The sequence below is a fragment of the Elgaria multicarinata genome, chromosome 15 (assembly GCF_023053635.1).
Source record: "Elgaria multicarinata webbii isolate HBS135686 ecotype San Diego chromosome 15, rElgMul1.1.pri, whole genome shotgun sequence".
Taxonomy (NCBI): domain Eukaryota; kingdom Metazoa; phylum Chordata; class Lepidosauria; order Squamata; family Anguidae; genus Elgaria; species Elgaria multicarinata.
In genome coordinates, this window is record NC_086185.1 from 13,846,613 (window position 1) to 14,096,791 (window position 250,179).

The 250,179-nt window shown below is 47.1% G+C and overlaps 10 protein-coding genes and 5 non-coding genes across 22 annotated transcripts; 10 read left to right on the forward strand and 5 right to left on the reverse strand.

Annotated features, from left to right (window-relative positions):
• Window positions 1-13,881: 13,881 nt before the first annotated feature.
• Window positions 13,882-46,614, forward strand: TMLHE (trimethyllysine hydroxylase, epsilon). Of its 5 annotated transcripts, none has more exons than XM_063141886.1 (8): window positions 13,882-13,934; window positions 24,313-24,494; window positions 27,122-27,298; window positions 30,488-30,767; window positions 34,895-35,014; window positions 37,809-38,045; window positions 42,495-42,633; window positions 43,983-46,614. In XM_063141886.1, the coding sequence occupies exons 2-8, from the start codon at window positions 24,314-24,316 to the stop codon at window positions 44,112-44,114; spliced, it is 1,266 nt and encodes a 421-aa protein (XP_062997956.1). In that variant the 5' UTR covers window positions 13,882-13,934; window position 24,313; the 3' UTR covers window positions 44,115-46,614. The 5 variants fall into 5 exon arrangements, with proteins under 5 accessions (XP_062997956.1, XP_062997958.1, XP_062997957.1 ...); XM_063141888.1 differs by lacking the exon at window positions 13,882-13,934 and adding an exon at window positions 17,151-17,172; XM_063141887.1 differs by lacking the exon at window positions 13,882-13,934 and adding an exon at window positions 18,481-18,674.
• Window positions 46,615-51,317: 4,703 nt separating this feature from the next.
• On the reverse strand, window positions 51,318-52,394 carry LOC134409350 (probable G-protein coupled receptor 34). The gene has a single exon (XM_063142063.1). It carries the CDS (start codon window positions 52,392-52,394, stop codon window positions 51,381-51,383), a length of 1,014 nt encoding a protein of 337 aa, XP_062998133.1. The 3' UTR covers window positions 51,318-51,380.
• Window positions 52,395-58,320: 5,926 nt separating this feature from the next.
• Window positions 58,321-60,039, forward strand: LOC134409085 (40-kDa huntingtin-associated protein-like). Its single transcript, XM_063141655.1, has one exon. The coding sequence runs from the start codon at window positions 58,355-58,357 to the stop codon at window positions 59,408-59,410; it is 1,056 nt and encodes a 351-aa protein (XP_062997725.1). The 5' UTR covers window positions 58,321-58,354; the 3' UTR covers window positions 59,411-60,039.
• A 2,529-nt stretch (window positions 60,040-62,568) lies between these two features.
• Window positions 62,569-79,689, forward strand: DKC1 (dyskerin pseudouridine synthase 1). The gene is made up of 15 exons (XM_063141723.1): window positions 62,569-62,656; window positions 64,510-64,574; window positions 65,306-65,392; window positions 65,861-65,952; window positions 67,062-67,246; window positions 67,383-67,447; window positions 69,298-69,424; window positions 69,746-69,876; window positions 71,226-71,369; window positions 73,009-73,129; window positions 75,147-75,265; window positions 76,620-76,726; window positions 77,089-77,152; window positions 78,554-78,715; window positions 79,187-79,689. Exons 1-15 carry the CDS (start codon window positions 62,641-62,643, stop codon window positions 79,262-79,264), a joined length of 1,563 nt encoding a protein of 520 aa, XP_062997793.1. The 5' UTR covers window positions 62,569-62,640; the 3' UTR covers window positions 79,265-79,689.
• On the forward strand, window positions 68,137-68,362 carry LOC134409422 (small nucleolar RNA SNORD17). Its single transcript, XR_010026183.1, has one exon. It is a non-coding gene; the product is annotated as a small nucleolar RNA SNORD17 (small nucleolar RNA).
• On the forward strand, window positions 69,584-69,658 carry LOC134409417 (small nucleolar RNA SNORD83). Its single transcript, XR_010026178.1, has one exon. It is a non-coding gene; the product is annotated as a small nucleolar RNA SNORD83 (small nucleolar RNA).
• Window positions 69,907-70,040, forward strand: LOC134409420 (small nucleolar RNA SNORA36 family). Its single transcript, XR_010026181.1, has one exon. It is a non-coding gene; the product is annotated as a small nucleolar RNA SNORA36 family (small nucleolar RNA).
• On the forward strand, window positions 74,320-74,566 carry LOC134409421 (small nucleolar RNA SNORD17). The gene has a single exon (XR_010026182.1). It is a non-coding gene; the product is annotated as a small nucleolar RNA SNORD17 (small nucleolar RNA).
• LOC134409416 (small nucleolar RNA SNORD83) lies at window positions 75,628-75,704 on the forward strand. The gene has a single exon (XR_010026177.1). It is a non-coding gene; the product is annotated as a small nucleolar RNA SNORD83 (small nucleolar RNA).
• Window positions 79,690-80,800: 1,111 nt separating the features above from the next.
• On the reverse strand, window positions 80,801-118,846 carry MPP1 (MAGUK p55 scaffold protein 1). The gene is made up of 12 exons (XM_063141884.1): window positions 118,700-118,846; window positions 97,935-98,078; window positions 96,503-96,581; window positions 94,457-94,542; window positions 93,040-93,108; window positions 89,895-90,091; window positions 88,086-88,192; window positions 86,607-86,687; window positions 84,900-84,980; window positions 83,526-83,728; window positions 82,944-83,018; window positions 80,801-82,146 (listed from the first exon to the last, which is right to left on the reverse strand). Exons 1-12 carry the CDS (start codon window positions 118,799-118,801, stop codon window positions 81,970-81,972), a joined length of 1,401 nt encoding a protein of 466 aa, XP_062997954.1. The 5' UTR covers window positions 118,802-118,846; the 3' UTR covers window positions 80,801-81,969.
• A 15,138-nt stretch (window positions 118,847-133,984) lies between these two features.
• Window positions 133,985-190,442, reverse strand: F8 (coagulation factor VIII). The gene is made up of 26 exons (XM_063141875.1): window positions 190,137-190,442; window positions 182,847-182,947; window positions 180,676-180,798; window positions 178,492-178,704; window positions 177,075-177,146; window positions 176,836-176,925; window positions 175,905-176,126; window positions 170,896-171,145; window positions 169,265-169,439; window positions 167,684-167,777; window positions 165,503-165,714; window positions 162,668-162,818; window positions 158,589-158,798; window positions 154,643-157,748; window positions 153,635-153,800; window positions 151,514-151,726; window positions 150,349-150,577; window positions 146,132-146,314; window positions 145,502-145,618; window positions 145,168-145,239; window positions 143,149-143,234; window positions 140,655-140,810; window positions 139,095-139,239; window positions 137,699-137,847; window positions 135,358-135,534; window positions 133,985-134,321 (listed from the first exon to the last, which is right to left on the reverse strand). The coding sequence occupies exons 1-26, from the start codon at window positions 190,265-190,267 to the stop codon at window positions 134,166-134,168; spliced, it is 6,999 nt and encodes a 2,332-aa protein (XP_062997945.1). The 5' UTR covers window positions 190,268-190,442; the 3' UTR covers window positions 133,985-134,165.
• Window positions 190,443-201,195: 10,753 nt separating this feature from the next.
• FUNDC2 (FUN14 domain containing 2) lies at window positions 201,196-215,340 on the forward strand. 2 transcript variants are annotated; one of them, XM_063141898.1, is made up of 6 exons: window positions 201,196-201,210; window positions 201,450-201,589; window positions 208,595-208,742; window positions 208,914-208,989; window positions 211,048-211,185; window positions 212,042-215,340. In XM_063141898.1, exons 2-6 carry the CDS (start codon window positions 201,481-201,483, stop codon window positions 212,117-212,119), a joined length of 549 nt encoding a protein of 182 aa, XP_062997968.1. In that variant the 5' UTR covers window positions 201,196-201,210; window positions 201,450-201,480; the 3' UTR covers window positions 212,120-215,340. The 2 variants fall into 2 exon arrangements, with proteins under 2 accessions (XP_062997968.1, XP_062997967.1); XM_063141897.1 differs by lacking the exons at window positions 201,196-201,210; window positions 201,450-201,589 and adding an exon at window positions 205,367-205,521.
• Window positions 215,341-216,882: 1,542 nt separating this feature from the next.
• Window positions 216,883-230,178, reverse strand: CMC4 (C-X9-C motif containing 4). 2 transcript variants are annotated; one of them, XM_063141903.1, is made up of 3 exons: window positions 230,137-230,178; window positions 223,051-223,118; window positions 216,883-218,101 (listed from the first exon to the last, which is right to left on the reverse strand). In XM_063141903.1, exons 2-3 carry the CDS (start codon window positions 223,106-223,108, stop codon window positions 217,938-217,940), a joined length of 222 nt encoding a protein of 73 aa, XP_062997973.1. In that variant the 5' UTR covers window positions 223,109-223,118; window positions 230,137-230,178; the 3' UTR covers window positions 216,883-217,937. The 2 variants fall into 2 exon arrangements, with proteins under 2 accessions (XP_062997973.1, XP_062997972.1); XM_063141902.1 differs by lacking the exon at window positions 230,137-230,178 and adding an exon at window positions 224,210-224,389 and having other exon boundaries at window positions 216,891-218,101.
• MTCP1 (mature T cell proliferation 1) lies at window positions 224,335-225,277 on the reverse strand. 2 transcript variants are annotated; one of them, XM_063141901.1, is made up of 4 exons: window positions 224,993-225,277; window positions 224,686-224,856; window positions 224,528-224,580; window positions 224,335-224,411 (listed from the first exon to the last, which is right to left on the reverse strand). In XM_063141901.1, exons 1-3 carry the CDS (start codon window positions 225,086-225,088, stop codon window positions 224,533-224,535), a joined length of 315 nt encoding a protein of 104 aa, XP_062997971.1. In that variant the 5' UTR covers window positions 225,089-225,277; the 3' UTR covers window positions 224,335-224,411; window positions 224,528-224,532. The 2 variants fall into 2 exon arrangements, with proteins under 2 accessions (XP_062997971.1, XP_062997970.1); XM_063141900.1 differs by having other exon boundaries at window positions 224,997-225,177.
• Window positions 230,179-230,230: 52 nt separating the features above from the next.
• BRCC3 (BRCA1/BRCA2-containing complex subunit 3) lies at window positions 230,231-242,364 on the forward strand. The gene is made up of 8 exons (XM_063141896.1): window positions 230,231-230,481; window positions 233,228-233,347; window positions 234,378-234,465; window positions 236,210-236,298; window positions 237,843-237,898; window positions 239,727-239,858; window positions 241,223-241,266; window positions 241,672-242,364. The coding sequence occupies exons 1-8, from the start codon at window positions 230,377-230,379 to the stop codon at window positions 241,821-241,823; spliced, it is 786 nt and encodes a 261-aa protein (XP_062997966.1). The 5' UTR covers window positions 230,231-230,376; the 3' UTR covers window positions 241,824-242,364.
• Window positions 242,365-250,179: the final 7,815 nt, after the last annotated feature.

Sequence of the window (250,179 nt, forward strand, 5' to 3'; positions counted from 1 at the left end):
AATGTGCACTTGTGGCCCAGTGCAGAATTCCAAAGGCTCCCTGCAGGAAGGAAAGGTGTTGCATCCCCTTGCTAACAACCAGGTATGCTGAAGCGGCTCAGTTGATCGCAGTTGTTGGATGAAAGCAGGATGAAGGGCAAAGAAGGGAAGGAGCCAAAGAAGGCTGAAGAAGAGAGGAGCTGTAGCCAGCCATGTCTTGGAGAGAAAGGGGAGAGGATGTAAGGGCATGCAAGAATTCCGTCCCTTCTATTGAATTTGCCACCGTCTTTATTTTATTATGATAATGTGAGTGTTGAGCTATTATTATTATTATTATTATTATTATTATTATTATTATTATTATTATTTGAATTATGTTTGTATTCTGCCACAAGGATGAAGGACAGTTTAAGCATGGTTTTTTAGAAATAAATAAAGTTTTCTTAATGCTATTCATTTGCGTTATTAAAAGATCAGGTTTGTTTCATTATTTAGTCAAATCACATTGTTCTGGTATGATGATGATGATGGTGTCTGTTTTGTTACTTGCATCTGTCATCTGAGTTATAGGAAAAGAACGCTCCTTTCTTTCTACACCAAACAGCCGTCCCTTCCAAATAATGGAAGCGATTATCTACAGGGCCCAAAGAAAGACACGCAGACTCCAGAAAGCCTCAAGAAATAGTGTGTGTGAATATTTACATGCATTCAGTAAATCAGGATGGTCCCCGTACACAAGCTTACAATCTAAAAAGACCTGGCACACAAGGAAAAGGGAATGGGGAGGGAAGAGGGAAAATGTAAATACCTTTTCAGCAGGACTAGTTTAATAGCTCTCCTTCCTCTCTCATCTCCCTCTGTTACAGCCTGCTGGAATCAGGAAATCATCATCATCAATACTTTTAACTGGCTCAAACATCTGTGAGGTGGGCGTGGACGTGTTTGATGTAGGCATAGAATCATAGAATAGCAGAGTTGGAAGGGGCCTACAAGGCCATCGAGTCTAACCCCCTGCTCAATGCAGGAATCTACCCTAAAGCATCCCTTTCTGATGATTCCTTATCTTTAAATTGGACTTGTATTCAAAAACAGGATTTCTTCAAGTAAAGGACACATGATCGACCTTCGTAAGAGAGATGTATGAAACACCATAGGATTTCCTTGTGAATTAACATGTACACAATTCATAGAATCAGAATACTAGAGTTGGATGGGGCCTATAAGCCCATCGAGTCCAACCCTCTGCTCAGTGCAGGAATCTACCTTAAAGCATCCCTGACAGATGGTTGTCCAGCTGCCTCTTGAAGGCCTCTAGTGTGGGAGAGCCCACGACCGCCCTAGGTCATTGGTTCCATTGTCGTACTGCTCTAACAGTCAAGAAATTGGCACAAAACACGTTTGTGCACATTTAAAACCTGCCATCCTTTCTAACCTATAAAGTGTTCCTTTTAGACCCGGGGGTGGGGTGGGGCGGGGCTCCTTTGCCTCCACTACCAGGCCCCAGTCAAATCAAAGGAGCAGCCAGCCCCAGTCTGGCCTCACCTCTCCAATCTGGCAAGCGGTGCTCCCCTCATTCATTCCTGCACAGCCTATATTGAATACTCCATAAATATCTGCCCATTATGAGCCATGTCAAACATCTATTCCACCATGCAGGAAGTGCAAGAGTTTACAACCTAATGGCTTGAGTTGAAAGCTGCAGAAGGACTCCCCACGCACGCACCCGAGTGGATTTATTTCCCTGGAGCTACTAATAGCCACGGTGTCTCTTTGACGTTGCCGTTCATGGGCACGTACGATCAGCCGGCTGTTGCACTCATGTCCTGCTTGTGGGTTTCTTGTGACAGCTGGTTGGCCACTGTGTGAACAGAATGCTGGACTAGATGGACCCTTGGTCTGGTCTTCTAATGCATGGCTCCTTCCCACCTTTCCCATCATTGGACTAGATGGACCCTCGGTCTGGTCTTCTAATGCATGGCTCCTTCCCACCTTTCCCATCATTGGACTAGATGGACCCTCGGTCTGGTCTTCTAATGCATGGCTCCTTCCCACCTTTCCCATCATTGGACTAGATGGACCCTCGGTCTGGTCTTCTAATGCATGGCTCCTTCCCACCTTTCCCATCATTGGACTAGATGGACCCTCGGTCTGGTCTTCTAATGCATGGCTCCTTCCCACCTTTCCCATCATTGGACTAGATGGACCCTCGGTCTGGTCTTCTAATGCATGGCTCCTTCCCACCTTTCCCATCATTGGACTAGATGGACCCTTGTTCTGGTCTTCTAATGCATGGCTCCTTCCCACCTTTCCCATCATTGGACTAGATGGACCCTTGTTCTGGTCTTCTAATGCATGGCTCCTTCCCACCTTTCCCATCATTGGACTAGATGGACCCTCGGTCTGGTCTTCTAATGCATGGCTCCTTCCCACCTTTCCCATCATTGGACTAGATGGACCCTCGGTCTGGTCTTCTAATGCATGGCTCCTTCCCACCTTTCCCATCATTGGACTAGATGGACCCTTGTTCTGGTCTTCTAATGCATGGCTCCTTCCCACCTTTCCCATCATTGGACTAGATGGACCCTTGTTCTGGTCTTCTAATGCATGGCTCCTTCCCACCTTTCCCATCATTGGACTAGATGGACCCTCGGTCTGGTCTTCTAATGCATGGCTCCTTCCCACCTTTCCCATCATTGGACTAGATGGACCCTCGGTCTGGTCTTCTAATGCATGGCTCCTTCCCACCTTTCCCATCATTGGACTAGATGGACCCTCGGTCTGGTCTTCTAATGCATGGCTCCTTCCCACCTTTCCCATCATTGGACTAGATGGACCCTCGGTCTGGTCTTCTAATGCATGGCTCCTTCCCACCTTTCCCATCATTGGACTAGATGGACCCTCGGTCTGGTCTTCTAATGCATGGCTCCTTCCCACCTTTCCCATCATTGGACTAGATGGACCCTCGGTCTGGTCTTCTAATGCATGGCTCCTTCCCACCTTTCCCATCATTGGACTAGATGGACCCTCGGTCTGGTCTTCTAATGCATGGCTCCTTCCCACCTTTCCCATCATTGGACTAGATGGACCCTCGGTCTGGTCTTCTAATGCATGGCTCCTTCCCACCTTTCCCATCATTGGACTAGATGGACCCTCGGTCTGGTCTTCTAATGCATGGCTCCTTCCCACCTTTCCCATCATTGGACTAGATGGACCCTCGGTCTGGTCTTCTAATGCATGGCTCCTTCCCACCTTTCCCATCATTGGACTAGATGGACCCTCGGTCTGGTCTTCTAATGCATGGCTCCTTCCCACCTTTCCCATCATTGGACTAGATGGACCCTCGGTCTGGTCTTCTAATGCATGGCTCCTTCCCACCTTTCCCATCATTGGACTAGATGGACCCTCGGTCTGGTCTTCTAATGCATGGCTCCTTCCCACCTTTCCCATCATTGGACTAGATGGACCCTCGGTCTGGTCTTCTAATGCATGGCTCCTTCCCACCTTTCCCATCATTGGACTAGATGGACCCTCGGTCTGGTCTTCTAATGCATGGCTCCTTCCCACCTTTCCCATCATTGGACTAGATGGACCCTTGGTCTGGTCTTCTAATGCATGGCTCCTTCCCACCTTTCCCATCATTGGACTAGATGGACCCTTGGTCTGGTCTTCTAATGCATGGCTCCTTCCCACCTTTCCCATCATTGGACTAGATGGACCCTCGGTCTGGTCTTCTAATGCATGGCTCCTTCCCACCTTTCCCATCATTGGACTAGATGGACCCTCGGTCTGGTCTTCTAATGCATGGCTCCTTCCCACCTTTCCCATCATTGGACTAGATGGACCCTTGGTCTGGTCTTCTAATGCATGGCTCCTTCCCACCTTTCCCATCATTGGACTAGATGGACCCTCGGTCTGGTCTTCTAATGCATGGCTCCTTCCCACCTTTCCCATCATTGGACTAGATGGACCCTCGGTCTAATCCAGCAGGGCTTTTCTTATGTTCTTATATTGACATTGTACGATGGCCATGTGGAATGGCCACCGATGGAAGAAGTTGTGGGAGAGAGGGAACCAAAGAGCCGTAGCTGAGTCGATGGAGGGGGCCTTGCTGTCTCACATCTCTCTCTCTCTCTCTCTCTCTCTCTCTCTCTCTCTCTCTGAGATGGCAGCAGTTCTGGGAGAAGAGGAGCCGACGGGCAGATGACAGCGGGGACCTTGCTGTCTCCCTTCTCCCTTTCATGTAGCAGATGGATTGGCTGCTATTTTGGTGGCTGCACTACCAGAACTAGAAGCAGGTAGGGTGACCACTTCCTAAAACAAAACAAAAAAGGGGATACATTGTGTAGGGTTTTATATACTAATACCAACACCTTAAACCAAGCTTGGTAGCAGGTTTAAGGTGCAGGAGCTACACTAGTGACCAGATACGAAAGAGGGCAGGGCTCCTGCATCTTCAACTGTTGTGGTGAAAAGGGAATTGCACCAGGTGCTGTATGCATGCAAATGACACCTGCTGAAATGCCCTTTGCTATCCACCTCCTAAAGATACAGGAGCCCCATCCTCCTTTCCACAGGGTCACCCTAGTCGCTGCACTGCACACTCACTGCAGCTTCCAAGGCAGCCTTGAGCACAGCCCCACATGAAGCGCATTTCCGCCCTCCAAATCTCACACCGCGGCTTTTCCCTCTCTTTATGCACACTTCGGAAGGGCCCTCTAGACCAGAGCTTTCCAAACTTTGTGTCGCGACACATTGGTGTGTCGGCTGCAGTGTGTAGGTGTGCCGCCCGGACGTAGCGAAGTCTGTTAATGATGTATGAAGAGGGTGACTTAGACAGCTTTCAGATTCGCGTTTCAAAAATTCATCCAACATAGGTAAAAAAGCGTTAAAAATTCTTCTGCAGTTTTCTACTACATACATTTGTGAAGTATCCTTTTCAACGATGACAAACTTAAAGACACTGAAACGTGGAAGTTTAAAAAATGCTTGATGACAAAATGCGAGTGTCTTTATCTAATATTCCACCAAATATTCAAAAGCTGCGTTCATCCCATCAACCTCATACATCTCATTAAAATGGTAAGTAGTTATTGGTGTTATTCCAAAAAAAATTAATTCTTGCACATATTTACATATAGTTACTCATAAATGACAACAATCTTGGAAATGTATGTTATTTTCTTACAAATCATGTATTTTAAAAAAATATAAATGAAAGGTTTTCATGAGATATGTTGTGTGACCATGCATTTCGTTATTACAATTTATGTACAGTATGTGTCCGTATCTCTTATAAGGGGTTAGTTTAACCTCCGGTTTGCTAGTAAAACTGAATTACTGTGTCGCGAAATGATGCATGTCTAAAAAGTGAAAAGTTTGGAAAGCTCTGCTCTAGACTGTTAAGAGATCTTTCTTTCAGGCCTTTTCTTTCTTGGAATTCCCACAGTGCAAGACGGACGGCCTGTGCTGAAAGCTATTTCCCTCCACTCCCTCATGCCAGAGTGCCTGTTCATCCCCAGACGGCACACTGGGGAGGGGCAGCTGGGGAGGAAGGGGGAGAGAGAGAGAGGGAGAGAGAGAGGGGTCCCTCCAGAACAGAGAAGGGAAATCGCATCCCAGGGCTGAAATGGATCAGAGAAGCGGTTATGACATGAGGCGCAAGGGGAGAGTGGAGGCTTGACCTCTCTCAGGCTCTGCTGTTCTCATCACATCAGTTCCCTGCTAGTTTATCGGTCATTGGAGCGAGACCAAAAGAATATCGGCTAGGACAGAATGGATAAACATCCGAGCCAGGACTTCCTTTCTACCCTGAAACAAGCTTTCTCCTCCTCCTCCTCCTCCTCCTCCTCCTCCTCCTCCTCCTCCTTTTTAAATGGTATAGGGGAAAATGGAATAATATGTGGAAAACCCAATGCAAATAAACAAGCGGTTGTGTCTCCATGGTGATGCATCGCAACTCACAGAGTTGGAGATCCGAGGGGTTTGCAACAAGAGAGTTCTGATGTGGTGAGGAAACGGACACGACGCGATGACAGCCCTGCTTGAGTTAACTTTGGTTGGTGGTGGTGGTGGTGGGGAGACTTTTGAGTTACACAGGGACCCATTTTGTAGAAAGGTAAGCTGAGGTTAGAGGGTGAATGAGGTAGCAGAGTCCTACGGCGACAGGCTGGAGTGTACCATTTGAGACTACTGGTGGAGAATCATGTTCTTGAATGTTCCTTGACGTGATGAGAAAAACCCTCCCTGGGAATAATAACAATAAAAAAAACTTAGAACCACAGGGAGTGGGATGGGTTAGAACTTTTATCCCTGATGTGCTAGTTTTCTTCTTGCGGGGAGTTTTTTTGTTTTTGTTTTTAAACGTAAGGGACTGTTCAAAACGTTATCCCAAGCTCTGCAGCCTGTGAAGTAGCACAGTCAGCATTCCATAGTGTCAGACCGAATTATATTCTCAGTGGAGGAACTGGAGTAGGGTGGCCGTGTGTCCTAATTCACAGGGGATAGGCCTCAATACAAGGTTATGTTGTTATCCTACAAAGCCCTAAACAACTTGGGACCAGGATACCTAGCAGACCGCCTTCCCTTATATACACCCAGACAACAACTACAATCCTCAGAGGAGGCCCGGCTGGCTATTCTGAAACGAACGGAATGGCGTCATGAAGAACCTCGGTGGCAGAGCCTTCTCTGTGGTGGCACCCACTCTGTAGAAAACCCTCCCTCGTGCGGTTCGGGAGGCGGAAAACTTAACATCCTTTTAACACCTCCTAAAGGCATACCTTTTTACACAGGCTTTCCCTGGTGTTTAATGTAGCTGGTTTTATATTGCCTTTTTAACTTTTTATGGTTTAAATTTATACCTGTTATATTTTATGGCTTTTAATTGTGCACTGCCCAGATAGCTTCGGCTGATGGGCAGTATAAAAATGTAATGAATAAATAAATATTTGAGGGGCTTTCCAGTCCAAGTCAGATTTAAAGATAAAGAATCATCCATCAGTATCCATTCCATCTGGTCATTTTTGCAACAAAAATTATTTTCCTTCATTGAGGCCAGCCTGGCTATGGGCCTGGGGTCTCCGATGTGGTGCCCGTAAGCTCATGGATATTTCTCTCAGCCCCTGCCAGGCTGCCCGCCCCTCCTGTTTTTATTTCCTTTCCTAAGATTTTAAGCATTATTTTTAAACAGGGAGGTTGGCAGGCCGAAAAGGAGTGAGCTGCCCTTGAAGACCATCTTCAAGCGGGTTCAAAACAGTGGTTTGGGGCGTTATAGCTCAGACCTCACCCCTGCCACGTACTCGGTTTTTTGGGCAACTGTGTTTTTTTCCCAGTTTGCCTTCTGAGAATTGCAGCCATTTTATGAAGGGGCAAGCCCTGCCTGGTGGTAGCCATTTTGTGAAAGCGCCCATGACACCCTCTCCACATTCCAAATGTGCCCACTGGGCTAAAAAGGCTCAGGATCTCTGCACTGGGCAGATCGAGACATCCACCTTAGGTGACTGATTTGGTTGTCACGGAAAGGCAGTAAATGGTTATGTCTTTATTGTTCTTCTCAGAGAGATATACCTGGGAGATTATTATTTTTTTGCCAGCCGTGTGTGTTATGCACCTTGACTTGCGATGTGGGGGGTTGCAGTTTCGCATCAGGCAGGAAAACATCTTGGCTACAATTATTTTAAATTGTAAACCGCCTCAAGCGCATTGATAGAAAGACGGTCGATAGGAATGTCATGAATAAATAAATAAATGAGACAGTGTTTCTGTCCCTTCGATTGCCATGGGACGAAGTGTCCTGGACGCTTCCGTTTAAATCCGTAGGACTTAAAAGTAGGGTGACGATATGAAAAGGAGGACAGGGCTCTGCGTGGCTTTTCCATTGGGGGTGGGGCGAAGCAACACATTTGGCAAAAAAGGGAACAATTCAGCAACATTCGCTCTCCTTTTAAAACGATGGGGATGTCCCAGCCGCAATGAAGCACTTTTAATAGGGCGATCATATGAAAAGGAGGACAGGGTTCCTGTATCTTTTACAGTTGTATTGAAAAAAGCATTTCAGCAGGTGTCATTTGTATATATGGAGAACCTGGTGAAATTTCCTCTTCTTCACCACAGTTAAAGCTGCATTCTCTCTTACTGTCAACGATGTCACGCTTACTCCGGTCAAGGAAGCTCGTAGTCTTGGCTTTATATTTGACTCCTCGCTCTCCTTTACTCCTCACATCGAGGCAGTAGCTAAATCCTGTCGTTTCTTCCTGTATAATATCGCCAGGATTCGACCATTTTTGTCTGTCTCTTCTGCCAAGACTCTCGTTCACGCACTGGTTATCTCTCGGTTGGACTACTGCAACCTTCTTCTCTCTGGCCTCTCCCCTTCTGAAATCTCTTCATTGGCTTCCAACTCACTCCAGAATCCAATATAAACTTCTCCTGCTGACCTTCAAAGCTCTTCACGGTCTAGCTCCTGCCTATCTCTCCTCTCTCATCTCACACTATCGCCCCGCTCGTGCTCTCCGCTCCTCTGATGCCATGCTTCTCGCCTGCCCAAGGACCTCCACTTCCCTTACTCCGCTTCGTCCTTTTTCTTCTGCTGCCCCTTACGCCTGGAACGCTCTTCCAGAACACTTGAGAACTACAAACTCAATCACTGCTTTTAAAACTCAGCTAAAAACTTTTCTTTTCCCTATAGCCTTCAAATATTGAGTTTGTTCTGACTCTATACTGTTTAGCTTCACCCTACCCGGTGCCTGTTTACACTTCCCTGTGCCTGTTTGCATTCTCCTTCCCTCTTTATTGTTTACTACAACTTATTAGATTGTAAGCCTACGCGGCAGGGTCTTGCTATTTACTGTGTTATCTGTACAGCACCATGTACATTGATGGTGCTATATAAATAAATAATAATAATAAGGTGCCCTGCCCTCTTTTAAATCTGGTCACTCTAGTATAGCTCCTGCAGCTTTAACTGTGGTGATGAAGAGGGAATTTCCCCAGATTCCCCATATATACAAATGACACCTGCTGAAATTCCCTTTCCAATACAACTGTAAAAGATACAGGAACCCTGTCCTCCTTTTCATATGATCACCCTATTAAAAGTGCTTCATTGCGGCTGGGACATCCCCATCGTTTTAAAAGGAGAGCGAATGTTGCTGAATTGTTCCCTTTTTTGCCAATGTGTCACTTCACCCCACCCCCAATGGAAAAGCCACACAGAGGCAAAACATCTCCTTCCTGCGCAAGCCTTAAAAGCACAGGAGCCTTCCAAAGCTTCGCACGTGGCAACCGTAAGAAAAAAAAGACGGTTGTTTTTCTTCTGCCCCGCAGCGCCCTCCCCTCCATCTCTTTTAAAAGGGAAGTTGAACAATTGCCTGGGAGCTTGGCTCCTGGCTGATCCCAGGAGGAAAGCGAGGGGTTTGTGTGATGTGTCAGTCCAGGAAGGCGAGATTGCATCCATGGAGATGGGGTTTGGGAGGTCATTCCCAGGAACGTCAAGCCTACCACCCCTCAGCCATTGGCTGGAAAGGCCCTCCTGGACCGCTCAGGCATCCCAGGAAGGGCCTGCGACAAATTCTCATGGAGGCCAAAATGCCTCAGCTCTGAGCTCATCAAGTTGACTCACCCAATTTGTGTTCCCCTGGGACCCCCTCAGCCTGGGAGCCCATGAAGAGTTTTCTGTCCCGTCTCCACCCTCCGAACAACACAGTCCGAATATGCAGAGATAAAACGGGTCAGGCTGTGCCTTGTCGGTGTCATTCATAAGTCTTTTCCTCCACTCCACCACACACACACACACACACATTTTGATGCAACCTACCAGACCAGCATTAGAAGTAGTTCAGATGAAGCTGTGATACAGGATCCTGTTGACTCCCATGAAATCTGTGTTCGAATCATGGGCTGGTGGGGAGTGGAGGAGCAATAATGAAACCTACAATCCTTACCCTCAGCCCTGCCTTTCTCTAACTGTATGGGGGGGGGCATAAAAATGATCGTTAAGGGAGGGCAGTACAAAAGATAATGACGTGAACATGTCCCTGGGAAACGCAAAATTGGCTTTAAAATTCGCTAGAAGCATACCATCTAAAACATGAGTCTTGGACTTCAAGCCCATGGGTCAAATTTGGCCCAGCTGGGGGTCTCAATCTGTCCTCCAGGGTTCCCCAAATGGCCACCCCCTTCCCCAAAATTCCAATCATTTGGTGACTTCACCAGCTTTTGCACAGTTCTTCTCCATTCAAAATGGTTAAAATGCCTCTCCAGAGGCTTAGTGATTGACAGCAAGGCCTTGAAGCCAAAGAAAAAGAAAGAAAATGTGGGTTAGTGTGTTGTCTGAACCTGGGATGTTTTCCACAGGGTGGCTCGTTAACCATGTAACGTGGCTTATTTTTCTCAAACAAGCCACCTTGAGAACCCATGGTTTGTTGTTGGATTGGTCAGGGCAGTTCACAAGCCACCCTGCATGGTTCACAAGCCAACCTACAGGTAACGCCCTGGGTTCAGACAACACGCTAACCCACGGTTCAACAAACAACCCATGGTTCAACAACAACCCACACTCAACCACTGAGTGTGGGTTAATGTGTTGTGTGGAAATGGCTCTACACAACAGCTTTAAAGCTGGAGCAGTGGGAATGTGGCATGAATAAAATCAGCCCTAAGCGGCATGGCCAACTGTGAGAGATGATCAGAGTTGTAGGCCAAAGCTCTGGAAGGCCACAAATTGCCCATCCTTGTTCCAGAAGTATCATATAATGCCAGGAGCTGCAGCAGCCTATGCAGCAGGGTCTTGCTATTTACTGTGTATAATCTGTACAGCACCATGTACATTGATGGTGCTATATAAATAAATAAAGAAGAAGAAGAAGAAGAAGAAGAAGAAGAAGAAGAAGAAGAAGAAGAAGAAGAAGTCTGATGCATTTTTGCCAGTTTCTGGTTGGTGCCACCTTCACACACCGCACTCTCTTAAACTTTGACCATCTATCCAGCTCTTGTCACTAATGTAAGGCCAAGTAATAGAATCATAGAATAGCAGAGTTAGAAGGGGCCTATAAGGCCATCGAGTCCAACCCCCTGCTCAATGCAGGAATCCACCCTAAAGCATCCCTGACAGATGGTTGCCCAGCTGCCTCTTGAAGGCCTCTAGTATGGGAGAGCCCACGACCTCCCTACGTAACTGATTCCATTGTCATACTGCTCTAACAGTCAGGAAGTTTTTCCTGATGTCCCGCTGGAATCTGGCTTCCTTTAACTTGAGCCCGTTATTCCGTGTCCTGCACTCTGGGAGGATCGAGAAGAGATCCTGGCCCTCCACTGTGTGACAACCTTTTAAGTATTTGAAGAGTGCTATCATGTCTCCCCTCTATCTTCTCTTCCCCAGGCTAAACATGCCCAGTTCTTTCAGTCTCTCTTCATAGGGCTTTGTTTCCAGACCCCTGATCATCCTGGTTGCCCTCCTCTGAACACGCTCCAGCTTGTCTGCATCCTTCTTGAATTGTGGAGCCCAGAACTGGACGCAATACTCTAGATGAGGCCTAACCAGTCTGAGGATGCTGTGCTGGTAGAGAGGCAGTTTTGCTAGACAGCAAACTTCTGCAAGAGCCCATCTGACGGTAGCTCCCTTTAGATATGAATGAACCAGAGCAGAAATAGGAAGAAATGCTCAAAAGTCTATTTAGCCACTGTCTCGGAGGACATCTAGTGGAAAGGAAGAGGATCTTCACCCAGGCACAGAGCATTTCCATGGACGTCTTGAAGAACGCGTGCCCTCCTTTACACCACTTTTTCTCCACCTTATAGCACAATAAATACATAGGGACATACGTGCTGTTTAGGCCACATCTGCTTTGGCTTCAAAAGACTCACTGGAGGAGAACCTAAACTCAACCCAGGCTAAAGGCTTCGCAAAGCCAAGGGGCAGATTGGACTTCAGGTAAAGGAGTTAGTTTTACAATCTCCGTGCCACAATGCTAATTGTTGGGAGAAGGGTGGAAATGAGGTGATAGCGGAATGAAGTATCCTGGAAGAAGGCACAGCTAGGTGTCCGGGTCCCTCAACAAGAGCACTCCATGCTGCAATGTTTTGTTGCAGGAGCCAATTGTTTTATTATAACACATGACAAATACAAAATACGTCATTTTGTGCCCTAAATGGGCAGGCATTTATTTCAAATTGTATTCTGTTAAAACTAGTGTGAGTTAACCTTGAAACTGCTGTTGTTTTTAGTTTTTGTAATTGGAATGTATTTTAAAAATGGTGACATCGTTTGAATTATGTTTTAATTCAAGGAAGTGAGGCAGGTGGCTACCAGGAGGAGGGCCTTCTCTGCTGTGGCACCCCGGCTGTGGAATGAGCTCCCTAAGGAGGTTCGCTTGGCACCTACATTATATGCTTTTAGACGCCAGGAGAAGACCTTTTTATTCTCCCAGCATTTTAACAGTCTATAAATAAATTTTAACTTGGTGTTTTAAAATTGTAATTTTGCATTGCTGCTGTTTTTATCTGGTTGAGCTTTTATATTGTATTTTATATTATGGTTTTATACTGTTGTTTTACACTTTGAATGTTTTTAATTTTTGTGAACCGCCCAGAGAGCTCCGGCTATTGGGCGGTATAGAAATGTAATAAATAAATAAATAAATAAATGTTTTGTCATCTTCCTTGGGAACGCTTTGCCCTGAAAAGTGGCATACATTTTATCATGTTATATTTGGGAGTTTTAACTGCTGTGAACCATTCAGGGAGCTTTGCGTATTGGGTGGTATAGAAATGTTGTTAGAAATAAGTGAACATTGTTTGCTTCTCTGTTTTTACTATTATTGTATCCTATTTGTTAGCCCCTTTATCGTGCCTCCATTTGGAAGAAAAATATTGTTGTTATTATTTAAATAAACAAACAAAAAATTGTTTGCCCCATTGTTTTTGATATTATTGTAGAGCGGAATACAACCACTGAAATGAAATGTTAACATGTTCCTCAAAGTGCTGAGCGAAATGAGAGCTTTAGTCAGAGTAAAATTAAGGTTGTCTGTATGGGTCCCTTGGTTATTTGAAATTATTGTGTACTTTTATAGTTGTGATCCTAATGTGGCGCAGAGCAGTAAAGCAGCAGTTTCTGCAGCTGAAACTCTCCCCACGGCCTGAGTTCAATCCCAGCAGAAGCTGGTTTCAGGCAGCCGGCTCGGGTCGACTCATCTTTCCAGAGTACCCAGTTAGCTTGGGGAAAGGTAATAACGCCGGGGAAGGCAAGGGCAAACCACCCCAGCGAAAGCTGGCGTCCCTCCAAGAGTCAGTAATGACTCAGTTCTTGCAGGAGAGGTTCCTTTCCTTTATAGTTGTATGCTTTTCTATGGATGTATTTGTCATGGCCTTCAGCTAGCACAATAAACTTACGATGACAAGTTAAAAACCATGTTATTTCAAAGCACTGCAACAGCAAACCGAACCCTCTAATCCTCCTTATGATTTTCCCTGTGCCCCCATTCAACTCCTCTTTTCACCGCTCTTGCCCCGCACATGGAGGGGCGCTCGCCAGCTGCAATCAAGGACCGGAAGTCTCGACGCAGAAGACCGCATCCCCTTGAGGCCAACGGTATGCGGCTGCTCCAAAGAGTTCTGTCCTCGTGTCTCTACAGCGAGCGCCCTTCCTCGCCCCTTAACAGACATCACTTCCGGTGGGCTCGTCGCCATAAGCGGGTCGGGAGCGTAGTGCCGATGAGTGGAGCCGCTCTATCCGTTGGAAAAAATATCTCTATGGTGCCCTAACCTATCCCTTCTATGCCGGATTGCTCGGCATGGTCAATTAGGAACCGAAAGTGTCTGTCTAGTTGCACCTCTGGTGAGAGAGTCCACTTCCTGAGTCCGCTCTGCTATGTCTACTCTATGGTGCTAGCCAGCCTCCCTGCTCCTCCTCCTTCTGTGGGGGCGGGCTGCTGGCTGCTCTCCTAAGATCCTGCAAGGTAAAACCTTGGTTCCTGGGGGTGCATGATAATTGGGGGTGGGGGAGCTGGGAGAGGGGATGAGAAGCATTTGGGAGCCTCTGGGGAGGCCTCTGGTTGTGCTTCATTGACACAGCTCGCCTGCAGAGCATGTTAGCTCTAATGGGGAGAGTGTTCCTGAGCACGTCCAGAGTTCATTTCCCTCGCCACTGAAAGGCCACCACCAGAGGCCACCCGTAGAGGATTTGGGGAAGGGAGAGCCGCTGGTATAAAGAACACGACTCTTTCCTTTCTCTCTTTTTTTAAAAAACACCCAAGTCCGTTCTTCCCCAACCTGGTGTCCTTCAGCACCCCTGGATGTCAACTTCCATCATCCCCAGCCAGCAGATGGGAGTTGTCATCCAACACACCTGGAGAGCGCCAGATTGGGAAAGGCGTGTTCAGTCACACCGGTTGCAGTGGGGTTTACTCCCGAGTAAATGGGCACAGGATAGCCGGCTGCTTGATTCTTGAAAGGGGAGCCTGAGGTGGCAGGACTGGGCAAGCGCTGGGGGAAGACGTCACCCTTGGGAAAAGTCCCCTCTGTCAAACCTAGCTGATTTGCTTGTGTATTTCCCAGGGCTGCTGCTGCTGCTTGGGATGAATCCTGTGCCTAAGTAACCTTACGGCAGCAGGCCACAAGGTGCTCTCCAGATGTTCTGGACTACAGCTCCCATAATCCCCGATCTCCGGCCATGCTGGCTGGGGGTTATAAAGTTGTCACCCAAAACATCTGCGGGACATCAGGTTGCCTATGCCTCTAGCCTTGTATATTCACTCTGACATTGGCTCTGCAGGGTCTTAGCTGGGGATGCTGGGATTTGTAGTCCAACGTATCTGTAGGGCACCAGGTTGAGGATGTCAATGCTGCCTGATCCTTGTTCCTCTAACTGGAGATGCTGATAACGGGGGGGGGGGGGGGGGAGGTTGAGGCTGACCAGGCTGAATTTGGTTGCAGATCCCAGTTCCCCGCCCCCTTCCTGGTTCCTTATTCGAACATTTGAAACTGCGCTGCTGCCTGAGTAAGCAAGTGAAGTTTGAAGTTGAAAACCTGGAACCTCTTGCGGGGAAGTACATGGTTGCAGATGCTCAATTTATTATTCTTTTCCTTTTTAAATAGAGGATCTCTTTCTCCACCAAAATGGTGCTTCTTCCCAAGTAAAAGCGTTTGGAAGCAGGACAACGGAAGCAAAGTTTCATTCTTTCTAGCCATAAAGATGCCACGATCTAATTGAGTTTAAAATGCAAAACTGCACATCTCCAGACTATTAATGCCTGTCGCTTTACTCCACTGTAGAAGAGAGGATGACGTTATATGCTCAATGACCAATTTCCTTGTCTGTTTCCTAGGTAATTGTAGACACCCCCTTACCTTAGACAGCTCACAATTCGCCTTTCTCTTCTCCTCTCCTCCACCACCCTAACCCATTTCATGTTTTGCCATTGCTTCTCTGATATATTAGAGAGAGAGGAACAAAATACAGTTTGCAAACCCTGATTTAAAATAAAAAAAAGAAGAGAAAGAAATATTCTGAAGATGTGCAGTTTTGCATTTTAAACTCACTTAGATGGTGGTGTTTTAAACTCACTTAGATTACAAAGTTTTGCTTCTGCTGCCCTGATGCTAAACACTTTTGCTTGGGAAGAAGCATAAGAACATCAGAAGAGCTCTTCTGGATCAGGCCAACGGTCCATCTAGTCCAGCGTTTTGTTCACACAATGGCCAACCAGCTGTCGACCAGGAACCCACAAGCAGGACACGGTGCAACGACACCCTCCAACCCATGTTCCCCAGCAACTGGTGTCCATAGGCATACCGCCTCTGATACTATTTTGGTAGTGAAAGCGATAACCTATTTTAAAAGTAAAAAAAATATATATCATAAATTGAGCTTCTGTAACCATGTTCATTCCTGGCTAGATTCCCCTGACTATAACTAGTTTTTTAAAGAAAAGAAAAAAGAAAGACAAACAGCATCAGCTTCATGTTGTCTCACCCATCACCTGCTGCTCTCGAAGTGGTGGTGGTGGTGGGTTATAGGGCCTTGAAGTTAGGTCGTTTCTACACAAGGCATTTACTGTGCGCTCTTGATTGGTTACTCAAGGAAGTTCGTAGGTCCAATACATGACGTCTTCATCTGCCAGGGCATCTCCCGCTCTTTACAACCTATATTGTGTTGTTTTTCACCGTGACGAAAATCCAGCATTTACCCTCCTACCATAAATCTATGGCGTACTGACAAAATGCCGGTTTGTCGCAAATACTAGTAGAGCTCCATCTAGTGGTTTTATAATGAAATGTATAGAAAAGGGGAAAAACACGTGGAAAGGAGCCGATCTAATCCCGCAAGGAATACGGATGGAGAAGCCCTGGCAACGCACTGGCCTGGTGGATGCAGGTGATGAGGAATTGCCTGCAGGCAAAGGAGCAGTCTAGCAGAGGAAAGATGGGATGTTCTGTCCCTACGCTGGACCCAACATAGATGCCAAGCGGGCTGTCTTCCGCACCCAGCACTGAAACGCCAGTGGACGGCTAGAGGAAATATGGGCTTCTCCCGCTCTCTTTCACCAACCCTCAGCAATCTGGTAGAAATATTTGCAGGCTAGGAGCATTTGTGACCTTGTTTATTTACTCACTTATTTACAACATGTGTATGCCATTCCATATCTAGACAGATTTGGAGCAGTGAACAGTAAAAGATACCAAATAGGATCAAAGAATAAAACACCATGTTAAACGGATTACTATTTTTTAAAAAGGAGCGGAAGACTGATAGAACCGTAGCCGGTCAATCAAAGAAGGCTTCCTGAAATAAAGATGCACAAACTCCTTTTATATACTGTAGGACTTGTATTTTTACTTTCAGTAGGAACTGAGCTCCTACTTAGGCCATTTAATTGTAAACGTTCCACTAAAATAACAATGATAGACTAGGATTTCTAATCCGTGCATTCCTTTGGTGATTGTGATTAATTATTATGCACGTTCTTCTTCTTTGGGTTGCCTTTGTTTTATCATTCTCGTTTCAAAATGAAGTAAAATAAATAAATAAAGATGTTTTCAGCCGGAGCTGGAAACAGCACAATGTTGGCCCCTGACTGATCTCCTAAGGCAGGGAGTTCCATAGGAACGGGGCCACCGCACCAAAGGCCCTTCTCCTAGTGGACTCCAATGGGACAATGCGGAACCACCAGGAACACGACCTCAGTGACCAGACAGGTTGGTAAAGGAGAAGGTGCTCTCTCAGGTATCTTGGTCCCAAGTTGCTTATGGCTAGAACCTTAAACCTGGCCTGGTAGCCAATAGACAGCCAGTGCAGTTCTCTCTGCAAAGGAGTTACATGCTGGAAAGGGGTAGTTCCCGACAACAGCCGGGCTGCTGAACTCTGCACTAGTTCCAGCTAACAAGGCCGCTTCAGAACAATTCCAAGAACTGAGACTTGTTTTAAGTTCCCCTTTGGTTTTCGGAGTTCAAAAAGAGAACGGATGGTAGGCATCAGCAGAGACGTGCCTGGTTGTTGGTTTTTTTGGTCTTTTCTTTTTCTATGGCTGGTACATCGTTCAACCCTGGCAGCTAATCCGGACTCTGTTGAGCACTAAGTGGCCATCTGCATCTCTGTGAGACAGTCCAGACTTACTAGCCTGTTCTTAATCTATTTCTTCTGTCTCTTGCCAGGGGATCAAATCCTGTAGGCTCAGGATGACCATGCTCCCCTTCTCCTGACCCTTCACCCTCTTTCCCCCCTCATTTGGTGGTTTATTTATTTATATTATTTATCATTGCATTTATATCCTGCCCTTTTTCCTCCAAGGAGCCCAAGGCGGTGTACATAATTCTCCTCCTCTCCATGTTATCCTTACAACAACAACCCTGTGAGGTAGGCCGGGCTGAGTCTGTGACTGACCCAAAGTCACCCAGTGGGTTTCCATGGCCAAGAGGGGACTAGAACCCGGATCTCCTGCTTCCCAGTCTGACACTTTAGCCACTACACCACACGGGCTCTCAGCTTTTCTGCAGACTCCCCACCCCCTCAATCCCAGCTCTCCCCACAAGCTTCTCTGAAAGGCAATTAATTCGCCCCGCCGACTGAAAGAGGTTCTCCACCCCCTGTGCTAACAGCTTATAGTATCCCAGCAGAAGGGGATGGTTGGCTGGAACCCTGTATAGAGGACGTACTGCAACATTTTGTTGCAGGTCCGACTTCGCGTTATCTTAATTTTCCAAAGGACAGCTGTCTCTGTGCATCCAGAACAAACAGTTTCCTCTCCAGAGGCCTGAACGTGGCCTTTTCTCTCTCTCATTAGGACACAGTCTGCTTTTTCTTCTTCTTCTCTCTCTCTCTCTCCCTCTTTATAATCAAAAGCCAACCGTCAGCTGAACCAGCAATAAGCCGTCTTGACCTATTCCCAGCATCAGGGAGGAGACAGACTGGCAGCCAACCCAAATGTTTCCCCCTCCTTTGGCACTCTGTGACGATGCATTCCTGCCTTTACCCTAACAGTTTGTTCCCTGGGCGTCTTGGTCCTCTGTGCTGTTTAAGAACTCGCTGTTTAAGAACCCACTGAAGATTCGCGATCGCTGCCTCTTTGAGTTTGGCCTCTTGGATCGAAACCAGCACAGTGTGGGGTGCCCCTTGCTGGCCCACCTGCTTCCACCTCCTGATCATCCTAGGACTTGCGCTCGTCCGTACCCATCTGCAGACTTCACCCTGAAGTGTGGAGGTAACCCTGCTTTCTGTGCCCTCGTTGTCGGAAGACTTGTTCAGTTCTCCCTCCGAGAGTTCAGGAAACTTGAGGATGACAGTCAAACAAAAGACCCAGTTGGGAAAAGCGTAGCTGCTTGTCGCAGCTGATTTCTTCTTGTTCTTCTTTTGGCATCCCTGTTTAAAATGGAAATGCCGACATAAGTGGGCTTCTCTTCGGCTCCTGAGAAATCCCCAGCGAATGCAAGAGTTAACAGTGCATGTCTCCAAGGTCTGGATGTGGTCCATGGAGTCGAGCACGCAGGATCGCCCTAGCTGAGTCTCTCAAAGTGTGCTCAGCCTGGGTCTCTGGCAACCTGGCAGGGTGATAGCGGCTGCGTGCTGGGAAAGAGATAACAGCTTTTCACCTCGGGCTCTCGGCAACAGAGGAGACGCTTCTGACAGGTTTGTCCGAGCATGTGCGGCTTTGTAACTTCTTTCCTCGCTCTTTCTGCCTACGGATTCATGTCGGCAGAATCCAGGAATCGTCTTGAATTTATCACGGATGCTTGGCAGCACCTTGTGCTGAAATGAACACCTCCGCTCTTTGGGTTTTGGTTTTGCCCTAGGAAATCCAAAATCAGGAGACTAATCCTGCAGTGCGTGCGGCTGAATCTTTGGGTTTTGTTGTCGCTTTCTTTCCCCCTTTTCGTGTGCTATTGGATTATCTCTAGAGATTGTCTTTTCCCTTAAGTTTCCCATTTGCAGTTTTATGTTTCCAGCTTGCCAGCCGGCGGATTTAATTTCTGCTCCCTTGCAAAGAGTTTAGGAAGCGATTGCATGAAGGCAACACAGCCGGAGTGCCTGTCTTTCTGTCTTACTAAAGGACCAGGAGATGCACATTAGATTAAACGGGTCCTCATTTATCAGACAGATATGAGTTGATTTAGGTGTGACAAGGATGGTGAGGGGCTTGGAAACCAAGTCCTAAGAGGAAAGATCGAAGGAGTTGGGCATGTTTCCCCTGGGGAAGTGATGATTAAGGGTCGATAGAATTGCCATCTTCAAATATTTGAAGGGCTATCCCATAGCTGATTGAGCGCATTTGTTTTCTGCTGCTCCAGAGCATAGGATCCAAACAAGCAGGTGAAAATTATAAGAAAGGGGATTTTGCCTAAAATCTTAGGAAGTGCTGTTTGACAGTGGAGTGGACTGTCTCAGGAAGTGGTGGACTCTCCTTTGTTAGAGGTTTTTAAGTTGAGGCTTGCAGCCGATTTCTTGCATTGCCTGTGGGGGTTGAACTAGTTCAGTGGAGGCTGGTGTCTCTGAGGTTAGTGGGGCAGTAAATCCACTCTGGGTTTCAGTCAGAACCAGCCAGAGCAATAAAGGAGCTATCCAAGTTGCAAAACTGACGTCAGAGCCACCAGCTTCCACTGAACTAGATGACCGAAAGGGCCCCTTTTAACTCTATGACTCTAGGAGTATGCGAGTTTTGGGGTCATACAGAACTCTTGGTTAAACTGAACAGCAACAAAAAAAAGCAGAATGTCATGGATAAAAAGCAACTGACTGAATATACGACCTTGCTGCCAACAAACTATTAACTGGAATTGCGAATGGTTGCATCCTCCAGGAGCAGCCTAATTCAGTCCAATAAAAGGGAAGGTCTCCTGTCCTTTCGGACCTGCGTAATGGCCACTGTTTGGCAGAGAGCTTCTCGTTCATAATGTGAGGGTCTCAAAAGTTCAGCTGAAGCTGTTCCTGTTTTGTTTTGCTTTAAGTACTTACTATTTGTCCATTGACGGTAAGAGTGAATTTTGATGTCAGTTAATCAGTTGCCATAGTACTATATAAGGTGCCAGGACCCAATAAAAAGTGATAATTATCAAATAACCCATTTATTTACAATTTGTAAAGATATGTAAAACAAACTGATGTGTCTCAAGGTGGTTAACAATCACGATGTTGGGTACTATAATAACCAATAATATATACCATACATGAAAGAGTACAATTATAATACAGTCCAACAATATTACAGACTTTTATAACACTTAGCACCTGAGACAATACCATCAGAATAATATATATATATATATATATATATATATATATACACACAAATAGGGTTTCTTCTCATTTTCTATTCTTTTCAGCGTTGTCAATGCATTGAATGACAGGAATTTGCAATTAAACTTCCCGTTTTCGCTGTTCCAGCTTCTTCGGATTCAACGCTATAGAGATAAGAGATTCAATACAAAATTATCACCATACTTTTGTATTGAATTTTTGTATTGTTTGGAGTACTCCTGGCACTTTATATAGTATTACTTAATCACTACTGCCTTCTATTACTTGTGTAGTTAATCAGTTGCCTACATGATGTCAACCCGTTTGAAAACCTGTAATGGGCACGACGGAAGCTGTTGTATTCCAAGTCAGACCACAGTCGATATAGTTTGGGATTGTCTACCCCAGGAATGGGGAACCACCAGAGGTTCTTGATCCGGCTTGTAAACCATCTTATGCTCTTATCACCTATCCCTAGTCAGAGATAAGAAGGCTATTAACCTTTAAATGCCCTGCAAAGAGCCATTATTTTGAACTGTGCATTTTGCAGGCAGGCTGGCCGGCCTGCTTACTCATGAGCAGACATGCTGAGGCTCAATATTTGGGCTATTATTTGAGTAATTCAGCTCTACCTACTTCTGGGGAGACACACAGGACCCTTGTCCTGCTTGTTTTCAACTGGCAAGCATAACATCCCCACCCACTCCGTCTCTGGCCACACCCACAGGTGGGATGTGAGACCCAACCCCTTTTCCCATTTTGCAGTTTGGCCCACAGGCTGATAAAAGTCAACCCTGACTGGCAAAGGCTCTCCAGGGCTTCAGGAAAGTGTCTTTCGCAGCCCTACGTGGAGATGGCAGGAACAAAACGCGAGGCATTTCTTTTTATGCAAAGCTTCAAAACTGCTGACATTAAAAAAAAAAAAATTAATTGATAGGCCGGCCATCTTTAAGTTATCCTTGGAAAATCTGGGGTTGTTTTCCATCGTTTTCATCCATTTAATTCCGTAAGGGCCCACGTATAAATGGTGGATCCTAATCTGTATGACATTGTACTACTCTAGTATACGATAGGATTAGCAGCCTGATCCTGCATTTGTTAGCCAGTGTAGGGAGGATTGCAACCTTAGGGCGCAATTCTGTGTATGTTTAGACAGAACACAAAAAAAAAACCCTCCAACTTCCAGCATTCCCCAGACAGCTGTCTGTAGAAGGCTGGAAGTTGGAGGACTTTTTTCTGTCTAAACAGGCACAGGATTTCACTCTTAACTGAGTAGATATTATAGTCCACAAGCCTTTATCTTTCATGGATATGTTTCATAAAATTATTGCTGGGTATGTGGTTTGAATAATCCTTGGAGTTTCTGCTGATTCTAGAATGACCGCCAATTCTGATTCTAGAATGACAGCCAACTTTGCACAATCATCAAGTCTAATCCTTTAACAAAAACAAAGCCCCTGCAATTCTTTAAACTACTTTTCAGGTTTTCTTCGTCTTGCCTTGCTGCTATTCCAGCTCCGGGTGCTTTTTCCACCAACAGATAAGGCCAGTTGGGTGGCTTTGTAAAATGCTACCTTGAAGATTAGAACGACCTCCTGACGTCTCTGACGAGTAACGTAAATTGTACTCTGCTTAAGTGCAACTTTGCCTTGAGAAAGTCCCAGCTCATGTTGTCACAGGGTTTAGGGAGGGAGGGAGCGTCGTCTTCCAAACAGAGATTCCAAATCTGAGAATGGGAGTTCTTGCAAAGCCGTCCAATCAGCATCCAAACTGGACTTGATTCTCTTCCTGTATTTTAAAAATCTCTCTCTCCCGTCCCGCCTATTTAAACAAGCCTATGACTTGCTTCCATTGTTTTAAGGTCGGCCCTCTTCTTTCTTTTCCTTTCCTTTCCTCCAGTTCTTAACTGCTTTGCATTTTTGTTTCCATATTTATATAAAGAAAAGTTTTTAAAAACTGATTGATCAATTTTTATTCCTTTTTCATAATAATTGGGCTTGGATCTGGGAGACGTACGCTTGAGTCCCATCTGTGCTACAGGCTGATTGTGCAGCCTTGGGCAAGTCACGCTGGCCTATAAGAATTCCTGTAAAATGGGAATAATCAGGGTTCTATCATATAGAGTGACTCTGACATTGAATGCTATAAACATATAAAGCACATCAGAGATTTCAAGCGCTTATTAGCAACACCCGGTCGGCTGTTCTGGCTGAAATTTACTTTGAAAAGCCTCTAAAAGCTCCCCTAACCTTCCATGTTGATTTTATCAAGATCTTTCATGGACTGTTTAGGAACTTCTTGTTTGCACCAGTTTCTCTGCTGTCCCTTCTCCTAGCAGGGCAACATGTGAGCCAGAGCCTGGGCTGTTAATCCCATGGCACGAAAGATTGCCAGGTGCAGGAGATGGATGGATTACAGACAGTGGATGACGTAACCATTGCTGGCAAAACTTCTGATAAGCTCCAGCAATGGGTGCCGGGACACTGCCTGCCCCAACCCCAACCAGCCATATCTTAATTCCACTCTGGTTTTAACAAGCCTCTGAAATGCGATTTATGATTCTATCCACAACGTGGCCTTGGTCTTCTCCTTTTCAGCTGCAAACTTCTCTCTTGGACGTAAAGGTTCCCCTCAAGGGGAATGCAGGCCAACCCCCAGTGGGGAAGTTGCAGCCTCCCCAAAAGCTAAATCTCGGGGCAGATGGGGTTTGGAGTTGGAGGAGCAGCCTGCTCCTCTTTGGAGCTTTCTGAGGCTCTCAAGAGATAGATAGACACACACACCCCAAAATTCAGGTAGCCCAAGGCATATCACATGGCTCAGGCAAGCAGAACCTCTTTCATCCCCAGGGCCTAATTCCATGTTGGAGAAGCTCCCAGGGGCCACATTCTAGTGGCGGGCTGGCCCGAAGGCAGAAGGGGTGTGGCCAAAGGGGCGAGGCTGAAAATGCAATAATAATAATAATAATAATAATAATAATAATAATAATAATAATAATACCATCATATTGTAGCTTACATCTTAGTAACTAAGCCTTAGGGGAGGCATTTCAGCTTTTTAGAATGGAGGGAAACATGCATAAATCCAGAAAATCACCAAATGATAGGTGGTTGACAGAAGGGTACGGGGCTTTCTCCCCCCACCCTGAGGGCTGGATTTGGCCTCTGAGCCTGAATTTCTGCTTCCCTGACATTATTATTTATTATTTTTATTATTATTTATTACATTTATACCCCGCCTTTTTTCCTCCAAGGAACCCAAGGTGGTGTACAGCCTCCTCGTCTCCATTTTATTCTCACAACAACAATCCTGTGAGGTAGGCTGGGCTGAGAGTCTGTGACTGGCCCAAAGTCACCCAGTGGGTTTCCATGGCTGAGTGGGGACTAGAACCCGGATCTCCCGGCTCCCAGTCCAACACCTTCGCCACTACACCACACTGGCTCTTTTCTCTCTTGCTTGGATCATGCAGCATTTGACCTTCTGCTCTTGCCACGTCCAGAGGGAACGCCAGGCTTGGTGTTGCAGTGTGTTTTGTGCGTGCTGCCAATGTTGGCCCAAGTCACTGAGACCCCTCCCTCCCTCCCTCTCTCTCTTTGGCCTCCCTTTCTCAGGATGTGGGGCCGTCCGGTGTTGCGCCTGTTCTCCAGCTCCCACCGCCTGGTGAAGAAGGGTCTCAGCTGCCAGATGCCATGGCGGCTCAGCTGCAGGACGATCCTTCCGGCTTCGACCCGTTGGCATCACACAGCCCCAGAGTCGCTAAACTGTGCCTGGCAATTGAGCGAAGATCACTTGGGTAAGGAGACGGGGGGCGAGGGGCTTCGGAGGCCCAGGATGGGGGAGGGCAGGAGCACTCAGGTGCCTTCCTGGGGGAAAGTACTCCTGTTCAGGATATCAGCCAGACTCTTTTCCAGGAGACACCAATCTATTCCCATTTCTCCCACCCCCACCAGTCTCCCCATTAATATTTTGGGGTCCCCCACTTAACATACTCTGTCCCCATTAATATTTTGGGGTCCCCCACTTAACATATTCAGTCCCCCCATCAATATTTTGGGGTCCCCCACTTAACATATTCGGTCCCCCCATTAATATTTTGGGGCTCCCCATTTAACATACTCTGTCCCTCATTAATATTTGGGGGTCCACCACTTAACATACTCTTTCCCCCATTAATATTTTGGGGTCCCCCACTTAACATATTCTGTCCCCATTAATATTTTGGGGTCCCCCACTTAACATATTCAGTCCCCCCATTAATATTTTGGGGTCCCCCACTTAACATATTCAGTCCCCCCATTAATATTTTGGGGCTCCCCATTTAACATACTCTGTCCCTCATTAATATTTGGGGGTCCCCCACTTAACATATTCGGTCCCCCCATTAATATTTTGGGGCTCCCCATTTAACATACTCTGTCCCTCATTAATATTTTGGGGTCCCCCACTTAACATATTCAGTCCCCCCATTAATATCTTGAGGCGCCCCATTTAACATACTCTGTCCCGCATTTAACATACTCTTTCCCCCCATTAATATTTTTGAGGTCCTCCACTTAACATACTCTGTCCCCCATTAATATTTTGGGGTCACCCATTAATATTCTTTCTAAGATTTTTTGTATTTCTGCAAATCTTGGGTTTCCCCCCAAATCAACTGCTTTCTCTTCTTCGTGGATTGGACTGTTTTGGCCACATAGTGATCCCCATTCAGAGAATGAGTGTGCTATTGGTGCATATTAGTTGCTGTTAGCATCTTACCTGGAGGAACCTGGGCAGGGGCCATTCATAAAAATGTAAGAAAAGCCCTTCTGGATCAGGCCTATCTAGCCTCTCATGCTGTTTTCCATAATGGCCAAACAGATCCCTTTTGGAAACTCACACGCAGGATATGAGCCCAACAGCACCCTCCTGCTGCCTCTGATACTGGAGGTAATAGCTATAGTGATAGAAGAGGATGTGTGTTTGTCTGTCCAAACATCAGCACCAAGACCGTAAAACCTAGACACTTGAAACTTGGCGTACATACGAAGAGGACCCTAGGGGTGTGCACCTCAGGGTGATTTTGTCTTTAAAACGCACTAATGAATTTTACTTAATTTAAATGTGTCCATGTGGTGGAAGCCTACAGTAACACCTTCAGTCACTAAGTGGCAGACTTCCCTAAGAAGTGCATAGCTTTGGAGTCCATACACTTTGAAGCCAGGGTACATCAGCAGCCCATAAGAACATAAGAAGAGCCCTGATGCTGGATCAGACCAAAGGCCCATCTAGTCCAGCACTCTGTTCACACAGTGGCCAACCAGCCATCGGCCAGGGACCAACAAGACAGGCCATGGTGCAAGAGCACCCTCCCACCCATGTTCCCCAGCAACTGGTGTATGTAGGCATACTGTCTTTAATACTGGAGATAGCACACAACCATCAGGGCTAGTAGCTATTGATGGCCTTCTCCAGGAATTTATCCAACCCCTCTTTTAAAGCCATCCAGATTGGTGGCCATCACTACATCCTGTGGTAGTGAGTTCCATAATTTAACTATGCGCTGTGTGAAGTCTTGAGGGGTATTATTTTTTTAAACCCTTTATTCACTATACCAGTGAAGTAGCAGAGTAACAGCGGTTCTTAACTATGAAATCAGCAAAGACCAAATTAACTTCAAGACAGAGTCTGTTTTGTTTGGTACAAAAATAAAGTATTTTACTGATAGAAAATAACACAGTTTATGGCAATACAAATTTACACTAACATACTCACACACTTGGTCATATACACGTCACAGCAGGGCTCACAGCAGCAGAGAGAATATTTTAATCTGGTTACAATGCTCCAAAATCTCTCTATATATACACTTCCCTGAACAAATGATGAAACCACTAATTGGCAATGATGAGACAATTACACCTTTGCATCATCCCAATAATTCAATAAAGTCCACCTGCAAACTTGACCTTTAAGCTGATTGTCTGATGCTGAGTCTTCAGTTCTTCCAGGTTTTGCAGACTTGTACAGAAATATGGAAAGTACAAAAACCAGTCCTAATCCAGGACTTCAACAAAGTCCTTGTTTTTATTTGCCCTGGATCTCCCACCAATCAGTTTCATGGGTTCTAGTATTTTGAGAGAGGGAGGAAAATGTCTCCCTATCCACATTCTCCAAAGGGCAGAGTTCTACGGCTGTCCCTTCCCCACTGCTGTGGGGAACCTCCCACTCCCTCAGGGGCTATAGTGGTACCAGCGGACATGCAGGGTGGGGGCAACATGTCCAACTCCGGCAGCTGTATCAGTTTGCTCGAAGGCTTCGCTGTCTCGAATGAAAGACTTCCAACGCATGTGAAGCCGTGGGGGCTGACGGCTAGGAACGCCAACATTTCAGTGGTGGATGGGAAAAGACTCCTCATCCTGAACCGCGTTGCCTTCCCAGAGCTGAAGTACGGGGAGACCGTCATGCGCTTTGACTACGTCTGGCTGCGAGACCACTGCCGCTCAGCATCCTGCTATAACTCGAAAACCAACCAGCGCAGCCTGGACACAGCCAGTGTGGATCTATGCATCCAGCCAAAAACTGTCCGCATGGATGAGACCACGCTCTTTCTCACCTGTGAGTTTCTCTTCCCCCCAGACTCAACCCGAAAGGCTGGGGCTTGGTGAGGGAGGGAACCTGGGAGGAGACGGTTCTCCAGGGGGTTTCCACATTTTTGAAATCAGAAATCTTCCATTTGCAGTAGGGCTGTGTGCGCGGGTGTCTTCATAGGAAGTACCTCCCCCCTTCCGCCTTAACAAGTTTGGTGTGATGTGGCGTAGTGGCTAAAGTGTTGGACTGGGAGTCGGGAGATCCAGGTTCTAGTCCCCACTCAACCATGAAAACCCACTGGGCAGGGCTCATAAAGTCCCTAAAACTCCCTAAACTGAAACAAAGCCCCTAAAATAGGGTGACCATATTTGGGAAACCAAAAAAGAGGACACCTAGTGTGTGGGGGGGGGGGGGAAGCAGCTTTCTGAGTCCTGCAAAAAGTACGTTATTCCCCCGCCACCTTAAAGAACCCGATTGGAGTGGAGGAGGGGAAAGGATTTCATTCGGCACCACCACCATCCACTCCAATTGGGGCCTTTTCTATAATGTCCACCAATGACCCACTTTCCCCTTTAAGACCTCAATTGGAGCTCAGGGTGGGGGAATGATGTGCCTCAAGAAAGCATGTCACTCCCTCCTGCCATGCTAATGGCAGCCTTAAAGGGGAAGGTGTGTCATTCCAGGACATTATTGAAAATTATAGAAAATCCCCCCTGACACTATGGAAAGAACAAAAACCAGGACAAATCCGGGGAAATCCTGACAGTTGGTCACCCTACCCTAAAAGCAGGTGGCTACCAGGAGGAGGGCCTTCTCTGCTGTAGCACCTCGGCTGTGGAATGAGCTCCCTAAGGAGGTTCGCTTGGCACCTACATGATATGCTTTTAGACGCCAAGTGAAGACCTTTTTATTCTCCCAGCATTTTAACAGTCTATAAATAAATTTTAACTTGGTGTTTTAAATTCGTAATTTTGCATTGCTGCTGTTTTTATCTGGTTGAGCTTTTATATCGTATTTTATACTATGGTTTTATACTGTTGTTTTATACTTTGAATGTTTTTAATTTTTGTGAACCGCCCAGAGAGCTCTGGCTATTGGGCGGTATAGAAATGTAATAAATAAATAAATAAATAAATAAATCCCTTTTTTAAAATCCTAGGTCCCGGAAGTCCCTAAAAATGGGTATATGAATTTTTTTTTGAATAATTTACGTAAATTTTCATGATTTTCAGTATAATTTTTTAGGCATGTTGCAGCAATTCAGGCCCGATGTATTTAAAAATTGGTAAGTTTCAACCTTTCAGCCTTTCATCCCGGGTATGACGTTTTATTTCACAGTTTTTTTAATGTTTTCTTGTGGCAACATGTTGACTGATTTTTTCAAAACCTTTGGTAACATTTATTTTAGAGTCACAAACAATACAGAATCCTTTAGTGTCACTTATAATTTTTGCCCATGTCCCGATTTGATGTCCAAGTGAATCCTTTTGTAGTAACCAATCTTTACTAGGACGGCACTTCCCCGTTTAACAAAGTTAAACTTTTGACCTAATTTTTTTTCCGTATATTCTCCAAGCACCTATAACAAAAAGAAAAGAAAAGCAATCTTAGGCCTTCAATAACCTAACAGTTTCGGGATGGAAAAAACACAAGAAATGGCCAAGGGAGACCTCCAGGAAAGACGAAAGGTACAGCTACCACAAGAAATGGAAGAAATCCCAGCCGAGGAGGAAAGACTCCAGGGCAAAAAAAATAAAACCTTAACAAGGGGGAAGTACCCTGAAGAGGCAGTTTAACGTCGTACCCGGGACGAAAGGTTGAAACTTACCAATTTTTAAAGACATTGGGCCTGAATTGCTGCAACTTGCCTAAAAGATTACACTGAAAATCATAAAAACTTACATAAATTATTCAACAAAACCTTATTTTTGGTCATTTAATATGGCTAAAATAATCGATGATCTTAAAAGTTGAGTTAATGTTAAAAGACAAGCTGAAAATTGGACTTAAAGAGTTAATATGCATTGAAAAGTGTTTAAAAAAAGTTTTTTGGTTTGACCTTAACTGGCTTAGTGGTTGGGTTTTGTTTTTGTTTTTTTAAAAAACACATTCTTTTGAGTGACGTTTTTGTTGTTTCCATAGTTTTTATGAGGTCCCTATTTTGGTCCACTTTTTTGACCTGAAAGTACCCTAAACTCCCTAAAAAAAGACCTGAATATGGAGTTATGAGCCCTGCACTGGGTGACTTTGGGCCAGTCACAGACTCTCAGCCCAGCCTACCTCACAGGGTTGTTGTTGTGAGGATAAAATGGAGAGGAGGATTATGTATGCCGCCTTGGGTTTCTTGGAGGAAAAAAAGTGGGATATAAATGCAAAAATAAATAAATAAATAAAACAACTTGCAGCGGAAAACATGTGGGCTGTTTCTGCTATCTAATAATGTCTGCTCTGACTGGCAGTATCTCTCCAGGACCTCAAGGGTCTTTCTGACAGAAAGGCACGGTAAAAATGTTTTTGATAAATACTGGAAAGACCAGCACCTCCTGTATGAGCTTGATCATTTAGTAAGGTTGTCATTGGAAGCCCAGCTTGTGTTGTTCCTGTCTCTGGAGGCCAGGCAGGTAATTGCCTGAGGCAGGGCCTTCTCAGTGGTGGCACCTAGACTGGAATTAAGCCCTCTGGAGACATTGGCTGGGTTAGAATTATATGTTTTGAACCCGAAACAAAGGTTTGCACCAAATGTTGCTGGAAGGAACAAAGAGTGGACTCCTCTCTCTTTTTCTTCTTCTTTAAATATATAAAAGCTAACAGCTATTCACATTTCTCTCTAACACGGATGTGTTGAACCTCAGGCCCATGGGACAAATCCACCCGGCCTCCAGCCCTCCAGGGTTCCCTAGAAGCCCGCACCCCAGTCACTGATATTTTGGTGGTCTCCAGGATTTTACATGTTCACTTCCTCCCTCTCTTCTAAAAGGTTGAGGTGCCCCTCTTCAGGCTAAGTTCCGGGCAGTAAGAACTTTAAGCTAAAATATGCTGTCTTTGGTCCTGTCCTGGCCCCACCCCTTATCTTTTCACCACTGGAGTGTGGCCTCCGTCCGAGAGCTTTTCTGAAATGGAGTTCGGCCCTTGGGCTGAAAGAGGTTCGACTCCCTCTGTTTTGAAGGACGTTCGCACTAACCCTATGTGTGTCTCTTCCTCCTCCTCCACCCCCAGGGCCAGACGGCCACGTGACCAGGTACGGGCTGGAATGGCTGCTGAAGAACAGCTACGAGGGGCAAAAGCAGCAGGTGATGCATCCGCGGATCCTCTGGAACGCCCAGATCTACCAGGAAGCCCAGGTGCCTTCCGTGGACTGCCAGAGCTTCCTGGAGACCAACGAGGGCCTGAAGGAATTCCTGCAGAACTTCTTGCTCTACGGGATTGCTTTTGTGGAAAACGTTCCCCCCACAAAAGAAGACACTGAGATCTTAGCGGAGAGAATCAGCTTGATAAGGTAAATTGTGAGAGGGCTTTGGTAGCAGCCTAATGACGACGACAACAGTGTAGTATAGTGGCTAAGGTGTTGGATTGGGAGTCGGGAGATTTTATTATTTATTTATTTATTTATTTATTATACTTATATACCGCTCCCATAGCCAGGGCTCTCTGGGCGGTTTACAGAAATTCTAAAATTGAGATAAAAACAAGAATACAAAATTTAAAACTCTAAAACACAGTACATACACACATAGAGCATTAAAAACCAATTAAAAACTAAACATGTGGGTAATTAGGATGTGCCGCCATATGCCCGGGCAAAGAGGAAAGTCTTAACCTGGCGCCGGAAAGATAGCAGCGTTGGTGCCAGGCGAGCCTCATCAGGGAGATCATTCCACAGTCTGGGGGCCACCACCGAAAAGGCCCTGTCCCTCGTTGCCACACTCCGAGCCTCTCTCGGAGTAGGCACCCGGAGGAGGACCTTAGATGTTGAACCTTAGATGTTGAGATCTGGGTTCTAGTCCCCACTCGGCCATGGAAGCTCACTGGGTGACTTTGGGCCAGTCACAGACTCCCAGCCCAACCCCCACCTCACAGGGTTGTTGTTGTGAGGATAAAATGGAAAGGAGGAGGATTATGTACGCCGCCTTGGGTTCCTTGGAGGAAAAAAGTCTGGATATAAATGCAATAAATAAATAAACATGGCAAAGCCCGTCATGTCCATCTGGAAAAACTGCCATGAGCGAGAAAAGAGAGATGATGAAGATGAAGATAACAATAAACAATAATAATAATAAAAACAACAAGAATAAACAACAACAAGAATAAACAATCTTTTCTTTTCATCCACTTTACAGACCTTGAGTTCTCATTGTAATACAGATTAACATATTTGGATTTTGCCAAAAGAGAGCCAGCGTAGTGTAGCGGTTAGAGTACTGGACTGGGACTTAGAAGATCCAGGTTCTAGTCCCTACTAGACCAGGAAGCTGAGTGGGTGACTTTGAGCCAGTCCCTGTCTCTCAGCCTAACCTACCTCACAGGGTTGTTGTGAAGATGGGGGGAAATAGAGGAGGACCATAGAAGCTGTTTTGGGTTCCTCGCAAGATGTAAAAAGGCGGGATAGAAATGTAGCAAATAACTAATAAAAGAAGGCAATGTCCACCAACACGTTTCTAACACACCAAAATAAAGTGGTCAGTGCAATCTCCCCCCGCAAAAAAAAAAGCAGCATTTTAAAAAGGTCCATTCTCTGTGTTAAAGCCCACGAAGAATGTAATTTAACCATATTTCGACAAAGAATGCAAAGATTGCGCTGTATAAGTGGACAGGACAGCTCAGAGATAGGCGCCCTCCATCTATTCAAAGCCCTGGAAGTCAGGGCAGGAGGAATGATGGAGACCTTTTTTGCCTTCTATCCCTGCTTTTAGCATATTTCGGTAAACAGTAACCTCGGGAGATGAGACACCGCAGAGTTTTCCACGGCAACTGGGATTAGGTTGTAGGGGAAATTATCTGCTTGGATTCTCCCTCTCCCACCAAGGTCATACCTGCACCATGACGTCTGACGTGGGTCATTTGCCCAGTTTGCACATCACAACAGCCCACATTTTTTAAAAAAAAAATATTGGTTGTCGTTCTCCCTGTCCCATCACTCCCACTGGAAGCAGGAGCGGCTAAACAACCCTGGTTTGTTTAGCGTTGTTTCTGAATCCAGAAATCTGGTTTATCTCTCCCCGACACCTTAAAACAAGCCATGGTTTTTTTCTTGTCAGGGGAGAGCCAGAAGTCCAGGTTCAGATGCAACACTAAATCACCAGGGACTCAATTGTTTAGCCGCTCTTGTTACATAAACTCTCCCCACGGCCTGAGTTCGATCCCAGCGGAAGCTGGTTCTCAGGCAGCTGGCTCAGGTCGACTCAGCCTTCCATCCTTCCGAGGTCGGTAAAATGAGTACCCAGCTAGCTGGGGGAAAGGTAACTGTGACTGGGGAAGGCAATGGCAAACCAAAGTCTGCCAAGGAAATGTCAGCGAAAGCAGGCGTCCCTCTAGGAGTCAGCAATGACTCAAGTGCTTGCACGAGAGGTTCCTTTCCTTTTCCTTGTCGTGATGAGAAAACCAAGCCATCGTGTTCCTGCGCAGACCTGGGAAAACCTCCCCACTTTCTCCACCACAAAAAAATAATTTTAAAAATCTTACACACTCTTTCCAAGAACAGCCAGAGCAGAGAACAAGAGACAAGCTCTTTCAACAGGCTGGGAATGTTTTGCTGTTCACGGCGAGTGCGATTTCCTGTTTTGACAGGCAAGGTTAGGAGGGCAGCCTTGGCCCTGGGAGACCCAAAGATCAAAACAGCACCCTGGACTCCAGAGGAAAGGGCGAGAAAATACATTTTCCTTCCAACTAAAATGACATTGCTTGAGGATTAGGAAATAAGGAATTTTCATTAGTTGCCTGCCTGCTTCCTCTTTCTCTCTTTCTCGAGGCAGTCTGTAGATGTCCTGGCCTAAATCATTTCCAAGTGCCCTCTCTGGTTTGGGAACATCCAGCCCTTATCACTGTTGGGTCCAATAACTGTTCGCTGCTTTCCATGTTGATTTGTTAAGACTTAAGTTTTCCTTTCCCAGGTGTTCTTGTCAAATCCACCCAGATTTGTTCTCAAGTTAACAAATATTTTTACCCCTGCAAGATCTACAACAAGTTTCTTCAACCTGGCGCCATTCCTGACCATTGGTCCTGCTGGCTGGGGATGTTGGGAATTGGAGTCCAAAATATCTGGAGGCTACCAGGTTGGGGAAGACATTACCAGGCTATATGAGGCAGCTGTTGTTTTATTATGGTTTTAATTTTTGTGAACCTCCCAGAGAGCTTCGGCTATTGGGCGGTATAAAAATGTAATAAATAAATAAATAAGTAAATAAGATGAGGGCCTTTTCAGTGCTGGCACCTTGGCAGTAGAGTGCTCTCTCCCAGAGAGGTTCAACTTGCATCTACCTTGTGATCTTACTTCTCTGTTTTTGTACACTGTTCCTTTTTATGTCATTTTAATGTGTGTGGATTGTTGCTGCTGTTTTTTAAACATCATTTTTTAAATTTTGTAATGTGCTATAAGCTGCCCCGGGAGAAACCTTTATTAATTTATTTTCCATATATAGTATATAAAACTTTTGATAATAAATGCTTAAAAAGGAAAATTGTACCCAGAACATTTTGAAAAAATGAATTAATAAAAATTATACCAGGGAATACATGCAAAAAAATAAAAATATCCATCTGGGTTGCCTGACCTTCCATTGGTGCAATTTCAGGCACCCTTGTGAGTTTGATGTCTGTTGGAATTATTTCTGAACAAGCGTGCGAAGGATCAAGCTGTATTATTGGAGGTGGTGAACTGGGATCGTGCCACTTTCCTATTTCTGTGACTGGTCATTGCATGTGGCTTCATACTGCCTTATACTGAGTCAGACCCTTAATCCATCTAGCGCAGTATTGTCAACACGGACTGGCAGCATCATTTCTCCAGGGTTTCGGGCAGGAGTTTTTCCTGCCTGAAATCAGAAATCTTCAATTTGCAATAGGGATCTGTGTGCATGTGTCTTCATAGCAAGCGTTTCCCCCCAGCCACTTCTGCCTTAATGACTTGCTAAAATTTTAGGTTGCGAACATAGGAAGCTGCCTTTATACTGACTATGTTCAGACAAGAAGCTGAGCTACGGTGCTTAAGCATTTTGAGCTAAACGTTACAGCTTGGCGTGTTGTGTGAACCATTCCTAACCATGGCGGCTACATTACCACATTTTAAACCCGTTCACTAACCATTTGCTGCAAAAGGATTAGTGGCCTAACCGTGGTTTAATACGTCGTCTGAACAGGCCCATTGAGTCAGACCCATCTAACCCAGTATTGTCGACACTGACTGGCAGCAGCAGCCCTCCAGGGCTCCAGGCAGGAGTTTTTCCAGCCCTACTTGGAGATGACGGGTATTGAACTGGGGACCTTCTGCATGTAAAGCAAATGTTCCACCACTGAACCACGGCCCCTCCTCAAGGTTGTAGTTCTGAGTCTGCCCGGTAACCCTTATGTGGTTGGTGAACCTTTGTTCATCTCTCTTCTTCCTCCTCTTCTTCCTCCTCCTTCTTCTAGGGAAACGATCTATGGCAGGATGTGGTACTTCACCTCTGACTTCTCCCGGGGAGACACGGCTTACACCAAGCTGGCTTTAGACCGCCATACGGACACCACCTACTTCCAAGAGCCCTGTGGGTATGTGCCAATTGCGCAAGAAGAAGCAGAAAAATAGCAAGAGTGACTTGTAGGCGGTTTACTCCTTTCAGTCCAAGTGCTTTGAAGAAGCGAGCAGTTTTAGCTGCTGCTGCTGTTTTTGCAATTAATTCTGCTCATTTTTCAGAAAGTGCAGGTTATTTCAGCCACGTGCATAGCAGTTATTTTCCAAAATCCATATAGCGTCATGCTTTTATTACGTCCGCTGAAAGATCATTCAGAACGCGCAAAGCATTCAAGATCAAGGGATCTGGAGGTCTCGAAAGTTTGCACATTTTCTGTGATCTTAGAATTGTTAAGGTATTACGTTGTGTGGATTTGCGGGGATGGGGTTGGGGTTCTTAGGGCCATCATAGCTCCTTGGGTTTTTTGTATGACTTGGAGCAATTATTTTGTGAAACAGACTCATAAATGATACTTGCAGGGGTTGCGATTTCTGTCCTTCTAAGGCTGTAATCTTAGGCATGTGCCAACAACAATCTCAAGATGGTCTCTGCATCCCCTTGCATGCAACGCCGAGCTAGTTGGACAAATGCTCCAACTCCATATAAGGTGGGTTGTTAGTAGCATAGGAAGCTGCTATTTTCCTCTGTAGGTTAAGAAAAGGAGAAACGGATTCTCAGGATGCAAAATATTTATTTTCAGAAAGACCGACGTGTTTCAGCCTGTACTTTGTTAGAAGATAGTGGCCCTGTTCAGAAGACACCTTAAACCATGGTGGTTAACAAAAAAGCCTTAATCACCATGGTTTAAGGCATCTTCTGAATGGCCAGTGTCTACAGAATTTCCTCTAGCAAAATAATTGTTTCCTGTGATGATCTAAGCTGCTATTTTCCTGTGTAGCCCAGCATTGTCAGTGCTGACTGGGAATGGTTCTCCAGTGTCTTTCTCATCACCTGGTACCCAATCCTTTAAAAAAAAAGCCAGGGGTATAATTAAGGGTATGACCACGAAGGATATTTAAGGGATTCTCAGCCATGAGGATCTCTTCCAGCTTTTTATGGTGGTTCTGTAGAGTGCCAATAGGAAAATATGTAGCCCTGCCCTTATTACTGATGAACATGGTTTCGTGTTTTCCTTCTGCAAGTTAAAAACTGGCCATCATCCTAACATAGCCCTGCTCCAGAGAGCTCCAGTAGAAAGGAATATGCTGCACTTTGACCTACGTGAATTACATTCAGCCTGAGCCCTGCTCGAATTACACCCTGAATTATGTTCAGGCTCCAACAGCATTGACTTTGGACCAGATTTAGGGAGAATGTCCATGACACACAGAACCCAAAGTTTAAAATCTCGCCGAAAAAGAAAACAAGCTGAAAAGGACAGCAATTGCTCCATTAGTGATTAAATCTAGGAGACTATGACTATGTATAAACTTACCCAGCAAGTAAAGAATCCGAACTTTAAGAAAGATATTATGGAATCCTAACTTTAAGAAAGATATTAGGGCTTTCTCCTAGGTTGCTCCCAAACTGGAATGCGTTCCATTTATGTCCTTTCTTGAAGCTCTTCAAACTTTTGATCAAATTCCAACCAAGTACAGGTGCCTGTGTTTTTTCTGACTTATACATGACTAATGTATGGATTTTGTAAAATCTATTCCATCTGCATTTTGTGGATTGTCAAGTACCTTTCACCCCTTCATTGGCAGAATCGGGGATTCCCCCCCCAAAAAAAAAATTCACGCAATTTCGCATTTGCACAAATTTGGACTTGCAAAAATGCACGAATGCTCCCAAAATATTCATTTACCTGTTTTGGCCTATGGAGGGAATGCACATTTGTGGCTAGTTGTTTCTTTTATTTTATGTATTTTTCTATGGCTAAATTTGTATAAAATTCCTGATTGGTGTTTTTTTAAAAATGGTACTCAAGTCCGTGGAATCCATGTGACTTGGGAAAAGCGGGTCTTCTCTGGAATCCGCAGATCAGATCCTTTGCAGATTTTTCCAGCATCCCTACTAATGGACACAAAATAACAGGCACACACACTTCTTTTGTATATTGCATAAATTGCATTTCTACTCTTTCATTAAGTATTGGGTTCCTACTTAGGCCATTATTGGTTATAGACTAATGATTATATTTATTTATTTATTTATTTATTTATTTATTTATTTATTTCATTTATATACCGCCCCATAGCCAAAGCTCTCTGGGCGGTTTATAAAAGTTTACCAAAAAAAAGCCACCATCAAAAATATAAAAACAACAGTATCCATTTAAACAACAACAGTTCTGGGGTCCATTAAAAAACAAACAAATTTAGCATATGTTGTTACATGCTGTTAAATGCCTGGGAGAAGAGAAAAGTCTTGATCTGGAGCTGAAAAGATAACAATGTTGGCGCCAGGCAATCCTCATCGGGGAGATCGTTCCATAATTGGGGGCCACCACTGAAAAGGCCCTCTCCCTTGCTGCCATCCTCCGAGCTTCCCTCGGAGTAGGCACTCGGAGGAGGACCTTAGATGTTGAGCACAGTGTACGGATAGGTTCATGTTGGGAGAGGCGTTCCATCAGGTATTGTGGTCCCAAGCCGTGTGAATAATGAGTGAATTCCTTTGTTTCTTTAGTGATCTTGATTTATTATTATGATCTCTTTCTTGCCTTAATTTTGTTAACTATTTCGAAATAAAACTAAAAATTCTTGGTTAAAAAGTAGGGCTCCTTCATCTCTCTCTTCCATTCGCTCCCTTCTATCTACAAGTTTCTGCCCCTGTCGGTTTAGTTTCTCTCCCGACTGTTGACGGACTGGCTCCTTCCTTGCCCTCTACAGCATCCAGGTGTTCCACTGCCTCCGGCACGAAGGGACAGGCGGGCGGACACTGCTGGTGGACGGCTTCTACGCAGCTGAGCAGGTGCTCCAGCAAGCCCCGGATGACTTTGAGCTCCTCACCAAAGTGCCGCTGAAACACGAGTACATTGAGAACGTGGGCGGCTGCCGCAACCACATGATCGGAGTTGGTCCAGTCCTGAATATCTATCCTTGGAACAACGAACTCTACCTGATCAGGTGAGGAGGTGGGCGTTGGTTGGAGGCTGGCTGCTTTCACACTGACCCTGTTCAGACGGCACACTAAGCGATGGTGGTTAAGCACTTCGAGCTGAACATTGTAGCTTAGCGTGTTGTGTGAACCATTCCTAACCGTGGTGGCTACATAACCAGGGTTTACACATGCTCACTAACTATTTGCTGCATAAAGGGTAGCGGTCTAACCATGGCTTAGTGTGTCACGTGAACCATGACATAGCAGAGAACTGTTCCTAACCGTGATGGCTACATAACCAGGGTTTACACATGCTCACTAACTATTTGCTGCATAAAGGGTAGTGGTCTAACCATGGCTTAGTGTGTCACGTGAACCATGACATAGCAGAGAACCGTTCCTAACCGTGATGGCTACATAACCAGGGTTTACACATGCTCACTAACTATTTGCTGCATAAAGGGTAGCAGTCTAACCATGGCTTAGTGTGTCACGTGAACCATGACATAGCAGAGAACCGTTCCTAACCGTGATGGCTACATAACCAGGGTTTACACATGCTCACTAACCATTTGCTGCAAAAAGGGTAGTGATCTAACCCTGGCTTAGTGTGTCACGTGAACCATGACATAGCAGAGAACCATTCCTAACCGTGGTGGCTACATAACCAGGGTTTACACATGCTCACTAACCATTTGCTGCAAAAAGGGTAGCGTTCTAACCCTGGCTTAGTGTGTCACGTGAACCATGACATAGCAGAGAACCATTCCTAACCGTGGTGGCTACATAACCAGGGTTTACACATGCTCACTAACCATTTGCTGCAAAAAGGGTAGCATTCTAACCCTGGCTTAGTGTGTCACGTGAACCATGACATAGCAGAGAACCATTCCTAACCGTGGTGGCTACATATCCAGGGTTTACACATGCTCACTAACCATTTGCTGCAAAAAGGGTAGCGGTCTAACCATGGCTTAGTGTGTCACGTGAACCATGACATAGCAGAGAACCATTCCTAACCGTGGTGGCTACATAACCAGGGATTACACATGCTCACTAACCATTTGCTGCAAAAAGGGTAGTGATCTAACCCTGGCTTAGTGTGTCACGTGAACCATGACATAGCAGAGAACCATTCCTAACCATGGTGGCTATATAACCAGGGTTTACACATGCTCACTAACCATTTGCTGCAAAAAGGGTAGTGATCTAACCATGGCTTAGTGTGTCACGTGAACCATGACATAGCAGAGAACCATTCCTAACCTTGGTGGCTACATAACCAGGGTTTACACATGCTCACTAACCATTTGCTGCAAAAAGGGTAGCGGTCTAACCCTGGCTTAGTGTGTCATGTGAACCATGACATAGCATAGAACCATTCTTAACCGTGATGGCTACATAACCAGGGTTTACACATGCTCACTAACCATTTGCTGCAAAAAGGGTAGCGGTCTAACCATGGCTTAGTGTGTCATGTGAACCATGACATAGCATAGAACCATTCTTAACCGTGATGGCTACATAACCAGGGTTTACACATGCTCACTAACCATTTGCTGCAAAAAGGGTAGCGGTCTAACCATGGCTTAGTGTGTCACGTGAACCATGACATAGCATTGAACCATTCCTAACCGTGATGACTACATAACCAGGGTTTACACATGCTCACTAACCATTTGCTGCAAAAAGGGTAGCGGTCTAACCATGGCTTAATGTGTCACGTGAACCATGACATAGCAGAGAACCATTCCTAACCGTGATGGCTGCATAACCAGGGTTTACACATGCTCACTAACCATTTGCTGCAAAAAGGGTAGCGGTCTAACCATGGCTTAGTGTGTCACGTGAACCATGACATAGCATTGAACCATTCTTAACCGTGATGGCTACATAACCAGGGTTTACACATGCTCACTAACCATTTGCTGCAAAAAGGGTAGCGGTCTAACCATGGCTTAATGTGTCACGTGAACCATGACATAGCAGAGAACCATTCCTAACCGTGATGGCTGCATAACCAGGGTTTACACATGCTCACTAACCATTTGCTGCAAAAAGGGTAGCAGTCTAACCATGGCTTAGTGTGTCACGTGAACCATGACATAGCATAGAACCATTCCTAACCGTGATGGCTGCATAACCAGGGTTTACACATGCTCACTAACCATTTGCTGCAAAAAGGGTAGCGGTCTAACCATGGCTTAGTGTGTCACGTGAACCATGACATAGCATAGAACCATTCCTTACCGTGGTGGCTGCATAACCAGGGTTTACACATGCTCACTAACCATTTGTTGCAAACAGGGTAGCGGTCTAACCATGGCTTAGTGTGTCATGTGAACCATGACATAGCATAGAACCATTCCTAACCGTGGTGGCTGCATAACCAGGGTTTACACATGCTCACTAACCATTTGCTGCAGAAGGGGTAGCGGTCTAACCATGGCTTAGCGTGTCATCTGAGCAGGCCCACTGAAACAAGGGATGGACCAACCGGCAGCTTAGATCTGGTCCCCTGAGCTGTTTTTCTCTTTCCTCTGCCAGCCATACCAGTTTGAACCAGTACACAGTTTCAACCTGAGTTACCCAGTTGTTGTGGTTTGCTTTTGTGGTGTTTGTTCTTCACTGGGGAACAAGGGAGGTGTTGTACATTGAGGATGAGCACTTTCTGTATTGTATTGTTTTTACAGTGTTTATTTTTTGTTTGTATTATTGTGGTTTATATTGACTTTTGAGGTTTCCTGTTGCAGTGGAAAATGACACCTACATTTTATTATTGGTACAACCTGATCTGCACAGTCTGATTTCAAAAGTTTTAATCCTGTATTTCTGTGATGATGGTTCTCCCCTTTTTATTGTCCAACACTTGGATATTTTATTGGATATAGAGTAATATATAAATATATAAACAACAATAATCATTTGCCCCAGATTTCCTTGTAGGGAAGAAGATACACGTTTTCTCAAGTATAATAAATAAGGATTAATGTCACCTACCTACCTACCTCTCTCTGACTTTTGTTTTTGGCATATATACAATATTTTATGTATTTTCCTTTACATTGTTATCTTGCCCTTCCTCTAAAGAGTACGAGGTTCAGGCCGGAGGTCATCCAATGAACTTCAGGGCGGAGCAGGGATTTGAACCTGAGTATCCGCAGTCCTAGTCTGATTCTCTACCCCAACCTGGTGCTCTCCAGATGTTTTAGGTTTCAAATCCCATCTGCCCCAGCAAGTAGCCAATGGTCAGGAATGCTGGGATGTGTTGTCTAAAACTTTTTTTGAAGTTCAACAAAGTTCAGAGCTCGCCCTTTAATAGCAATTCATTCCTTGTGTGCCAAACAGGCAGTGCAGCCTCTCCAGCAGTGGGATGACAGCCCTACTTGGCCAATCATTGTGGTGTGCAGGTGGGCCCCAGGCACAGGTGTTAGGCTGTGGAGTAGACCTAGGCGGCCAATCAGCGTGCGCAAGTGAGGGGGAGGGACCGCACTGTGTGGAAATTTCGGAGGGACGCTTCACTATGCCTGAGCCATGTTTGCAATATTCATGAGCCTCTCTGTGGTGAGGGAACCAAGGGGCAAAAAAGAAAGTGGAAAGGAGCAGGACTCCTAGCGCCCATGGCGACATGGACTTTACACAAGTAAACAAATAAAATATACCAAGGCTTCATCCTGCATTGGCAATCCTATAGTGATCAGGGGCCTGGACTATATTATTATTATTATTATTATTATTATTATTATTATTATTATTATTATTACATTTATATCCCACCTTTTTTTCCGCCAAGGCAGTTCTCACGAGGCCAGTCCATAGTTCTAAACACTCTACTTACGAGAACCCAACAAAAAAGAGAGCATGCATTAGAGAGCATGCATGTTCAAGCAGGTCTGCACTACAGCCTAGCTGAGCAACCACAGCAAGGCGCACGTCAAAATGGACCTGCAGGGTTGGCTTTACCAGGTATGGCTGTCTGTCTTGTACTGGACAAAAGAAATATTTTGCCAACAGCCAAATACAAAGATCTTTGTGTTAAGCGTTGCACATTCTCTCTCCCAACAAGGCGCTAGAACAAATTTCTTTTTCCCCAGTACAAGGCAGACAGCCATAACCAATGAAGGCAAACTTACAGGATCATTTTCACTTGTGTCTTGCTGTGGTTGCTCATCTGTATTTATTTATTTATTATATTTATATCCTGCCTTTTTTCCTCCAAGGAACCCAAGGCAGCATACATAATCCTCCTCCTCTCCATGTTATCCTCACAACAACAACCCTGTGAGGTAGGTTGGGCTGAGAGTCTGTGACTGGCCCAAAGTCACCCAGTGGGTTTCCATGGCCGAGTGGGGACTAGAACCCGGATCTCCCGACTCCCAGTGCAACATTTTAGCCACTACACCACACTGGCTATATGACATCCAAAGTCCCTTCCGACTCTAAGAAGACCCTATGATCCTTCCACTTTTTCTCAGGTACAACAACTACGACAGAGCCGTCATTAACACGGTGCCCTATGAAACTGTGCACCGCTGGTACACCGCACACCGCACGCTCACCACCGAGCTGAGGAGGCCGGAGAATGAGCTCTGGGTCAAGCTGAAACCGGGCAAGGTAAAGTCGCGCTGACCGTGTCGGCCACGTGGCTTTGGCCGTTTGCTGTTACATAAAAACGGGTCTTGAATGCTTACTTTTAAATTGCATTAGCTATGTTTTGAGATCTGTTTTTAATACGTTGTTTTCAGCTTCGATGGCTTAGCATATTGCTATGTATTATTCCATCCTCTTTTTTGTTTCTTATGTGTAGTGCCCCCGAAGAAGGATTTATAATTCAAAACGCGCTGGGCCAAGAATAAAAAGTACTTTAATTGTAGCATCCGGACTTTCCTCCCACGTTCCATCCTTGCAGCCTCTCTGGCTGCTTATACTTCTTGGAAAGCCTTTTAGAAGACTTAGTCAGGACTTCCTCCTTTGGGGCTTTTGCCGCTGAAGGCCTGAAGCTGAACAAAGAGTTGTTGTTGTCATCGTTGTTGTCAAAAGGATTTTAATAACTACAAAGCAGGCCCAAAAATGCCTCTCTTCAGGCTCATGGCAGGCAGCAGCACTGAAAAGCCCCAAGGGAGGTCACAGGGCCGTCCCTGTCATTAAGCAGAGTGAGGCAACTGCCTCAGGCGGCAGATTCTTGGAGGCAGCAGTGGCAGGCCTCCTGCCATTCCACTCTCTTAGGAGGACAAAGCTGTGTGTGCCTCACAGCCTGCCCGTCATCCCCTAAACTACCCTACTTCCCTCGAGGGTGATAGAGGACTCTGTGCCAGAGTTGAGGTAAGGTTCAAGTGCCAGTCCAATTGGTTTCTGTACCTGGAATGGAAGCGGGGTGCCATTTTGTCCTTTGCCTCTTGGGCAGCGAAATCTCTTGGGCCGGCCCTGGGAAGACATCCTGGCTAAGTCTTCTACCTTGCTTTCCAGGAAGCTCAAGCAGCCAGAGAGGCTGCAAAGGACACAGAACAAGGGAAAATGGTAAAAGAAAGAGCACACACACACACACATACACACACACACCATAGGAAAGTTTGGCAAAGGGCTAAGCAAAAGAACAGTGGTGTGGTGGAGTCAGTGTTATTATTATTTTTCATTTCTTATTACATTCATACCCTGCCTTTTTCTTGACGTGGCCCTCTTCTTCTTCGTGTTATCCTCACAACAGCCCTGTGAGGCAGGTTAGAGTGAGAATCAATGAGTGGCTCAAAGCCACCCTGAGAGCTTCAGGGCCGAGTGCGAACTACAGAACCTGGATCTCCCCAGTCCAGCATTCTAACCATTACACCACACTGTCTCTCATCTCTGCCCCTGCTAGGATCGCCGACCAGGCAGCAATGGCATCACAAAACTATTCAAGTAGAGGTTATATGGAACACCGCTCATTCTCTCTCTCTCTCTCTCTCTCTCTCATATTCTGTCCGCAGGCCCTGTTTGTGGACAACTGGCGAGTGCTGCACGGCCGGGAATCTTTTACGGGTTACCGTCAGCTCTGTGGCTGCTACCTGACGAGAGACGATGTCCTAAACACAGCCCGCTTCCTCGGGCTGCAAGCCTAAGGCGGCTTGTCCTTCTGCTGGCCAGCGGGCTGCTGGTCCAGGAAGAGAAGAGCGTTTTGTATACCTCAGAGACCTGGCCTCCACCCGCAAGAGGAGGAGAGGTCCCCACAGCGTTACTTGATTGTTCGCTGCCCGTTGCCTTCCCCTCGCTCTCCCCATTCCGTGATCCCTGACTGTTTGGCTCCTCTCGGCTTGAAAAGCACAACCAATTGGCTCAGCTCGAGCAGGATGGGTCTCGGAGCCGCGTACGTGCCTGCCGCAAATCCTCCAGCCGCCAGATCCCGTGCCTTTTGATGTGTTCAAGTGGTAACAAAACCAGCCTCGGTTTTGCAGGCATTTTTGAAGTTAATTTTTGAAGTATGCAGACTTTTTTGAAGTTAACTGACCGCAGCCACATGGATTTTTTGGGGAAATGGGGGAAGGGTCTCTGGTCTCAAAGAATGTCAAACTACAGCAAAGCCAATCTACGGGGCTCTTTTCCTTATAACCAAACACCTCCCAAAATACACAAGTGCCCAGTGTTTCAAGGGTTATTTTTCTCCCCCTCTCTCCTTCCCCATGGCCTGATACTGGCCTGAACTCACCATACGATGGAGAAAGCTGCTCCAGGAAGCTTTAGAAGAAGAGGACGAGAGCAGCAGATCTAGAGAGGGAAGTTGGTCCCAGATCTAGAGAGGGAAGTTGGTCCCAGATCTAGAGAGGGAAGTTGGAGAGGGAACATCCTTCCTTTCCAGTTCTGCAAAAGCTGACTTTGCAGGAAGAAACGCCAGGGATTTGTGAATCAGCAAAATTCGCCAGAGTTTGCCGAATTCCATCTCAAAGCTCATTCTGACCCGAGTCTGGATCCTATTGTGAGCATTGTTTTTTTCTCTTTTCACGGAAACATCTGTGTGCATTTCCGTGCACGTTTTTTCCCCACGGTGTGCATCTTTGAAATGCAAACGTTCTTCTCCCATTCATTAAAGTGTGTTTCTGTGCGTCTTCCTACCTACCCCCCCCCAAAAATGTACAGATTTGTTTCATGGGCATTTTTCCAAACGTGTGCATGCCGTCAAAGGTGTTTTCTGGTCCATGAACCACACTGCGAGCTCAGAAATGTACAGACTTAGACCACAGATTGCATCCGAGTTCAAGCTGGGTCCGGAAGGTGAAAACGGGCTAAATCCTGATCAAAACCGAACTTGAAATGAATTTCTCCTGCATCCCTGTCCTTCACCATCTCTCCTTTCCAGTTTCTTCCATTCTACAGCTTCTGCCACGATGGTGTACTCTAGCCCACCCAAGTGACCCCTTGCTGCCCGTTCTGCTTTTGGGGAAGGCACAGCAGCTGAGCCGCGTTCCATGCCGTTTCCTTGCCTTGTACTGGCCGCCTGTCTCCATCCAAGGAATTAACTCCTATTTGCTTTACTGCAAGACAAGGGGCTGCAGTTGTTAGGATTTGGAGGGCAATTGAACTGGAAAGCTGGAAGGACAGACGGACTGGATTCTGCGCTCCTTGAGTTGGAGATCTCTTCGCTGATTCAGCAAAAAACCTCGTCGTGTTTTGGCTGACGGCATTTAATGCTTTTCTCCGCGACTGCCTCCGTGCCGAGCTCTCGGCAGAAAAGGAAGCAGGATATTTCTGCTGGCATCGAAGCGAATGTCTTGGGTGCACAAGTGAAGAAACTTCCCTGGGCAAACTCCCTAGCCTTGCCCTTTGGGAAGAGCATTTTGGCTGGCAGTGGGGGATTCCTAGAGGAAGCCGGATGAGCGAATGTAAGCCCTTCGCCTGGAGTATCTCTGCATGTGTCCAGTCAGCCCAAGGAAGCGCCTGCTGCCGTCGCACCCCTTGGGCAAGGCTGAGTAGGGAGGTTGAGGGCTACTTGTGGGGGTCACAGGAAGCCATCTTCTGTCGCTACTTGTGAGAAAATCGCCCCTCCAGTAACAGCTGGGAGCCTCATTTCTTTGCCCCTGAATTGGACCTAAATGCCTTTCTCCCCTCCCACACTGGCTGTGCGGCACCCTTTGCATCGCTCACGATTGTTAACAGTGAAGCCTTCTTAGTAGAACTTGAGATGCGGGCAGCTTTCCAAGAGTTTTGGCTCATGCAAAGTCCCAAAAATAGCTCTATGCACATGATGTGCATGTATGTGCACTCTGCACCAGGATGTATTTTGGAGTCGAGCGTTGAAAACATTTTGAAACAGGCGAAGGAAGAGATGCAGGTGCGAGCATCGTTTATAGCCCGTAAAGCCTTTGCAAGCTGCGGATCTGGGCTGGTGGTTTTGCCACTGACCAGACACTGGCCTAAACACGCACATTTTGAAAAAAGGAGATTAACATCACCAGAAGTCGCCTCCTTGGCTCACCCCTCCTCCTCTGAAAATCTATTCTTCTACAGCTCGACTTTACTGTAACACATTCTGATAGTTTTCTAATGGACTTCTTTTTTCTGCAACTCTTTTTCTTTGCTGGTAATAAAAAGATCAGTGGCATTTCTTTTCTGAGCGTCTGGGTTGCAGCTCCCTTTCTCTGTGTGTGTGGTTTTCTGCAAAACACAGCCTGAACTTCCTCAGTTCCAGCTCTTTCTCTCTCTTCTCATTTGCCAGCACTTATTGCGATGCTGTCTCCATCCAAGGGAGAAGTGCAGGGAATAAGGGAGGCATCTTAAGGCTGTGCTCCGCTTCGCTTCCGATCGCGAATCCGGAGCGGAGTGACCCGATCCGCCTCCGCAAACGGTGGATCCAGATCGGGTTGGAGGAGCTGCAGATTGAGACGAAGCGGTTCGCCTCCATCTGGAGCTCCGAAAGCAGGTAACGGGGGGAGGGGGCTCACCTGGCGCCGGCGACACAGTCTGTGTGGCAACGGTGACAGAGCCAGGTAAGGGGGGAGGGGGGCTTAGCTGCCTCTGTCGCGGTCCGGCGACAGCTTCAACTGAGGGCCAGGCCTCAAGCCAGCAGAGCAGGCCGTGACCTGCTCTAACGGCTTGAGGCCTGGCCCTCAGTTGAAGCCTGCGACAGAGGCAGGTAAGTGGAGGGGAGGAGGGCTTACCTGGCTCCGCCGCAGTCTGTGCTGCGATGGCGGTGGAGCCAGGTAAGGGGGGAGGGGGCTCCCATATTTGGCTCCCATTTTCCCCCCCCTCCCCACATCTTCCTCCGTTGTCTGCCACGGAAACAAGTAAGTAGGAAGGGGGGGCAAAATGTTGATCCGCCCCTCCGGATCTTTCTCCGCGGCGCGGGAGAGGGTCGGATCAGCCCGATCCGAAAGTTGCGGATCGGGCCACAAAGCAGTTCGGGGGGGTCTGTGCACAGCCCTACCATGCATAGCTTTTGGCCCATCTTCCAACTGTGTAAATTCGCTTTGCGTAGGGGTGGAATTTGGCTTTCCTTGGCCCAAGCTTTTTGTCATCTGGGTGCAAGATGTGTGCGGAAACTAACAATCGACTTGCTGGATCACACCAAGGTCCCGTCTAGTCAGTCTTCCTCTATCTGGTGTCTCCAAATGTTTTGACCAACACCATCAACACCATTCAGCATGGCTGCTAGCCAGGGAGGAGAGTCGTAGGGCAATAACACATGGGGACCCAAGGTTGGAAACCACTGATTTTTAGTCCAATATTTTTTTCCGGCCACAACCAGATGCTTCTGAGATGCTCCCAAGAGGTCCGTGAAAGCAACAAATTGCCCTCCTCTTTTGCTTCTCTCCAGCACTTGGCAATTGGAGAGAAGCTGCCTGTGGCCAGGGAAGTTCCATTAAGGCAATGTTGTGATTCCAAGCCCTCCCACCCAGATGTGAGACAATAAAGAGGTCTGTCATGCAATCCACAAAGCTTTATTCAGTAAACAGAAATCTTTTCACACCTGAAGGGTGTATGAGTGCTAGGAGCTATCCTCTAAGCTTAATTTGCCTAACAAAGCAGGTCAGTTGCCTATCAACTAAATGAACAGTTTCACACTGTGCCCGGCGAGCTTTTATCAGAGGTTACTTCAAGCTGTAACCTCTGCCATGTGGCTAGTCTAGCAGACCGCCTCCTGCCTCCTCTCAACTCTGCCTGCTTGATCCTGCAGCGGACTCTGAGATCTGACAATTCTGATGCTCCCTCCCCCTCCGACAAAGACTGAGCTCCCAGGGGTGGGGAGGATGATCTCTGAACCTAGGCCTCCTGTTTGATAAGTTCCTGGGAAGATTCCTCCTTGACTCTTGGGATGTCTTGGAGACTTTTCTTCCCCACTTCCTGTCTTCTTCAGGTTCCAAGTCTGATTTGGGATCCACACCAGGCGAAACTGATCCTGACAGGCAGGGGTGTTGAACCTCAAGGCCAGGGTCAAATCTGACCCTCCAGATTTTCCCAGATGGCCATGCTCCTTCCCTTAACCATGCTCCTTCCCTAGCACCACCTCCTTTCCCCCAACTATGACCATTGTGGGGAGGGGGGGAGTGATGCGTAACTGATCACTTTGGGCTATGCTAGATAGGGGCTGATGAGAGAGGCAGTCCGAAACAGCCAGAGGCTGCCAGGTTGGGGATGGCTGATTGAAAGGAGACGCATTCTGTTGCATGCAGAAATCCTACATGCCTGCCACCCTAAGTCAGCAGCTGAGAGAATTGCCTCATTTTCTGGTGCGTCCAGATGAACGGCTCTTAGCGCTACAAAAGACATCGCGCAGCTATACCTTCTTCCCCTCAGCGGATTTTTTGCGGGGACAAAAAAAGACAGACGATGCATAGTAACGACCTTGCAGAGTTACATGTGGAAGTCAGCAGCGTTTGGAAGCGCACACACCCATTCTGTGTTTGAGGCAGGCCAATTTCAGGGGGGGGAAAGCCTTGTCCAGAGGCACTTAATGAACCCCAATAGCACATTAAAAAAAATAAGGGAGTCAAAACAGAAACCTGAACTAAAGAGAAGGGGAAGGCTACATTTGGAAACCACACTAGTCTCTGCTCAACCACATTTAACAAAGAAATACTGGGCTGTTTTCTCGTATCTATGATGTCATTTCCCCCTTTATTTCTAAGAACATAAGAAGAGCCCTGCTGGTTCAGACCAAGGCTCCATCTAGTCCAGCCTCTGTTCACTCAGTGGCCAACCAACTGTTGTCCAGGGACCAACAAAGCAGGACATAGTGTAACAGCACCCTCCCACCCATGTTCCCCAGCAACTGGTGCACATAGGCTTACTGCCTCAAATACTGGAGATAACACACAACCATCAGGGCTGGTAGCCACTGACAGCCTTTACCTCCTGGAATTTATCCAACCCCCTTTTAAAGCTATCCAAATTGATGGCCATCACCACATCTTGTGGTAGTGTGTTCCATAATTTAACTATGTGCTGTGTGAAGAAGTACTTCCTTTTATTTGTCCTGGATCTCCCATCAGACTTGCTTCAAGTCTACTATTTATGTTTCCAAAACAGCACAGAAAACATTTAAGTCAACTGTGACCCCATTGCCAAAGCACTCTGGAGTTGTCCAACACCGGATCTGTTTTTTGGGCTTTAAAAAAAAAATTCTGCTAAAATGGTATGCCTAGGTGTATTGTAACTCTCTCTCCCACACAGCTATGTTACATCCCTGAGTTAGACCAGGGATGTTGGAGCTTTTGGGGTCAGTAGGCAGTTTTGGAATTTTGAAGGTGTGTTGGGAGAGCTCTCACAAAATGGCTGCCATAGGGTAGGCTTTCCCATTCACAATATGGGTAAGTGTAATGGGCATGGTTAATGTGGGGTGAGCTTACCAGCTCAACTTGCAGTCCACCCCTTGGCCTTGCTCTCTAGGTAATTCACCTTAGACTCAGAAGCTCTCACCACAATATTCTTTATTGACATATATACATAAGAGGAGATCAACTCTTGGCTCCAAAGCCTAAACAAAGAGAATAGAGAAGAGGCCCTGTCCAGGCCTACAGAAATGAAAGCAAAACTAATCTAACATAGGGTGACCATATTTTGGAAACCAAAAAGGAGGACAACATGGTCGGCCCCAAAGGGGGCATGTCTAGCACCAAGGGGGCGTGCCCACCCAAACATAGCCTTGGTCACATGTCTGATTTTACAGCACACATTTAAGACAAATCTGTTCTACAAAATAATTTTAAAACCTCAATTATTAAAAAATTCCTAAAAAAATCAATGGATGAACAAATCTGTTTCAAATTTGGTATGGCTAAAGCTCTACCTAGAACCTATCATGGTGCAAAGTTTCATCTCTTTATCTTTAAAAATGACGATTTTAAAAATAGTAATTTTAAAACCTCAATTATTAAAAAATTCCTATAAAATCAATGGATGAACAGATCTGTTTCAAATTTGGTATGGCTAAAGCTCTACCTAAAACCTATCATGGTGCAAAGTTTCATCTCTTTATCTTTAAAAATGGCAATTTAAAAAATAATAATTTTAAAACCTCAATTATTAAAAAATTCCTTAAAAAATCAATGGATGAACGGAACTGTTTCAAATTTGGTATGACTAAAGCCCTTCCTAAGAGCTACCAACATGCCAAGTTTCATGTGTTTCTCTTTAAAAATGACAGAGTTATAAGCATTTTTGTTAATTCCCATTAGAGCTGCTCTTTGGCTGGGGAAGATTGGAAAAATCCGGATTTCCCCTCCTCTCCCGGATTTGTCACCAAAAACCCGGGCAAATCTGGGCAAATCCGGTCATATGGTCACCCTATCTAACAGCTGCTGCAGACTTCTTAAAAATATATACACGTCACAGTGGGCACAGCCAGTCACAAAACATTCATTTCCCGGAAGGCAAACAGGTGAGGCCAAAAGAAAAGTAACTTGCCCAATAGCCCAAATACAAGGCAGAGATGGGACCTGACTGAGCTCCAAAATATGAAACCTTTGCTTTGAGGCATGCCGGCCTCCCAGTTGAAAAGCATTTTAAAAATATATATTAAGAGTTAAAATTCAGGAGCTGCAGGGATTCTGTTGGATGCTAGGTGAAAGCCCGAGAGTTAGAAAGTACAAAGCAGGATATAGACAAAAACAAAAAACGTTATAGTTGCTGGAGTGTGGGCAGTCTGGAGAGACCATGTGGGCAGTCATGTAGACAAAAAACACTATAGCTGCTGGCGTGTGGACAGTCTGTTGCAACTCTGAATGTATCTTCCAGTGGAAGAGAAGAACTGGATATCCCCCTCTCTCTATTTTGCCCAGTGTTTTCCAGCCTGGAGGACTCCCGCCTTAAAAGCTCAACTGTGATTACTCCCTGCCTGTCTTCTTCACGGCCTGTCTTTCATAGCCTGTCTGACACCCGGAAGACCATCCCAAGCTTCAGCTCCCCTGGATCCTAGAGTCTGTGATGGATTTCCTAAGGTCTCCCTGGTTTTTCTGGAGTGCGCCTTTCAGCTTTCCATGGGTGGCTGCCAGAAGGGTTCTTTTGAAACTGCTGGACAAGAAGAAGAAAATCACAGGGTCAAAGCAGCAGTTGAGGGCAGAGATGCAAAGGACGAGCTCATTAGCCATGTGGAGGGCCTGTATGTTCCACAGATCAGAGATGACCCCCACCTGAGCCAGAATGTAGGGCACCCGGACCACGTGGTAGGGGGCGAAGCATATGAGGAAGATGACCAGGACCACAAAGGTCTTCATAATAGCTCTGCTGTTCATCCTCTTACTCCTCTGCTGAGTTTTCCTTAAGGAGACCATGCGGAGTTTAAGGGAGATTTTGCCGTAGGAGTAGAGGAAAAATCCCAGTAAGCCAAAGAATGTGGCCACCGCAGTCATGTTGAGTGCAGCCCCCAGGGTGCTTCTCTTCTTGAAATGGAAGCATTTGTGGCTGCAGGAATCCCCCTTGCCGTTATCGAAAAAGAAGGGCAGCATGGTGCTGGTACAGAAGAGCCACACGCCACACGACGCAGCGGTGCTGTGCGGCACGGAATGGATCCGGAACTGTTGCAGGGGTCTGATGATCTTCAGGTAGCGATCCAGGCTGATCAGACTGAGGAGGAAGATGCTGACGTACATGGTGAGGTAGAAGACGATGCCCACCAGTTTGCAGAGGATATGGGGGCCGCTCTGGTTTTGATAAGCCGCCCGGAAGAACAGGCAAAAGGCCAGCAGGAGGTCTGAGATAGCAAGGCTCTTCATGTACACAGTGATGGAGTTCATCTTCTGGGTACCAAAACAGAATACCCAGAGGGCCAGCGCATTACTGAAGAAACCAATGATGGAGATGAAGGAGTACATCACTGGTAGGGTCTCATCCAGGAAGCCATTCTGGATTTCACAAGCTGATCCATTGGATACATTCCCATGGAGCTCACCAGAAGGAGAAGGGGTACCCATAGCTCTGTGAGAAAACCAAGTGGTGGATGATTAGCTGATTCCACAAATGACTTAGATGCCCATCACTAAACAAGCTGGAAATAACAAGTTAGCCCTGAGTTAGCCTGCTTGTTCACATGGGCTTGTTTATTCCATGCAAGCCACTGCTGCAACCATCCTTAGCTTAGTTCTATTAAATGGCTTTCATGGATAGAACTTGCACGTTGAAGAATACAACACCCAAGGCCGTTCTATACAGAAAATTGTTAAGAGCCGTCAACTGATTTAAATAATGTTTATTTATTTTTATTTTATTTATTACATTTATATACCATCCCACAGCTGAAGCGCTCTGGGTGGTTCACAAAAATAAATCAGGCTGTATTTAATGATTCTAAATTTGCCTATTATAAAACCTCCTTTTTTTTTACACCTTGAGGGAAGTTTATGATTTACAATTTAATAAACAAAAGAAATGTCATTCATTTGGGAAGGAAGGATAAATAATTTCTTATTCGTTCCATACTACAGTAAAACACCGGCGTCAAAGTAGCATTACAAAGTGAATGCCTGTGCACTTGACTCAGCCTCTTTAATTCTCCAATTAATCACACTTTCCTTTAGATGTCCACTCAGAAGTAAGCCTTACTGAGTTCAACTGGACTTACTCCCAGCTTAGTCACAGCGCGGGGGAGGCAGAGGCTGGAAGAAAGATTGATAGGCAGATCAAGAATTGGCTTTAAATTGGCCCATGTAATATTTTATTTATTTATTTATTTATTTATTTATTTATTACATTTCTATACCGCCCAATAGCCGGAGCTCTCTGGGCAGTTCACAAAATGATATATGATAATTTTTGGTATATTGCTTACATATTTAAATAAAATAGTTTGATTTCACAAGCAAGAAAATGCTGTGTCATGAGAGCAATTATATATTCTCCTCTGAAGAATCTCCTCTGAATATTGATGGTTCTCAGTATATTTAGCTATAAATATTTCCTTGTGGTTCACAGTTTATGCCCTGCACCCAGCTACGCCTGATTTGTCCACTTGTTTCTTGTGCTCACCACTGTTCATTTTCCAACACAACAAAACAACAACAACAGAACCACAAAAAAGATAAGAAAGAACACATCAGAGCCTTGCTGGATCAGATCATGGGTCCACCTAGTCCAGCATTTTGTTCACAGAGTGCTGAACACTTCTGTTTCAAATATATACATTAATATACATACATCTGAATAATCATCCCTATGGAATGGACAGCTGTACGAGGTACATTCAAATGTAGCAGAGTAGTAACATCTTCAGTCTATTGAATGATTGCGGGTGCTTTTCCTTCCAGGCTTGGAGTCTAAGGGCACAGTCCTATGCATGTTTAGACGGGGGGGGGGGGAGTCCTACCACTCCCAGCATCCCCACCCCACCCCACCCAGTCTCTTGCAATTATCAGAGCTCTCAGTATCCACTTTGCTCTCCAACAATGTATGGTTCCTGAGTCAGCAAGCTAGCGATTGAAAGCTCAATCTCAGCTTAGCCTCCCCCAACCTGGTGCTTTCCAGATGTGTAGGACTTCAACAACTATCGTCCCTAGACAGCATGTACAATGGCCAGGCCTTTTGAGGATGCTGAGATGTGAAGCTGAACTAATCTGGAGATTAGGGAAGACTATTAGATTAGTTAAAACTGTCCACCTATAAAAGAAAGGAAGGAAGGAAGGAAGGAAGCCTGGAAGCCTTTCCGAACATAACCCAAGAAATACTGATTTCACCATCCGACAGGTCCCACTTAAGAACATAAGACAAGCCATGCTGGATCAGACTGAGGGTCCATCTAGTCCAGCATCTGTTTACACAGTGGCCAACCAGCTGTCAGCCAGGGACCCACAAGCAGGACACAGGTGCAACAGCACCCTCCTGCCCATGTTCCCCAAGTTAGCTTCTTCACCTGCTCTCAGACATCCTACTCACCGGGGATTGGCGTCTCTGCTTGAATTTCCCACTCCTTCTTAAAGCCTGCATCTGAATTGTTTGAAAGCATCCTTGTCTGCTTACCTTTAATGTCAAGACCCTGCTCTGTCAGCAAAAGGGATGGATGTGGTTTGGTACGAAAATCTCCCACATAATATCAACCCACTTTTAGCTGTGTGTGGGAGAGAGAGAGACTGCTGCGGACTCAGAACAGATGTGAAAGAGCTTCCTTTCAGCTTACAGAAAGCAGAAGCGACTTGAGGAGGGTGGTGGCGGCGCGTTGGGCACTTGGAGTTGGGGTGAGAGGTGTTGTGTTCAGACAATCGTGTCTAGCTTTGAGCGTATTTCTGCAGGCATTGCTCCTTCTACGTCTGATGTTCAGAGCTGTCATGTTGTCAAAAGGGCATCATTCACACGCAAGAGCAAGGTAGCATCCGGCTTGGGAAAACCCCTTAATTTAAAGAAATGGGGGTGGGGGAAACTTGCCCAAAGCAGACTGAGTGTACCAGCAGAATGCTTAACTTTTAGAGGGGTGGGGGGGATATGAGGAAGAGCACTCCCCACTGAGTCTTTTTTTTTTTGCTGGTTCCCTTTGTTATTTGAGATTTCCCCTTTCTTTTACACATAGGATTCCCCCCTTACAAGTACCTGAAATACAAATATTTTTAAAATATTCAAATCTGCTGCCTCATCAGTTTATTTGTATGTTTGACAGTTCTGCCCTGAAAGGAAGCAAGAGGTTAATTAGCTTGCCTTCTATAACATTTCAATTCTAGTCATTATATCTGATTTTGCCCATAAATTTGCATATGCAAATTAACATAAGCAAATTTGTGCTTATGGGCCTGTGACCCAGATCTTTTAAGGACCCAGAACTGCTCCTGGTGGTGACAGAATGCTGATTGCCAGCCCAAAAACAGGAGGGAAGAAGAATGGAATGGAGTATCCTGAACAGGAGCACTTCACACTGCAACATTTTGTTGCAGATCCTGCTTGCTTTATTTAAGACCAATTGATGATGCCTCTTTTTTTGCAGTGACCATTAAACAACGCACTTGATAAGAAAGTTTTCAGTCAATCCATCTACCAATTCATCAACTTGTGTGGTAAGAGCCCCCCTAATGGGCTCAGGGAGTCCGTGTCTAGCCGCGATTCCAATGATAGATAGACACGAGGTAAGGTCAGGAAGCGTCAGCGTTATTTCACACAAGCGGAAAGACTGTCTGTTTCAATTACAGAAGCAGTACCGAGTGTTCGACTACTCGGAGATTTTATACAGTCCGCAAAACAAGTTACATATTAGATTATACAGTGGCATACTTGGGTAAATTTCCACAAGAAGCCCATAGACCAACATTGGAGCCGCTGCCCTTAGCAGAAACCCATTGAGTATTGTCTGTTGACTGAGCAAGCCGGAACTCTCCAGATAACATACTTATCTCTTGACCCCAACTGTGTACGTGGTCTCTTCGCTTAGGTTGCATGACTGACAAGGCAAAGGTTACCTATAAGTTACTCATCAGAACAACAAGATAATGACATTCTCATTTCACTTGGGCTGCAATCCTATGCATGCTTGCCTACTGAATGTAAATCCCATTGAACACAATGTGATTGACTTCTGAGTGAACACCCATAGCATGCAGCTGTATGCATTGCAGTCCTGGTCCAGTTATGTTTTCAACTGCAGACTTGGTCCACACTGACAACTAATGTCCACCCCCACTGATTTTGCACATGGGTTATGCTTTTGATCCTTAGACTTCTGATCTTTATTCATTCGCTCGGATTGAACCTTTGATTGCATCCCCCAATGCCACCCTATCTGTCACTCCTCCCTCCTCCACTTCTGTCTGTGAATTGCTTGTGGTATTTCAGAACTAGGTCGGCTTATAAATTCAAATGCCTGTGGCAACCTGAGGCCAGGAAATTTGGTCAAAATGATGAGAAACCAATTCTTGAGTTCCAGGAGATAGTCAGGAAATGGGGTAGAACATCTCCCCAGATGTATTGAACTGCAAATGTCATCATTCCCATCCAGCCCAACACATCTGGAGGGCACTTGGTTGGGAAAGATGGGTGCAGAGGAGGTTGAGGAAGATGGGCGCAGAATCTTTAGCAATGTATGAAGTGGTGATATGGAAGAGGTTTGGAAATTATCTTTGATATAAAAATAAGGGCATTACTCATGTCTGTGTTTTCATCTGTAAAATGCTGAAGGGCATGAGGTTGTATTCAATCCTACTCAGAGTAGACCCATCAAAATGAATGGGTTTTGAGTTAAACTAACATTGCATACAACCCTATCCTCTGATCTCTGCAGCTGCAAAAGGGCAGGCTGTATTTGCAGACTTCCGCACACCTCTGCTTCAAGAAAGGAGGCCCACAGTTTCAGTTCTTGTATCAGTCTCTTTACTTTTGAGTGGAAGCGGAGCGGGGGGGAAAGAAAGCCAAACACATTGGCATCTGTTCAAGCTGCCATTGATGTCTCTGGTTGGTTGTCACCTGCTTGGGAAGACTTGCACAGAGGAAGTGAATGCCCTAAGTCAGTTGTATTGCAGCATAACCAGCAAAAATTGGGTTGCTCAGATTTGGTGTGCGTGGGATAGGTAAGACAACCCTAACTACCAAAAATAATGCTGGCAAGCAATGATGAATCTGCATTGTGCAAAGCCCACGCACCTCTCTTTTTACAACCCAACAGTGGGCACACAGCTCTTCTGGCCCTCCTCTAGAAGAATTGGCATATTTATCCCTTACCAACCTGCCCGGTCACTGAGGTCATCCGAGGGCCTGCTCCTGGTGGTTCCACATAGATCCATCTTCCGATTGGAATCCACCAGGGGCAGAGCCTTCAGCGTGGTGGCCCCCCTCCTGTGGAATTCCCTGCCTCTGGAGGTCAGGCAGGCGCCAACCTCGTACTCCTTTCAGAGCCTCCTGAAAACATCTTTATTCCAAGAAGCCTTTCTCTAATATGCAGCCTTGGATTTCTGTTTTTGATTCTTTTAAATTTTGTTTTAACTGTTTTATTCTGTTTTTAATTTTCATTTTATCTTGTACACCGCTCCGAAATTTTCCAATGGGGAGCGGTATATAAATATTCTAAATAAATAAATAAATAATAATAAATATATCAAGTTTTTCCTGGCTTTACGAAGGATAACACCCCACTCTCACCAAACAGGTCAGCCGCCTCCAACCAATGGGTTGGACTACAACTCCCATCACCCCCAGCCAGCGTGGTCCAACCCATCTGCTAAGCGCCAGTTGGGGGGGAAGAAAACCGTCGTAGAGGTGGGAGCAGTAGAAGCTGGTGGCTCCGATTTCGGTGGGGTTGTGAATCCAGAACCATCGGGAACTCCAAAGGAGCTATGCGAGCGTGCTGGATCCATTTCTTTCTGGCTCCCTCCTTGATGGGCTTTCGGAAGCAGGCTAAAACTTTTTTGTTCCAGCAGACCCTTGGAGAATAATCTGGCCCTCCATCTATGTTATTGTCTTATAATTTTGTTGTGTATTTTAAATGTTTATGGTTTTGTTTCCCACTCCCATGTATATTTTAAACTTTGTAAGGCCGCCTTGAGGCCCAGCATTGGGCAAAAGGCGGGATACAAATCAAAATAATAATAATAATAACAACAACAACAACAACAACAACCCAGAATGGATTCACAGCCCCGCCGAAATCGGAGCCACCAGCCTCTACTGCAGCCTTTCTCAACCTGGGGCGCTCCAGATGTGTTGGACTGCATCTCCCAGAATGCCCCAGCCTGGCTGGGGCATTCTGGGAGTTGTAGTCCAACACATCTGGAGCGCCTCAGGTTGAGAAAGGCTGCTCTACTGGATGGGCGCATCCTAGCCCCAACGTCGCTATAGTAACCCGCCCTTCTCCTTCCCCCGCCTCCCCCTTCCTACATCCGGGCACCGGCTCGTTCCCAAGCAACGCGTTGTCGTCATTTCCTGTAAGGCCTAGAAGCTGCGGCTGTCGTCAGGGAGCGAGGAGCGAGCGATGTTGTCCGTCCCGGGCGTCGGGGGCGGCCCGTCCGCGGCCTTCGACGGCGGGTCGGGGAGCGACTTCCTCACCCGCTACCGGCTGGTGTCGGCCAAGCTCCGCCGGCGCTTCCTGCGCAAACCCAACGTGTCTGAGGCGGCCGAGCAGTTCGGGGCGCTGGCCCGGGAGCTGCGCGCGCAGGAGAGCCTGCCGTACGCGGCCTGGTGCCAGCTGGCGGTGGCGCGCTGCTCCCAGAGCCTGGGCCACCCGGCCGGCGAGGCGGCGGCGCTGGGCGAGGCGGCGCGCCTGTGGCTGCAGCAGGAGCGGGAGGTCCGCCAGCGCCAAGGCCCCGGGCTGGGCCTGTCCGAGCACCTGCCCGCCGCCCAGAGCTGCGTGGCCTTCGCCGCCCGCCTGCACTTCGAGCTGGGCCAGCCGGCGTTGGCGGCCGGGCTGTGGCTGGAGCTGGCCCACGAGCTGCGCTCCGCCGGCGACCCGGCCCAAGCCGTGCCGGCCTTCCTGCGCGCCGCCGACCTCCTGGCCGTGGGCCACCTGCCCCTGGAAGCGCTGCGCTGCCTGCGCGACGTGGCCTCCTGCCTGCTGCTCGGCCGCGACCACGACGGCGCCCTGACCGTGCTCACGCAAGCCCAGCTCCTGGCCCAGGCCCACACCGGCACCGGCAGCGGCTCCGCAGCCTCCGCTGGGGCCGCCGCCGCTGCCGCCTCCTCCAGTGCTATCAGCCCGCCGCCAGCCGCCTTCCTCGACGAACTGCTCCAGTGCGAGGTGACCCGCGTCCTCCTCTTACTCCTGCTCCAGCCGCCGCCCTCAAAACTGCTGCCCGAACATGCCCAGACCCTCGAGAAGTACTCCTGGGAGGCCCTGGATGCCTCACCGGGCTACGTGCCCTCCGAGCTGTTCCTGCTCCTGCAGTCCACCGTCATGGCTTGCCAAGAGAAAGACCCCGAGTCGCTCAAAGTGCTGCAGAAGGAGCTCTGGCCGCTTCTCACTCCTGAGCAGAACCACCTGCTCCATTTAGTCCTGCAAGAGATGATCAGTCCCTCTGGCCAGGGTGTCTGAGCAGCTTGAGCAGCGACTTCTTCCTAGGCCGGATTTGCTCTGGTCGGAGTTGATGGAGAGAGGTGGCATGCATCTCTCCTAACTTCTCCTAGTCCCCAGCTTGCTCTTTCCTTTAAGATTCATCCCTACACCTTTCCTCTGTAAATACTCAAAAGTGCTGCAAAGCAATTTCCTTTTCCATACCCTGGGGACTTATTTCCTGCCATTCCAGGTCTAGTGTATCCTGTCAACCCTTGGACTTGAGAGAACTGTGTGTGGCTTTCAAAGATGTTTTACTGTTGGCCTAGTTTTCTCTTTTTGGGTCTTGCAGGACTCTTCCTTCATCCCTCAGCACGGGAAGGATGGTTGTATCCAGTTGCAGGGTTGGCCCTACGTTGTTGTTTGTGGCAAAATGTTTCTCTTTTTTTTGACTGAGAATATTGTATGGAAAGCTTTGGGCAACTTTTCTCCAAATGTTACATTCCAAATATGTAGAGTATTCTTCGTTGCACTTCATTTGTTGCAGAAACTGTTTTGTTTTAATGTCAGTATTTATGGGATAATGTGGACAAAGAACTTGGAAATTTCAAAACACTTGTTTCCTTTTGTTTTCTGTGAAAATAAACTTGAGCATGTTATAGCTGAGCAAAGCTGTGTTCTTTTGCACAGGGGTCTATGTTGGGCTGTTGGTTTATGGCTTGAAAATTATGCTTCCATTTCTCTCATTGCCTTAAGCTGCAATCCTGTATACTGTTACTTGGGAGTAAGTCATATTGAACTCAGTGGAGCTTACTTCTGAGTAGTCATATATAGAATTGCATTGTTGGTATAATAGAACTGATTTCAGTAATCATTATATAAATAAATTAATTCTGTTCTAACATTTCATTGATTAGAATTAAGGTGAAGTGAGAGTTATGGAAACAGGCTTGTTGAAGCAATTTATGAAATGTTGACAACCCAACCCTAAACCTGCTAAAATTGAGACTCATTGGGATCAAGAACTATTGGGATCAAGACTGCAATCACACAGGATTGTGCTGAAAGTATGTTTAGGACCGAAACTGTAGTCTTCAGTACCCACATTTGTAACATAAGAATCCTGACCACAGAGAAAATGCTGGTATCAGGTCTTCTATTACTTTTTATTAGATTTGTATATCACTCATAAGTACACAAGTAGTGCCATGCTGGATCAGACCATGGGTCCATGTAGTCCAGAACTCTGTTCAACCAGGGACCCACAAGCAGGACACGGTGCACAGCACCCTCCCACCTGTGTTCCCCAGCAACTGGCAAATGCCCTTGGCCATTTACAATAATAAAATGAAACAACAAAATATCCAAAAGTAAATAAATAAAAGTAATAGTACAACAATACAAGTATCAAAATCATACAATATTAAAAAGATTACAAACATTGAGCAGCCAGCAGTAAAACTAACGCAACAGATTCAAGGTTATATCCCTGCTAAAAAGGAAGGTCTTAACCAGGTGTCTAAATGTATACGGTGAAGACATCAGGTAGATCTCTCTGGGAAGGATGTTCCAAAGACGGATGGTGGGGCACTATACAGAATGTTCTCTCCCTGGTAGTCCCCCATTGCACCTTTTGGGCAGCAGCACCCAGAAAAGAGCTTCCAAAGACTACCTTAGCAATCATGCAGGAACAAATGGGAAAAGGGTTTCCTAGGTCCTAAACTGTTTATGGCTTTAGATTTATTTATTTATTGCGTTTTTACACCACCCAATAGCCGAAGCTCTCTGAGCGGTTTACAAAAATTAAAACCATCAAAAATCATTCAAAATATAAAACAAACAACATAAAAGCATAATATAAAATACAATATAAATACACAAAACTATAGGGCTGTATACAGGGGATACTCCTATGGTAGGAGAAGACTTTCCACAGCCCTGCTGTTTGACATTCTGTTATTTGCGGTTTTATTCATTTCACAACTGAACGGCCTGCTTTTCAACCATTGTTCTCCAAGCAGGTTACAGTTAAAAGAAAAATATAATACCAATAAAATCACAACAATGACATCCAGTATGTCTGTTGTTGGGAGTCTTGACTATCACCTCCTTTAGCTGGAGACAGCCAGGGAATGAGGTTCCTGAGGAACAGCAGTGTTTACCTGTTGTAGCAAAAAACAAGCAATCTTTTGGCATCTTGAACACTAATGCATTTGTGACTCCAGCTTTCATTGGCTAAACATATCAGTAAAGATGACCTGTACTTTTATTACAAACAAGTTCAAAAAGACTTAATGGAACAACACTTTGGATCAAGCCTCAAAACTATCTAGTAACCAGTGCAGTTGACACAGGATGGAGCAATATCTTCAAAACAGCCAGTCCAGTAAGCAGCCTCGCTGCTCTATTCTGCTCTAATTGAGGATTCAGACTGCCTTTAGAGGTAGCCCCATGTATAACAGATCACAATACTCAAACAAGAGATTTGTTCTTTGTTACTCCTTAGCTTCACTTAGTTTATGTAGAATTAAATAATTGGTAAAAGGTAATGGACAGAAGGGATTTGCTCAGTAATAATTACTGTTTTTTAAGTTTAAGAGAACAATTCTTTCTCTGCTTATACTTCCACTACAAATACCTTCAGTAGTTAAAAGTTATATAGACCAAGACCCTTTCCTGTAGTTCAGCAGTAAGGAATATCGATTTCTCTCATTTAAAAGCACGAAAGGGTTGTGGGGGTATCTTGATTTTTGTTGCAAGAGGGCATGTGAGTGAGAAATGAGTTCACTTCTCTCACACACCCTTTTTCTTCCCCACTGGGTGAGAGAGCCTCTGGTAGCCTTCCCCAAAGTGGTCTCCTCCAGAAGTTTTGGACTACATCTGCCATCATCCTCTGACTGAAGCCCAGAGCAGTTACACAACCCCACTGACATCGGAGCCACCAGCCTCCACTGTTTATACACCGGAAATTCAGGCTTGGAGGCGTCGGACTCTCTAGCCTTCCCCTCAATCTCTATGCTTGCCTCGCCTCCATTCCTCGATCTGTAGGACCGTCTCTCCCATTCGTAACTCTATAGTTCCTGCCGGAAGTCCAAAGTCTCCTCCCCCTGCCTCGTATTCCTTTTCATCCGCTCCTCCATTGCGAGGCGCGCGCGCGCGCGGTGCTTGACGGGATAGAGGGCGGAAGTGGGCGGAGACGCCTTTTCCGGCCAGAGCGGGCTGGCGGGAGGGCGCGCGCGTGTGTTCCTGAGGCAGCGCGTGGCGAGGGCAAGATGGCGGACGGGCCAGGTGGGTCGCGGAGCGCGCGCTCCGGGTCAGGGCTGCGCTCCCGGCGCCCGAGGCGAGCTGGCGGCGTGGCTGTAGCCCTGGGGCGCCCCGGAGGCGCAGGGAAGCCGCCTCTGACCTCGAGGAGGAATTTGCCTCCTCTTCAGATCCTCTGAGGAGGCTGGTAGCTCATAGCTGTAGGGGGAGAAAAGGTGCCGGGGCTCACACATTTCTACGGGAGGGGAGAGAGAGGGGAAGGAAGTTCGTGCACTCGCGGAGCTGGAAACCCCTGCCTCTCAAATAGGAATCCAGGGGAGCAGGGGGCTTTTCGGCAGCTTGTCAGAAATGTGCTCTGTGCATGCTCAGAGGTAGTCCGCTGCAGGAGGGGGTTAGTACTAGGCCTCGGTGCCCTTTACCCCCCCGGGCTAACTATCCACCGGCGGCAGCGGGTTGGAAACGTGCTCTGTGCATGCTCAGAGGTAGTCGTACCTTCACTGCAGGAGGGGGTTAGTACTAGGCCCTCGGTGCCCCTTACCTCCTACGCTAACTATGCACCGGCGGCAGCGGGTTGGAAACGTGCTCTGTGCATGCTCAGAAGCAGCTGTAGCTTCACTGCAGGGACTGCATAAGGAGAGGGTTAGTACTAGGTCCTCGGAGCTTGCTAACTATCCACCGGCGGTAGCGTGTTGGAAACGTGCTCTGTGCATGCTCAGAGGCAGCTGTGCTTTCCTTACAGGGGCTGCATAGTATTAGGCCCTGGGCGCCCTTTCACCCCTTGATAACTGCCCACCAGTGTTCCCCTTTCCTTCCAGGAAATGGTGTTGTGGGATGTTAACAAAGGTGGCTCCTTTAGGAATGTTCTGTCTTAGTGGGTGAGCGGAGGGATTGCCCATTACCTAATTTCTTACCTGGGGGCTATCTACATGTTATCATTTGGTGGGGGGGATCCCATCTGCTTTTCTTTGTGCAATTTAAGGTGTGCAGTGCGGGGCCACGTGTAAGATTGCAACAGTTACTGCTAAGTGTAGCTGTTGGGGGGGGCATTTTGTATTTTTTCGTGACTGAAGTAGCTGTTGAAAAATGTAATTTACATGTCAAACTTTTTATGCACATAGATTATATGCGTGGGTATTTGGTTACAGAGGGGTTAACTGGCTGCAGTAACATTTGCACTACCTCTGCTATACACTAGTTCACCGCCATGCTTTCAATTGCTCACGTGGCTTTGTGCACTCTTTGATCGTTTGCAGTGACTGCTAATACTCTTGAACGTGTTGAATAACGTTGGCAAGTGGTAGTAAGTGGAGTTTTTCCCTGCTTGATATCTCCAAACGGTTTGGTTACCTCAGCTCAGGGAAGGCCAGGTTGCAATTGAAGTAATGAAGAGACGTTTGGGCCCGAACGGGGACTTTTTTGAGTGAAAACCACACACTGTAGTTACTGATGCACTCTCAATCGACTTTCATTTAGCACCCTCATTTTGCTGAGTGATAGTTTCTTTCTTCAGGTATGCTTTTTATAAGCAACTGAAAAAGAAAAATAGAAAAGCCACCCTGCACCCCCCAAGTCTGTATTTTCCCATTTTTTCCTCATTCTCGCTGAGGTGACACTTCTCTAGTTACATTACAACTGGAATGGCCTGCACCTATCACTCCTAGTCATCTGTGCTGCTGTTTTACACATCAGCTCCCCTCCGCACCCCACTAATAAAGACTATTGCGTAAAAACTCCTGAATAGTAAACTGCCTCAATGTTAATCAAACTTCTCATTCTAGGTTAGTTTTGGTAAATCGGGAAATGCTGCTGCTAAGGTTATTTCTGCTTAGAGGTTCATTTGTAGGGATGCTACTTTACTATTTATGATACTCTTTCCATAGGCTCTGCTTCTAAGAAACACAAGAAGAAGAAAGAAAAGAGGTCTTTGCCAGATGAAGATGTTGCTGTGAGTTTGCCTGGTGATCTAGTTTGCTTGCTTTGCATATCAATTTAGAGCAAGACGTTTTAAGCCTGTTCCTACTCTGTCGATCTTGCCAAATAGTGCATTTCAATAGTGCATTTCTTAGGAAGATGCTAGTCCATTAGACAACACAGTACAAAGATGAGCAGAGATGGTATATCATTAGTGGTTGGTCCTATTCCCTTTGTCTCCAGTGGCATGCAAACCCTGTCCTGGGCACAACCCTAGTTAAAACTTCAGCTAATGACTGCAATGGTACTTGGTTTTCTACATGCATTCTGGAGGAAATGTTGATGGTATGCTCTCTTCTAACATGCAGCAGACTCCACCCTCCCTCTTTTAAAAATGCATACATTGTAGTGTGCAGCGAGAGAATGCTCGGCAGCTTGGAGTCTGCAGCCCTGATAATTTTCTCTTCATCTCTCGACTAAAGAAGAGCATACTGTGATTTACAAGTTTCCTGATGAACTAAGAAACAGAGTGAGCAAAGCTCACTGTGCTGGTTTGTGGGCTACTGTCAATGCAGTGAACTTGCTCAGAGTTCCCCCTTGGTCATTAGGAGGCACTAATGAATGATTTGTCTGCCATCAGATTGCGCTTCTGTGCCTGCTGTCTTTGATAAGCAAGTTTTCTTGACAGTCTTTGGTTGCAAGACGTAGCCAGCATTCTTTGTTTGGCAATCCCACTTATTAATCTAGCCATTCAATTGTTCCCAGGATATACAATATTCGGAAGAATTCCTTATCAAGCCTGAATCCCGAGTGGCTCAGCTGGATACATCACAGTGGCCTTTGCTTCTGAAGGTAAAGGGGTCTGTGCAAGTGAACTGTTTTATTTAACATTCATGAACTGAAACCAAAGCAATCAACTTACAGTTATTTCTTAAAACTCCCTTAAAGTTGTTTGTTAAATATACACTTAACTTTGTCGGTAAGGAAAAGTGAGTTGTGGGTGAGAGCAAATCTTAGCCAATTCCTCCATTTTTAAAAAGGGCTGAGCAACTTGCATCTGAGTGCATAGTTCCTAGAAGCTTTAGATGCCAAGTTTTTGCGAAATGAAAATGGAACCTTACAGAGTGAAACAGAAATACGGGATGGGTAGAAATGCTTGAAGTTCTTAGAACCAAGCAGTTTACCTAGTCTTTCATGAAGGGCCGGGATCTGAAGTTGTCCTTCTGTAGATGGATTAGTACTTTTGTATCCAACCCAAGGATTCCAGAGCACCTCTGAATAGTGTATAACTTTTTTTTTGCTTTGTTTTGGATTTTGTAGAATTTTGACAAACTGAATGTAAGGACAACACACTACACACCCCTTCCTTCCGGTTGCAATCCCTTAAAAAGAGAAATTGCTGAGTATGTAAGGTAAGGTCCTGTGGAAGTTAATAGTAAATCCCCACCCACCCTGGTATTCTCTCTGCAACTTTGTCATGAACTTATTAATTAGAGTGAGTACAGTGGGAGGGTAATGAAACAGGTTCGCATGTAACAAGAAACTGCAGCGCACCAACACGGGTTGAATTTTCAGAATGGCGGCTGGTGCCACAATGAGCGGAAATCCATCCGTGGCAGCTTCTCGTTAATCTGTGAACTGGCTCAAAGACATTGGTCACTAGTATATTACTTTATATCAGAACCTTTGGGTTATAGAAGCTGGAGAAAAATCAGTTCCATTGATGCTACTGTGTTGTTGGACTCTGTTTCAAGGTTATCAGTTACTGCAATTTCCTTATTAAATCTGTGCATACTTTTGTTTGGCATCCTGTGACTTCGCTGCTGCTCTGCCATGTAATCTTCTATCTAGTATATTGTTGGTTAGAAAATATTTAGTAATAAACCAGACTAGGATCAGGCTAGGTACAAAAGAGTTAAAACTGTGCTGCTATAGCCATGTGTTGACTCATCTATCAGAAATGTGTACTTTGTGCTTTATGCCACAGCTAGCATAACTATAACTAGCATTATATTTATTTATTACATTTCTATACCGCCCAATAGCTGGAGCTCTCTGGGCGGTTCGCAAAAATTAAAAACATTCAAAGTATAAAACAACAGTATAAAACTATAATATAAAATACAATATAAAAGCTCAACCAGATAAAAACAGCAGCAGTGCAAAATTACAAATTTAAAACACCCAAGTTAAAATTTATTTATAGACAGTTAAAATACTGGGAGAATAAAAATTGTATTGTATTTTATATTACGGTTTTATACTATTTTATACTTTGAATGGTTTTAATTTTTGTGAACCGCCCAGAGAGCTCCGGCTATTGGGCGGTATAGAAATGTAATAAATAAATAAATAAATAGCATTGCAATGAACACTGTATCCTACTTGTAGTCCCTAGTTGCTGATCTGCTGCTAATCTTCAAGCTGTAAGATTTGAATTAAGATTCCGCTTTTCTTGAAAAATAAGCAGAATGGACACTTAAAGACACAGTTGGTAGCAGTCACTGTGGTTTTCTCCTAGGACGGGCTTTATCAACCTGGATAAACCTTCCAATCCTTCTTCCCATGAGGTGGTGGCCTGGATCCGCCGCATCCTCCGGGTTGAGAAAACTGGGCATAGTGGCACGCTGGACCCCAAAGTGACCGGGTGCCTGATTGTATGCATTGAGCGAGCAACACGCCTGGTCAAGTCTCAGCAAAGTGCAGGTACGGCTTCTGCTTTGTCTCGAAATAAGAATTACGGGCCGCTGTTAGGCACTGAAAAACTGCAGGATCACTTGCATGGTGGTGGAACATTAAAATCCAAGTGGCCCCTCCTTACTACTCTTCTGTCGTCTTCCAGGCAAAGAGTATGTGGGAATCGTTCGGCTGCACAATGCAATTGAGAGCGAGGTTCAGCTTTCAAGGGTAAGTCTTTGCCAGGCAGGAAATTTAAGTTTCACCTGCTGCCATCCTGTGTGAGTAGAACTGAGTTCAAATGTGAACCATGACAGCAAAACCATGTAATGTATAAGTGGGGTGTGGGTGGATATGATTGTAGATCAGTGCATACTAAGTGGCTATAAGGGGAAAGGCCTGTTCTTAAGGGGAAACACCTGCAACATAAAGTGGGATATGGTTCTGCACGATGGTGTGGGCTTGAAAGAAATCCTGGACCTCGGAGCCTTGTTTACTGTGGCTTTAAATTATGCACATTAGGCAGACTTCTATGTGTTGTGTAGTTCTTCCGCTCCCAAATAAGGCTGGGGAAGGAGTCCATGTTTTTATAGTTCTTCCGCTCCCAAATAAGGCTGGCAGTCCTGGGCAGAGCCCCCTCTGGTTTTTGCAATGTGGTCAGACACTGCCTGCAATTTCTGTAAGAGCTAAAAACTTGTAATTAAGAAAAACCTAATCGCTGATGCCAAATTCCATACTTGTGCAGTGTGAGCAAAAAAAAAGTGCTTATCTTACTTTATGTTCAGTTTTTATGTTTGGTTCTGGAAGTTTTCTATATTCAGTTTTTATGTTTTCTATTTGTTGTAAGTTACATTTCAAATGGCCAGTTTCAGTGGGGAAAAAATGTAGGCTTTGATTCTGCCTGGAGGGGCTTGCGACAAGCGGAGTGATGAAGCTGTTTATCCATTCGCTGAGTGCTGCTCTTCCATCCTTCCTGTGACATCTGGATTCCTGTTCTAGGTTCCTGGTGGTGTGCAGCTTCCAACCACTGTCCAGCGTTCTGTTGGCAGTTGCGTGTGTCGCTGCCTGCAGAATGGATGTGGAGCAAGTGGGACTGAGGCCCTTTTCGTTTGGTCCTTACTAAGACGAATGACATACTCTGACCGCTTTTAGTCACGTGGCAGAACCCATAAACCTCTGTCCCGCACTAGCCTTGCAGCCCTGGTTATCTCTGAAGATGCCTGGGCAGCTAAAATGGGGTTGACTTAGTGGTCTTTTGGAGCTGGGAATTGACTCATAGGTACTGCAGAAGGGGCAGATGTTTGAAAATCCAAGAGTGCATAGTTGACAATGGATCAAAGCTCAAAACTTCAGACAACAATTGGAGTTTGCTTCATTTTTTGATAGCCAAATAGGAAGCCCTTAGAAGCTAAAGCTTAGCAGCACAGAATTGCTGACGTTGACTCAATCAGACATCACACTAAACCATGGCTTACATTAAGTGAGGTGAGTAACCACTAGAATAAGGGCCTTTTCGATAGCGCCCTCTTCTCCCCCGGATCTGCAACAGCCTTCTCAGAGAGACTTGTCTAGTAGCATCTTTAATGTCTCTCCAGGGCCAGGTGTTTTTTTATTTAAATAACTTGTAGTCTAGGGCTATCAGTATAAAACCTGTGTTATAATTTTGTTTTAGTAGTTTTTAATTGCTTTTATGTTTTATTTGTTTTGTGAGCCGCCTGGAGAATAGGGACAGCAATACAAATCTAGTAAATTAATAAATGGCCATGGTTTAGTGCTAGCTAATTTGTCTACTTCCACTTTGTCTTCTCTGCATTCAGTATTATAAATTCACTTCTGCCCCTTGAAGCAGAGTCACGGCCATTAGCTGGTCAATTCAGGCACCGCTTCAAACCATAGGTAAGATTCCTTGGTGTGCTGTCTGTGTTGAACCGTTGACAGAAATGGGGGTTGGTGTGTTGTGGGAATAACTGTAATTTATTCCCAAATGTATTCCCCTTCGTTGCTGTGTGCGTGTGTGTGTGTGCTATGTGGACCGGAGCTTTTTCACATGGTGGTAACTTCTGATTTGTCTCCTTTTGTAGGCAATAGAAACTCTGACAGGTGCCCTCTTCCAGCGCCCCCCGCTCATTGCTGCAGTAAAGAGACAGCTGAGAGTCCGAACCATCTATGAGAGCAAACTGGTAGAATATGATCCAGAAAGGAGATTAGGTAATGAAATATATCCCATTCAGAACTGGGTGGGTGGCTGTCTGGCTACTGACTAAACCTAAAGTTTTCTCTTTTCTGGCTTACTGTATTCTGGGAGATCTGCAATCTGGCCAGGTTTTTAGTCTTGCATTTTATTCATCTGTTTAAGATGTTTTCTGAGCCAAATGATGTAAAACAGATGGCATAGCACACCGTGCAAAGATGACTTACATCTATCACCCAATGCTGATGGCTCTCGCAGAAGCATGTTCTGTTCAGCCTCTTGCAGACTGCAAATCTCTTTTAACTTTGGCATCTGCTTTTACTCTGCCCCGTTCTCAGGTATCTTCTGGGTAAGCTGTGAAGCTGGGACCTACATCCGGACATTGTGTGTGCACTTGGGCTTATTGCTCGGGGTTGGAGGTCAGATGCAGGAGCTCCGGCGAGTGCGCTCTGGGGTCATGGGAGAGAAGGTGCGTCATGGGAGACTTACGGTTGTCGCTCCCCAAAGTGTTGAGTTCAGTCCAGGGCTGCTGCCCCTGTTCTGGTAATTAAGCTTTGGGAGAATAAGTAGTTGGGAGACATCATTGGTGGGAAATTTTGCTTTTCTGCCAGTTCCTTCTCCCAGCCCACAACATTACCTGGCAGCTCTATGAGATTAATTGCATGGGATCTGATAAGCACATCTGCGGGTGCTTTGGGGGCTCAGCTAGCTTGAAGTCAGCTTATTCTATGCCCTCTTTGAGAAACTGGATTGCAACTCCTATCTAGTGCTCTTCTTTTGTGACAGAGGGGCTCAAATTGCAAAGCCATCAAGTTGGGTCTCTGTATCAGGGAAGGGATGACCATTTCGTAGTCAATGCTCGCCCTGAGGCATTTGTACAAAGTCCTGTGAAGCAGGTTGTGTTAGAAAAATGTCCTGGGGTCTCCTTTCAGCTGGAGACTGCTTGCCTTTCACAGTGCTTGGGAGTTTGTACAAGGATGTGTAGATTTTATGGACTGCCAAGCTTCAATGGCTGTAGCTGGGCATGGAATAGCAGAGACTTTAGCATGTTGCTTATTTGTCTCATTGGACCTGTTCGCACATCCCAGAAAGCCACTGTGGGTTAATTAACCTGCGGGGATTCACGGTGCACACCGCCCACCATTTCAAATATGCGAAACAGGGCTGGTTGTGTTGTGCGAACCCGGACGGCATGGGTTATAAAAGAGTTAAGCAACCCTCAGGTAACCCTAGAATCAAAAGCCAATCGACTCCATGTTACATGGTAGCTCTTGCATCCCCTGCAAAGGGGCAACTCTCTTTGGCGTTTCCCCCTCTGACGTTGCTACTGCCTTGCATCAGAGCCAGACATATACAGCTGGCTCAGATCAGTAAGTAATAATCCAGGAAATGTTTCCCCCCCTCTTGAGCCAAAGGGTAGCTTCTCTCAGGCAGCGAAACACAGTCTCAAGTGGAGCCAGTAAGATTGTAAATTGGCACATCTGCCCCACAGAATGTCCCGGCTGTCTTCCTCTTGACGGCGCAGGGCTTGTTCTGGGTATAAAGCTAAACACGGGCATATTGTGTTCTGCCCAGTTCTTTTGATGTGAATGGTGGCTTGCAGGTTGGGAAGGGGCCATACTCAGTCAGAGAGCAGAGGTACAGAAAATCACATGTACAATCCCCAATATCTCCATTCAGTACAGGACCAGAGGGGAAAGACAGCCTGAGAAGCTGCCATCGAGAGTAGACAATTCAGTCTGATCTCACATAAAGCAGCTTCCAATGTTCATAGCCGACGTCCTCATATGTTGTGGCGGGGGCGGTGTCTGCTTCTAGGACCACATGGTGACCATGCATGATGTGCTGGATGCACAGTGGCAGTATGACAACAACAAGGATGAGACGTACCTCAGGAGAGTGATCTTCCCCTTGGAGAAGTTGTTGACATCCCACAAACGGCTGGTTATGAAGGACAGTGCGGTGAGTTCCATTGACTTGCAAGCAAGGCCTCTGCTGTCAGTAGCTGCAGCGAACTCTGTCAGTTTCATCAAGGAAATTGACTGGAGGTTGCTCCCAGGCCAGAGATGCAACAAGCAGATATTGGTTTAATATTGATACTTGCTAGGGCTGTCACACCAGCTTAATGAAACCTTAGTTGATTGATTATATCACATTTAATCTATTAATTGATTACATTTGTGAACCGCCCAGAGAGCTTCGGCTATTGGGCGGTATAAAAATGTACCGTATTTCTTCGATTCTAAGACGCCATCGATCGTAAGACGCACACTAATTTCAGTACCACCAACAGAAAAAAAGCTGTGATTCTAAGAAATAATAAACACACCCCGTTTTTAGAGATGTTTATATGGGGAAAAAGTGTGTCTTAGAATCAAAGAAATACAGTAATAAATAAATAAAAATAAATTTGAAAGTGTGGAAAAAGTTTGAAAGAAAATCATACTTTCCTCCTCCAATGATTTCCTGTATGTGCGTTGCAGCAGGCATTCCATTAGAGACATTCCCCGTGCTCTTAAATATTTTTCTAAGATGGCTCTTGCTAACTGCAGTTTTTAGTACATCAGTTAAATGTCTTAAAACATGAAAAATCTGCACCCTGATTAATCAGGGCCCCCCATTAATAAATAGTTTTAATCCTACTGTGGTAAAAGTATTAATGATGAAGGTTTGCTGTCCAATATAGAGCTTTTCTTACCATGGTGAGGAGATTTAAATTTTGTGGACTTGGAGCACGTTAATTGAAAAACAGTATGCGAACATCCTTGGATGCCGACTCTCCCACCATTGCTAAAATTCCCCACCGCCTCCTGTTCTCTACTCCCTTTCCCAAAGATCTTCATACGAATTGTTCTTTCCCTGCCGCTGCAAGGAGCAATGAAACAGCAATCTGTATCCAGATCTTTGGTGGGTGGGTGGGTGCGCGCGCATATGTGCATGCATCTCTGTGTTGTGCAGCCCTGATGTAAGTACTCATAGAACTATAGAATAATAGAGTTGGACAGAGCCTATAAGGCCATCAAGTCCAACCCCCTGCTCAATGCAAGGATCCACCGTAAATCATCCCTGACAGATGGCTGTCCAACTGCTTCTTGAATGCCTCTAGAGTGGGAGAGCCCACAAGCTCCCTAGGTAACTGATTCCATTGTCGCACTGCTCTAACAGTCGGGAAGTTTTTCCTGATGTCCAGCCGGAATCTGGCTTCCTGTAACTTGAGCCCGTTATTCCATGTCCTGCCTTCTGGGATGATCGAGAAGAGATCCTGGCCCTCCTCTGTGTGACAACCTTTTAAGTATTTGAAGAGTGCTGTCATGTCTCCCCTCAATCTTCTCTTCTCCAGGCTAAACATGCCCAGTTCTTTCAGTCTCTCTTCATAGGGCTTTGTTTCCAGACCCCTGATCATCCTGGTTGCCCTCCTCTGAACCCCCTCCAACTTGTCTGCATCCTTCTTGAAAGTGTGGTGCCCAGAACTGGACACAATACTTAAGATGAGGCCTAACCAGTGCTGAATAGAAGGGAACCAGTACCCGAGTCACCATAACATACCGCACAGGCTTAAAGCCCTCGGTTCAGGTGTTCATTCTTTGCTTTTCCTGCTTAGGTGAATGCCATTTGCTATGGCGCGAAAATCATGCTGCCAGGCCTTCTGCGGTACGAAGATGGCATTGAAGTCAACCAGGAAGTCGTTGTGATCACCACAAAAGGCGAGGCCATCTGCACAGGTTAGAATCGGGCTCTGTCACTGAGCTGTGGTCCGTCCCATACTTTGCTTTGATGGGATTGTTTCCCAGAATAACTGGTACGTTGGGCTGAGTTTGCTTCCCCCGTGCCTGTTTGATTATTCAGGGGAAAATGCTTTCTACTGCCAGTCTTCATTTTTCCTTCGCTGACAGTGTTCTTGCTTGCAGGGACCTGTTCCGGCTCTTTTCCCTCACTCCTTTTCTTTGTGAAATGCATGCAGAGTCCTTCCATGGCACTGGGATGGGTGGCAGTTATCTGTGATCTGATACTGGACATCGTCATGGGTGCTGCTACCAGAAACAGAACGGTGGTGACACCTACTGGCAAATCAAATCATAGTGCTCTCATTGTACTGCCTTAATGTATTTGTGTACTTTTAGTAGAAAAGTGATTGCGGAGTGTAAAAAATAATGGGGGAGATGTCATAAGGTTTGATAAAGGGAACATGCATGTTTGAATAGATCTGCACCCTGGCCTAGATAGCCAGTGTGGTGTAGTGGCTAGAGTGTTGGACTGGGAGTCAGGAGACCCGAGTTCTAGTCCCCACTTGGCCATGGAAGCTCACTGGGTGACTTTGGGCCAGTCACAAACTCTCAGCCCAACCTACCTCACAGGGTTGTTGTGAGGATAAAATGGAGAAGAGGAGAATTATGTATGCTGCCTTGGGTTCCTTGGAGGAAAAAAGCAGGATATAAATGTAATAAATAAATAAAAATAGATGAGCAACCACAACAAGACACAAGTGAAAATGATCCTGTAAGTTTGCCTTCATTGGTTCATGGCTGTCTGCCTTGTACTGGGTAAAAGAAATTTGTTCTAGTGCCTTGTTGAGAGAGAGAGAGAGAGAGAGAGAGAGAGAGAGAAAGAGAATGTGCAACACATCACGAAGGTCTTTGTATTTGGCTGTTGGCAAAATATTTCTTTTTTCCAGTACAAGGCAGACAGCCATGACCAATAAAGGCAAACTTACAGGGTCATTTTGAGATGTGCCTTGCTGTGGTTGCGCAACTAGGCTGCAGTGCAGACCTGCTCGAACATGCATGCTCTCTTTTTTGTTGGGTTCTCGTAAGTAGAGTGTTTAGAACTATGGACTGGCCTCGTGAGAACTGCCCGTCCTTCGGAATGGGTTTCTTCAGTCCCTCTGCCCACCTGCGCTCGCTCAGGGCTGCGTGTGAAGTGATGAAGAAGTTTATCCATTCTCTGAGTGTTGCTGCTCTGCCCTTCTTGCCACATCCAGATTCCTGTTCTAGGGTCTTGATGCTGCGTGGCCTCCAGACACCTTTCAACCTTCCAGTGTTCTACTGGGGGCCGTGGGGATGTTTGGTCGGCTGCTGGCAGGCCTGGGCAGAAAAAGCGGGGCCAGAACCCCTTTGTACGGGGCTCTGGCTCAACCAAGAAGAATGAAACTGTCTGATCACACGTGTCGTGGGAACATAGGAAGCTGCCTTATACAGCGTCAGGCCCTCGGTCCATCTAGCCTAGTATTGCTGGCACTGAATGGCAGCAGCTCTCTAGGGTTTCAGGCGGGATTCTTTTCCTCACCCTACCTGGAGAAGCTGTAGTTCGAACCTGGGACCTTCTGCTTGCAAAGCAGGTGCTCTGTCACGCTGAGCTATGTCTCGAGGTACCTTTCTCCAACGACAAAAGTACTGAGCGTGGGAATATAGGGAAATGGTGTTAAGTACTCCTGTACAGCTTCGGGGTTTGGGCATTTGTTCTGTACCTCTGACCCGTTTTCCTTGCGCACGTGGTTGCGTTTCCCACCAGGGAAAAGACGTACTCTGCTTTATAGAGAATCGCCTCAAGAGCAGGGGCACCGTGGGGAAGGGAAGGCAGTAAGCCTTGTTTGGCTGGGGGTTACCTAAAGAAGGGCCCACGCCGTTGCTCGGCAAGCGTACTTGAAGGAATGGAAGAGCCGGGAGGGGCGGTTAGGCGGCATAACGGTCTGCGTGTGTCGTGTCTCAGGGTGTGAGCTTTCCCTCTTGCGTCTCCCTGCAGCCATTGCCTTGATGACAACGGCCGTGATCTCGACCTGCGACCACGGAGTGGTGGCGAAGATCAAGCGCGTGATCATGGAAAGGGACACCTACCCTCGCAAATGGGGGCTCGGGCCAAAAGTGAGTCTTCGGTGGGGCTGGGTCTTTTGCCTTTACGGAGGAGAAGCGCTTGGTTCCGTCTCTCCCTCGGCCCTGGCCAGGCAGCCTTGCCGAGCCAGAGGACTGTCGAGATGCAAAGAAACCCCCGTGGGTCGTCCAGCCTTGCAGCCGTGCGTTCTGTATTAACCAATTCACTCGGGCGTTGGCTTTCCACTTCATGCTTGCTGTTGTGCCAAACGCGGTCCGTCCGGCTGCCCATCGCTCTCTCTAGCTGCTGCTGGTCCTCCATTCAAAAGCCTGGGCTGCTCTGGTTAACCTCTGGAACAGGTTGAAGCTGTGGCCAGTGCAGTTGCAGCCTTTGCCATTGAATCTCTCCGTGGTGAGCCAAATGATGTCAAAGCAGACTTCATGAGCACTCTGTGCCAAGATGACTCCGATCTATCACCCAAGACTGATGGCTCTGCTAGGGACTGAACGCATAGGACGTGGGAGCCTCAATCTACATGAGCAATCTTATTTATTTAATTTATTTAAGGATTTTTATGCCGCCATTCAGCCAAAAAAGGCTCTCACGGCGGCTTACAAAAGTATTTCTTGACAGTCCCTGCCCACAGGCTTACAATCTAAAAGACATGACACAAAAGGAAAGAGGATTGGGAGGGAGGAGGAGGGGGGGGAAAAGGAAAGCAAATTCAGCCACTACAATCTTAGTTGCAAAGTTCAGCAGTTACAGTTGGTAGCAGGAGGGAGGGGGCTCTCAGCTGGAGCTGGACCCAGGCACGGTGGAGAGGTGCCTGGCTGCTGCTTCCTCCCTCACTGGTGGCCTCTGCAGAGACAGTTGACAGCAGGAGGGACGGGGCTCTCAGCTGGAGCTGTTCCCAGGCACGGTGGAGAGGTGCCTGGCTGCTGCTTCCTCCCTCACTGGTGGCCTCTCCAGAGACAGTAGGTAGCAGGAGGGGGGGGTCTCTCAGCTGGAGCTGGACCCAGGCACGGTGGAGAGGTGCCTGGCTGCTGCTTCCTCCCTCACTGGTGGCCTCTGCAGAGACAGTTGGTAGCAGGAGGGAGGGGGCTCTCAGCTGGAGCTGGACCCAGGCACGGTGGAGAGGTGCCTGGCTGCTGCTTCCTCCCTCACTGGTGGCCTCTCCAGAGACTGTTTGTAGCAGGAGGTACATGAGCAATCTTGTGTGTGTGTGTGTGTGTGTGTGTGTGTGTGTGTGTGTGTGTGTCTAAAGCTTCCAAGGGCCTTGCTGGTTAATGAAAGTGGAGGCCGTGAGACATCCAGTTGCTCTGTCCTCACGGTGCCGCACCTCGTGGCAGGTGCCTTCTCCCACCAACGGTATACAGAAGTTGAACCTCCTGCTTGTTCTCCCCGCAGGCTTCTCAGAAGAAGATGATGATCAAGCAAGGCTTGTTAGACGCACACGGCAAGCCCAATGAGAAAACCCCACAGGCTTGGAAGAAGGACTATGTGGATTACAGTAGGTAATGTCTGCGACTGCTGTCATGCTCTGAAGTGGGGAACGTTGGTTTGGGGCTTACAAAGTGCTGCCAAAAGGCAGGGCAGGGAGGGGCTGTTTATGCTGGGGGCGGGGGGGGGGGCTGAGCAGGCAGTTATCCCTCTCTAGCCTCCTTTCTGTGGCTCTAGAGGGAGTCAGCCTGCTAAAGGAAGCCCAGGAAAGCTGCAGCCAGGGCCCCCATGCATGTGGGTGTTTTTTCACCAGCTTTCCAGACATCACAGTGCTTCCATTCCAGAATAAAAGCGAGGCAGAGCAGGGGAAGTTTTGTGCATAATCTCAATCTGCTCTGGCTGAAAGATGCAAACCGAACTCCTGTTTTCCTCCCAGGGCTGCTGTAAAGAAAGAGGTGGAAGAGGAGGTGGTCCAGAAGGAGCCCGAGAGGGCCCCAAAGGTTGGTTTGCTTCAGGGCTTTTGTGCCTCAGCATCTTGTTCCGTTTGGGGATGGTGTCACCTGGAACCTACTCGTAGTACTGTTCCGGGTTTAGGGGAAGAGGAGTGGAAGAGGGGGTGTTGTTTGCAGGTGGAAGCCTTTTAGGTGAGCTCTGGGCGCTAACCTTTCCTGGCCCTGTCATAGCTTGCAACAGCCTACATGCAAGACGGCGAGCAAAACATGTTTTATTTATTTATTTATTATATTTATTTGTATCCCGCCTTTTGCCCAATGCTGGGCCTCAAGGCGGCCTTACAAAGTTTAAAATATACATGGGGGGGGAGGGAAAACAAAACCATAAACAATTAAAAAATACACAACAAAATTATAAAACATTAACATAGATGGAGGGCTGGATTATTCTCCAAAGGCCTGCTTGAACAAAAAAGTTTTAGCCTGCTTCCGAAAGCCCATCAAGGAGGGAGCCAGCCTAGCTTCCCCGGGAAGAGAGTTCCAGAGCACCGGAGCAGCCACCGAGAAGGCCCTCTCCCATGTTCCCACCAAGCGTGCCTCTGAAGATGGTGGGACTGAAAGAAGGGCTTCTCCAGAAGATCTCAAAGCACGGGCAGCCTCATAAGGGAGAATACGGTCTTTCAAATAACCTGGACCCGAACCATATAGAGCTTTATTGGTCATAACCAGCACTTTGAATTGTGCCCGGAAACAGACTGGAAGCCAGTGGAGCTGTTTTAACAGGGGAGTTCTCTGCTCCCTGTAACCAGCCCCGGTCAACAATCTGGCTGCAGCTCTTTGAACCAGCTGGAGTTTCCGAACACTCTTCAAAGGCAGCCCCACGTAGAGCGCGTTACAGTAATCCAATCGGGATGTAACTAAGGCATGTTTTGCCCCTCACACCCTGTCTTAGCCTCAGAGGTCAGACCCTTTCTGTGAAGGTTTAGGTGCACAAATGTTACTGCTGCCTCTTTTCTCCCCTGTATCATTTTGGCCATGGAGAAAGGCTGGAGTGACACCATTCCGGGCTGATCTCTGGTCCTACCAGATACCTCCCCAGTGAGATGCTGTTCCCTGCTGCTGGGTGAGCAGCTTTGTTTTCACCTTTCTCAAGCAGCAAACAGCACCACCTAAAGCAGTTGGAAATGTCCTTTGCATGGCGGGAGTAACTGATCCCAATACTATAAGCGGTTTGAAACCTCTGGGCTTCATTTGTGTCTCATTCTTCCGAATGTAGAGCAAATGCCAAACGCTTCAGACTTTCTGCGCAAGCTGTAAGTTCCCCCTAGTTCTGAAACTGCAGCAAGGATGGCTTTAAAGCAGCAAAAGCAATGCCCACCCTCCTAGACCTGTCTGCAAAGTATCCTGCCCTGGTCTAGAGCTTCTCTGACACTTCTGTTTTCCTCTCAGAGGAAGAGGGAGATCGTGATGAGCGATGGGGAACAGGGAGTAGATGCCTCGTCTCCCCCAGACTCTCCGGAGCCGCAGGCGGAGGCCAAGAAAAAGAAGAAGAAAAAGAAAGAGAAGAGGAAGATAGAGTCCATCGAGAGCAGCGGGGAGCTGACGGAAATGGTAGGCAACATCTAATCCCTTTGCCATCGCGTATGTTGGGGTGTGCACTTAAAAAAGCAAACTCCCTGTCTACGTTCATATGTGCGTAGCACTTATTCGCTATACTCTTGGTGAAAGATGGGCATGTGAACCCACTGAAAACCACTGGGAGATGGGACAGGTTTTATCTCTGGTGGCCTGTTTGCAAGTGCAAGTCAAACAAGCCAAGTCATCACTTGGTGGTGAATAAATCAAGTGTTAGCCTCCAAATTGGTTTGGTATTAAGGGGGGAACTTAATCATTACACCCGTTATTTGCCGTATTGGTAAAAACCCTTGGGTGCGGTAGCCCCGAGCCAGCTTTGCATGTTCTGTAGTTGACATTTCGGGGAAGGGATTTAGAAATACCTGTATACCTTGAAATATCTAGTTCCTCTGGAGGGCAGCCAAAGGGATGCAGCTCTTTCCTTGAGCTCCATTGTTCCTCTCCCAGGCCAGTGACACGAGTGTGAAGAAGAAGAAGAAGAAGAAAAAGAAGAAACAAGAAGAGACCGAGGAGAGTTCAGAGTAACCAGCCTGGACCGGCTCAGGAAGGAGGAGTCCGAAGGCCTTAACAAAAGCGCAGACCAGATCAGCGTGCAGAGATTGGTCCTGATTGCTGTGCAAATTGATGTACTGTTTGGGGGGCCAGGGTGGTGAGCCCCCTCTGTCCTGTTCTAAGGATAGCTGGAGGAAGCAGGGGAGGGGCTTGGCGACGCCTATGCATGAATTCTTGGGGGCTCGTGAGACTCCCATGGGGGTGGTCCAGCAAAGACACCCTTGATTTGGCACTGCTACCAGCCTCCCTTCTCTCCTGCCCCCCCCTTCTCCTTGCTCTGCTATTCTCCCTGCTTGAATGTCAGAGAGCTACTGAATCGTCACAGTAGCTTGTCTGTTGGTAGGGATGTGAAGAGGAGAGTTACAGCTGCATGGACAGATGCTTAATTCTTTTTAAAATGCTTTTGTATTCCCCTCCTTGGGCTCGCTTTGACTCCCCACGAACAAACTCAAAACATCTTCCCCCTCAGGGTACCACCTCGCTTTTGAGTTTGTTTTTAAAGAGTTTTTGTTAGGGAAATTCCACGCTGTCAGCTACCTAATCCTTCCCTCCGAAGCTCCCCTTCATTTAGCCCCAGATATAGTGGTAGATCAGAATCCCCTTGCATCTGCCTAACCTGTCTGAAAATAGAACCTGAAGCGATGCTTGACTACAGTTGGCTGAGCAGAATTGGGAGGAGACATGGCCTTCCGTCCAGCATTTTTTGTTTGTCCTGAGGCAAAGCAGTCTTGAGGAGTCCATATACGCATTGCTCACGTGCGTATGTTGGCAGAGGGGATATAGGTCAGTGGTCTCTGTGCATTGCTATCACTGCTTCTGGGCAGTAGTCTAGCCCCACCCCTGTTTTTCTTTTCCCCCTTCATTTCTAGGCGGAGTACCAAAGTTGGTTTTAAAAGGAGGGACAGTTCTTACTTTTTTTATATATTAAAAGATCTCAAATCATTTGTTTTGCTACTGTTTTTTGCCCCCCACGTGTTTCTCCAGAAGCTGTAGGAGTGCTTACGACTAAGTTTGCATCTTGAGGTGCAGGAGCAAGTCTGGATTTGTGTAACTGATGAATCATGCTCATTGTTTTGCCTGTTTTACTAGTAACAGGCCTATTTCCTCAAAGCTCAGATTTTCAGAAAGGGGAACTAAATCCCACCCACACTGATGTTACATTGCTGACTGCTCAGGTCAGAGTTAAAGCATCATAAGGAACTGTGAAGAGTATTTTAGGCATAGAATGAGTTGGGAGTGCAATTTCCTAGATGGAATAAATGCTGCTTTAAGCTATCCTCTGCCTGCCTTATTCTAGGCAGTGCTATTTGGCAGGGGTTCACTGCTCGGAGACTGCGGCTTAGATTTCTCCGAAAGATGTGGTGGGCCGTATGCATTAACCAAAAGCTCTTCAGCTTAGCTCCAAATCTTGAGTTCCTCTACTATCGGCCTTTTTATTTTCCAAATGAGCAGTGGGGAGGAGTGTATGTCTGTGTGTGTGAGAGAGAGATAAGCCACAGAAGTCACACAATAGTTTAACACACTTTATTGCTGCTTGTTGTTTTCCCTGTAATGGACACAACCAACGGTCCCTATTGCACATCATTGGCTTTTTTTTTTTTTTTTTTGGCATCCTCAAAAACATGAGGCTTATTACATGTCCAGGCATTCTCCCTTTGGCCGCTGCTGCTAGTTACACAAAATGACCTTGTGTTAGATGTGGACAGCTATTTGAGCAACCCCCCTCCCCTAAATTGTGTTCGTGGGTGGAGGGAAGCGTGCAGGTGGAACAAAGTCACTCCATTAACTTTCTTAGTAGAGGCAAAAATGATGGGGCATTCTTGCATATCACAGGTGAGCTTCCCTAACTCATGAGAATATGTCAGGATCATCTCTACAGGTTACCCCATGCCGGTGCTGAGAAAAGTCAAGCTATGTCTCGATGATGGATTGTCTTTCCCGCATCCTCTTCCCCCGGCTTAAAAATAGGTAGCTGCTTCTCTGGTTTCCATGAACCTATTCCTCACAGCCATACCCTTTTCTGTCTCTGAGCTCAAACATCCAACTGCATATAGCTTTGGGCAGGTGACTGTCCACACACCTGGAAAATGGGATGCTAATCACTATATATGCCTATTCTTCCTACAGTAGGAGGAGCTGAGGTGTAAAATTCAAAGCACCATCCCCTCAACACTTATATGTGTAACACTGAGGGGGTGTTGGTTAAAAGAGCAGAAGTGTTTGTGGAAGGAGCCCCCTTATTCCCAGTGATGCCAAGAAATCAACAATTTTCCTAAACTGAGGCCGTCCTGTTCAATTTAAAACTGAAAAGAGCTCAGCTTTCCCCTCTTTACATTCACAGCTTATGGCTTTCACCCAGAAGGTGCTCTTAGTGTCAAGGTGTGAAGACACCCTTAGGGTCTTACAGGACAGACGTCCTAATTTATTGCCCCTGTTGCCAGAATTTGCAGGTGTGAGACCTGTCAGACAACAAATGCACACACGTCGTCTTCTGTGAGTGTTTGCGGCTGCAAGTTTGGGACTTTTGCCCTGGCAGTAACAGCAGCAGCTCTGAGGAAAGGGCAAAAGGGCTGTGCATTGGATGAAGCATAGGGCAGGGAAATGGGTGACCCTCCGGTGTCCTCAACATGCTGTTTTGAGGGGGTTCTGGGAGTTACTCCTGCCAGCACAGGGCCAGCTCAGTACACCCAGGAAACAGGAACCCACTGCAGAGAGCTGCAAGCACGCTCAAAGGCCGCCTGGAGTTGCTCAAGGCTCTCCTCCACACCGTTGTTCACCAGCGACAGGTCAAAATAGTGGGCGTATCGGCTCCGGATGGCCTCTGAATCCTTCTGAAGCTGTTGCAGGGTTTCTGACTGCACAGGAGGGGATGGGAAAAGGGTAGTGTTAGCAATGCGGGGTTCACAATTTGACCCAAACTCCTAGGTGGGGTGGGATAAATATGGGAAAGTTACTGCTCAGGTGCAACCTCTGATTTTGCAGTGTCACATACGGATTTTAAAAACGCCAAGGTAAATCCAGCTCCATTTTTCTTACTAGACTGCATGGTCCACTGATGGACTTTAAATTTATAAAGCAAGAGTTACACACTCAGGGTCACTTGCGGGGAAACTGCTCCGTGTTAAGTGACAGGGAGTGTGTACTCTGGCTGGATCAAATCAAGATCACAAAGCATTTTTTGCAAGGATCCCAGCAGCCCGCAAGGGGGGGGGGGGCACTAAGTTGTCCGTTGTTCACTGCTAGGGCTGTGCAGCACCACCACCCTGAAGCGCTTCAGGGCTTGATCCAGATCTTCTGGATTGGGCCCAAAGCGCCTTGGGTTGATCCAACCCTCCCCCGATCTGCTCATCCAGAGGGCCGGATCGAGATTCGGATGCCGTTTTGCCCGGATAGCCCCCCCTCCCTCCTTACCTGGCTTCACCCACCACCATACGGACCGTGGCGCCAGGTAAGCCCCCCTCCCCCCCACTTACCTTTGTCAATAGTGGTCCATAGCCCTATTCACTACTGAGGAGTGGACCCAGGAACTCGCTTTCTCTACGTTCAGAGTGTCCATATAGGAGACAGGCTGGACAAAACTAAATCAAACCCGCCTGCTCTCCCCCCAGAACTCAGTTGCACGTTTTAATGCTAATAGTGAGGGATCCCTTACCTGATCAGCCTTGTCCGGGGGAGCAATAAACACAATGAAAGGGGAGAACTCTGCAGTGTGGATGATCTTCAGGGTCTACCAAAAAGGGGATAAAATTGATCTCAAGTTAAAATGGCGGTCTGTGTGTCTTCTTTGTTACAGGGCTGTGCAAGACACTTCTAGACCATGACAGGCCTGCAGGATTTCATGTAAGAAACCTCTGAAATGAGGCTACAATCCCATTGCGTTTTGGAAAAAGCTTAGGAGAGTTAAACCAGTTTCAAGCCACTTTAAATATTGTGCCTTTAAAAAAAAAATTAAGAAAAGAGTGGCACGGGCCTTCATAAAGAGAAGCTGGCAGTCCCCCACCCCGTAAGATCAATGGCCGCATACCTAAGTGAAATAGTGCAGTGTTGATTTCTCTAGGTCACTTTGCTAAGGACTAATATTGCTCCTGCTCACCTGCCAATCTTCCTCTCCTACCTCTGATCCGCATCCCTTCTTCCCTTTTATGTACTTTTACAATGGGATCAAGGTCTAAAGATGCTCCCAGGTTTACAAATTGCCTCTACAAGGAAAGGGAGCCCTCGCTCACTGCCTTACCTGTGGCTCAATGTCCAGAATTGCGATTTTGTCCTGCTGGTGAATCTTGTGCACGGATTCAAATTTGGTACCAAACATATTACCCTGGTAACTCCCGAACTCCAGGAATTCATTGGCAGAGATGTCTTTAGTCATTTCCTCTGTGGAGACGAAGTGGTAGACTTTCCCATCCACCTCGGCCTTCTTCTGGGGCCGGGTGGTGTCTGCAGGAGAAAACAACAGTGGGCAAGGCGGAACCAGACTGCTGCAGAGGAAATGGCATTACTGGGGAATCTGGAGGACAGAGGCTACATCGGAGGCCGGAGGAAAAATAATTTTATCATCCCTATTTGCTGCTACTAGATTTTTTTTTAATCCTCTGCCACAAGAGGAGCAGCTTTTCCCAACCACGTGCCCTCCAAATGGATTGAACTGTAACTCCCATCATCACATGCTGGCTGAGGATGACGGGGGTTGGAGTCCAAACCACTTGGAGGGTGCCAGGTTGGGGATGGCTGAATTAGAATGTATCAAGGGCACTATGCTTTGAACGCCCCCAAGTCCAACACTTGAGCCACTAGGCCATGCTACGGGGCCGATTGTATGTTCTCAGGTAGATTCAAAAGGAGGGGGAACCTTTAGCTGAAAATGTTAACCACCTGGCAGCATTTGGAAAATACAAATTGGAACTCTCAAATTGCAAAAAAATATAATTTCAGACGCTTGATTTTGTAAGACAATAAAAATAAGTCCTTATCAAAAGTTGTTTTACACCCTCCAAAACCTCTAAGTGTAACTGTGCTCATAGTGGGAAACTTCCTTTTTTTTAAAAAAAAAAAAAAGGACACAAATTAGGAGAATATAGACAGGAATATTTACAAGCCAAATTTGGGAAACGTTTCTCTTCCCCCACCACGTAAGTTAATTTCATCCATGAAATTGGATTGTGATTGAGGCCTCTACGTCACTTGCTGAAGGTTCCAAGTTTAACCTCCAGTTAAAAGGGTCAGGGAAGGAGACCCTGGAAAGCATCTACCAGCTACAGAAGATAATAGTGGGCTACACAGATGAATAATACATTCTAGTTTCAAGCAGCCTCCTCCCTGTTTTAAACTTACTTTGCTCTAACGAAAGAAGCATTTTGAGACTTGTGTACATCCCTCCATTCTCCGGATTTGTCAAGGACAAGAGCCTGCATTAAGACCACCACCCTTCGTTTATGTCACCAACCAGCAGCCCGACATGAGCTCTAACACACCAGATGTGAGGCCAGTGGTCTTCTCCAGTTGGGACAGTGCGGCAATAAAGGTCCCAAGCCAGCAGCTTCCTGTAGCAGGAAGAAAGTTGGGCAAACTCCAAAACACAGTGGAACGCATCCTTCCTAGGCCCACTTACATGGAATGGGGTATCCAAACTTCTCAGGGTTCTTGCTGAGCAGGGTGTTCTTAATGTGGCTTCGGCCCACGCCACTGGCCCCTGGTCCAAAAAGAAGAGAAATAAATGGCAGGCACTCTGGATGAAGTCCCATTTTGTAAGCCTATGCGGCAGGGTCTTGCTATTTACTGTGTTATCTGTACAGCACTATGTACATTGATGGTGCTATATAAATAAATAATAATAATAATAATATAATTAAGTTAGGTGAAGGATGCATCGCAGTAGAGGCTAGCACATGACGAGGCCAGCCTCTTCTGCCCTTTACCTCTACTAAAATGACCACTGACCACCTTTGGCCGCAGCAGAAGTCACCTTACCTGGACCCCGCTCCACAGTCCACTTTTGCTCCAGAAAAAGGGGTCATTATTTATTGTATGCAACCTTGAGATTAAACTTCTCTCCCCAGCCCCTTCCTAAACATTTGCACCGCAAAGAACGGGAGTTACTGCAAGTACAAAACCTGGGCATGTTTAGCCTGGAGAAGAGAAGATGGAGGGGAGACATGATAGCACTCTTCAAATACTTAAAAGGTTGTCACACAGAGGAGGGCCAGGATCTCTTCTCGATCCTCCCAGAGTGCAGGACACGGAATAACGGGCTCAAGTTAAAGGAAGCCCGATTCCAGCTGGACATCAGGAAAAACTTCCTGACTGTTAGAGCAGTACGACAATGAAATTAGTTGCCTGGTGAAGTTGTGGGCTCTCCCACACTAGAGGCCTTCAAGAGGCAGCTGGACAACCCTCTGTCAGGGATGCTTTAGGGTGGATTCCTGCGTTGAGCAGGGGGTTGGACTCGATGGCCTTGTAGGCCCCTTCCAACTCTGCTATTCTATGATTCTATGAACACCTTTTTAGTAAAGTGGAGGGGCTGGGCACTCAATAAGGGGACCAAGCCTGGTAGCAGGATGGAAGTTGAACAAGGTCTAGTTGCTCTACACAAGCAGGAGAAGCAGGTTGCAGGCTATATCACTTCAGACTTTTTGAACATGGTAAAAATGTCCATGCAAGTAGAAAGCTAGCACACCAGGAGAGGAGTGGGTTAAAATCCCTCTCCCTGCTATTCTAGTTGTTCATCTGCAGGGTGTTTTGTCTTTTGACAGTGTGCATGTGTGTTGTTTTAAAGTAATTTCCTCCATCTACGGTGTTCACAGCCCAATCCTATATTTCCTCAGAAGTAACTCCCATTAAGTTCAATGGGACTCCCAGGTAAGTGGGTATAAGATCACAGCCTAAATGGTGCAGTCGACTCTACCTTTCATTCTGCTGAATACATACATCAGACCCACACTTGCAGCCAAGCAGCACCAGTTCCTACTAAAACTCTTTGCTATGTGTCCAGGTAGATTTAAAGGCTGCAGGACTGTACCACTTTAGGCTGCTGGATGGCTCTTCCATACCCCAAAAGCCCTTGCACTTATGCAGTTTGATGTCAGGGGGAAGGGACCTGAGCCCAGTCTTTTCCCCAACTGACATTATGCGGCAGGTGTTTTATTATCCCTTCGTTATTTCATCAAAGCGTTTGCATCCTGGCAACGTATTGATTTAAGAACGTAAGAATTGCCATGCTGGATCAGAACAAGGGTCCATCTAGGACAGCACTCGGTACACACAGTGTCCAACCAGCCATTTAATGCTTACAAACCCTTCAATGTAATGAATCAGATACCTATAAGCACCAGGGTCTTCCGCTTGAAAGCCGGCAGCCTCACTACCTCCTCGTAAGACACCACGTCCAGCTGGTCAAAAACTAAAAGAATAAGAGAGAACCTTGAAGGAGCTTCAGGGGATATAAGGTCCCCCATCCTCTGTCCATCTCCCTTGTTCCACTCTCCAAGGCTGGGATTATGGCTGGTTTGTTATGAGGCCTGGTTCAGATGGCTAAGCCACAGTGGTTCAGCATTTTGAGCTAAACATCATGGCTTAGTGTTTTGTGTGAACCATGACTTAGCGTTGTGTTAACCATTCCTAACCCTGGTGGCTATATAAACTCAGTTTAATCATGCTCATGAGCCTTGTGTGGCGCAGAGCGGTAAAGCAGCAGTTTCTGCAGCTGAAATTCTCCCCACGGCCTGAGTTCGATCCCAGCGGAAGCTGATTCTCAGGCAGCCGGCTCAGGTCGGCTCAGCCTTCCATCCTCCCGAGGTCGGTAAAATGAGTACCCAGTTAGCTGGGAGAAAGGTAATCACGGCCGGGGAAGGCAACGGCAAACCACCCCGCTATAAGGCCTGCCAAGAAAATGTCAGCGAAAGCTGGCGTCCCTCCAAGAGTCAGTAATGACTCCGTGCTTGCACTAGAGATTCCTTTCCTTTCCTTTCCTTAATCATGCTCACTAACCATTTACTGCCTAACCATGGCTTAGCGTATTGCCTGAACAGGCCCAATGTATCAAATTCCTTCCAGCGAAAGGCCTCCCTGCAAGCCACTTAGTAAACGGAATTTAAAGGACTGCTTACCCAGACCAAATGCAAAACAGTACAGTGTCTAGAGCGTGATCATACGGCCCATGAACAAGCTGGGTGAAACATACCCAGCGCAACTGTGCCAAGCACCTGTGGCATCATTTCCACCTCTTCGCCACAAGTTGCTAAGAAAAAAAAAATGCAGCTTGCCAGGGATGTGCTAAAACAACCTTCCCCCATGGGGTTTCCTCCAGCTGTGCCAGACTACAACTCCCAGTAGCCATGCGGGGATGATGGGAGTTGCAATCCAATACAGCTAGAGGGCACCAGGTGCTAAAAGTTCACCAGAAGCATACGTGGCAAGCTGCCCCCCACCCCATGGGCACACACTGCATAGCGCAGCGTCCACCAGGCTTGTATGGTAAGCAGCCACTATGCACACGTTGGTCCTCGGGGTGCAAGAGGAATCAGCAACTGGCAGCTCCCGGGCCAAATCCAACCCTCTGGGGCCCCTCCACCTGTCCCTCCCAATTGCCAACCCTGAGGCAAGAGGGGTGCCTGTGGGCTGAGTCACTTTGGGGACTGGTGGGGCGAATTTGGCCCTCTGTCCTCCACCCTAATCTCAAAATGGCTGCCCAGTAAAACCAGGGTGTGTAGGAGCTGCGGAACACAAACACGGCTGTTTAACCTTCCTTACGGCTTATCCCAGTGCCCAAGAGGGAGCAGGGAGGAGGGGTAATACTCACTTGAGCTGTGTTTTGCCAGGTACTTGTCTTTGCATTTCTTCTTCTTTCCAAAAGGGCTGCAGCTCTGGGCCTCGCTGGGGTTGCCCTGGGTCACGCTGGCAACACGCCTGCAGGAAGGGATGGTGTTGCAATAAAAGGAAGTAAAATACCAGAGTGGGACCTCGCCTTTCCCAGACCCTTCACTTTCTCTCACCTCTAGCACTAACAGGGATCTTTGCGGGGAGGGGGTCCTAATGGACAAATTCATCAAGCGAATCGGCTCTGCCCTGCGGGGTCTGGGGAGAGGAACACACATTTGGGGGCTCCCTGGGAAATCAAATGAAAGGGTACGATGTTCTCCAGGAATGCCACGTACACAAAGAGAAGTGCAAGAATTTGTGGTTCAAACTGAGGCAGCATTGGCTGCCTCGGCCATCTGAGATCCAGCGGGTGGTTACTGGGGGGGTCGAAGGAAGGGCCTTCTCAGTGGTAGCTTCTTCCTCGGCTGTGAATTGCTCTCCCTACCGGGGCTCTCCTGGTGCTGACTCTGATGTCATTTCGGCGATAGGCAAATACCGTTTTTACTTTAACCTGATTTGTGTGTGTTTTCCTGACGATTGTTTTGGCCTTTTAAATGGGGTTTTCTTTAAAAAGCTGTCTTTTGTTTTTACACTGTTTTATTGGAATTTGGAATCTTTGTAAGTCGCCCTGGGCATTTTCTGAAGGGTGAGCAAATACCAGGAAAGATAAGATAAAAAGCAATCCTGTTAAAAGTGAATCATAATCACGGGTTTTATACAATACTAGTCTTGGCGACAGACAGAAAGCGAAACGCAGATACTGTGTTTTAAGTCAATCCTTCTGTGTGAATTGTTTGCTTGTTTATAGTTTGGGTAACTTACATGCTTAAAAACACTCCAAACCTTGTTTCACAATGTAGCTTGGCGCCTTCCAGGTCTTTTGGACTGGCCATCGGCCATGCCGGCTGAAGCTTATGGGAACTGTAGTCCAAAAGATCTGGAGGACACCAGGTTGCCTATCACTTAGATTATTTTTCAGAAGCCACGTATCAGTACTGTTGCATTCCCACTCACCGTGTATTGGGGGCTTGATTGCCATACAAATGCAATGGGGCAGGAGAAAGAAGAGAATTTGTTCCCCCAGGGAATTAATGAAATTAATGTACAAATTAATGAAGTAGCACTGACTAGAGCAGACCACAAGCAACGTCAGGTCTAGCTAGTTGAAGTTCTAATAGGAAACTTTGCACATTGTTGCAATCCTATACATGTTTAGATAGAAAAATGTACTATCTTCCTTGACTGACCAGCCAGATTTTATCAGTGCTCTGTGGTGTGTTTTTAAAAAATCTATTTTTAACGTGGTCTTTTCTTTCTTGTATGATTTTATCTTTTCATAGAATCATATAATCATAGAATAGCAGAGTTGGAAGGGGCCTACAAGGCCATCGAGTCCAACCCCCTGCTCAATGTAGGAATCCACCCTAAAGCATCCCTGACAGATGCTTGTCCAGCTGCCTCTTGAATGCCTCTAGTGTGGGAGAGCCCACAACCTCCCTAGGTAGCTGATTCCACCGTCGCACTGCTCTAACAGTCAGGAAGTTTTTCCTGATGTCCAGCCGGAATCTGGCTTCCTTTAACTTGAGCCCGTTAATCCGTGTCCTGCACTCTGGGAGGATCGAGAAGAGATCCTTTTATTGTTCACTGTTCCAGAATCTGTTTAAGATGCTGTATATAAATGCTGTACGGAAGGAATTAACCAGATAGATTGATTGATGGATAGATCATCTGATAGCCAGATGGGACATACCATTCTTGTAACTCCAGGGAGGGGATGAGGCCAGCCGATCCGTTGGGGGAGCTCTCCACCCGGCCTTGCCACCAATTACTGTCGTCCTTGTTGATGATCTCAATGACGTCGCCCGTTTGGAACTTCAGCCCCGCTTCTTTGCAAGGGATCAGGTTGTCCTTCCGGGGGTCATAGTCAAACTGGGCTCTCATGAACATCTGTAGCAAGAGGGAGGTCAAGACTCATCTGAGCAACAAGCTTCTATTTGCTGGAGGTTAGCACTGTTCAGTTAGGCAAGGGAGACTGGAGATGTAAGGAACAGCCCAAATTAGGGAAGAAAAGATAGGCAGGAACCTTAGAATCATAGAATAGGAGAATTGGAAGGGTCCTACAAGGCCATTGAGTCCAATCCCCTGCTCAATGCAGGAATATCCACCTTAAAGCATCCCTGACAGATGGTTGTCCAGCTGCCTCTTGAAGGCCTCTAGTGTGGGAGAGCCCACCACCTCCCTAGGTAACTGGTTCCATTGTCGTACTGCTCTAACAGTCAGGATGTTTTTCCTGATGTCCAGCCGGAATCTGGCTTCCTGTAACTTGAGCCGGTTGTTCCGTGTCCTGCAGTCTGGGATGATCGAGAAGTGATCCTGGCCCTCTTCTGTGTGACAATCCTCTTAGTGAAATCCACAGTATCACTCAAACTCCCCCCAATGTTAGCCAAATCAGACACACACACCTTCTGAAAACAGTAGCTAAAGAAACCAAGACAAAAGTTAAGGAATAAAAGAGGTGCCCCTCTGTAATCCTAACCCTTCTTCCCTCACTCTCCAACATGAGCACATTCAAACAAATGAATGTTTATCCCATCTGAATTCTGCCGAACAAGCTCAGACATTCTATTTATTACATTTTGAATTATTATTATTATTATTATTATTATTATTATTATTATTATTATTATTATTATTATTATATCCTGCCCTTCCTCCAAGGAGCCCAAGGCAGCATGCACGGTTTTTGTGGGTGCTCTCACAAAATGGCTGCCACTGGGGGCACATTACCCTTTCACAAAATGGCTGCCGTGGTGGGCGTGGCTGGTCAGAACACAGGCATTTCCCAGCAAGAAAACTGGTGAGACTAAAAGAAAAGCAACATGCCCAAAAACCTAGAGACAAGAGATAGGGGCTGGGCTCTGTAACACAAAACCACTCATTTGAACCCCAATAAAGGTGGTGAAGAAGCATGTCATTTGCTTTGCAACATGGTAGCCCCCCAGGCTTTTTTCCTTAAAAATGTAATTTTTAAGAAAACCCAGGGATCCTGGGTTTTGTCAAGAGAGAGGTCTTCAAGTACATTGGTGCCCATATTGGGGATTCCCAGTTCTACGTACAAAGCACTGCTCTACTGCTGAGCTCCACCCCCTTTCCAGTCTTCCTGCATACCCTGGGGAACATGACCCGCCCTCCAGAAAACTGCTGCTGGCCCTCCGTGCTCCTCCCACTCCATGCCGGATGCCCCCATTAGCCTCGGGCCCTGAAACAGGGCCTTTTCAGCTGTGGCGCCCAAGATCTAGTGCTCGCTTTTAGTGCTCGCAGAGTCCGTTTTATTCCAGCAAGCATCTGCAGAGTTCCCTCAGCACAGGTTTGGAGGCTGAGGGGCACCGCGAAAAGACTGCGGCCCAAAGGCAACAACATCATAAAAACATTTTAAGAATGGAACTCCGCAGATGCTTGCTGGAATAAAACTGACTCTGTGGCCCGGTTAAAAGCAAGCACTAGGTCTTGGGCACCACAGCTGAAAAGGCCCTGTTTCAGGTCCCGGACCGCCCTGTCCCCGATGGAAGGGGGACTCCAAGCAGAGCCTCAGAAGCCGTGTAAAGTTGGTGGGGCAGCAGGCATCTGCGGAGGAAGGTGATCCTTGAGCTCCTTACATCACCATACTCCTCCCACGCTGGAGATGCCCATCAAAGCCCCACCCTCAAACCACTGCAGATCCTTCACTGAAGCCGCTAGCTTCTGGGCTTTCGCAAGATGTTTCTCACACACGCCCAAGCCCGCAGAATACATTTCTCACGCACCTTTCCGCCCCCCTCCCGGCACAGCAATTGTACTTTTTAACCATTATGTGACCAAAAGAAATGAAGAGGGGGAAGCTTTTCCTAGCACGGCGACCTGGCAATGAGAACAACTCCCGTTTCTTAACTTCCCCTTGTGATGCGGCTGTTCAGAAGACCCATCAACCCTAAAGCATTATAAGATGGACATCACAAGGATGGAGGGGAAGAGGCCATGGTGGCAAATTTTGCGTAAAAGGGAGGAGCTATGCTGCCGTTGGGAGGAGCCTTAGCCTGGCTCCACCCATGCGGTCCAGAGCCTCTTGTGTATTCAGAGATAGATTCCTTCTGACGCTGGAGGTTCTACTTAGCTGTCACAGCAAATACCCACTGATAAAAACAATTCTTCTCCATAAACGCATCTAATTTTCTTATAAAGCGATCTAAGCTATTGAGGGTTACCAGGCAGAGATGTGCAGAGGGGAGGGGGGCTGAAGCAGAATAGGATTCCCCGTTGCCAGGCTTAGCATCACCCTTTACCCCTCCCCATGACTAAGTAGAAGAAGAGTTATGGAAAGAAAGAGGGGAGTGGAGAAAAGCAAATATGCACCCATTTTACATCGCAAGGGCGGGATTTTCTTTGGTACAGAATTTTGGCTCAAAGGCACAGTATTTTGACTTAGAGCTCCATCACACCAGGCTCCCGTGACGCCCACCTTTTAGTCTGCTATCGCAGCGAAGGATGACGTTGACTACGTCCTGCTGTGATTGCGGTTCTTCCCCCACTCTTGGCGACGTATTTTGCCCCTCGGAAAATGCGATTCTTCATGAACTCCGAGCGGCCGCTGGGGGCGCGGAAGGTTGACGAAGAGCAGAGCCGCCTCCCTCGGCAGCCCCCAAGCGAGCACCGCGGAGCCTGGCCCAGCCCTCCCGGAGTGTGCGCCGGAGCAGGGCGGAGGCTGGCGTGATGGAGCTCAACAACAACAGCTTTCATACGCTATGGGATAATTCAAGGGCAAACGGGTAGGTGTGATCAACCTCTTAGATTCCTGAAGCCCATACAAAGCCCGGCGTCGACCCCACAAAGTTCGCTCTGAAGGTGGAAAGTCCTCCTACCTGGAGGGCGGGAATGCGGCTCTGCTGGTTGGGAATGACCTTTAGGGAGACCGTCCCCTTGGTTTCTTTCTAGTGGATAAAAGGAAAGGAAGAGAATCAACCTTTGGAGCAGGAAGCGGCTTCCTGCCTTCCAGCGGCCATGGCTGGCTGTGGATGATGGGTGTTGCAGTCAACGCATCTGGAGGGCACCAGGTTGGGGAGGGATATGATCTAGAACCGGATCATAGGACTAGGATCCCAAATTCTTTTAGTTCAGCTGCCCAAACTGGGAACACCATTGGGAGCTTGGAGTTGTTTCCAAAACCTCAGAGCCATGGGATTCCCCCACCGTATAGGGAAGGTAGGGTAACCATATGAAAAGGAGGACAGGGCTCCTGTATCTTTAACAAATGCATAGAAAAGGAACTTTCAGCAGATGTCATTTGTATAGATGGAGAACCTGGTGAAATTCCCTCTTCATCACAACAGTTAAAGCTGGAGGAACTATACTAGAGTGACCAGATTTAAAAGAGGGCAGGGCACCTGCAGCTTTAACTGGTGTGATGAAGAGGGAATTTCACCAGGTTCTCCATCTATACAAATGACACCTGCTGAAATCCCCTTTTCAATACAACTGTTAAAGATACAGGAGCCCTGTCCAACTTTTCATGTGGTCACCCTAGGGAAGGCCCACTTGCGAACTCTAGGAAGATCCAAAAGCCCATTTCTAAACCGCACCTAGCATTCCTTCCACCCTCTCCAAATTGTACTGAACACAAAGCCAGTGATGCAAAGGAGGAGCGAGAGAGCGAAAATCTCTTCTGAAGCCATGGGAGATATTCAGAGCCGAAAGAGATGCAATTGCAGAAACCCACAACTGGATCCCCCGACTTCCCCAATCTCGTTAAAAGCAGCTTGCGGGGGCAGAGGATCCAATTTTAACTGGCACAGCACAGCTGGGGAGAGGCTGCTTAACCCTTTCTTTTCCCCCAGTGCTGCTTCCTTTATTAAAATTCCACTCCTCGCCAGAGCTGCTTTTAGCCACACTGGAAGAAAGAGGACAGATACTTGTATGTTGACTATCTTTCCACTCCCCGCTGGGGGTGGAACTAACAGCAACTTCTTCAGGGGGGAGGATTTTGGCCAACGAAACCCACTCTACTCTCCAGTGGTGCTGCTCTGAATTCTCTTAAAGCTTTACCTACCAGCAGTAAGAGTTTTAAGCAACAATTTATTGTGTTTTGATCCCACTCACTTTTCTTTGGCCCCGCCTCCACAGGAATGCTAGACCCCTCCCCCGAGAGTTTCTCTGAATTGAATTCGGCCCACAGACTGAAAGAGGTTCTGCGGCCCTGCGCTAAGAGAAATATAGCTACGCCCGGTTTCTGCTCCCTAGGTGGAAGCTGAAAGTCCCTCCTTCCCTGGCCCCAGTACCTACCAGTATCTTCTGCAGCTGGTCTACGGAGTGGTTGGCGACACTTTTCCCATTGATTTCTAGGATCTCGTCCCCCATGTGAAGGGAGCCTGCCAGGGGAGACATGAACTCGTGAAGCAAGGCAGACGTTGGCTCAGTTCAGACAACTCGTTTCTCAATGGTGGTTTTAGAAGTCCACGGTGGAATTTTGACACCACCGTTGAGAAATGTGTTGTCTGGTGGGAAAACCCCACCCTACGGTGGAGTGTTTTTGGAAAACACTCTGCGCTGAATATCCACGCTGCGCAGAGGAGAGTTCCTGCACAACCGTTGTGTGCTTTATGGTGGGCTCCGTGGAGTTTTCCGTTTCGTTGACTTTTCCCACTGGCTACAAAGTTCTCTGGCAAGAGCGGAGAAAGGAGTGAGTGCCGCTCTAGGAGAGCTGCTGGGATTGTTTTTTCGCAGCAATGGCTGATGGGATACCATCGGGAGGACCGGGGGAGGAGAGAGGGGTGGAGGAACTCAACTCCACGGTAGCCTACAGTCACACAACGGTGGAGTTAGAGTACGTTGTGTGGGGAGAACCTCCTAAAAACTCAACCGTTGAGTGGAGTTTTCACACTGCGTTGACTGAACTGAGCCACTGACTGGGCAGTGCCAATAACAACAGAGGCAACCCAAGCTCTCTCTGGTTCACATTGTGACTCTTGTCTGCAACGGCCACTGATGGAATTTGCTTCCTTGCAGGGTTGAAGAAACTCCTTAACAAAGCGGCTGTCCAGATGCTGATGGACTGCAACTCCCGTCAGTCCTAGCCAGAAGAGTTAATGGTGAAGGATTATGGGAATTGCAGTTCTACAACGTTATTAATTATTATTATCGCTACTTCATTTATATCCCATCTTTCTTCCATCATGGAACTCAAGGAGCCTCTACATGGTTCCAAGGTGGTCTCCCCTCCAAGCAGTGACCAGACCCAGACCTGCTTAGCTTCAGAAAGGTGGCTGCATCCTCTGGAAGGCTACAACTTCCCGGTCCTGTTCTATACTTCCATCACTATAAGAACCAGGGGAAATTTTGTGAGCTACACAGGCCCAGCAGATGGGTGTTGTTGTTGTTTTTAAAAGTACACAGCTCTAATTGCAGGTAGTTTTTGTGAACCGCCCAGAGAGCTTCGGCTGTGGGGCGGTATATAAATGAAATAAATAAAATGTAATAAATAAAATAAATAAACATGTTCAACTCAGAAACTGCACATTCCTTGACTGATAAAGCAAACGGCCGCGTTCTTTTCTACTTTCCCTCCCTCCCACGAAGAGTGCATGTGCCAGCTTTCCCCAACCTGGTGCTCTCCAAATGAGTTGGACTACAACCCCCACCATGCCCAGCCTGTATGGCCATTGGCCTTCACTGGGGACGATGGCCACTGTAGTCCAACACACCTGGAAAGGGGCCAGCGTGGCGAAGGCTGGCATATCCTCCAAAGGCTTTGGGAAACGGTTCGCTCTTGAACTTTTTACCGCCGCTCAGAGCTTGACCCTCTCGTTCTCCTGCTTTCGCTCCGGGCTGGGAGCAAGGCAGCCTTATCCTGTTTGAAGCCTTCCCCAGCTTGGCGCCCTCCAGTTGTGTCCCATCATCCCCAGACCAGCAGGACCATTGGCCTTCATTGGGGATGATGGGTGTTGTAGTTCAACACATCTGGAAGGTGCCAGTTTGAGGGACAGCTAGTTTAAACTGGATCTCAGATGCCCACTCCTTGATCTCCGACACGAGGAACACAGGTCTACGCTGACTTGTCATCATACAACCACACCTTTTCTCCCAGTCCCTAAAACATCTCCACTGTAAAGACCAAGGTGCTGTCACGTATCCTCCGTTCCCTCTAATAGCAGAGAAGGGGAGAGTCAACGTCGCTACGGAGGAGACTCATCAGATTCCGGGGCAGGAGAAAAAGAAATTGCCTAAAACTTGACGGAGGAAAGGAACACGTCAGCTGTGTAGCAGGGCTAGCCCCCAAAATGTGGATGCTGCGGGGGATATGTTTCTCCCAGGCCTGCTTCTGCGCTTTACCTTGCCTGTGAATCATGCCCCCATGGAGGATCCTGGCCACCATGCAGCTCTTCTTCTCATTCAGCTTCAGCGTGATGCCCTGGAACAGACAGCAAAGTCTGTGACAATCTGGACTGAGACTGCAGTACACGGGAGGCCCGGCTTCTCTGCAGAAGCATTCCTTGGCCCACCTCTGTACTGGAACTGCCTGTCATGTTTCTCAGAACCTCCTGCCTTCTTGGGAGACAATCACGAGGCCTGCTAAGTAATCCACAAAGCTTTATTCAAGCAATAAACATCTCTTTCCACCGGAAGAGACTCTAATCTCTAGGAACTTTCCCCTAGGCAAAACTATGCAAACTAAACAAGACAATTGTCCTTTCGAGAAGAATGGAAAGCTCTTTCCCAAGTCTCGTTAACTTCAGAGAGAGTAGTTCTGATGGGATGCCAGCTGGGCAGACTTTCTCTCGCCTTCCTTTAGCTCCACCCATTTTAGTCTGCGGCATACTCTAGGATCCGCTAACCTCTCCATGCTCTCCCACTTGGAAGAATATTGGCTTCCCACTGACTGTGTATTGTTTGCCCTTGAGTAGATTAGCTCTGGAGAGGGTTCACTCCCAGATGGTGAAGAGCCCGTGAGAGCTTTCTCCCCCACTGGTACAGGCTGGCCTGTTCCTGGCACCGACTCCTCTACTTCAGAGTCTGATTCTGATTGATCACCTGAAACACCTTCTTCCAACCCAGGGGGAGCAGGGCTAGACATGACACTGCCCTACTAGACTCATCCAGGAGGGCAGACTCTTGGCCTGACTCTAACAGCTGCCAGATGATGCTCTTCTCTCTAAGCTCAGCCTTCCTCAACCTGGTGTCCTCCAGATGATTGGACTTCAACTCCCATCATCCCCTGCCAGCTTGGCCAATGGTTAGCAATGCTGTGAGCTGTAGTCCAAAACATCTGGAGGGCATCAGGTTGGGCAAGGCTGCTCTAGCTTTTGCCCTGGGAAGCTCCTTCCATAGCTGCAAGAGAGTGGGTGTGGAGCATTACCTAAGTTCCCGTCTTGAGAGCCAAACTGAACGTGGAAGCAGATCAGGACCGTGGTGATTCGGGAGCAAGAATTTAAGCTCCTCCCCTGCCAGTTTTCACCCCAACATTCTAAACATCAATAGAGTTTTTTGGGGATCTTTTTTTAATTCCACCCCCCTCTCCAAATGCTGGAATTTGGGGACAAAAATGGGGGAACTTAAATCCCCCCCCTCTCCCAGAGTGCTATGGCCCTGATCTGAATCATGGCAGTGCACGTTTACACTAAAGCAAATAAGCAGATTTGGCTTATATCACATTTGAGGGACGTTTCATTTGCCTCTCCGAGTCTGCTTTAAAGGGGGCAAGAGAGCTATTTTCGCCAGCACCTGGAACTGCATAGTTTAAGGCCCTCTCTCCCCGTCAGCTCACCATGGGCTCTTCCGTGACCTTCTCAAACTGGATGAACCTCATTTTCCGCACCTCCCGGCCATTCATGTGGGCCGGGCTGCCCAGCATGGCTGAGCCGTTGGTGTAAATGTCCTCTGTCACTGCATTCAACGGGCACGGAACGGCCTGTGAGGGCAAAGAACAAAACCCAGGTTTAGGAGCAATGCCCAAGAGGCCCTGCCGCGTTTTGGACTCCCAGGAGGCAGTCTGAGCAGGAAGCTTCAGTCTACAACTCGGCTGTCTTCTCCTTCCTTCCCCCCTTGAACTGGTGTCACACTCTTGACAGTAGCTGCTGGGTCCTGAACACAGCAGGGACTTCAGTTTTGTTTCCCTGGTCGCATTATATTCCCTCAAAAGAACGTAAGAAGAGTCGTGCTGGATGAGACCAAGTCCCTACCAAGTCCCGCACTGTTCCCCATAGTAGATAACCAGCCATTTGTGAGGAGCCCACAAGTAGGACATAAGTGCAACAGCACCATCCAGATCATGTTCTCCAGCAACCGGTATACAGAGGCATAATGCTTCAGATATTGGAACCAGTATACTGTATAGCCATCATGACTAGTCGCCATTGATAGCCTCATTCTCCATGAGTTCATTTAATCCCCCTTTAAAGCCATCCAGGTTGGTGTCCATCACTACACCTTGTGGAAGTGAATTCATAGAATGGTAGAGTTGGAAGGGGCCTCTAAGGCCATCGAGTCCAACCCCCTGCTCAATGCAGGAATCCACCCTAAAGCATCCCTGACAGATGCTTGCCCAGCTGCCTCTTGAAGGCCTCAAGTGTGGGAGAGACCACAACCTCCCTAGGGAACTGATTCCATTGTTGTACTGCTCTAACAGTCAGGACGTTTTTCCTGATGTCCAGCTGGAATCTGGCTTCCTGCAACTTGAGCCCCTTATTCTGTGTCCTGCACTCCGGGAGGATCGAGAAGAGATCCTGGCCCTCCTCTGTGTGACAGCCCTTTAAGTATTTGAAGAGTGCTATCATGTCTCCCCTCAATCTTCTCTTCTCCAGGCTAAACATGCCCAGTTGTTTCAGTCCTTCTTCATAGGGTGACTGAAGCCATCCAGGCTGGCAGCCATCACTACACCTTACGGAAGTGAATTCCATAGTTTAACTCTGCACTGGGTAAAGAAGGACTTCCTTTTACCTGTTCTGAATCTCCCACTATTCAGCTTCATTTGATAGTCCTGGGTTTTAGTATTATGAGACAAGGAGAAACACTTTGCCTGATCTCTAAACCCTGCATAATTTCATATGCTTCTATCCTGTCCCCACCTTGCTAGCCCCTGATAGTTTTGGTTGCTGTTTTCCCAGTTCTACAATATCCTTTCTGAGGTGAGGTGACCAGAACTGTACACAATATTCCTCCCTTCTATCTTTTGTATGTGAGGAAACAGCCACTTTGAACGCATTCAGCAGTTCCTGAAAACATTAAGGTCTTTACAGGTTGAGCACAGGTGGGGTACAGCAGATGTCCCAAAATACCAGATTTCTACAGGAAATCTTCCAGGTGCTTCTAGAACTCCAGCCCAGTTCTGTCTCAGGACCTTTTTCCTCTGAATCTAAATTGCTATTTCTTCACACTGATTCCTTGCTTATATTGGGTCAGATCCAGACTTAGGCCAGATCTGCACTGAGCAGGATATAGTGGTATGAAAGCAGTATATAAAAGGCAGGAGCCACACTACTGCTTTATAGTGATATTGAAGTGCACTGACAACTGTTGGGGCCCATGACCCATCTACACCAAGCAGGGTATAACACTATGAAAGCGGTACATGGCATGTGTCCACGGGCCCCAACAGTTGTCAGTGCACTTCAATATCACTTTAAAGCAGTAGTGTGGCTCCTGCCTTTTATATACCAATTTCAAACTGCTTTCATAGTGCTATATCCCGCTTGGTGTAGATCTGACCTATGTTATACCTAGAGTCGATCCATTGATTTCAATGGGTCTGCTCTATATATGACTGCATTTGGATCCAAGCCATTGAGTTTGGCTGTGTGTGGAAGAGTGGAGGGGAGAGGCATCCTATTCAGATCTTTGCTGGCCACAGATAAGGCCAGCCAGTTAGAGCCAGCAGCCTACTATTATGTTTCCATGGTAACCTCACCACATATAATAATTTACCTAACAGTGGATGTGCCTAGGCCAGACCTGTCTGGCAGATTTCGGGTCCATTAACCTTCTCTCAGAATCAAGAAGCCACGTGGTCATTTAATCCAACTCTCAATCTTATAACACTATGTTTACATCCATAAGGGACTTGCAATTAAAAAGAGCTGAAATCCTCACAATGCTGAATTCTGGGCTCCAATCTCACAGGTTGTGCTTGCACAAAAAATGCAGAACATATACTCGCCTGTCCATGAAGCCCCTCCCAAGAGAAGCAAGCTTTTACTTGAACCAGATTCCAAATCGGACATTCTGGGGCTGTTCACACAACACGCTAACCCACACTCAGTGGTTGAGTGTTGGTTGTTGCTGAATTGTGTGTTGTCTGAACCCAGGGCATTTTCTACAGGTTGGCTTGTTAACCACCCTGAACCATCCAACAACAAACCATGGATTCCCAGGGTGGGTTTGTTCAAGAAAAATAAGCCACATGGTTAATGAGCCAACCTGTGGAAAATGCCATGAGTTCAGACAACACGCTAACCCGCATTTCACCAATAACCCATGGTTCAACAACAACCCACACTCAACCACTGAGTGTGGGTTACCATGTTCTACAAACCCAGTCTCTGTATCTGACCTCTCAAAATATGTGGAGAGAGGCAGTGGGCCAAAAAACCCAGAAGAGATCTGATGGATGGTTTTGTTTTCATTTTAGCCAAAACTACTTTATTTTAGCTATGGAAGGGTTTCCACATTTGCTTGTTATGGGGCTATTAGGAGCCTTTGGTGGGAGGGATTTAGATCAGGCATGCAGAGCAGGGGGTGGAGATGATTAATACATGCACACACGCCCTGCATCACCGCTCTTATCAACTTCGGTACCTCTCTCCCATGGCTGCTTTGTCGGCACAAATGAAAACATCAAGAGATCAGATGACAGATGTCCAACAGCTCTCTGATTTTGGTCTAGTAATCACCACCAAAGCTCTTCCACGCCCAAAACCGCATTGCAAAGAACACCCCTAATCATACGGTTTAGCTCTTGCTGTTATCTCTTAGAAGCAGACAAAAGACGTAATGAAGTCACGATTTCGCTTGCTCAAGAGCACACAAACACACACACACACACACACGAACAAGTAACAGAGGAAGAAGTTGCTAGTCAGCCACCGGAAAACCTTATCTCATTCCAAGGCCGCTTTCAGCCCACAAGCTAGTTGTGGGGGAAAGAACTGGGCATATTTAAACAATGTTGACTCTTTTCCATCTCAGCCTCAGGACGGAAAGGTAGCTTGTGGGCTGGTGCCAGGTTCTCAAGGGGTTTAGAGATATGTCTCCTTCCTGTTGCTTCAGCCTCTCTTGAAAAATCAATCCATCTGCACCAGTCCAGGCCTTTAAAGAGTCATAAGAGCATAACGCTCTCTTTGCTGGATCAAGCCAAGACTCATGCAGCCTAGCCTTCGGTTCCCAATCGTAGCCTGCAAAACGACTCTGGAAACTCACAAGCCGGGCCCAACACCAATAGCGAATGTCTTTCTGGCATCCAAAGGTAGACTGTATCTAAGCACGGAGGTTCAATTTCACTCATATGGCCTATAGCCAGTGATGTAACTAGGAAATTTTAGGCCCTGGACATCCCAGTCTTGGTTGTGCCTGTGTGGCTTTAGATGGCTCTATGTGCATTACTTCAGTTCTGAAGCAAACAACTAACATTTCTCCACAACCCTGAGAATCCAGGCGTTACAACTGCTTCTATATACCTGATAAGTTAGAGACAGAAAACTGTTTTGCCAACTCATATTCTGCTGTGGGGCAACTTCAGGTGAGGGGGGGAACTTTTGAAGAACATGGAAAGAGGTGTTTAACCACGCACCTTATTTATTTATTGAGACCAGGGGTGGGTACTTGTGGACCTCCAGATGTTTTGGCCAACAAGTCCCATAATCCCTCACCATTGATTGCTGGCTGATGAGAGAGGTATATTTGGAGGGCCACAAGTTGCCCACCCAGATTTAGATATTTATACCTTCCCTTTCTTTAACAAATCATACTTAAGGCAGATTACAAATATATACACAACAATAGGGTGACCATATGAAAAGGAGGACAGGGCTCCTGTATCTTTAACAGTTGCATAGAAAAGGGAATTTCAGCAGGTGTCATTTATATATATGGAGAACCTGGGGAAATTCCTTCTTCATCACAACAGTTAAAGCTGCAGGAGCTATACTAGAGTGACCAGATTTAAAAGAGGGCAGGGCACCTGCAGCTTTAACTGGTGTGATGAAGAGGGAATTTCAGCAGGTTCTCCATATATACAAATGACACCTGCAGAAATTCCCTTTTCAATACAACTGTTAAAGATACAGGAGCCCTGTCCTCCTTTTCATATGGTCACCCTACACAACAACAAACTTTGAAAAGATCCTAACAACAAAATAGGGTGACCACATGAAAAGGAGGACAGGGCTCCTGCATCTTTAACAGTTGCATAGAGAAGGGAACTTCAGCAGGTATCATTTGTATATATGGAGAACCTGGTGAAATTTCCTCTTCCTCACCACAGTTAAAGCTGCAGGTGCCCTGCCCTCTTTTAAATCTGGTCATTCTAGTATAGCTCCTGCAGCTTTAACTGTGGTGAGGAAGAGGAAATTTCACCAGGTTCTCCATATATACAAGTTAAAGATACAGGAGCCCTGTCCTCCTTTTCATATGGTCACCCTACAATAAAACAAACAGCAGCAAGAAAAGGCATCATAAACAGCCAGGAGACAATGATAAATCCCTTCTTTAATGGGGCTGTTCCAATCAAATTATGAGTCCACCCTCCACAACTGCTTTTAGGTTTAAAAAAAAGCATTAGATCTGATAATGGATTTCCTGCATATAGTGTGATTTGGCTCAATGCACACACGCACACACAATTGGGGCCTCTCCAAGCTAACACAAATAAACCCAGATGTTCCTGATTAGATATTAGCCTCCTGGTTTTAATGCATCATTTAGTTGGCAGAGTTTGGCGCAGAAGAACGAATAGAGCAGCTGGAATATCCAGGGGAGGGAAAAGAGGAGACATAGCAGGCATCAGGAAAACTCCGAGAAGCGACATCACTCAGCAAGCGCTTTGAGCAGAAAGCAGCCCAGGTACAACATGTCCAACATAAGGATCAGATAGGAGCAGCTGATGGGAAAATATCTGCTGGACACCTAGAGTAGATCATACTGGGCTGAATCAATGGGGCGAATTCAGCATAAGGCACGTAAGAATATAAGAAGAGCCATGTTGCATCAGACCAAGGGTCCATCTAGTCTAGCAGTCTGTTCATACAGCTGCCTGTGGGGAACCCAGAAACAGGATATGAGTTAAACAGCACTCTCCTGCCCATGTTCCTCAGCAACTGGTGTACATATGCATACTGCCTCTGATACTGGAGGTAGCACATAACCATCAGGAATTCGTCTAACTCCTTTTAAAAGCCATCCAAATTGGTGTCCATCCCTACATCTCATGGTAGCAAATTCCACATCTAACCCTGCGCTGTGTGAAGAAGTCCTTCCTTTGATTTGTCCTGGATCTCCCACCAATCAGTTTCATGGGATGACCCCCTTGGGTTCTAGTATTATGAGAGAGGGAGAAAAATGTCTCCCTTTCCACATTCTCCACATCCTGCTTAATTTTGTATACCTCTATCATCTCTCCCTTTACTCACCCATTTTCCAAGCTCAGGGAACCGTGTGCCTCAGCCAGGGCAAAGGACAGATCTGAGTTACAGCCAGAACTTGTGTTTTCAGAAATGGGTGAAACTGAGCCTATACTGCAGACCACATGGCCATTAGACCTGGCTCTCTCTCTCTCTCTCTCTCTCTCTCCTGCCTCTTACACCTCCTTGCCTGATGAAGATTTCTGGAGAACTCAAAAGCTTGCACAATCTTTTGCAGCATTTTGTTTTCTCCTAATAAAGGTGTTGTTCTATTGTGCGTTATGAATATCTCACCCAACCTACCTGGGGATCAGAGTAAGGCAGTTTCCTGTGCTGATAAAAACTGAGTGGAAGACACAGGGTGAACTCAGATTAGTCATTCAGGGTGCAACCCTAGGCATGCTTAGAATTGTAGGACTCCCCCCACTCCATCTAAACAGGCATAAAGGAAGAAAAGCACGATATGGCAAGACGCCACTGGCTGAAATGGGAGTGCTGGTACAATGCATGAAATCCACTATCTGTGGCTATTAGCTACGAGGAGGCTGTTGTTATAATTAGGGGTGTGCTCCACTCCGTTACAGATCCCCGGATCCGAAGTGGAGCAGGCCGTCCGGACCTCCGAAGCCCGGTTCCGGAGTGGATTGGCTCGAAGCGGTTCAGAACGGTCCGAAGCGATTCGGACTGTTCCGAAGCTCCGAACCCAGGTAAGTGGGGGGGGAGGGGGCTTACCTGGCGCCAGCCTGTTTCTGGCCTGGGCCACAGTTGAAGCCTCCGCCCAGACCACTACGGACGCAGGTAAGTTGGGGGGAGGGGGGCTTACCTGGTACCGGCGCAGCGGCAGTCCATGCAGTGATGGCAGCGGAGCCAAGTAAGGGGGGAGGAGGACTTATTTACCCCCCCATTTTATCCCCCCTTCCCCACTTACCTGCCTCTGCCATCCACTGCGGAGGCAAGTAAGTGGGGAGGGGGGGGGAAAATGGGGGCAAAATATCGATCTGGACCTCTGGATCTCGCTCGAGATCCGGTTCCCGAGCGGATTGGGGGAGGTCCGAATTGACCCGAAGCGGTTCGGGCCTGATCCGGAAGGTTCGGATTGGGATTTGAAGCGGTTCGGGGAGGGGGTGCACAGCCCTAGTTATAATGCCCTAGTAATGGTTCTCTCTGAAGCCTCTCGTTGGCCACTGTGTGAAAAACAGCATGTCTGATCCACCAGGGCTCTTCTGACATTCTTACTGTGAATGAAAAGATGGCCAGGATCCAAAGAAGTGAAAGAGAGAAAGAGAAAGAGAAAGAGGGAAATCAACGCTGACGCAGGCACCTGCCGCATTGTGTTGCAATCGCCCTGAATCAACGCTCCGTGACTTCGTCCCTCATTGCCTCATCCCACGAAGCCGCTGCCGGCAACCCTGGCTCGGGTTCAAAGTGCCCATCAGGAGAGCTGACTCAGCCCTGCCTCGTCTCTTATCTCTTCTTCTCCTTTCCTTGAAGTAGCCCGTGACCAGCTCAATGCCAGATTTCTGGGCTCAGCAAAGATTTCCCCGGCATGCAGCACATTCCAGGCACTCGCACAAAGGTTGGCCTGGACAGGATTGTTCCCAAACCAACTCCCCACCCACCCACCCACCCCCACACACACCTCGACCCAGCCTTTGCTTTTGGATGAGGAACAGAAAACAGAGCTACAGCTAAATTGGGAAATCCAGAGGCAGCAAGGGGTAGAACTAGGAACCGACAGATTTGTGGACTGCTACCATCTGTAGTGAGCCTGTACAAGCTCACTACAGAGGGTTATGTTCTTCAAGGCTGGTAGCCTGAGTGACTGCTGGGACAACAGCACCCGGGCAGGGCCTACCCACTTGCCGGCTCATCTAGCAGTGGGGAAGCCAACGGCCATTTTGAATTTCCCACAATGCCCTAGAATAACCCACAATGCCCCAGAGAGGCACCGCAGAAACCTGTCACCAGGTAAGCCCACACTTGTGTGAGCAAATGAACAGACAGGAGAATGGTGGCTTCCACTGGCTTCCAGTCTGTTTCCGGGCACAATTCAAAGTGCTGGTTATGACCTATAAAGCCCTATACGGCTCGGGTCCAGGTTATTTAAAAGAACGTATTCTCCCTTTTGAGCCTGCCCTTGCTTTCAGATCTTCTGGAGAAGCCCTTCTTTCAGTCCCACCATCTTCACAGGCGCGCTTGGTGGGGACATGGGAGAGGGCCTTCTCGGTGGCTGCTCCAGTGCTTTGGAACTCTCTTCCCAGGGAAGCTAGACTGGCTCCCTCCTTGATGGGCTTTCGGAAGCAGGCTAAAACTTTTTTGTTCCAGCAGGCCTTTGGAGAATAATCTGGCCCTCCATCTATGTTAATGTCTTTTAATTTTGTTGTGTATTTTAAACTATGTTTCCCCCCCTCCCCCTAATGTATGTTTTAAACTTTGTAAGGCCGCCTTGAGGCCCAGCATTGGGCAAAAGGCAGGATACAAATAAATATAATAATAATAATAATAATAATAATAATAATAATAATAATAACGACAACAACAACAACGAGGGGAAAGGTAGTTGGGGAGATTTTGTGGTGTGGAGTCAGTTTCTTTTAAGAACATAAGAAGAGCCATGCTGGATCCGACCAAGGGTCCATCTAGTCCAGGAATCTGTTCACACTATGGCCAACCAGCTGCCCACAGGAAACCCACAAGCAGGACGTTAGTGCAACAGCACCCTCCAGCCCATGCTCCCCAGCAACTGGTGTACACAGACATACTGTCTCCAATCCTGGAAGTAGCATATAGCCATCAGGACTAGTAGCCATTGATAGCCTTCTCCTCCAGAAGTTTCTTTAACCCCCTTTTTTAAGCCATCGGAAATTGGTGGCCATCGCTCCCTCTTCTAGTAGCAAATTCCATATTTTAACTATAGGTAGCAAAAGTTTCCTGGACTCTGGAGCGATTCTGTACACCCAGACTAACCATTCTCTCCCCCTGGCCTGGAAGGACTATAAGGCTTCCAGATCAGGCTGAGCAGTTCTATGATTTTGGCAAATGATTCCTGGTTTCTGGAATCACTTCACATCCAAGAGGGCAAGTCAGGAATGCTTCCTATAACCCAGCGCTGACCCACAAATTTTGCCTCAGTTCTGGAGAGTGAACTGATCCCAGAAATGCTCACAGCAGTTCTCAGATATACAGAGCATCAAACCTTTTGATGCATGCGCAAGTGTGGTCAAATGTAGCCACCTCTGGGGTACAGCATAATGGCTGCTCAACACTGCAAATGAAAAAGAAAAGAATTCAGATAAAGTCTACACCCATTGCCAGCAACAGCAGAAAGTGAATACAGCTCGGAACTCAGGAATAAATTCAACAGGCCTTACATTTCTCCTCCTAATGCCAATATTACTCTGTGCTTGTCCAGAAACACAGAACCCAACCTAGGATAAGGATCAAGGGATCACATGGGACAGGATTTATTTTATTTATTTATTACATTTATATCCTGACTTATTTTTTTCCTCCTTAATGAATCCAAGGCAGCGTAACATAATCCTCCTCTCCGATTTTATCCTCACAACAACAACCTTGTGAGGTAGGTTGGCCTGAGAGTCTGTGACTGGCCCAAAATCACCCAATCAGCTTCCACGGCCGAGTGGGGACTAGAACCCGGATCTCCCGACTCACAGTCCAACACTCTAGCCACTACACCACACTGTCTCTCACCACCTTCCAACCACGAGGGCTGTCTTCTAGCTGCCCCCAGCAAATAAGGTGAGGCAGGTGGATGCAAAAAGAAAGAAAAAAGGGGAGGGCTTTTCTGTGGTGAAACCCCAACTGTGGCGCACCCTCCCCAGAGAGGCTCACCTAATGCCTACACTATTGTATTTTCGGCAGCAGGCATTCTCCCAGGCAGTTTGAAGAACTGTTTTAGTGGTGTTAGATCATTGTAGTTTTATTCTTACCTGTTGACTCTTTGCTTCTGATTTTATCTCGGTTTTATTATGTGCTCTTTTTCATCTACTATTTTACTGTTTATATTTGACCTTTTAAATGTATTGTACACAACCCGGAGAATATGGATAACTGGGAAGTTTAAAACGTAAATAAATAAATGGGTGACATGGAGATTTACAAGTAAAATCAATAAAAGAAAAGAAATCTAAACACTCTCCTAGCCTGCACTCTGCAAGGTGGGGGCAGGGAGCAGGCTGGTTGCTTTTTAGCCTTGTATAGGGTTTAGTCTTTGACCTGACCAGGGTCACTTCAGAAGTTTGACCCAGCTGGACAGGTCTCCTTGCCTAAAGGCTTACAAATTGCGGTTGATGCTGTAATGGTTTGAAATATCTTCTCCATGGCGCCTGAGGCCAAAGTATGTGGTAGCTCATTACGTTGATGCCCCACCCTCAAATTCTATTTTGAAAGAGAGGAAACATCTGGAGAAGGTTACGAGCAGCACAGAAAAACTACCGGGAGCCAAAACACGTCACACCAGCTCAGCAGAATTCAGCATCAGCAGTACAGTAGAAGCTAGGTGGGAAATGAGGGCCCAGCAAGTCCACGGTATCCTACTGTGTCTAGGGAAAACCGAAGCCAGCCTTCTCCAACTTGGCACCCACCAGATGTTCAAGCTTCATTATGTGCGTTTGCATGCAACTTAGGCCATAGCTAGACCTAAGGTTTATCCCTGGATCATCCAGGGGTCAAACCTGTTCATCTAGGTGACACACAGGGGATCCAGTGCTCAGGCAGGGGCGAACCCTGGATGATCCCAGGATAAACCTGAGGTCTAGCTGTGGCCTTAGTTTTCCCCTAAAACAGGGGTATACAACCTTCGGCCCATAAGCCAAACGTGGCCCACTTGGGGTCCCAAACTGGCCCACCAGATGGCCCCCCTTCCCCCCCCCCCCGGAGTAGCTTCCTGTGTGTTTTGTGCAGTTTCTCCTCCAGTCTGAAAAAGGTGAGATGCCTCCCTTAAGGATGAGTTACTGGCAGTAAGAGCTGTAAGCTAAAATATGCTGGGCTTGGCCTTGCCCTCCACAGCTTTCTCCAAAATGGAATTTGGTCCTTGTCCTGAAAGAGGTTCAGTGGTCCTGCCCTAAAAGAGGCAAGGAAGCAGAGGTGTGCGCAATGCATTGCATTAGGGTGTGCACTCAGATAATTTCACTCATTTATTTTTAAAGGCGAACATTTATTAAATACTCGATCATGAAGGACATTATTTTTACTCATTTGTTTATTAAACACTGGAGACACTGATGCTCTACTCTGCATTCAGCTTGCCTGACTGTGAGAGGGCCATTGCAGGTGAAGGGGGGGGGGGGTGGAATGAAGAGATGCTCCTCCAGCCCCCACATTGGTGGGGCTTTGTGGTGACACTGTTTGGAAGAGTGGCTTACGAGGTGATAGTAGCCTTGGGGGGGGGGGGCTTCTCCTGGCCTCTCTGAAGCGTGGCTCCCGGCAGAGTTTATTTACTTATTTATTTATTTAATTACATTTATATACCGCCCCACAGCCGAAGCTCTCTGGGCGGTTTACAACATTTAAAAATAGTAAACATTAAAAGTATACAATTTAAAACCACACACACACACACACACACATAAAAACAGTATAAAAACAACAGTATCCATTTTAAAAACCAACAATTGTGGGGTCCATTAAAAACAAACTTAATGTTGTTAAATGCTGTTAAAATGCTGTTAAAAATGCCTGGGAGAAGAGAAAAGTCTTGACCTGGCGCCGAAAAGATAACAATGTTGGCGCCAGGCGAGCCTCATCGGGGAGATCATTCCACAGTCGGGGGGCCACCACAGAAAAGGCCCTCTCCCTTGTTGCCATCCTCCGAGCTTCCCTTGGAGTAGGCACTCGGAGGAGGACCTCAGATGTTCCTGGCCTCTTTGAAGTGTGGCTCCTGCTGCAGGGAGCAATGGAGTGGTGTTTTGGGGGGTGGCAGCAGAGCAGCCGGAGGGCAGCCAGAGGACCGTTCCGCTGCATCTGGAACCCTGTCTAGATCCCTACTCAATGGTCCTCTCGATTCGGTGCTTATTGCTTTAGACATTAGGGTGTGCCTGGGCAAACCCAGCACACCCCTTGCGCATGCCTATGCAAGGAAGGAAGAGCAACAGCTTGTGTGCTCATTTCCCTAATATGGGAACAGTCAGGTGTTAACCTGATGTACAGCACATACAGCCTTACTCTTTCCAGTTTGGAATCGCTTTGGGGCTTTGCCAAAACAGCACGAGATGAAGGGAACAGCTGTGAAAGGAAATAATAGCTTCTCCTCGCGCCCCCCCCCATCCCCAACCATACGCTCACTCCTCTCTGAAGAGCTACAAGTACATTGAGAAGCAGTAAAATGCAAAGCCCAGCATTAATTGGTTCAAACATTAACAGGACCATTCATTTCCAAGTCATTAGTTTCTTTTAAAAGCCACCCTCTTGGCCCAAAGGTCATGCAGAAACCTCAATATGCTATACTAGCTCTCAGACAAGAGATTTAACTGAAAGGAGAGAGGGGTAGAGCGTCACTGGTCTAGTAACCAGTTTGATCTGTGCTACCAGGGCCTACCCCCCACCCCGAAAAGTTTCCACCCTGCATCACTGCCGACTGGAAATTTGGAATTAAATGTTTAAATTCATCTCTTTTTACCACGAGGATGGCGTCCACATGGTTGCCCTAATCACGCAGTGAGCACTTCAGCAGCTACTGTGGCGCAAACCACCATCCGAAAGCATGCTCCGTGGAGATCAAACCGAACACGAAACAGCCGTATAACAGAGGCGCATTGAGGGGAGCGTCACGCCCTGAGACCTGGCAAATAACTGAACTGCTGTAGCAGCAAGCTGATCTCACTCGCTGCGCTGCCTTCGACCCTGCGCGTGGCCGTGCCACACGCAGCTCAGACAAGGTGCTGACAAGTCAAAAGAGCTTCAGAGAGAGCGACGAAGACCACAGTGTCCCCGGGAAGCCAAGTCACGTGCTGAAAGATCGAAGAAGCCGGGTATCTTTAGCTCAAAGAAAGGAAGAACAGGCAGGCATACATTGCCAAAAACAGACCAGAGGTGTCCTAACACAGCCCGATCACATCCTCTTGCTAAGACATAAAAGCTAGAAAGAAGCAAAGTATTTTAACTTAAAAGCAGCTCTTTTTTTAAATGTTTAAGCAGCTATAGGGCCCGGGGATGGTGTAGGGCAGCCTTCCTCAACCTGGGGCGCTCCAGATGTGTTGGAGTGCATTTCCTAGAAGGCTGGGGCATTCTGGGAGTTGTAGTCCAACACACCTGGAGCGCCCCCAGGTTGAGGAAAGCTGGTGTAGGGGCACAGAAATGGACAGGAAAAGCTCTCTTTCCTGCCTTGCTAATTTCCCTATATAATGCCTCTTGTATTGTGCTGGTCTTGTTTGATCCCAATTCTCTTGCCATAAACTGATGCTATATCAAGAGCAATCTGAAAGCCCATTTTTCCTGTATGATGCACTGTGGCCCTTGAGAACTTCTGGGCCTGGGATATCCAACATGGCACTTCCTGGCACCGGACATACTCGTTGCCTTTCCTGAATTTTTATGTTATTGGGATACTGGCATGCTACATAGTGATGTACTGCCCTCCAGAGCCATTTTTATTTGGGTTCAAAAGAGCCATTTTATGTTCTGGAGTTCCGTCCCCAATACTGTCTCATACTTTGCATTCTTAGGAAGTTCCTCTTCTTTTAGCCTCACCTGTTTGCCTTCTAGGAAATGAGTGTTTTATGACTGGCCATGCCTACTGCAGTAGCCATTTTATGAACAGACAAGCCCCACCCCCATGGCATCCATTTTGTGAGAGCACTTACAATACTATCTCAAAATTCAAAACATGCCAGCCGAACATAGTCTGCAAATGTTTTGGAATACAAATCCCAGCACTCCTGACCATGGACCATGCTGGCTGGGGCAGATGGGAAATGAAGCCCAAGAAACCTGGAAGACACCAGGTTGGGAAAAGCTGCTGGACATCAAGTCAGAACAATGGGAGCACAAGGGAAGGCAAGGCCCTCCCAGGGATAGCTACTAGGATAAGGAAAACCTGCCCCGAAACAGCCTGTTAGCGCTTGAAGCATGCTCGAGTTGAGAGGCAATGCAAATTATCCTTGCTTAGACTGGTTTATGGAAGCCACACGTAATAAGGAGGAAAGAAATTTCAAGGGTTCAAAGTACTTCACAGGAATCAGCTTCAACAGTAAGCCAGGATGCTGGATAGCGGCAAGCCAGGATTATGGCCAATGGCAAGCCAGGGTTATGGAGGCAGTAAGCCTGTGTGCACCACTTGCTGGGGAACATGGGTGGGAGGGTGCTGTTGTGCCGTGTCCTGCAGCGGGACGATGGCTGGTTGGCCACTGTGTGAACAGAGTGCTGGACTAGATGGACCCTTGGTCTGATCCAGCAGGGCACTTCTTACATTCTTATGGAGACTCTTGGCTTGCTGTGAACAAGTTGCATGCTGGTGTGCACAGCCTGTTCACCCCCACTTAGCTTCTTCTGCTAATGCAACTGAATAAACTAAGTAAGAACCAGAAGCTTAGTGTGTTCATCCGAACCCAGGTTCCTGGCTTGTGGCTGCCAAAGAAGCCAGGATGCATAAGCCAACAACAAACCCATTTTGCAATCCCCACTGATCAGAATTTTTGGGAGTTCAGCACAGACATATTTTGGGCACCTCTGCTTACAGAGGCCCTGCAAGGCACTCCAGTCTTATTACCTCCAACTTGCAAGGGAAGAACGTGGGGAGAAGCTGAACGTTTGGTTTGCCTGGGGCCTCCTAGTGATATGGCACCTTAGGCGAGACTGTGAGGTTGTGAAAATGTGCATCATATAGGAAGCTGCCTTAGACTGAGGCCGTTGCTAGACGAGGACTTAGCCAAGTGTGAGGCCCGGGCTCCCTGGATACCGGGGTCAGGCCAGGCTAAGTCCTCCCTTGACCCAGGATAACCGGATCTGCTTATGGCCTGGCTTTTCCGCAGCCCCGGGCTTACTTACTCGCGAGTAGCCGGGAGAAGCCACGCACTGGGCACAGCACTTCATAGGAGCGCTGTGCCCATCGGGCCGGGGGGGGGGGGGAGATGGGGGCCGGGGGAAAGAGCAGACCCGGCAGGAGAGATGGGGGGGTTAAGAGCGGAGCCAGGGTGGGGAGATCACGGACGGGGTGGCGCAGAGGGGGCATCGGACATGGCAGGCGGGTGATCGGGTGGGCATGGCGAGTGGGGATGGGTGAGTGGGCAGGGGGCGGACATGGCAAGCGGGGACGGGCGAGCGGGCAGGGGGCGGGCATGGCAAGCGGGGACGGGCGAGTGGGCAGGGGGCGGACATGGAGAGCGGGGGAGGATGGGCGAGCGAGCGGGCAGGGGGGCATCAGACATTGTGGGGGGAAATCAGGGGGAGTGGGGTACCCTTTATTTTTTAAAAAAAACAGACTTACTTTTCTGTTGGCGTGCTCCTGCGCACATGGCCCTTTAAGACCAAAAAAAATGGAGGATGTGACGGGGCTTTCCCTTACCCCGTCGCATGTTACGTGTAGAAAAGGCCAACAGCCCGCACTAGCTGTAGCATCGCATCGCCCCAACTCCCCACCAGATTATCAGGTAGGTCTAGCAAGGCCCTAAGTCAGGCCACTGGTCCATCTAGCCCAGTACTGTCCATACTGACTGGCAGAGGCTATCCAGGGCTTCAGGCAACATGTCCTTGCCCTACTTGGAGAAGCTGGGGATTGAACCTAGGCCCTTCTGCTTGCAAAGCATGTGGCTATCACACTGAGCTATGGGCCCTCCAATAGTTCAGCTTAAGGCCCACCCTTAAGCTGATGAACTGGTGGATAAAAATCCATAGTGCTCCTCATTTCAAAGCTGGGATGCAGGATCAGGAGGCAGAAGAGACTTGTACCGTAAGAACATAAGAAGTATCCCATTGCATAAATCCACCATCTAGTCTACCATTCTGTTCTACCTACGAGACGCCTACAAGCAGGACATGAGTGCAAGAGCACCCTCCCTCCCATGTTCCCCAGCAACTGGCGTACTGCCTCTGACACTGGAGGTAGCATAGAGCCATCAGGACTAGTAGCCATGGATAGCCTTTGCCTCTAAGAATTTGTCCAACCCCCTTTTAAAGCCATCCAAATTGGCGGCCATCACCACATCTTGTGGTAGCGAATTCCATCGTTTAACTCTGCACTGTGTGAAGAAGTCCTTCCTTTTTATCTGTTTTGGATCTCCCACCATTCATCTTGATGGGACGACCCCAGGTTCCAGTATTATGAGAGAGGGAGCAAAACCTTCTGCTTATCTACTTTCTCCAGACTATGAAGGATTTCATACACACCCTGCCTCTTACTCGCCTTTTTTCTAAGCTTTTTCTAAGCCTCGTAAGCTTGCCTCACAGGGGAGTTGTCTCCAGCCGGCCCGTGAGCATTTCGGTTGCTCAAGATGGGGAGGGAAGACAGAGCGTCTACTTTGCATGCAGAAGGCGGACGGTTCAATCCCCGGGACGGAAAACCTCTCGGACTTGGGGGCAGGTGCTGCCAGCCAGAGTGGCCAATACTGGGCGAGGTGGAGAAATAGTTTGACTTGGTCTAAAGCAGCTTCCGACGTTCTACCCTCTGTAGCTGAATCAGCACGAGCAACAGCCGCTCCTGCCGGTTCTGACCAGATGCAACTTTGCAGCAAAAACCAGAGCCAGCTTCCTCTGTTAGCGAAGCAGTGAACTTCACTCCCGGCATAGCAACAGTTATGATCAGCCACAAAACACCAGCGGCCCCAACTTATGGTTTCTTCCTGCCTATAATCAGCTTGCTGATGTGCAATAAGCTGAGCCAGGCAACGAGAGGGAAACTAAGAGAGAGGACACCCGTCCTCCACCTTAAAGGGTCTGGTTTCCCTTGCAGAAGAACTTGTCATAAAAATCCCCCAAAGAACTGAGGGCAGGACTCTGGGGCGACGGTGCAGGAGTCTGACCCTAGGCTGTCTTACCGGATCTGGAAGTAAATTACCCTCTACAGAGCCCCATCCCATAAGACCAGAGTCTAGAACTGCCCAAGTGCAGCACCAAGAGAGAGAGAAAGGGGGGGGGGGGAGAGAGAGAGAGAGAAATTAAGCACTGCTTTTGCACCAACACTTCAGGCAAACAGAGTGAAAACTATGAAAGTGGTGAAAGCAATACACAAGTTGGACAAGGTGACCTGACACAACACGCATTTCCAACGCGCCAAATTCACTGCATGCTTTTCGACGGCCTGTTCTCACAGATCTGCCCCTCGCTGTAGCCGTTGCATGGCTCTGTTTGTAGCAGGATCTGTGCGATGGAGCCCACTGGAAGCTGAGTCTTTACCTGCCCAACTCCACAGCTGCCTCATGCTAGTCTGTTCTGAACAGCCCCATGAAGGTGTTATTCTGCTCATGCTACAGGGAATGCCTCTGGTCCAAACTCTTCAGCAGTGTGGTGTAATGGTTAGAGTACTAGACTAGGACTGGGGAGACCCAGGATGATGATGATGATGATTTTCCGCTTGTTCCTAATACTGGGACTCAAGGCAGCTTTACAAAATCAAAACATATGCAATTAAAACATATAAATAGAAATATACAAAAGTTAAAATAGAATTAAAGTGCCTGTGGCGCAGAGTGGTGAGCGGCAGTTACTGCAGCCGAAACTCTCCCCACGGCCTGAGTTCGATCCCAGCGGAAGCTGGTTCTCAGGCAGCTGGCTCAGGTCGACTCAGCCTTCCATCCTTCCCAGGTCGGTAAAATGAGTACCCAGCTAGCTGGGGGAAAGGTAACTGCGACTGGGGAAGGCAACGGCAAACCACCCCGCTACGAAGTCTGCCAAGAAAACGTCAGCGAAAGTCGGAGTCCCTCTAGGAGTCAGCAATGACTCAAGTGCTGGCACGAGAGGTTCCTTTCCTTTCCTTTCCTAAAATAGAATTAAACCAACTGTAATATTACAAACATTTAAAATGTTTAAACGTTTTTAATATTACAGTTTTAATATTTAATACCGTATTTCTTCAATTGTAAGACGCCATCAATTGTAAGACGCGCACTAATTTCAGTACCACCAACAGAAAAAAAAAACCTAAGACACACCCGTGATTCTAAGACGCACCTCATTTTTAGATAAAAATACCCTATCATTTTTAGAAATAGGGTATCTGTTTTAATATTACCATACTTTTTAATATTCTAGTCTCCGCTTTGTTCTATGGGTGACTTTGGGCTGGTCGCTGACTCTCAGCCTACCTCGCAGGGTTGCGAGGACAAAATGGCGAGGAGAAGCATCAGGGGATTCTTGGAAGAAAAGCAGGATATAAATTTAATAAACAACTAAAATAAAAGCGAATAGGGGCCAGGACCCAATCTCTTCAGCTCCCACTGCTTTCCAAAGAGTTGTTCTGGAGCACTGGGAGATTCTACTCCAATGAACTATAGTTGGGAACAGAAATCTAGAAAGCTTTAGAGCACAGGCAGAAGCAAGTGACTTTTTGGATCTCAGCTGTAAGAGTGAAACTGGAAGAGCCATCTACTGGAAACTTTCCTTGCAAAGGGAGAGTCATGGTGGGACATGGTTCAGTGGCAGAGCTCACGCTTTGATGCAGAAGGTCCAGATTCAAATCCAGGAATCTTGAGATAGGGCAGGAAAAACTGCCTGAAACCCCGAAGAGACAGTCAGCGTGGACAACACAGGGCAGGATGGAGAAAGGGTCTAACTCAGTATAAAGCAGCTTCCTATGGGCCTGTTCAGACAACACACTAAGCCATGGTTAGGCCACTAACCCTTTTGCAGCAAATGGCTAGTGAGGGTGTTTAAACCGTGGTTATGTAGAACACCATGCTTAGGGACGGTTCACACGACACGTTATTTATTTATTTATTTATTTAGAATATTTATATACCGCTCCCCATCGAAAAATTTCGGAGCGGTGTACAAGGTAAAATGAAAATAAAAACAGAATAAAAACAGTTAAAACAAAATTTAAAAGAAGCAAAAACAGTAATCCAAGGCTCCATGTTAGAGAAAGGCTTTTTGGAATAAAGATGTTTTCAGGAGGCGCCGAAAGGAGTACAAGGTTGGCGCCTGCCTGACCTCCAGAGGCAGGGAATTCCACAAGAGGGGCCACCACGCTGAAGGCTCTGCCCCTGGTGGACTCCAATCGGAGGATGGATCTATGTGGGACCACCAGGAGCAGACCCTCAGATGACCTCAGTGACCAGGCAGGTTGGTAGGGGAGAAGGCGCTCTCTCAGGTATCCTGGTCCCAAGTTGTTTAGGGCTTTGTACACAAGTACAAGAACCTTCAACCTGGCCTGGTAGCGAATAGGCAGCCAGTGCAGTTCCCTCAGCAGAGGAGTTACATGCTGGAAAGGGGCAGCTCCAGACAACAGCCAAGCTGCAGCATTCTGCACTAGCTCCAGCTTCCGGAGCAGCTTCAAGGGCAGCCCCACAGAGAGCATGTTGCAGTTATCCAATCTTGAGGTTACCAATGCCTGTACCACCGTGGTCAAGCTATCCCTGTCCAGGAGAGGCTGTAGTTGGCGAACCTACGAAGATGGTAAAAGGCACTCCGAGCCGTGGCGGCTACTTGAGCCTCCAACGACAGAAATGGGTCTAAGAGTACCCCCAAACTACGAACCTGTTCTATGTTAAGTCACGGTTCACACGACATGACAAGCCATAATGTTTAGCTCAAAATGCTTAACCGTCGTGGCTTAGTGGGGACTAGAACCTTAACAGGTTCTATGTTTCCATGTCGTCTAATGCAGGATGACATCCACCCACTCAGCCACCATACAAAAACACACACACACACACAAATGAATTTCCAGGAAATGCAGCAGAAAAGGATCCTATCATTACTCAGAGCCCACAGACAATCTTGTCCCGCCAGCTTCCCACAGTTCGGCAGCTGCCCAAGCGTGTTTTCATAACTGCAGCTCCTGCATCTATAACGTCAAGCTTTAGCAGAGTAAGTTGGCTCTCATACGGTGGTTGTCCCTTCTGCTGTCTCGGCAGCATTGACTTGACAGCAGCGGCCGAACAGCGTAACTCTCGTGGGCGCTTTCCCAACACAACCCCAGGCGTGCTTAATTGGAGGCAAGCCCCAGTGTGTTCCATTGGGTTTACTCTCGAGTAAGCAGGGCTAGGAGAGCAGCCTCAAGCATGCCATGGGGAACATGGGTGGGAGGGTGCTGTTGCACTATGTCCTGCTGTGTTGGTCCCTAGCCGACAGCTGGTTGTCCACTGTGTGAACAGAGTGCTGGACTAGATGGACCCTGGGTCTGATCCAGCAGGGCTCTTCTGATGTTCTTAAAACACTAAGAAAGAAACTCCAGGCTGGTTGGGGCAATCTCTTAGTGGTTCCAATTGGATCATCCAAACAGAACGGTGTATGCAGGCATGCAAGCCAGCTGCAGAAATGAACACTGGTGGGAGAGATGGCGTGGTGTAGTGGTTAGAGCGTTGGGCTGGGAGATCCGAGTTCTAGTCTCCACACTCGGCCATGAAGCTCCCTGGGTGACTTTGGGCCAGTCACCAGCGACCAGCCTAACCTACCTCACAGGGCTGTCGCGAGGATCAAATGGAGAGGAGGGCGGCGATGTAAGCTGTGTTGCAAAGGAGGGGGATCCAATGTTAGTCCTACTTAGACCCATTGAATGGAGCTAACTTAGTCCTGATTAACCTCTGCCTCATTCATTTCAATAGGTCTACTCTAAGCCGGCCTAACATTGGCTACTGCCCCCCCCCCCGAAAAAAAGGCAGAAAATAAAATAAAATAAATAAATGGGTAACCGAACGCGGGCATCTGCGAAGCAATAATCCGCTCTTCGCTGGAAGCACGAACGGCAGGAGCTTGCGGCCGGTACCAGCGGCGACCGATCCCCCCCCCCCCCCCCGGCGCCTCTCACCTCGGCCTTAGGCCTGTTCTGCAGCAGGTGCTCCAGGTAAAGGTCGGAGAGCGCCGTCCTCATGCTGCTCATGCTGTCACTCCGGTCGGATTTGAGCGTCATGGTGGCGGCAGTGGCCCGGGGCGAAGCTCAGCGCGCCCCCTCCCCTCGGCCCCGGTGTGGCTCGGCGACCCTCCGCCCCCCGCAAGCGCCCGGCTCCGCTTTGGCGTGGTCGCCGATCGAGCCGCCGCCGCCGCTGCTGCTCCCGGCGTGGCTCCGGATCCCCGTTCCCGTGCGCCGGCCGGGGCGTCCCGAAGAGAAAGGGCTGCGGAGTGGCCCGACGTCGGAGAAGGCACCGGCGTGGGGGGGGGGGGGGGCGGGCTAGCCGGGCTGGGCCCGCCCGCCGGGTGTGGCTAAGGCGGGAGGAGACGCGCTCGCCCGGCCCGCCCGCCGCAGCCTTCGCCCTGGCCGCTGCGCGCAACCGGCCAAGGCGGGCGTGGAGACGGATGCGCAACCGGGCAGCCGCTCCAAGGCACCCTCCTGCTCGGTTGCCGTGGCGCCTGCGCTCCGTCCGGCTCCGGGCCCCCTCCGCCCCTCCCTCCGCAGGAGCCGCTTCCCTCTTCCCCAACACGCGGTGACGCCTGGCGAGGTCGAGCCGGCTGCTGTTGGGCCTGCCGAGAATCAGCTGTTTCGGAAGCCCAGAAGCCACAGTGCTGTAGTGGACCCGGGGCTGGCCGGGACGCTGACGTCATCTCCCCCCCCCCCCATCTACTATTCCCTCCGAGCTTAGCTGCAATCCTCACAGTAGGATGGGAGGGAGGGGGTGAATTACCCTAGCAACAATATATTATTCCCTGTTGTAGTGCAGATAAGTTCCTTATCTGAAGGAACGCCTCCTCCTGTATGTACCTGCACGGACCCTAAGGTCATCCTCAGGGGTCCTTCTCCGCGAGCCCCTGCCAAAGGAAGTGAGGCAGGTGGCTACCAGGAGCAGGGCCTTCTCTGTTATGGCACCCCGGCTGTGGAATGAGCTCTCTAGCAAGGTTCACCTGGCACCTACATTATATGCTTTTAGACGCCAAGTGAAGACCTTTTTATTCTCCCAGCATTTTAACAGTCTATAAATAAATTTTAACTTGGTGTTTTAAATTTGTAATTTTGCATTGCTGCTGTTTATATCCGGTTGAGCTTTTATATCGTATTTTATACTATGGTTTTATACTGTTGTTTTATACTTTGAATGGTTTTAATTTTTGTGAACCGCCCAGAGAGCTCCGGCTATTGGGCGGTATAGAAATGTAATAAATAAATAAATAATAAATAAATAAAAAGTGTTTTGCGTTATGAGCAACGAAGACCCATGAGCTTTCCCCAAGCTCCGGTGGTGGAGATGAATAGCGCTAGTCCTGGTTTGTTGATACGGATCTGCGCCTGGGGGACGTGGCTGTGGGAGACTGTCATGAGGAGCGCCTGCGCTTGAACAGTTCTCACGACTCCGCTGCATTTATTCCCGGAGAATATTTCAGCCCTCGTGATTTTCCACCGTTCTAGGATCCCCTGCGGAGACGACTCCGTGGAATTACGCACACTGGGAGGCAGACCTGGATGGTGGATGGCTGAATGTGTGGACGTGGACTTTAACGCAGGGGCGGAGGATTGCATTTATGTGAAAATGATGTCTGAGATAATGGATGTTGTGCAGCCGTCGAGTGAGAAACGTGTGAGCAAGGCCCTCTTTTCAAGTAAATGCTTAGGACATTAAGATGTGAAGTGAATGGGCTCTTACCCAAGTCCCGGGCCACTTACAGGGCTAGATTTAGAGACTGGTGACCTAGGCAACAATTTGGGAGTAGGTGACTATGCAGTTATACACTCAGTAACTGAAACCAAAAATACAGCCAGTTCCTCTTTACATTTCAGACTGGCAGTGTTGTGGCAACATTGTGTGTGTGGGGGGGGGGGGGTGTTGTCATCTTGGCCCTGTGGGGAAGAAGAAAGAACAAGGGGATAGGAGCAGGCAGAAGAAACATCATGGCCTGCTCCTGTTGGACTCTTCCCCCACCCCCACAGGGCAAACTGTCATCTTGGCCCTGTGGGGAAGAAGAAAGAGCAAGGGGACAGGAGCAGGCAGAAGAAACATCATGGCCTGCTCCTGTTGGACTCTCTCTCTCTCCTCCCCCCCTCCCTCCCTCCCTCCTGTTCCTTGTGTGTCATGTCTTTATTAGACTGTAAGCCTGAGGGCAGGGACTGTCTTTTTTGCTAAATGTAAGCCACTCTGAGAGCCTTTTTTGGCTGAGGAGCAGGGTATAAGTATGATAAATAAATAAATAAATAAAAAACTGAGAAACTTACAATATGGGTTACCATTTTCAACAGAAACAATACCTGTGGGATATTAAAAAGATTAATATATTTATTTTAGCACAAGCTTTCATGGCCTAAAATCCTCTTCATCCAGATGCATGGCTTGTTAGCGCAGCTGGGTTCACACAACACAACAACCCACAGTTCAACAACAACCCACAGTTCAATGGCAACCCACACTCCACCTATATCTTGGCTTGTTGTGTTGTGTGTGCCCAGGCAAGTCACAACAGCACAAAGGGGGACTTTTGTGGATTATACTCTAAAGCCCCAAACTTGCAAGAGAATATGAGGTTTGTTTGTTTGCTTTTTTAAAAAAAATTAATTAGTTATTAATATTATTATTTTGCTGGCTTTATTTCTTATCACGACCATTGTCTAGAACCAGCATTGTTAAACCAGCAACATTCATTCAAGGGGAATAGTAACAGTGGCTTGCTGCTGCTGCTTCCAGAAATGGCAATATGACCATCCAGGGCTTTCTAGGGATGCCTGAGAGGGCTGAGCCATCCCACCTGGGAAGGAAGGACCTCTAGGATCTTCCGGAGGAGGACAAAAAAATGCTCATAGTTTCAGGAAATTCATCCTCAATCCAGGAGGACTCTGGGAAAGATAAAGGACAAACAGATCATTCAATAAAGACTCAACTCCCCACTTTTTCTTCCTGGCTTCATCCAGCATGGACGTTGCAGTGTTGGAAACAGCTGCACCTGCAGAATTTCTGCCTGGCATGCTAGTTGCTGAAAGCACAACAGCCACAGGGGACATAAATTTTAATCTGTTTGTGTCCTACTGAGATTCCTATATAAGAAATGCCATGCTGGATAAGACCAAGGGTCCATCTAGTCCAGCATTCTGTTCACACAGTGGCCAACCAGCCATTGGCCAGGGATGAACAAGCAGGACATGGTGCAACAGCACCCTCCCACCCATGTTCCCCAGCAACTGGGGCACACAGGCTTACTGCCTCAAATACTGGAGATAACACACAACCATCAGGGCTGGTAGCCATTGATAGCCTTCTCCTCCAGGAATTTATCCAACCCCCTTTTAAAGCCATCCAGACTGGTGGCCAACACCACATCTTGTGGTAGTGAGTTCCATAATTTAACTCTGCGCTATGTGAAGAAGTCCTTCCTCTTATTTGTCCTGGATCTCTCACCAGACTTGCTTCAAGTCTACTATTTACATTTCCAAAACAACACAGAAAACATTTAAGTCAACTGTGACCCCGTTACCAAAGCACTCCGGAGCTCTCCAACACCGGATCTGTTTTGCCTTGCTACTACCTTGGGGTCCTTGTGGATTATATTTCAAAACAGACAAGCTTTCTGTGTGCTCCTCTGCGTCTGAAAGTATTCTATTTAAAGCTGGCCACTGAAAAGGAGAGGTTCGTTAACCTCCCTCCCCTCTGAAAGACATCTGACCGATTTGCGCAATGGCATGGTCTAATTGAAGAAGGTCAGGCCAGGGCATCTTGGGACATCTGAATGATGATCTGTCCAACTCTGAGAAAAACAAGGTCTGTGTCTGTGAGCAGCACCATTGGAGAGGTTGTTCAGGGGCGCCATCAGAGCAAGACTTGGGGGCAAAAGTCCAGGGTCCCACTCAGCAAAAAGAAGTAGGACAGCTGGGGGCCCCAAATACAGCACGTCTGGCTCCCCCCATTTTGAAGGAAGTGAAGTCATAACCATCTAAACGGATGCCTCTCCCCACACACACTGCCAATGTTATTAAAAACATTGTTTAAAAGACCTAACTCAACTTTTCCCAATCTGGCACTCTCCAGCTGGGGATGATGGGAGTTGCAGTTCCAACAAGAAGAGAAACAGGTTCTCAGGATGCAAGAATAAATTCATTGACTAAATGCCCAATGTGTTTCAGCCTGTCCTTTGTTTTTGGGGTAGAGAAAAGTCTGCAGAGTTTTCACAGCAAAAAGATGGACTCCTGTATTAGTCTACTGGCAACTTGTTTCCCTTTTCAGTGTACCTACTTAGAATGCTCACCTCCAACCATTTCCCCCCTTCTTTTTGGGAGTTGTAGTCCAGTACACCTGGGATGAGCCAGCTTGGGAAAGGACTGATCTAATAAATGCACCGTTGAGATTGTTTTCTGGATAGTGTCTCACCCAACCTGTTCAAAAACTCTGCAGAGCTCAAAAAGGGAAAGGGCCCTGTTAGAACCCTCAACGTAGTTCAAATACTCAAGAGTTGGATCAAATCTCTTGCTACACTACTGACAGAAGTTCCCAGTAAATACACATGCCACGGCCCACTTACGTGGCACAGCAGAGAAGCAGCATGATCAGCAAAGCAACAGGAAAGGCATACAGAGTGCCTCTGGGGAAGGAGTGGCGGACGTGAGACCATAGATCATCCAGGTAGTCTGAGAGCCAGGATCGGCGGACACCTGGAGAGGCAACAGGGAAGACGACCCCTCAGCACTGAAGACCAGATTGCACAAAAGACAACTGTTTTCCCTGGAAGGCCAAGAAGACACAGCAGTCTATACGAGTGGGGCTGTGTACGTTCCTGACTAAATGCTTTCACCCAGGGAGATGTATTGATAGCTGAAGATAGCCACTGGCAAGGAAAGGCTAAACACATCACTTGTGCTTGTGGAATTCTGCACATTCCCTGATTCTAATACTTTTTAAACCAACCTATAGTCTGAACCAGTGGTTCCCAAAGTGGGCTGTACTGCCCCCTTGGGGGGCAGTGGGATTGCATAGGGGGGCGTTAAGAGGCAGGGGGGCACTCGAGGTGGTCTTTTCCGTACCAGGAGTTTTGGTTACAGAAGGAAATTTCTGATCGCTATCTTGCACTACGGAGAGTAGTTCAGAAGCTCCTGGTTGCATTTCAAACATCGTATTTGGTAGAATGTGGTTTTAGTGTGGTCTGCCTACTTCTCTCCAAGCAAAGAACTCGACTCCAGATTACTAAACGTGGTGATTTAAGACTCATGTTAAGTGACTTTAAACCAGACATTGGGAAACTGGTATCCCTTCATCCAGCCCATCCATCTCATTAAGAATTCACAGAATAGTGAGGTACTCTACCCTAGTTACTAAATGTGATATCTAATATTCTTGCTAAATGACTATTAGACTTTGAAAAGATGATATCACTGGATCAAGTTCATCAATTATGTTTAATTGAATAAACTAAAAAAATGTAATTGGATTTTGAATAAATATTCAATTAATTGTTACTGTTTTGAATTTTGTTATTATCTTCCTTAGTGGGTCATTGAAAACCGCTATGCTGAATAATAATTTTTATAGTGTAGGGTAGGGGGCACCAGGCATGAGTTTGTAGAACCAAGAGGGCGGTTACCTGAAAAAGTTTGGGAACCACTGGTCTAAACACAGGGCAGTCAAGAGCTAGAAACATGATGGTCAACTTCACTGGGAAGAGATGATGATGATGATGATTTTGAAAGTGATGCCTGAAAATACTTTCACTCCTTAGAAGTATCATTTCTTTTGCATTATTGGATGGCAAAACCTGAGATTCTTGATCTCATATATTGACACGTCAGCGTAATTTATGTAATGCGCAGATTTAACTATCGAGCAAGGATCCTTCAATAGGCTGCTCGTTGGCCAGTATGGGACACTAAGCTTCATAGACTGAGGCTAGGGGCATATAGTCCTTCCAGTGAATGTTAATTTTGTGATGTGGCTGCTCTTTTAGAAACTCACGGCGGACTTTGTGGCCTGGGGTTTCATCCCCTTGCATTCCATTCTCCTGCGGAGAGAGAAGATGCCTTCTGAGCTGCTTCCAAACTGTGCGTCTCCTAAACCTGCTGAGAGCGATGAGTGCGCTGGGCAGCCTCTTAGCCTGGTCATCGCCTTGGATGCAGGATGTAGAAACCGCCATGCATAGCATCTGGAGGCGTACCATTTTTTGCCATGTCAGATCCATGGCTTTCCTGGGTCACAGGGGCTATGCCAGAGCCCAGCTCCTTTTCTGGAGTGCCCACAAAAACACTCTTATGGTTCGTCAAAACCCCTGACTTTGAGGCTGGAGGAATCTGTAAAATATAAGCACATGGGCAGTGCAGGAGGGGAAGGATAGGTGGTACAATGCAACAATGATTACAAGCTATAGCAAGAGCCAGGGTGATGCACTGCTTAGAGTTTGGGACTAGAATCCGGAAGATGCAGGGTCCTTGAAGTTTTGTAACCACAGTTAGCTCTTGGACAGCCAGTGGATCAGATGAGAGATACACTATGGCGAGAGATACAGTATTTCTATTTCAATTATTGTCATTATAGATCTGGATGTATAGGTACAGATTAGCACCTACAGAAGTTATGCAAATTGGTGTCCTCTTTTTGTCTTCTTTTTTGGAGATGCATTTTGCCTTTTATTTATTTATTTATTTAAAATATTTATATCCCGCCCTATATCACTAAGATCTCAGGGTGGTATACAGATAAAAGCATACAGTATAAAACAATAAATATACCCAGTTAAAAACAAATTAAACCAAATTAAATCTGTGGGCGTCCGATTTGTAAGTGGCTACCCTAGCGCCCTCACCTCTGCCCCGTCTCTTCTCCCGTAATAGGAGCACTGAATAGCAATCCTCGCAGCGTAGTTTTCCTTCTGGGCATCTTCTCCTACTATTAATGAGATTTGTATTAAGAACCCTTGATAACATCTGTAGGGTTCCCTGGAGCGCAGATATTGCCCCAGCTCAGGCTTCCCCAATGTGGTGTCTTCCAGACGTGTTGTACTACACCTCCCATCGTTCCCAACCATGGGCCAAGCTGGCTGGGGCTGATGGGCATTGTAGTACAACACAACTCGAGGGTGCCATGTTGGGGACAGCTGCTTTAGTTAAAAGTTGCCAGGTCTTACTCTTCAGCCTACCTCACAGGGTTTGGGATTTGTTCTCAGGCTGGCAAGTTAAATCTCTCTGGGACGTCAGCATATCTGTGCACTTGGTGTAACTTTAACCTTGCCCAATCCGGAGCCCTTCAGATGTGTGGTCCTTTGTAAAGAGCTTTCAGTGTTGTCCTCCATCCCACCTCTTCCTAAAAAGAGAAGGGGGAAAGGACATGTTTTCCCTCCCTGCCTCTCCTTTTTCTAGGCCTTTGTATCGCTTGCTCCATCGCTTTACGGCTAGGCTCCTCTCTTTTACCCTGGACTTTGCTCCCAGGCCCGACCGAGGATTAGATTTTTCACTTGCCAGAGTTAACAACCCTGCAATATAACACACATATCTTTACCTCCTGGGGCCGACAACAACGTTTTCCAACCCTGCAAGGATTTAAAATAAAAACAAACAAAAAAAGGGTTTCTTGTTGCGAAGTCTCATCTGAAAGCCCCCAGTGGACAGGATCCAATCTGACACTACTGCTAATGTAAATTACACTATGTGAGCATAAGCAACCTCTAGAGCAAAGCCAGTAGCATGTGCTGGCACGGCGGGTTTTCCGGGGGAAGCCCCTGTGCCAGCAAACACTGTTACCATTGCGCTTGGGGTCACTTGCTCTAGCACAGCGGTGGGGAAAACCTAGTTCAGCCCAAAGGCCGAATTCTCAAGGGACTGCATGTCAGTGGTGGGCGGAGCTAAAGCAAAAGCGCCGGACCCAAAATACAAAAAGGACCAACATAAAGTGTTGTAACAAATTAAGCCTTAGGAGAAACATCCCAACCTTTTAGAATGGGGCAGGGGGAATCGCACAAGAGCCCGGAAATCACCAAATGACCTGTGGTTGAGGAAGGGAGAGGAAGCCGAGGGAGAACCCCCGAGGTTCATCTCCCAGGCCTGAGGTTCCTGACTCCTGCGCTAGTGCAATGTAATTTATGTTAGCTTTAGTGTCACATTGGAGCCAGAGGAAATGGCAGCTCATTGAGGATTTCACTCTCCACCCTCCCTATGCTACTGAGCGGGTCGGGCTGCAAAGACGCCATTTGTCAGCACAGAGACAGGCGCTTCACAGGCCATTAATCGACAATTGGTGCAAAATGAGATTTGCCCTGTTGGGTCAAGACTGCTCAAAGCAGCAGTTGGCTTTGAGGCTTGGGGAGGTGTTTTGGAAGCGACCCATTTCTTAGAGATTTAATGATCTGTATCTTAAATCTCTGCATTGCTGATGGGTTTTATTCTGGTTGTACTTTTCATAGAATCATAGAATAGCAGAGTTGGAAGGGGCCTACAAGGCCATCGAGTCCAACCCCCTGCTCAGTGCAGGAATCCACCCTAAAGCATCCTTGACAGATGGTTGTCCAGCTGCCTCTTGAAGGCCTCTAGGGTGGTTTTATATTGCAGTCTTAAGCTTCCATACTTTAGATTTTACACTCGTATCTTAGGGTTTTAATTTTCGTGAACCGCTTAGAGAGCTTCACCTATTGGGCGATATAGAAACGAAATGAAATGGACAAATAGCTTCACACCCTGGGGCCAGGAGTTGCTTTGTTGATCTCTCATGAAAATAAAATTAAAAAAAGTTAAGTCCAACACAATACATGCACACACACTTGCTCTGCACTTTTATAGTGCAGAGAGCCAACTGAAGACATTTTTCTGCCTGGTGCGAAAAAACAAGATACCCCCACCCTCTGTCCTATGAACAAAGTCTAGGATGGCCAGTTAAGTATCACTCAAAACAAGACATGCTGTTTCAGGGAGAGAAACGCTGTTCCATCAAGGGTGAGCTATTCCATCTGCTCTCCTCCCCGCCCCACAACCTGGAGACTTTAAAAGCAAAGCTGGAGCTGAAGGTTGGGAGGCATTGCTTCAGGGGAAGAAACGCTGGCCTCATCTACACCAAGCAGGATATTGCACGATGAAAGCATTATCGTGCTTTCATCATTAATAGAAGTATAGCATTAATAGAAGTATAGCTTCCAATAGAAGTATAGCTTCCAAATCAAGTGAGGTACTGGTTCCTCTCTATTCGGCCCTGGTTAGGCCTCATCTAGAGTATTGCGTCCAGTTCTGGGCTCACAATTCAAGAAGGATGCAGACAAGCTGGAGCGTGTTCAGAGGAGGGCAACCAGGATGATCAGGGATCTGGAAACAAAGCCCTATGAAGAGAGACTGAAAGAACTGGGCATGTTTAGCCTGGAGAAGAGAAGATTGAGGGGAGACATGAGAGCACTCTTCAAATACTTAAAAGGTTGTCACACAGAGGAGGGCCAGGATCTCTTCTCGATCCTCCCAGAGTGCAGGACACGGAATAACGGGCTCAAGTTAAAGGAAGCCAGATTCCAGCGGGACATCAGGAAAAACTTCCTGACTGTTAGAGCAGTGCGACAATGGAATCAGTTACCTAGGGAGGTTGTGGGCTCTCCCACACTAGAGGCCTTCAAGAGGCAGCTGGACAACCATCTGTCAGGGATGCTTTAGGGTGGATTACTGCATTGAGCAGGGGGTTGGACTCAATGGCCTTGTAGGCCCCTTCCAACTCTGCTATTCTATGATTCTATGATTCTATGATTCTATGAAAGGGGCATATAAAAGGCAGGAGCCACACCAAGCAGGATGTAGTGGTATGAAAGCAGTATATGGCATGTGTCAATGGGCCCCAACAGTTGTCAGTGCACTTCAATACCGCTATAAAGCAGTAGTGTGGCTCCTGCCTTTTATATACCGCTTTTATAGTGCAATATCCTGCTTGGTGTAGATTAAGCTACTGTTCCAACCAAGCTTCCCCCCACCCCTCTTCTTTCTTATCTGCTCTGTTTTGCTGTAAACTTGTATTCAGTATATTTTTAACATTATTGTGATATTGTTGATTAGTATATTGTTAAATATTGTTGTAGTTTTAATTTTTGTAAACCGCCCAGAGAGCTTCAGCTATTGGGCAGTATAAAAATGCAACAAATAATGAAAATGAATGCATCGCCAAAAAAAAAAAAAAAAGGAGGATAAAAGTGAATGCAGATTTGCGTAACGTTGGCAGATAGTCATTGACGCATCTAGGTTCAGATTCAGAAATAATGGCTCTCATTTAAATAGAAACACAATACTTATAAATATTTGTGGGACTCATGAAAATAAAATATTATAAATGAATGAAATAGGATACATTAATATGCCACCCTGGAATAGAATCAGAAAACAAAAGAGGGAAGAAGAATTTTGCAATCGACCAAGCTTGGGGAGAGGAAGGGGCGGGGACTGTGAATTAATACTAATGTGTTTTGATTTCATTTTTTCCTCTGTATTTTTGGAAAACTTAAAAATTTTACAAAATAGAAACAAAACACGTCTCATCATACTAGAGGAGACTGTGGCCAGGTGAGCTTGTGTAGCCTGCAGTCCAGGTGCTGAAAGATGATGGGCAACATTTGTTAGGGTTCTTTATCTCTGAACTGTACTTGGACACGGCAGCCTTTCAAACAGAGGAATCTCCTCTGTACAATAGGATACACGGCCACCCTAAAAAACCTGACTGGATTGGTAGTCAGACCTGGAACAGCCGTTTCGCTTAGCTGTGTCAAGAGATGTCAGAGGAATCTGTTTGGGGTTGGAGTTCAACGACCTTTCAGCAGCTTGGACCCCCAGGCTCCGTTCCAACATCCATCAGCTGGCCTGATGTGGCCTGCGGCAAGTCAGGCCAGCTGGCGGATTTTCTGTCTTTTTTTCAGCTTTGCGTAAATTGTGGCCGAAATTCGTGCAAATTACACGAATGCCTGTTTACGCATAAAACACACACACACAAAAGTTCCCAGATTTCCGGGAAAACCCACGGTTTAGTTCACAAATCAAAATGGAGGTGGGGCACCATGGAAATCTGGCCAGCCCCCCAAAGGGCCAGATTTCCTGGCGATGGGCATCCCTAGCTGTGACATAGAATCATAGAATAGTAGAGTTGGAAGGGGCCTAAAAGGCCATCGAGTCCAACCCCCTGCTCAATGCCTACAGGGTTGGCTCTACCTTTAGGCAGCGTGGGCCAGGTTCTTCAGGCAGCAGTTGTCAGGGGACAGGGAGTGGCAGCAAGGGGTTGGAGGACATGAGGCTTGACCTTCTCTCTCCCCAATCCCCCAAGTGAGATCTAGTGTGGTATAGTGGTTAGAGTGCTGGGCTGAGACTGAGAAGACACGGGTTCAAGTCCCCACTCGGCCATGAAGCTCATGGGTGACTTTGGACCAGTCACAGACTCTCAGCCTAACCTACCTCACAGGGTTGTTGTGAGGATAAATAGAGAGGAGGGGGATCATGTATGCCTCCTTGGGCTACTTGGAGGAAAAGCAGGATATAAATGGAACAAATAAATGATAAATAAATGTTAGCCTGCTGCCTTCAGGTGCAGTAGAGGACACTGTCACGTTACAAATACTGAACTAAGATAGGGTGACCATATGAAAAGGAGGACAGGGCTCCTGTATCTTTAACAGTAATGTAGGAAAGGGAATTTCAGCAGGTGTCAATTGAAGAAGGTGAAATTCCCTCTCCATCACAAGAGTTAAAGCTGCAGAAGCCCTGCCCTCTTTTGTATCTGGCCACTCTACTATAGCTAGTGTAGCTTTAACTGTTGTGATGAAGAGGGAATTTCACCCTCTTCAATTGACACCTGCTGAAATTCCCTTTCCTACATTACTGTTAAAGATACAGGAGCCCTGTCCTCCTTTTTATATGGTCACCCTAACTAAGACTCAATTGCCAGTCCATGCAGTTTCTGTACATGGAATGAGGTGGGGCAGGAGAGGGTACCATCTTATCTGTCACCTCAGACAGCAAAATGCCTTGGTGTCAATATTGTGCCACCACTCCCTGCCAGTAACTGCCGCCTGAGGTCTCGCTTTGTTGAGTCATAGAATCGACATGCGCGGCCTATCTGGCTGATTTCTCCCAGTGGTTTTAAACAAGCAACCTTTAAAAGGCAAATCTTTGATTATTATTACTTTTTCAGGCAGAAGTGCTGAACCGAGCAAATTCCCTAAATTATCCAAGCTCGCTCACAAGGTCATCTCTGGTCAAAGGTCACACAAGTAAACGCAGGTCCTTGGGACCAAAACATACCCAACCTGCTGCAATGCAGTTAGTAGTGAAGAGACATACGCACAACTGAATCGGAATGGAGCAAGCACCATTCCACAGTTCTCCTATGGAACCTGACAACATTTATGACCTCACAGCTCCCAATACCTGACCTCAGAAGGCATTCCTGTGTCTTTAAGAGCACTATTCCTGGGAGACAGAGTTGTTTACCAGAGACATCCCACCCACCCACCCCTACTCTCCAGATGTGTTGTAAATACAAGCCACAGCATCCTGGGAGTTGTAGTCCATTACATCTGGAGGGCCCCATGTTGGAGAAGGCTGGTTTACAGTACAATCCTATATACATCTTTGCAGAAGCAAGCCCCGCTCAGTTCAATGGGACTTAGTTCCCAGTAAGTGGATACAGTCTCTTAAATTTGCTGTTTTAAATCTGCATTTTAAATATCTTCCTTGCTGCTCGGTTTTATTTCTGCTTATACTTTTATATTGTGTTTTTATACTGTGGTTGAAGTTTTATATTTTAAACTGTATTTCATGGTCTTAATTTTTGTGACCCGCCCAGAGATCTTTGGTTAGCAGGCGGTATAGAAATGCAAAAAGAAAGAAAGAAAGAAAGAAAGAAAGAAAGAAAGAAAGAAAGGATTGAAGTCCTAGGGTGCTTCCAGATTAGGCTTTTATCATGCAATCACCCTATCCATGGGATGTTATCAGTTCAGAGCCAAGAGCTGTACCAAGAGCAGGGCCTTTTCGGTGGTATCACCAGAGGAGGCTGGTGGCTCTGTTGTCAGTGGAGTGGTGAATCTGCTCCAGGTTTCAATCAGAACCAGTCAGAACTCTAAAAGAGCTCTGGGTGCAAAACCAAGGTGCAAAACTCGGTGGCACCATGGTTGGTGAACTCTCCCCTGGGAAATCCGTCAGGCCCCCTTCCCCAACTTTCTGGAGATGTGGAATAAAATCCTTTTTGTTCCTCTCAGCCTTTAATGATTGCATACTGTCTCCAGCAGGCTGGCTCTTTAATATTGGCCTTCCCCATCCTGGTGTCCTCCAGATGTGTCAAATAAGATTATATTTGGAAAAAAAAATGGAGTATCCTCCTGTACTTTTATTGTGTGTCCTTTTTTTAATGGGTTGATTGCTAAAAATGTGTAAGCCAGCTTAAAAAGATTTTATTTTGAAAGGCAGGCTATGGCGGATAACATTCTTCTTGCCTCCCCAAGAATTCTGAGGTTTTGTTCTAGGATACTCAGAGCTTATGGAAAATAACCATGAGCTAAAAGGAGGCTTCGCTAATTATTATCAGCTATTAATGCTGACTCTGTTCGCCACAAGGACTCTAATGCTGGGAAGGCATTAGGTCAAAGACGGAATCAGTCAAGGGAGGAAAACAAGAGGAGAAAGTACAGATCATGAGGAGACAAGGATCCTTTAACTGTGTGGTGCTGTCCTCAGGCCGTGTGCAGAGTTTTAACTTGGCAAATAGCAAAGGGCAATAAACATGCTGGACATGCAGACTTTGATAACATCTAAAGCGGCCTGGAAGCCTTCAAATCCTGTTCATGAAAGGGCATCAGAAAACAATGGCAAAGATGACGGGATCAGCTCCTGCCCAGCCGGAGTAGAGGGAAGTGACTTGGTAGGATTATCAACCATCAAGATGTGAAGGCAGACACTGGCTCCAAAGGAGGATTAAAACAAAGGCATAGAGGAAGATAGATCTACGACGGCTTTTAGCAAAGACAGCTAACCTTTCCCAACTTGGCACTCTCCAGAGGTGTTGGATTACAGCGTCCATCATCCCCAACCATTGACCACACAGGCTGGTGGGACTTGTAGTCCCAAACATCTGAAGAGCATCAGATTGGGTTCATCCTTTCATGTTAACTGTGGCCTTTCCAGAGACTTTTGAATGGCCACTGTGAGGACTGGATTGTTCTTTAGTCTGATCGCAAGCTGAATATGAGCCAACAGTGTGATACGGCTGCAAGAAAGGCAAAGGCTATTTTGGGCTGCATTAATAGAAGTATAGCTTCCAAATCGCGTGAGGTACTGGTTCCTCTCTATTCGGCCCTGGTTAGGCCTCATCTTGAGTATTGCATCCAGTTCTGGGCACCACACTTCAAGAAGGATGCAGACAAGCTGGAGCGGGTTCAGAGGAGGGCAACTAGGATGATCAGGGGTCTGGAAACGAAGCCCTATGAAGAGAGACTGAAAGAACTGGGCATGTTTAGCCTGGAGAAGAGAAGATTGAGGGAAGACATGACAGCACTCTTCAAATACTTAAAAGGCTGTCACACAGAGGAGGGCCAGGATCTCTTCTCGATCCCCCCAGAGTGCAGGACATGGAATAACGGGCTCAAGTTGCAGGAAGCCAGATTCCAGCTGGACATCAGGAAAAACTTCCTGACTGTTAGAGCAGTACGACAATGGAATCAGTTGCCTGGTGAGGTTGTGGGCTCTCCCACACTAGAGGCCTTCAAGAGGCAGCTCAACAACCATCTGTCAGGGATGCTTTAGGGTGGATTCCTGCATTGAGCAGGGGGTTTGACTCGATGGCCTTGTAGGCCCCTTCCAACTCTGCTATTCCCTGATTCTATGATCCAGCACAGCTCTTACGTAGCAAATTCCACCTCCTTTTCTCAGGGCTCAGTCCCACCTTATACGTACACTGATACTGGTAAATATTTTCTACTTTACAGCCATTTTTCATGCACGCCTACTCCAAAATGGATCCCACTGCTAGCATAGGGAGGGATGTTTATACCACCCCCTAATTTTATGCCATGGCCTGAAACCTGATCCCCCACCTTCCCTCCAGCTATTTCAATCTTAAAAAGAGCAAACACACAGCTCACATCGTGGCTAGTTTGTCCCTAAGAATCATAATGCAGGGCTGCTAAGAAAAGATACATTACTGTCCATCCTTATAGAACTCTGAACATAAGAAAATCCAGCACACGTGTTATATTTTTAGTTATTTTAATTTGTTCCTTAAGTTTCAAGACGTTGTTCTCAAAAAATATACAGGTAACGGTATAGTTAGGTGTGCGTTTTGTTTGTTTGTCGTTGTTATAAGCATGCGTCCATCAGGTCCCGCTTTGGGTCTTCCACACCTTTGGGAGGTTCACTGAGAAGTAGGCAGAAAGCCGCTTGGTTCATGCTAGACCCTTTGCTGGGTGTTGCAGCCCAGAATTTCCATCCTCAGTGCGATGTGGTTGTTCCAGCGGACTGGGTGTATCCTCAAATACTGGGCAAAGAGTGGCGTGTCGAAGAGATTCACCGCTGGGCTGAAATGATTGTGATTTCCCTGGAAAAGCTGGAAAGGGGAAGGGGAATCATTGATGCTTCCTTGGATCGCAAAAACTGCTAGAAGATGACTGAGACACGAAGGAACTGTGGCGAGGTTTACATCACAGAACAGGGCATACAAGTGCTACTGGACACATCACTGATGCCTGCTGTAATTTAACACACTCACTTCTCTTCCAAGAGATGCCATTTTAAATTTCCCATAATGCTCCTGATGTAGTGTTGGCGTCCCACTGGGGATGACCCTTTTAATTTCCCACAATCATAAGAACATAAGAAGAGCCCTGTTAGAACAGACCAAGGGTCCATCTAGTCCAGCACTCTGTTCACAAAATGGCCGACCAGCTGTCATCTTGGGGCCCACAAGTAGGATATGGTACACAGCACCCTCCCACCCATGTTCCCCAGCAACTGGTGTATATAAGCCTCCTGCGTCTGATAGTGGAGGTAGCACATAGCCATCAGGATTAGTAGCCATTGATAGCCTTCTCCACCAGGAATTTATCCAAGCTATCCAAATTGATGCCCATCACGACATCCTTTCTCAAAAGTGTGCTTGATGTCTTCTATAGCTGCCTTCCCCAACCCGGAGTTCTCCAGATGTCATTGGACTACAACTCCCAGCATTCCTGCCCATTGATAACGTTGGTTGGGGCTGATGGAAGTAGAAGTCCTGAGGGGCATGAGGTTGGGAATGGCCAATTTACAATGTGACCCTAAACCAGGGATGGGTAACTTGTAGCCCTCCGGATGTTTTGACCTACAACTTCCATCAACCCCAAGCACCATAGCCAATGGTGAGAGATGATGGGCGTTGTTGTAGGCCCAAATCGCCCATCCCTGCCCTCATCAAATAAAATTCTCTTCCCCCAACCACCAACATCACCACAGACATGGCCTTATAATGATGAAGGCAGAGAATTCATACCTGGCTGAAGTAAAAATAAAATGTGATGGGGTATAAAGGAAAACCTGTGGAATTTCCAAAGTGTAGACCCCAATCACCACTGGAGCCCTCTTGCTCTTAAACAAATGTCACTTACCTTCTCCTTCCTGCTTTGCAGAACAGGTGACCATTCCTGGCCATCCAGGCTGCTTGAGAGAGAAAATTCGCTCACAAACATCTTGGTGAAGGCGGATCTTGCGCCTTGGGTCACTACCCCCGTCAGCCGCATGGTCTTCTTAAAGTTCACCTGAAGCCACTCTGTTTGGCTGTCCACCTGTGGAGCAGACAGAAGTGCCTTCAACCATAGGTGTGCACAAGGGGTGTGCCAGGTGTGCCCAGGCACACCCTAATGATGTCTCAAGGGGTATTTCTCCTCATTTCCCTCCCCTGCAGTGGCCTTCCTGCAATGAGGCAAGCTGAATGCAGAGTAGGGTATCAGTGTCTACAGAGTTTACTAAATAAATGAATAAAAATAACATCATTTAGGTCTGAGTATTCAATAATAATAATAATAATAATAATAATAATAATAATAATTTATTTATTTCCTGCCTCTCCACTTGAATTGAGGCAAGGAACAACAATGAATATAAAACACATTAAAAACATAGCATACAAGATTAAAACATCCTAAAAACACCCTAAAATTCCCCTGGGTAGGCCTGCCAGAATTGATCAGTCTTTATTGCTTTTTTAAATTCTAAAAGACTGTCAAGTTGCCGAATCTCCTCCGGCAGGCCATTCCACAGTCTGGGAGCAGCAAAAGAGAAGGTCCTCTGGGTAACAGTTGTCAATCTACTTTTGGTTGACTGAAGTAGATTCTTCCCAGAAGACCTGAGTGTGCGGGTCGGATTGTATGGGAGAAGGCGATCCCGCAGGTAAACTGGACCCAAACCATGTAGGGCTTTAAAGGTAATAACCAACACTTTGTACTTCGCCCGGAAACTAATTGGCAGCCAGTGAAGTGATTTTAAAACTGGTGTAATGTGGTCACCCCTTTTAAGAAAATAGAAAATAAAATTCCCTGGGTGTACACCCTAATGAAATATGCTGCACATGCCTATGCCTTCAACATGAGGTATGACTGCCTGGGGCCATATCTTCAACATAGGATATGCAGCTTTGGACACCTGACAGGGCTCACTGACTAGAGCTATTCCATCTTTTCTTTCTTAATAGATTTTCGGCAGTAAGAAAAAAAGACAGAAGGAGAGGTGGGAAAACACAGGAGGGTTACGAGTGGAGCCCACATAAAACTCCTTGAATGACGCAGGCTGACAGTGGGATGGAAGCCTCATCTCAAAGAAATCCACTTCTCTGGTTTCTCCATAGAAGACAATCCGATCCACATAAGAGCCTGGTTCAATAAAAGGGATTTTCCTGGCACTGCTGACATTATAAACAGCCATCTTGAATATGTCAAGGTCAAGAGTCATGGCTAATGACTGTGTGAATAGAATCCCTTAATTCCGAAGGGTAAAGGAAAGGAAAACCCCTGCCTTTTTAAACTTTTTAATTAATGAATGGAAAATTAACCTGCTGCATTCACCTCTGTTTATTGCATACAACTTCTCAATCTGAGCTGCTGCGTATACTTAAAGCTGTGTAATCGATTTGCTAATTGATTAAATGGCAGGCAGTTGAGTAACAGCCCATTTTTCAATGGGCTAAATCAATTCTAAGTAAGTACATACATATGCTTACCGTAACACTTCACTTTGAGTTGTGGCAATCTATAAGCATTTATACTGGCCGTCTCCAAATTGGTGCCCTCCAGATGTATCAGACTACAACTCCCAGCATGCACCAGGTTGGGGAAGGCTGATGTAAACCTTTACAGTGCAATCCTATGCATGTCAAGTTAAAAGTAAGTTTTAAAACATGCTTACCGAAGAGTAAACCCCACTGAATATAAAGAGTTTACTTCCAAGTAAACATGCACAGGGATGTGCTGTGATCCATTAGCTAAGCAGTTAAATGAGATAATAATATTAATAATAATAATAATAATAATAATAATAATAATAATAATAATGAGCTAAGAGCCTTATAAACCAGTTTTTACCAGTACAATGTTTAGGGTGACCTTATGAAAAGGATGGCAGGGTTCCTGTATCTTTGACAGTTGTATTGGAAAGGGAATTTCAGCAGGTGTCATTTGTATGCATGCACCACCTGGTGAAATTCCCTCTTCTTCACAGCAGTTAAAGTTGCAGGAGCCCTGCCCTCTTTTTATCTGGTGATTCTAATATAGCTCCTGCAGCTAAATCATCATCATTACGGTAAGCTGCCCTCTTCCCTTGGCAGGCACAAACCTACCAACCACTTTCTCCACAATGGTGTGTTAAATTGAATCTTCCATTTAAATGCTATAGAATTGAATCTTCCTTTCAATCTTCCATTAGTGCTGATATCCCTTCCCCAAATGCAAAACTCACGTTTGGTCTCCATGCATTGGTTCTACCACCGAAGTTCAGCCGGGCCAGAAAGGGAGCCCAAGTGGAGAACACAGTGTCGATATAGGAGGAGGCCGAGATCTGTTCGTTGGAGATTGTTTTGCTCTCCATTCCCAGGGGCATGGAGCAGCCTAGGGGAGAGAAGGAAGGGACCAAGACACATGTTATAAGAACATCAGAAGAGCTATGCTGGATCAGACCAAGGTTTCACCTAGTCCAGCATTCGGTTCACACAGTGGCCAACCAGCTGCCCACAGGAAACTCAGAAGGAGGAGATGAATGCAACAGCACCCTCCCGCCCATGTTCCCCAGCAACTGGTGCACATAGGCATACTCCTTCTCCACTGGAGGTGGCATATATTTTTGTCATTCGGTATTGCTATGTCGATGAAGTATGTGCGTTTTCTTTTTTGTCTATGACCATTATGTCTGGTCAGTTGCAAGGTATTGTTTCGTCAGTATGAATTTTTTATTATTATTATTATTATTATTATTATTATTATTATTATTATTATTACATTCATATCCTGCCTTCCCCACGACCTCCCAGAAGGAGCCCAAAGCAGCTCCAAACAACCCCTGTGAAAAGGGGTGCCAGTTTGCAGAGGAAGTCTCCTTGTGAGTAAAGGGATCTCCTCATGAGGATTGTTCCAGAGGCCTCTGATATGCTGCCACATACATAGCCATCAGGACTAGTAGACATTGATAATCTTCTTCTCCAGGAATTTGTCTAACTCCCGTATAAAACCATCCAAATTCCATAGTTTGCTCTGTGTGGAGAAGTCCTTCCTTTTATCTGTCCTGATCCTCACTCACCCTCAATAGCCCTTGCCTCCCCACCTCTGTTTCTGCTGAGGGAGACAGGGTACCTCCTGTAGGCCCACACACCAGCAGGGACCTACTGACACTTGTTCCTCCCCACTTCTGCTGAGGGAGGGGAGCCCATGGAAGGTCACACCTTGGACAGCTCCTTTAGAGTTCTGAGTGAAACCTTGAGCGGATTCACTGCTTCACTGGCATTGGAGCCAGAGCCAATAGCCTCCACCATGTGGACTCTCCATCAGTGCAGGTATATAAGCAGAGGCTGGCCAACCACCTGTCAGGTCTGAATGCGTGGTCTGAAAGCTCATGAGGCCACCACCTGGTGCTAAATAGGTCTGGGCCTGGTCAGTTTTTGGAAGGGAGACACCTGGGAGCTGCATGTAGCCACCTTGAATTCCATGAAGGAAGAAAGGTGAGCTATAAATGTAATAAACAAAAATAAAGTCTTTCGTTGTGTTGAGCAGGGGGTTGGATGAGGTGGCCTCCATGGTTTCTTCCAACTCTATAATTCTATGATTTTTATGAATGGGAAGGATGGGAAGCCTCATTGCCGTACTGTTCAGGTCACAGCCAAGGAGCTCCATGCGCAGCGTGTTACGGACGCTGAAGTGTGTCGGGTGGAGGCGGAAATAGCGAGCTACAATGGGAGGGTCAAAGGCGTTGTCTTTCACACCTGCAGCATCCATGTTCCCAAAGAATATCTGCAGGCAAGGAGAGAGAAGCAGCTAATTTACTGTTACACCAAGAGTAGAACTGCAGAGGTTTTTTTCCATCTCTTGCCATTTATTTTTAATGGGAGATGCCAGGATTGAACTGTCTATATTAGGGCTGTGCACCACTTCAGATCCAAATTCCGAATCCGAAGCGGATCAGGGTCATTTGGACCTCCAAATTCTGAATCCGAAGTCGGTCAGGGGAGGTCTGAATTGATCCGAAGTGGTTCGGGGGGGCCTATGAAGAAGCTGTCATGGTGCCCAGTTACATGTGTGTACCTTGAAAAATGTCGGAGATAAATGCAGTTTTGTAAATGGGGGAAAACTTAAAAAAATTCTGAAAAATCAGGGGATGATCCGATTTGCTTCAAAATTGGAATGACAAAGGATCTATTTAGAAGCTATCATTGTGCCCAGTAACATGTATGTATCTTGAAAAATAAAAATGTTATAGGCATTTTTCTTTTCCAATGCAAGTTTATTGGAAAAAAATCGGACTTCCAATTCGGATCCGACTTCCATTCGGATCCGAAGTGGTTCGGGGGAGGTCCAAATTGACCAGAACTGGATCAGGCCTGATTTGGAACGTCCAAATCAGGATCTGAAGTGGATCAGGGGGACCGTGCACAGCCAGGGGTCCCCCCTCAAAAAAAACTTTTACTATCAGTGGGCACATTTAGAATTTAGAGCGTGTGTCATGGATGCCCTCACAAAATGGCTGCCATGGGGCAGCATGACCATTCATAAAATGGCTGCCATGGTGGGCACAGCCACTCACAAAGCATACACATTTCCCAAAACTGGAGAGACTAAAACAAAAGCAACTTGCCCAAGAACCTAATAAAGGCAAAGGTAGGGTCTGAGAAAACTTTAGAAATAAAGTAAAAATTAGAAATTAGAATCGTCAAAAGGCAGTAATGTGCAAGGGCATGTAGGCTTTCCCCTTCCACAGCAGGGCTTAAGATCAATTTTAAATAACTTATATTTCTCTCTCTCTCTCTCTCTCTCTCTCTCTCTCTCTCTCTCTCTCTCTCACACACACACACACACACACACACACACACACACACACACACACTTTGCAGGAGGCAAGATGTCCCCCTCCCCAAGCTGAAATGAAAAACCCCACACTGGAGGGTTTTTCTCCAAGAAGGATCGTTTCAAAGTTGAACATTTCCACGAATTCCCAATTACAATACTCTTTATCCCACCTCTTGGCTACACCCTCTTCTCCTTTCTCGATAGCTCAATCGAAAGCAACTTATACATTACCATACCCGAAATGGCAAAGTTTGCAGTCCTTAAAAACCTGTGGATTTCTTTTCTTTTCTTTTGACTTTCCATGATGCCCCTTCCACCCTCTGCCTCCTGGTTAGGGGAGAGAGCGACCAAAAGGCACTCACCATCTGGGAGCTGGTGGAATTGCCTTTGTAACTCTTCCATTTCTGACCATCTAGGCTGTAGATGACGAGGAACTGGGAAATGTAGAGGCTGAAGAACTTTTGCCGGGCTCCTTGCGTCTTTATCCCATGGATGATCTTGGGTCGCAGCAGGTCCACCTGGACAAGAGGGACATTCACTGTTACTGGGCCAACTGCTATTTGGAAGAAGGGGTGTTAAAGCTGGTATCTCAATTCCCCAGATGGCCACACTTCATTCCCACTTCCCCTCCTCCCCAATCGTTTGGTGGTTTCATAGCTTTTGTGCATTTCCTTCCCCCAAATCTAAAAGGTCAAAACGCCTCCCCTAAGGCTTAACTGTGGTGTCTTGGACCAGGACTCCGAACCCTCATCCTCAAGAGGATCCTAACCCCTTGTCCTCAGAAGAAGAAGCACAAGAAATAATGGGAGAGGACTTGGCCCAAAAAAGGTCTCACAAGGCTTCCATCACCCAAGAAACAGTTCTTCAGGAGGACCCCAGGAGTTGGTCCCCTCTGTCCAGAGGAGGTCACATTGCCATCCTCAGACTCTGAGGTCCCAGGTCATGAGGACACCAGCAGGTCACACCAATCCAACATCCAGTTCCATGCCAAGGCAAAGAACAAGAGGGTGCCCCCTCCCATTCCATGTACGAAAGCTGGCCATTGAATCTTTCTTCAACAGTGGAGATGGGACAGTGTCCCGCACTGCACTGGAAGGTAGTAGACTCGTAAAGGGAGCATGTGGCAGACCATGTGGCATGCAGCTCTCTCCTCCAACACCTTGCTGCCACCTCCCAATCTCTGCTGCTTGATGCAACTGCCTCACTCTGCCTCATGCTAGGGCTGCCCCTGCCTGCCCATCCCATTGGAGCCCAAGACTGCTAAAACAGGGCAGGCCCCATTAACAGCTTTAGCCTCAGTCAGTATGGAGGTAGGCCCAATCAGCCGAAGCCCACTTCCTTTTTATTTAGGCCTCAGTCTTGTTCCGGTCTTTTTTGGAAGCTTATCTAGCTTCCAGCCCCACTTGGGGCTTTCCATGGTGCTATTCCGTTCCCTTCCCTGAAACCGGGTTTTGCTCTGAGCCTGAACAATGTTCAGCACCCCTGCTTTAGAGGGGCACTGCCCATGAGAGCAGACATTACTGAGCTAAGTAAACTCAAGATCTGACTCAGGGCAAGGGAGGAGGGACTACAGGAGAAAAACTCAGCCATCACAGCCGCTGATGCCTCTCCATATTCCTGTGCCTCCAAGACATAGCGGCTTGTCTCGCCATTTATTTATTTATATTCCCCTGCCCCGAAGGGCAAAGAAACTATTTGCAGTAGGTGTAGGGAATGGGATGTTTTGATAAAGAGAATCCAGAGTTTTTGATTTTCATCAAGCTCCTTGCCAGGTAGCAGATTGGGTCTTCTGGAAGACAGTCAGAAGAGGAAGACTTGGGTGCCTCAAGTACTGGATGTCTGCCTGCATTTTGGCCAAGTCAGAAGGACTTTTATCAGTTTGACAAGGGTGGCTGCTCACATTCACTGGCTGAAGGACAGCAGCAGCACCTGGGATCTTAAAGCAGCTGATGCGGTCCCAGTGTCCCCTACCGCTATCACCATCCGTGTAGCCCAAGTCCCCATGCCACGCAGCTCTCCCATTCTGTGGTCCCTTGAGGCTCACAGGGGAAGCTGGTAGCAAGATCAAGGAAGAAAAAAGTAGGACCTTGGATAGCTCCCAGTGGGCCCTGCTGGCTGGAATTCTCTCCTACCAAGACCATCGGAGAAAGTTGTTTCAGCAGGGAGCTAAAGCCAGCTGAGGCCTTATGTAAGATGACAAGAACTGCAGTGTGGTCAGCTCTGTCCCTCCTGGAGGAACTGACTGGATTATCAAAGGCTCCTTGCCTAATTTTGTAGCTTGAGACTTTTGTGAGGCTGGGATAATAGAGGTACATCCTCTGAGCCAGAAGTTGATGGCAGGTCTGTGTCTTCTAGCTCGGTGGGCCCAGAATAAGGCACTGACTGTTCTACCCCCCACAAGGAACATCCTCATCAGAATCCTCTTCTTCACACTGAAAGACTCAAGGGCTGGCAGTGCTAACAATAGCAAGGCCTGTGAGCCACTGACCATTTTAATTACCCCCAATCCCCCTCCATCACAGCATCATTCTGGGGGCACTGTGGGTAATTAAAATGCTGGCTGCCATTTTAAAATGGGGGGCACAAGCTGTCATAATCTAGCTGGCACTTCCATCAGATTGCATTGGACAGAGGTGGGTTCCTATCTACAAAAGCTTCCATGTAATAAAATTGGTAGCCTTAAGGGTGACACAAGTGTGTATGTGTGTGTTGTAATGCGCTAACACAGCTATCTTCTCTCTGGAATGATGCTTCTGTTGCCTGGGGATGGGTAGGAGAACTTGAAGAGTCTGTATCCCTCTGAGGCTGCCGTCATTCACCTGATTGAATTCCTAACTTACCGAACAGAGGGCCTACCTGGATCCAAGAGTTCCTTTGGGCAGTACTCCAGGCATTGATTGACCCAGAGTTATCCAACCTTGCCAGACTGGGGATCCATTGACCTTGGGCAGAAAAATGGAGAAACTAGAAAAAGGGTATTTTGCAAAGACATATCTCCCAACAACCAGGCTATTCCATCTGCCTAGAAGCATCCACTGGTGTAGTGGTCTCAGGGCTTTCAGGGATGAAGTCCTGACGCATTTTTATTAGCAGGGACTCTGACAGTATCTGCTTCAGAATCCCTTGTTCCCTTGAAACTTAGCTGCAGTCCTCACAGTAGTTGGGAAGAAATGAATTTTCTCAGCAACATTATAATGTAAAGTATTGTGGGGTGTGTGTGTTTGTGTTGGTTGGTTTGGAATGAGCAATAAAGGACCATGGGCTTTCTCACAGACTTGCTCCTGGTGAAGATGGAAACATTACTAGATAACTGAGGCTGTTCAGGCCTAGTTCATGGAGAAGAAGGCTATCAATGGCTGCTAGTCCTGGTGGCTTTATGCTACCTCCAATATCAGAGGCAATATACCTAGTACACCAGTTACTGAGGAACATGGGTGAAAGGGTGCTGTTGCACTCATGTTGAATAAACAATACTGAGTAAACAAAATGATGACCTAAATGGACCCTTCATCTGATCCAGCATGGCTCTTCTGATGTCCCTTTAAAAAAAATAATCCTGACCACTTGAAGCTTCATTCTCCTTCCCACCTCTGGTTTCTAATTTTACTTTTTATCTTTACACTGACATACACATTTGGCTTCTGTCATAATATATTCCACAGTATTCAACCTATTCGCATTTTTATTAATTGTATGGTATTATATATAACTCTTAGCTTATGTAATAAAGGATCCTGTACAGTGTACATTCATTTATTTATCCGTAACTCTATTTCCAGGTTGTTGGTTTTTCAAAGCTGCAAATATTACAAACCACCAATAAGCCTCCCGGGACCTCCTTTCAAAGGGGCAAACCTCAGCAAGCACTAACAATGTTTTCTTTGTTCAGAGCATGGTTTGTGTGATTATAAGAGTGTTGTTGGTAAGATTATACAATTAAGCAACCAGGCAGTGCCTGGTTTTAAAAAGAAAAATAGAGCCTGCGTTGTTTATTTTTAAGCCGAAAAGCCTTCTCTGGGGAATGGTGGGCTGGGAGAGGGAGGATGCATTGTGATATCACAGAGGCTCAGGCAGTCAGCACTTCGCACAGCCCCTTCGGCTTCAAAAGGGCAGAACTTTCGCTCCTGAGAAAGTTTCATGCTTCCTAAACCAGAGTGGCTTTAGCTTTTATGAGCATATCTATATAGATTCTCCCATCAATCTAGGGACCTTCAGATGTGATGAGCTACAGTCCTCCTCATCTCTCATGCTGCCTGGGTGATGATGGCATTGCCAACTCTACATCTTGAGATTGTAGGTCCAACTCTACATCTTGAGAGTGTAGGTCCAACTCTACATCTTGAAAGCCCTTGGACAAGACATCCTCAGTGCGCCCCCTCCCTCAGTGAGTCCATCTTCTCACTGCTATTGTTACCAGCTGCTAAAAAACATCGGACTTAATGAGGGTTTTTTATTTGTTGCCCAAGGAAAGCCAGAAAGGGCATGGGAGGCAGACGACATCATGAGAGGGGCCTGAGCAAACTCCATGAGTGCCCAGTAACAAGCAATAAAATGCTCACTGGATGGAGCTCTTAGTGTTGTTGCTGTGCCCATAAGGGATAAAAACTTGGATGCTTGGGGTCCTTTGGAAATGGTCAGATTTAGCTTTGATGCTACATTGTGTAATCCATGAACAAATCAATGCACAATCTTAGAGTCTCTAATGCTGTGGGTGGAGGTTCTGCTTTTGAAATATGAAGTTTCCACTGTATTTTATGGAGCTATAATATCCTGATTTTTTGATATATATTTTTTAAAAAGCATAATTCCCTCTAAACAAGTGTCCCCTAGAAACCAGGATCCCATCAATAAATACGCCAAGATTCCAGTCCTTACCGTAGTGCTCTGAAGCGGTGATCTGAGAGTCACCAATATACCCAGAAGCGAGGCCCAGTGGAATTTGGCACTCTGAAAGTTTGAGAAAATATAAAAGGTATTTTTTAAAAAAAAAGCACTGGAGAACTAAAGGTAGGTAATTGTCATCCCTTTGATCAGCAGAGCCTCCAAGTCTTCATCAGAAACCTAAGGAAATGAAATCAATATCTGAACCTTCTGCCATCAGAAAGCATCAGCAGAAAACACTACTGGTTGAGTTCTGCAGGGAGGCACTGGGCCTTCATCCTTAAATCAAGGACCCAATCTTAGAAGAATGGCATGCTTAGATACTCACGCTGGTCATACACTAGGAAGAGAGCGCTCATTCCGGCCTGCTCATGCTGACCGATAGCACATTCCACCCGCCAAATCCCAGGATGGGATGGATGCATTTCCACTGTCTCAAAGGCACCTGTGCCAGGGGAAGAAGACAGGGACAATGAACCAGCTGTTTGCCTCTGGTTGTTGGATGCTACAAGATGGAATAGCAAGAGTTTTGTCTATCTCAGGGGACAGCTGTTGGAGGTAGACACACTTTCTGTGAAGATAGTGGCACTGGAAAAGAATGTAATGCTATGCGCAGAGACCCAATGCAATTCTTCATCTAACGAAAAGAAGAGTTTCTACACCCAAGTTTTCAAAAGTGTCTCCAACCGGCCAATCCTTAGTGGAGTGGGAGCAAATGTAAAGATGATGGAGGAATTTAATCTAAATGAATTTTGACATGAACTGATCCAGCTCACACCTCTAAAATGAATGTGCAAATTGGAAAGTTGGCATTGAGCTCGAGGGGCCACTTCTGTTTGGTTCTCTTCCTGTATCGTTTGTGGCTACTACGAATCTTGCACTGGGTGCTGTGATATGCCATTGTATTCCAAGGGCAGTTGTAATCTGGCAAAGAGTGTTTGTGTGCGTGTAGCCTTACCAGGGTAGAGGTTGTAGACTCCCAAGCGATACTCCTGGGCAATTCGGATGGTGAAGACTTGCCCATGGAAGTGGACAGGGTGGATATCCTCAGCACCACCAACGTTCAGTAGGTACCACCGGATTCTCTGGTGTTGACCCATCACCAGCCCTGGCAACGTGTCCCTCACATAGCCATTGATAGCTGGAGAAAAGGAAGGAAGGAAAGAAGGAGAAAAACAAGATGGAGAAAAGGAAGAGCCAAAACTTGAAGCCCTCCAAGGCTGGAATAGCAGCACAGGCCATATGAAGTGCTCTCCAGTAATCAAGGCAGTAGGCCTGTGTGCACCAGTTGCTGGGGAACATGGGTGGGAGGGTGCTGTTGCACCATGTCCTGCTTTATTGGTCCCTGGCCGATGGTCTGATCCAGCATGGCACTTCTTATGTTCTTATAAAGCGAAGGGTTGAGCATGATAATTTATGCACAGCACAGATCTGGGGAACCTGTGGCCCTCTGATGCTGTTAGAACATCAGAACAGCCCTGCTGGATCAGAACAAGGGACCATCTAGTCCAGCATTCTGTTCACACAATGGCCAACCAGCTGTTGACCAGGAACACACAAACAGGACACAAGTGCAAAAGCACCCCCTAACCCATGTTCCCCAACAATTGCCGTACATAAACTTACTGCTTCTGATACTGGGGGTAACATATAGCCATCCAGACTAGTAGCTATTGATAGCCTTCTCCTCCAGGAATATATCCAACCCTTGTTTAAAGCCATCCAAAATGTTGGCCATCACTACATCTTGTGTAGAGAATTCCACAGTTTAACTATGTGCTGTGTGAAGAAGTACTTATTTATTTTATATATTACATTTATATACCGCCCCATAGCCAAAGCTGTCTGGGCGGTTTACAAAAGTTAAAAACAATGAACATTTAAAACAGATATACAAAATTTAAAACCACCAAAAGTATATAAAAAAAACCACCATCCATTTAAAACAACTATTCTCGGGTCAGTTAAAAACTCAGCATATGCTGTTAAATGCTGTTAAATGCCTGGGAGAACAGAAAAGTCTTGACCTGGCGCTAAAAAGATAACAATGTTGGCGCCTCCTTCCTTTTGTGACTTCAATTTCCACATATAGTTTTGTAATCTTTTTTTAAAAAAAGTATTGGCAATCTTGCGCAAGTGCGCGTGGCCACAAGTCCACCTGTCTGCTATGTAACAGATGCATATTCCCATTGTAAATATCCTTGTCAGTTTCATTTTCTCTACAAGTTACCTTGTTTAGCCCACCAGAGCCAAACTCCCTACTTGTCAAAGAACTTGTCGATTTCATTCTACTTCAATGTTTCCCTAGTGAAGGGTGGGGTCGGGTGACAACTACCAAATGTATGCTTCATCCCATGTACCCATTTCCCTTGAATTATCCCCATAGCGTAAAGCTGTCATTATTGTTGTTGTTGTTGTTGTTAACTAAATCACACCCTGGGAGGCGCCGCTCCTAAGATCCTTTGCATACCAGGAAAAGGGATTAAGAGGGAGAAATGTAAAAAATCATTAAAAATCAACGGATGACACAATCCAATTCAAATTTGGTATGCTGAAAGCCTTCCTTAATATCTATTACTGTGCCAATTTTTATGTCTTTATCTTTAAAACTTACACAGATGTAAGCATTTGTTTAATTTGTAGTTTAAACATATCAAATCATCCTCCTGTGCCCCCAGTGGCCACTCGGAGAACAACAAAAGATTCGCTCTTAAAGGGGTAGTAAAATACGACGCTTCTTTTGGCTAAGAAGCACAATTAAAGCAGGATGCATGGGAGTACTTCACAGTAAAAGCAGATTATAAGCTGGAAAACTTTGGCGTCCTTTGCACACAATTCGCAGTGATTGTACAGTATAACGCTGGTGTGATGAAGCTCTCGGTCTCTGCTAAGCTAAACTATGTACTGTATAGAGAGGATGAAACTGACAAGGATATTTACAAGAAGGGAATATGCCTCTGTCCGGCTATGTAGCGGACAGACAGACTTGCAGTGATGCGCACTTGCGCAAGCTCACCAATTTAAGAAGTATTTACGAAAAAACTGACCACCATTTGAACAAATTTAAAGACCTGGGGAAAAAAGAGGAGGGAGATCCAATTTGCACAAATTGTGAGACCTGAAAAAAATGTGCAAACTGTTCCAAAATCAAGGAGAAAACAACCCGCCACTTATCGGAATGGAAATTGTTAGAAATCCCCATAAACTTATTTGCACATCTCCATTTTACCATTCTCATCGGACAGCAAACTATCTTGGGCTCCAGTGGATGCTATGAAGCATCCACTAGAGAGGTCTGCTGCCTTCACAGCCAGCTTCCTAAAAGGCATTTGGTTGGCCACTGTGGGGAAAGACAGGGTGCAGGACTTGATCTGATCCAACAGGGCTCCTAACTTCATGCTAGGTGGACCAGACTGAATCTGCAGCATGAGGATGTGAAAAATTGCATAGATTATTATCTCCCTTTCCGTTCATTGCTTCCCTTCTGCCAGTCAGAGTGAGGGGCAAGGAATGGTGCTGGTCAGTGAACATTCACCTGAACCCCCCAGACTCCCCCTGCATGCTAGAAAACAGGCTGAACCCCATCCTGAAGAACATTCCTGGCTCAGATTTTAGCCCACATACTTATTAAGGGCTAGAAATTTGCTTTTAAAAAAGGTGCTGGGATGTGGAATTCTATGCCTAGTATCAAATTCTGACTGGGTATAGCACAATCCCAAAATCCAGGACTTACTGCTGTGTAAGCACGTATAGGATTATGCTGTTAACATCCATATAAAGCAAATATATAATCATGCTACAGCTATTGCACAGTAGAGATAAGGCAGCAGGTAGAGGCAAAGAATATGAGATGACTTCTAATGTCTAAAACTCATTAGTGAAGGTCCCAAGGGCAAATTAGATGCTGCCTTTGAAAACGGTCCGGAAACTTCAACTGGTACAAAACAGGGCAGCCCGTTTACTAACAGGGACTGGCCGACGAGACCACATTACGCCAGTCCTTTTCCAGCTTCATTGGCTGCCAGTCCAGGTCCGGGCCCGATTCAAAGTGCTGGTACTAACATTTAAAGCCCTAAATGGCTTGGGGCCAGGTTATCTGAAGGAACGCCTCCTCCCATATGTACCTGCCCGGACCCTAAGGTCATCCTCAGGGGTCTTTCTCCGCGAGCCCCTGCCAAAGGAAGTGAGGCAGGTGGCTACTAGGAGGAGGGCCTTCTCTGCTGTGGCACCCCGGCTGTGGAATGAGCTCCCTAAGGAGGTTCGCTTGGCACCTACATTATATGCTTTTAGACGCCAGGTGAAGACCTTTTTATTCTCCCAGCATTTTAACAGACTATAAATAAATTTTAACTTGGTGTTTTAAATTTGTGATTTTGCATTGCTGCTGCTTTTATCTGGTTGAGTTTTTATATTGTATTTTATATTATGGTTTTATACTGTTGTTTGATACTTTGAATGTTTTTAATTTTTGTGAACCGCCCAGAGAGCTCCGGCTATTGGGCGGTATAGAAATGTAATAAATAAATAAACAAACAAACAAACAAACATTAATGCAATTAATATGCCCATGTTGTTGTTGTTGTTCTGTCAGTAGCCTGAGCAAGGGCAATGGAGGCCTCCCTCCCAATGCAAATAGCAGCTGAGTAAGGGGGTTGGTTTTCATCAGGACCACCACAGAGGAGAAAAGGGTTAAGCAATCCCCTCCACCCCCTGTGCTGCTCAGGCTTCCCTATGTCCCCAAACAGCCAACTTCAGGAAGGAGTTCCTCAATTTAGGTGCCAACAATGATAAGGCCCTGGCAGTTGCTGAGAGATGGCAGTAAGATTTTGGAGGATACACCTCTGGACCCTCTAAGTTAACCTGTTGTCTTCAGGTGCAGTTGAGGATGCTGTCCTATTATCAGTGTTGAACAGATCCATCTGCCTGTCCATGTGGCTTTTGAAAATGGAATGGGAAGGGGCGCCATTTTGTTCTTAGACTGGCCCTGGCAGATACCCACTGCACCAGACAGCAGGGGAACATAGAACAAAAGCTCTAACCATGACCTGAGCCAATGAATAGATTTACTTGGGAGAGAAGGCAGCATTTGTAAGTTGCTTCCCTTGCCCAGCAACAATGACACCAGGAGCACAGAAAAAGAGGAAGGGGTGGTGGGAGAAGAGAGGAGGAATTTACCATAGAAAGTATTGCTTGTTTTAAAGGAAGGATTGTCCATCTGGAGGTGGCAGGGGGACGGGCAGTTCCTCTCAAAGTTCTCAGCAAAGTACCAGCTCTTGGTCTCGTCGAAGATGGTGAAGAGCAAGGAGAATTCCTGGACAGACAGTTGCCTGACATGTGCAGTGCTCAGCACCCCAGCTTTGCAGATGATCAGAGGCCCAATAAGACCAGAATGCAGGTCTTTCTCCTGGAACAGAAGTAGGGAGGGAGGCAGGGGAAATGTCATTTGCAAGCAAGATATATCCATTCCTGTAGTTCAGCCTCGAAGGATGCATTAACAGCACCGCAGCAATCCTGGCTTAAAACAACCCATAGTCAATTTTTAATCAAACCAATCTTGAAACATGGATTCAAAAGCTAGGTTGTTGAACTAACCACAGTTTGTTTTAAACCAGGATTCCTGGTCTGTACATAATGCTGATAACCTGATGTCCTTTGAAACTGAACAAGTAAACTCAGCAGAAGTTTAACTTTTGTAAACCGCCCAGAGAGCTTGAGCTATGGGGTGGTATATAAATGAAATAAATAAATAAATAAAATCTTGATGACATCATGAACCTCCAGTCTCTCTTCTGTTTTTATCCAGCACTTTCAGCAAGTTGTTTTTTTTTATATAGCAGGGAAAATGCTTTGCTATGCATGACAGTAAATATATATATGCGTTTTTCACTTGTTTAATTGCACTATTCCGCTATACCACAGTGACATCTAGAGGTTATGTGGAGCAAAAGCAGGAAAGGAAACACTTTTCGTGCAGTGTTCAGATCTGAATTCTGCAACAAAACTGAAGATAGATACAGCAGATAAACCACCTCATGTAGAAATGTTCACTGACTCATTACCAGTATTGAATTAGGATTGAAATGCCAGTTCAGTCAGCTTCCGATTCATGAAATATGTGGTGGTGATGGTAGTGCTCCATCTGGAACTTTGCCTCAGCAAGAAAAACATCTTGAGCCAGAATTTGCCTATTCTGAATACTCTGTTCTGGAAGCTTGCAAGCAGAGACTGTGCCTCTTACATCTTCTTAAAGATGCCTGTACTGGTTTTTCGGCTGTTCCACCCCTCTGTACAACAACTTGATACAGACAGCAGCGGTGGAGAGTACGCATTCCTCTCTTACCAGGTTAGCACCGGAGAAATATGCCCAAGCTTTGCAGTCAAACTCATTGGCTGTGGGAGCCATTGAATGCAGCACCTTGATGGAATATTTCCGGTCACCGTTTGGCTGCACTACGTCTGGATTAGGCTGTTTCCCTTCCTCCCCATTCTCCTCATAGGGCAGCATGTTGGCATGGAAGGAGTAAGGGCGGGAAGCCATGTTCCTGAAAGTCACCTGGGTGAAGGGAGGAACACACACAAAAATGTATTTTATTTAATCATTCATTTACAAAGAGGGGAAGTAACACGTAAGGAGAGAGATAAAGAGCAAAAAACGCAAATGACACGTAAGGGAGAATGCCACCTTTAATCTAGAATGGGACTCCAACCTTTTCGGGCCAGTGGGCACGTTTGGAATGTTGGGAGAGTGTCATGGGCACTGCCACAAAATGGCTGCCAGGATGAGTGTCCAGTCACAAAACAGCCATTTCACAGGCAGCAAACTGGTGAGGCTAAAACCATCTGTATGTTGTATTTTTTTATTTGGGTTTTTAGATTGTTGGATGTTTTATTATGTTCTTAATGGTTTTAATTTTTGTGAACCACCCAGAGAGCTTCAGCTATTGGGCGGTATAAAAATGTAATAAATAAATAAATAAATAAAAGAAAAGTAACTTGCCCAGGAACTTGTGTCCTTCCAGATATTTTGGCCTGCATTTCCCATGATCCCTCACCACTGGCTATGCTGGAGGGCCCCAAGTGCCCACTTCTGGGTCAACTAATCAATTAAAACCATTTCGACCTCGTAAACAAAGTGACGCAATTAGTTGGCCAGCAGATTTAATTTTTTAAAACATTATTTTAATACAACTATGATGCTGACCCTTCTGAAACATGTGTGCATTACCTATAAACAGTGTAAGAATGGGTTTTTCCCCCCTCAGGCACAAATTTATGCAGATTTGATTATTAATATCAATCAATTAAAACTAATTAATATACAATCAACTAAAACTCATGCAATTAATCAGGTGACAACCCTAAATTAGATGAATGAGTGGCAATTCTTATCTTTTCCCCAGTAGCCTTCCCCTCTCTGGCACCCTCCACACTACATAGAATCATAGAATAGTAGAGTTGGATGGGGCCTATAAGGCCATCGAGTCCAACCCCCTGCTCAATGCAGGAATCCACCCTAAAGCATCCCTGACAGGTGGTTGTCCAGCTGCCTCTTGAATGCCTCTAGTGTGGGAGAGCCCACAACCTCCCTAGGTAACTGATTCCATTGTCATACTGCTCTAACAGTCAGGAAGTTTTTCCTGATGTTCAGCTGGAATCTGGCTTCCTGTAACTTGAGCCCATTACAATTCCCAGCATCCAAAACCAGTATCATTCTCAGCCGATAGTCCAACAGATCTGAAGGGCTCCAGGTAGGGAAAACTGCCTTAGGGTTTCCAATGACTGTTTCAAAAACAGTAGGAGAAGGTTGAGATTCATCAGGAGAGAAGAATGCATGAATCACTAAAGGCATCTAGGGCCTCATGCACAGCTGGTGTGCAACTGAAAACACCATTTATGCAGGACAGAAAGTAGAAAAAACCTTTTTAAATCCCAGATGTACATTAGAGCACAATCAAAAAGCAAAGGGAGCCCACGTTGGCCATAAGAAAAATGTCCAAACCTATACTATGACTATACATTTTTTAGGACAACCCCAAAATCACAAACTAGCCCATGTGGTTTTTTTACATTTGCATGCCCAATCTGAGATGCACAACCAGAAGTTTATGGTGTTCATATTAAAATAGCAAGGGAGTGTTTTGCAGATAGCCGAGAACAAATGGTACAGAACATGGTATTCCCCAACCTGGTGCCCTCCAGATGTGCTAGGCTACATCTGTGTTGCAATCTAACACATCTGGAGGATGCCAGGAAGACTGGCGAAGAAGATTAAGCAGAGACCTAAACAAATGGTTTATATAGAGAGGGGATCTTAAAACACAGGATAGTTAAATAATAATAATATAAATATAATAATAATAATAATAATAATAATAATAATAATAATAATAATCCCCTTTTATGTATGAGAGATTCCATCCTCCATCCTTTTTCTCCCCACATTTGCACATGCGTGTCTCACCATGATGACATCATCAACCTGTCCCCGGATGTATGGTCCCAAAATGCCCAAGTGCTCATCCAACTCTCCACGGAACAACGGCTGAGTAAAAGAGCCGTCTAGGTACTCTCGGAAAACCACCTTCTTGTACTCCTTGGAAACCTTCCTCCAATTGTTATTAGGATCACTGTGAGAAGAAGATAAGAGGCTGGTGTGGAAAAGTACAGGGATATTATTATTTTTTATGAGCAGCATGGCAGCCTGTGTAATGGAGCCAATTGCAATCCCAGGATGAAAACGGAAGCAGAACGCCCTCGTAAGGCAGCGTTGTTGTTGTTTTGTTTGTTTGTTTTAAATGTAGAGAAGCCCTCAATGTCTACCTTTCAGTTCCCCATCTGCAGCCTGAAGGCCTATCTTACAATGCTGGCATAAGGATGGTTAAGATAATATTTATAATATTTATTTGTACAATCTTGGATGTACACTGGGAAAATCTGAGTTCAAGTCCCTACTCAGGTGTGAAGCTCATGGTGAAGCCTTGGGCTGGCTACCACCTCTCCCCCTAACCTACCTTACAACACGATTGCAAAAATAACCACGGGGGTTGGACCGCATACCTTGCCTAGAACGCCTTGAAAAAAGGGCAGGATGCAAACGTAATATTAAAATTATTATTAAAACTTGCTTAAAGAACTATATAAATGCAAAGCATAATTATGAGGAATGTGAATCACAGTCCCAAGAGAGTGCACCAAAGTACTTCCACACTTGCCCCAGTCAGCATCCTCTGTTATGGGGAGATTTGGCGGTAAGACATCAGAGGCCTCTCGTATATGCTTTACAGTTAACCTTCCCCAACCCAATGCTCGATAGAAGATTTGGACTACAACTCCCAGCATTCTTGACCATTGGCCAGCCTGGCTGGGACTGATAGGAATTAATCCAAAACTTCTGGAGGGCTGTTCTAGAGTGTGTTGACAGACTGGCTGAATTTCCAACCCCCAGCCAAAGGGGATAGGTAGAACTTACTTGGCTCTTAGGTAGGGCGAAGTAATATGGCTCCCATAATCCCACATCACCTCTACGGTGGCGATGAAATATTGTCGGACTTTCCCGGAGGCAGTACGGGGGTCATGGTCCTCTTCCCCATAGATATCAAAATCCTCCATGTTCTCTTCGGCCTTGCTGTAGTCATCGTAGTCAGATTCCACTTTCAGGCGCTTTGAGGTGTTTGTCCCCACTGGTCTGTTGAAGCCTGAAGGTGCCATGGAGATCTCCGCATGAATTTGGGCTTCTGGGGCATTGCTTTCATTTTTGCTGACTTCCTGTAATGGCATTCCAGCCTCTTCCTCCCTTTCAAATATTGGTGTTTTACCACCTGAGGGAGGAATGTTGCCATCTTCACCATGAAAAACCTCAAGTTTGCTCTGCCTCTCTGTTTCCTCTGACAGATCTTCTTGAAGGGTCTGGTTGATGACCAGGTGATCTTGAGGGAACAGGTCATTTTCTGCTGAGGCCTGATTTGCTGAGATTTCAGCCTCCTCCCTCTTCATAGCAACCTTCAAGGAGCTATTTCCTAACTTTTGTCCTTCAGCAATGCTAGACTCTCCCAGCTGCAGATGCAAGAGAGTGTCTGGGTCAGTAGACCCCATCTTTGGAACCTCTGGTGTTACAAGAAGTCCATCCTTACTTGTCTGCCCAATGGTCTTCTGGGGAATAGAATTAGTGCCTCCATCGGTGGGGGTCAGTCCTAGTTTGCTTTCCATGTCATGGTCCCTTTGGGTTGTTTCTGTTTTGGAAGAACCAGGGAGAATGGCAAAACTCCTTACACCCCCCATTTCCTGAGGTAAATGGCTTCCCTTCCTGGCCTGTTTGCTTCCATCTTGAGGGACCACCTGTACGGTTCCTTCTTGGGAATCAGGGATGTTCAGTGAAGATGAGGTTGGAGTGTTTTGGATTGAGCTGGACAGAGGAGAAGATGAAGCTGTCATCATGCCAGGGCTGGCTGCTTGATGGCCTCCTGCAGCTTCACCTGTCAACGATGCCGTTGTTATAAAGGCCTTGGCCTTATTGCTTGTTTTGAAGAAATTACCATTGAGCAAAGCCTGGGTAGTTCCTTCAGTTTTGCCAGAAATCTTCATTTCCCTCCCTCCTACAGCATCTGTTTTTTCTGACGTGGCTCTCTGTGATCTCAGAGCCCTCTTTTCCAAGTGGCCACCACATCCCTGAGAGCCCTTTTGACAGCGCCTCAATGTTGCCCCATCAACTGACTTTTCATAGCTCTCAATGTCTGATGTTGACTGTAGCTGGCTCTCTCCTTCTCTTACAAGCTCTTCAGAACCTATATCATTCCTCAGCTCAACCAGCTGTGATGGAGTTGTACCCCCTTGATATAAAACATCTTTTTCTGACAAGCCCCTGTTGAGTATGGCATCAAATCTGAGCAAAGCTTCATTTTCTTTCTCAGGGATATCCTTGCCTTGGCTAGCTTTCTGGACATCTTTTTGGAGTGTTAACCCACGTGTTTCTTGACTACTGCGAAAGGGATGTGTAGAGAGTCTATCATCACTGTCCAGAATGTCATTAGTAGCCTCATCTATAACAGTTGGGTTGCTGGTCAATTTATCAGAATCTATTGTCTCGCCATTCTGTGCAAACAAGGAGTTGTGTTCATTCAAAAGATCCAAAAGATCTGAGTTTTCTGAAGCTTTGTCCTGTCCAAGTTGCAGAATCTTCTCTGTCTCATGATCCTGGAATCTCTTTTCAAGAGAGCTTGAGTCACGTGCTTCATGATGGGAGACTAGATGTGTACCATTATTGCCAAGAAGGAAGTCTTCCGTTAAAGATGTAGAGTTGCCCTGGTTTCCCATCGTTGTGGAGGATTGCTCTACTAGCGAGGAAAGACCCATCTTTCCTGTTTCTAACGATTCTCCATTTGCGAATGGTTCATTCTCTTGGACAGTTGCTTTCTGAGATGAGGAGCTATTTGAATGTCGTGTGGTCATGTCAGTGCTCTGGGTTACCAGGTCTCCAGTCCCAAGCTCAATTTCTAATTCTGAGGGACCAGTCCTTTGATTCTCCAATGACATGTTCTGAAAAACTGGCTCACCTTTCAAGTCATCTAATGATGCAGAAGGACCACTTGCATTGAAGGAACTGCTTTTGTCCATAGATGCCATTCTTTGCAATGCTCCTTCCTCAATTGACAGCATTGCAGGCATTGATGTTACAGTGGTCCATCTTTCAGTTGTGGCTGCATCTCTTATCAAAGCTCTTCCAGGAAACCTGGAATCTGGATTGACTTTATTTAGTTCTGATGACTTATCATCAAGAGGGGATGTTCCTGTATTCAAGGCCAGGTTTTCTACATGGCCCATCCCATTGAATGACTTCTTTGACTGAGCGACGGTAACATGGTCATCAAGAAATACTTCCATCTTTTCCGATGGAGGCATTGATGGGGGATTCACATTCTTTACTGGCTCCTGTTGCTCCGGGTTCTCTTGGATCATCCCATTTCCTTCAGTTTGCCTGGGCATTCCAAAGACAAGCGTCCTCTTATCTAGATTAGTTGTCACCTCGAAGGAACTCTCGTTATGATGTGACTCTTTCCAAGCAAGAGATGAGTTTCTCAAAAGAGAGTGCTCTTGGGAACTTTGCTTTAGCATGGCTGGCAGTTCTTCTTCTGATGGGAAGGCGTCCCTGGGCAAGATCTCATAACTATAATCTTCTTGTGAAAAAGGTGAAGAAATATCATCTGTGTATAAAGGTTCCTCAGGAGACAACAATGGGTCAGTGGAATTCTTTTTGCCATTTAGTTTAAGAAGATGGTTGGGCTGTTTGAGACATGGACTCAAGTTGTGGTCTCCCTCCTGCGTTTTGTTTCCTAAGGTGGAGGTGAGGTTGCCCTGAAGTTTCTCTGGGCAGGGCTGGAGATGGTTTTTTCCCTTCTGGAAGCCTCTGGCATGGAAAGCGTCAGAGTTGGTCATGTCATCTGGTATGCCGTCATCAAAGTCATAGTAGTAATCATATTCATTTTCAGTCTCCACTTCCTGGGAGCACTTGGAAATCGTGATCATGGCTCTCATTCCCTGCCTTCTGAAGTCTGGATTCAAGCACCCCAACATCCATAAGCCTGTATCCCATCAAGGCAAAGAGATCAAAGCAGAGAATGAGAGAGAGATTTGCATAAGGGCACCGTTCACATCGACAGGAGGGGCCCACAACCCCCACCAGCAGAAATATGTATCTTTCAAGTTTCATGCCACTTTTATATCACCTTTCCCCATCCTGGTGCCCTCCAGATGTGGTGGACTAAGATTCCCATCATCCCCAGGCAGCATGGGGATGATTGGAGTTGTTGAGGTGTACAAAATTATGCATGGAGTGGACAGGGAGACATTTTTCTCCCTCTCTCATGATACTAGAACCCCATGGGGTCATCCCATGATGCCGATCGGTGGGAGATTCAGGACAGATAAAAGGAAGGGCTTCTTCACACAGCGCAGAGTTAAACGCTGGAATTTGCTACCATGAGATGTAGCGATGGGCACCAATTTGGATGGCTTTAAAAGGGGGTTGGACAAATTCATGGAGGAGCAGGCTATCAATGACTCCTCCTCCTGATGGCTATGTGCTACCTCCAGTATCAGAGGCAGAATGCCTATGTATACCAATTGCTGGGAACCTGGACAGCAGGATGCTGTGTGAAAAGAATGCTGTATTAGATGGACCCTTGGTGTGATCCAGCATGGCTCTTTTTGTGTTCTTATTTTCTTAGTCGGGAGCACCTGGAGGGCACCGGATTTGGGAAATCTGGCCCACGTGAACAAACCGAAACATTGCTAGCAACCTTACATGTCTTCTATAGTATCAGGTGTGTGTGTGTGTGTAGAAGACATGCTAAGACATGACTTTGGAAGTCCTAATCTCACAACCTCTGGAACGCCCCTGCTGGCTCTTCAGCAATACTAACCAGGATTCTCCATGGACATGAAAACCGTGTCTCCAGAGAGGGGGAAGAGGGTGAGGGTCTCCTCAAAGACTCTATTGTGCTCAAAAGTGTTCCCGGAGAAGAAGACAGACAAGATCTCGGTCTGGGCGCCAACGCTCAAGACATACCAATACACCACTTTGTTCTGGCAAAGTTGCAGGTGCAGGTTATCAAACACGTAGCCGTTGATACCTGGAAGAACGGACAGATGGAAGAAGCGAGGCCAAACAATTAAGGGTTTCAAAATGAACAGGGTTCATTTGGCCAAACAACCAAGAATCCTGTAACACCTCAAGGATTATTTACATAATTACAAACTGTTTACTTGGACTTTAAGGTGCTATAAACTCCTGAAGAAGGAGATTTTTCGATAAGCAACAGATGCTTGGTGTACAAGCTAAGAGTTTCTTTTATCATTAAGTTTTACCATTTTGTATCATTGTTTGGACTCTTTAACTTGGACCCGCGAAACTACAGTTTAATGTTTTTCTCCTCTTTCATTTTTCCTTCTTCAGCTCCTGATGAAGAATACTGTCAGAAACGCGTAGAGCACGAGTACATTGAAGATTTCATTTGAGAATAAAAATAAAGATTTAAAGCACCAGAGCTTTGCTCTCCACTTTTTCCTCGAGGGGCCAAACAGTCAAAAATCCTGTAGCACCACAAAGACTATTTAAATAATTACAAACTGTTTACTTGGACTTTGAGGTGCTATAAAGACCTGTTGTTGTCTTCCTGCAAGACAGACTTTCCAGCATTCCCCATGCTGGCTGGCTAAGAATTGCAGAACTTTTATTTTGTCTAAAACATGCATAGGATTGTATTCTAAGACATATAACCTCTCTGGAAAGTGGTGGGGTCAGCCACCTCCCATATCCTTCCTGCATTGCCAAAGCCACGGACAACAAGAGGAAAATACTGAGAGTTCAAGCTGGGATAGAAACGTCACGAACCAGGCTCCTTCTGGTCCTGGAGATCAGGAGATCTCAGAGAACCAATCCTGAACCACTGCCTGGTATATAAAACCAAGGTTTGAGACACACACGCACCCTCAATCTTGGAAATTGGTTGCTCAGGAAAGCCAGTAGCTGCTGAAGCTAGAGATTTTAATTAGGGCTGTGCACCAGCCCCCTGAGCCGCTTCAAGGCCCGATCCAGAACTTTTGGACCAGGCCTGAACCGGTTCGCGCCAATCCAACCCTCCCCCGAGCAAGATCCGAAGGGTTGGATCGTGATTCGCCTGCCATTTTGCCCTCCCTTCCCCACTTATTTGCCTCCACAGTGGACAGCAGGGAAGGGGGGAAGGGGGGACAAAATGGGGGATGAATAAGTCCCTCTCCCCACTTAACTGGCTCCACCGCCGTCGCCGCATGGACTGTGGCGGCGGCAGAGCCAGGCAAGTCCCCCTCCCCCCCACTTACCTGCCTCCGTTGCAGCCTGGTGGCAGCTTCAACTGAGGCCCAGGCCTCAAAGCAGAAGCAGGCCACGGCCTGTTTCCACTTTGAGGCTTGGGCCTCAGTTGAAGCCGCCGCCAGACAGCAACAGAGGCAGGTAAGCCCCCTCCCCCCCTGCCCCCTTACCTGGCTCTGCCGCCGTCGCTGCACGGACTGTGGCAGTGCCAGGTAAGCCCCCCTCCCCCCACACTTACCTTTTTTCCGGAGCTCCGGATCGAGGCAAAGGATCCGCTTCGTCTCAATCCACAGCTCCCCAGACACCATCCATCTCCGTCTTTGGCGGAGGCGAATCAGGCCACTCCACTATCGCTTCTATGACCTGAAGCGAAGCGGAGTACAGCCCTAATTTTAATATTCTCTGGGCAGTGAACAGGGAGAAAAAATAAACATCTTCAGTTTTGAATCACCAGGGACAAACTGGGATTGTGTGCAATGTCAGCTCCAAGTTTTTGAGGATCGTTGGGCAAGACATACTCAGTGCCCCCCCCTACTCACCAGTCCTGTTACTCCTCCTCCTCTTCTGCATCATTGCTACCACCAGCAGAGAGCCAGCAAGAACAGTGCCATTAACTGCTCACCTTTCTCACTTATCATCTTAGTCTGGGCCAGAATGAGAAGTAGATGAACAAGCAGGTTGCAATGGTGAAGAGGAGGAATAAGTCCAGGAAGCTCTTGTTAGTGGGCTCCTGCTGGAGTGTTGGCTGTTGGCAGGAGCCCAAACATGCCTACCTTTGATGCTGACCATGATTGTGTGACTAGGGGCTTCCCTACCACAGGCTTTTATCCCGCACCTTTACCGGGGCTTCTGCTTCTGGATTCTTTGGGAGATTAAGGTTGGTGCCTTTACATGTGCAATTTTTTTATTTTTTTGAGATTTTTTCTCTCTGCAAGTTCTATATGTTTCATTATACAGCCACTAGATGGTACTGTGGTATAGCTGTGGTATAGCAGCATTGCCGAAATACATGAGCTGTGCGAGCTCCATTAAAACGAAATACTGCATTCCCCCCCACCCCTTGAGAAAAAAGTCATGGTAATAGTCAGAAAGCATGGGATAGGCCCTGGAGGTTGATGACTTTATGTAAAGGACCCGCAAACTACTGTGAGTGACCAATCACAAGCGCACAACAAAAGCCTTGTGTAGAGAAGCCCTAGATCTCCCACAACAGCCTTAAGCCTCTGGGACTTGTGTGTGGCTATGATATGGATGTATCAATAAATGAAATTGATTTGTCTATAACACAAAGGTCATTACTAAATACTAGGGGTGTGCAAGGCCCCCCCACTCCGCTTCACTTTAAGATCCGCCATTTTCGGATCGGCCCGCTCCGCCCCACCCCCACTCCGCCTGTGCCCACTCCGCTGCACTCGGAGCTCCGGATCCGGATCGGAGCTCCGGTCCCCCCCCATAGGGGGGGTTACCGGGCCCTGCCGCCATCGCCGCCCATGCGGCGACGGCGGCAGAGCCCGGTAAGGAGGAGGGGGGCCTTACCTGCCTCCGTCCGTGGTCCGTCGCCGTCTTCAATTGAGCCCGTGGTTCCACCAGGAAGTCTGGGCCGCAAGTGCGGCCCAGACTTCCTGCTGGAACCATGGGCTCAATTGGAGATGCTGATGGACCGCGGACGGAGGCAGGTAAGGGAGAGGAGGGCGGGGGGGTTACCGGGCCCTGCCGCCATTGCCGCCCATGCGGCGACGGTGGCAGAGCCCGGTAAGGGACCAAGGGGGAGGGGGCCTTACCTGCCTCCGTCTGCGGTCCGTCGCCGTCTTCAATTGAGCCCGCGGTTCCACCAGGAAGTCTGGGCCGCAAGTGCGGCCCAGACTTCCTGCTGGAACCACGGGCTCAATTGGAGACGCTGACGGACCGCGGACAGAGGCAGGTAAGGGAGAGGAGGGCGGGGGCGTTACCGGGCCCTGCTGCTGTCGCCGCATGGGCGACAGCGACAGCGGCAGGGCCCGGTAAACCCCACTTACTTTTCCGGCGGAGCTCCGGATCGAGGCGAAGGATCCGCCTTCACCTCGATCCTCTTCGCCACGCTCCGCCGGCCCCCCAATCCTCTTCGCCTCCGCCTTAAGGGCAGGCGAAGCCCCCCACTCCGCTACTGCTTCTCCGGTCCGATTAGAAGCGGAGCACATCCCTACTAAATATAATACTGCATGAATTACAGTTCCACATCTGCATGGAAGGTTTTTACTTGTTGGATAGGTGCTCTCAGGATGACAAATATAATGAAAATTCTCAGAATCTTATTATGTTGGTTTACAAGGGTTTTGTGGTTTGTTGGTTTGTTGGTTTGTTTTTGTTAATTCTGAATGGCAGTTGTGTGGATGTACCTGCAGGCCACTATATGTTTCATTCAACAAGGGAGGGCAGCGTAGTGGATTATTTTTTGATTTCCCCAATCTTATTCTTGGGTGTGAAACAAAACAAAACAAAACAAAACAAAACTTTAGAAAATCAACCAGAGAGTGATCATTATCCTATTAAATGATTTATCCATCTGGCTACTAACTCAAATCAGAATAAAAGCAGATATCCCTTTGAGATATGGATGGACATTCAGTGATTTTTACTCACAAACTAACTGCTATTTTTTCTGGCACTACTCACTGTGCATGATATTGGAGGCATAGAACTCGGGGTCTTGGGGTTTGACATTGGCCGCATCAGTACAGGATCGTTTGATGTTCTCCGCCAAGTACCAGCTGTGGTTTTCGTTAAAAATGGAAAATAGCACAAACCTGGCTTCATCAGACATTACCTGAGAGAAGCACAAAGACAGAGATTGGACTGGTCTGGCCGCTTGGGGCATTTTGGAAATAGAAATGGAGGAGACTTCAACCTCAAGTCAACTTTGCCTCCTTCTGATGTGGTTCTTCCTCCCTTGCTGGAAACTTAGCCTTTGGCTGTCTTGCTCTCAGCTGCTGCCTATGTGGCATGACAAGTTCCTTCCTTCACAGGGGCCAAAAACCTCAGAGTTACACTGGGGCAGAACACTATAATCAGCTATCGAAGTGATCTAAGAGGTCTTCTAGTCCAACGGCTTGCCGAGGCAGGAAATAGCTGCTCACCTCTCAGCCTTCATGAGGGAAAACCTCTCACAAAGGAGAACCCACCATGTTCCAGAGCAATCTGTTCTTCTGTCAAATAGCTCCTACCATGAGGTAGTTCTTCCTAACATTTAGTCAGAATCCTCTTTCTTGTCGTTTGAACTAGGGCTGTGCTCCGCTCTGATTCAGATCGCGTAACTGGAGCAGAGCGACCTGATCCACCTCCACCAAAGGTGGATCCAAATCGGGTTGGGGGAGCTGCAAATCGAGGCGAAGCGGTTCACCTCCATCTGGAGCTCTGAACGCAGGTAAGGGGGGGAGGGGGCTCACCTGGCACCGGCACCACAGTCCATGCGGCGGTGGAGCCAAGTAAGGGGGCAGGGGGGAGGGGGGCTTACCTGCATCCGTTGCAATCCAGCGCAGGCTTCAACTGAGGCCGAGGCCTCAGTTGAAGCCTGCAATGGACTGCAACGGAGGCAGGTAAGTGGGGGGGAGGGGGCTTACCTGGTTCCACCACCGCAGTCCATGCAGCAACAGTAACAGAGCCAGGTAAGGGGGTAGGTCAGAGGGGGGCTTATTCAGCCCCCATTTTGTCCCCCCTTCCCCACTTACCTGCCTCTGCCGCCCACTGCAGAGGAAAGTAAGCAGGGAAGGGGGGGCAAAATCTCAACCCGCCCCTCCGGATCTTGCTCCGCAGAGCAGGGGAGGGTTGGATTGACCCGAAGTAGTTCAGGCCAGATCCGAAAGTTCCGGATCGGGCCATGAAGCAGTTCGGGGGTTCCGTGCACAGCCCTAATTTGAACCCATTGGTCCGAGTCCCTACTCTTGGAGCAATAGAAAATAAAATTGCTCTGTCATCCATTTGGTAGCCCTTCATATATTTGAAGGTGGTTATTATCATATCGCCATTGGCCAAATGCCCAACTATCTTTTCTCCAGGCTAAACAGACCCAGCTCTTTCAGTCTTTCAGTTCCTGCTGTTGTTTTAAATCTATTACTGCCCGTAAATTTTTGCACTGCTGCTAGGTTTTATTTTGGTTGCATCTTTATTTTATACTGTCGTTTTAAAATGTTATATTATGCTTGATTGTGTAGTGTTTTCATTGTGGTCGAAGAGGAAACAGCAAGGGAGGAAGAGGTAATGTGTCACAAGACAAGAGAGAAGATATTCTCAGGTGCCTGGAATAGGCATCATCATCATCATCATCATCATCATCAACATCATCATCATATCCAGGCACTAGAGAATATCTTCATTTAAAATTGTTGTGAACTGTCCAGAGAGTTTTGGCCACTGAGCAGTACAGAACCTGATCTCCTGGCCCTTCCCCATCTTTGCTGCCCTCTTCTGAACACATTCCAATTTAAATGGCAGTGCCCCAACCTGGACAGAATACCCCAGGGGGGATCCGCACGTCGCTCCCAGAGCACTTCTATGCGACCCCAGAGCACCCCGAAAACGATAGTCTGACTTCCCTGTAAAAGAAACAAGGAAGAGCCATCCATGCCGCCGCCGCCGCCGCCAACGACGACGACGAGGAGAGCTCTCCGCCGGAGAGGAGAGCTCAGCAAAAGAAGGCGGGGTGAAGAGCGGAAGAAGCTCTCTAACCCGCCTTCTTTTGCCGAGCTCTCCTCTCCGGCGGAGAGCTCTCCTCGTCATCATCGGCGATGGCGAAATGGATGGCTCTTCCTCGTTTCTTTTACAGGGAAGTCAGACTATCGTTTTCGGGGTGCTCTGGGGTCGCATAGAAGCGCTCTGGGAGCGACGTGCGGATCCCCCCCAGGTGAAGTATGACCAAAGCAGGACAAAGCAGTACCGTTACATCTCATGATCTGGACCTCTAGGTGATGAACCACAACTCCCATAATCCCTGACCATTGGCTGTGTTAGCTGGGCCAATAGGAGTTGTAGTCCAAAATATCTGGAGGGCACCAGGTTGCCTGCCTGCCCCAGATCGGGACACTATACATTTGCTGATGCAGCCTAGAACTGCTTTTTAGCTGCCCCATCACACTGCTGACTCACATTTCGCTTGTGGTCAACTAAAACCCCTAGATCCTTTTCACACGTACTGCCGTCAAGCCGGACATCACCCATCCAATATTTGTAATCTGTTTACCCCTGGAAAGGATGCCCTTGCAAGCTGCTTATAGAATCTTAGAGTTGGAAGGGACCTCAAAGGTCATTAAGTCCAACCTCCCCACCACCACCAATGTAGGGAATCCAGTATATGGTGCTTTCCTCTTGCCTGGTTTCAAATGCTTTTGCCTTCTCTTACCTATCCGACAAGGCATTAGGGCTCTCATCTACACAGCTGCGCATAACATGTCATTAGCCTCATGCCACCGTGAGAACATGTCTGCGCTTTCACCTCGAGTGCAGCACTGGACCAACCTGATGCCCTCTCTGGTCCATGGTCTCTTTAAAGCAGATCAGCAGGGGTCCAATAAGCCCAGACGCTAAATCCTTAGCTGGCCTGATTGAGCTGTAATAGTAGCGAGTCAGGCAGCGAGGGTCAGATCTTGTGGGGCCGTCTTCAGGCATGATGGTCCACCTGTACTTGAACACCTGGTTAGTTCGTATGGACGTGAGCTTCATGTCAAAACCTGGGAGGAGACAAACCACAAGACCAACTTGTCACTACTATATCTAGCCCCTGTTGGGATTATTGCAACTTCATTACTGGAAAGAGACAGTGTTGCCATTAAGTAGTTAATGCATGAGAACTAGGGGTGTGCACGGACCCCCCACTCTGCTTCACTTTAAGATCCGCCATTTTCGGATTGGCCCGCTCCGCCCCGCCCCCACTCCGCCTGTGCCCACTCCGCTCCGCTCGGAGCTCCGGATCCGGATCGGAGCTCCGGTCCCCCCCCATAGGGGGGGTTACCGGGCCCTGCCGCCATCGCCGCCCATGGGCTCAATTGGAGACGCTGATGGACCGCGGACGGAGGCAGGTAAGGGAGAGGAGGGCGGGGGGGTTACCGAGCCCTGCTGCTCTCACCGCATGGGCGACAGCGACAGCAGCAGGGCCCGGTAAACCCCACTTACCTTTCCGGCGGAGCTCCGGATCAAGGCGAAGGATCCGCCTTCACCTCGATCCTCTTCGCCACGCTCCGCCGGCCCCCCAATCCTCTTCGCCTCCGCCTTAAGGGCAGGCGAAGCCCCCCGCTCCGCTACTGCTTCTCCGGTCCGATTAGAAGTGGAGCACATCCCTAATGAGAACTGCATGATCCTAGCCTTAGGATCATCCAATGATCCTAGCCTTAGGATGATCCTAGCCTTAGGATCTCAATAGCCTACAGTGTGGTTTCCTGCTCCTCCCCTTCCTTTTCCCTCCTTGACTTCCCACCACTTCTGGGAGCACATGCGCCTACTTCTTTCCTGCTGGTGTTATAGAACAAAGATATGGACTGAACTAAACTCCTCTTGAATTCTACGCTGTGCTCTTCTAGTGCAGCCATAAGGAAGAGATAGGACACATCTTCTTCCATTTTAGGTTAACCACCGTTTATTGTGACATCCGAGCCCTAAACTCTGTTTAATCTTAACCAGCAGTTAGTGGGAAACAAACCAGCATCACAAGACATGATTTGAAGTTGGCTTGTTTCCACTAACCATAGTTAAGAATAACCGCAGCTTGTCCAAACTTGGACATCAGGATAAGCTGGGAGTTAGTCTAAAATAGAAATGGAAGTTTCCTCCTCATGGCCACACTGGAGGAGAAGGAGGGAGGGGAAGACTGCACACACCAGAGGTTTGATCTTGTGATGCTAAACCATTGTTTTAGCATCACGTCTGATTGCAGCCATTGCCTAGGCTCCTTTCATTGTTTATAAGAATCGGTGAGAACTAGCGAGTAGGTGGCCGAAGATATCATTGATCCTGAGGCATAATCTCCTGTGTGTTCTGTGCCCACCCTTGCTTTAAAGGGTGTCTCAGCTTTGCTACAAGACAATATCTCTGGCTGTCTTACACAAGGGGGCAGCAACAGCCTTCAGAAAGCTAGATGGTAACCTGGCAAAAAAGGGAAGAAAGGGAAACGAGACGTGAGGCAACAGGATACGATAAGATGAGGAAAATTCCGCCAAGATTGGAACATGATTAAGAGCACGTAGCTGTCACTAGCATACAAAACCCAGCCGTGACGGGAAGCAAGGCGCTTTCTACACGCTTGCTTGCTGGGCAAGCATCCCACGTAGCTTGGGTTTCGTTTTCGAAGAAAAGCCCGTTTCTAGTGCTTAAAGACGCAAAGCTGGGCTTGCGCGTCGGTGGGGGAGCGGCTGGCGATATCTCATGCCAGAAGGGGCATAGGCAAATTTGGAAGCATTCAAGGGGCCCTGCATTGACACTTTCCCTTCATGCTTAGCAGAAGCTGAATAAATGGCAGGCAATTGTGCAAATATAGGCACCGTTACTGTAATGCACATAATTCTATTTAGGGTAGAGATCTTAAGTTTTGTGCTTACTTTGGCACAAAATATCTCTTTCTCTCTCTCTCAAATAAGAGTATACACAGGTCCTGCCCATATCCCCCACACATCCATCTCCTTTGAGGTTCTCTTTGCCCATTCTTACGTCTGGTGGTCACCATCCGTTTCCATGAAGTGACATTGGTGATACCATGGGGGTAAATGTTGTACGGCCGGCTGGCCTTATTCTTAAATGTTATCTGAAATGACAGTTTGCACATATCCATCAGAGTACTTACAGACTTGTCAGAGACCCCAGACCAGGTATAACAATATCATTTCTCAAGGACAGTACATTGTTCAAAACAGGGGCGGGAAACTGGTGGCTTTTCCAAACGTTGTTGGACTCCAACTCCCATCAATAATAATAATAATAATAATAATAATAATAATAATAATAATTTTATTTGTTACCCGCCTCTCCCTCTGGATCAAGGCGGGGTACAACACAAATACAAACACAATAAAATACATCTAACTAATTAAAACATTTAAAACTGATACATTATTAAAAGCAGCAAATTATTAAAAGGCATCTTAAAATTCAACTGGGTAGGCCTGCCGGAAGAGATCAGTCTTTATGGCTTTCTTAAATTCCGGAAGACTGTTAAGTTGACGAATCTCTCCCAGCAAGTCATTCCACAAACTGGGAGCGGCAGAAGAAAAGGTCCTCTGGGTAATAATTGTCAGCCTTGTTTTTGTTGGCTGGAGTAAATTCTTCCCAGAGGACCTGAGTGTGGGGCGCGGATTGTATGGGAGAAGGTGATCCCGCAGGTAACCTGGACCCAAACCATGTAGGGCTTTAAAGCCTGGACTCAATGGCCTTATAGCCCCCCCTTCCAATTCAATTCTTGTATGATCAGCCACAGCCAGCATGCCCAAGGGTCAGGGAGGACAGGAGTTCAATAACATCTAGAGTTCAATAACATCTGGAGTTCAATAACATCTGGAGCACATCTGAAGGACAACCATTTCCCCACTCCTGACCTACAGCATAGTTTAAGTCAACCTTCCCCAACCTGGTCCCCTCCACATGTTTTGGACAACAGCTCTCATCAGCCCCAGCCAGCATTGCCAATGGTCAGGAATACTGAGAGTTATATTTCAAAACATCTGGAGGGCACCAGGTTGAGGAAGGCTGATACAGGATGATTGTAAACAAGCTGCAGTGAACCCAAGACTTGTGTTCGCTCACTCCCCTGTTCTCTTTCTCCTTCATACACAAGAGGAGAGTGAAGGTTTCTGCTTTCACTTTAGAACAAGCCACCATTCCATGTTACATACCAACTCAGGGGACCGTGGTTTGTTCTAACCAAAGTTAATTAACCAAACCAGGATTCGTTGTGGCTTGTTTTAAACACAGTTAATTAATCCAACCTGGATGAATAAGGTTTGGTTAGAGCAAACCACAGTTCCTTGAGTTCATATGTAACACAGAATTGTGGTTTGTTCTAAAGTGAACGTTGAAGCTTTTACTCTCCTCTTTTCAGAGATGACGTGGGAGGAGAGGAGAAGGGCAGCATGAGAGGCCAAGACTTGTTGTTACTTATTCACAATCACCTAACTATAGTTTAAGACACTGATCATATGAACAAGGCCTGTATCTGATAAAGGACAGCAAGGACAGGTGCAATTCATGGCCCTTTCAAGCTCTTTGTTGGACCTCCGTCTATTTCTCATCTCTTACCACAAACTCATCGCCAACTTCTCCTTTGAGGACAGGCCCCAGAATTCCCATGTGATCTGGCTTTGAGGCCTTCCGCCTTGTGAAGGTCTCATCTTCATATTCCACAAACATCACTTTCTTATACTTGGAGCCAATCCGGTGGGGACCACTTTCCAGAAACTGACTAGTGTAAGCACTGCAGGAGAAGAAGGGGGAGAAGGTTCCAGGATGAGCTGAAATCAGATCTATGAGGTCACTGTGGCCATCACTCTGCCTTCTAAGAGACACACCTGCCAGGTACGTATCCCTCTGATCATTGACTGTCTGGGAAGGGCTTCTTGGAGTACTGACAGGGCAATGTCAGGGAGTTGGCATCACTGGATACCTGTCAAGGCCTACACTCCCAGTAGAGTGTGGGTCAGCCCAGTGCTGATCCATGGATCTATCATGTTCTCCAGCCTCAATCCCCCCTCTGGTTCATAGGAGAACTCAGATGGGGAGGAGGCTTCATGCAATAACCCATCATCTAGTATTGAGGACCTTCCATACCAGAGGACATGGCTTTACCAGACTCCATGGGCCAGCCAAATCAGACAATGGCCCTTTCAGAAGTAGTCTGAAGGAGTTAACAGCAGTCTAGATCTGCCACCCTTCAGGAGGCCTCTGCATGTTGCTGAGACAACTGCTCTTCGTAGGAGAGTTTCAGCCAGTGTACTGTCCAGGGTCCTGACAGCCCTTTCAGGACCCTGCATGGCCTGATGAGACCTGCCTATATTGGACATGTCCTTGCTGTGCCAGACATGATCCAGTCTTTCTAGGGAGTCCCACCACTGCTGCCCAATCTCCCCTGGGAAGCCCTATGGCAGGACAGGGCAGGAGCCTCCTGGCGCTGCTGCTTTCTGCCTCTTCACCAAACTTCTCCAAGCAAGTGAGCAATGAGAGAAGCAAAGAGAAGGAGTGTGGCCTCTGTTTGTCTTGCCCTCTCCCTCCATGCAGTGGAGTGGATTGGATCCAGACAGAGAGGACAAACTTAACGGGCTGAGCTGAGAGTGAGGAGGAGTAAATGGCCCCACGCAGGGCATCATGCCCAGCAAAACACCCCCAAAACCTGGAGCTGGACTTGGGAGTGGCATTGACCTGGATCAGCAGCCCAGATGGGGAGGAAGGCAGGTGGTTGACCTGATCTGGATTACATTGCCCCTCTCCATGCAATTTGTAGAGGGGGGGGAAGTACCATTTCGCTCCAATGACAGCTTTCCCCCCCCCAATGCAAATTGCAGGTGCAACACACACACACACACTCCAATCTGGATCAGGACCACAGCAGGAAGCAAAGGATTAAAGTCTCAGCCCCGCCCCCTCCTCATCCAGATCAGAGACCCCACAGTGGGCAGTTTGTGAAAAAGGAAGCTTGCGCACGAGGGCAAACGGCATGATGCACGTGGGTAATTTGGTCCTGAGCAACTTCTCACATTCAGTTGTAACCCAGATCCTCACACCTGGCCCAATCTGGTATCCAATCTCTAGTAGCCTCCCTGTCGGTCAAGACCTTTCCCACCCCTGTGGCCCATCTGATTGACCGCTGCCTACTTGCAACTGACTTGGGCCTTCCCGCAGACTGTCACAGAAACACAACTGTCCGGGGCCATTACCTGTCCAGGTAGGTGGGCTTGATTGGGGCATAGTCCCATTCAACTTCCTCTGCTGCGATGTAATGCTTCCAGATCGAAGGCCGCCATTTGACCCGGGAACGGCCAACGACCCTGGGCTCAAACTCCCCCATGTTGAACACCATGCTTTCCAGATCATCCTCACTGTAATCTTCGTAGTCGTCCTCCGGTTCTGCTACCCTCATCTTCTTCTCTGGACAGATTTCCACTGTCACCAAAGCTTCCATGCCAGCTAGAAGCAAAAGGCAGGCACAGTCACTTTCCTTCATGAGCCTGCTTCATTTTCCTAGCACTGGAGATCAAGGCCTAGTTCCCAGCATCTGGACTGTACCACTTCAGATTGCCAAGAGGGCTCTACCAGCTGCAGGTTTCGGAGGGCCTTTGAGCAAGACACCCTCAATGGGTCCCAGTGGAGGCTGGTGGAAATACCTTGGGCAGCCCCTCCTCCCCATCTGAATCAGTTCCTATATCTTTTTCGAGCATGTCTTCAGAGGTGCTAGACCCAATCTCTGCAGTGGGCCTGTTCAGACGACACGCTAAGCCATGGTTAGGTGGCTAACCCCTTTGTCGCAAATGGTTTGTGAGTGTGTTTAAACCATGGTTATGAAGCCACCATGGTTAGGAATGGTTCACACAACACATGAAATCATGGTTCACACAACACACTGAGGCCGTTGCTAGACGAGGCCTTAACGCAGTGTGAGGCCCGGTCTATCGGGGTAATTGCTTACCCAAAATATAGCAGAGTGCGAAAATAGCAGCAGCGTAGAGTCTGGAAATGGTTTCAGCTTGAATTTAGGAACAAAAAGAAGCACTCACGGTCTTTGGTCAGTAAGAAGCTTTACTGACACTAAATAAATTACTTACAGAATAAATGGTCATATATACAGTCCTTTCACAGTACAGCAACAACGTAGCAGTATAACATCAGCAGTAAGTTCCAGCAGTAAGTTCCAGCAGTAGGAAGCCATACAACATGGACTTCTTAAATACACTTTTCTCCTTGGCCCAATTAACCAATAGTCTCTTCATCTTGTACATCTCGTACCGCACGTAGGCCAGGGAAGAATCTGCTTCATACTGGACTTCTCCTGGCAGAGACAATCTGGCCAAGGACATCTTTTTAACTCTTTAGAGTCCTTTTCCTTCTGTGGTTAAAAAACTAACCACAACACCCTTTCATTTTTAACTACAGAAAAAATACAATTTACATTTCATTACATTTCACCTGTAAGAAATCAACTTTACATGTTTACAACAATCCCAACATTGTGTACATTTCTCTGTGTGTTACATTTCCCAGAGACTTATTTATATGTAAGCTTTTCTTTTCTTCTTCTTCCAAGCACTGTTGAAAAACTTTGTGCTTTGGGGCGTTGAACTACTTTGCAATCTTCCAATTTGCAAACTTTCAGCAATTTTAAAACTTTCTGCTTCTGGCTTTTTAGGTAATTTCCTTTGGAAACTTTTCTACCTCTACACCAAGGTAACACCTAAATTTCCCCAGAGACTTCAGTTTCAACCCTTCCTGCAGCTTTGGGCTGAGTTTTCTTGAATGTGGTCTTGGGAACTCCCTGCCACCAGTAGACGAACCACTAGCTCCACAATCATGTACTCTTTTGCTTGCCCCTTTGCATACAGACACGTGTGTTTGAAAACACCCCCTTTCAGTTTTCGCTGCCTGAAAACACTTTTCTTGCTCTTGTTCAGACAATTTCAACACATCACTGTAACTCTCAGGTTCAGACTTCACATAACAAACACTGAATTCATCTGAATACTTTAAAGGTGGAATTCCTTTGTTTTTTCTTTGTGAACGACGAGGTACACTGGCAATTTCTTCCTCCCTTTCATTTCCCTCCTCCCTTCCACTTTTGGGAGTGGAAACACTCTTCTCAGAGATGTGAGGGCTCTGAGAAGTTAACCCCTGAGTTACTGTTTTCTCCTGGTTGTTCACAGTTTCTAACAGAACTTGGGAACCTTGTATCCTGTCCCAACCTGCCTCCTGAAAAGTAGCAGACCTAGAAACAACCACCTTCCCATGACTTAGGGAAAAACGCCAAGATTTGGATTGCATGCCTGAATAACCCACAAAACGTAATTTCACAGACTTGGTTTCACCTTTAGATCTTTTGGACTTTGGGATATGCACGTATGCCCAAGACCCCCATGTTCTCAAGTGAGACAAATCTGGCTTTGAACCAAAAAGTAAACAGTAAGGCGAACTGCCTGTAACCCTGCTCCAGGTTCTATTACACAGATAGTTTGCGGTTAAAAATGCTTCTCCCCACAAATCTTGCTCAGCGTTTGCATCAGCCATTAGAGAATCTTTCTTCATTTGAAGTACTCCAATTCTTCTCTCAATTGACCCATTTTGAAAAGGAGTTTGGGGATCTATTAACCTGTGTGTGATTCCTGTTTTCCTAAACCACTCACAGAACCTTCCAGAAACAAACTCACCCCCACGGTCCGACTGCACAGAAATAATGGGCTTGTTAAAGAACTTTTCCGCCCAAGTTTTCCAATCCCTAAAAGTTTCAAAAGCTTCTGATTTTCGCTTCAGTAAATAACACCAACTAAAGCGTGTGTAATCATCCAGAATTACAAGCACGTAACTGGATCCCCCTTGTGTAGGCGTGAATGGCCCTACCAAGTCAATAAACACCAGTTCAAAAGGCTTTTGTGACACCCTGTCACTTTTCCTGCAGATGTTCTGCACCCGGGATTTGGTCTGATGACAGATTGAACAATCCAAGAAATTTTTACAGTTTCGCAAGCTTAACCCTGTACACACTTGAGGCATGTGACTTAACACTTTAAAACTTGCATGACCTAAACGCCTGTGCAACTCATGAACACAATTTTTATGGTCTGGCACGTTACCAGTTTGTGCCACCCTTTCTTTACCTGCACCCATGTAAAACAGTCCATTTTTAACATGTCCCAGTGCCACATTTTGTCCATCCTTAATCACTTGGCACTCATCCTTCTGAAACGTAACAACGTATCCTTCAGACGTTAGAGCACTAACAGAAAGGAGACAAAAATCTAAATCTGGAACATACAGAACCTGTTCACACTCCTTCTGCAGACATGGAACGTAGCAACAGCCAATTCCTTCCACCCTCGACGTTCGTCCATCTGCAAGCGTGATTGACTTCACCTTGCTTGGTTCCAACTTCCGAAACGCCTCTGGATTATTAGAAATTGTTCTGGACGACGCAGAATCAATCAGCCAAACCTCTTGGGCCTCGTTACACCTCACTGTGGCTGAGACAAATGCATTCGAGCATTCCTTCTCCTCTCCAGCCTGTGTAACTCCCTTCTTCCTCTTTTTACAGAAGCGTTTGATATGACCCGGCTGTTTGCAAAAATAACACTCTCTTATTGCAACTGCGGTTCTCTCCACATTGTTGTCTTGGAAACACTTATCTTTCTGCATTCTTTCTCTGCTGCCAAGGGCTGACTGCTTAACCCTTTCCTGGCAGTTTTCCTCCTTCCTGGAAAGACGCCGTTTCTCTTCTTGGAGCAAACGACCCGTCAAATAATGAAGAGTGAGTTCATCAGTCTTCATACTTTCCAGACTGGTTGTCAGAATGTCCCAGCTTTGAGGCAACGACCCCAAAATCAGGTAGCACTTATGCTCTTCCGTAAAAACGATTCCGACCTCCTGCAACTGGACAAATAGAGATCTCACCTGTTGGAGATGATTTGCCAAACTTCCAGCCTCCTCCAACTTTAACCGATACAGCTCTCTGGTGAGGCTCAGCCGTGTGCTTGCCGACGCACGCACATAAATCTGTCTCAGCGCATTCCAGCTGTCTCTTGCCGTCTCATCTCTGTTGATATGGACAATTTGCGAGTCCTCCATACTCAAGACAATGTTTGCTTTGGCCCTTTCATTCTGCTCTTCCCACACTTGTGCTTCTTGAGCAGTCTGACCAACCGGCCTCGGGACACTCACGACGTTCCAACATCTGTCCCGCTTCAAAAACATTTCCATCTTGAATGACCACGTTAAGTAATTTCTCTCATTCAGCCGTTCCACCGGAATACTGGATGCCATCTGAACCTGGGCCATCCTCACCGGCTGGGCTGGAGCGCGACTCACACTGGATACAGACCCGTCTGAGCTCGATGAACTGCCTGAGCTCGACTCCGTCTTTCCCTCCAGCGTTCCTTTGCTCTCAAGCTTTCCAGCAACCAAAAATTATGCCTTCCAGACTTTCTCTGGGCGCATAACCTATCGGGGTAATTGCTTACCCAAAATATAGCAGAGTGCGAAAATAGCAGCAGCGTAGAGTCTGGAAATGGTTTCAGCTTGAATTTAGGAACAAAAAGAAGCACTCACGGTCTTTGGTCAGTAAGAAGCTTTACTGACACTAAATAAATTACTTACAGAATAAATGGTCATATATACAGTCCTTTCACAGTACAGCAACAACGTAGCAGTATAACATCAGCAGTAAGTTCCAGCAGTAAGTTCCAGCAGTAGGAAGCCATACAACATGGACTTCTTAAATACACTTTTCTCCTTGGCCCAATTAACCAATAGTCTCTTCATCTTGTACATCTCGTACCGCACGTAGGCCAGGGAAGAATCTGCTTCATACTGGACTTCTCCTGGCAGAGACAATCTGGCCAAGGACATCTTTTTAACTCTTTAGAGTCCTTTTCCTTCTGTGGTTAAAAAACTAACCACAAATCCAGATGACGCACAGGGGATTCCAGGGTCAGGCCGGGCTAAGACCTCGCTTGAACCGGGATAAGCGGATTCAAGACATAATGTTTAGCTCAAAAACATTAAGACATAATGTTTAGCTCAAAAGACATAATGTTTAGCTCAAAATGCTTAACTACTCTGACTTAGAGCGTTGTCTGAATAGGGTCAGTATCTCCTACCAACTCAACCTTCCTTTTGTTTGAAGCATGGACAAGGGTTCTCCATCTTGGATCCCTTCTTAGAACCTCTTCTTTCCCATAGCTGTTACCTTGCTGGTGTGACGGGATCTGGCAGAACATCCGAAACGTGCCACTGGTGCTGGGCGTCGTCTCAGCAGTGAGGAAAGTGGCCGGGGAGATGTCCAGTGTTGCACGGCGGTGGTGACTCACGAGGAAAGTGTGGCCCTCAAAGAAAATGGAATGGACTTCGGGCCTGGTGCCCAGGCCAATGACATACCAGTAGACTGGTCTCTTCTGGCAGACCTTGAGGCCTGCAAGGAAAAGATACAAACAAACAAAAGATATGCCAAATGAGGAGGATCCTCAGTTTATGGCCAACTAGTGCTCCTGCAGGTTGGATCTGGCCCTGGAAAATTATTATTATTATTATTATTATTATTATTATTATTATTATTATTATTATTTTGTGTAGGGCTGGCCAGACATTTTGTAGTGGAGGCTGGTGGCTCCGATGTCAGTACAGTGGTGAATCCATTCCAGGTTTCAGTCAGAACCGGTCAGAGCTCTAAAGGAGTGATTCAAGGAGTTTAGCACATTGACTGGTTTTAACTGAAACCTGGAGCGGATTCATCACTGTACTGACATCGGAGCCGCCAGCTTCCTTGGTGCCTGAGGTGAAGGAGAAGATGGTGCCCCCCTCCCATTCCGTGGTCCTCTACATAGCTCTGATGGCCATGGGTCAGCAGCACATAGGGCTAGTGGTTCCTGATTCTAGCTCCAGCAGTTTATGACAGCGGCAAAATACCAGGGCCGGCCCTACCATGAGGCAGGGTGAAGCAGGCTGATTCGGTTGGCAGAGTGAAAGCAGGAAACAGTTTCTGAATTGGCACAACGAGACTTTTGAAGGTCTTGTCCCTAGCTTAACTCTTGGGGCTTAGTCATCCCTCTTTTGCCATCTGTCAATCATCCCCATCACTTCTTTCTCTTTTCCTTGAGAGGAAGCAAAGAGGTAGCACTTACCAGGCAGGGAGTTGTGCACAAAGCCATTGATGGTGTGTAGCTGGGCCCTGTTGTCCATGGAGGCATTGGATTTGGAGTACCAGCTGTTGCCTGATTGGAGACATTTGATGGGGAGGAAGTGATGAATAAATCCCAAAGGAAGCTGAAATTCACTAGGGATGGTTTTATTCTGTGAAAACATATACAACTGAAGGGTAAACCAGGCCTCTCTTTTTCCCCACCCTCCTCATATCACTTACCTTCATCAAACACTGAGAAAAGCAGCACAAATTCTTGTAAGGTGCTCCGGGCTCCTGTATTCTCCAGGGTCCCTGCAAGTAAGAGATCTATCTATAGGATCATTAAAAAAAAACCACTGGTGCCTCCCAAGACACCTTGTACATGCATGAGTCAGGAGGTCCAGGGTTCAAATCTCACCCTAGCCATGAAATCATTGGTTGGGCTTAAGGGAGCCACTATTTTTCATCCTTAACACACGGCCCTGCCACATTCTGCTCAATGTGGATAATAACATTGGACCATTTAACAGGAGTGTCGTTCAACAGCCTTCCCCAACTTGATGCCTTTCAGATGTGTTAGACTGCAATTCCCATCATTCCAAGACAGCGTGGCCAAGGAGAGGAGCTGCAGTTCAACAGATCTGGAGCACATCAGGTTGGGAAAGGCTGTTGTAAGAGTTCCAAAATAATGTAGGAAAATATTTGGACCATTTTAGAAAAACGCTATGTCAATGCTAGGTATACAAATTACTCGTGGAGCAAATTGTAAACATCAAATAACAACAACAACAACAACAACCAAATAAGTATCCATTTACAATGGCGTCTATGTCCCACCCATTCAAATAGTGTTAGGTCTTCAATCCATTGCATTAGAGGAGCTGAACATAAGGTCTGCCTTGGTTGAAGTTTATGTATAAGTCTTAGAAAACCATTTACATTTCATATGTATGTATTGAAATTAATGTATTCAAATTTATGTCGCCACAATTTTTCCCTTTCCCTTTTTGTTTTGTTGAAATTTCACAATAAAATTGTTGATGATGATGATTGCACAGAGCTCCTAACAAAAATTTAAAATATACAATAAAACATTAAAGATAAATACAGTATAGATTCTTAGGGTGACCATATAAAAAGGAGGACAGGGCTCCTGGATCTTTAACAGTTGCATAGAAAAGGGAATTTCAGCAGGTGTCATTTGTATATATGGAGAAGCTGGTGAAATTTCCTCTTCATCCCAACAGTTAAAGCTGCAGGAGCTATACTAAAGTCACCAGATTTAAAAGGGCAGGGCACCTGCAGCTTTAATTGCTGTGATGAAGAGGAAATTTCCCCAGATTCCCCATATATATAAATGACACCTGCTGAAATTATCTTTTCAATACAACTGTAAAAGATACAGAAGCCCTGTCCTCCTTTTCATATGGTCACCATAATATAGATCAATTGCCTAATCTCACCAAGGCAACTCAAGCAGCCTTCACCAACCCAGCTCTCCAGAAGAGTTGGGGACAACAATTCCCAGAATCCCCTGTTTGGAGAAGGTCGATCTAATGAATGCTTGCAAAGACAGCACGCAATGGGATGGTAATATACTGGCGTGGGAAGAAGCCCTTTCCTAGTGAAAGGTCTCTTCTGTTGCCAGGTGACTTACCTGGCTTACAGACAAGCAGTGCCCCAATCAAGCCCGAGTTGGTGTCCTTGACGCTGTCCACGTGAGAGGAGTAGGCGTAGGTTAAACAGTTTGGGTCAGACCCGGTTGGCCCTTGATCCTGTAAGATCTCCCACACATAAGTGTGGGTCTGGCCAGGTATCACTGCATCATCCTCTTTCTCTGGCCAGCTGGTATCATCATCATAGCCTGCCCCTGAAACCAGAAAATGTGTCCCTCCGTTGTAATCAGGGTTGTTAAACCCCAATCAGGGCTTGTCCTAGAGCAAAGTGTCCCCCGTCTGCCCCATTCCATTTCTTCGAGTTTTGAATGCCATTTTTTAAAATGTGTATTTATAGCCCATTTCAAAGCTGGGATGTATCATTTGCATGCAAGCCTTAGGGTGATGGTGTGTCCTACTTGAAGAACTGCCAGAGGACTGTCCTCTAGTTGAAGGCATCCTCGGTTTGAAGGACTGTCTGGTTCAAGATTTTTGCTTTAGGAGACTGTTAATGGGCAATTAATCCACCCTATCGACTTTCAGTTTCGGTGCAGAATTGAGACCTGAGCTCTTTTCCTGCTTTTCTGCTACCTAACCTCTAGGTGGCAGTGTGGTATAGCAGAATAGCAGAAATACACAAGTAAAAAAGGATTTTCTTTTGCTTTTACAATTAAATGCCGCATTTTCCCTGCTCTAAAAAACCCCCTCTCTGACAGTACCCTTAGATACAGAAGTGAAACTGGAGGGTGATGTCATCATCTAAACCCCCCCAGTAAACAATCATGAGTACAGAATGACAAGTGCGTGATAAATTTCTCATGTAGAAAAGCCCCAAACTTGCTTTAAAAGGAAAGGTAAAGAACCCTACAAAATGAGAGCAACAGGGGACACCACACTAAAGGATCTTCTCCTGGTGGACTCCAATCGGGACAAAGGTCCATGTAGAACCAACAGGAGTATGCCCTCCAATGACCAGGCAGGTTGGTAAGGGAGAAGGCCCTCTCTCAGATATCCTATTGAGCTAGCATAGAATCATAGAATAGCAGAGTTGGAAGGGGTTAGGGTTAACCCTACAAGGCCATCGAGTCCAACCCCCTGCTCAATGCAGGAATCCACCCTAAAGCATCCCTGACAGATGGTTGTCCAGCTGCCTCTTGAATGCCTCTAGCGTGGGAGAGCCCACAACCTCCCTAGGTAACTGATTCCATTGTCGTACTACTCTAACAATCAGCAAGTTTTTCCTGATGTCCAGCTGGAATCTGGCTTCCTTTAACTTGAGCCCGTTATTCCGTGTCCTGCACTCTGGGAGGATCGAGAAGAGATCCTGGCCCTCCTCTGTGTGACAACCTTTTAAGTATTTGAAGAGGGCTCTCATGTCTCCCCTCAATCTTCTCTTCTCCAGGCTAAACATGCCCAGTTCTTTCAGTCTCTCTTCATAGGGCTTTGTTTCCAGACCCCTGATCATCCTGGTTGCCCTCTTCTGAACACGCTCCAGCTTGTCTGTGTCCTTCTTGAATTGGTGTGGTGCTTCAGTTTGAAGGATTAAATGGAAAGGAGGAGGAGCTAAGCTTTGGAGTGTTTGGGGCGTGGCCCTTCACAGGAACAGGCCAAAGCTAGCTGAAGGCTCATACAGCTGATAACAATCCCCAATCACCACACTCCCCATAAAAGACTTCCATGAATTCAGAAGCGACCCTGGAAGCAACTATTGTTTTGGTGCCTTGTCTTCGTCGCTTGCATACCAGCTCCTTGATCTTGCCTGGACTTATCCTGACCTTGGACCGGACCCTGACTACGTTTTGACGCCTTCTTGATTCCTGTATTGTTGACCCGGCTTTGAACAGATACTTTGGCTTTTGACCACAGACTGTTGACTTTTCCCTTCTGCTTATCGAGTGTAACACTGGTGATTTACGACACTTGGGTCTTGAATGGGCAATAGAGACCCATGAGCTTCACAAAACATCTGTCTTTGGTGGAGATGAAATGAAAAGTGATAGCCCTGGTTTGTTTACATGGATCAACACAGCTGCTTGCATTTTTGTACTCTCCTTGGGGCGGTGGCTATGGGGACTGTGTGACGAGCACCTCCATTTCAAAATTTACCCCTACACCACTGAGTGCAACAATGATTTTGCTCAGCATGAGTGGGCCGGGCAGGAGGAGCGTCTGTGTGTGAAACTCACCTTCTGAAGCTTTCCAGTAGGACACCCCTATGGCATGGATGCTGAACGGCTGGGAAGCCAGGTTCTTAAAGGTTACAACCACCTTGTCGTGGACTTCTGCTTGGATGGTGGGGCCCAAAAGACCTGAGGAAGAGAAGAGGGGGAGAACGAAGATGATGAGGGGAATCACAGTTCATGGTTGTGCACACCCACTCTCCAGTTTGGCCAATTTGGGCTTTCTCTGCTGTGGCACCCCGGTTGTGGAATGAGCTCCCCAGAGAGGTCCGCCTGGCGCCTACACTGTACTGCTTTCGTCGCCAGCTGAAGACCTTTTTATTCTCTCAATATTTTAACACTTAATTTTAACCTAAATTTAAATCTTACTGTTTTAACTCTGTATTTTAATCTTATATCAATTTTGCTGTGTGGTTTTATCCTGGTTGTGCTTTTTATACCGTATTTTGTAATTGTGCTTTTTACCTGTTGGTTGTTTTATTTTGGTTTTAATTTTTGTGAACCGCCCAGAGAGCTTCGGCTATTGGGCAGTATAAAAATGTAATAAATAAATAAATAAATAAATGTAGTGCTACCCGAGTTTGGTTTCTTTTGAATGAATGAGCCCTGAGGACTTATCATATTTTCATAATCCTAGTGTAAAGCCCATATAATGCAAATGTGGCTCTTACATAGGGAATCCCCCCTCCAAAATTTGCAGGGGTGCAACCCTCCATCACATGCCCTGATTAGCCTCCTCTGTCCCCTTTCCTGCTGGAGGCAACAGCCTAACCACGTGGCTGCATGCAGGGCCAGGCTTCACATGACATTGCTTGGCCGAGCAGGGCTGTCTGTCATCCCGCTGGCGGAAGGGCAGCCCTGCCTGTTTGGCACGGAGGAAACGAATTGCTATTAAAGCTCGAGCTTTGAACTTTTTAGAACTTTTGAAATTTTCTGCACATCTACACTGCTCAAGCTTTCGTTGAAAATAAAAATGAGCAAAATCGGTCTGGTAGACCTTGAGCAGTAAGCCTTACACTACTGTGGATTTGTATAAGATTGGCTTTATTTACAAATGTGTGGGGAGAGCGTAAGTGGAGGCCAAAGATGGTCTTACAAGGCAGCAGATCAGATCCCCAGAGGCACCTTCAGACACTGGGCAGGATTAGAACCAAGATGTGGAAATTACAGCAAAGCAGATTTCACCTTAACATTAGGAGAACCTTCCTAGCACTAAGAGCTGTTGGACAGTGGAGGAGACTGCCTTGGGACAAGATGGTGGATTTTCCTTCACGGTGGAAGTATTTAACCAGAGGGGACATAGCTCAGTGGTAGAGCACCTGCTTTGCATGCAGAAGGGCCCAGGTTCGAACCCCGGCTTCTCCAGGTAGGGCGAGGGAAGAATCTTGCCTGGAACCCTCAAGAGCTGCTGCCAGTCAGTGCTGACAATACTGAGGTAGACGAACAATGGTCTGGCTCAGTATAAGGCAGCTTTCTATGTTCCAGAGGCTGGACAGCCATCTGTCAGGATGTCTTCATTTAGCCTTCCCCAATTTGGTGCCTCCAAGATATATTAAACTACATTTGGGCCATAGCTAGACTTAAGGTTTATCCCTGGATCGTCCAGGGGTCAAACCTGTTCATCTAGGGCCGTAGCTAGACCTAAGGTTTATCCCAGGATTGTCCTGGGGTCAAACCTGTTCATCTAGGTGCCACACAGGGGATTGAGTGCTTCGGCAGGGGCGAACCCTGGATGATCCCAGGATAAACCTTAGGTCTAGCTGTGGCCTCAGTTTCAGAAGCCAGCCCAACTGGGCAAGTTCATCTGGGAACAGGAAGTCCTCCATGTAACCTGGCCACAAAGTGTTTAGGGCTTTAGAGGTTAAAACCAGTGTTTTGACTTCTGCTCAGAAATAGACCGGAAGCCAGTGTAAATGTTTCACAGCTGGCAAGATATGTTCCATACATCCAGCTCCGGTTAGTTCTGGTATGTTGTACTAGCAGCAGTTTCCGAACACTCTCCAAAGGCAGCCCCGCAAGCAACGCATTGCAGTAATCTAACTGAGACGTTACCAGTGCATGAATAAGCGTAGCCAGGCTATTTCTATCCAGGAGAAGCTGCAATTGCCACATCAGATGAAGCTAAGCTAGCGAAAAGTGCACGTCTTAAACTCAAAGAGAGAGCGCTTTCAGCTTACCCATCCAGGCAGGCTTGGATTTAGTTTGCTTGAAGGTAGAGTCTGTATATTCCACATATACAGCCTTCCTGTACTGAGTGGATGGAGTGGAGGACGACACCCTGGGAAATGGAAAAGAATATTGGTCAGTGAAAGGTCTGAGATCTATGCTGCCTGCATTTGCTTTGAATCCCATGTTGCTGTTGGAGTTGTTACACCCTTCAAACAATAAGTACTACCTAGAATGGCCTTACAAAAATGGAGAAACGATGACAATCCATTAGAAAATAAGCACGCAGCATTAAAAACCGCAGAACTGACACCAAGGAAAGCAGCAACGGACATAAGGAAAAACAGCGGCAGAACTAGGTACGAAAAGCTTGCATGAATACAAAAAAAGCACCCGTCGGTTTAGAAGATAAAGAATCATAAAAAGGGAGAACAGGAACCTTGAAGCTGCTCATCCAAAAAAAGCAACATTTGGACGGCAAGCTGAAGAGCAGGCAGTAAGGTCAGTTGGTCACAATTTCCCCACAACGGTGAGATGTATTTTTTCCCCAGTTTCAACTATGGTCACTATTTCTAAATGTGCATCCATGGATATAAATGGGCATATTCACCTTTTATGCAAACCTGTGTCCTTCTGGGTTGTTGTTATTTGGATGCATTCCTTGTTTGGGGGCAATGCATTGTAAGTGGCCACCCTAGTTTGTTATTAGTTGGGGCCGGCACCAAGAGTAGGTATGGTGGGGCACCAGCCAAGGGCCCCCACACCAGCCCAGTGACAAGAGCTGCCTGTACTTGCCCCTCCTCTTCACCTTGCAGCCTACTTCTTCACCTCCTTCTTGTGCTGATTCAGACAACAGTGGTGGTGAGAAGGAGGAGCAGGAGATTTAGCCTGGAGAAGAGAAGATTGAGGGGAGACATAATAGCGCTCTTCAAGTGCTTGAAAGGTTGTCACACGGAGGAGGGCCAGGATCTCTTCTGGATCCTCCCAGAGTGCAGGACACGGAACAACGGGCTCAAGTGACAGGAAGCCAGATTCCGGCTGGACATCAGGAAAAACTTCCTGACTGTTAGAGCAGTATGACAATGGGACCAGTTACCTAGGGAGGTTGTGGGCTCTCCCACGCTAGAGGCCTTCAAGGTGCAGCTGGACCTTGAAGGTGCATCCGTCAGGGATGCTTTAAGGTGGATTCCTGCACTGAGCAGGGGGTTGGACTCGATGGCCTTACAGGCCCCTTCCAACTCTATGATTCTATGAGATGCCACTGTCTCCCTGGCTCTCTGCCTTTTGAACACGCAAGTGGGATCAATGATGAGGAAGAGGGTAAGAAAGAAACAAAGCAGCTGGTGACCATGACAGTAAAAATGCAGACTCACCGAGGGAGGGGGCCCAGGGCCCCTCAAAAAACTAGAGCCCACTGTTATGAGTATTCAGCAGCCTTCCCTAACCTGGGGTTGTATCCAATGATTTCATTCAATATTAGTCCAACTTAAGTCCCATTCATTCCAATGGCTATAACCCCCAATGCCCTCCAGATGTGCCAGACTACAAGTCCCATCATCCTCAGCCAGCACTGGATGGGGATTGTTGGAGTTCTAGTCTGACACATCTAAAAGACCTCAGGGCTGGGGAAGGCTGCTACATAGGAAGAGGCCCAGTGATGGCCCTGGACTACCTGCCGGCAATTGGTGTCCTAGCCAACCATGAAATTGGCTCGCCCACCCTCAAACGCCCAGGACAGATCCAGTCTGAGGTGTTTTTTTGGCAAACTAGGAAACATTCTGCCCCTATTTTCCCTTCAATGTTTTTTTTTAAATGTATTTCTTTAAACAGAGTCAAACGATTCGGTTTCTCCATCCGTCCGTCTGTCCAACTAACATTTCTGTGATCACAAAAAATAAAGTCACTGTTACATCCTTTCCAGCCAAGATATACAGCGGAGCACGTTTTTTCTTGTGCATAAATTCCTGTGATCATCGGTACATTATCAACATAATATGAAACAATGACGTCTTCATTATTTTATTTGTATTTTTTTTTTTAAAAAAAATGTATTCCCTCCCCCCCCCTCCGAAATTTGGTGCCCCACTTTACTTGGTGTCCTAGACGACTGCCTAGTTTGCCTCTATGATGAACCCTTTCCCTGCTTCGTGTGCTGGAATCCACAGCCTCGAATCTCTTTACCCAGTTCCTTTTTAATTTTTTTTGTTTTAAAATGCCTTTCACGTTGAGATGAGACCATATCATCATCGACTCATATCATATCAGTAGATGATTTCCAGCAGATCCCAGCCTGTTTATTTACAGTGGAGCACCTGTCTTAGGGAACCAGAAAACTGAGCCCTGTCATTACGGCTTTATTGCTGGTAGTATCTGCCATCTCTGGAGACCCGCTGAGCATCTTCCAAAGGACAAGAAGCGTCGGACTTCCAGGAATGGGCTTTGGCAAGCCTGAAGCTCTCCAATCATGTTTCTTTAGGGTGATGACTCAGACCAGCCAAGGAAATCCGGAATTTGGGAGCAAGTGGGGGGAAAACAAGCAAGCGTAGGTGTGGATAATATTGAGTCTGATTTCATGCAGTTATGGACCCGCACTGGTGCCATGGAACAAACTCTGGCCTGGGCAGAGAATCCAGCCCTTTAAAGTTCAGCGATGAATCATGCTGGGAATATTCTAGTGTGGTCTTGCTTCAGCCTCGTTCTCAAGAAACATCAGAAAGCACAAGCAAAGGTGATGTTCGCTCAGGATCAAACGCTTGAGGAAAGTTTGGACTGGTCCCCAAAGGGCCCTAGAGCTTCTCTGCCTCTGAGGGTCAGGGTCAGAGTGAGCGTCCTCCCCCCGACCCCAAAACAAAGCCAAGACAGTGTGAGAACATTACGGCTGCCTGTTCGAAGTCATTAGGCGTCTTTAGTCTGTAAAAATTGATATCGGGAAGCCAAAGAAAACAGCCCCTTCCATTGTTTGAGTTTCCAACCACGGCCTCCCTTCCCTGGCTAGGAAGCAAGAGTTGTGACTTTTGAGCTGGAAGGCAAAGCAGCTCATTCCTCGCCGCCACCCCCCCCCCCGTGGAAAAGGAGGGGCCGTGTCACGTAGAATCATAGAAAGGATCTCAAAAGGTCATCTAGTCCAACCCGCCTGCCCACCAATGCAGGAACTAGGTAAATATTATGCAGAAGGCTACATGTGCCCTTGTGCTTAAAATTTAAGCTGACACTGATCATAATTGCTGCTTTGTGATGGGTGGGGGTCAGGGTGTTTACATAAGTACTTCAAAAAAGTGCAGATGGCAGTGTCATCTTAGAAGAGGGATTCCCCACTCCCTTTTCATGAAGCTGCTGTTTTAGAAGAGGCATTCCCCCCCCCCTTCTTATGCAGTCCTCAGGGGCACTCCTTTAACTATCTTACATGATTTGTTCAGAGATTATTGTAGAGCTCTTAATATTTTTAACAGCAGCAGCTTCCAGATAGAAATTTAGAAGGTGAAGTCTTCCCTGGCATGGCGATAACCCTAGACTACTCAAATCATGGACACTGTAACACAGTCTTTCCTTGGCAAGCGTAAAGAGGAGTGGATTTGGAGACAACTTATTTGGGATAAAGAAGCTTTCGGTGTTCTGTTACGGTGGATAACTGGAAGAACATTTGGTTATCGGCGAAAGAACAGCTCAACTTGACAACCTCGGTTGGAGCCAAAGGGGGGGGGGGATTCTCAAGAACACTGAACTTCTCCTTTAAACAGTATAATGAGTTGATAAACACTCATCTTAGTCAAAAAAAGAATTTAATGGTACTCTGTAGTTGTGTTTGGAGTCTGAAATATGAGTCCTCTCTTGTGCATTTCCACCTTTGTATAGAATAAAACACCTGCAGGGCACTATTGGAGAAGAATGGCGTAGCGATTGCCTTCCAAGTGAATCCAGGAGCTCTGAAGGGAGTCCAGTAAAAAAAGGCAGAGTGCTGTAACTATGCGCATGCCGGATTTAGACTGGCGGGGACAGCAGGGGAGACCCAAGTTCAAATCCCTGTTCAACTGCAAGGCTGATTGGATGTTTTTGAGCCAGTGAACCTAACCTGCATTGCAGGGTTGTTGTAAGCAATGAAGGGTGAGATTAATATGAAAATGATTTCGGAGGGGCATCTAAGGGGGTGTCTATATGGGGGTGTTGTTTGTACAACACAGAAGCCACCGTGGAGCCATCCTAGGGCTTCCCCCCAAAGCACCAAATGAAAAAGTCAGGGACTTACCCTAACTTCTTTCACCGCACCAAGGCGAAGATGGTGGCGGAGGCATGGCTGGGCAGATGGTGACCTCATTGGTCTCCATCTGCCCAAACAGGGGGAAAGGGCAGGCCAGTGAGCCAAATGGCCGCTGGAAGACCTCTGCACTTCTCTAGCGTGGGAATCATAGAATCACAGAATAGTAGAGTTGGAAGGGGCCTACAAGGCCATCTAGTCCAACCCCCTGCTCAATGCAGGAATCCACCCTAAAGCATCCCTGACAGATGGTAGTCCAGCTGCCTCTTGAAGGCCTCTAGTGTGGGTGAGCCCACAACCTCCCTAGGTAACAGATTCCATCGTCGTACTGCTCTAACAGTCAGGAGGTTTTTCGTGATGTCCAGCTGGAATCTGGCTTCCTGTAACTTGAGCCTGTTATTCCATGTCCTGCACTCTGGGATGATGGAGAAGAGATCCTGGTCCTCCTCTGTGTGACAACTGTTTAAGTATTTGAAGAGTGCTATCATGTCTCCCCTCAATCTTCTCTTCTCCAGGCTAAACATGCCCAGTTCTTTCAGTCTCTCTTCATAGGGCTTTGTTTCCAGATCCCTGATCATCCTGGTTGCCCTCCTCTGAACACGCTCCAGCTTGTCTGCGTCCTTCTTGAATTGTGGAGCCCAGACCTGGACGCAATACTCTAGATGAGGCCTAACCAGGGCTGAATAGAGAGGAACCAGTACCTCACGTGATTTGGAAGCTATACTTCTATTAATGCAGCCCAAAATAGCATTGGTCTTTCTTGCAGCCATATTGCACTGTTGGCTCATATTCAGCTTGCATTCTACAACAATTTCAAGATCCAAGAAGGATGCTTGGCGGGGAAAAGGTAAGAAAAACCATGGAGGGACATGCAGATGAACAGCAGCGCTCATGCGGCAATGCGCATTGATGTGGCGGAGCGGCGGCAGCTCCTCCTCTTCTGATGCAAACCCTGTGCTCGCGCCTTAGCATGGGAACAACCCCACAGGAGCGCAAGGTTTAGGGGGCTTATGGCGCCAAAGCACTGCCATCAAGCCCAGTACTGTACACTCCAGGGGTACACAATGTGCAGCCTATGAGCCTCATGTGCCCTCGCCCCATGGTCATTTCTGTGAACCCTTTCCCCTGCTGCCACCAAGTTAACAACGAGCTTTGTCACACCAGCGTTATACTGTGCAATCACTGCGAATTGCATGCAAAAGACTCAGAAGTTTTCCACCTTATAATCTGCTTTGATTGTGAAGTACTCCCATGCATCCTGCCTTAATTGTGCAATAAAGCCAAAAGATTCGCCATATAGAAAGCTTCATCCCACGTACCTGCTTCCCTCGGATTATCCCCATAGCACTAAGCTTTCGCGGTTATTGTTGTTTTTGCTACCGGGCGACAGCGATCCTTCGCTTACCAGGAAGTGAGTTTAGGGGGGGGGAATGTGAAAAAATCCTTAAAAAATCAACGGATGACCCAATTCAATTCAAGTTTGGTATGCTTAAAGCTTTCCCTAATATCGATTACTGTGCCAATTTTGGTGTCTTTATCTTTAAAGCTCACGCAGATGTAAGCATTTCTTTAAAATCCTGCTCCTGCGCCCCAGCAGCGGCTCGGAAAATACGCTCAAAAAGTAGGGGCTAAATACGGCGAATCCTTTTTGCTTTATTGCACAATTAAGGCAGGTTGCATGGGAGTACTTCACAATCCAAGCAGATTATAAAGTGGAAGGGCTTCTGAGTCCTTTGCATGCAATTCGCAGTGATTGCACAGTATAACGCTGGTGTGATAAAGCTCTTAGCCCCTACTTTTTCAGCATATCTCCCGAGCCCTCCCTTTCCTTCCCACTTGACAAAGTGGCCCTTCACCAACTGATGCCCATGAAAAGGCCTCAAAGGGGGGGGTCTACACTACTACTTTAAAGCACTTTAAAGCGCTTTATAACAGTTTTGACAACTGTTGGGGCCCAGGACACACTGCATATACAGTTTTCAAAACGTTTTCAAAGTGCTTTAAAGCGCTTTAAAAGCAGTTGTGTAGATCCCCCCTAAGGATGACACCACTAGAGTTGCTACCTTTAATTTTTTTAAAAAAAATGCTTCCCACCCCTTCAATCCTGGATTAGGCAGTTGAATGGAGACAGGATAAATCAGGAGGAAGAAACAGGAGCTGGCCAGGAGCAAGTGCCTATTGGTTAAGGCAGGCATGGGGGCTATACGTGGCTCAAAGGGCCTTTACTGCACTCCCCATAGGTGCCTCGGTCACCCTGCTACCGAATTCCCTGCCTCCCTAGCTGATTTCCCCATCACCCGTGCTCTCCAGAAATTCTCATACCAACGATTCTTTTTCCTGTTGCTGGTAGCCACAAAGGAAGCGCTATCTATACTTGGAATTGTTGGGATGTAGGCACACGTGTGTGTGTGTGTGTATACAGGCTGTATCCAACAGTGTCATTTCACTAGAGCATATAATATCATGCCAGTGGAAACCAAGTTCCGAACATTGCGCAAGGGGAGAATCCAACCCAAGTCCCACTTGCGTAACGGTCCGCTAGCATTTCTGTGCCTGTTTACATGAAAGGAAAAGGCCAGGGAGCTCTGCTAGTGCAACCATCTCTTCTGCTAATGATATGCTGGATTTAGGCCTGTGTGTGCATGTGTGTGTACATGCATATTGCCCACAGCCCTCAGCCCACATCGCATGCAGCCCTCAGGGCTGAAAAAATTGTGCATCCCTGGGCTAGGGGACAAAGCCAAGAAAAAATAGTATGTGTTACAGTCAGAGCCTGACATATCATAGGAAGAGAGGGATGCAACCCTCCTCCACTCAAAGCATGTACTTGCACCAAATTTATTTATTTATTTATTGCATTTCTATACTGTCCGATAAAGATCTGTTGAGCCTAGAACGTGGTTTTACTGGTTAGGCCAGTAAATGTATGACAGTAAAATTGTGAGACTGTTGGTAACCTTGTATATACACACACACACGACAACAACAATGCACACCATCTCAAACTAACGCAGGGAAGCCTTGATAGATAACAAATGACTCTCTTTACCCCTTCTGGCTGACAGGCGCATAGTCCCAATCTGTTTCCACCGCCGCAATGTAGTATCTCCTGGTGATGCCGACGCTCCCCTTAAAGAGGCACCAGAGAATGGTGAATATGGACAAGGACTCGCTGCGCATGGTCCCACAGGAGCCCAAGAGGGCAGAGGCAGGTCCGGTTCAAAGAGGAACCCAGGTGGGAAAGAAGGTGAAGGTTGCCAGGCGTGTTCACCACCCCTTCATCTTCCAAACAAGGGAAGCGGAGAACTGGAGATCAACCAGGGCACTGCAGGTCTGGGTGAGGCACCCGTGCGCTTTTGATATGTCACCGGGCGGGGAATCATGGTCGTACACTATGAGCACGCTGGGATGTGTGAGCAAGCGTCTGGGTGGGGAGCAACAGGATGGGAGAGGGGAAAAGCAAGAGGAAAAGGAGTGGGGCAGAGTTTAACCTCTTTATCGCTGCAGGATGCCAGCTCCAATAGTAGGCTGAGCCAGCTTTTCTCCAACCCTGCATCCTCTGGATTTGTCCTACTACAACCCCCATCACCCACAGTGAGCACTGGCTGGGGGTGACAGGGGTTGTAGTACCCCACATCTGGAGGGTGCTGGGTTGGGAAAGGTTTGGTTTACATAAGAACAGGCTTTCTGGACCAGGCGAAATCTGTTCCATCAATATTTATGTATTTGTTACTTGATATCTCCCCTTTCCAGTCATGCCATTGCTAATTGCATGGATGTCCTCTGGTCTGATTTGGCTCTTGATAGAGAAAGGTCTGTGGTGAGCCTGGAATTAACAGGTTTTTCTGAGTCAGTGTTCTGACAAAAACAGAAGAGAACTGAGGAAATTCCCCCACCAGGCCTATTCACTTTCTTCATGGTCAAAACAACCCATCTTCCTCCCTCGGTCCCAGCCAAGAACTGATGTGAGATGATTCACCAAAATGTTTTATGCAAATCCTCTCTCTCTCTCTCTCTCTCTCTCTCTCTCTCTCTGTCAGTATCACAATATTTAGGGGTTATTATTAACCATGAGGGACAGGATCTTGCCTTCCTATGCAAAAAAAGAAAGAACTATTTCTGTTTGAGAACTATTTATTTTTTGGAAAGGTGTCGTGTGCTCCCCGCTTCTCTGCAAAAGTTCCATCCTTTTAAAAAGCGCTTTATCTGCACTAACCTGACCATATTCCCAGAATTAGGGTGACCGTGTGCCCCACTTTATAGAGGATGGTCCTCTTTTTCAAGATGTTCTCGATTTGAATGGCTGTCTAGACTACATCCAGTTTAGGGTGGCCATATGGAAAGGAGGACAGGGCTCCTGTATCTTTAACGTTTGTATAGAAAGGAGAATTTCAACAGGTGTCATTTCTATGCATGCAGCACCTGGTGAAATTCCCTCTTCATCACAACAGTTAAAGCTGCAAGAGTTATACTAGAGTGACCAGATTCAAAAGAGGGAAGGGCTCCTGCAGCTTTAACTGCTGTGATGAAGAGGGAATTTCACTAGGTGTTGCATGCATACAAATGACACCTGCTGAAATTCTCTTTTCCATACAACTATTAAAGATACAGGTGCCCTGTTCTCCTTTCTATATGGTCGCCCTAGCTCCAGTTTAAACTTGAAGAACCATGGGAAGGAAAAGCAGGAGCCTTAAAACTGCCCATCAACAGGGAGCACCTGAACAGATAAGGCACGCAGGTCCCCTGTTCACCTTCTACCCCACTATAGCCAGATGGACTGTATTTCCATTTAAATTCTGGGAATCCTTTCTAAATGTGCATCTCTCTATATAAATTAGCATATACAAACGTTATGCAAAGGAACACCCTCTTTCTTTGGCGATGCCTAAGTGACCACCCTATTTATTTATTTATTTCATTTATATCCCACAAGGAACCCCAGGCGAGTTGTCCTCACAACAACCCTGTGAGGTAGGTTAGGCTGAGAGCCAGTGACTGGCCCAAAGTCACCCAGTGAGTATCATGGCCGAGTGGGGGACTAGAACCCTGATTTTATTATTATTATTATTATTTATTTATATAGCACCATCAATGTACATGGTGCTGTACAGATTACACAGTAAATAGCAAGACCCTGCCGCATAAGCTTACAATCTAATAAAGTTGTAGTAAACAATAAGGAGGGAAAGAGAATGCAAACAGGCACTGGGTAGGGTGAAGCTAAACAGTATAGAGTCAGAACAAACTCAATATTTAAAAGCTATAGGGAACAGAAAAGTTTTTAGCTGAGTTTTAAAAGCTGTGATTGAGTTTGTAGTTCTCAAGTGTTCTGGAAGAGCGTTCCAGGTGTAAGGGGCAGCAGAAGAAAAAGGACGAAGCCGAGTAAGGGAAGTAGAGGTCCTTGGGCAGGCGAGAAGCATGGCATCAGAGGAGCGGAGAGCACGAGTGGGGCAATAGTGTGAGATGAGAGAGGAGAGATAGGCAGGAGCTAGACCTTGAAAAGCTTTGAAGGTCAACAGGAGAAGTTTATATTGGATTCTGGAGTGAATTGGAAGCCAATGAAGAGATTTTGTGATCCCAGTCCAACGCACTAACCGCTACACCACACTGGCCCTCCATACCTATTCCCTTTGTATAGATTGGAGTGGGGATATCCCTTGGGTTGAGGGGATATGTTGGGTGCCACATGTGGGTGGAGCAGAAGCCAGTGGAGGGCAAGGCCAGGGCTGAATGCAGGTGGGGTGGACGACATGCTAATCAACTGGGTGGGTGGGTAATATGAACAGAATAGGAAACAACCATTGATTAGTGTGCTGTCCGAACTAAGCCACTGCCTCTGGACATGAAGGCAACCTATCAGGCTGCTGCAGGGCATTGTGGGGGATTTAAAATGGCAGCCACCTGGCACTGATTGGAAAGGCAGTCACAGCTCCAGTTGGTGGAGTGCTCCAACCATTGCCAGGAAAACCTGCTGGTGGGGGCTCAACAGAAGGGCTTTTGCACCTTTAATTAATTGTGTAGGACAGGGAATTTAGCGTGTCATGTAAGCCACAGCTGCTGAAATTCCCTCTTCTAGACAATTAATTAAAGGTACAGGACCTCAGTCCATTTCTGCATAGCAGTAAGTGCTGAAATTCCTTCTTCTACACAAGTAATTAAAGGCACAGGAGCCCTGTCCACTTTTGCATCTGACCACCCTAGACCCACCGGTTGGCACTCATGTCCAGTGCTCCTTCAACCACCCTGGAGCCTGTCCTGGGTTGGGAAGGGGTTAAGGGCACATAAAAACCTCCCTTTTTTCATTTGTGAAATGTCGGGGGGGTATGCTTTTGAGGTGTGTGGATTTCCCTCGCCGAAACCAAGGAAGTTAAGCAGTCACTTGTGAACCCAACCCAGCACTGGGGACTGAGAGAAGCAGTGGCTTTTACCATTTCACTTCCCAGCAGAACATGACTGAATGGTCGGTACTTGGAAAGCGGGGGGGGGGGGGGGGGGGGAATTGTCCAGGGCTATGAACTCATCTTACGGGACTCCTAAAAAGGGCCCCCAAATTTTTCTAGGGACTCTCCCATCTGAGTAATCAGAAGCCTCACATCTCTCAGGCCACCCACACCTTCCTTCTTGTTTTCTGAGGTGGTGCTGGGGGGAGAGAGGCAGCATTGGTAGCAGCAATCATAGAATGTTGTTAAAGGAATGAGCTTCTAGTCCCTGAATGTGGGACAAGGGGAGGATGCATTAAATACTGTGTTCTCTGACAACTGTGTCCTTCCATTCACACTTTTGATGGACGGATGGAAGCTATCTGCAGGAAGACTGCAAGCCGGATGGCGGTGAACGCTATCCATGGCTACTAGCCCTGATGGCTGTGTGCGCTATCTCCAGTATTCGAGGCAATAAGCCTGTGTGCCCCAGTTGCTGGGGAACATGGGTGGGAGGGTGCTGTGTGATGCACCGTGTCCTGCTTGTTCCTCCCTGGCTGATGGCTGGTTGGCCACTGTGCGAACAGAGTGCTGGACCAGATGGACCCCTGGTCTGATCCAGCATCAGGGCACTTCTCATGTTCCTATGTTCTTAAGACTAGGTGAAGAGTGGGGCAAGTTTAGCAAAAGGCTAAACCTAGCAAGCCAGAACACCAAAATCAAACTGCAGAAGTGAACCATTGTCCGTACATTTAAATAAACATATTGTTCAAAATAACAACGTTGTGTTTTCCCTCTTCGGAAACCTAGGAAACTGCCTTATACTGAATCAGGACAGAATACCCCACTACTAGGGGTTTTAAAATGACAAGTAATTTGAAGCGGACCGGGGGTGGGGGTGGGGAATTCCTCCAAGGATTCAAAATCTACAGATATGAATTTGATAAAGGCAATTTGCTGAAATAGTCTGTTACATTATATATCTTTTGACAATATAGTTGTGAACGGCATTATTGGGGTTTGTGGACCGTTGGGATTTTTTTTGAAGGGGGGATATTATTAATATATTATAGTAAGTCAGACCATTGGTCCATCTAGCCCGGTTTTGTCAACATTGGTAGCAGCAGCTTTTAAGGATTCACTCAAGATTTCTTTATAGCCCTACCTGGAGATGCCGGGTGTAAATTTGGTCCTTTAAAACTTCAGAACCTACACCAAATGGCTCCGGAACACCCCGCTGGGTAACTAGTGCTAATCCTTCTTCATGCAGCATAATTTAACCCTTTTAGCACCAGATTAACATCGGCGGTCGAACCTGAGACCTTCGGCATGCAAAGCAGGTATTCTACCACTGAGCTGTGGCCCCTCCTTCCAGTGTGGCATAGTGGTTGTAGCGGAGGGCTAGACTGGAACTGACGAGAACTGGCTCATTTTGGGCCAGTCACACACTCTCAGCTTAACCTAGTTTGCAGTGTTCTTGAGATGATACCAGGGGGTAAAGACCTGGGTTTGCATTGAGCTCCACTGCGGGGCAGAAACGTGAGATATAAATGCGCGGAATAGAGCAGCACCACAACTTCTTCGTACTCCACCACCGTTTGGAATTGCATTTGCCTTTTTAGCCGACGCATCACACTGCTGGCTCTTAGCAAAGCTACCCTGGAATGGGATACTGCACCACGCCAAACTAGCGCTGGTACAGACCTAAGAATAAAATCCAGGTGTTGTTTTTGTGTTTTTTTGTCGTCTGGGAATGCCCGAAGAGAGGAAGCGAAGTGACTCCTTTTGTCGGTTGATGGGTCAGGGGAGGAATGCGCACCAGAAACAGCTGCAACAACAAAAGGAGTGCGAGCAAGAATCCTGCCAGGATTCTTGCTCAAAGCCAACTCACTTCCCCACCGTTCAACTCAGCAATGAGGGAAAGGTAGAGGTGAGTCAACTCACCAGCCGCAGTTCTGCTCTTCTCTGGGCGTGTCATCAGAGGGTGAGTCAGTAGTGTGCCTTTTTGGGAATGCAGCAAGCAGCCAGCTTCCACAGGAACCTTTCTTTTCCAAAAAATAAATAAACAGTGATGTTATCTCAGCCCTTTTAAACGAAAGCTCCTCTGTCTGCCAAGAGAGCAGGGGATCAATTCGCGGTGATGATGAGGCAGAGAGTTGCCTGCGACCTCTTTTCAAGACTCTGAAATGGAAGAGCGCAGATAATGTATTTCAGATGCTACGAATTTGTAGGGTGACCCTATGAAAAGGAGGACTGGTCTCCTGTATCTTTAACAGTTTTATTGAAAAGGGAATTTCAGCAGGTGTCATTTGTATATATGGAGAACCTGGTGAAATTTCCTCTTCATCACAACAGTTAAAGCTGCAAGTGCCCTGCCCTCTTTTAAATCTGGTCACTCTAATATAGCTCCTGCACTTTAACTGTTGTGATGAAGAGGGAATTACACCAGGTTCTCCATATATACAAATGATACCTGCTGAAACTCCCTTTTCTGTGCAATTGTTAAAGATACAGAAGCCCTGCCCTCCTTTTCATATGGTCACCCTACGAATTTGGCCCTTGCTGGCTCTATTCAAACTACAGTTCCAGTATTTAGGAAGCCTTTGGCTGCCAGTTAGCTACTCGTAGCTGATTAAACAAAGCATATACCAAAAATTGGTTTAGGTGGATTCAATTTTGGTTTTGTACTGACACGAATTAGCAAGGGGACTATGCTGATGACCCATTTTTAAAATTTTATTTTATTGTGTTATTTTATTTAGTTATTTATTGATTGCATTTCTATTCCACCCCATAGCCGAAGCTCTCTGGGTGGTTCACATAAGATGAAACATTTAAAAACAATATACAAAAATTAAAATATACAAAATATACAAAAACGTGCAAAATACACCACTATATCAACTTCTGAAACAATGAGCAAAACAAAAAACAAAAAAACCCAGACCCAGGCTTATTACATATTGCTAAATGCCTGGGAGAAGAGAAAAGGCTTAACCTGGTGCAGAAAAGATGACAGTATTAAAAGTATACTTGCAACATCACATCAAATTATAATTTGCACAAAATAACAAAATGTTTCTGAGTTTTAGACTTTTTGTTCTAATAGCTTAAAAAGGAGAGTTTTCATTCTAAGTCCCTAGTTCCCTGTTGAATACGGAATAGGCTATTCAACTGACAGGTACATGGATTTGCCCTTATTCTAAATTCAATACATATTTATACTTTTGCATTGTTAGAAAACTACCCCATAACAAATCCTGTCCCATAAATTAGGATTCATAGTCTTATTATCCCTAGAAAATTAGAACATACAAAAAAAGTCTTAGATGTACACCTTTTAGCCTAGATACAATAAATTCTGAACCATGCCTTAAGAAAACAACTCAAAATTTGTGATTTAAATCTATGTCTGCAAATTTTTCTAGACATCTGCATACCAAGTTTTTTGTTATGCATATTTTACACAATACTTTGTTCATAAACTGAGAAGTGAAAACTTTAAGTATACGTTGGACATGGAATATATAGGGCTGTGCTCCGCTTCTCCTCGAACCGGAGAAGCAGGAGCGGAGCGGGGGGCTTTGCCTACCCTTAAGGTGGAGGCGAAGAGAGTCAGGGGGGCTGCGGATCGAGGCGAAGAGGATCGCCTCAATCCGGAGCTTCGCCTGAAGGTAAGTGGGGGGGAGGGGGACTAATCTGGCGCTGCCGGCGCTGCCATCCATGCGGCGGCGGCGGCAGCACCAGGTAAGGGAGCGGGGAGGAGGGACGCTTACCTTCCTCCGTCGCCGGCTTCAATTGAAGCCCCGGTTGAAGCCGGAAGTGAAGGCCGAGGCCTCTTCCGGCTTCAACCGGGGCCTCAATTGAATCCCGCAACAGAGGAAAGTAAGGGGGCGGGGTGGGTGGGTGGTTTCTCTTGCGCTGCCGCCGCTGCCGTCCATATAATGACGGTGGCGAAGCCGGATCTCGCTCCGCGGAGCGGAGCGGGAGACGGGCGGAGCAGCGCGAAGAGGATTGGGCCCAATCCGGATTTTCTGGATCGGGCCACGAAGCGGATTGGGGGGTCCGTGCACACCCCTAGAATATAATAGTCACGTCTCTGTTCACTTTTCAAACAACCCTGTGGTCTAAGAGACAGAGCTTCAACTCAGTAATTTTCTCTTTGGATACCATCTAGATAACTGTTTTTTATGTCAGTTACCCAGAAGTCATTGTGAACCTGCTTGTATTTTTGTGTTGTCTTACCTTTAATACAGGTAGTTTATATTTATTTCCATTTTAAAATTCATATTCTTCCTTAGTTATCATTGAACATTTGGCATTTGCATTTCATAATAAGACATCTAATATTGTTTTAAGAGAGGTGAATTGGCATTTTTTTCAACACTGTAATAAAGCATGTCTAATAAAGCAAAATCAGCTCTTTTCTAAAAATCCAGGACATACAAAGACCATTTCTATTTAAGTTATAGACATTGGGCCTGTTCAGACATCAAACTAAGCCAAGGCAGTTCGCATTTGTGAACTTGCAGACAGTTTCTTTTACTTTCGGGGGGAAATTGCACAAATTCGCACTTGCACGAATGGGCATTAGTACAAGTGGACTGAAATTCTGAAACGTCCCTATAAAAAATCCAATTCCGTCAATGGAGCAAAAGACACCCGGCAATCCACAAAACACAGACAGGATGGATTTAACAAAATCTCTACATCCCTACCCTGTGCATGACTTCTCTTGTGAAGCACACTACTCACATTTTCTTTTCCACCACCACCGCCGCTGCCATTTCATGCTTGACAATGGTTTCTACATTCCTGATACGTTAGAATAATGGGCTTGCTGGGTTTTATCGGTCTCATCACTGAGACGAATTTCTAAAATGGCCCTCAATGAGAAATTTCAAAAACTGAACATAAAAAAAGGTCAAGATTTTGAATTCCAATTGTGAATTCTGACCACGTCTTGAACGTGTGTGAATATTCCATTTTGGCTTGGATGCCACCTTGCCCCCAGACTTTCATCAGTGATTCACCCACGGGAATGCCACCTTGCCCCCAGCTGTTTAACCATGTAGCTGAAGGGGCTATAGCTGACTGTCCCGCTTTTGTCCTGCACTACCCCGGTTGATGGTGCTGGTGCAAGACTGCGTTGTGTAACATCAGACTAGGGTGGCCCCCTGTCCTATTTTGCAGTGCACAGTCCTCTGTTTTGAAGGGATGTCGGAGGGCGGTCCTCTGTTTGAAGATGCCCTTTCTTTGAAGGACTTGGCAGTCCATGTCTGTTTAAAAGATATATATGAAGGACTTCTTCACCCAGTGCATAGTTAAACTCTGGAATTCGCTATCACAAGACATAATGATGGCCATCACTTTGGATGGCTTTATAAGGGGGTTAGTCAAATTCCTGGAGGAGAAGGCTATCAAGGGCTACTAGTCCTGATGGCTATGAGCTATCTCCAATATAATCAGAGGCAGTAGGCCTCTGTATACCAGTTCCTGGTAGGGATGTGCTCCGCTTCTAATCGGACCGGAGAAGCAAGAGCGGAGCGGGGGGCTTCGCCTGCCCTTAAGGCGGAGGCGAAGAGGATTGGGGGGCCGGCGGAGCATGGCGAAGAGGATCAAGGTGAAGGCAGATCCTTCGCCTCGATCCGGAGCTCCGCTGGAAAGGTAAGTGGGGTTTACCGGGCCCTGCCGCTGTCGCCCATGCGGCAACAGCGGTAGGGCCTGATAACCCCCCCCTCCTCTCCCTTACCTGCCTCTGTCCGTGGGTCCGTCGCCGTCTTCAATTGAGCCCGTGGTTCCAGCAGGAAGTCTGGGCCGCGGCCCAGACTTCCTGCTGGAACCACGGGCTCAATTGAAGACGGCGACAGACCGGCGGACGGAGGCAGGTAAGGCCCCCCCTCCCTGTTGGTCCCCTACCGGGCTCTGCCGCCGTCGCCGCATGGGCGGCGATGGCGGCAGGGCCCGGTAACCCCCCCGCCCTCCTCTCCCTTACCTGCCTCCATCCTCGGTCCGAAGCTCCGATCCGGATCCGGAGCTCCGAGCGGAGCGGAGTGGGCACAGGCGGATTGGGGGCGGGGCGGGGCGGAGCGGCCCGCTCCAAAAATGGCGGATCTGTAAGTGAAGCAGAGCAGGGGGTCTGTGCACACCCCTAGTTCCTGGGGAACATGGGCAGGAGGGTGCTGTTGCACCTGTGTCCTGCTTGTGGGTCCCTGGTTGATGGCTGGTTGGCCACTGCATGAACAGTATGTGGACCTTGATCTGATCCTGCATGGCTCGTCTTATGTTCTTGGGTTCTAACCAAAAGAAAAGGAGAGAAATAGTATACTTGAAGTTGCCCATCAACAGTGAGTACCCTGACAACAGACTTAGCATCTACACTGGTCATAGTCTTTCTCATTATGGGGAGATGAGCTGGATTTCTATTTAAAACTGCAAAAACCCAGCAAGCCCATAGTTCTAACATATCAAGAATGTAGAAGCAGTTGTAAAGCACGAAATGGCACCAGAAGGGGTGGGGAGAGAAATGTTTGTTGTACGCTTCACATCAGAAATACTCAAGGTGAGCTGATATTGTTAAATCCTTTCCGTCTGTGTTTGATCAGACTGCCAGGCGTCATTGCTTCTAAATCCACATCGAGGCGTATAAATTAGCATATTCAAATTTCATGCAAATAGTGTGCACTTGTGTCCTCTTTTTTGGTGGTGCGAATCCTCTTTTTTGGGGTGATACTTCACTGGCCACCCTATGTTATAACTGGATGTCATAGAATCATAGTATAACAGAGTTGGAAGGGGCCTATAAGGCCATCAAGTCCAACCCCCTGCTCAGTTCAGGAATCCACCTTAAAGCATCCCTGACAGATGGTTGTCCGGCTGCTTCTTGAATGTCTCTAGTGTGGGGGAGCCCACAAACTTCCTAGGTAACTGGTTCCATTGTCGTACTGCTCTAACTGTCAGGAAGTTTTTCCTGATGTCCAGCCAGAATCTGGCTTCCTGTAACTTCAGCCCGTTATTCTGTGTCCTGAACTCTGGGAGGATCAATGACCCTGCCCCCCCACTTTTCTTTTCTGTTTGTGTGGCTGCATGCTTCTTTGGGTGCGTGAGGAGAAAAACGTTTTTAAGCCGCATTTATCCATAGGACAGTGAAAGTCCCTAGACGGTACGAGAAAATGCCCTCATCATACTTTATTTCCAGAAAATGAGAGGAGTAAGAGAGAAGTGGGGGAGGGGGAGAGAGAGGGAGGGAGGGAAGAGAGAAACCCAGATGGTTTCTCTGTCAGGTCTGATCTGCAAATTTCAATTTCATGCGTTTTCAAAATGCCCTGCTAGCAGCCGTGGAATAGGGACTGCCCCTGTGGGATGAGTAAGACAAAAAGTAAGGGCTCAACCAAGAAAGGGGAATTCACTAGCTGTTGGCAAAGCTACTAATACCCCAGACGGGCTGCAGCATCCTGTTCACAGATAACAGAGCATGGTGCAAGCAGCCAAAGACGGGCGCATCAAGGTGAGCAAGAATGACGGCACGTCTGATATCGGCGCATGCAGGGACTGCCTGCGACGTCTCTTCTCTGAACTGGCTGGAAACAAAGTGCTGGCAAAGAAAGGGTTATGGCCCAGGGATGGCTTCACCTTTTAGAAAAAGAATCCCCTTTGTTTACTCTCTCACCTTCTGGAGATGGAAGAGGACTGCTGGAAGACAAGGTTAGATTTTCCCCCTTTGGTCAATTGTAAACCGCCCAGAGAGCTTCGGCTATGGGGCGGTATAGAAATGTAATAAATCAAATCAAGGCAGAGCAAAAGCAAACGCTGTGCATTTATTTCAGCACATTACACAAGCCGCGGAGAGCTGCAAACCTCTTTCTGTAAGGGGAAGTGTTAAAAACAGCCTGTGAACTGTGGCTGGTTATGTATTTTAAAGAGGCCTCTTTCCTTTCGCCCAGCAGAGGAAATTCCACCCAGGCTTGGCCCTAGATGATCACGCGCCCCCTCTCCGTCTTGTGTTTCTTGTTGCAGCAGGAAGGAAGGCGCAACCTCAGCATCGCTCGAGAGAATCTGTGGCTGCCGGCGCTGGGGCAAACAGGTGCGCTAAAGTTTCCTCTCTGAACTGCGCGAGACACTGTTGTACCCAGCAGGACTCACGCGAGAGGGTTTTGTGTACAATCTTCTCCACAACTGGAGGCTTCTAGTTGAGGTTTGCCACACAAAGGCACACAAAAACCCTTATCATTTTGCGCTTGCCCCCTTCTAACACCCTCCTGTGGGGACAAGATAAGAAGACTACATGGGGAGAAATATGGGGTAAAACCTAACCTACTTAGAGTAGGCCCATTGAAATGAATGGGACTTATCGCGACCAACTGAAGTCCTATTCATTTCAGTGGGTCTACTCTGAGTAGGTTTGGTTTTACCCCTGGTGTTCCAAATCACCGGGCAGGCAGAATGTACATCTGGATCTACTGGTCAATTTCTTTGTTGTTTGAAATCGACCAGCAAGCATTTCAGGGGGGATCTACGCTACTGTCTTTAAAGCACTTTGAAAACGTTTTGAAAACTGTATGCAGTGTGTCCTGGGCCCCAACAGTTGTCAAAACTGTTATAAAGCGCTTTAAAGCAGTAGTGTAGATCCCCCCCTCGGGTTTTTTTTTGCAGATGGAAGGACTATGAGCTCCGTTCTGTTCTGGTACTCAAAACTGATTTGGGGGTTCAGAGTTCTTTAATTCTAAGTGTAGGTCTTTTCCACCAGGCTCTGGTTGGTGGATTTCGCAGCTCTGGTAGAAATAAATAAATAAATAGATAAAGTAGGTCGGGCAAGACTGAAATCTGCTCTAAATAACAGCCGAGGGAAGTGGGCGGAAGCATTCTTTAAAATTTAGATTTTAAGCAAGGCTCTCAGTCTATTTCCTCTTCCCAAGCACAGATGCTAGCTAGTGAGGGGGGAAAGCACCTGCATTGGAAGCAGAAAGTCCCAGGTTCAGCCTCCGGCGTCTCCAGTTAAAAGGTTCAGGTAGAATATGATACTCTTGCCTGAGTAGACATGCTAGGCTAGGTGGACTGATAGTCTGACCTGGTGCAAAGCAGTGTCTTATGCATCCTGTTGCCTCTTTGCGGTCAGAGACTCCATGCCTTTATCTGCGGGACCGCTGGAATGCAACATGCAAAGCCTTTCATTTTCATGGGCACAAACGGATAAAGTATTCTTTACCTGTTGAGTTTGCACCTGTTGTGCAGGGCCTATGCCCATTTGGGGATCGTTGGGCATCCCTACGTTAAGGAAATGTAGGCAGCGCTATTCTGCAAAATGAAACTGCGCCATCTAATGGTGGAATGAATCCCATGATAATTTAAATACTGCATCATCTCTATTTATTTTTATTTATTTTTAAAAAATGAAATAACCAGGGAAAATCACAGGAGACATCCTGGAAGTTGAATATGTCATGCAAAGAACCCACAAATTTCTGCGAGTGACCAATCATGAGCGTGCAATAAATCACTCATAAAGCAGCTCATTGAGTACATTCAGTTGTGCTCTGGCACAGAGATTGTGAACGAATGTTTTCAGGATATGGCCCTTTATCTCCGTTTCTCATTAATCCAGGGGTGCTTCCAGAGGAGGCTTTCACAGTGCCATGGCCCTTCCTCTTTCACAGAATTTTACCGGGGGTTCCGATATCAGTATTATCCACTCAAGGACTCCCCTGGATTGAGATGCCTCCCTTTTTGTCTCCGAAAGATGACCAAGAAGCGCTTGAGATCCGATGTTGAACGGGCTGCTCAGTAGTTGGTGTAGGGTCTGTCTGATCATACCAACAGCTACATCTGATTACTGGGTTTCCTGTGGCATCAGGGCCTGCGACCACTAGCGCCTTCCAGCAGATGTGATTGGAACTGCAATTTGCCCATGTGTGTGTTATTCAGCTTAGACCTGGCATCGTTCCCCCAGAACTGCTGATGAGCCTAATGTAGCTGAATATGGCCAAAGGCACTGGTTGTACTCCCTAGAGCTTGTTGGAGCAACTTTTGTGTGCACCCAAGATCCAAGTTTCCTTGGAAGCAAGTCCCATCCTGTCCACTCGTAGCTGATTCCCCAGAGAACGTGCACAAAGATTGCCACTTTACACTGTACCAGCTAAAAACAGCAGAACCAATTAATAATAATCTGTATGAATGTCTAATGATATTCTTGGAGAGGTAAGTCATCGATTTCTTTGGAAGTTATTGCAATCCATACAAAACGTGCTAAAGAAAAGGTAAGGAGAAAGAAGAGTTGAGATCTCTTGTCAGTGTGTGTGTGTGTGTGTGTGTGTTTCTGTGTGTGTTTCTGATACACACACACTGTTGTTTGCAAGATACAAGGGTCCAGCCAGGTTTGTGAGATCTGGTCATAGAAACATACGTTCAATCATTTTAAAGTGCAATCCACCTCGAGTCCCTGAGAATAGGGTGGGATATAATGTGGTATTATCTGGGGTATTGCAGGATCTCTCCGCCAGTAGATGGTGCTGTCTCATTAAACACAATGGAGCTTTTCTGAGAAAGGAAGTTGTCAATTCAAAATCACATGGTTGAGTATAAAGGAGTGTGTTGAGATAGTGGGAACACTGCGAGGACGAAAGCCCCAGTAAGGCTGCGGGATTTTTCCTGTGTGTAGAGAAGCTGTCTGAAACTCTCTGTATGTTTTTAATCAACTAATTGTTCTAATATCAAATACACTGTATCCCTAGAACTAAGATATAAATCCAGAAAATGTATTAGCTACTACCACATGCACAATATTCAAGTCTTTTCTAGCACACTGGTCAGGACATTCAAAACCAATCATGCTGCAATAAATTATCTTTTAGGATGATAAAGGTCTCTCTGTCTTTTTTGGTCTTTTGGGGTGACATGATTTATTATTTTGTGATCCATTATTTGGATGTGGGTGGGGTCCCCCTCCCTAACAGAAGGCTGGTTTGCTTGAGAAAAGGGGGAATCTGCACATGTTCAGAATCTTTAGGGTTTAAAAACAATTAAGGGTTGAAAACTTCTTCATGTGTTCAGAGGCAATGTTTCTGAAAGGCAGCTGTGTGTGTGAGAGAGATCACGCAGCCTTCAATGGTCTTAAAAATACTACAGCAATGATGATGATACTGATATTAGGTGCTTGTTAGAACTCTGCACATGCTCAGTGACACTGTAGGCTTGTGTTGTTGGTTTTTAGAACCCTCTGCCTGTGCTCAGAGGCAAGAATCCTGGGAACCGTACTAGCCATCTGCCTCATGAGGATGGGTGTGTGTGTTTGGGCGTATGTATGCTGAGACAACTTTCACAGCAGTGAAGGCTGGTGACTCTGATTTCAGTGGGGCTGTGAATCCGCTCTGGGTTTCAGTTAGAACTCTAAAGGAGTTATCGAAAGTGCTGAACCCATTTTAGGGATTGGGTTCAGCACCTTGGAGAGCTTCTTTCGAGTTCTGACGGAAGCCCAGGGCGGGCTCACAGCCCCACTGACATCGGAGCCACCAGCCTCCACTGTTTCAAAGGCGCTCCTGAGCATCTAGCCAAACCCTTCGCTTCCCCCCGTCAGCTTTGGCGGGGCGGGGCTTGGCCCTGATGGCGATAAATATAGGGCGGGGACACAATTCTCCGGACCACGCCCCTAAGCTCCGCCCACCCAGGGACTGGTGGTTTCCTAGGTGATAAAACAACCAGCCCCCGCCCCTCCGCGTCACGTGCCCGACGGGCGTTTCGGGGAAAGTGCCTCTGTGTGACGCTTCGCCGGGCGGAGGCGTGGCTTCTTCCGCTCCTTTCCCTCCCCTCCCGCCTAGGCGTACGCATGCGCATGGCGGCGGCCGAAGGGGCGGGGCGGGGCGCCTATTAACTCCATGGAGGAGCAGAGGGAGGAGTTTGAAGATCCACCGACACGGGCGGGCAGCGCTCACTCGTGTTCCTCCCTCTTCCGCCTGGAGCAGGACGCCAAGCGCAAGAAGCGGGCGCAGCAGCAGCAGCGCAAGGCCGCCGCCACCATGCCAGGTGAGGGGCCTCAGCATTCCCCCGCCCCCTCGCCGAGGGAGACCGTTGGAATGACGTCACCGCGGCCGTTGAAACGGGGGGGGGAGTTCTGCCAGTTGCCTCCTCCTCCCCTCCCTCCCCCCCCCACGCTAAAAACGACGCTTCGCTCCCACACGCACACCCCGGTTGCAGCCTTCTCCAACCTGGCGCCCCTTCTCCCGGAGGTGCTGGGGTACAACTCCCAGCATCCCCCAGCCTGCTGGGAGCTGTAGTCCAACACCTCCGGGAGGGGGGGGATGTGCTAGGTTGGGGAAGGTTTATCAACAGCCCCCACTTCTTCTGTGTGTGTGTTTTTTATCCCATTTATAACCAGGCTATGCTAGCTGGGGATGTTGGGAGTTGTAGTCCAGTACACCCAGGAAGGGGGGCGCCAGGTTGGGGAAGGTGTATTAACAGCCCCCACTTCTTCTGTGTGTGTTTCTTTATCCCATTTATAACCAGGCTATGCTGGCTGGGGATGTTGGGAGTTGTAGTCCAGTACACCCAGGAAGGGGGGGCGCCAGGTTGGGGAAGGTGTATTAACAGCCCCCACTTCTTCTGTGTGTGTTTCTTTATCCCATTTATAACCAGGCTATGCTGGCTGGGGATGTTGGGAGTTGTAGTCCAGTACACCCAGGAAGGGGGGGCGCCAGGTTGGGGAAGGTGTATTAACAGCCCCCACTTCTTCTGTGTGTGTTTCTTTATCCCATTTATAACCAGGCTATGCTAGCTGGGATTGTTGGGAGTTGTAGTCCAATACACCCAGGAAGGGGGTGCCAAGTTGGAGGAGGTTTCTCAACAGCCCCCACTTCTTCTGTGTGTGTTTCTTTATCCCATTTATAATCAGGCTATGCTAGCTGGGGATGTTGGGAGTTGTAGTCCAATACACCCAGGAAGGGGGTGCCAAGTTGGAGGAGGTTTATCAACAGCCCCCACTTCTTCTGTGTGTTTGTGCACAATGACAGGTTAAAAATAAAAACAACTTGACAAAGAGCAATTGCTAAAACGGAGGTCAGCATCTGAAGTTGGGGGGATGGTAATTACTAATTCACACTTTACATCAAGACCTCTTTGGTGCTTGGGACAAATGCCTCCACCCACTTTTTAAAAATTATTATTTATTTATTGCATTTTTATACCGCCCAATAGCCAAAGCTCCCTGGGCGGTTCACAAAAATTAGGCCTTGTATCTTGTCAGCTGGCTCTCTGGCAGTAAGTACAGCGAGGAATAAAAAGGCATTATCAACTAAATGCAACTTGTTGCTTTCTTACCTTATGGAAAAGAGCGAGTGTTCTGTGAAAATAGAGTTCCATGCAGCTGTATCTCCCAGTTTAAAAAAAAAAAATGCTTTCCCCCCTGTGGATCCATGCTTCATTGTTGTATTATATTTTCAAAGTGTCTAAATATGCTGGCTGTTGAGTAGTGATGATTAAAATGTTGAAGGTAGAATTCCTTGGAAAACATAGGGTCTCCTCTGTTTCCAATCCCACAGATGTGAATTTTGTCCACAGCAATCTCTTCCAACCTGGTGCTCTGCAGATGTGTTGGAATATCATTCTTATCACTCCTATCTAAAACGGAGGCATTCTCAAAAGTGCCAACACTGAAAATTTATTGCAGCTGTCAGCGTGTTTCAGAACACTAGGCTCCTTCTTCAGAGGAAATCTTATACATGCAAGATGTGAAAACGGATGATTTTCCCTGATGGTGCACGAAAGATCATGATTATTTCCATAAGCTGTTTTAAGCAGTTTTCAGAATTTAGATGTCTAAGATTGTCCCTGAAGATGGAACCTGCTGTTCCGAAACACGTTGGGTTGCAATAATTGTTTTGTTCTTGGTGCTTCTCAGAACAAATTGCATTCTTTCTACTATAGATAAAGGCCAGGTATATTTATATATTAATTTATTAAAATAATGAGCATCTTGCCTTTCTGCTAAAAATGTGGCCCTTGAGGAGGCTGACACTAAATTAATAGCAAATGCTTTTTTAAAAATAAATGATAGACGTTTTGCAGAATCAAGTGGTAAAGCTTTTTGCTGGACTACATCAACTTACACTTTCGGTGGGAAGGTTGCCTGGTGGGATACTGTCCATAGATTGTACTTCCCTGCATGTGGGAAAGCTAGCATGTCCAGAAGAAGACGACTTTGAATTTACCTTTTCCCCAGTGTGCTATTTTTCTATGTTCAGGGAAACTTTGTTTTTGCAGAATGTTCAGACATGTTCAACCCCTACCTGTGGCCTGAAGTGATTCAGCTGCATGGATAAAGTGGGTTTCTGACTCAGCCGGATCCTGCGTATCAGTTGCACAGCACTTGGCCTTTCCGAAAAGATGTCAGCCTTCAAATATGTGCTCAGTGCCGTTAGGAATCAGCTGTGTCTTCTACTACTTGCCAACTGAATACGTAGGCCGTCTCCTCTGCTTCTTTCTGCAAAGTAGCTGATCAGATGTTCTGCTCTTAGTCTTTCTTTCACTTTGCCATAATTAGCACCTCATACATTTTTATGCAGCTTTGCTGTTGGTTCTGATTAAGATTGTTAATAATAATGCTAATCGTTATAATAATAATAATAATTTATTTCTTACCCGCCTCTCCGATTGGATCGAGGTGGGGAACAACCGCAAGCATTAAAAATATAGTATACAGTGTTAAAAACATCCTAAAAACGTCTTAAAATTCCACTGGATAGGCCTGCCGGAAGAGATCAGTCTTGATAGCTTTCTTGAATGCTAAAACGCTGTCAAGTTGACGAGTCTCCTCCGGCAGGCTATTCCACAGTCTAGGATAGAAACACACATGGTAGAAATGTAACTGAATTAGAAACACACATGCTAGAAATTTAGTCCTACGGGGAATGCTGAGAGTTGTGGGACTTTTTTTCTGTCTAGATATGCATAAGATTGCGCCCTTGGTGTGTCATGGCCCACGGACAGCCTGAAAGGGTAAGGGTGTGGGGGAAGATCCAGGAACAGTTACTTACTGCTTCTGATACCGGAGGTAGCACATAGCCATCAGGACACTTGCTCATGCCTTTATATTGATTTGCAGTACGAGAAAACAGTGATGACGTGCTGGACCTGGCTGCGTACACAAAGAATCGGTCGTGGTGGCGCAAGCTATTTGGGCCCAGGTCAGGATCCAGTACAGAGAAGTACAGTGTAGCAACTCAGCTGGCAATCGGAGGCGTCACTGGATGGTGAGGCAGTGCGGCGTGTGGGATGGCAGGTGGGAGGGCGGTCAAGCCCAGGGTGCCACAGTCCTTGGCCTTCAAGCTCCCATTTTTCTTACTGCAGATGGAGTTGCCTCTTAAGTGCTTCAGTGCGGTTAGCATCCCTGTTCCTGCATCCTCCCTGTTTTTGATTCGCAGGTGCACCGGCTTCATCTTCCAGAAGGTTGGGAAACTGGCAGCGACGGCAGTGGGCGGGGGCTTCTTCCTGCTTCAGGTTGGTTATTTGCCTGCCCTGGGCTGGGGAGCGGTTGGCAGCAGGGTGGGGCGGCTTGGCTGTCTTCTGCAAAGAGCCTGCAGTCATGACTCAAGTTCTTCGCACGAGTGATGGCTCAAAAGGCCATCTGGGCAGCATCCAAGCCCACCGTCTGGCTCTTAACGGGCCTCTTGCTCACTGCAGAGCATTGGCCGTGCGGCAGACTCAGTCCGGAACTTTTTTCTTTGTCACGTCCTTGCAGTGCAGCCTATTGTTAGAGCTTTGATATATATTCCTGACAGTGACAGCATCATCTTGGAGGAGCCGTAGCTCAGTGTGATAGAGCACCTGCTTTGCTTGTAGATGGTCCCAGGTTCGATCCCTGACTCCTCCAAGCAGGGCGAGGAAAAAAACCCTGCCTGAAACCCTGGAGTGTTGCTGCTGCCAGTCACTGTCAGCACTTCTGGGCTCAGTGGACCAGTGGTCTGACTCAGTCTTAAGGCAGCTTCCTATGTTCTTCAATGAGCAATTGCTGCAACTCTGGATTGCTGGATCTTGTACCTTTAGCCCTTGGGACGCCCTTGTCATAGATCAGGAGCGGGAAACCTGTGGCTCTCCAGAGGGTGTTGGCCTCCAACTCCCATCAGCCCCAGCAAGCACAGCCAGTAATCAGGGATTATGGAGGTTGTAGTCCAGCAACATCTGGAGGGCCACAAGTTCTTCATCCCTGTTGTAGATGGAGGATGCAGACCTTTTAACAGCCCAGAGACAGAGGCTGTTACACACATGAAAGTGTGTTGGACTAGGACCAGGGTTCAAATCCATCCTCTGCCATGAAGCTTGCTGGGTGACCTTGACCTCTCTCAGCTGAATCTACCTCAAAGTTGTTGTAAGGATAAAATGGGGAAGATGGAGAACTATGTAGCTTTGCGCCGTGGATAGCTCCTTTACAGTTCTGATTGAAACTCAGAGCAGATTTACTGCCCCACTGATACTGCACCTTGAATAGCTCTTTTAGAGTTCTGACTGAAACCCCGAGCGAATTCCCTGCCCCACTGACATTGCAGCCACCAGCCTCCACTGGAACCATGTATGTTGCCCTAAGCTCCTCAGAAGGAAGGCTTGAATAAAAAGATAACCAATCAAACAGTTGTATGGCAGGCTAAAATGCTGTAGGTGAAGTTTTCTCCAGCATGGAGATGCTGTGTGGGTATTGGGAAAGTACTTCATCTGTCAATACCCGCCTGTCATGGATCTGTTAAAGGCTCAGGACCACTGTCAAAAAAAAGAGAAGCTACCAAGCCTCTTTTCCTCCCACCTGGCTTATCGAAGAATTCCTCAGTCTTTTCCGTTTTTACATTCTTATGTATGATGTAGGCTCTGTGGTTGCAGCTTCAGAAGACATTCATCAATAACAGCCCCACTTGATCACCAGTGACAGGCTAATCTTACGTCAACATCACAGGATCTCCTGCTCTTATGTTAAACTCTGTGTGTGCAGATAATGATGATGATGATTGCATTTACATCCTACCTTTTTTCCTCCAAGGAATCATAGAATAGCAGAGTTGGAAGGGGCCTACAAGCCCATCAAGTCCAACCCCCTGCTCAATGCAGGAACCCAACACAGCATACATAACCCTCCTCCTTTCCATTTTATCCTCACAACAACCCTGTGAGGTAGGGTGAGCTGACAGTCTGTGACTGGCCCAAAGTCACCCAGTAATGCTGATATTGTTCATATTTGTTTCGTTTATCCTGAAATCCATTCTAGGATTTCTCTGAGCAACAAATCCCTTTAGTGTGAGAGTATCGATCTTCTTGCCACAGAGCAGAACATAGCCATTAAAGCAAGCCATTGAATATGACGCCCAGGTGACTGCTCTATCCTTGACTCCAAATATGCTTTCATAGCTTTCCCCTAAACGGCATTTGAAGGGTTGCTCTCTTGGGCCATTGCATGAGCTGCTGTATAATGATGCAGCTGGGGCAGGAGAAGTGAGCTTCGCTGTCCAGGAAGACCTGGTTTTAGCTAAACTCATGCTGGGCTTTGCTTCAGGAAACTTTCCCCTCCTCCAGATTGCCAATCACACAGGATACATCAAAATCGACTGGCAGATGGTCGAGCGGGATGTGAGCAAAGCCAAGGAGCAGCTGAAGTTCCGCAGTAGCCCCTCCAGTCAGCTGGCACCAGAGGTGAAAAACAAAGTGGATGAGGTGAGACCATTGGGCAGGCCTGCTAGAGAGGGGCTGCAGAGGCTTGACTGGGGGAAGCTGGCTTGGCGATAGCTGTGGAGGAGAGAGGAGGAGAGCAGGCAAAGTAGATCTGAGTTGGCTCACCAAGTGCCAGGGCCCGGCCCTTTAGTGAGGCTGGGCGAGTCTCTTCCCTTGGGAGGCGGAATGGGAGAGGTGATAAAATGAGTCTACCTGTCACCCACCCACTGTGTGCCCAACTCATTTCTATTGCCATCTTGCTTTAGCCTGCTCAGCTCCAACAATACGTGCTGCCAGGAGCAGGTTAACTGAGTTGGTAGGAAATGGGGGAGGCTGGGGCAGGGGCTATGGGGGGCGTGGAGGGTAGCAGCAGACTGATTGGTGAGCCGGGGTGGCCTGTGTTTGGTGGCTTGGCTTGGGCCAGGACTGCCAAGCGTGGCCCTTACAAAATCAAGATGGTGGGCTGAAACGGAGCCACCATCCAGAGAGGAGCCTAGATTTCATGCACAGTTGACAGATTCTAGCCAGATTCCAGAGGAAGCCGTTGCACTGCTGCTAAAGGATTGGGTCCGATGGTCTGGAATAGATCTGTACCGGTGGCGGCCCGTTAAGTTGGGACTTCCGCGTTGGCTGTCTCTTTGGGATTGCGGAAATGGGGAGGTGTTGTTTTTTCAGGTCTCAAGGCAGCCCCAGTACGCATCTGGTGGGTTGCCGTCAAATGGGTGCGTCACAAGTTGTGGGAGTCCGGCAGAGGACTGGCACTGGGCTTTCGTGGTGTGAGCGTATGTGTGCATTTGGCAGAGCAGGACTACCGAGAAGCTCAGCTCAGCTAATATAAGCCTCTCCTTTGTGTGTCCAGGCCATCTCCTTCCTGAAGAAGAATGTTCTCCTGACCGGAGGTTTCGTTGGAGGCTTCCTCCTCGGCATGGCCTCTTAGGAACCACCACGATCCGGGTGCTCTGCCCCCTTCCCCGTGTCGCTGCCGTCTTCTGCTCCGTTGTCGTTGGTTTCCTACATCAGCTGATGTGCCTGCAGGAATGTTCTCTCTCCCAACTTGTCTTCCTCTTTGTACATCATCATGGCTTCCAGAAACACTGCCGCTAGTTCCTTCTGCTCTTCCCTTTTTCATTGGATGGGACGCCACGGGGTAGGATGCGTCTGAAATCCGGTTGCTGCCAGGCCGTGCTCTATCCCTGCCTGAGCTGTAGGGTTTTGTAAAATCCCCCCCCGCTCACTTCTTTTTTAATGCGATGCCCTTCTCAGAACACTACAGTATTACCTCTAGCGCCCTCCTCTCTCCTCGTATGGGCCTTCTCATTGTGTTTGTATTCCGCCTTGGGTAGCAGGAGAACGGCCCGTGTTTCCAACCGAGCAGAGCACAGAAGCTCCACAGGGTAGGGCGTGAGTGTGCCAGGGCACGTCCCGAAATAACCGGTGTCTAGAATTGGCTTGTTCTTCCTCGAGCAGGCCCCGTGTACTGCTTCCTAGCAAAGCTAGGGCTAGAGAAAAAAACCCCAGATCCTCTTGGCGTTGCCTGAGCTGTTATTTATACCTCTTGCTGGAACCACCTACTGGAATGAGTTGTGGAAACTCTGACTGCCGCATGGGATTCTCTGCTGTCGTCTCCTGTTGAAGCAGGCTTAGAAATCTTGAAAATCCCACCTCTCCCAAGGATACGTATTTCTAACACTCCAGCCCCGGGCCTACACCAGGGACGGGTTCGAGCCAAACTTTGCTTTTGGTGGAGGACTTGCTACGAAGAGACTGGCTGGAGTTTGCAAGCTGTTTAGATGAATCCTGGTCTTGCTCACTACTGCTGTTGAATAATGGGGATGGAAGTTGTGTGTTCTGCTCCCGGAGCGTCCTTCTCGGTCTTGTATGGGACTCTGGCTCTCTGGAGCACGTGGAAAGGGAGCTGGGTGGGGTCTGTCGCTCTACGCTACAAGCTCTGCGTGGGCTTCTCTCTGCAAGGATTGCATGTTGGGCCAAAGGCTGCATTCTACACCCTGCCCCAGCACTTGCAGAAGTCTGATGTTTTGCGTGTTCTTTGTTTTCTCTTGCAGTCCCTGCTTTCTCATCCGAGGAGAAGCTATGCTAATCAGTTGTGGCGCGCATTTTTAAAACGAACTTCTTGTAGCACCTTATAAACGAATCTAGTATGTTGTGGCACAAGGTCTCACGGACCAGAGCCCACGAAAGCTTAGGCCACAATAAATCTGTTCATTTATAAACGCCTTTCCCCCAACCTGGCGCCTTCCAGATCTGCTGGGCTGCAACTCCCATCATCCCCAGCCAGCCTGGCTATTGCCCTGCCTGACTGGGGGTGATGGGAGTTGCAATCCATCCCCTCTGGACGGCACCAGGTTGGGGAATGGTGATGTGGGCATGTAATGCAACAGTGCTGAAGCGAATACATGGACAATACATGGATGGAAGATTACCCAGGAATGCTTTGTATGCTGTGTGAGTTCCATGATGAAAGAAAAGCATTGTACACATGATCAGTTTACCCATCCCTTACTAAAGGTGGGGGTGGGGGTCTTCTACTTTAGTGGGTTGGCTAAAAAGTCAGCACAGTCTACCTGCTCGATATTGACTGGCTAGCATTCTTTCCAGTCGTCACGCAAAGAAGACGTCGTGTGCGGCAAAGCATCAAGAGTTCTGGAATTCTGGCCCACCTTGCTCATTGCTTCTGCTGAGGGCAAAGAGTTAGGTAACTTGGGTTGGGTGTCACCCTAGCTGAAGTTAAAGATGGTGGCTGCCTTTAGCCCCCTCCTTAGGGTTTAGTATCTGCTCTGAAAGAACCCGCTGTATAGTATTTAGCTCCTGATCATGCTGTACTCCCAAGACAACAGAAAACTGTTCGAGTCTGTATGCTGGATCATTCCTGTGCTGCCTGTCCTGCGATTTGTCGGTCTACAATTGTACTGACCCTCCTCACTGACTACCATCAGGATCTGGGAGATGACACGTGACACCTCCGTAGCAAGTCGGGTTCCTGGTCCATCTCCATCTCTTGAGTGGCAGTGACTTCCCAGGGTCTTGGATAGAGACTTTTGCCAGCTGTTCTGCCGGAGAGCCTTTTGGGCGGAAATGCCAGGGCCTGAATGTGGGACCTTCTGTGCGCCATCACATGCACTTCGCCACTGAGCTGCGGCCCTCTTCCCCAAATGTTTTAAGCAGGGAATTTTAATCCTTGGGGGAAAATGGGATTCCTGACCCCTTGCAGCGGTGTCTTTGCAACCAGACGGGCCTTTCCTTCCTGCAGACTCAGATGTGGAAGGAGCCACGTTTGAAGCGTCTGCCCAATCAGGTCGTGCGCTCAGTCATTTGAGGTGGGGAAAACTTTGGAGTTACTAAAATGTCTCTTGGGGAGGAATTCCTGTACCCCCAGAAATACGTCTCAGAAGCTAACAGGTCCTGTTGCAGAAGCTCCCCTCTGCTAAATTCCCCTCCAAGGAAAATGCCCCATTCCCTTTCCTCTGACAGCACATAAACTGATAACCCTGTGTGTGAGCACATATGTGAACAAAGGTAGATGGTTCTCATTCTTCTCTCCTCCAATGCTTGGAGTAACTGCTTTAAACTAAGGCACAATTCCCATCACCTCCCCAGCCATCAAGGCCAATGGCTAGGCCTAGTGCGAGTTCCACATTCAGCACATCAGGTTGGAGAAAGCTGATCTAAGGAACAAGCAAGCTGCTACCAGGGGCTTTGTGCTGCCATTAGCCAGCTCTGGCTAATCTCTTATCCAAAGGACTGTAGCAGGATCTGATAGTATTAAGGGCAGGTGCTTAAAAATAGCCACTGTGTTAAGTAGCCACCACCAGAGGGAGCTGGAATATAAGTAGGTTTGGGAACCAGAAAAGCGTGGGTGTGATTCTTTTTGGCAAAAAGAAAAGAAATGCTTCAGTATGAGACTTCTTAAAGCACTTTCGGGGAAGGTGTTGAAGTGACAATCGTACATGACTGAGAAATTAAGGCCAATTTTAATGGCGGGGTGGGGTGGGGTGGGAATTGGAATGATGAATTCAAACCCCAGCAGCCCAACCGCACCTCTGCTTAGAGAGAAAGTACGGTTTTACAGTGTGTGTTTTTATATTGTATTTAAACGTTTGTGTGAAGTGCGAATTTAAAATAAACATTTTTTGCTCAGTTTTTTTGCCAACATGATGTTGGTTTACTCCCATAAGCCTGGAAGAATTAAAACACTGAAAAGAGCTATAACCTAGTGTCTTAGGCCTGTATAGAATCATAGAATAGTAGAGTTGGAAGGGGTCTATAAGGCCATCGAGTCCAACCCCCTGCTCAATGCTGGAATCCACCCTAAAGCATCCCTGATAGATGCCTGTCCAGCTGCCTCTTGAAGGCCTCTAGTGTGGGAGAGCCCACAGTCTCCCTAGGTAACTGGTTCCATTGTCGTACTGCTCTAACAGTCAGGACATTTTTCCTGATGTCCAGCTGGAATAGGGCTTCCTGTCACTTGAGCCCATTATTCCATGTCCTGCAGGAAGGCCAGGATCTCTTCTCGATCCTCCCACTGTATGACAACCTTTTAAGTATTTGAAGAGTGCTATCATGTCTCCCCTCAATCTTCTTTTCTCCAGGCTAAACATGTACATCCTAGCAGTTACTGGGTTGATTCCAGATTTAATCATGTGTACAGTAGATCTATTGAAAGCATTGGGACTACTGATATGACCTAGGTCTGGAAACCAATCCCATTTCAACTCATGCAATATCCTGCCACAAATCCAGGGCAGGGAGAATGCCCCGAATAAGATACTGAATATGTTTCAAGGTTAAAGTTAACCCAGTCCTTTTGTCCAAGACATATTTCTAATCAATACATACGGAGCTATTTTATACCGGATCAGAATTGTCATCCGTTAAGCCCAGTAGCCTACTTTGCAAGGCAGAACTCTTTCCTTTCACTTGGTACCTAATTCTTTTAAAGAGAAACTCACTGCCAAGGATTATGAACCCGGGTACCTTCTGCATGAAGTAGGCACTCTGCCACTAAGCTATACCTCTCTGCAATCTTTATAACAGTGCTGACCATGCATACCTCCCTGGAGGAAAGATGGAATAAAAAAACGTAATTAGTACATATTTGCAGGGAGGAGAGAGCGATTTCCCTTTTGCCTCTGAGTTCGTAAAGAGGGGAAAATTCATAGAATCAGAATAGTCAAGTTGGAAGGGGTCTATAAGGCCATCTAGTCCAACCCCCCACTCATTTCAGGAATCCACCTTACAGCATCCCTGACAGATGGTGGTCCAGCTGCCTCTTGAAGGCCTCTAGCGTGGGAGAGCCCACAACTTCTCTAGGTAACTGGTTCCATTGTAGTACAGCTCTAACAGTCAGGAAGTTTTTCCTGATGCCCAGCCGGAATCTGGCTTCCTGTAACTTGAGTCCATTATTCCGTGTCCTGCACTCTGGGAGGATCGAGAAGAGATCCTGGCCCTGGGAAACCAGGAAATCCCTCCTTCAGTCTGTTAACCAGTATGATACAACAGTTCTTTGTGACCTTCTGGCGCTCACTACAAAATAACCAGGCATCTAGTCCACAACACACTCCTATACATGTCTACTTAGAAGGAAGCATATACAGGTTTGCAGCCTAAGAGGCAAAGCACACGTGACCTCTTGTGCCCTGAATAGCCTAAGAACTACACATACAGTTCTGAAAGTTTGTTCAGATCACATCTTTATTATTGTTTGCAGCATGGTGTTTAGAAAGACTTAACATAGGTTCTTCCACTGGCTTTGGTGATACCTGCCTATGATGCACACAGAACATTGCAGCAGTCTTGAAATTACTTCAACACTGACGAGGTACTAGATTGAACACAATAGTAGTAAAGGATATCCAAAGTTCCCTGTGATGTGTTTAGCAGGGTTTACATTGGGCAGGTGAGGAGGGCGGGGATTGCTACAACCACATTCCAGTTCCAGTCATTGGAATGGATTTTTGCTCATGTAAGTTGCAGAGAAATTGAGATTTTTCAAAAAATACCCTCTATACCACTCTGGCTTCCCATAAAGTGACTATTGCTTGACAAAGGGGGTTTAGGGTATTACACACCACACACTATTAACGATCCCTGAATTCAGCTGCTTCCACAATAGCATTCACATAAATCAGTGTTGTGCAATTGGATTTGAGTGCTACTAAATCTACAGTCCAAAGGAGAGGTGGTATTGTCCTGTTTTGCAGACAAGGAAACTGAGGCACACAGGTAATCTAACTATTGCCCAGCTGAAAAGAGGAGAAGCTCCAAGGCTTTAGTTGCCAACATGTTGTATTTCTGCGCGGCAAAAGACAGAAGGACAACTTCTGAACAGACTGGGAAGTGCTGATGTAACGGGCATACAGTTTCTGCAGTTTAACAACAGACTAATTTACACACCATGTCTAACAAGATTGTCTCAAGCTTCCAGGAGGAGAAAAAAAAGGCTGCTTGGATTTCAGCACACCCTGGAATATTGCTACTCTAGACCATAGATTTAGATGACGCTGAACATTAACACACCAAGTTACTCCAGTCTAATCCACAATAAGGCTACAGCAGTGAGACAGTTTGATAGCAGAACTGTTACCAGCTCTACTCTCCACAGACAGGACTGTTTTCCGGAAAGAGGAGCTGGCTTGCATCTCGGAGCAGTCTCTAATTTGCAAGCAGGATAGATGAGGTATAGCGCAGCTACGCGGTTTGCAGGAAAAGACTGCGCTTCCCCAGAGGTTCGCGTTTCCTCAGAAATGTGGGGTACAAAATCTGTTGGAATCTGGTATCTGCTGCTCTTTTTCCTCTCTCTCAAACCCTGAACAAGAGACGGACGTGCCCTTGGGAAAGCGGGCACAGCATCTTCTCATCTCCCGGAAGAAGGCTTCACATTTGGATTCCAAGTAGTTGTTTTCTGGAAGACAGAAAACAATAAGTGAAGCAAATCGTGAGCTCAGCGGGCGAATTACGGTTCCGGTCTTGTGAGCCACATTTTAAGAGTACAGACACCTTGGACTGCTCTCCTCATCCTGACTGTCTTAGCACTTCTATTTCATGCTTGCATGAAGGAGAGGGCTTTGCTATTTAAATTCCTGCCCCTTGTGGCATGATAGAAATGAATTCTCAAATACAAGAAGAACTGATAGTCCAAAGTGAGAGCAGTCCACCAGCACTTTCCATCTCTTCCCGGACATTTTAGAGCCCTTGACCAATTTCTTGTATAATACTAAAAGGAAGGTAGGAATCTGCCTTATACGGAGTCGACCATTGGTCCATCATTCCAGTACTGTCGACACTGACTGGCAGCAATGGATCTCAGGGTTTCAGGCAAGGATTTTCCCCAACCTTACCTGGATATGCTGAACCTGGGACTTCTTGCCTGCAAAGCAGCTGCTATTGTCACTGAGCTACAGCTCCACTTCCTATCTATCTGTCCACTAAATTAATTTGGAAGAAACCAAAAGCAACAGAAAAACGATGCTTTCTCGGAGGGCCAGGTGAAGTGTCACAAGATAACAAGCAAGCTTTTGAGTTCCCCAGAACTCTTCTTCAGGTTGGATGTCCACTTAAAGCAAGTGAAAAGGGAGAAGGGGGGAAGCTTGGAGTCTGCAACAGTGGGGCTTTCCCATCTTTCTTCCTCCTGGCCCTTTGTTATTGAGCATCCACCCGGAAGAAGAGTTGTTTAGTAGTTGGTAATGTTTCAATTTGTCCTAATAAAATAGGGGCCGGCAACCTATTCTGAGAGAAAGGCCACATTGGTGGTTGCGGAACACTTCAGCGGCCGGGTGGGTGGGAGGGTGGGGGACAACACTTGCTTGGATTACCCTAAACTTTTACCTCCACCTGCAACACACTGCCCCCTCCATCTCACCCAGTGACCTCTGCAACACACCGCCCCCTCCATCTCACTGCCCCTCTACTTGCAACACACCGCCCCCTCCATCTCACCCAGTGACTCTGCAACACACTGCCCCCTCCATCTCACCCAGTGACTCTGCAACACACTGCCCCCTCCATCTCACCCAGTGACTCTGCAACACACCGCCCCCTCCATCTCACTGCCCCTCTACTTGCAACACACTGCCCCCTCCATCTCACCCAGTGACTCTGCAACACACTGCCCCCTCCATCTCACCCAGTGACTCTGCAACACACCGCCCCCTCCATCTCACTGCCCCTCTACTTGCAACACACTGCCCCCTCCATCTCACCCAGTGACTCTGCAACACACTGCCCCTCCATCTCACCGCCCCTCTACTTGCAACACACTGCCCCCTCCATCTCACCCAGTGACTCTGCAACACACCGCCCCCTCCATCTCACTGCCCCCTCTACTTGCAACACACTGCCCCCTCCATCTCACCCAGTAACTCTGCAACACACCGCCCCCTCCATCTCACTGCCCCTCTACTTGCAACACACCGCCCCTCCATCTCACTGCCCCCTCTACTTGCAACACACCGCCCCCTCCATCTCACTGCCCCCTCTACTTGCAACACACCGCCCCCTCCATCTCACTGCCCCCTCTACTTGTAACACACCGCCCCCTCCATCTCACCCAGTGACTCTGCAACACACCGCCCCCTCCATCTCACTGCCCCTCTACTTGCAACACACCGCCCCCTCCATCTCACCCAGTGACTCTGCAACACACCGCCCCCTCCATCTCACTGCCCCTCTACTTGCAACACACCGCCCATCCATCTCACTGCCCCTCTACTTGCAACACACCGCCCCCTCCATCTCACTGCCCCCTCTACTTGCAACACACCGCCCCCTCCATCTCACTGCCCCATCTACTTGCAACACACTGCCCCCTCCATCTCACCCAGTAACTCTGCAACACACCGCCCCCTCCATCTCACTGCCCCTCTACTTGCAACACACCGCCCCTCCATCTCACTGCCCCCTCTACTTGCAACACACCGCCCCCTCCATCTCACTGCCCCCTCTACTTGCAACACACCGCCCCCTCCATCTCACTGCCCCCTCTACTTGTAACACACCGCCCCCTCCATCTCACCCAGTGACTCTGCAACACACCGCCCCCTCCATCTCACTGCCCCTCTACTTGCAACACACCGCCCCCTCCATCTCACCCAGTGACTCTGCAACACACCGCCCCCTCCATCTCACTGCCCCTCTACTTGCAACACACCACCCATCCATCTCACTGCCCCCTCTACTTGCAACACACCACCCCCTCCATCTCACCCAGTGACTCTGCAACACACTGCCCCCTCCATCTCACTGCCCCTCTACTTGCAACACACCGCCCCCTCCATCTCAGTGCCCCTCTACTTGCAACACACCGCCCCCTCCATCTCACCCAGTGACTCTGCAACACACTGCCCCCTCCATGTCACCCAGTGACTCTGCAACACACTGCCCCCTCCATCTCAGTGCCCCTCTACTTGCAACACACCGCCCCTCCATCTCACTGCCCCCTCTACTTGCAACACACCACCCCCTCCATCTCACCCAGTGATTCTGCAACACACTACCCCCTCCATCTCACCCAGTGACTCTGCAACACACCGCCCCCTCCATCTCACTGCCCCCTCTACTTGCAACACACCGCCCCTCCATCTCACTGCCCCCTCTACTTGCAACACACCACCCCCTCCATCTCACCCAGTGATTCTGCAACACACTACCCCCTCCATCTCACCCAGTGACTCTGCAACACACCGCCCCCTCCATCTCACTGCCCCCTCTACTTGCAACACACCACCCCCTCCATCTCACCCAGTGACCTCTGCAACACACTGCCCCCTCCATCTCACTGCCCCCTCCATCTCCAACACACCGCCCCCTCCATCTCCAACACCACCCCCTCCATCTCCAACACACCGCCCCCTCCAACTCCAACACACCGCCCCTCCATCTCACCGCCCCTCCATCTCCAACACCCCGCCCCTTCCATCTCACCCAGCAATCTCGCAAGCAAGCAGTGGGGTAAGAGCAATCTTAATCATAGTTCAAAGCAGTATTCCCCAACTGTTGGCCATGCTGGCTTGGCGGGGAGGGGGGAGGGAGTGATAGAAGTTGCAGTCCAGTACATTTGGAGGGCACCAGGTTGGGGAAGGCTGCTTCATAATCCATACTGCAGTCAGCGACCAGGTTAAAATACAAAAATAAAAGTAGGACATCAACCATTTTTAAAAAAATCAGCCCTAGAGAAGTCTAGAACAAGTGACCTGAGCTCTCAACTGAAGTACAACACACACATCGTAACTTTTTCAGTAGTCTCAGGAATGATGTCAGCTAAACAATGAGACACACAGAACATATTATCTCTATCGGGGAGTTTAGATCATAAAAGGCAAAACTAGCTCTGGCTTAATACCAGGATAACAATTACGGCACAGTCATACATGCATCACAGTCTCTAAAGCCGGTGAGCCACAGGGACAGTAAGGCTGCAGTGCAAACAGAGAAATCTTTATCAGGATTGCTGTGGGGCGTGGGGCAGACTATTAAATGAAAAATGTTACGCTACTGTTGCTTTAGAATCATTATTTTTTAAAAGAAGCAGATCAGCATGGTTATCTGCAATTTTTGTCTGCTTCGGAACAGAAACAGTAAGCCTTTTCACTGACTTCAACCAGGGAAAAGCTCTCTAGAGCTTTGCTCTGAGTTGCCAGAAGAAAAACTGTTGCGCTTGTATCCCCGATTCAAATGGAAGGTTAATATAAATTTTAACCTTTCATTTGAATCAGATGTTACACTCCTACCTGTTGGTCTTTTGGGAGCTCGGAACAAAGCGGCAGAGAGCTTTTTTCCCTGCTGGCGGCTCACAGGGCGTCCGTGTTCCGTGCGAACCCAAAGAATTCAGAAAGTTCCCTTACAATCATCCACCTGCAGGGCACCGAAATGGCTACGATGGGTTTCCCAGCGGGAAGAATGCCGAAAAACGACAAACGTCACTTCCTCCACTAGTGGATGCAGGTGGGCATCTGGTGGTCGTGGACAAAGGCTAGCCGACAATCTTAAACTTGGAAGCGAGCCTCATTAAGTTCACAGGCGCTTACTTCAAAGCCAGCTTGTTTTAAAAACGACGGCGTAGGAGAAGAGATGTTCAATGGCATTCGACGGAATAACGCCCGACCTTTTATAAGTTGAGACTGAAAATGACTTGAGGGGAGGGACCTTTGCTCAGCGGTGAAGCACCTGCTTTGCCTACAGAAGATCTCCGATTCAATTCCTGGCCTTCGCCCTGCCCAAGTCCCGGGGAAACTGCGGCCAGTCAGACATTACTGGGCTGAGGTGGACAAAGAATAAGACCCCGGTAGAAGGCAGTTTGAGCTGTTCTAGGTCAGGCGTAGGCGACCTGGTGCCCTGCAGGTGTTTTGAACTACAGCTCCCATCAGGCCCTGCCAGCACAGCCAATGGTGAGGCATGATGGGAGTTGCAGTCCAACATTCGGAGGGCCACAACACTCCCCATCCCTGTTCTAGACACTACTCCAGGAGCTGCCACCTTCAGAGGTGACATGAGTACCTACTGGAGAGGACACCTTCTTCTCTATTGGCACTGCAGCATTGCCTCTCCCTTACTAGGAGATTCAACCAATGCCCCCATTCCTATCCTTTGGGCTTCGGACTAAGCCCATCCTATTCACTGACGGTTGCCATTTCTGTTGTATATATTTTGCTGTGTTTTGCTGCCACTGTTAATTTATTACAGCCAACAGCTCTTCTTGGGATGATTTTGTTTTACTATCGCTTGGTCTCATTTGACTTTTGCGACTTTAAACGGCATTTGTTTACTAGAAAATGCCTTGAAGACCTGGAAAGGGGCCGGATAGAAATCTGTTTTAACCGTAAATAAAACGAAACAAAACCAAGGGACACAGCATACCTTGCAAGCATTTCTGGATTTGACAGGCGTGTTTCTGGCAGGGGTCTTTCTGAGCCATGGCCAAAAAACTAAAAAAAAAAAAAGAAATAGGAAAAAGATGACCGTGGTCAGAATTGGGGGAGCGAGCTGACAAGGCAGCCTCAACCTGGCCTACAACCAAAGGAAGCTTCATCCCCCAGCCTTCAACTGTCCCAAGAATATGCCCTTTTCCCTCCCATGAACCACTTCTCTCGGCCAGCAAGGGGCGGCCGCTCTCAAACCCATCCAAAGCTGCAATCTCAGAGCCACCTGGAAGATCTCTCTGTCCACCCAAGCGGGCTAGTGCAGCACAGGTGCCACCTGCCCCTTGCCTCCCCCAACATTTGTCAAGCAGAAGTTAACACAGGGCCGAGAAACAGCTGAAAGGGCATGTACAGAGAAACGGCTCTCCTCTTCTTCCTCCGTTTGGTGCTTTTCCACTTGGTTCCTCCCCGTCCCCCGTCCCCTCCAAGACCTACCAATTTTGCAACGACGCTTTTAGAATAACACACGGGCCTCTCTGACGGCTTTCCCTGTTTAAAATGCCTCCCTGCGCTCCCGATTCAGAAGAAAGCTAACACGTTTAAGGGGGGGGGGGGAGTGTTGCATTGCATCTGTCGAAGAACGGCAGCTGGCGGTGAGTTTTATTGAGAAGAAAGAAAGATTCCTTTGTGAGGAGGCAGCTGTCTCGACAGCGAAACCTTGAAAATCGATTGGGCGGCCTCCTCCCCAAAGGCACCAAAGAAAGGAGGTCGCGAAGATAAGCATGGAAGACGCCAGTGGGAGGCTTCGGAGTCCACGCCTTGTAAAACCCGAAGGGGGCGATGTCCTTCCTGGCGAAGCTGCGACAGATTCGTAGGCGAACTCGAAGTTGCAACACCCTCGGTTGTTAAACAGCACAGCGCTGAACTCAGTGAGAATATACGAACTGCCTTGCTGGACCAGACCATGAGCCCATCTGGTCCACCATCCTGCTGCTGACCCACCCCCCCACCCACCCCCCGCCCAGGCACTCCCGGGAAGCTCCACAAACAGGCCACGGGGGACAATGGCCATCTCCCGTTGCCGATGCCCAGAATCTGGTCACCGCAGCATCATGACCGACTTTCCAATGTGAGAGAGGGAATTCCATTCTGCCTACCTAAACGTCCCCCTGTCATTTCAACGGGAGGCCATGTCACTCTTCTTTTACTGCCTGTCCTAAGCTCTTGGGTGGCGCTGATGGGGGCCGTTAAGGGAGCTGCCTGCCACGCTCCGCCTCAGAGGCAGCTGCATTTTAGTGCTGGGAGTTACATTTAAAAAAAAAGAACTCAGACAAGGACACAATCCTAGAGTCGCAGCTCCTGAAAGACAAAAAAAAAAGCCCAGCATATTAAAGAACCACCAGGAGTGAAAAGTGGGGGCAGAAGGCGCAAGGAAGAAATGAGGGGGTGGGGCAAGACGGAGTAGCCATGCTCACCAGATTTAATCACTTGGCAGGAGTTTTAGGAGCAGCTCCTCCACTCCCGTGATCTGCGGGAGACAAAAGAAGCATTCAGCGCAGCCGAGGAAACGCCGTATCGCCTGGGCCAGCTTTCTGTCGATTCACAGCTGAGCACTGGCACACAATGCACCTACCATCAAGTGGTGTTCGATGCCCCAGATGCGGGAGTTACTGTCCCGGTACTGCTGCCCCTCCGAAAGCTGCCACATGTGGGGCAGCTGCGATGCAGGGAGGCGGCTGGGGCGCACCGCCTCACCCAGGGGGACCTGGACTCTTCTGATGCGGGCTTTCAGTGTACCTGTCTCCTGGGGAGAAGCACAAGGTAGCCAAAAGCAAAAAAGAAAGAGGGGGAAAAAGGGGGAGGGGGGAGAACATAAAGAATTGCTAAAAGGCCCAAACACTAAAGTAATCAAAAGGAAAGAGCGCTGGGAATATTCTTACTTGCCTCTTCGGATGCCACCAGCCATGTTTCCTGGTCCTCATCGCAATAGACGCCTGTCCGTCGCACCCAGAGGCGGACAGGTGGCCCTCGGGCATCAGCCCCTTCCTCTCCTTCTGCCATGCCCTGTTTTCTTGCTAGGAAGGCCCTCCCTCGGCTCCCATCCTATACATGGCCCACTTTGCCTCTGAACAAAGACATGGAATCAGCTGTTAGTCCTGCAAAGAACCAACACCAGGCACGGGAGCTGGGTGGGGGGCAGTTTCCCCGGCACTGTCCAACGCATTTAAAAGGGGGAGGAGGAGGAATTTAGGAAATGTAAAACTGCCCCCATTGAGCCTCAGGAGTTTCTCAAGATGAAATGAATCCCAGATGAGAGACACATAGCAGTCTCTAGGGATGAAAGGTGCTATAGAACCATGAGCTATGGCTTGGCACACTGGTGGCCTTGTCCAAGTTGGCAGCAAACATAGAATCATAGAAAAGTAGAGTTGGAAGGGGCCTTTAAGGCCATCAAGTCCAGCCCCTGCTCAATGCAGGAATCCACCCTAAAGCATCCCTGAAAGACTCATATCTGAAAATTACTTTTGCACAGTGGTTGGCAACTAGCTGCCTATGGATTGAATATGGCTTGCAGACAACTTACAGCTAGCCCACTAACTGGGGTGAATCTCATCCCCCAGCTGGCCTTCCTGTCACTTATGTTTCTTAGTTCTCTTCTTTCAGGATATAAAAACTTAAGAAGATCCCTGCTGGATCAGACCGAGGGTCCATCTAGACCAGCACTCTGTCCACACAATGACCAACCAACGAGCTGTTGGCCAGGGACCAACAAAGCAGGAGATGGTGCAACAGCACCCTCCAACCCATGTTCCCCAGCAACTGGTGAATATAGGCTTACTGCCTCTGATACTGGAGGTAGCACATAGCCATCAGGGCTAGTAGCCATTGTTAAGCTTTCTCTTCCAAGAAATTATCAAGCCCCTTTTTAAAGCCATCCAAACTGGTGATCATCACTATATTTTGTGATAGCAAATTCCATCGTTTAACTATGCACCGTGCAAAGAAATCCTTCCTTTTATCTGTCCTGAATCTTCCATCAGTTAGCTTCATGGGATGGCCGTGGGTTCTAGTATTATGGGAGATGGAGAAAAATGTCTCCCTGTCCACGTTCTCCACATCCTGCATCATTTTGTACACCTCTATCATGTCTCCCCTGAGTTCCAAGCTAAACAATCCCAGCTCTTGTGACCTTCTCTTATAGGGGAGCTGCTCCAGCCCAGGAATAGTTTTAGTTGCCCTTTTCTGTATTCCTCACTCCTAGTATAATGCAGCCTGCTGCAAGAGGAAGGGTGAAAAAAACAGGAGTGGTCTGTATCCTGCACAAGATCTGGTAGCAACTCACAATACGTCTGCCAGCTCTCTCCTCTGGTGTTGTTACTTACCAGGGAAGGTAAGGAGCACAACAGTATAAGAAGCAGAAGGGATAAATGGTCTCACTCCCCTCCCCTCAAAGTTTATAGACTGGTTCAGATGACACACTCTGGGCTTTGTGGCTAGCTTAACCATGTTCAGCTGTGGTTAATGCTAACCACATGCTGAATGCTTGCAGACGACACTTTTAACCCTTTTGTAGTTAAGTTTTCCTTAGTGAGCCTAACCACAACGTGGTTAACAGGGCAGATAGTTAGGGAAAACGTGTGTCAGACGACACCGTAAACCATGGTTAAGTAGCATGGTTTAGCGTGTTGTCTGAATGGGGTCACTGTGTTTTCCCCCCCTGCTCCAATCAAACTGATGAGCGGCATAGCAAGACAAAGTTGATTTCAGCAGGAAAACTCTGTTGTCCTTCCCAGTGTCTCTCGGCTGAATTGTCAACGTGGTGATCTAATCCTTTTGTACAAAGTTTGCACTTAGCTCAGACTGTTCTAGTATAAAAAGTGGGGTCACTGAGAAAATATGAAGCGAAGGGAACCTTGACATGAGAAAGAATAATGCCCTTCAGCTGGAACTCCATCCTCCTCTCCTTCCGGTTTCAAGCAGGCCACAGCGGAAGCTTGGAGGAAGCATGGACATTTAGCACAACTCAGATGGGGAAAATTAATTCTTCAAGGAGGGCAGGGGAGTTGCTAGCCTAGGCCCTTGGGACCCTGGCTCTGAATCTATTTCCCAGGACTCTGGATTTATTTCACATAACCCTGAATGCCAATGAAAGATGGGTTCCCCCCCCCATCTTAATTGCCCAGCAGGGGACGATTACAGCTGTGAAAGGGTTAACTCTCCCCTTCCCACATGCTGCAACCCACACACCTCCAAACCCACCACATTTTCCATTGATTTGGGATGATTTGGATGGAGGTGCAAATTAATTGAAGAATTTATTTTTGAGATAATTTGGAGCCGTTAATTGGCTGCCGTTGCCTCTTGTGAAACTGAAATAAAACCTAGTAATTATTTCTAAATGTGACTATACAGATATAAATTAGCATATGCAGATTTTACACAGATTTGTGTCCTATGGGCCCAGGCCCTGAATCTTTGAAGCGCCTAGCAATGTTCCTGGAGGAAGGGCAAGAAAAGATGTGGAAGGTATGTTTAATGGAGCAAAATGTACGAGTCTTTCTGAAGTGCAAATTTCCAGTGAATTAAGTAGTTAAGGCACAATCCAACGCACGTTTAGATAGAAGAAAGTCCTACAACCACCAGCATCCCTCCAGCCAGCCATGGTGGCTAGGGTATGCTGGGAATTGTAGGGGGTTTTTTTTCTTCTTTTTCTTATCTAAACATGCATAGGATTGTACCCTAAGTGGTGACATTCTAAAATGCTAGAACATCAAGTTCACATGCCATTATGCTGGGAGTATAACTATAAGGAAAAGAAGGGGCGGCTATACGGTTAACCCCCTAAGAGAAAATGAATGTGTTGCATCTGTAGACAGATCACTGCAAAAGAAGCCGGGAGTTGTTAGGTGGGCTGAAGATAGAAGCCATTCTTCAGAAATGATCTGGCCAGAAGAATGTCTCCAGCACCCTTCAGGCCTCCTTGGTATCAAACTGTTAAGCATATCATGTACTGTACAAGGTGCAAAGCACATGGACCAAGAGTCAGCGCACTAGCAATGCTACACAGGTTTCCAAACAAGAAGGAACATTTAAATCGCAAAAGTGTCACACCGCCAAGTTGAAATGTAGGGGGGGCTCAAACTCCTAATTTTGTTCCACAGCAGCAAACTCTTCACAGCACAGAGCACCCCTCTCCCACCTTGAGGCTATATTCGAGCTTGACTCAGAGAGGAGAGTGTTGCAAAATCTGTTTTGCTTGTTTCCTCTCTCTCTCTAAACTCCATCTTAAGAGTCTCCTATCCAAACAGTCAGAATCACAGCATTAAACCTATATTGTTGCAACGTCGTCGTTGTCGTCCCCCAGATTCTATTAATATCACCGGCTCTGACGTGAGCAATTTTCTTACAAAAAGTGAATGTGGCTCAAAAGTCTGATGAACTTCCTGTTTGTGTACACCAAAGGAGTTGTGGAGAGCGAGTGCCCAATGTGGTTAGCTGTAACTCCCAAAGCCACCCCAGCCCTGTGACCTCTGCTGTGGCATCTCCCTCCTACAGGAGCTCACTATATCTGTAATGTAGGCTGCATCTTCCAGTACTGGAAACACTGGCTCATTTCCCCAGCTTTTCTTCTTAGGAAGCAGGAAACAAAAGTCAGCAAAGGGTGAGCAGCAGAATTGGAGTGTGAGACATCATTACCACCGTGTTGCACTGTCCAGAAAATAAATGATCAGGAAATGACTACCTGACCTATTACGACCATAATTCGCTTTTGGGTCTCTATCCCAAGTCTTAGCTTTTGACAGCTGAAGAGTATTTACCAGCATGCAACGAGAGGCATTCTTGAGAATACACACAATTATTTAAACAAAAAAAAGCCACTGAAGGGATATTTTACCAGAAAAAGAAATAGAGATGAGATTGAGGACAATGGAAGGGTACTCAAGAACTCTGAACTGCACGGAAAATGGGCTGTTACAAGAAGGCTTCATAGCACCTGCATAGCGGTTGATTATTACTAGAACTCAGGTCAAAACAATTGCATATTGAAAGGTACAACACAAAAGGAGAGAAACCTTTTCCCTTGTACTAGTCCTTCTGGTAACATCCTAGTTAGTTTTCTCCTGGTAGGACTCCTAGATCGTAACAAGTGCATAGCAGGCAGAAATCCAACAGGCAAATCCTTTCCCACCAGTGCCCCTCCTTCCTAGAAGTGAAACTTCATGAGTTTCTACTTGTCCTACAACTACTGGTGGTGAAGAGAGCCTGCCTAATCCAGCAGCAGCCTAGAGACGGTGTCTCCACCTTCGTACCCCTTTTCCATCTATTGTTGTTTGGGTTGCTAGTTCCTTATTAGTTAAGGTGACCATATGAAAGAAAAGGAGGACTGGGCTCCTGTATCTTTAACAGTTGTATTGAAAAGGGAATTTCAGCAGGTGTCATTTGTATATATCAAGAACCTGGTGAAATCCCCTCTTCATCACACCAGTTAAAGCTGCAGGAGCCCTCTTTTAAATCTGGTCACTCTAGTATAGCTCCTGCACTTTAACAGTTGTGATGAAGGGGGAATTTCACCAGGTTCTCCATATATACAAACAACACCTGCTGAAATTCCCTTTTCTATGCAACTGTTAAAGATACAGGAGCCCTGTCCTCCTTTTCATAGGGTCACCCTATTAGGGTTATCACACACACCCTCCGATCCCAGTTCCCTGAAAGACGCCACGGGCCCTATCAGCTTGTGTCAGGCAGGAACTCAACAGGTCCAACCTTTCCTAACACAGAAAGGGGGAGGCTCTGCCTGTTGACTTTCTGCCTGCTGGGCAATTGCAACGGATGGAGATTCGCCTCCCTCAATATCCTCTCCTCCCTCTCCATATTCTGGGGGAAGTCACTATTGCCACAGAGCAGCCCTGTCCCCTCTCTAGGGGTGAGCAAGCAGCCCTCCTTCTCCCCTTGCCAGCCACTCCCCCCTTGCCTGAGGAAGACCCGAGAAAAGGCCTCTCCCCGCACACACGCCCCACTTCCAGGGGTCTTTCCTCCATCCCTGCCCAACTCCCCCGCCCCTCCCCCGGGCGGAACCGACCTGGCCCAGCGTCACCAGCGGAACCTAAGGATGCTCCTGTCGGGGCCTGGCCGGGCACTTCCGGAGACGGACCGGAAGTTGGCGTTGTCCGGGAGACGCAGGCCTAGGCGGAAGAGCGGCTGGCTTTGGGCGGAGAAAGGCGCCCGTATACGGCTGGTTGTTACTCCGTCCTCGCTCTTCTCTCTTGGGGAGTCGCAGCCGCGGCTCGGCGGGGGCTCCTGAGAAACGACCCCGGCCGTGATGGCGGTGCAGGCCGCGCACTTGGAGGCGGACGCCTTCTTGGTCTGCCTGAACCATGCTCTGAGTACCGAGAAGGAAGAGGTCATGGGCCTTTGCATTGGAGAGGTAGGAGGGCAGGAGGGCGGCCCCGTACTGACGCATCAGCACCCCCGCTCCAGTGGGACAGGATGTGGGGATGGCCACCAATCGTTCCTGGAGGAGAAGGCTATCAAGGGCTACTAGAATCATAGAATAGCAGAGTAGGAAGGGGCCTAAAAGGCCATCGAGTCCACCCCCCTGCTCAATGCAGGAATCCACCCTAAGCATCCCTGACAGATGGTTGTCCAGCTGCCTCTTGAACGCCTCCAGTGTGGGAGAGCCCACACTAGCCCTGATGGTTGTGTGATATTTCCAGTATTCGAGGCAGTAAGCCTGTGTGCCCCAGTTGCTGGGGAACATGGGTGGGAGGGTGCTGTTGCACCATGTCCTGCTTGTTCATCCCTGGCCGATGGCTGGTTGGCCACTGTGCGAACAGAGTGCTGGACTAGATGGACCCTTGGTCTGATCCAGCATCAGGGCTCTTCTTATGAGCTATTTTATATGGGCAGGTGCAAATGTTAACCAAAAACAGGAGAAGCCCACAAGAAATGTCCACAGAAAAAGAAACGGGCATTGGACAGAAAGCTCTGGCGTGGGCGGGTCCATGAAGTCACAAAGAGTCGGAAGCGACTGAACGAATAAACAGCAACAAAAATGGTTAATTTATCCTTCAGATATCGTATTTCTTCGATTCTAAGATGCCGTCAATTGTAAGACGCACACTAATTTCAGTACCACCAACAGAAAAAAAGCTTTGATTCTAAGTATAATAAACGCACCCGCAATTCTAAGACGCACCCCATTTTTAGAGATGTTTATATGGGAAAAAAGTGTGTCTTAGAATCGAAGAAATACAGTATGTGAATGTTTGTAAACAGCTTCTACGTTTTGAGCCTCTCATTCTTTATCTGTTACTCTTTTATAGTTTTATAGTATGATGCACATTTGTATGGTTTATATGATATCCAGTAGCGGCCATGTGAGTGTATAAATATTATATATTGCCTTTTTAGATTACCCCAAGGAAGGATCTGAGTGTTTTCTATTTTATTAAACCTATTTTTCTAAAAAAAAAAAACCTTTTCTTTTCGCATTAGGTGCACATGTTGAAGTAAATACTATATTTAAATAGAAATTCAATAGATCTCATAGTGGGGAAGACTGGGACAAAGTGACCTATTTGCCTGCTCAATCTGTTGTTCGTATGCTAAATGTTGACAGGGAACTTCAAGGCCCCTCTCCTGTTCTTCCATCTTATGAATCTTGATTTTTAAACTGGACTTGGACTGGGCATTCCTTCAAATACAGGATTGTTTTCTGTAAAGTGGGATACAATGTCATCTTAGAAGAAAGGAGAAAGATTTTTCTGTATTTTGGATTTATATATTCTGCTTTTGAGATTGGAACATGGCCTGGGAATGCTACTGTAGAAACAGATAGAGAGATCACCCGGAGCTGTCTCACGGGTCAAAAATAATAATCTAAAGGTTCAATCCTATGCACGTTCACATCCGAAAAAGACCCACAACTCCTAGTATGGCTGTCTGAGGAGTGCTGGGAGTTGCAGGACTTTTTTCAGTCTGAACATGCATAGGATTGCACCCTTCACTCAGTTAACTGTATGTATTTTAAGGTGCAATTCTGAACCCACTTACCTGGGAGCAAGTCCAATTAAACTCAGTGGGGCTTACTTCTGAGTAGGCACATATAGGTTTACATTGTAAAATGGTTAGTCTGTGTAAACTTGCACCTGGGGAAAACAATAGTTCTAAATAGGTTTGTGGCTTGATTAAAGACAATGTATCCTGCTTATTAAGATAGGCTGGACTGGATTAAACAATCTATCAACAAAATTTGTGTATGGGTGAAAACAGCAGGTCTGAAGTAAGCAGTTTGGTCTTTAGGCCGTGCACATGTGTGTCATCCATCCTGTGTGTGGGATAAAGGGAAATGCCGCTTAAGATGGGACTTGCCATCTACAGTTTTTAATAAGCATTTGTATTATATTTATATATGTAGGTGTGTATCTGTTGCCTGATTGAGGAGCAGTCTAAAGTGACTAAAAGTGTTTCAGTTGATTGAAACAATTGGCGAGGCCAGTGTTGTGGTCTGTGCTCTAAAAATATAAACAATTTGGTTTTAGATGTTCTGTGTGTGTTTTGCAGCAAACTTCAGCTTGATCAAGGCATGGCCTCACCTGCCTTCCTCCTCTGTTAAGTTAGTGCTTGCCCTTTGTGGAGTTTAAAAACATATACTAGTAGTTGTTAAAAAAACAACAACCCACTGCTGACTACTTGGGGCATCTTTTAGTCAATCAGCATGTTTTAAACCAGCTTTCCCCAACCTGTTGCTTTCCAGATGTGTTGGATTTACAACATCTTATCCCCATCCAGCAGGAGGCATACCGTCTGGAGATAATGTGAGTTGTGGTCCAATATGTCTGGAGGAGACCAGCCTGAGGAAGCCTATTTGAAACCAATGCGTCTAACTCGATTCATCAGTTAAATGACACAGGATAAACCAGAAAAAAATGTTTAACAGTAGCTGTCTAGACTTGAAAGCAAGGTCTCAGAAGTACTCTAGAATAAATGACGTCTTTGTCTTTGAGATGTAAGAGCGAATAGGCATTCCTCAGGGAGGGTAAGCATGTCCTAGGATTAGTCTCCACATAATGCAGCTGCAATTACATGCATGCTTACCTGGAGTAAGTCCCAGACTGAGTAAACATGCACGGGACTGGACTGTAAGCGCTTTTCTTCCTTTTCCCTCCCAGGTTGACACCAGCCAGATTGTTCACATTCACTCTGTGATCATCCTACGCCGGTCAGACAAAAGGAAAGACCGTGTGGAGATTTCTCCCGAGCAGCTCTCAGCTGCTTCAACAGAAGCAGAGATATCCTTTGTCAGAGAGTATGGTATGGGGTAATATCTCTCAGTGGGTTTCAAGGCAGGCAACCCAACAATGATGTGAGTTTCTGCGAAAGTCACTTTCATTGCTTTGCAAGCATTTCCTTAGAAGGAAAACTTCCATCTGATAGTTCCTTACTAATTTGTATCTTGGAAGATAACTTCATAAGACTCTGTACGTGTGCCCAAGTGTGGATAATTTCAGCATTTACTCATTGTAAACCTCCTTGCTTGCTTACATATTTGATGAAAGTATCTGCTAAGCAAGGGGTGGGTAACTCTTGAAGGCCTCTACTGTGGGAGAGCCCACAACCTCCCTAGGTAACTGGTCCCATTGTCATACTGCTCTAACAGTCAGGAAGTTTTTCCTGATGTCCAGTCGGAATCTGTCTTCCTGTAACTTGAGCCCATTCTACCGTGTCCTGCACTCTGGGAGGATCGAGATGAGATCCTGGCCCTCCTCTGTGGGACAACCTTCCAAGTCCTTGAAGAGTGCTATCATGTCTGCCCTCATTCTTATCTTCTCCAGGCTAAACATGCTCAGTCTTTTCAGTCTCTCTTCATAGGGCTTTGTTTCCAGACCCCTGATCATCCTGGTTGCCCTCCTCTGGACATGCTCCCACTTGTCTGCATCCTACTTGAAGTGTGGTGTGCAGAATTGGATGCAATACTCAATAAATAAAGATGAGGCCTAACCGGGGCTGAATAGAGGGGAACCAGTACCTTGTGCGATTTGGAAGCTATACTTCTGTTAATGCAGCCCAAAATAGCATTTGCCTTTTTTGCAGCCACATCACACTGGGCTGGTGAGCCGCACGGACAGCAGCCATGGGCCCCATGAGGACTGCCCGCCGCTCTACTAAGTTACTGGCGTGATGTGGTAACAAAGTCCTAAGCTTTTTTAACAAATTGCTGCAGCGCGTTCACCTTTAAAATGCCCCAAGAATTTGATTACTGTTTCACTTACCTCCAAGTGGGATTCTCTTTGGATTCTGGAGAAACCTTGACTAACACACAGATTGGCTGAGTTAACAGGGCGGCCCATGAGAGTCGTGGGCTGGTATCATTCTCATCCCCACATAACCGTCTGGCCATCACACGTAGGTAAGCAATTTCTCCTGCATGGGAAGTGTATTCCTGGTCCTATATATGCTGGTTTGGCACGTCCAAAGGGCTTGATGGTGTTTTTCAAGTTGTAGTGTGATCCACTTCGCAGGGGGTGGGGGAGTGTGAGCTTCCATGCAGGGACAAGATCTTCAGATGGGTGGAACTGCCTTCTTCCCCCTGTTCCCACCAACCAAGACCTGGGTTGATTGAATGCTCTCTGCCAAAGACCCCTTATTGATCCACTTTAGATATGGAAGGAACACTGTATCTCTGTTGTTCCATCATAGCATCATAGGGACATAGGAAGCTGCTTTATATTAACCCTGTTCAGAAGACATGCTAAGCTACGGTGGTTAAGCACTTTGAGCTAAACATTATGGCTGAGCATGTCGTGTGAACCGTGACTTAGTGTGTCGTGTGAACCATAACCATGGTTTAATCACGCTCACTAACCATGGCTTAGCATGTTGTCTGAACAGGCACATTGAGTCAAACCATTGGTCCATCGAGTTCAGTATCATCTACCACTGACTGGCAGTGGCTCCCCAGTCTTACCTAGAGCTGTTGCAGCCAAAGGCGGCTTTATCCAAGAAGTCCTTTGACCTTGAAGTGGGTGGGGTGCTATTTGTGTTCTGTAATAGTTATATTTTGTAGTATCGTAATGTGTTTTGTTTTAATCTATTTTAAATAGTTTTTTGTAAGCCCTGTGTGCCATGTTTTGTGTAAGCCGCCTTGTGTGCCAAGATTATTTATAATCAAATAAATAAATGTTGGGTATCTTCTTTGTGTAAATACGTATGCTATTGCTGAGCTACGGCCCTTCCCCTAACTCAGCGGTTCTCAACCTGTGGGTCGGGACCCCTTTGGGGGTTGAATAACCCTTTCACAGGGGTCGCCTAAGACGATCCGAAAACACATATTTCTGATGGTCTTAGGAAACTGTATTGACTGAACTATGTCATGTATCATCTTTTGTATTATTAAAGCTATTGTTATGTATTATTTTCATTAGCAAACCATCCCATGACAATGGATCGTGTAGAGAAGAACGAAAATAATTTTATGGTTGGGGGTCACCACAACATGAGGAACTGTATTAAAGGGTCGCGGCATTAGGAAGGTTGAGAACCACTGCCCTAACTGTTCTCGGTGGGAGGAAGGGCAGATATAATGTTTTTTTCCCTACAAATGAATTTCACTGTGTACGGTCTTAAAGGAAGTGGAATCAGAGATGTTCTGTTCTTCTTTTAATCCCCGTGGATTGAAATATTAATCCAACACTGACTCTCAGATGCAGCAATAGATGGCTGAATGCCGCTGTGTGCTACTCCCTTCACACTCAAGTGTAGAACAGATTATTGATCTGCACAGAGTGAAGACCTCCAAGATTGAGGAAGTTCATAAGGGGAGCCCATAAAGTTTGAGTAGCACCGGCTTGAAAGAATTATATTGAAATGGAATTGTGCTTCTGAAGAGCCAAAGTATGAAACTGCAGCTTCATAAGCAAATAATTCCCAGGTCACTCTTGGGCTCGACTGTAATCTTCCTTTTACTGGCTTGTGTGCTAACCCTGATTTCAGTTTGCAAATGACACCTATCAGATAGGCTCTTCCCTGAGGCTCTCTGCTTCTTCTGGAAGAGAGGAGCATCTCTCTGGCTTGAATATTCAGTGCTGTTCTTAGGGCAGGGCCCTGTGAAACCTTGACTCCGTCATTTGTTTTGCCATTTCTTATGCCTGTAGATGTCCGCACGCAAGCGATGTATCAGATGATGGACCAAGGTTTTGTGGGGCTTATCTTCTCCTGTTTCATTGAAGATAAAAACACAAAGGTAAAACTTGCACAAATAAATAGCATCTGCTGCTGTGCCAAAGCAAGTATCTCTCTCTCTCTCTCTCTCTCTCTCTCTCTCTCTCTCTCTCTCTCTCTCTCTCTGTCCCCATCAAATGAGCATCCTGCTCTGCTTGGAGCCAGGTGTAGAGTGACTCGAAGTTGTTAACATGGTGCCTTCTACTGTTCTGGTTGTGATGTCACCGTTGTCTGCAAGCTCAGTGATTTTAATGTTGAAGCACAGAAAACTCGAGTTGGGGTGAATTATTTATTTATTTATTTCTTACCCGCCTCTCCACTTGGATCAAGGCGGGGAGCAAGAGCGAATATAAAACACATAAAAACTGAATAAAAACATAGTATACATGATTAAAACATCTTAACATTCTAAAATTCCACTGGATAGGCCTGCCGGAATAGATCAGTCTTTATTGCTTTTTTTAAATGTTAAAAGACGTTTCCCTGCACAGCATCCCCTTCCTTGCTTGGTGTTGCAGTTCCAATTTGTAACGTGGTTTCAGTGACCCAGGGTAATCAATTGAAGCAAGTGCATGAGCTTAACAGGAGAGGGTGACGGAAGTCCAAGCATCCCGCTGAGCTACTTGGTCCTTTTTACCCTTGCTCGGCTTCGTCCATTCTCTTCTGCTGCCCCTTACGCCTGGAACGCTCTTCCAGAACATTTGAGAACTACAAGTTCAACCGCAGCTTTTAAAGCTCAACTAAAAACTTTTCTTTTTCCTAAAGCTTTTAAAACTTGATGTTGTGCAGACTTCTACTGTTACTTTCTACTGTTAGTTTTACCCTACCCTGTGCCTGCTTACCCTACCCTGTACCTGTTTGCATTCTCTTCCCCTCCTTATTGTTTTACTATGATTTTATTAGATTGTAAGCCTATGCGGCAAGGTCTTGCTATTTACTGTTTTACTCTGTACAGCACCATGTACACTGATGGTGCTATATAAATAAATAAATAATAATAATAATAATACCCCTGCGTATATTCCCTGAGATTCAGATGCCCTTTGAGAACCCGAATGGATTGTGCAGATCGATTGTGGAACTTGACAAGGATTTGAGAGAGCGGAGGATATTATGACATTGTGTTGGAGGAAGGGAGTGGTTCAAGCTCTTCTCTTGAGTAGCTGAGCACAGTAGCTCTTCTCTTGAGTAGCTAAAGCAGCCTCCCCGCGCCACATTCCTAGTCTAGAATGAAGGGTGGGGCTGCAGGTACAGCTGACATTTATCAAAAACGAAACCTATATATGTGAGATAGGATGTATTTTCATGCATCCTCCCATTTGGCCCAGTGTTACCCTAACAAAACTAAAAAAATCCTTCTGCGGCGTATCAGACTTGAAGGTCTCATAGGATACCTTGTCACTTCATGAGATGTGAGCTTTGGAATTAAACTCAGACCTGAATCTGGGAGGTGTAATTGCAAGACGTGTGGGTGTTTGCGGGGCGGTGGGAGGCTTGAGGATCATCCTTTGCATGGCCAACTTTTTCTTCACGTTTTAACCAACATGTATCTGTTTATTGGTCCAGACAGGTCGGATTCTGTACACCTGCTTCCAGTCTATTCAAGCCCAAAAGAGCTCAGAGTAAGTGCTTTGTTGAACGGGAAAATCCAGCAATCCATTCCCCTCTTGCTTTCCTTTAAACTTCAGTTCCATTGCTTTAACTTTCGCATGTAGTAGCACTACTGTGTGTTCAATTCTCAAGTTCATCTCTAGACAACTATGGAGGAAGCTTTTAACTACCTCAGCGGGAGGCAATCTTTCCGGGCCCATCTGGCAATTTCAGAAATTGTCCTGGGCACCATCACAAAACGTCTGTCATGGGACATAGCTTGTCGCAAAGGACAAGTAATCTGTCCTGAAGACAGTGTACCAGGCAGAGGTGTACAGCACCATGTACATTGATGGTGCTATATAAATAAATAATAATAATAATAGGTGGTACCTGAGGCTTGACACACTAAACCACTCCTTTGAAGCCGTAGTTTCCAGCCCCAACAGAAACCTATTTCACAGAAGGCAAACTCTTTTTCTCCTCCGTTCCCTCCTCTGCCAGCTAACTCATTCCCTCCTACCCCCCAATCTTTCTCTGAACCCATGTTCAGGGAAGTAGGGTACCGCGACAGCACTGACCTCATACAGAAGGCCTTGCCTAGCGCACCCTTCTCAAGCCAAGCGCCACCTCTTGAAAAGCCTGAGGAAAGGGTAAAACCAACACAACCTCTCCCCTATACGTGAGGGCACAAGGTAAAGGGTTTTGGAAAATCGGTTCTGTTACTGAGGTCCTGAACTGCAGGTGTATTTTTAGATGGTTTCACACTGTGTAATACAGCAGGTAATAACTCCGAGCTGACACGGCGTTTGTGGTAACAGAACACAAAGTAAAGTTTATTGAAATTTAACAAATCTTTAGTATTTCAATTTGGATCAAACCTGCATATTTTTATGTTCAAAATAACAATCCCAAATCCCTTAAAATTCTCACTCCTTACGCCAAACACTAGGGGTGTGCACGGACCCCCCGATCCGCCCCGCGGGCCGATCCAAAAATTTCGGATCAGCCTGCGCCGCTCCGCCCATAGTCCGCTCCTCTTCGCCGCAGAGCTCCAGCTCCGAATCAGAGCTCCGCAGTGGAGGGGAGTGGCACCAGGTAAGGCCCCCCTCCCTCCTCTCCCTTACCTGCAGAGCCCGGTAAGGGACCAAGGGAGAGGGGGGCCTTACCTGCATCCGTCCGCGGTCCCTCGGCTTCTTCAATTGAGCCCGTGGCTCAACCAGGAAGTCTGGGCCGCAACTTCCGGGTTGAGCCACGGGCTCAATTGAAGAAGCCGAGGGACCGCGGACGGATGCAGGTAAGGGGGAGGGGGGGTTACTGGGCCCTGCCGCTGTCGCCACATGGGCGACAGCGGCAGGGCCCGATAAACCCCACTTACCTTTCTTGCGGAGCTCCGGATCGAGGCGAAAGATCCACCTTCACCTCGATCCTCTTCGCAACGCTCCGCCGGCCCCCCAATCCTCTTCGCTTCCGCTTTAAGGGGAGGCGAAGCACCCCGCTCCGCTTCTAATTCGCCGGTCCGATTAGAAGCGGAGCACATCCCTACCAAACACTCTCACGAAGCACAAGCTAGACTAAAACTCCCAGACTAAATCCAAACCTCCCACCAAACAAACAAAACACACTCACAGCCCCCTCAACCAACCTATTTATACTCCTCCCTTCCCTCTCTCACCGCATCACTAGCCACACCCACTCAGTCAAACATTCCGCACTCACTAGACATACAAATCCAGACATACCTAAGGGACAGAAAGGTGGGTATCGCCGCAGGTACCTTGGCATGTGCCGAGAAAGGTGTCTAGGGGCACATTGGTTCCCTTGGGCGCCACGATAACATGTCCATGCTTCCTCCTGTAGGTATGAAAGGATTGAAATTCCTATTCATATCGTTCCTCACAACACCATTGGGAAAGTATGTCTGGAGTCAGCCGTGGAGCTGCCCAAGATCTTGTGTCAAGAGGAGCAAGATGCCTACAGGAAAATCCACAGGTAAAGTAAGAGCTGGGCTCTCTTCTCTTCTTCTTTCCTAAATCAGTAGAGTGGTTTTCCATGGGTAACCTTTCATGAGCGTGATCGCTGGCTGTCTTTGGCGTCAAGTATAGCATGATTGCAGGATTGGCCTATTGATGGCTATTATTATTATTATTATTATTTATTTATATAGCACCATCGATGTACATGGTGCTGTACAGACCACACAGTAAATAGCAAGACCCTGCCGCATAGGCTTACAATCTAAGCTGTGGTAGTTAAATGGGACCTCCATGATCAGCGGCAGTGTTTATTACTTATTTATTTAGGGCTCAATCCTATGCATATTTAGATAGGAAAAAGTCCTACAACTCCCAGTATGCTCCCAGCTGCCATGGTGGCTGGGGCATGCTGGGATTTGTAGGAGGGTTTTTTTATGTCTAAACATGCATAGGATTACATCCTTCGCTTTATTTTTATCATTATTTCCAGACAATTATTGACTTCCGAAGCGGTGCACATCAGTCAGAAAGAGAGGTGGGCCCTGCCATCAGGTTTATGAAGTAAAATAAGAAGGAACACAAGGAAAGGGAAATGAAGGGGAAAGGAAGATGAAGGGAATCCGTTTCTCAAGGCCAGAACAAGTTATAAGTGGGTATTTAAATGCACTTCGAGCAAGGCTGAACTTCCTTGCTGGTATTCTGGCTTGAATAGCAATTGGTGACTGTTTGGCCAATGGATGGGGCCAGAGTCTCCTTCTGCAGTCCCAGGGCTACAGGCAGTTGGAGGAAGCAGGAAGCAAACTCCCTGGAATTGCTCCATCATCTCTAGCCGATGGATGGACCAGATCGATTGATGTTATTCCTGAGAAGCCGGGGATGCTGCCTCCTGGCGGCCCTGTACCAGTTGCTGGGGAGCAACAGTACCAGAAGGCTGTTGCCTTCATGTAGGCTTCATAGAAGCATCTGGACTATCACTGTGGAAAACAAAATTCTGAACTAAATGGACCTTTGGTCTGACCTAGCAGGGCTCTCTCGACGACCTTATGAGTGGATCATTGTGAAAGGACCGTGCTCGTGACCCTGACTTGGAAGCCAAGTCATCGACTAGATCCCCTGTGCTGCTGGCGTGAAGTGAGGTTAGACAGTGTGAGGCATGGCAGCATCAAATGATTTGGTGACTAGACAAGGAGGGAGAAAGGGAAAATAAGATTGTAGGCTTGTAGCCCAGCTAATCTCACAGGTTCTTTTGTCTCCCATTTCCTCGTAACCCTTGGAAGAAAGTCCTAGGGTAAAGCCCCTTCTTCCCTGGCGGAAAACAGGTTTGTGATCTTTGTGTGAGTACTGCCTTGACGCTGGTGTGTTCTGTCTTCCTACGTTTAGCCTTACTCATCTGGACTCTATAACGAAGATTCACAACGGCTCAGGTAAGGATTTCCAGATCAAGCGAATTGATGCCATATCTTTTTGATCCTTGAGATATGTGCAGAGTAACCAGGCTTTGGAGCCCTTATGGTTGTAGCCTGATGATGATCTCAGAATTGTTCTTCGCCAGCAGTTTGCAAAATGTAAGCCATCCTCTTTCTTTAGGTGTGGTCAGTTTCAAGTGAGGGAGGCGGAATCCTTGTTAATTTCATCAGCCCTGTCTGTGCCATTTACCCAAGGTTTGGTTTTCGTATCAGTGAGAAGCCAGGCTCTTGTGTAGAATTAGGCCCCCGTCAGCCCATTAATTTCAAAGGACTTGAGTATTCCTAAGCACCGTTCATGGGATCAGGCTAAGTCACTCCTGAGTGCCCGAGGCTGATTGTCGCATGCGTCTTTCCTTGCCCCAGTGTTCACGAAGAACCTCTGCAGCCAGATGTCTGCCATCAGTGGTCCTCTTCTGCAGTGGCTGGAGGACCGCTTGGAGCAGAACAAACAGAGGATGCAGGAACTGCAGCGTGAGAAAGAGGAGCTCCTGGAGGAACTGGCTGCCCTGGAGTGACAAGAACAAAAGCCTCATGGCCTCGGAGACCAAGAAGCAGTTCCATGTTCCACAGCTTGGCCCCCATCCCGCCGTGCTGCTTCTCCAGCCACCCACCCACCCTCCTTCCACCTTGCAGTGAATGCAGCTACAAAATGGGAAGGAACCTGCGGTCAAACACAGCCGTGTTTGGGGGTGGGGGCGGGGGCGGGGGGAGGACACTGAAGAAGGATGCATGTTAACTTTGCAGATGGCAGACTTCCTTTTTCGCACGGCAGCCCTCAAGCTAATGGTGGGGGGGGAAGCGTTACGTGGACGCAGCGGCCCTGTCTTTTACGTGCCATCTGGTAGCAATGAACTTCCCAATGCCTGTCTATGAACTGGCCGCATTGGCGGGGTTGCAGACACATGTGTTTAAAAAAAAAAAAAATCTATGTCCCTGTTACGCTTCTGGAAACACTAGCTGGATGCAGCTGGTGATGCTCGCGGAGAAGGAGTTGTGTGTGACGTCTGTCTTCCAAACTGAATAAAATGAGAGGGAAGAGAGGATTTCAGAACTGTACTTGGCTGCAGTACTTCTTGACTGCCCTTCCCTCCTGGTGCCATCTCCTCCTTCCCCCCCCCCCCCCCCGCCCCGGGTGCCACTGCCTTAACTCCCTCGGCGATGGGAGCATATATGGAAAAGCAAAGAAGGATACAAACAATGCCCAAGGTTTAATGTTTCTGGCCAGCTCTTTCTAGCAATGCTGTGTTTATATCCCTTTGAAAAAAAAAATCTCTACTGCATGAGATCATGGTAGAAGGCTTTTCCTTCTAAGGCATTCTGTAACTGCCTGTCCTGTGGGACCCAGCCGAGCTAATCTTGGTTTTTAAAAAGAGAGCTTTCTAACTCTCAGTGTCAGAGGGAGAAAAATAAATAAGGGGAACTGCATAGAGCATGAGTGCTTGTTCCTCGTGTTCTGTTGCAGACACTTAAAGGCTGTGTACCAATGGTAGCTCCCCAACCACTGCTGGGAGATCATTGCTGTGGTATACATAATGGGGGCGAGGTGATCGTCCCCCCCCCCTCTATTTTTCTCATCTTCAGTTAAACCAGTTTTGCAAATTCACATGGCACGCCGAGGTGCACCATGCAAAAGCCAGTACTACAATTGATGTGTTCATTTTGATACCTACCGAATAGTGCTCATGACTAAGGGTGCCTCTTGCCTGCCATGGAGGAAGGGAATATTCCCATGATGGGGACCAGCTGCGTCCCCTCCACTTAACACAATTGGTCTGGGAAATCTGTGTGCACTGACCATGCCCAACAGAGTTGGGGTGTTATGTCTGCCTTGTCACTGTGGGGAGAAAGCTGAGCAAGGGGAGGAAGAAGCGGAGGTGGTGATGGTGATGAACGTAACCCTTTTCCCCTTTAGGGATTTACTCTGTTTCCTGGTTCCATTTTTTCTCTCTCCTTTCGGAGTCTGGCAAGGAATGCATGATACGTCACAACCGCCCCTTCTTTGCCACTGGAAGTCTGCTTAACTCTGTTAGAAATTTCACCAGCTGTCGCCCGTGCATTGTCAAGTCTTATCTTTGCATCCATAAGGGTTAGAAACTTGGTTTTTAAAACGAAATTTCAATAGCGATAGCTTCTATGAAGTTCCATGCTTTCTTTATATTACTCATGCAGTCACAGGCTTTAGGCAAACACTGATGTTGTTCTTTCCTATCTATTTTCCCCCCCAGCTCTTACCTTTTGACTGAAGTTTGGGGGTGGAGTGGCCGGCTATGGATAAGGGAAAGGGACCATACAACTGTTCTGCAGTAACATCCTGTGGTCGGTACTCGACCTACTTGCGATGCGGGTGCTGAGTTCGGTACCCAACCTGCTAGGGCTGGTGCTGAACACTACAATTTTGAAGTCCTTCAGGATCAGCTGAAGTGACCACATTGACCTTCCTCTATGGCCACCTGCTTCTTGAAGATAAGAGCCAGGGGTTTAGAAAGCTGATGTGCATAGCATCTCAGAAGGGCTGCTGTGGCTGCAGTTTCTCGCAGCGGCAACTCCTGACAAAGCTCGTGCTGCCTGTTAATCCCTCTTGTGAACGCTTCGGAACTTTTGAAGTCCATCCAGGACCAGCTGGGGGCTCCTGCTTCTCACCCCCCCTTCCTCCTTTTCCTTCTCTAGACTCGTTTGCGACTTAAAACCAAACAAATTTGTATCTGACGCAGCAATTGATCTTCCTGAAGGTTATGATTGTGTGACGGTCTCCTCACCCTCAGACTCGATGCAGTCCTTTGACACTGCAGCTGCTGAGAAAACCGTTTGGGGATACATGATAGGAGAAATGGAAGTGGCGAAGAGGCAGTTCATGATCTTCGCGGATCAGGAACTTGGGAACTATTACGCGAGGGCGGTAGATAAAAGAGGGAGCGTGGCTCTGTTAAAAAGCTATGCAAAGGCTGAAAATAAGCTGCTTAACCGTGTGAAGGCAGCTGAGCAGTTTAGGATGTTCAGCTCCATTCTAGGTTGTGGTCTGAGCCCCTCAAATTTAGCTAACTGCAGAATCAACCTCGATTTGAGGCCATGGGCCACGAATGAAAAAAAAAAAAAAGGCATGGGACACCAAATTACGCAGTCACGGTGGGCTGCGAGCCACACAGTACAATGGAAGGAAAACAAACCCAGTCAGGACGGAAGAGGTTCTTCCTCACCCCAATGCATCCAATTGTAGCACGGACATGAGCCCAACTAAGAATGACCAATCAATCACAGAAGGTGTGGCCAAGGCTTTGTACACTCCATTTTAACGAATTACGTGAAAAACGGATGGTTGTGCCCTGTACTGAATCAGACCCTTGGTCCATCACGACTGGCTATATAGACATGGGCAACTTGTGGCCTTTCACATGTTTTGGCCTATAACTCAACAGCCATCACTCTTGGCTATGCTGGCTAGGGCTGCTGGCAGTTGTGGCCTCCAGATGTTTTGGCTACAAGTTGCTCTGATCTACACTGGCATCAGTTTCCCAACAAATTTAGACTCTTAACACCAAGCTCTCAAGCTGGGGAGGGGTGGTGTGGAATTCTTCAGCCTTATTACAAGAGAACATCTTTTGAAGTGGAGACCTTTGCAATACAGGGCATGTGATCTATCATTGGGCAATGGCCTCTCTTGCTTTCTGCCAAGCATTGGGTTGGCGCTCACACCACATGATAAGCCATATTCAGAAATTGAGTGTGGGTTGTCGTTGAACTGTGAGTTGTGTCGTCTGAACCCAGCAGTGCTAACAAACTGGGTTGTTAAACACCCGATGAAGAGAACCCATGGTTTGCTGTTGGGTTTTGAACTGTGGGTGGTTCATGATTAACCAACCATGGTTGATTCATGATTAACCAACCATGGTTGATTTAATGACAACAACCCAGCATTCAACAGCAACCCATAGTTTGAACTAGGAGGCTGGATTGTTGCAAAGTGAAGGGCTGCCCTCTGGTGCCATCTTTTTTGGGGGGTTCAGAAAAGTTTTTGTGGTTTGGAACTTAGCCCACACCTCTGCCTTGTTCTTTGGGTTCTTGGGCAAGTCTCACTAGTTTTGTAACCATGGCAGACATTTTATGGATGGGCAAGGTGTCCACGTTTTGTGAGAACGTCCATGACATGCTCAGAATTACAAATTGACCCAAAAAGGTTGGAGATACCCGAGCTAAGGGGTGCTTCTGACTCATGTGGTCGTAGGCTTTGCTACAGAGTTGAAGGATGTGGATTGCCCTGTGGTGAGAAAAGGCTAGTTGCCTGTTTCTCAACCCAGGTGCAAATACTATGAGATGGCCATCTGCTCCCCTGTAATTAGGGTAATATGAGGCCTAGAGGAGATTCTTTCCACTGGAAAGAGGATCATATGATCCTGGTGCTAATGAGCTTGGAAAAGATGGCTGCAATTGGAACTGCCAGGACAATCCTACCCCTGCTGACCTTCATCACTTGTTCTGTGCCTCTTCCAGATTTGACCTGTGAGCTTTTGTTGACAAATATAGGCATAAAATCAGTGGCAGCCCAAGACCTTTTGCTGCCAGAGGTAAAGGACAAGATGGCGCCCCCTCCCATTCAATGTACAAAAGCCAAATGGACTGGCGGATGGATCTATCTTCAACACTGACGATGGGACAGAATCCTTCACTGCCCCTGAAGGCTGCAGACTAACCTAGGGGGCACAGAGTTGGCCACATGGTCAGCAGGTCTCTCCCTCCAACACCTTGCTGACACCTCCCAGTATCTGGTGCCTGAGTTCACAATACACTGACTAATGATAGGGCCGGCTCCACATAAAATGTAGATCCCGGCATACAGTAGTGGCATGCAGATTGATGCAAACCAATTCCTAGATAAGAACATCACGTAAGAGCCTAAGAAGAGCCCTGCTGACAGACTGAGGGTCCATCTAGTTCACACAGTGGCCAACCAGCCATCAACCAGGGACCAACAAAGCAGGACATGGTGCAACAGCACCCTCCCACCCATGTTCCTCAGCAACTGGTGCACCCAGGCTTACTGCCTCAAATACTGGAGATAGCACGCAACCATCAGGGCTAGTAGCCATTGATCGCCTTCTCCTCCAGTAATGTATCCAACCCCCTTTTAAAGACATCCAAATTGGTGGCCATCGCTACATCTTGTGGTTTTGTTTAATAATTGTACTTCAAGTTAACACTTCTCCCTTTATGTGTTTGTGTATAATTATTATTCAATTGCTAACTTCTAACAGCTCTTTCTCTGTATTCTGATATTTTAAAATGTAATCAGTAAAAAGATGAAAGTTCTGTGCATTTCCCACACTTTGTTATTGATTTTATTGCTAGTGCACCACAGAAGGAATAAAGAGTGAAAGGAAATATGCATCAACTCAATTTCCTATTCTGTTGCATTGCATTAGCCATTAACTCTCCCAAACTCCCTTTCCTGAGTAGTGGAAATCCTTCTCGTTTGTTCCTTTTGGTTCCTGACGATTTCACTGCTCTTACTGCCTGCAATTAAGCCTTAGGAGAGGAGTTTCAACCTTTTGAAATAGGGGGAAACTGCAGAAAAGCCAGGAATCCCCCAAGTGATCGGTGTTCGGGATAATGGAGCTCTCTGGAGGATTCCAAAGAGCTGGATTTGACTCCGGATCCTGAGTTGCTGCACTCAAGACCAAGAGTCAAATATTCTTTGCTGTACTGGAAAAAGGAACAGGACACATCAGACTTTGGCAACCTGGAAACCTCCCCCCTCCCTCCCCAAGACATGCCAGACTACAATTCCCATCACCCCTGGCCATGATGGTTGGGGATGATGGGGGTTGCAGTCCAATACATCATGATTCCACTATGACCAGCATGTCATTCCGCTAGGTTAGCTATAGGAAGAATGTGTTTCCCACGCAAGCGGGTGGCATAAGCTGGCACAGAGTCAGAGCAGAGGGGAACTTGCATTGCATTCCTTCCCTCTGCCTTCCTGGGTAACGTTACAGCAGGTTTGTTGAGTTCATGGCTCCCTGGCAGCTGGCCGGGCTATTTATAAGCTCTCGAGGAGGCTGAAAGGGGTGGGTGGGGGCCATTTGTCCTGTAGCCCAAAACACAGGACAAAGGAGTACATCCCCCACAATGCAAAGCTAGGCTCCTGCCTGCTGTTTCAGAACATGTATAATGGGAGGGAGTGGAGAGGCGGGGGTGGGGGAGAATGGGAACCACAGTTCAAGTGAGACTGCTGCTTTTTTAAAACTCCCCCACCCCTTAAAAAAAAGGGTGGGGGAGAAAATTATGTATTTCTTCCTTCAGCTCCAAAATGATGCTACTTACTGCAGGCTTTTCCCAACCTGATGCTTTCCAGATGTTTTGGACCTCGACTCCCAGCCATCCTGGAAATTGGCAAGGCAGGCTGGGGCTGATGGGAGCTGGTGTCCCATCTGAAGATCACCAGGCTGGGGAATGCTAATTACTGGACAAATTACGTTCGAAAATGCCGGAAGCGGGTGTTTCAAATGATATGGCTTTTTGAGCTGCAATCCAATGTACGTTTCCCGAGGTGGTCATAGCAGGCTGATCCAACGGGTCAAGCTGAAGAATGGGAAATCCAACAGGTCATGCTGGCTGGGGAACGCTGGGCGTCGTTGGACTTCTTTTCTGTCTAAACATGCATAAGATTGGACCCTTAGTCGTTTTAGACTGGTCTGAATGGTCTTATGGTGGGTGGGTGGTACCTTTACACGACAATGTGTATCACTGCACTTGCTTCAAAGTGTGGCAAGCCAGCCCTGCTGCATTTAGGGGCCCTCCTGTAGGGTGACCATCTGAAAAGGAGGACAGGGCTCCTGTATCTTTAACAGTTGCATAGAAAAGGGAATTTCAGCAGGTGTCATTTGTATATATGGGGAACCTGGTGAAATTCCCTCTTCATCACAACAGTTAAAGCTGTAGGTGCCCTGCCCTCTTTTAAATCTGGTCACTGTTGTGATGAAGAGGGAATTTCACCACGTTCTCTACATATTCAAATGATACCTGCTGAAATTCCCTTTTCTATGCAACTGTTAAAGATACAGGAGCCCTGTCCTCCTTTTCAGATGGTCACCCTACCTCCTGCTTATTTGGCTGAGGGGGGCCCTAGGAATCTCTCCCCAAATCCTGCTGTGATGGCACTGTTGCCACTTACGTATTCTGAGGAAAAAGAATCACTGATCCAAGGTTGCTTAGCTGAATCTGTGCTCTTTCGCATGAAATTCATGTGTTCTGGAGGATAAGGCTATCTGTAGCCACTAGTCCTGATGGCTACATATTACCTGCAACATCAGGGAGAAGATGGTTCCGTATTCCAGTTGCTGGGGAACATGGGTGGGAGGGTGCTCTTGCATTCACGCCCTGCTTGTGGGCTTCCAATAGGCATCTGGTTGGCCGCTGTGGGAACTGAATGCTGGACTAGGCAAGTCTTATCCAGCAGGGCTCTTCTGTGCGACGGTCCACATCCTATAGATGCGATAGGATTGGACAGCAAGGGTAGATGTTATCCTATGCAGCAAGAATAGAAGTTACAGCCAGGATAGATGTTATCCTATCCGGTCCAATCCTATAGATCCCACAGTCCAATACTATAGATGTTTATTTGGGGATTGTTGTTGTTTATTCGTTCAGTCGCTTCCGACTCTTCATGACTTCATGGACCAGCCCACGCCAGAGCTTTCTGTCAGCCGTTGCTACCCTTAGCTCCCCCAAGGTCAAGTCTGTCACCTCCAGAATATCATCCATCCATCTTGCCCTTGGTCGGCCCCTCTTCCTTTTGCCTTCCACTTTCCCTAGCATCAGCCTCTTCTCCAGGGTATCCTGTCTTCTCATTATGTGGCCAAAGTACTTCAGTTTTGCCTTTAATACCATTCCCTCAAGTGAGCAGTCTGGCTTTATTTCCTGGAGTATGGACTGGTTTGATCTTCTTGCAGTCCAAGGCACTCTCAGAATTTTCCTCCAACACCACAGTTCAAAAGCATCTATCTTCCTTCGCTCAGCTTTCCTTATGGTCCGGCTCTCGCAACCATAGGTTACTACGGGGAATACCATGGCTTTAACTATGCGGACCTTTGTTGTCAGTGTGGTGTCTCTGCTCTTAACCATTTTATCAAGATTCCAGCAAATTTAACGAGACAGTCCCAGGTAAGTATGCATAGGATTGCAGCCTGACTGAGACCATCTATGTGCCTTTACCCATGTGCAACAGATACGAGGCCTGGGAGTACCTTTCATCTACAAAGGTTGCCTTCTCAGTGGGTTGCTGCTCTTCCCTCCCCCCCCCCACACACACTTCCACCCCTCTACCTAGCAGAACACGTGTGACAGGCAGAAATTCAACGGACGTAGCAGTTCCTTGCAGAGAAAAAGGGGGACCCGTTGCATTTCAGCCTGCCACGCAGTTGTTTTAAGTAGAGTGACCCTATGAAAAGGAGGACAGGGATGCTGTATCTTTAACAGTTGTAGAGAAAAGGGATTTTCAGCAGGTGTCCTTTGTATGCATACAGCATCTAGTGAAATTCCTCTTCATTGCAATAGTTAAAGCTGCAGGTGCCCTCCTCTCTTTTGTATCTGGTCAAGAGGACAGGACTCCTGCAGCTTTAACTGTTACGATGAAGACAAAATTTCACCAGGTGCTGCATGCATTCAAATGACACTTGCTGAAATTCCCTTTTCTAGACATCTTTAAAGATACAGGAGCCCTGTCCTCCTTTTCATATGGTCACCTTATTTTAAGAGCGGGCGACGAGGCAGGCGCTGCTCCTAGCTAACTTCCCGTCTGGGAAAACGGAGGCTGCCTCTAGGATCCGGCGGCCGCCCTGCGGGGCAGTGTCCGGGGGGGCGGGCAGATCGGAGGGGGCG

Bases quoted from the DNA above. Each gene is read 5' to 3' on its own strand.
- TMLHE (XM_063141886.1), top strand. From the start codon at position 24,314: ATGTGGGGCCGTCCGGTGTTGCGCCTGTTCTCCAGCTCCCACCGCCTG. The intron at 27,299-30,487 runs GTGAGTTTCTCT...CTCCACCCCCAG, and splicing joins GACCACGCTCTTTCTCACCT to GGCCAGACGGCCACGTGACC. The intron at 30,768-34,894 runs GTAAATTGTGAG...TCCTTCTTCTAG, and splicing joins GAGAGAATCAGCTTGATAAG to GGAAACGATCTATGGCAGGA.
- LOC134409350 (XM_063142063.1), bottom strand. From the start codon at position 52,394: ATGGGTACCCCTTCTCCTTCTGGTGAGCTCCATGGGAATGTATCCAAT.
- LOC134409085 (XM_063141655.1), top strand. From the start codon at position 58,355: ATGTTGTCCGTCCCGGGCGTCGGGGGCGGCCCGTCCGCGGCCTTCGAC.
- DKC1 (XM_063141723.1), top strand. The intron at 71,370-73,008 runs GTGAGTTCCATT...TTTCCTGCTTAG, and splicing joins TGGTTATGAAGGACAGTGCG to GTGAATGCCATTTGCTATGG. The intron at 76,727-77,088 runs GTAATGTCTGCG...TTTTCCTCCCAG, and splicing joins GACTATGTGGATTACAGTAG to GGCTGCTGTAAAGAAAGAGG.
- MPP1 (XM_063141884.1), bottom strand. From the start codon at position 118,801: ATGACGCTCAAATCCGACCGGAGTGACAGCATGAGCAGCATGAGGACG. The intron at 94,543-96,502 runs GTAAAGCGCAGA...CTCCCCTGGCAG, and splicing joins GGGCATGATTCACAGGCAAG to GCTCCCTTCACATGGGGGAC. The intron at 83,729-84,899 runs GTAAGTGGGCCT...TTTCTCCTGCAG, and splicing joins GTTTGGATACCCCATTCCAT to ACACCACCCGGCCCCAGAAG.
- F8 (XM_063141875.1), bottom strand. From the start codon at position 190,267: ATGCGCAGCGAGTCCTTGTCCATATTCACCATTCTCTGGTGCCTCTTT. The intron at 182,948-190,136 runs GTAAAGAGAGTC...TCCATTTCCCAG, and splicing joins GCGCCTGTCAGCCAGAAGGG to GGTGTCGTCCTCCACTCCAT. The intron at 145,619-146,131 runs GTAAGGCTACAC...CCCCTGGCACAG, and splicing joins AGTCTACAACCTCTACCCTG to GTGCCTTTGAGACAGTGGAA.
- FUNDC2 (XM_063141897.1), top strand. From the start codon at position 205,374: ATGGAGGAGCAGAGGGAGGAGTTTGAAGATCCACCGACACGGGCGGGC. The intron at 205,522-208,594 runs GTGAGGGGCCTC...ATTGATTTGCAG, and splicing joins GGCCGCCGCCACCATGCCAG to TACGAGAAAACAGTGATGAC. The intron at 208,990-211,047 runs GTTGGTTATTTG...CCCCTCCTCCAG, and splicing joins GGGGCTTCTTCCTGCTTCAG to ATTGCCAATCACACAGGATA.
- CMC4 (XM_063141903.1), bottom strand. From the start codon at position 223,108: ATGGCTCAGAAAGACCCCTGCCAGAAACACGCCTGTCAAATCCAGAAA. The intron at 218,102-223,050 runs GTATGCTGTGTC...TCTGTCTTCCAG, and splicing joins AATCCAGAAATGCTTGCAAG to AAAACAACTACTTGGAATCC.
- MTCP1 (XM_063141900.1), bottom strand. From the start codon at position 225,113: ATGGCAGAAGGAGAGGAAGGGGCTGATGCCCGAGGGCCACCTGTCCGC. The intron at 224,857-224,996 runs GCAAGTAAGAAT...GCTTCTCCCCAG, and splicing joins GGCTGGTGGCATCCGAAGAG to GAGACAGGTACACTGAAAGC. The intron at 224,581-224,685 runs GTAGGTGCATTG...TGTCTCCCGCAG, and splicing joins GCATCGAACACCACTTGATG to ATCACGGGAGTGGAGGAGCT.
- BRCC3 (XM_063141896.1), top strand. From the start codon at position 230,377: ATGGCGGTGCAGGCCGCGCACTTGGAGGCGGACGCCTTCTTGGTCTGC. The intron at 236,299-237,842 runs GTAAAACTTGCA...TTATTGGTCCAG, and splicing joins TTGAAGATAAAAACACAAAG to ACAGGTCGGATTCTGTACAC. The intron at 237,899-239,726 runs GTAAGTGCTTTG...TTCCTCCTGTAG, and splicing joins CAAGCCCAAAAGAGCTCAGA to GTATGAAAGGATTGAAATTC.